The sequence below is a fragment of the Lampetra planeri genome, chromosome 2 (genome assembly GCF_965212315.1).
Source record: "Lampetra planeri chromosome 2, kcLamPlan1.2.h2, whole genome shotgun sequence".
Classification (NCBI taxonomy): Eukaryota; Metazoa; Chordata; class Hyperoartia; order Petromyzontiformes; family Petromyzontidae; genus Lampetra; species Lampetra planeri.
This window is the reverse complement of record NC_136108.1, coordinates 22,196,919-22,485,276: the sequence shown is the minus strand read 5'-3', so window position 1 is coordinate 22,485,276 and position 288,358 is coordinate 22,196,919. Positions and strand designations below refer to the sequence as shown.

Sequence of the window (288,358 nt, the reverse complement as noted above, 5' to 3'; positions counted from 1 at the left end):
GGGGTGTTCTTGAGAATGCGATCGGCTAATTTAAAGTTTAAACCGGCCAAATGCCACCTTCTTCGTAAGTCCGTTAGATACTTGGGCCACATTGTCGACTCTTCGGGGATCTCTACCGATCCCGCGAAGACGGACTGTGTCAGTTCATGGCCGACGCCCACGTCAGTTTCTGACGTGCGCAGTTTCATCGGGTTTGCTTCTTATTACCGCTGATTCGTTGAGCATTTCGCCACCATTGCAAAACCCTTGCACGCTCTAACGGCAAAAGGAATCAAGTTCCAATGGGGACCGGAGAAGGAGGCTGCGTTCTGCTCCCTCCGGGACGCCTTGGTGGGTGCCCCACCCTTGCGTTATCCTGACTTTGCGAGTCCCTTCTTGCTAGACACGGATGCTAGCAACACGGGCATTGGGGGGGTGCTCTCGCAAGTCGTTGGAGGGGTCGAAAGGGTGGTCGCCTATGGTAGCAGGGTATTGTCACCGGCGGAGCAGCGCTACTGCGTCACCCGTCGCGAGCTGCTTGCTATTGTTTTTTTTGTACAACAGTTTAGACCGTATCTATATGGCCGTCACTTTACAGTCCGGACGGACCACGCGGCGCTTCAGTATTCATTGAGGGTCGCCCAACCCTCGGGCCAATTGTCACGGTGGTTGGAAGTCCTCCAGGACTATCAGTTCACGACTACATACCGTAAGGGGTTGCGCCACACAAACGCCGATGCCCTGTCGCAATTGTCGCCTTGTCACAAATGTGCGTGCTTATTGGGATCGGCGCGCTGTAAACCGACAGTTGGGGAAGGTGTGGGGGCGTTGGCTGCGACTGCGGGTGCACCAATCGGGGATGTTCCCGCTACCCCTGAGGGAGAGGACTCGCTACTCTCACTGTCGCTGATTGAGTGGGGCCGTCTCCAAATGGAAGACAGCTCCCTGCTGGCGTTGCGCCGCAGGGTGGGGGGCCCCGAGGAGGGCCGTGAGCAAACTGGCTCCTGGGTACTTAAGCAAGGCCTATTAATGAGATGGGATAGTTTGTCCCGGCGGCACGCACTTGTGGTGCCTTCCGCTGTGAGGGGGAAAGTTGTCCTGGCCGCACATGAACGCCTCTTGCATTTGGTAGTAAACAAAACGCTTGCTCTGCTTCAGCGTGACTATTATTGGCCGGGGATGGGGAGTGACGTGGTAAATATTCTAAAGGGATGTGTTGATTGTGCCAGACGGAAACCACCGCCCGTGGCATCTAATCCACCGCTGCAATCTATTCAGGTCTCGCGCACTAACGAGCTCGTTGCGCTCGATATTTTGGGGCCTTTTCCAGTCACGCCTAGGGGTAATAGGTATCTGTTGGTGGGTGTCGAATATTTTACCCGGTGGCCTATGGCGTGGCCACTCGCCAACCAGTCGGCGGCGGCTGTGACGGACGCCTTTGTCCAGGGCTACGTCCTGGACAAGGGGGCTCCCGAACGCTTGCTGACCGACCAAGGGAAAATTTTTTCAAGTAAATTGCTGCAAGAGGTGTGCGACCTATTGGGTACTAAGAAGGTGCGTACCTCCCCGTACCACCCACAGACGGATGGGATGGTGGAGAGACTCCACAGGACTTTGACTTCTATGCTGTGCCAGCAGGTGTGTGAGGCACATGTTGATTGGGACCTGCAGGTCCCGGGGGTCCTCGCCGCGTATAGAATGGCCCCCCATTCAGCAACGAGATTTTCCCCATTCTATCTGATGTACGGTCGGGAAGCCGACCCGCCCATGGAAACGCAGCTGGGCCTGCCCGCACCACGAACAAATTCGAAAATGGCTGAACATATTAAATTTAATATCCATAAGCTGACAGAGGCAAGGGAGGCCGCACGGCTTAATTCGCGGGCTCGCCAAATTGCAAACGAGCGGTTGCGTGCACGGAAGGTGTCCGTGCACGACTGGAAACCGGGTGATAGGGCCTGGCTGCATTGCCCTCAGGCACCTTTGGCTACGTCGCCTAAATTGTTGAAGCCATGGCGGGGACCCGTGGAGGTCGTGCGGGTTGCACGCCCCCAGTGCGTTCAGATAAAATGGGGAAAGCGTCGTTGGTACGTCCACCCCTCCCGACTGAAACCGTTCTCGCCTCCATATGGCCTCCCTTTGTGTCGTGAGGGCCGAGCATGTGACGTGACCGACGACCCAAGGGGGGAAATGTCTCTGCCTGATCCTCACGTGTTTCCGCCTGATCCGCTCCCAGGTGTCTTGGAACTGACAGCTGCCGACCACCGGCGGCCGGATCTTCACGGCGCGACCGGTCCTTCCAGGCCCGATCCGCGCCGTCCAGAGCTGCCGGAGCCACCGGACGGTCGTCAGCGTCCCGTTCCATACGACGGACCGGCCAGGCGGACTCGCGCTAGGTCACGCTACTTGTTATGACCTACCGATTGAGGAGTCGAGGCGGCCGGAGCTCCTCGTCACTGCATGTGGTCGCAGAGACACTGGACGCGTTCATTTTCTGGAGTTCGCTTTTATTGTGTTGTTCGTCGGGCTGTACATAGCTTCTTATCTAGGTGTTGTTGTTGACTTTTATTGCGTTGGTTGTCGATTTGTACATAAGTTGTTGTTATTGTTGTGTTGTTGTTGTTGCGTTACGGGGCACACTAGGGGGGTGGGGTTTCTTGTGTTGTTGTTTAGCAGCCGGGCCGGCTGCGAGCTATGTGGGAGGGGGTGATGTAGTGGTGATACGCGCTGGGGTAGGGATCGTGTGTCAGCGCGTAGTGATTGGCTGTGTGTGTTGGTGACGCGCGCTGACGGTGGGGGATCAGGGGTCAGCGCGGGGTCATGGGTTGTGTGGTGGTGATTGGCTGTGTGTGCCGGTGACGCGCTTGAGAGGGAGTGATCGTGTGGCAGCGCGGCGTGATTGGTTGTGTAGTGGTAACACGCGCTGGGGAAAACGGATTGTAGGAACAGCGCGGCGTGATTGGTCAACTAAGGAGCGATGCTCACGTCGAGGTCCGCATACACTCCGTCTCCCGTGAGCGGGGACTATATAAGGGGATGCGCACAGGCGCACGGGGAGAGAAGAGTACCAGCGAAGACGGAAGACGGAGGAAGAGGCGGAACCCTGGGACCCGGAGCCGAACGTCCATGAGAGAGCCGGCTCGTGGGACTCGGAGGTTGTGGCCCACGCCCAAGCCGGGGTGGGCCTGTAGGCTTCACGGACGTTACGGAGTCAAGAGCAGTGTGTGTAGCCGGAGGGATAGAAGCTACACGAGTCAAGTGCAGTGTGTGTAGCCGGAGGAATAGAAGCTACACGAGTCAAGTGCAGTGTGTGTAGCCGGAGGAATAGATGCTACACGAGTCAAGTGAAGTGTGTGTAGCCGGAGGAATAGATGCTACACGAGTCAAGTGAAGTGTGTGTAGCCGGAGGAATAGAGGCTACACGAGTCAAGTCAAGTGTGTGTAGTCTGAGGAATAGAGACCACTCGTTGTATAGTGACAAGTCAAGATTTAATAAAAAGTGTGTTACCCGTCAAGGAGTTTCCTGCCGTCATTCAATACTTCAGGAGTAACTCTGAAGTGTTACGCGCTCTGCTGAAGACGGAATCAAGTCCAAGACTTACTTGGGGGCTGGAACTCCTTTACAATTGTTTTGCAAATGTTTAATATGCCAGAAAACACACTAGTTGTGTGAGCGTCAGTTCGCCTGAGTTCCCAGGTGCACAGTATCCATGTATATTATTTTACACTACAAGCTATCCCCAACTTACGATGTTATTTTTTTATCATCCCACTTGCGAACGTTCGCTCGTACTTGTGAACCAAACTATTTTGTTTGCCGGAGTGATCCTCGGTGAGATGTAATGAGTCTAGCACCCCGCTGGCAGTGAGTGTATGTATGTATGTGTCTTTACACGCTCGCACATGTGTGAGAGTGTCTTTGTATGGGGAGCGGTAGTGTAGCGGTTAGCACGCTGCGCTACGAACACTTTCCTGCTCCCCCACGCAGAAGATTCCACCAAATAAGTGGATGATAGCGGAGCCACGTCAATCAAAATCAATCAATTCCACCCACTTTTAGAGATATGCAACTACTATACTGTAGTCGATGACGTGGACTTCAGAATAAGTGGAGCATATATGTCTTCGGGTTAAGCACATGACTTGTAATAAACATTCCCAAGAATAAAAATGTAAAACAGTTTTTAGATGATTAATTTGGGTTTAAGGAAAAAATAATTAGTTAATCATTGATGTCAAAATCTCAGGTGCACGGTTAATCTGCAAATTGGATAAACCGCACGCGAATACTGTATTGAGTTCTGAGGTCCGAACAAATCGACTTGCGAATGGGTCTCATGAATGGAACCCGTTCATAAGTCTGGAACTGCCCCGTACAGCAAGAAATATCATGTGGCTGAACCTCACTGCCTCGTTCACTGGAGTCTGGGAACACCGCGTCACCTGGGACCCACGATGGGCCGCTTGGGACATAAGATGGAGACAAGACAGCACCCGTGTGTTCTTCCGCGGCAACATCATCGTGAGCAGTGCAGTCACCATGCGTAGAGGAATCTCGCGGTCAAGCGCGAATGGTCGAGCCACAGGGGCGTGATCGGCGAATTGTATCTCAATAAATTTGGCAAAAAAACGCGAAAGCTAAACCCCCGCGAGAGGGAGGTTTGCTCTACATTCATAATCAGCATCAAACTCTAAAGCATCACGTAAATCAATACCACGTGGTGGCCACTAAAGAGAAAACATTCCCGATGAGATCACTAAAAGTTACACCACCTGTCATGCTTCATGTGCATTTTCTTGAATTGAACTAAGCTGAGCTTACAGTGGCGAGCGCTATCTGAACTGCCCCCCCACCCCTTCGCCCAACCTGTACGGACAAGCGTGGTGAGGTATGGTCAAACAATCTCATGATCAACATTGTGTAAGAAAGGAGTGGATTGATAAAGGGCTGTAAAGAATGCATTGTTATTAATCTGAGTTCATCTGCCGACATCTTATGATTGGAAACGCAGTGCGTGCCCTGTAGCCTCCAACTGCATTTGGGAGATTAGTTTTAAACCTCATGCTTGCTCGGCCCCTAGATGCAAATGTCTTCCCAATTTGTAGTGTCTTGACATATTTTAATAGTGGGTTCCTCCAACAAACTAGCACACATATGGCAATCATATTGATAATGGTGTGTCCTTTCACATCTCAACACATTTGAAAGGGCACCCCAGTTACAGTTGTCCCTGCGCAGCAAACGATGACTCGGCACCAGGCATTAGTCTTCCAACAGGCGGCGAAGACTGCTGCTATGGGTAATCCCATTTGAGTGATTTGTAGTAATTTTTTTATTTGGAAAGCAGACGGCGCGTATGTATATGGATCGTACCACCGCAGTAATAACCAGGGCAGCCTGCCGGACTGGAACTGAGAAACTTCTACAACAAGCGGCGACCGCGCTACCGCTGGGCGCCAGTCACAGTGCAGCTGTCTAAATACAGGACAGCATCGTGCCCTAAGGGCTCTCACAAGCGGATGTGACACAAAAAAACACAGTACAGCACTGCACTTAAGAGATACACATCTCACTATGAAACAAGCAGTGGATTTCGTCTTACATGTGCTGCTGTATGTGTTTAAATAGCACCTCGACCAAATGAAGACATCCGTTTACATCCCAGTTTCGTAAAATGAACGAAAAGAGTGATGCGTTGGGTATGGCCAGGTCACCGCTCGGCTATTAATTGCCAGAACATGTAAACAGCGCCTCTCTGTAATTTCCTCCGAATGTAGGCAAACGTTTAGGCGCCCCTCCGCATTCCAGGGAACTTCCTCTTTTGGACGCTGCCACATTTGACCGCGGTCCTCACAACTGGACGTCTTCATCACGGCGTGGTGGCGCTGCTTGTTGTTGACGGGCCGTCAGTGTGAACGCTTGCTGCTGCCGCAAAGAAGAAGATGCACCACAGGTCCTAGAGACATCGAACTTGAGAGTCTTGCACACAGCCATCGCCTCTGCTGCTGCTTCTGCGTTGAGTTGAGGTAGGCTGGGGGCTCTGGTGCCGTGGCAATGCTCTGCGTTGCTGCAGTTCATCGGTCCGTGCGGGTTTTTTAAACACTGCGCAGTGGCTTGACGGCTCCGCACATCATTGTGTATCTGTACAAATGTCTTTTCATTTCGTGTACTCCACTGGTATTGCTCTTGATGACGTGTTTATAGTGCTTGGGGGTGGTTCTTGTCTAAGATATCTTCGTGTGCTAAGTATACAAAGTATATACTAAGTATGTACTAAGTAGGTATGTACTAAGTATGTACTTGATATTCTGAGGGTTTTTTTTCTGACCAAGGAAACTAAAGTGTTATAAATGTGTACAACTTTCGAATTTAATTTATTTATACATTTCAAGTAACGAATGGTGTCATTTTAACCAGCAAAATGTGTGATTGTTACACTACAGTATTTTACAACAGAGCAGAGCAACGCTGTTGCCTGTTTTTGATGCCTTGCCCAAGCTTCATAAATCGGACTTATAGAATGTATTATTTACTTATATTTCGTGATACTCTGTTTTTTTCAGTAAAGTCACGTAGGTAAAATTTTGTAATAAATTAAATCACGACGTTTCGGGCGCAAAACAAGCGTCCTTCTTCAGGTGGGGACAACTTAGCGAAAGCACACCGCTTGTGTGTGTCTCAGAGGTGGCGCCCGAAACGTCGCGATTTAATTTATTTTAATTTTTGACTTTACCGAAAACACCAAAAAGTATGAATCCTTGCAGTCTAGAATTATATTTCGTGACTTTCTGAACCTCTATTTTGCATTCCTATCGGTTTATGTTTGTACTGTTTGCTATTGTAATCTGCTGATCCGACCATACTGGACATCTGTGAGAAAAGAGCTTCATAGCTCATCGGATTCCTCCTACAGTCTAAACAATAAAGATTCTGACTCTGTATGCCGGGGAAGCCCCTTTGGCTATGCAGTTCTAAAAGATGTGTGAGATGCTCGGGACGAGCCATTGATGGACACTCTCACGGTGCCGAAGGTTGTGGGAAATGCAGCTGCGTTGAGCGACGCCATTCACAGACATGACACTGCAATCCGTACAAGCGATTTGTATTCGTGTGACTTAAGGAGTGAAACAAGTACAAAAAGGCATTGCAAATGAAGATCTATTTGGTTGCGAAACTTTGATGGTTAGATAAGTCAGTTAGGGTCGACTTTTAGGGTGGCGATGAGGGTGAATCTATTGTTCAAACGATATCCAGAGAAAATCCTTCTCTTGTGTAGTTATACAGAACTTAGCGAAATACATCGCTGCACAATATATATAAATGAAATTTCAGAGAGCTGTATGTTTAAAAATAGTGCCAAATTTTACGATGGTTTACCTAATACAACCAAATGCACTGTAATATCCCCCTTCCGCACCTCCCATTAACACGATTGGGTACGTGCGTTGCAACTAAGTTCAACAAACGCACATACAACAGATTTTAGAGAGGGAAAAAAGCGTTCAGTATATTGTTTGTGATATTTCAATCGCGTTCTAAATTTCGTCGAAATAAGAAGGCGCTGTCGCGTGACCCTATGCCCCTAAAACGATGGGCAACCGCGAGGGAGATGGAGAGAGAGAGGGAGAGGGCCAGTGGGTGCCCTCTCGCACACACAGGGTACGACTCTTGGCGAAGAGGCCCCCGGCAGCGTGCGGGGAGAGAGGCCACAGATGTGGCGCTGGAATCGCCCGCTGCCAGGCTGCACGTGGGTTCAGCAAGCTCCCGACATCACTCGACTGAAAATTTTCCACCTTGCTGTTATTTGGCTCGTTTTTTTCCGTTTGAGTCTGGCTTTGCAACCTTTATAAGCTTCGTCAATCATTCCACCGTGGTTCCTTCTCCTTGGCTGCTTTCGTGGCTCTGTCGTCCGCACAATAATCATGGATTGTTCATAGTTCCATCATTGAAATATTACGTCATCGTTCGTTTGTTCGTTTCTCAATACGCTTGTCCTGGTGAGGGTCGCGGCGGCAGCATGATGAGTAGGGCGGTCAAGACCTCCCTTCCCCTGGCGACAGACTCTAGCTCTTCCTGGAGATTTCCCGGGAATTCCCAGGCGTTCCCAGGCCAGCCGAGCGACATAGTCCCGCCAGTGTATACTGGGCCGGCCCCGGGGTCTTCGCCCAGTGGGACGTGCTGCCCGATAGAGTTCCAGGGGGAGTCTACCGGGGGGCATCTTTACCAGGTGCCCGAACGACCTCAACTGGCTCCTCTCGATCTGGAGGAGCAAGGGTTCGACTCTGAGGCTCTCCCGGATTACCGAGCTCCTTACCCGATCACGAAGAGTGAGCCCGGCAACCCTGCGGAGCTCATTTGTGGAGAAAATTAATTTACGTCATTGTCTCTCCCATTTTTGGAAAATACCTTCTGTCACTGTGAATTACTCTGACGAAAGTGTCTCTTTGTTTTACTCAGAGTTTGCTGTCGCCGTATAATTTTGTTAAACCATGTTTCATTATTATTGTTGTTAAATATATTTTAATGCACGCCTTGGATGACTATTCATTTTCACCAAGTCAGATTTTTATTGAGTCAATAAAGTCACTAAACAATTGAAGATTTACGTTCGAGGGGACACACGTGGAATACTCAGCAGAACAAGAAAGGTACCGCAACTGAGCCAGGATGAAAACGATTAAATATAGAGGTGAATGAAAGCTGGGTGGAGTTATTTTGGAAAACTGCACTTAATGGTGAAAGACAACATACTGACCAATCTGCCTTCAGACGTAACTGTTTAACCAGTGTATATTACCGTGACTGATATGACAAAATGTTCATACATATGGACATTATATGTATGTTGAACGTACGTAGCCAACCGCGCTAATCGGAGGTGTGGGGGGAGGACATTGGAGAAAGAGAATTGAACAAAAGCTGAAAGGGGCACAGAGATGGAATTAGGGGCCGTCCATAAATGACGTCACGCGATTTTGGACGCTTTTGGACCCCCCCCCCCCCATCGTCACTCGGCGTCAAAAAAAGTCAGACCCCCCCTCAAATATGACGTCACAAAGCTCTGCCCCCCCCCCCCCAAATAAAACATGCTCCAAATCGCTTTAAGCTATTGTCATTGTAGTGCGTATTTAATGTGGCGCTGCACTCTGATGTTGTAGGAGAAAACATGTATTAAAAAGTAAATTTAATTAAGTAGAACGTGTTGTCTATATTTATTTAAAGTTGCGCATTTTGATGTGACGTCACATTTCTCAACCCCCCCCCCCGTCACACATCGTCACAAATGTCTGACCCCCCCCTAGGTGCGTGACGTCATTTATGGACGCGATTCGATAACATGCGCAAGTTAGAGGAATCATTGACTGGCAATAAAACACAAGTGGCCTTTGGCTGGAAACGTCACTGGAAGTGACGTTGGCCGATGATCGAGACTAAGAAAGGAATGGCAGCCGAAGGACAGAACACACACGAGAAGGCATCCCCCTGAGGCGATGGAACAATTAAATCAGCTTGCGCGCAGGTGCTGGATGGTCTGTTACCTCGCAAGACTGTGAACGGCTTTTGGCTGGCCATGGAACAAAGATGGTCACTGCATTGCGCGCTTTCAAATGTGTTTCCGCGGCCATCTGGGATGCTCTTCCATTCGATATTAGGAAGCCACTGGAGCTATGCACTTTTGAATCTAAATTGAAAGCTCATTTCTTTAGAACTGCTTTTTATTTTAAGTTTGTTGTCCTTCCCAGCACCTCTGCACGGTTGGCTATGTACGGTGCGAAAGAAGTTTACATACATATGGCAATAGTTTAAGGAGGTCTTCATGCAGGAGTGAATAGATGATGGTTGAGATTAATAAGTTCGTAAATAATGAGTGCAGTTGAGTTGTTGTTTTAAAAAATGGATTATTACAGGGTAAAGCATTCCATAATTTGCTTCTGATATATTTCAAATGGTTCAATTGCAGTAATTCGCTACCCATGTTCAGATGAGAATATCCGGATACGAGCATGCAAAGGATATGTACGTGAATTATAATGGCAAGCAAGTGATGGGGTGTCATGAACGTTAACTTGCACATTGCACGGTGGTAAAGTGTAAGCTGAGAATGTTATTGTAGCCTTGAGCCAACGGCAAGTGAATTGTGAATTCCAATCGTTGTGTATTACGTATCAGCTTAGAGTAGTGAAATAGCATTGAGAGTGAGTATTCACAATGTGAGAACACGCTTTAGCCACATATTTGAATGTAGGATCTCAGCAGATTTGGATTTATTAAATTGAGCACTCACATTTGCCCATGGAGTTCAAAGCCACCTCAATGATGATGGTGGTGGTGGTGATGAGATTGTTTTCGTCTGCTGCTGCCACCATACAATATTAACCTTGTCGTATTGAGGATATCTACGCTCTGGGAATCAATGTGCATTGATAATACTTGTTTCCGTCATTTTACAGATACATTTGCATAGCTTAATTTGGCATGGATCGTTAACCACCGAGGCGAGATGTTAACTACCTCGCCTGGTATACAGGAGGTCGTGGGTTCGATCCAACCCTCACACCTATATATTTCCAGTCTGAATGTTCTTCCCGTAGTCGCGTGGATTTTTCTCCGGGTCCTCCGGTTTTGCCCCCATATTTAGAAAGATGCATTTAAAGCATTTGACAGCTATAAATGTTCACATAAGCTACTTCGTTGAGCTATCGTTTGTGGCCAATTCGCTTCTGAAAAAGAGCTATATAGCTCAGTGAGCCTTATCCAGTAAAATAAAACACAGTTTCTGTCTGGAGTTGGCATTTTTGTATCCCTGTTCTGCACAGGCTTCCTCTAGGCTCCCTAGTATCCTCCCATATCTAAGAAAACACAATAATAATTAACATTTTGTGAGGCACATTCCATCCGTAGATCCCAATGCGCCGTTACAATATAACTGGTATTGACCAAACATCCCAATGCTCAAATATATCCAAAAAAATACTCAGTTTGGATGAAACACAGCAGCAACATCACCTCCGACTCTCAAAACTTGGCAGGACACTCCTAAAAAGATTTTGAGACTCAGTGAGGCTTTCCTAATCTAATTTATATTTACAGAGCGCCTTTACTCAAGACCCTCTATGACAATGCTTACAAAACAATGACAGAATGGAATAATGTGGTTGACAGGGGCGTGCTACAAGGATTGAAGAGTGATTGACAGCGATAGAGGGGTAGTTAGGGACCACGAAAGGGCTAGGGGAGGGACGGGAAGGAGTGGATGGGCAAGGGGAAAAAAGAGGAAGAGAATGGGCGATGGAAAATAGGTGAGGGTCTAAGAGAGCAATGGAAGGAGGTAGAGGAGGGGGACTGCTTAATGTAACCAGTGCAATAATAAACCACTGGTTAGGTGCAAGCACAGCGTCCACTGCCATGGCCACGTGTGAACCCAGAGCATTTTAATGTTTGTTTTACAGATTCATGAACTTGTTTCACGCGCCACACATGCTGTACAATCATACGAGGTGAAACATGATCAGGTTATGTCTCATTTAAACACATGCTACTGTTATGGTTTTGTCCCAAAAGGTACTGATCGACTTTTAATTTTATATATTTAGGTACAGTATATGTAAAATAATAGCAAATCCTCTTATTACCCCTTCCACCTACCCATAGTATATAACAGCAACATAAATTGCACTTACAATAACTAGAAAGCCAATGCGTTTGTCAAGAGCACTGTGGCGCTGAAAGGAAAACGCGCGGTTGGGCAACGGCCCCTCTTGCATAGCACCCACACAGTCAGCCAATGGCGCTTGCTTCTTTATTCAGTTACGTTGGTATGGAAAAGGATCATTGCCCGAAACGTCGCCATGTTGAGTCCACGGTGTTTTACTGACGGATCTGTTGAGTTTACTCGCTATGCGTGTTCGTGCACCTCTTCCAGCGCAGCCTCTCACTGAATTATGTTTTGGTCATCTGTAACAAAAAAAAGAGCTTTACAGCTCATCGGATTCCTCCAGTGATAAATAAATATTCTGATATTTCTTGACCCTTAAGAGCTCCTCTTCCTCTGTTGATTACTGCGAGGGTTCAGTGTTGAGTAAAAAAAGAGACCTCGTCTTTTTCTCCAGAAGTTGGATCGTGGAATGTTTACCAAATATTTTGGTTTTCATTCAATATAAATGTTATAATTGAATTACAAATAGCTATATATTTTCACAATTTGCGTGAGCAGCATTGACAGACCACAAAACGTTTTACTGTACAGGTTTGTTAAGAATGTATAAATATTTGCATTATGTCACGGCATGACCGATCTCCTACCGTGATGTGTTTGCCCGCTAGGCATGGTTTTCGTAAACACATTCGTACAAGTTGCAGTCGCCTCGCATGTCACGGCTCAGAAAACCAAGTGACGTATGTCCATTCAAGGCATATTCATCGACACTGTTTCCTTGATATTGAACAATGCTGCGCAATTCTGCGGCGTCGGAAAGTTCTTGCTATCGTTCCCTTCACCGTCTCCGCCCGAGTGCGTCCTTCCTCCACATCTCTGTCGACACAATTGTTCTGCTGCCACATTTGGGGCCTGATTCAGTTATTTGTTTTAGGCCAACATTCCGCACAGCCCCATCCTGCAATTTGCGATTTCGGTTCAGAACTTTCTGTACGAAAATAAAATACACCAAGCATATTCGTACCACTACTCATGCCGCCATTGTGGGATGATTTACCATCAGCATAATTTATCGTCATCGCTGTCATCATAAGGACATTGAAACTGACACCAATCTCCTGACTACCTGCTCTGGCGAACATTCTGCCACTAAATGTCCACAGAGACGTGGACACTGAAAAGGGGTCTACAAGTTTTATTTCCAAAGACAACCTACCCATCAACCAAGACCTCAACAATGTACCTCAACGCTGAATTAAGTCCAGATCCTCCTTCTGGGGTCACACTGTTGCCATCCCAGAACCTCATCCAGACACGGAATAACTTTGGTGAACAGAGTGGAACAACGCGGGCGTCCAGAATAAACACCAAATTGGAGAACCCAAATACATCATCGCACCGCCTAGCTCTGACGTTCCTCCTCCTCCTCGAATACACCGGTGGTGTAATCATCAACCGCATCAAAACATCACCAGGCCGATGCGCACAACTTCATCAATGGAAAATTAAAGACAAGCTACAATAGTGCGATTATAGCCCTGCAACACAAACTATGGACATTACAGTAAACTACTGTGGTCTGAGCTCCTTCAACGGAGGAGGAACAGAAAAACTACACGAACTCTCTGTCCTGAAGCCCTCTCGTCATGGCTAGCAGACCCCAACATCTGCATTAAGCTCCTGAACATTCTGCTGCTATCATGCTCGAAAATAGAATTAGGACCATCGTCATAATTGGCATCATCTTCACGTTGCATCATTTATCATCACCACCATCTTTACCGTCGTGGTTTTTTTTAAAGCACAGTAGCAACGTGTCGTATTTGGCGTAACGCTACAATTCCACGCCACCGTGCAGTACGGAGCAGCCTGGCACGCACGCACGCGTGAATTGGCGCGCGCGCGTGTGCGTGGCTACTTTAATTTGTACGGATGTGTGATTGGTCGGCTCAGTTCTGTGGCGACGGGGTGAGAGCGCCGATGCGAGCAGCTCGCCCGGCCCGGACGCAACTCACCCCCTGGCCGCGACTCCCCTCCCACCCGCTCCGTGACCTTGGCTTTTGTTTACGGAACGTGGGGCCACCCGTTGCACTGGCAAAATGGGCTCTAAACCTCTACTTGAATTCAGCAAAATCACTTTTGCAGAAATGAGACTGAATTTCTCTCTATTCCTTGCATTGCTTCGCCGACTACTCAGGAATGGGCTCTGCCAGCCCCATTCAAGTTCAGGAATAACACACCAGGACGCCAGGTCCGCATTGCTGTGATTCATGAACCATGAGGTTCTGTGGACTCCACCCTTCCTGCCCTGGCAAGAGCGGGAAAGCATATACCCAGACAATACGTAGCCAACCGTGCTAATCGGAGGGACAACAGTAAATAAAAAAGCAGTTCTAAATCAATTATAATTAAATCTAGATATTTGTTTTTATTATTATCTAGGTTGGCATTGCTACCATGTGAAAGGTGTATAGTGACATCTCGTAATAGTGATTAGCCACTTTGGAACGTGACCAAACCTTTAGGAGCAATCCTATACATAGAAGGCTAAACATCAAGTTGTTTTTGACTGCAGATATTATCGCCCTCATAATCGTAATTTTGTGTTTTTTATGTTGCAGAAATGCCTGGATTTTGGAATCATGCAATGTCTACACAGCTACTCCTTCTGACTGCATTGTACCTCCACAGGCTCTGCTCTGCACAACCAAATGGTAATGTAATGTAGACCTTGTTTTACATTGTAACATCACATTCTCGTGTGTAGCAATATGCAGTGTCATTTTAATGTTTCCCTAAAAGGTTCAGTGGGACTGAGAATTCGGGAATAATTGTATGGTTGCAACATAAAAAAAGACTTAAAATATACTGCTATTATTGTTACAGATTAGTATGATTTACTTTAGTAACCAATTTCTGGAAAAAATTTTTTAAGGAAAAATATTTTCAGTGCCTGTTCATTTGCAATTTACTTTACCAGCTGCCTCCCATAACGACAACATTTGAGCAGCCTTAGCTGTGTTACCAAGTGACAACATTTGCAAACTCGCAAAACATGACTTGTTACTTATCGAGGAAAAATCGTTCGACACTTTTTAAGAAGCGTCCACTTTCGGTATTCTGGCCCATTTTTTATTTGTAATGAGTGAAAGTGAGATTAAACAGAGCCCCCATACAAAGAGAGAAAGAGAGAGCGAGTACCCGTGCAACGGAAGAGATAACGCTCAACGATCTGTACAGGTGGGTCACGTGCCTACTTTTCTGTCCTGCCAGCTGTTGTTCAAGTTTCAGCCGAGCAGGATTGTAAGTCTTTGCACATCTTGAGAGCAGCGTGATCCACCAACCTCTCCCCCAAAGTTCCGTAGTAAAAGCGGTCCTCGACGTTGGGACATGATTAGTCCTTGAGACCTGTTCGTAAGTCGAACGGTTCATAGTCCAGATTTATGGAAGTCGGGTGTTCGTAAGTCGATGACTGTTTGTACCGGCGTGCACCTCCACACTGGCCTTCAGCCAAAGAGGCTTCAGGGGAAAATTTCACTGACCCAAAGATCAGTGCACAAATGGAAAGAAAACTAGCACCCTCGATATTTAACTTTTTTTCTCCCAAAAAGTTCTACGATTAAAAAAATACGCATTAAGTTCTTACATTTTGAAAATTGTATTTATTGAATGTGATTGAAGTTCCCTTAAAGATTATTTTGAACTGAGTGAAGCATTTTTATACACAGATTACCTTAATCTGTGTTGGGGAATAAATACAAAAACGTGTTCTTTTATATTGTTGCTTTGAGTCCCGACAAAAGCGTTGGATAATATTTGAGAAATGATCCATGGTGGTCAAGTGTGAATTGCGGATGGCTATTGCAAGGCATGTGTGCATGCACAAGTGTAGAGGTGTTACGGGAGGGCAAACAAACACACTGGGCGTGGTTATGCCCGTACGCCAAGAGATGCTTACATCCACGTCCGCACCGTTTAGCCTGGGGGGCTAACACTTGCGCTGGGATCCCCCACGGCCCCACCCCTCAGTGGGGGAGTTGCTATATAAGGCGGTGAGCCGGAGGGCTCGGGGTTCAGTGTTCAGCTTTAACCAGCGAAGCAAGAAGACCGGCTAGATAGGCCCTGGGACTCCCCTGGATCGCTGTCCTTCTCAGGACCGACCAGGGCAAGCCAGTGGCGTGGCCCCGAGAGCCCAGAGCCGATGCTCTTGTAAGAGCCGGTCTGGGGACTCAGGGTGCCGTAATCCCAGCTTAACCAGAGCTGGGTCAGCTAGCCTCCCCTAGCCCTGTAGTGGATAACCTAGGAGTAGGCTAGCCGTGACAGAGATTGTGTGATCTCCCTGTTAGACGGGTGAAGGGGCCGATACCCCTTCGAGTGTTGTATATCTCGGCCTGTAATATACATTGTGGTTAATAAATAAGTGTGCCTCCGACTACGTCGTCCAAGTCTCCTGGAACCTACTACACAAGTATTCATATCTGTGTATGGTAATTACACCTGTACGATTGTAAACATGCGTCGATAAGGCTGAGAGCATTTTCAAAGCAAAGTGGTGGTCATTGGACATGCATGCAAGGCATGCTGGAAGTTGTGCCTTTCTGCTATTCGTGAGCGCACCTCTATGTGTTGTTAAGTCTCAGAGCACGGTGTCTGTACTTTATAAACATTTATTCATTTTACAGTGGATTCAACTGAGTCGCAGACGTACTCTTTGGAGGCAACACATTTATTAATACCAACACACTTAACACAAAGGGGTAACTGCCCCTTTACCAGATAACAATCTATGGTGGTGGACCATCAGGCTAACGACACTAGTTACACTGGGAGTAGCTACAACGGACCGGACCCCAGCTTGGGTCCAGGCCCACGTGTTGGTGACTTCTTCTTGGACGTAGAACATAGAACGTTGATCTTCAGATAACAACAACAACGCAGAACCTTGGTCGCTCTCGGGGACCCGGTTTATATCCTCGCTGGCCGTGGCTGGCTCCGCCCTTGGCCACGACCACCTTCTCGAACCCTCTAGCAGGATCTCGCTCCAGCACGTGACCACCCCCAGCCCCCACTTGGGCCCCTGTGTAGCTCTAACTTGTTACGTGCCTTCCAGGGTCAACCACAGTGCCATGGCCTGGGGTAACCTCATCCCATGGCTGACACTCACACTCCCTCCTGTAGGAGTCAGCACTGCACTGACGCGTGGTGCCACTGAGCGCTATGACCCAGCGCTGACCGAGCCCCCTTTGGGGCTGGTACTACATCCACATGTATGCGGTGTCCGCGATGGCAATGCATCGCGCGCCGTGCCTCACTAGAGCCGGCATTGCCCAGTGACATCCACGATGTCGCTACATACGTGATGTCTGCGATGTAAGTCCATCGCACGCCGTGCCTTTTTAGGGCCGGCACCACACAGTGACATCCGCGATGTCACTACAATTTTATAAGTGTCACAACACTGACCTCAAGCCTTGCTGTGCAAGGGACTCCAGCTGTGGCCTTAACTGATAACACAGAGGCGGCCGTGGTGTTTGGGGATAAGTTAGTGCAGCTGTTCCAGGGATAATTGTTCAAAATGTATTCTTTATCAGACTCTTGATTTAGACTACATGAAGAATCTGATGAGCTAATGAAGCTCTTTTTCACAGATCTCCAATAGGACATCATCAGCCATGATCATTTCACTGCTAGATGAAGGTCTCCTCTCCTGTGATCCTACGATGCAACGATCCATCCAGCACTTGCACATGAACTGATTTCATCGCTTCATCTCCGCGTTAGATGTGATCGGATGCGTTCCATTTCTTCAAAATGTGATAAAAGCACTATGTTTTGTGGTGATGCAGTTTCAAATATGTTGCTATTGAAATCGTAAGCCATAAAGCATTCCTAGGTCGATGTGTACACAGTGAAAATAAGGTCAGCACAACGAAAGAAGTCATAAAAATGTGATAAAAGCATAACATTTGGTTAAATGTATACGTTCGCATTACAGAATGAACATCATTAAAACTTACTTTAGGGATATCAATTTACAAGCAAGTAGGGGACAAGGATCTAAAGTGAAAATGTTAGAATGCCGTAAATATTTATGTTGGTCTGTGTAGATTTTTTAAAAGTAGTAAAAATGTCACATTAACGTTTCTGGAGAACATTCCTCGGTCTCAGCGAGAGAACCACTCTCCGTGGTGCCTACTATCTGGCGTTTTATTAGAATTAAATGAATTGCTTCCACAGTTCAGAACTTATTTCCTTTTGTTCAGTTGGGTTTGGAGCTTACTGACTGGATACAGTCGGTCATCGTAGTAGTCTGTGCTACCTAAGGCCAGTGTTGTCTGCCATGAACTCGTACATTGTGAGTTCGTAAGAACGCGTTGAGGACTGTGCAAGTGCTTCTGAGCTAACCCGGACCGCACAGCTCTGTGCACGTATCAGATAATGTTGGATGACGGGTGAAATGTTAGCTTGTGTCTGCCAAGTGCAGGATCCTGTCATCACAGTTAAACAATTATTATGATAGTCTTACTTTGGATAATAATATAATTATTAAATCTTTACTTCAAGCTTTCATGACTGCAGGAATTCATATTCTTTGGGTCTTTCGGTAAATTCACTTTATTTTCATTTTTATTATTTTAAAGTTGTTATTTTTTCTATCGACATGACTTTACCGAAAGACTCAAAGAAAATACTTATTTTAACACGTAGGCTTTCACGACCAATATTATTCATAATAAAGGTTTTTGGGTTAGATCGCGTTATTTATAAAAAAAAACATATATTACAATTACAATTCCTTATAGGGGAAACAAATACCAATGAATAACAATTGAATGATTACCAATCTATATATATAAAAGGAAAATTTGTGAATATGTGTGTCTGTTCAAAATGTTTAGCGTACTTCCCGACATGCAACAACCTTGAAATTTGGCATGTTGGTACTTTCCAGACTATACACCATGCAAAAAAAAACCTTTAGTATTTTTTTTGGGGGGGGGGGGGCGCAATAATGCATATATTTTGCCCCCCCAACCCTCCGCGAGTAAAGTGCCATACAAATGTGTTGCAGGTCTAAGGCGTTCTTCGCGCAGCGTTGCTTTATTATTTCAGTCGTTTGCTGCCGTACGCACCTTAAAAGTTGTGTGTCTACAGCAAGCGCGTGTATGTGTACCTATGGGCGCGCGTGTATGTGTGGGGGAGCGGTCCTGGGCCTCCCCTAGGTCGACTCAGCCTCAAACGAGTAACTGGTGTGGTGTGTGAACATTGCCACTGGGGGGACAAAGGCGGCCGGGCGTGGTGCTGGCCACCCACCCCCTCGTGTGCCGTGCCGGCCTTCATAGGTGCTCGCTAACAGCACTTGCCCCCTACAGTCTCACAGGCTACACGGGGGATCTTTGTCTTTATCCTGTGTGTGTGGGGGGGGGCAGTGATTGCATACCGATTCGCGCGCTGTGCTACGAAACCGGCTACCCGAGTTAGATTAACGCGCACGTCCACCACCGGTGACGATTATTTGAACCGGTCCTGGGCCTCCCCTAAGTCGACTCAGCCTCAAACGAGTAACTGGTGTGGTGTGTGAACATCGCTACTGGGGAGACAAAGGCGGCCGGGCGTGGTGAATCCAAGTCCCAGGCGAAGCCGGGTAGGAAAGCTAGTATATAATTACAATACCCTTCCCCTCTCCGCCTCAGATCACTGCACCAAATTGGGTTAAAAGATGCTGTCACCGTGCTGCCCTATTTAAGACCGGGAGCAAATGGAGGACCTCACCATTCTAGAAAATTGCCTGATGATGCTGGATGTAATTGCCAGCGAAACGTCGTACTCAAAATTTTTGTACTCAAAATGTTAAATGATGTTGATTCACTCTTCAACACACCGGTGGGCTAAAGTAGTGAACTATTTGTCTTTTGTAAACGTGACACATTTTTTACTGTTTGGCTGTGTCGGGTGGTGGACGGTTATGACACATTCATAAATAACGAGATCTAACGCAAAAAACTTTATTATGAATATAGTTATTATTTCGGTCTTTCGGTAAAGTTACATAGATAGGTTCAATGAAAATAACAAAAAAACTACGACGTTTCGATCCCAACACAAGCAGTTGTCATCCAGTGGAGAAAAAAAGAGGGGTTAGCCTCTAAAGGCAAACTGTTTATAAAGGTTTAAAATGGGCGTAGCCCAAGTGTCAGAATGGAGTGGGCGGGGCACAAGGGCCCTGGGGCAGCATGGGTAGAGGAGCTTATGTTAATGCCAGGGATTAAAACGGTGGGCTGCTACATGTAGGGCAGAGAAGGTTATGTTAATGTGATGGGTGGGGGGGGGTTAAAAAACTGGTGAGAAACGGACAGTGCTGAAATGGCGACATTACAGCCAGTTATGACTTAAACTGGTTGCTCAGTTTGTACCCATCTTCTCGGTTGAAATTGTGTCTATGTCTGTATATATGGATGGCTTCATGGACAAATATTTGCCGATAGCCAGTGGGTTTGCAAAGTACCTTCGTCTTAGAGAAATTAATTTGTGTGAGCCAACCGCATTAAAACAATGATCAGCCAAGGCCGAGGTATTGCTCCTACCGTGCCTTATGTTCACGAACACGGTCCAAGACATGTCGCTAAGTTTCCCCAATGTAATTACTGCCGCAGACACCGCTTAATTTGTAGACGGCGGGGTATTGCATGTCAGGGATGACATCCTTCACAGATGGGATCAGATCACGAATTTTATGTAGTGTGTTAAATCGAACCTGGATCTTGTGTTTGCTCATGATTTTGGAAAAATTTTGGTGACCCCTGCTATGTATGGCAAGGTGATGATTTTGATTGGGACCTCAGATGGTTCTTTCCCAACGGTTGGGGTGATAGCTTAAAGGATTGTATGGTCTGAATATCCATTTGTCTTGAGAGCTTGGTGTATGTGCTCTAGTTCACCGGCTAGGTGATGATGGTCGGAAATACATAGAGCTCTATGGTGTAGAGTTGTGATGAGGGAATTCTTCTGGGATGGATGGTGGAGGGAGTCAGGTTTTAGATAGGCATCCGTATGGGTGGCTTTCCTGTAGACGAAGTGGCCCATTGAGGCATCTGGTCTCTTTTCGATTTAAACATCCAAGAATGGTAGCTTGCCATCCTTTTCCACCTCCATGGTGAATTTAATGGCTTGATGTATGGAATTGATGTGGTTGAGCAATTGGTTCAGAGCTGGTCGGCCATGTGGCCAGATGACGAATGTGTCATCTACATACCTCTTCCACAAGGACGGACGTAGGGTGGATGCCTGGATGGCGTCTGTCTCAAAAGGGAGAACCCATTGGGGTACTTTCAACTTGTTTGTAGAATGTTCCATTCCAGGTGATGTAAGTGATGGTGAGGCAGTGTCTCACCAGGACCGGTACATCAGCATTCAGTCCTTGTTGGACCAAATCTTCAATGATTGCAATGGTGCCAGGCACAGGAACTTTGGTAAACAAAGAAACTACATTGAAACTAACGAGAAAATCACCTGGAGATAGTGAGATGTCTTTAATTAGCGATACCAAGTGAGCTGAGTTAAGTACAGCTGAGGTGGTCTTACCAGTGAATGGTTGTAAGGTCTCAGACTGAAATCGGGGCAAGTTTGTAGGTGGGTGAGTCAATGGTGGAGATGATAGGCCGGAGTGGTGTACCTTCTTTATGGATTTTTGGTAAGCCATACAGTCTGGGTGGTCTCGCAGCAGAGGGTTTTAAGGATATCCGCTTGGTTGGTTCGATTAAAGATGTCGAATCAGTGATGATATTGTTGGTTTTCGTAAAGAGGCTGTTGGTGGGATCTTTTTTCAATTTTTGTATAGCTACCATCATTAAGTAAGTCCTGAATTTTGTTATTGTATGTGGTTTTGTCCATGATGACTGTGGCATTGCCCTTGTGGGCTGAGAGGATGACGATGTCATCTCTCTTTTTAATTGATACAGCTCAGAGGGTTGAATTTCGCAGTCACCCCTAAACACATCCTAGTGGATGGTATCATTGTCCAGGTCGAGGTGGCCCTTTAGGGTTTGGGACACATTACTGCATACGGGGCAAGATCGGAAATCGCTGCAATCCTCAAAAATGCTAAGACACCTATCAACAACATCAGTAAGGATGAGCGCTCTGAGCTTTATCAATATAAATTGCACTACATCTGGACCAAATCTTGTGCTTTGATCGAATTTTGAACGAGGCTGCTTGTTGTACCAACCTCAACAGTCGCACGATAAAATACAGATGCAGACTAAACCCAGTAGACTAGAGGTATTTGTATAGGCTGGGTCACTGTGTAAAGATGTGTTGTCCATTTTGTGAGATGGACGAGGCTTCACTGTGAGCTGGTACACCTGCGGGAGTGTGAGTACATTCCATTCCGATAGGCTGGCAGGGCCGCACTGCTACTCTGTTGGCGCGGTCCAGTCTGGACTTGTCACGAGAGTTGACACCTGTTCGACCTGAACTGTCCGGAAATGTGACATCTGTGTTCAGGTGGCAGGATTTCATTTTGACTGAGACCTGGTACCGGTATTGTTGATTATAGCACACGACTGCACTTTTTTTGATAGACCTCGGCTGATTGAAAAATATGTCCGTGACAAGGCTTGTAACCAGGGCCGGATCAAAGCACGAGGGCTTTAGGGGCTGCAGCCCAGGGGCCTCCACCAGCTGGAGGGCCTCCAGAGATGAAGTGAAAAGTTATTTCATTTGTGAATGTTGAATTTTCTTTGTTGTTAGCCTTGTAAAAATACATTTGATTTTTCTTTAACTTTGTTTTCCTTTTCAAAAGATTACTGGGGGCCTCACAGTACCTGTAGCCCAGGGGCCTACAAAATCTTAATCCGGCCCTGCTTGCAACCCGAGAGTTCTACATAGATGACAGGTGTGAGAATAGGCAAACGTGTGGGGCTGGGCGTGACATTCCCATTCAGCCTCGACGGGAGGATTCTGCTGTGAGGCATATTCATCCAGATGCGCCCGATGAGAGATTGCCACGATGAGTTTTAAACCGACAACTTGGCATCCCTGTGTGGTGCACGACTGCCGTGGTGCATGCTCGAGTTGCGGCCAGCAATGGAGGATATCCGGAGTAACGTGCATCATCTTAAAAACAAAATGATTTAGTGATACTGTGCGACTGGCAGTGTGTGTACACGCACACATAACGACACCAAAACTGAACACATCCGTCACATCGCGCACATCAAGTTATTAAATGGTTAAGCTATTAAATCGTTACGTCATTACATCAGCAAGTTATTGCAAAGCGATATTTCCTTAATAGAAGTAAACACGGCTGGGTACAATTAGCATTTGGAATAAGCGCTGGCCACTCGTGCAAAATGTTAAATAATATGCAGTATAGTGGTTATTATTGATTTATTTTGCTTATTGAGTCCTCAATTTCACAGGGAGTTCTCTCCAAATAAGGGAATAGATTCGTCCCCCTGTCCTCCACATGTGGTAGGATTTATCCTGGCCAATTAAACGAGCCCTACTTCAAAGTCATGCCCAGAACAAATGGGTCTCATTAACACTAGCTGTGGCGTAAGACTGCATACTGGTGTGGAATGTAAAGATAAAATAAGTGAAAGAGTGGATGTGCGTGCCATCTGTTCAACGCGGTCCACTCCTCTAAAGCACAGGACTGTATTGATCTGTGTTAATTTTCACAACCGTGGACAACCCCTATAACTCGACCCTTCCACAAGGCCGTGCCACACATGAGTCTGCCCAAAGAGCAGGAGGAAGCAGGGCTTGCAACGGTGCTTGTGAGTGAGGTTTTGTGTGTTCTCTGCGTGCGGAGTGAAAAGTGCACACGGTGATACCTTCCCATTAAAATTCAGACATTTGAGGAACTGGTGGAGGAGGAGCAGGATTTGATGGTCGGTGTTCGGGGAGAGCGAGTGGAGTCATTTCAACCATAGTATCTTGGGGGAAGTGTTTACTAAATGCTTGTCTTCAGTATTTACGTAGCGTATATACCAAGAAAAGCTCATACTGTACAAACCATGGACTACTGTGCCCTTAAATGTCAATGTTTTGGTTGAACATATGTATATCCGGTGAGTACTGCTATTAATAACCACACCGGAATTTATTATTATCAAACACCGGCATTTCTCTTGGTTGTTTTGTTGTTTTTGCAGAATGTTCTATGGACATTGTGTTTGCTGTGGACGTATCCAATGTGAGGGATGGCCAGAGCATCAGTCTCTCCCAGCCTCAGCTGGAAAATAAGCTCTCTGAGGCAGTGGCGCAAATGAAGAATCTCAACTCCATCAGCTGCGGAGAGCTGATCACGCCCAGGCTTGCTGTGGCAGCCTTCAGAAGCGACGGCTCGATCGTCGAACAGTCCACCTTCCAGCCCGTGATCCAGGGCCTTGCCTGGAACGTGCCCAGAAGTATCAAGCAGCGTGGGCCATACGTGGTCACGGATAAATCCATTTACAATCTTGCAATGAAATTTTACAATGAGTCTAGACATACCACGATAAAGGTGAGAACGTGTCGTTATCGGCGTCTACATGTCTTCTGCACTGCTGTGGAAGCAGACGGATTAAATTATTTATAACCCACGGAGTGATACAGCAATAACCTCGGGCTAGCAGCACCTCAGGTATCTCCAGTTCCCACTTGGTCAGACCGGGGATAGCCAATTATGACATATTTTGCCAGGCAACACCACACACTGCCTCCTACCTCGCATAGGCCACGTGGCCAGTGTGTCCGTGTAAACTACGACACATCATCAACACAGCTGCAGTTGACAGAATTTGCGCCCAGGCCCCACGTAAAAAAGGGCTCCACAAAGTGGTCATTGTGTATTTTTGGCATGCGTGAATAAGAGGGCCCCATACGTGGCCTTCTGTACATCCAGAAGGCCACGTATGTGCTGTGACCATTGAGAAAAACGGCTCCAGATATCAATATAACCCATGCCGTTTAAGGTTTAAGACTTGAAACAATATTATATTTGGCAGTCACTACAGAGCACTCATGGGCAAATGGAAGTGCGAACATGATATATATCCTTCATAATCAACGATTTTTGGGTTTAGATCGCACGGTTGGCTACATACAGTGCGAAATAAGTTCAACACGTATAAAAGGTGCAAACAGGCTAATTTTAAAATAAATTATTACAGTTACAATTACACTACAGTATTGTGTGGTCAAATGTTACTGGGGTAAAAGTGAAGTCCACGGACATATCGCTACCATGTTTTTCACGGGACGAAATAATACATGTAATGACATACAGCAGGACGAGTTGCAATTATTCGCTCCCCTCAGTGTTCAATTCATTGCTGCGATTCTGACAACTGTCGGCCACCCCTGACCTGAACACAATCAATCCTTGATTGTGTGAGTGACTGCAGTGAACCTGGGTTTTGTCACCACAATCAATCCTTGTCACCACAATCAATCCTTGATTGTGGTGACAAAACCCGATCACGTTCAACAACAACAAAAAACTCGCAGCCAATGATAATACCACACAAGGCTGTCAATTCCACATTTCCTCCTCCCATCATATTTAACGATATTATTGTCCACAGTCACAACCTATTCCTCCACTTGGCACAGCCACGACCTGTCGTGGACATGGGGGGGGGGGGCGGGGTGGAGCACCCAGTTTCGACTTCACTGGATGATGGAATTCATAGTGGAGCAATCAAGATGATAATTCACTCACTCACCGGATCACTTCAGACATTCACCAGGTCACTCCACTCACTCACCGCGTCATTCCACTCACTCACCGGGGGTCAGTTATCTCCTCAATCGTCTTCTTTCTCTACAAGCATGATTACCGTTTCCATGAACTTCGGTCTTTGATTCTCTCTCCTGCCAGGATGAGGACTCGGTTTACCAGAACTGACAAGATTCGTGTCACTCAACTCACTACATTTCACAACAATGATTTTTTCTTCTTCCCTCTCACTGCTCAACCCTGGAATTCCCTCCTCCCATCGCCACCGTTCCTTTTCCCAAGTTCTTATACACTAATCATAACTTGGCTGAATTCAAGTAACGTGCTACAATGCATTTTTATCACTTACAACTTTGATTGTGCTGTTTGTTTTAATAAATAGCGAATTTTTGTAATGAATATTTGCAGATATTAGTGCTGTTTTCTGATGGATTGGACCAGGATGTGCCTGCCCTGCAGAGAAGTATTGAAAACCTCAAACGAGTAGGTAAGAACCAGATACCCATCAAATCAATGGAACGCTTGGATACTAGCACATTATATGCGTTTGCAGATAATCTAGGTTTAAAAAAACGTTATTGCCAATTTCAGATTTTTTAAAATTACCCTTCAATGCCAGGTGAAAAGTTGAAAAATGAATTAATAATTTCGCCCAAAACTGAAGACAACCGTTTCGTATAACAGTGCAACAGCCCCCGACTTGTCACATTATTGCGCGCTGTGTCTTCACAAGACTCAATGCACTGCTACGTCCTTTGTGGGTGGTGGCATCGCACCCCTCTCGGTTGTTGCTGCGTGGAAATGTAAGACAACGGGTTCTGGGACTGGATGGGCAGCATAGACAGTATTGCACCTATCAGTAAAACCGTGCGTACAAGATGGGTGATGAAACTTTCAAACGTAGGGTTTCGTAGCCAATACAATGATCCATGTGTGTTTTGTGGCTTTGGTTTTGACCCATTGGTTGATGCTTGCACGCGGCATGTGCCTCCATCACACTCCTGGGCGTGCCGCGTTTGAGTTTGGGGCCCCTATGACCTTTGCGAGGCTGCCGGCAGCCCGCTCACACGGCCGGCATCGCAGCTCTGACAACGGCCTGCGTAGAAACGCAGGCGGGGAACGTCACCCCAATGGTGATCATTTAATAGCTGAATCTCTCGAGGAGAGAGAACGACTCGGTGCGAGGAGGAACCCACAGACGAACGGGAAGGCAGTCAGGCGGTGAGCCGGTGCCCCCCCCCCCTTCCATGCTCTGCGGTCCTCTATGTATTAGGATGTTATACAGGTAGGAACAACAGGTTCCACACTGCCCACCAGGGATTATTTGTCTGTCGTGTATATCATTATCAACCTATTCGGGCAGTTCTACTGTCTGCTGCGAGCGGCAGACATCCACCTGTTCAACACGTTCTTGTACACGAAGTTCTTGGCGGGCCATCTTGACGACTTGAATCGCGTCTTCGTCGTGCGCGCCGAACCGGCGAGCACGCCGGTGGCGATCGCCACGGTGCTTGTGCCGTAGCAACCGAGCGGCTACGACTGCGGCGTCTATGCCCTGCTCAACACCATGCACCTGGTGCGCGATTACGACAGCATCGTGGCCGTTCAAGGACCAGGTCAGGTGGATTAGCGCACGTGGTACACGCAAGAGCGGCGTCACAGCACAGGCGCGACCTGCTGCAGCAGCTGCATGAACTTAAAGACCTACATCAGCAGTACATCAAGAATCATCATCAGATGCAATAGTAACAGCTACAACCTCCAACACGACTACAGTATCCCACACGGATTGCACACGTGCTATCCAACCAAGTTCCTACCTGTCCACTCCAAAGGAACGTGCTCGGCCATTTCATGACTGTTTACATTTGGGAGGAAACCGGAACACCTGGACAAAACCCCACACGTGCGAGGGGACAACACTCTATCCCATGCAGATGGAACAGGTGGAGTCCACATTTGCCGTCTCGCCTTCTCCTGGAAGGCCAGGGTCATGGCACCTCGATGCCCACGGGAAGGGAGATTCACGACATTTGTGTGATCCATCAACGCCTCCACAGCGCGGCGTTACAAGCCGCGTGCAGAGCCAGCACCGCCCGGCTGGCCATGCAGAAGTATCAGGCTAGAGTAGTGCGTTCGGTGGCAACTTAAATGTCGCAACTTTTGTTTTCGTATTCAGTGTTTCCTGTGTTTCCTGTGTTCACAGTTTGGATTTTGTTTGCAATGTCATAACCGTTTGTTGCGCTGTGTAACTGCTGCTTAAAATGAGGACTTCTCTGCCACGTCAAAATTTCGCCTGTACCAGTTATTACACCAATAATGTGAAGAATATGCAATATTACTGCAATTCTTATGTTTTGTATTTAAAAACAAATAATAGTATTGGTTATTATGAAATGCTTACTCTATTTAAAGATTTGCTTACGATTACTGGCATCCAGTATAGTGTGCATAGTTACTGCACATGCTTTATAATGGCTTTTTATCGTCTGTGAATAAGTGGAAGGTACTTTTTACATATCAATCACAACACAGTACATTATGCCCTGCCTCTATTTGTCTAGGTGTACAAGCCTTGATTACAGTGGCCTTGCAGACATCACAGGACGAGTCCCTGCACGAGTTAGAGTTTGGCAGAGGCCTAAGATATCAGCGCCAACTGCAGCTCAACATGCATGAGTTGGGCATCTCTCTTGTGGAGGAGCTAGTGAGTACTGCCATCATCATCACCATCCACATGATGTATCCACTGCTGGGTTAAGGCCGCCCCAAGGCTTTGCCATCCCTCTCAGTCTTCCAATGCAACAATCCATCTTTCCTTCCGCATATGAGCCGACTTATACACTTTAAACTTTTTGTTTTTGTGATTGGCTTATCTTTCCTATTCTTTGCATTCCTATCCTATCGTGTTTTTGTATTGTTTCGTGCTGTAACTTAATGACCCGCCCCCAACTGGACACCTGTGAAAAGAGCTTCATAGATAATCGGATTCCTTCTCCACTCTAAATAAGACATATTCTGATTCTGACTTAATGTCTCCGTCTCCGCGTTGGACATCCTTGAGGACGCAATGCCGTGCACACTGCGTCAGCAGGTGGCTGACGCAGTGTGCACAGCGTCATAGCCACCCCACATTCCCACTGGGTGCATTACCATACTGGCATGAATGTGAGTTATACAATCCATGGTAGCGGTATAAGGTAAACGTAACCACCAGGACTTCAAAATTACAATATTGAAATGTTCACTCATGTTATTTTGGAATATGTAAACTGTATGTACTTAGTAAATCTTCTGGTAATAAAAAAAAACGTTATTCTGAAAAGTATGTTAATCCTGTGGGACGATATGACGAAATTACATTTCAGTACAGTAAAACTGTTTTGCTTGAGAGTCTAAAATTTGAAATGTATTTTGTCACCAGATAAACGTGGGAGAAAGGATCTGCTGTAACATTAATTGTGTCTGCTATGGTCAACCTGGCAGAAGAGGCCTAAGAGGTTCTGCAGGCTTTGAGGTATTCATAAACAAGTGTGCCACTTTCAGTAATTCCCTCCAACATATAGTGTCACATAATGTCGCATCAGTGTTACCTTTGCATTACAGTAGCTTCACATGAAGATAGATTGTCATGTGTCATTCTCATAACTAGATTGATCGAAAATTGGTTAAAGCAGACCCGAACATCGCGCCTCCTAGCTCTGACATGCCTCCTCGAAGACACCGGTGGTGTAACCATCAATCGCATCAGAACATCACCAGGCCAATGCGCGCATCTCCTTCATGAATGTTAAAGTAAAGACAAGCCACAATAGTGCGTTTGTGGCCATGCAACCCAAACCATGGACCACATTGTAATCCACTGTGGTCTGCGCTACTTCAGTGGAACAGCAAATCTACACAAACTCTCTCTCCTGAAGCCCTCTCATCGTGGCCAGCAGACCTCGCTATTGGCATTAAGCTCGCGGACAAATTAAACATCTTGCAAGAACAGTTAAAACATACAAGAGAGCAAACATGTTTTTGTTGCACAGCACATACATTGCACGGTTATCTACGTATGGCGCGAAAGAAGTACAACACACAAACATTGCCATAAACTCCCTCTCTACCCCCCTCCAATACAGATGTTTGAAGGATAGAGCTCCTTTACACGATGTTATAAACCACTCTTATTCATGGCCTCTGGGTGTCTTTAAAACAACAGCCCATTCTGCCATTTAAATAAACATCCACATCTGACATTAATCGTATGCAGGGCTCTCCGGGTGAGACGGGTACATCAGGGCACCCTGGCGAGGATGGCAGCAATGTAAGTTAAACACATCTTTTGCTTCTTATGCACCATGATCACGTGAGTATATAAACTGTATATACTGTCCTGTATGTATAACGAGGGTTCACTGTTATAATATGCATGGGGGTTATATTCAGTGACTCAAGTGGTTCAATTAGTGGATTAAAAGTTTTTTTTTAAATATACAGCCATCTCCGGTTTACTATGGTCTGATTTATGAAAGATCCACATTCACGAAGGTTATTTAATGTCACCATGGATTGATTTACGACACAGAAACTTGATGTATGCCGTATCTTCCGACACGACTCCGAACACATTTGAACAGAGTCAGTCCGGTTTCCGATGTGATTTGGTATGGAGATTTTGTTATTCTGAAGTGTTTTTTTGTGGATTTGTACCTATTAAACCCTGTTAAATATGGATGATAAAAGGAAAAACACAGTTTATACTCTCTATGGGAAAATAGGGTCCGATTTACACCTAGGTTTCCAGGAACTCGTGCCGTGTAAGCTGGGACTGCCTGTATATTATGTTGTTGCAATGCTAATCACAGCCTAAATGTTGTCACAAATATCAACACAATTATCAAAACAGCAGGAAAAATTGTCAAACTTTAAGCAGAGCTCTTTAAACTTGGAGAGACTGGTCCATGCGTTTGTGTTATCCCGACTGGACTACCTGCAATACCTTACTGGTTGGGATTCCGAACAAAGTACTGGGCAGACTCCAGCTTGTTCAGAATGCAGCTGCTAGAGTGCTTACACCTTCACCATTCCGTAAGCACATTACACCAATCTTCTTATCTCTTCATTGGCTACCGGTAAAATTCCGAGTAGGTTTTAAGAAACTGCTATTAACCTATAAGGCTTTAAGAGGGTTCACCCCACATTACTTGCAAGAACTGATACAATTGTATATTCCATCAAGGTCCTAAATATCTTCTGACCTCCAACTGCTCAGCACCCCCAGATCTAGGTTGCGCCCTTTTGGTGATCTGACTTTTGTTAGCGTGTTACCCAAGCTATGGAACGCCTTTCCATTTCAAAACAGGCAATCGGAGTCGGTAGATGTATTTATGTCTGCGCATTATACATTTGAATTATTATTACCCCATCTGCACTTGATGTAGACTTCTTTTGTTTCCAAATATCTTTGCCACATGTCTGGCTTTGACCCAGGAGGGTCCAGTAATTGCCATTTGTGTGGCGAGTGGCAAGAATTGATTTGTACCCAGATCTGGTAGTGGTATTGACGTGTTGAACTTTATGACAGTACATCGCACGGATTAGATAGACCTACGTCTGGACATTGGTCTACAGTGGAAAAGGTGGCAACACTATTTCCGACCATGTTTGGGGGCATGGACACAATCAAATATGAATGTGGCCACAATGCTCAGTTATAAAAAATGGGATTTGGAAAATGTTGGGTGGAACAAAAATAATACAATGGTCAAATGTATTACACACTTGGCGAAACCAGATGCCTGGCCATATAGGCAAGGTGGGTGACAGAACGGTGACGATATTATTGCAGCAGTGAGCATCTGAGAAAACACGTTTGATATTATGTGGAGCTCTGGAGCAATGTAAACCTGTCAAAGCGGGTGCTGAAACAATATCAATTGCTTCTTCAATCCTCTACATACTGCGATTGGCTATTCACAAGTGTTAAAATGTCACTACAATATTCCCTCGTTATTCACGAGGGATACATCCTGGATATGCTCGTGAATAGCAAATTTCGTGGATAATTATGTTGGCCTATGAAAACCTATCTTTGCAATTAATTACACTACCTTAAATAAATACGTAAATATGCTATTAAATATATTAAAATTATCATAACGCAAAAAAAATATTTATGATAATAAACATAAAAATGTTTAAGTAATAATTTATAGTTCGTAAATGAACTTACCTTAAATTATGATGCTGCTGCACATAATCACTTTATCTCATCACTTTCTCTCTCATCACTTTCTCGCATCTCATCAATTTCTCTCTCTCTCGATGGAGTCGTGTAGATTTCCAGATGCGATTCGCGGATAGCCAAAATCGCGAATAACAAGTCTGTGAATAATGAGGGAATACTGTACACACAACATGGCTACATGGGCAGCCATTGTGTCAATCCAATGCTGGATATGGGTCTCCGTGCATCGTGCAGGTTATGGGAGTCGTTAGACCATACCTCACCATTGTGGTTCATACTGGTTGGTGAAGGTGGGAACATAGATGCTGGAGCTACTGTCTCAGCTTTTTTCTGAATAATGTGCGTGATGAACTTGGATTGATTGATTCCACCATGGTGGGGTAAATGTGGAGGTACTTCCATCTTTCCAAAGATATCTGGCCAGCGTGGAAGAATTGGCCAAATACATTATAGAGGGGCTCTCCAGAGTTCCATTTCGTGAAGGCATTTCCACCAATTGCCATGAGCAAGCAAATTGCAGGGCTGCACTTTCACCGCACCTCCGATTGGCACGGTTAGCTACATATGGTGTGGATGAGGTTCAACATACCGTGCATATGTAGTGTCAATGATTCAGAGACAGAGTTTCTAGGAGGCACTTTCTTTATTAACAACTTTCACGGTCTCGTCCGCACACTCTCCACAGTAGCTTAGCCTAGCCTGTACACAACACTAGCCGTCTAACACTGACAGTGCTGACTGAGATAGCCAACTACTATCCTTCATAGCGCAATATTTAGTGGAGACGTTTAGTGACGACGGCGACGAGACGACAGCAACGACGAGACGAGTCCATTCCCAGAACCGGCAGCTCTCGGCTCATTTTATGCTACCAGCACGGCCTGGCTTCGCCCTGACCACGCCTCCCTTCTGGAACCCGCTAGCAGGTTCCAGGGGCCTCTAGATGGGGTCCTTCCATGACCCTTGCCCTAGTTCCTCCGCTCTGCCAACACACCCGTACTCACGCTCACCGGCGTGTGTACTGTTTGTCGACCACAGCTGCCGCTGCTGACTAATAGCCAGCGCTATTACACTACACATATATTACCGTTGTACAATAGGACAAGTCATGTTTCTTCAGTGCCCACCGCAGACAACTTAACCCCGAAGCAGCCTCTAGCACCGGTTTAACGCATGGTCACCACCCATCCAAGCCCTGTCCAGGCTTTAATCTGCTGACCTTCTGAGCTCTGACGAATTCGGGCACATTCCTGGTGATTTGGTCACAGGTGTGCACAAAATAAAACAAAATAGAAAAAAAAACTGCATCGATCTCTTGCACAAGCAATTTGATGAATGCATTGCAGAACTTAACAATTGATATGAATTGGTGAATCAATGCCCTTCTAATATATATAGACACAAATAGCGCTGCATTGTACCGTTTACAGCACTTTCTGGAACATACGGAACGGTGTTACATACCACATAGTAGCGAATGTGAAGATAGGCCGGTGAAGCCTTGATGTCAAAGGGTGGTTCTCAACCTCTTTGGGATGGCGACTCCCCAATCAAGACCACCTGGCCCCCCATCCCCCCAGGTTACGAAGGCCACAATACAAGTAATTTAGAGGTCACATGTCCACACCTCGAGTCATCGCGGTGTTAGTAAAACGTGGGTTCCATGTTGTGTGCACGTGTGTTTTGTGTTCATAATCCATTCGTTTCATCTTGTGCATTAGTGTGTGTTTGCCGCAGCAATGTGGCGCTGACGTTCTCTGCATATATTCGACATTTGTGCTGCACGGTATCCATGCTGCAGCCTGCGCACCTTTTCTTGACAGGCGTCACCCCTTGGGTGGAGGGTGGGGGGACTGGGGGCACAACCTAGTGGCGAGATGGCTGCCGTGGTGGCGAGATGTTAACTACCTCACCTGGTATACTGGAGGTCGTGGGTTCGATTCAGATTCTGATGCCTGTATATTTGGAGTTTTAATGTTCTACCAGTGGTTGTGTGGAATTTTATTCGGGTCCTCCGGTTTTTCCCGCCACATTTAGAAACCTGCGTTCAGAGTATTTGGCTGCTATAAATTTCCACGTGATGAGCCACTTCATTGGGCTATCATTTGTGGTCAAATCGCTCATGAAAAAAAGCTATATAGCTCAGTGGGCCTTTCCTGGTAAAATAAAAAAGAGTTTAGTTTAACCCACGGGGTGTGAATATGCAAACTGGTATTCATGTTATGGTGTTTCATAAACACTATAGTAGACAATTGGCATTACCCCAGCGATGTTCCTATCTCTACCTCGCTGGTCAGCCTGGCTTATTTCCAAAACTTTGCATTTACTGGACTTTATCAGCAAAGTCTGTTCCACCATCTCTTGAATCAATTGACCCAGAATCCTAACATTGCTGTCATATAGACACAGAAATGCCATACACATGTAAGCAATTGGCCGCAAATCTCAGCACTGTGAACAACTCAATAAAACATATATTTTGCAGAATTTAGTTTGAATGGCAGATCCATTTTGATGAATTGTGTATACAATACTGTAATATTATGTTCTCCTATAATTCGGTAGTTGTGTTCTTGAAGAACACCGTGTTATGGACCAATTGCGTTATAAATAATATATAATATAGGGTAAAGCACATACCGCGATAAAACGTGAGATGTGTATGCAGGCTGAACAAAGACTGAAGCACATGGGTAGCATCTAGAAGCATCCAGGAGCATCCCGCCTTGTGTAATGCTATGCGGAGGCAGCCATACAACCACTTATTCCTACTCTCACGACTCAGTTCGGTTCACTCACTCGTGTTATATCCAATTCGCAGCCGCGTTATAAAAAATGTGTTCCCTAACAGATTAATTGCGTTATAGCCAATTTGCGTTATGAAAACACGCATTATAGCAGTGGCTCCGCATGGCTTCGAGTGATGCTACGTAGCGCTGTGCTGTGACATCAACTCGAGTGTCCACCCTGTAAACTTTGAGACTTTGGTGCTGAGTAAGTATAACCTTGCTACACTGTTGTTTACAGGGTGTGAGAGGACCCATAGGGGTTCCAGGATACCAAGGTGGCCAAGGTTGCCAGGGCCCCAGAGGCGTCAAGGTAAACGCATGAACGTTATCACTGGTTTATGGGTGCAGTATCTGAATGCCTCCTACACTTGATATTCATTCTTACCCATCTTCTCTAACTCCGTCAAAGAAAATGTATCCCAAGAGAACCCTAACCCATATATATGGGGTTAACTCTCAAAAGTCCCTGCAGCCAGGCCAGCCATCAACTTTCTTCACCATAAGCTCATGGGTGATTCACGCACAAGATTGTTTACGTTTTGTTCGCTGAGACCAATCTTTATTTTACTGAGGTAAAGTATCCCTTCTCCCGCCTTAGCAATGTGGAATGTCCGACATGGGCTTAGGTCTTTATAGGAGAGATGCACCACCCTACACTAGCTTCAATGAAGATCCAATTTTGATATTTTCTGGTCGCCCCTTGTCGGACTTCATTCGCCAGGACTCAATTCCACGCACGGGACAGTTATCATCTGCAGCGTCAATCCACCAAGCAGCACCAGACTCAGTGAATTCAAAGCCAACTCCACGGTTTTCCTTTATTGAACACGTTTCGTTGAGAAACATTGGTCTCAGAGACTGAAATTCCCATTGATCAATGGATGCAATGTAACGTTGTTCATCACAGGAACAGAGATGTCGTGCCTATTATGTTCTTTTTATTGCTGATATGAAACTCATCGCAAACAACCTTGTGCTCCGAATATAATCTACAGAGATGATTTATTCTGAATCATAACCACTGCTTTTATTTCAATCATAACCTTAAGTGAATGAAGTTAACAGCCAACTGGACACTATGAGCCATGACCGATGTTTTTGTTTTGCTATAAAGGTGTTGATAAAGGCATAGACACATCATTTTGGAAAATAGAACATGTGCCTAAACTTAACGCATATTTAGAAACATGCCTTTAGGGTATTTGGCTGCTATAAACATGTGATAAGCCACTTCGGTGAGCTATCATTTGTGGCCACATCGCTTCTAAAAAAGAGCTCTTCACCTCAGTAGGCCTTACCTAGTAAAATAAAAATAAATGTATTGGTTTAAAGTCTTAACGAATCGAAATTAGAAGAAACACATGTGATCATGCAAAATATTACACGAATACGGGAAACAGAATTACAAAACACGCTCCTCTGGGTGCGTGGCACACAAGCTTTGCTATTATCTACATGCCCTCAATCACTTGCCGTGTTTCCAAACCAAAGCTCATTCGGACATTATTCCCACCGCTACACATCGTGTATGGTGTACTACTAAAGTGTTTCCATGCTGGTACTGATTTGGGTTATTTTGACCAATGCCTGTTTGAGCACTTCATGGCCCTTAGGGAACAGGAATAACTGGAATAAAAAAAACATGAGAGAATAACACTTAAAAGTCTATGTACTGTATTTGGATGAGTAACCTACTTGCTGTACGCCCCTCCCCCTATGCGCTAGGCGTCGCGTGGGCTCCGGCTAATCAGAAACGTGTGCGAGGTGATGCGTGGCGGCGCAGACAATCAGAAACGAAGGGACCAGGCAGACGAACAAAGCTGCCATTTTGTGTATTTGATCGTGAAACGGATTTGTTTTTATAATGCGCTGTTCTCTGTATTTGTGTCTAGGGTACTCGTGGAGGCCAAGGCCAACTGGTAAAAGAGTACGCTTTTATCTTGTATGACTGTGAACACCGCGGCTCGGGCTTTAGAAGAGTTATACCGCAATAGCAACAGAATAAAGTATGCTTGCCACGTGGCATTCTCGTGTCACGAAACAGTCACAAATTGTATGGGGGTGAATGTTAACGTCCATCGGTTGAGAGCAACTTAAATTATGCTGTTAGGCATACGTAGTTCTTTAAACAGGAAAATGGCCACTTAATTTTTACTTGTTCCCATCCGAGATCTTTCGGAAGTATCTCCTTTAACTTTCCTGTAAGTTTACACTGAGGAATGCAATCAGCTTTCGGTAAACGGTGCTTTTCCTGCATTCTTATATATCACAGTATTACAGGAATAATGCAACTGTCCAAACACGAGACTAGTAAAAGACAATTGAGAATGTGTCAAAATGATCTCCTGACAAATTATTTTGCTGGAATTTGTCAAATGTGTCAATTTTGTGCAAACTGTTCTGTGTGTGGGAATAACTTCTGTGTTGAGCAGGGAGCAGCAGGAGATCCTGGCTTGGATGGAGTTAGTGGGCAGAAGGTGAGGACTCCTGTGATTGTGCAGCATCATCTACTGCTACTTCCAAATCATAAATGCAATGCTGTCAAAATATGTTTTCTATCCGTCTCGATCACGAGATTAAAGATACATTCGGAAATGTATTACAGCACAACCCTATGTGTCAGAGACCAGCCCACTTGAAGGGAATTTTCAGGGGATTCCTCTTGCAAAATCCTCAGTGTATGAGACCCCGCAAAATCAGATTGTTGCATGGGATTGAAACCAATATTTTAAATTGTTAAATCTGGAAGAACAAAACCCACTTAAACTATACTCTTTGGTTCTTTCGGTAAAGTCACGTAGTTAGAAATAAAATTTAATAAAACAAATCACGAGGTTTCGATCGCAACACAAGTGTTTTGATCGCAACACAAGTGGTGTTGCGATCGAAATGTTGTGATTTGTTTTATTTCTAACTACGTGACTTTCCTAAAGAACCCAAGAGTATGGATTCTTGCAGTCACGAAAGCTTAAAATCAAGATTGAACCACTTAAACTATTTTGTGGCTGACCAGATGGAATACAACATCTCAGCTGCGTCGGTTTAGAGATTTGAGCCACAGTCACTACAGCGGCTTGAACTTGTATTGTCTCTAGGCACTAGTGTACTCCCACAAAAGGTGGCTGAGAAGTATGTATGTAGCCAACCGTGCTAAATGGAGGTGCTGCGGAAAGGACAACGGCCAAAACACAAAGTGCAATGTAACATTTGAATATTATTTTGTGTGCGCAGTCATGAGTGACTGGGCTGAGACCGTTGCGCTTGGGAATTGGTTTGCCATTTAATCGCGTATATACTGGCTTTCATTCCCCATTAATTAAATTCCTTTAAGATTACATAAGATGTTCCAGCTCTGAGAGTTAAATATTTTATCTTGCAATGTTACCAACCCTTTTACCTATATTTTTTTCAGGGCGGTTATTTGACAAAAAGTTATTGACTGTTAACTCTAATATATTTCATCATACATTTCATCATCTTATGATACTATTGAAGTACCGTTGATGACTCTTGGACACCGTTGGTGAGGCACACGTATTTATTCCGTACAAGTAGTCACAACTGTGGACATACAATACTAGAGGGGGTATCGGCCCCCTCACCCGGCTAGCTGGGAATACACTGCTAGCTATCTCTGACCTACCTCCTAGTCCTCCACTAACGGGCTAGGGGAGGCTGTCTGGCCCGACACTGGTAAGTCGGGCTACGGTACCCGGAGTCCCAGAGCACTAGCTCTGGTTCTCGGGACCACGCCGCTGGCTCGGTCCTGCGCGGCCCTGACAAGGGCGGCGTCCCAGGGGAGTCCAGGGCTCTAGCTAGACGATCTTCGGTGTTCACTGGTTTAGCTTTAACATTCTGCCCCGAGCCCTCTGACACATCCCCCTTTATACTCCACCCCCGCTGAGGGGTGGGGCCCCGGGCTGCCTGGTGCGGACGTCGTTGAGAGCACCGCCCCCGTGCACTCACGTAGCCCCGCCCACTGTGTTTGTTTCCCATAAGCTGCCATGCATAACGGCTCTCTCTCTAACACCCCTACATCACCCCCCCCCCCCGCATAGCTTGCAGCCGTCCCGGCTGCCAACATACAAAAAAAACGACAATAAAAGCGCATTTACCCCCTGACCGCGCGTGTGCCTCACTATTTTTCAACATAACGCGAAGAGAACAACAACAAGAACCAGAAAACCCCGAAGGGAAAACAACCCGACGCACCCCCCCCGAATAAATACGAATTCCGTAAAAGCAACGTATATACAAATCGCAAGGAACCCCCAACACACACACAACACAACACAATGTGCCAGGAGCACACCACCGACGCAGCGCACAGTAACCATACATGTGAAAATAAAAAATAAAAATAAATTATTTTTGTGCATCACAAGAGTCTGCGCATTCTTGCGCGCGTCCTTGCCGCAGGCCCGTCACACGGGGCAACCCCGGATGGCGGACCATCCGGTGGCAGCTGTCCATTTCGAAGTGAGTCTGCGCTTGATGTCGCGAGACCCTCGGCATCCCCCGTAGGGGTTGTTGGGCGGGAGCCCGTCATTCCTGGTGCACCTGGGGGCGGGACAGCCGGCAACACGTCAGGCGAGAGCAGCAGAGATGGACCCTTTGAGTCGGCCGACCCCCCACATGTTTGGCCACGCGTGTGTGGAGTGGGGCCTCGCACCGCAACGAAGGGTTTCAGCCTAGAGGGGTGCACAAACCACCGGCGCTTCCCCCATTTGATGCGAACGCACTGAGGCCGCAAAACCTCGACCACCTCGACGGGGCCCCGCCACGGCCGCACCAGTTTTGAGGAGGTCGCGAGTGGTACCTGGGGGACAGTGCAGCCATGCCCTGTCCCCCGGCTTCCACTGTAGCACGTGCGCGCGACCCAGTCTGAGGCGCTCATTCGCTTTCTGACGCCTGTCGGAATTTAGCATGGCAGCATCCCGTGCCTCAGTCAATTTCGCAAGGTTAAATTTAACATGGTCGGCCAATTTAGTTTTTCCCAGCGGCGCGGGGATCTGCAGCTGTGCCCGAACAGGTGGGTCAGGTTCGCGGCCATACATGAGGAAGAAGGGTGAAAATCCCGTCGCAGCATGGGGGGCCAATCTATATGCTGCCAGGACCCCTTGAATTTGCAAGTCCCAATCGGTCTGTGAGTCCGAAACCTGCTGCGACAACATAGACGTGATGGTTCGATGCAGACGCTCGACCATCCCGTCAGTTTGCGGGTGATAGGGAGAGGTACGAATTTTTTTCGTTCCCAGGAGCTCACAGACCTGTTGGAGGAGTTTGCCGGAAAAATGTTTTCCCTGGTCGGTCAGCAGCCGCTCCGGAGCACCTTTGTCCATGACGTAACCTTGGACAAAGGCCTCCACGATGGCTGCTGCCGACTGGTTGGCCAGGGGCCAGGCCATAGGCCAGCGCATAAAGTATTCCACCCCGGTCAACAAATATCTATTGCCCCTAGGGGTGGCAGGAAATGGCCCCAGAATATCCAGCGCGACAAGTTCGTTCACTCTGGAGACTCTGATAGACTGCAAAGGCGGGTTTGACTCCCGTGCTGGTGGTTTTCGCTGCGCACACCGAGGGCATGATGCCAACAGATCTGCGACATCCCTCGTCATGCCTGGCCAAAAAAAATCAAGCTGGAGCAAGGCGAGGGTCTTTTGGGTACCCAGGTGGAGGAGGCGCTCATGAGCAGCCCACACCACCCTACCCCGTAACCCAGAAGGGACCACCAGCCGGTGTCGATGGGATTTCCCGTCCCAATGCATCAGCAACCCCGCGTGCATTTCCCATGCGTCGGCATCACCCGTCCCCCGCCCCGCCTCCCCGGCGCGACGACGCGACGCGAGGAGGGAGGTATCCTCCATCTGGAGGCGCCCCCATTCATTAACAGGCAAACCCAGCAGGGAATCTTTTCCCTGTTGTGCGATAGAATTTGGGAGCAATGTTTCGTCGTCGGCGGCGGCCGCCAGGACCGGAACCGGCATGTCCCCTGCTGGCTTGCAACGTCCCGACCCCAGGAGGCATGCACATTCGGAGGTGGTTGGCATGCGCGACAGAGCGTCCGCGTTAGTGTGGCGAACGCCCTTACGGTAGGTGGTTTCGAAATCAAAATCCTGGAGGATCTCCAACCATCGGGACAATTGTCCCGATGGCTGTTGAACTCGCAGGGCGTACTGCAGTGCCGCATGATCTGTGCGGACGATGAAATGCCGACCGTACAGATATGGGCGATACTGTTGGATGAAATTGACAATTGCCAACAGTTCCCTACGGGTGACACAATATCTTTGCTCCGCTGGAGACAACACCCGACTGCCGTACGCAACCACCCGTTCCACGCCGTCAACCACCTGGGAAAGCACGCCCCCAATACCCGTGTTGCTCGCATCGGTGTCGAGCAAAAATGGTTCCGAAAAATCGGGGTAAATCAAGGGAGGAGCTTTTACCAGGGCGTCCCGAAGGGAGCAGAAAGCAGCCTCCTCCTCCTGACCCCAGTGGAACCGAACCCCTTTTGATGTTAAAGCGTGTAGGGGTTTGGCAATCGTCGCAAAATCAGCGACGAACCGTCGGTAATACGACGCGAAGCCAATGAAACTCCTGACCTCTCCCACCGAGGTGGGAGTCGGCCAGGAGCTGACACACTGCGTTTTGGCGGGATCGGTAGCAATACCTGAGCGCCCCACGATGTGTCCCAAATAACGCACCGAATCGCGTAACAAATGACATTTTTGGGGTTTGAATTTCAAATTAGCAGCCCGCATCTTTAGGAAAACTGCCCGCAACCTCTGGAGATGTTCGTCAAAAGTTTTACTAAAGACGATAACGTCATCCAAATAAATCAGGCACGACTCCCATTGCAATCCAGCCAAAACCAATTCCATCAAACGCTGGAAAGTTGCCGGCGCTGAGTGTAAGCCCATCGGCAACCGGTTGAATTGGAACAGGCCGTGCGGTGTACGGAAAGCAGTTTTAGGCTTTGAATCATCGTCCAGAGGAAGCTGCCAGAATCCCGAAAGTAAATCCAGTGTGGAGAAGAATCGCGCTCCCGCCAAGGCGTCCAGCGATTCGTCCATCCGTGGGAGCGGGTATGCGTCGGCAACCAAAATTTTGTTAAGGCGCCGAAAATCAACGCAAAACCGCAACGAGCCGTCCTGCTTTTTAACCAGGATGATCGGCGCTCCCCAAGGGCTGGTGGAAGGAGAAATGATGTCGGCGGCTAACATGTCATCAATAGCCGATTTGACATGGTCCTTTTCGGCGGGACTTAACCGAAACGGATTCTGGCGTATTGGCGCGCTGTCACCCGTGTCAATATGGTGACGCAGCAGATGAGTGCAACCCAAATCGTATTTTTCCCGACTGAAAACGTCGGAAAATTCCCGCAGTAGCGTTCTAAGCTGTTGGCGCTCTGAATTTGACAGGTCCGTCGATCCCGCACAAAGCGCATCGAGCCACCCTCCATCGCTGTCCGAATGTGGGTGCGGCCGGGGAGCAGTGCCGACGTGATTCGCAACAGGTTCCTCGCAGGGCACCGGCGTCGCGTGAGCAAGCACCGTCCCTTGAGGAACTACCACTGTCTGCGACCCCACATTGAGGACCGCGATGAAAGGGTCCCCATCCCCTCTTACGACGGTCTGGGCCGGAATCAAATGAGGTCCACTAGCCCCGGCCCTAGATGGTCCCAGCAGAATTCCCTGGTCCCCAATGCCCTCAGCGAAGGGCCGATGAAGTTTTAGAGGCACCAACATTTGAGCTCCCGGCGGCACACGAACTGTTTTAACGACGAACGCTGGTATTGTTACGAACGCCGTCCGAGCCGCAGTAGGGGAAGGCAGGAACGCCATGCGTCGTCCCGATGGGAGCTCAATGCATCCCTGGTCTATTAAACGAATCGGCATTTTGCCCAAGAAGTCCGTCCCCAGCAGGCACGGAACCGCCAGCGAGGAGGAAACAAAAATCGGGCCCGACAATTTGATATCCCCGATACAAAATTGCGCTCGAATCTGTCCAATGATGCCAAGAGAGCCCCCGTTAGCAGCATAGAATGGGACGTTAACCGGCAGTAAAGGACGGCTCTGGACAGGTAGAATATTGTAAATGAGTTCGGAAATGATGGTCGCCGATGCCCCCGTATCGACCAGGATGCGTACCTCCACCCCGTCAATGTGTCCCACCACGGCCGACGACCCCGACGACGCGGCCACAACGCGATGAGCCAACATGGACCACTGCCTGGGTTCGATTTGAGTCCCCATAGTGGTGCGTGTTGGCCCGTCGCAGCGCAATGTCGGCCCCCCGTTCGTTGCGGTGTGCGAGTGTGTGACGAGTGTGTGCTTGGGCCAAACATGAGGGGTGCCGCGACTCGCCGGATTATGTTGATGGAGCTTGGGAGGAGGAGGGACGGCGTCCTGTCGAGGCGTCGTCCCGCGCTGCCGAGGAGAGCGGCACCCCGAGGCGACATGGCCCCGGACGCCGCAGTTGAAGCAACGCGGGAGCGCCGGCGGCGATGACGGACGGTCGAAGCGGCTCGACCCATCCCGGCCCGACCGTGCTCCCGTCCCCTGCTGCCGTCGACGGTCGACGGCGTAAACCTCCTCCGCCGGGAGGGTGGCTGCAGCCACCGCATGCCCGGCCGCTGCCCTGCTGGCTTTCCGACGCTGTGACAGCAGGTTGGCGTGGAGGAGCCGCGCAGCCTGGAGGGAACTCATCTCCATGTCCTCCTGTGCAACGACGGCGATGTCCAGGTCGTCTGCCAGCAGGAGGATTTTTTCTGTGACCATGGCGTCCACGCCGTCGTCGTCCATTCGAGGGAAGGCCGTCTTCGCCAGTGCCAGGAGACTCGTCCTGTACGCCAGGGGCGACTCCTTTGCACCCCGCTGGTGATCGTAAAACTGCTGCCTGCATTCCGCTGAAGGTCCGTAGACCCCGGCCAGCAACTGCAGCGCCATCTGTAGCGTGGAGCGCTTCTCCCTCGGCGCCGATGTAAGGGCGGCGAGTGCGTCGCTGTCGAGGAGCGCCGGCAGCGCGCAGAGAGCCTCAGCATCCGACCACCGTGCCATTTCTTGGTGGGCGAGGAAGCGTCGCTGGAAGCCGCCCCAGTCGCCCTCCGCGCCAACAAACTCTTTGAGCGGAGGCAGCCGTTGGTGCAGCGCAGCGGTCGCCATGGAAGCTCGCAGGCTGCTGTCCCCGTAACTCGGCTGCGCTTCGGCGCGAACGGCAGATGGTATCGCCTGTCGCAGCCGTGATGACGCTTCCTCCGCTGGCGGTGACGCGGCAGCCCCAGCGAGAGTGATGTTGGACCCGAGGTTCAGGCCGGCCACGCCCTCAGCAGCTGCTGTGGCGATGGCGGGAGATTCAAAGTTTGAATCCGTTGAGATGGCGGGAAGGCGCATCGGACGTCGGTTCTCCTCGCCCCGTGGTGGTCCACCAGCCCCCAGCCGCGTGATGTGTTCGAGTGTGGCGGCAGCGGCGTAAAGCAGCTCCGCCAGCCTCGCGTGAGCCAGCCTCAGCCCTTCTGATGGCGGCTCCTCTTCATCCTGATGCCCCGGTAGGAATGCGTCCGGCCCCGGCTGCACGATGTCTTGTTGAGCCGTCTCGGGCTCGACAATTTCAGCGGTGTCCTCCACCTGCGGTACTCCGGCTCGAGCTGTCCGGCGCGTGTCCATGTTCGTAGTTGTTCTGACACCAGATGAAGTACCGTTGATGACTCTTGGACACCGTTGGTGAGGCACACGTATTTATTCCGTACAAGTAGTCACAACTGTGGACATACAATACTAGAGGGGGTATCGGCCCCCTCACCCGGCTAGCTGGGAATACACTGCTAGCTATCTCTGACCTACCTCCTAGTCCTCCACTAACGGGCTAGGGGAGGCTGTCTGGCCCGACACTGGTAAGTCGGGCTACGGTACCCGGAGTCCCAGAGCATTAGCTCTGGTTCTCGGGACCACGCCGCTGGCTCGGTCCTGCGCGGCCCTGACAAGGGCGGCGTCCCAGGGGAGTCCAGGGCTCTAGCTAGACGATCTTCGGTCTTCACTGGTTTAGCTTTAACATTCTGCCCCGAGCCCTCTGACACATCCCCCTTTATGCTCCACCCCCGCTGAGGGGTGGGGCCCCGGGCTGCCTGGTGCGGACGTCGTTGAGAGCACCCCCCCCCCGTGCACTCACGTAGCCCCGCCCACTGTGTTTGTTTCCCATAAGCTGCCATGCATAACGGCTCTCTCTCTAACACCCCTACACTATTACCACAGTTCGAGTATAACTGTATTCTACTTTCTTTTGATAAAACATACACACACACGCGCAGGGAGAGAACATTTACATTCCATACAGAGCAGTCACCTATTTGCTGTACTGCCGTTTGCACACACTACCTCATCCAAAAATACACTACGCTTTGTCTGATGGAGCCAGAGTTCATTAATAGTGACAACTGATTCATACACCGAGATCTTGGTCAGTTTAATATTACTTATTGCCCATTAGCAAGTTTTCTGCTGGCAGCTGCAGATGACAACTGTAGCATGCAGGAGTGAATACCGCTTGTGCAATGCTGTATATTATAGATGCCTCTAGTTTTCAAAGTGGAAATTTGGGCGATATTAGCATGCAATTAACTATCATTGTGAATGCTGAGGGTCTTATGCCCATTTTATATCAGACGCCATTCTTTGCTTTCATTACACACCTTTACAGAGTGGCCGCAGGAACGGTATAGTGGTGAGAAGATGTATACCGGCTCAGTGGCGAATATGCTAAACACCAGTTGTATACAATGTTCTGTATACACATGTACAATACAAGACACGTGCATATAAACTTACTGCAATAAGTTGTGTAATGTTATTTCCCAAAGGGTGGCGATGGACTACCTGGTTACCCTGGGAGCAAAGGAAGGCCTGGAATGCCGGTAAGCTCTGCATCTGACTGAAAATTGCACCATAATAAAATAATGTAATTTCATGTGTGTATGTGTAGTGGTGTTAACTACTCGCTGTTCGCAAACTGTGAGAGCAGATCGTAAACAAGGTTTTCCCGCTCAATCAAACGGTCAGGGTCAAATGGGGTGAGGTAGGATCCAAACCCAGATTGGGAAGGACCAATCAGAGGGTCCCACAAGGTGGCCAGGGATTGGACAACCCGGCCACGAACAGGTATAAAAGCCAGAGCGCTGAGAGCTCTGGAGTTCTGCTACACGAAGACCCAAGACGGCCGAAGACGTCTAGGACCCTGGACCAAGCCCTCCAGCCCTTATCAGGGCTAGGGCTCAGAGTAACCAGTGGTCGGGGAGAGATCCCCTAGGTCCAGCCAGAGGACGCTGGGAGAGCAGGGAGATTAGATAGCCTGCAAGGTCCGGAGGCTTGTACCTTCCGAGGGAAACGGGTGAGGGGACCATATACCCCTTAGTGTGATAGGGACTGTGTTATTAAGATAATAAACGGGGTGTGCCATAAAGACGTTTAGAAGTCCGTCCTTACAACACTACATATGTACAGTAGAGAAAGTGAGGAGCTGTAGTGTAGTGGTTAGCGTGCTGTGCTACGAATCCGGCGACCCAAGTTCGATTTCCACTCACGGACAACACCAGTGCCGATTATCTGAACTGGTCTTGGTCTCCCCTAGGTCGACTCAGCCTCAAATGAGTACCTAGTGCGGTATGTAAACATCGCCACTGGGGAGACATTGGCGGCCCGGCGTGGTGCTGGCCACTCACCCCCGCCGGCCTTCATAAGCACTTGCTAAGAGCACTTGCCCCAACAGTATGTTAAGGGCTTTACGGGGAATCGTTGTCTTTATATATATAAAACATACAACTGGTATTGGGCCAGATGTATCCCAATGCTGAAAAAAATATCTGCTAATTTCTCAATAGAGATCACAGATCAGCAGCAATATCACCTTCCTGCTACAAAAACCTGGCAGGTCCCTTCTGAATAAATAATCTTGAGACTCAAGTGGGTCAACGAGCGTAATTATAATTAACGTGTCAAAATATAGCGCTCTCGTACAGTAAAATGAAACCAGGTTAATGTATCTGAATGTGTACTATGTAAGTTGGATTATATGCTGACATACCACTCTCGAGTTAAACCCACGTTTACACTTTGGACACGATCGCATGTGAGTGGAAAGTCTTTTTGTGATGGATAGTGTCATTTATTATAAACAAAAAAAAACCTTTGTCTGAACATATGCATGTATACAATATACAAAACGAAACATTGCGGGGGAGGGGAGCCGTTCCCAGCATAATTGGACAATTTCCTGCATTGGGCTGCTTCCCTGCATTGGAAAAACCCCTATTCTGGATGTGGTCCTAGTTGTGATGTCTGTGTGAGCGTGCAAGGGCGCGTGTCCTCAGCTGCTCCCGTAACTCCAGCAAGATCGTGTTTCACTCCTCTGAGACGCACAGAGCACAGCCAACTGTTCACCTTGGAACTGTGCGCTATTTTTTTGGAACATAATAATATATACGTGTCCCTTCTGCAACAACTCACAGCGGACAGCCGTGTTATTTATAATTGCAGGTGTAATGTAGCTCTCAGAGACACCGTCTTGTTCGTTTATATGTGTACTAGCTTTACTACCTGGCTTCGCCCAGGACTTGGATTCTTGTCTTGGATTAATTTAATATTCCCTTATATTTCACTGAAAAACCCTGAAAAAAATCGATGCTTGCAAGAAAGAAAAAAGCCGAAACAAATAAATGTAACTACTGTATTTTCCCGCATATAGCCCGCATACGCATATAATCCGCAGACGCATATACCCCACAAAAATAGCGTTTTGTGTAAAACAAATTTCAGATAGCCCGCACCTCCATATACCCCGCATGCATTCATATCTTTAACGTCGTTACCGCAGCTTAATTCCCTCATTAATACGAAGTTTCCATTTGTAATACATTCCACTATCAATTGTTAACATTAAAATCGCAACACAAGCAATCGTCATCAGGTGGAAAGATACAGCAGTAGAACTGCTGAACAGGAAAGGGCTGCTGCAACAAGAGGTTATATATAGGTTTGAGGTAGATGTCACCCAAGGGTAAGTAGGTGGGGTCAGAGATGGAAAGGAGTCCCGTCGCCGCACGCACAGCAGCTGCGTTAAAGGGAGAGATTGGCATGTTAATGTAAACGAGTATAATGGGAAATGAGCCCCATCGTCGAACATGAGCAATGTCACCGTACGCACGCACAGCTGTGTTAAAGGGAGCGATTGGCATGTCAATGTAAACAAGTTTAATGGGAAGATAGCATGTCTGTGTCAGAGAACCAGGCATAGTGTTGCTCCCAAGATAACGTCTGCGACTCAGTTGGACTCACTACAACTGGTGTCGGAAGTGGCCAACTTGCCAGGCTGTAGCTAGCGGTAGACGAGTATGTCTACACGTCGCAGAGTTCGTGTATGTGCGTCGGACGATGAAGACGACGAGGAGCGGATTCCGCCCACGGCCACCGAGCACGGAGCGGAGATGCTGCCCGCGGAGCAGGGCGCAGTTGGGGCATGGGGCGCCTCGCCTTCAGTAGCAGAGCTCGTCAGGGACGCGCATGGCCATCTCGCTGACCTCCAATTGGCGTCCTCCATCCTCGTCGAGATGCGGTCCCTACCCTCGACGGCGAAGGAGGGGGCGGCGAAGCCGTCCAGACAGGGCGACTCGGCCGCCATTTCACAAAGGGCGGGAACGCCATCGCCGCTGCCCGCACTCGCGGGCGCCATTTTGACGCCGGTGGGAAGTGCGGAGCCCGTCAAACTTAAAGCGGGGGCGTTCAGGTCATTTGACGTCCAGTCGCTCTGCCATCGGCTGCCCTTCATTAAAGAATTTGTTGCCGCCAGCGGCAATTGGGTGGCGTTTAAGCGGCGATTCCTCACTAAAGCCGACGTGTCGCGGTGGTCACAGGCGGACGCGCTGAAGGCGCTCCCCGCCGCCCGTGACGATGATCCTTTAGCGGTGTTCCTCGCCATCCCGCTGTCCAAGAGGTCCACCCTCACGCAGGCATTTGACCAGATGGCCGCCACTTTCGAGCCTCCGCTGAACACCCATCAGAAGTTTGCCGTGAGATGGAGAGGGGATGTTGAGTCGGCCCTCGCCTACAGAAGTGCGCTGTTGGCGCTGGCGAAGGCCGCGTTCCCGCGCATGGATCACAAAGGCCTTGACGCCTTGGTTCTCGAGAAAATGTTGGAGCTCACCAAGGACTTCCATACTGTGCTTCCCACTGTTGTATATATTTGAATATTTTTTTTAATATTAAGAATAATTAGGCCAATTTTAATATATATCTTTTTCTTGTTGTTTCATTAAATAATGAAAACAACCCTCCCAAGCACACCAGGAATCTGTAAAACGGGGAAGGCCATTAAACAACAAGATTTCAGATCAAAGAGAGGTCAGAGACCACTTAGAGATATCCAGATGAACGAAAGGTCAATGGCCAACCTTCCCAAGACGGTCTGGAGATGCACAGATAACGTAACGGTTTTCCTTAACGAAAAAAGTAGAAACTTAACAAAAAGAATTAACCAGCAAACAATAGGGGCTTGTTATTAGATATTCCCTTATATTACTCGTATTCACCGCTTATATATTATTTTGTATTGTATGTTTCTATCTACATGACCTTCCTAAAAACTAAAGAATACGAATTCCAGAAAGCTTAAGTGGAAACTTAGTTACACTTAACCTCAGGACATTAAAATATAACTCAGAATAAAACACCAATCCCTGGAAACAAACGCATAACCAAACTTGGCAAAGCCTTCAAAATAATGATGTAACGAGGATCATTACGAATATTCATTAAACATAGACCGAATAATAACCACGATATACTAAGACCGAGGGAACTCATAAGAAAAATTAAGAATAAATGTAACACACAGGACCACATACATGTATTGCAAAAATCTCCTCGGCCACCTTTGTCTCCCCGGAGTCGGCGCGAGGGCAGATGACAACCATAAAACCCATGGAGGGCGTCTGTTCTCTTGTTTGTTTTCCTCTCGCAGAGAGGAGAGGTTGTTTTACGTTTTGGGTTGTAAACACAAACAGACATGGGCTTGACGTAAAACACCACACTCTGGGTCACCAAGAGACGCGGAGAGAGGAGAGGGTGTTCACGTTTTGAGTTTTAAGCACACATCACGAATGGGCAGTCTGGTTCGAGTCGCGCTCAGTCTTGCAACTCGGCTTGCGACGCGGCGTTGCGACGGGGCTCGCAAGGGAGCTGGGGCGAGTCGTGCCTCGAAGAGAGATGGGACGACGAGGGGTCGTTAGAGTGACAGTCTGAGAGCAGTCTGGTTCGAGTCGTGCTCAGTCTTGCAACTCGGCTTGCGACGCGGCGTTGCGACGGGGCTCGCAAGGGAGCTGGGGCGAGTCGTGCCTCGAAGAAAGATGGAACGAGGAGGGGTCGTTCGAGTCGCAGAAGTCTGAGTTCAGCCTAGGTCGAGGCTGGGGTTCAGCCGTGCTCCGGCTGGCGGAGCGTCGTGAGGGAGCAAACACCGATACCGATGGCAGGTGTCGCTTCTCGCAGAACGAAGTGACGAGGGGTGATTAAGTGCGAGTGAAGCTGGCAGCTGCACGAACAAAGGAAAGCACGGAGAAGAGAGAGTCACGAGTGACATCAAGCAATCAACCTGTAGAAAGGGCGGAAATCGCCAAGCGTTGACCAAGCGAGCATCGAAAAGGACGAGCAGCAGCGGATGAGCAACAAGAGCCATCGTTCATCGCCAGAGCGCTCCAAGCCGGTGAGCGCGCACAGCCGCGTCGTCCAGAGCCTGAGCCAACACAGCCTGAAGTAAGGGCGAGTGTCTGTGTGAGGTTGGCAGCGATCAAGGAGAGAGCGACAGCAGCAGCACGACCCGGGCGTCACCGAGCGTCGTGCCGACTCAACAATCATCCAGCAGTGGAGAAGCCTGGAGCTGCCACCAAGAGAGAGAGAGCGCCATCGAATGCGCCGTGTGTTTGATACACACACACACTGACCAACTCCCAGTGAGAACAGACAAGACGTCCAGCAGCGATGACGATATCATCACACACCGCCGAAGGCGAGCATCGTGCCGACTCAACAATCATCCAGCAGTGGAGAAGCCTGGAGCTGCCACCAAGAGAGAGAGAGAGAGCGCCATCGAATGCGCCGTGTGTTTGATACACACACCGACCAACACCCAGTGAGAACAGACAAGACGTCCAGCAGCGACGACGGAATCATCGCGCACCACGTCGGCGAGCGTCGTGCCAACTCAATCGAGCAGTGGAGAGAGGGAGCAGCACGGGCTCGCTGCGGCCACGCCCAAGCGAGAAGGAATCTCTGGCCGCTGGTTGTATCCTCCCCCACCCCACAAGCTAACGACACAACTCCTGGCTCTAAGAAATTAAAATATTAATATTACAAGGGGACAACGCACACACAACACGCACACGAATAAGACTTTCAAAAAGTTATCTTTGTGTTTCAAAAAGGGTTGCCATTTCAAGGTGGTGCGTTCAATATCAACTGATCGTGCAAAGCAGTTGCTGCCGTCGAATTACATGAATAAGAATGTTTTAGTCATTTATTTTCGTTAATTGCATAATCTTGCCGATGAATCTATTGACGTATATTTTTGCCTTTGCATATTAGATCATATGTTTGTTTAGAATTAAAATTGCTTAACACCAAGTGTTCGAGTGCGTCTTTCCCAGTCCATGCAAAACTGTCTTATTCATAAGAACTGTTACCTGCAATGAGATATGAAGTTGGAGACCTAACATAACATAAACACACTAAGATAATCAGTAAATGTTTAATCAAAAATAATCGTTTTATCCCGATTGATACAACTCTGGATAACGAAGCTAAGCCTAATTATCATAACTGCACACATTAACATAATCGCAAGCATCCGCATAAATCACTACGATTATCCCCGTGATTATCATAATTTATGCATATAATCATACACATGAACATAATTTATGCGATTTGTGAATTTTTAGGAAAATTTATAATTTTTATTATTTGTATCAAAAATCCATAATCCGGCATATACAACACCACCGAGGACGGGGAGGTGTCTTCGCTCAAGATCGCCAGGTGTATACAGGCGCAGCAGACCCTGCAGCGTGACAGGGTGTTCGTGGCATGCTCCGCAACTCCCGCGTAGCCCGAGGCACACGCGGACGGAAAGCCTGCGTCCGCGTGCTCGCTGTATCAGCGGAACGCCGATCATCGTAGTGATGGAGATCAGCAGCGGGATGACTGGCGGCGGACACGGTCTGCTTCATCCCGATCCAGCGAAGCACGGGTCATCTGCTACAACTTCGGCCTGCCGGGGCATGCCCAGTCAGGCGGACGGGTTCCTCGATGGCGGGCCCAGGAATGTTCGCCTTCCTATGACTCCCTACCCCCTAAGGCGCCGTGCGACTGATGCCTCACGCGCGGCCGTTCATGTCGGCCTCGCGTGCTCGGAATGCGGAGGACCCGACGACCCGGCCTACTGCTCTTCGTGAGGAGCCGGCTTCGTCGGGTCGATTTCTTTCCCCCCCCGGCCCTCCCGAGACAGTCGAGCCCAAACCGTCTGGAGGGCCAGCATCACGGACTCGTTCAAATGCTCGTTTTGCGTGGTCCCCACGCATTGCACACTCCCACACCGTCATGGGCTGTCGCGCTCGCGTGAGTCGTGGCGAGTATTTGGCTGATCCTGCTCGCCATCGAGCTCACGGCCGTTGTTACCCGTTGTGGGTGGGAGATGTTGATTGTGCGCCGCGATTGTTGGTTCGACCGTTAGTTTTTTTAGGTCTGTGTGTATATATTGTACAGTTGGGTTGGGTAATGTATTGCTTTGTGATGTTGTTGGAGCACACTTGTTGTTATGTTCTATTAACTATACGTCGGTTGCTTCCTTTGGGGGGAGTTGGCAGCCGGGACGGCTGGAAGCTACGAAGGGGGGGGGGGGGGGTGATGTAGTGACTGTGCTTGTCACTGTATGGTGCCGGGGCTTGCGAAGCCACGGCCGGTAATGTGTTGTCATTACGGGCAGCCCGGGTTGCGGGATGTAGTACCAGCCCTAGCGGCGCTTGGGTGAGTGCTGGTTAGCGCGGAGGCACCGCGAGCAGTGTGCGGTGCGGGCTCCCGGTGAGAGAGCGAGAGGGAGCATCAGCCAGCCAGGGTTACCTTGGGGCATGATACTCTGGGTGACCTGCTGTCACGTGACCGGATGATATTGGAGGGGGGCCACCGGTGGAGGTAGGCCATGGAGTGGTCACGTGGTCCAAAGGGGCTCTCGGGAACCTTCGAGAAGGAGTTTGAGAGACCTGGAATGTGGGCGGGGCATAGGGCGGAGCCAGCCCCAGCCTGGAGGCATATAACGAGGGCCCCGTGAGGAGCTTGAGGTTCTTCGTGTGCTGGTGTTACGAAGATCCACGTCGGGGAGAAGAAGCCTCTAGCCACACGGTCCCGGACCCCGTTTGTGGTCCGGACAAGGATAGCGAACCGTGTCTAGTTCTGCCGTAGCGTGGTTAGATGGGCATTCGAGACCCGAGTGTAGACCGTGTTGTGTTGCATGCTAATGTGAAATAAATAGTGTTGCTCCCAAGATAACGTCTGCGACTCAGTTGGACTCACTACACATTTGTCAATGGAGAAGAATGTTCGTGAAAGTGCTTGAATAATTTCGTGAATAGATTTGTTGATCTCCTCAACTTTGACGTTTGGTGGTGTCAGAATTGCACGTACCTTAAGCCATTTGCGATTCAGAATATTTGCTCCGATGTTTGGATACACGCAATTGATGATACTCTTCAGAGTAAGACAAATATTGCAGAATTGTTCGGAGAGCTTGATTTTTCCAGTTTCACTTGTTGTTTCCTTGCCTTTGCCAATGTTGAGCAAATACTCAGAAAAATTATTGGAATCATAGCTATCAGATTGTTGAACTCTCATGTTGGTCGTGAGCTTTATTCTTGTGGCATCTCTCCAAAGCTGTGATGATTTCAGGCAGGCTTTGATCTCATCATCCATCGTGCCTCTTGGAATCACTGGTAACGTTTGGCGAAAATCACCAGCAAAGACAACAATCAAACTGCCCATAATATTTTTGTTGCACGAATGTCTTGCAGTGTTCTGTTGACTGCCTCAAATCCGTGCTTATGGATAATTGAGATTTCATCCCAGAATAATGCTTTAGCTTCCAGCAGTACTTTGGCCTTTCCACTTCCTTTCTTGATATTGCAAACGGCACTTCATTATGGACCAAGTCAATCTGGATTGGAAGCATTGAATGCACTGTTCGTCCACCAGTCATCAACGTTGCAGCGATGCCAGAAGATGCAACAGCAAGTGCAATCTTTTCTCCTCTGATGCGGGCCAGCAACAAATTAATTAAAAAAGCATTTCCGGTTCCTCCAGGCGCGTCAATAAAAATTACTCCGCCTTCGTTGCTGTAATGTCATCTTAGAACCTCTTGATACATTTTTTGTTGCTCTTCATTCAACAATGGCTCATTCTGCGTGACGTAATCCAGGATTTTGTCAGTCATGATAACTCTCAAAGGATTTCTCGAGTCATGTTCACTGCTTGCTGTCGTGAAGGACTTTTCATGCCAATCTCCAACAAAGACTTTCAAATCATCTCCAAAACTTTATCTTCAATTATGATAAGTGCCTCATTATAGATGTCATCAGTGAATTCCAAAGTCATTTGAGGATTATCTCGTGGAAGTCTATTAAAATGTCTTCAGGCATGCAGTCTTTGTGGCTCTCCCAAAGTGCTTTAGGATTTGATGGTTCACAAAACAACAGGATGACTGCGAAAAGAGTTCTGATTTTTGATGGTGAATCCGATTCCTTCGCTTCCTTCAATGTCTCGTCCCATTGATTGTCGTTCTCTAATAATCCTAATTCCAGGCAAGCTGCATGATACGTGTCGTATTCAACTCCATCGACTGTTCAGAGATCCTTGAAGCAAGTTGGGTCTTTGACTTTGTGCAACTCAAGTAGTAGCAATCGAAGTTTCTCATGTGCACTGTGTAAACACGGCCAAGAGCGTCGCCAGATCGAATGCCGACATGTCCTTCAACATTTGCACTTTTGCGTCAACTGAAGACATTCTTTTACTTGTCCCATGTGTAATACTTCGGAACTTCACAATAGAGCAGTGTTTTTGCAAAATCGTCTGTTTTGCATAGCTCGAAGAATCCTGTCAATGTTGTGTTTGGTGGATTGGCCAGAAGATTTTGCAAATTGCCTAGGTTAAAATAGATGCGCTGACCTTTTTCAAGGTGAACATGAAGATGCGCGACTGTTGGGTATCGTTCGTGGATCAGAAACCCGAAAATGCGCCATGCCGCTTCGTTACTGGAGATGTACCGGCCTGCTTGGTACTCGGAGATTTAATCAATTTCGGCATTGTTAAGTGTCATAGTAAAAACTCCTTGATCGGATCCCTTGTGGACATACTTGAGGATGTTTTAATCGATTTCAATGTTTGCGTTTCCTTGATGAATTGACGTGGAAATATCTTGCTGCACATCTTATCCTTCATGCATGGAGACTGCCAATTCAAAGCGCTGCAAGGACCATGTACCATTTGTTTTGAGTCCATTCGTCAATCAATCAAAATGTGTGCATGTGGAAGACCTCTCTTTTGCCACTCGATGGAATAAAGCCAATATTTAACTGAGCCAAAAACTTCGCCTTTGATGAGAACATTCATGAATTTGATGAGCTTCTTCTGGAAAATTCTTGCCACCAAATCATTACGGTCCGTTTTTGATTGGCCGTTAATCAAATTCTCTTCCATCTCTTTGCAATTCGGATTGAACATGTGCATGATGAATAATGACGGCTTGCCTCCATGACGAATGTAGGTGATGGCGTCTTGTGCATATTCATGCATGTTTCGTGGCCCTCCGGTACATGTTGATGGCAGAATCACTAACTTGCCATGATTTTCTGCATTGCCATCATTCACAATCGCATCTTTCAAGTGAATGTACCCGTTGTGGGTGGGAGATGTTGATTGTGCGCCACGATTGTTGGTTCGACCGTTAGTTTTTTTAGGTCTGTGTGTATATATTGTACAGTTGGGTTGGGTAATGTATTGCTTTGTGATGTTGTTGGAGCACACTTGTTGTTATGTTCTATTAACTATACGTCGGTTGCTTCCTTTGGGGGGAGTTGGCAGCCGGGACGGCTGGAAGCTACGAAGGGGGGGGGGGGGTGATGTAGTGACTGTGCTTGTCACTGTATGGTGCCGGGGCTTGCGAAGCCACGGCCGGTAATGTGTTGTCATTACGGGCAGCCCGGGTTGCGGGATGTAGTACCAGCCCTAGCGGCGCTTGGGTGAGTGCTGGTTAGCGCGGAGGCACCGCGAGCAGTGTGCGGTGCGGGCTCCCGGTGAGAGAGCGAGAGGGAGCATCAGCCAGCCAGGGTTACCTTGGGGCATGATACTCTGGGTGACCTGCTGTCACGTGACCGGATGATATTGGAGGGGGGCCACCGGTGGAGGTAGGCCATGGAGTGGTCACGTGGTCCAAAGGGGCTCTCGGGAACCTTCGAGAAGGAGTTTGAGAGACCTGGAATGTGGGCGATGCATAGGGCGGAGCCAGCCCCAGCCTGGAGGCATATAACGAGGGCCCCGTGAGGAGCTTGAGGTTCTTCGTGTGCTGGTGTTACGAAGATCCACGTCGGGGAGAAGAAGCCTCTAGCCACACGGTCCCGGACCCCGTTTGTGGTCCGGACAAGGATAGCGAACCGTGTCTAGTTCTGCCGTAGCGTGGTTAGATGGGCATTCGAGACCCGAGTGTAGACCGTGTTGTGTTGCATGCTAATGTGAAATAAATAGTGTTGCTCCCAAGATAACGTCTGCGACTCAGTTGGACTCACTACACATTTGTCAATGGAGAAGAATGTTCGTGAAAGTGCTTGAATAATTTCGTGAATAGATTTGTTGATCTCCTCAACTTTGACGTTTGGTAGTGTCAGAATTGCACGTACCTTAAGCCATTTGCGATTCAGAATATTTGCTCCGATGTTTGGATACACGCAATTGATGATACTCTTCAGAGTAAGACAAATATTGCAGAATTGTTCGGAGAGCTTGATTTTTCCAGTTTCACTTGTTGTTTCCTTGCCTTTGCCAATGTTGAGCAAATACTCAGAAAAATTATTGGAATCATAGCTATCAGATTGTTGAACTCTCATGTTGGTCGTGAGCTTTATTCTTGTGGCATCTCTCCAAAGCTGTGATGATTTCAGGCAGACTTTGATCTCATCATCCATCGTGCCTCTTGGAATCACTGGTAACATTTGGCGAAAATCACCAGCAAAGACAACAATCAAACTGCCCATAATATTTTTGTTGCACGAATGTCTTGCAGTGTTCTGTTGACTGCCTCAAATCCGTGCTTATGGATCATTGAGATTTCATCCCAGAATAATGCTTTAGCTTCCAGCAGTACTTTGGCCTTTCCACTTCCTTTCTTGATATTGCAAACGGCACTTCATTATGGACCAAGTCAATCTGGATTGGAAGCATTGAATGCACTGTTCGTCCACCAGTCATCAACGTTGCAGCGATGCCAGAAGATGCAACAGCAAGTGCAATCTTTTCTCCTCTGATGCGGGCCAGCAACAAATTAATTAAAAAAGCATTTCCGGTTCCTCCAGGCGCGTCAATGAAAATTACTCCGCCTTCGTTGCTGTAATGTCATCTTAGAACCTCTTGATACATTTTTTGTTGCTCTTCATTCAACAATGGCTCATTCTGCGTGACGTAATCCAGGATTTTGTCAGTCATGATAACTCTCAAAGGATTTCTCGAGTCATGTTCACTGCTTGCTGTCGTGAAGGACTTTTCATGCCAATCTCCAACAAAGACTTTCAAATCATCTCCAAAACTTTATCTTCAATTATGATAAGTGCCTCATTATAGATGTCATCAGTGAATTCCAAAGTCATTTGAGGATTATCTCGTGGAAGTCTATTAAAATGTCTTCAGGCATGCAGTCTTTGTGGCTCTCCCAAAGTGCTTTAGGATTTGATGGTTCACAAAACAACAGGATGACTGCGAAAAGAGTTCTGATTTTTGATGGTGAATCCGATTCCTTCGCTTCCTTCAATGTCTCGTCCCATTGATTGTCGTTCTCTAATAATCCTAATTCCAGGCAAGCTGCATGATACGTGTCGTATTCAACTCCATCGACTGTTCAGAGATCCTTGAAGCAAGTTGGGTCTTTGACTTTGTGCAACTCAAGTAGTAGCAATCGAAGTTTCTCATGTGCACTGTGTAAACACGGCCAAGAGCGTCGCCAGATCGAATGCCGACATGTCCTTCAACATTTGCACTTTTGCGTCAACTGAAGACATTCTTTTACTTGTCCCATGTGTAATACTTCGGAACTTCACAATAGAGCAGTGTTTTTGCAAAATCGTCTGTTTTGCATAGCTCGAAGAATCCTGTCAATGTTGTGTTTGGTGGATTGGCCAGAAGATTTTGCAAATTGCCTAGGTTAAAATAGATGCGCTGACCTTTTTCAAGGTGAACATGAAGATGCGCGACTGTTGGGTATCGTTCGTGGATCAGAAACCCGAAAATGCGCCATGCCGCTTCGTTACTGGAGATGTACCGGCCTGCTTGGTACTCGGAGATTTAATCAATTTCGGCATTGTTAAGTGTCATAGTAAAAACTCCTTGATCGGATCCCTTGTGGACATACTTGAGGATGTTTTAATCGATTTCAATGTTTGCGTTTCCTTGATGAATTGACGTGGAAATATCTTGCTGCACATCTTATCCTTCATGCATGGAGACTGCCAATTCAAAGCGCTGCAAGGACCATGTACCATTTGTTTTGAGTCCATTCGTCAATCAATCAAAATGTGTGCATGTGGAAGACCTCTCTTTTGCCACTCGATGGAATAAAGCCAATATTTAACTGAGCCAAAAACTTCGCCTTTGATGAGAACATTCATGAATTTGATGAGCTTCTTCTGGAAAATTCTTGCCACCAAATCATTACGGTCCGTTTTTGATTGGCCGTTAATCAAATTCTCTTCCATCTCTTTGCAATTCGGATTGAACATGTGCATGATGAATGATGACGGCTTGCCTCCATGACGAATGTAGGTAATGGCGTCTTGTGCATATTCATGCATGTTTCGTGGCCCTCCGGTACATGTTGATGGCAGAATCACTAACTTGCCATGATTTTCTGCATTGCCATCATTCACAATCGCATCTTTCAAGTGAATGTAATCATCGACACGAAGCTTCTTTTGGTTCAATTGGATGAAGAGCAATCTTTCAGTCTCAATCTTGGCATACATGTCAACCAAATATTGATGCAGTAACTGTCAGTAATTTAGCAATCGTTTCTCATTCAATCGCACCATCAATCGATAGGCGTAGTACGACATTGCCGACACCATTTCATTGGCTTTATTTGACGTTCCTGGCTGAACTTGATTGATGTTGATGGCATATCAGTCCTCGCTACGTGGAAACAGCAGATATTGCAAGGCGTCACACGAAATGTGCGTCTCGGAAATGCTCTTAAGGTCATTGTTACGCATAGTCAAAACATCTTCTTGGTTCTTTCGGTAAAGTCACATAGAAGGGAAATAATAAAGTAAAAAAAATAAAACATAATAAAATACAATGTTATTCTGTTTTATTTTTGTTATGATGAATCCCTGCAGTCACCAAAGCTTAAAATCGAAATAGTCAAAACAATATCGCGCTTTTCAAAATAATTTCCAGCAATGATGATGGTGACTTCATTGACTACCGGTGCATTAAAGACATGTGCATGGCCTTGTGCTGGTTTCTTGTTTGCCTTAATGACGATCTTTAGGTCTTCACTTGGATTATCATCAAGTACCATTTTGAATTGCTGAATGTAGTGATTGTTTCCGTGCAGCATCTTTTGCAAGGACGCGATCAAACTTTTGTTGGTGCCAGGAATCACAGCACAATGACGTTGCGCTTCAGTTTCTTCGTCGCCAAGAAAGTAAATTTGTAGGAACTTTGACTTTTCTTTGGGCAGCAATAGGAGAGAGAGCCAGCCTTGTGGGACATTCGACCTTGAATGAACAAAGTTGTCATGAATCCAGTTGACTGAGGCATAGGCACAGATGTTCCAAACGAATTCATTTGAAAACTGCAATTGTATTTGCGGATCAGGCTTAGATATTATTTCGACTTTGGATGATCACCATTCATAAAGCTCTTCAATGGCTCTGACAATTCCGGAAGCTCTGGCAACCAAATCTTTCGACCGGAACAGCAAAATCCTGGTGTCTCGCCTTCAAACTTCAGCGCATCGCAAAAAGTGCACTTCAAAGTCATGCTACCAATGACAATCGGAGGAAAGTTTGTATAATCCAATTCAGGATCATAATTGAATGCTTCGTCCTTCATATATAGCCATTTTCTTGCCCGTGAGGCACCTTGTCAAATTCTCTCCTGCTGGAGTCAATCTCTGCGAGCTTCAACATTTTTTGCCAAAATTCAGTTCTAGTCAGCAATTAAATCACTTTGAATTCGTTGCTGTCGCTGCTCCTCGCTTTCAATAGCTCTCGAGTTTGAAGCTTCCTTGAATTTACACAAACTTAAATTGTTAATATTTCACTCATGAAACACGCGATGAGGAAATAACATTAGAAATCTTCAACAATTATAAGAATCTATGACTGTACAAAATTCTTAAGAATGAACGTCGCGAGATTTTTTTTTTTATAAATCGGATGTTTTTCACTCAAGGAAATTCAACCTTAACCCACTTATACATAAGGTCGATTTTGTCAACTCGGGAAGGGAAAGCCGTAGCAAGCTGACAATAGTCGCATTGACTTAGACATTCCAGACAGCATAAGCTGTGGAAATTTCATGACGCCAGAGCTCAGCGTTCGAGAGATTTTGCTGTTTCACACAAACAAACAGATGTATTTTCTGCTTTATAATTAAGATTTATTATGAATAAAGTCCGCCGACTCACTGATAACTTAACGAGTAACCACGAGTGACTATATACACTTGGGTAACTTAGATAACTCTATTCTGAGACAACATAACTTTACTCTTCCAAGGCTACAAGGTGCCCACTCCAGGATAATGAAGACGACCCGCTCCCAGGTGACGACAGCGACGGCAATTCCCCCACAACAGCAGCCTTGCGCCCCGGTTTGGACTGGCTGTTATCCCCCTCACGACCCGGCCACGCCCCTATTCCTGAACCCTCTCTCACCGCACCTGGCCTTGTCTGTCTCTGCCTTTATTACAATTTACGACCGTCACTGGATTTTTCTATTGCTCGTAGTCACTTTAAGATGTTTTCTTGTTCATGTTTTTGTTTGTTGCGGTTGCACCCGATTCAAAATGTTTAGCGTACTTCCCGACATGCAACAAACTGGAAATTTACCATGTGGGTACTTTCCAGACTGTACACCATGCAAAAATTATTAAAATACACTTTTGTGTTTTTTTGGAGCGGGGGGGGAGCTCAATAATGCATATATTTTTTGCACGGCAAGTGAGCTGTGGTTAGCGCGCTGCGCTACGAACCCGGCGACCCGTGACGATTATTTCAACCGGTCCTGGGCCTCCCCTAGGTCGACTCAGCCTCAAACGAGTAACTGGTGTGGTGTGTGAACATCGCCACTGGGGAGACAAAGGCGGCCGGGCGTGGTGAATCCAAGTCCCAGGCGAAGCCGGGTAGTAAAGCTAGTACTGTACCTAATAAATTAACTGAACTGAACGCGACCCTGTCAACGCTTGTCCCATCAATCATTATTAGCAACCACTTAGGTCCCACATTAGCCTAACGTGACCCTGTCTGTTCCCGTTACGTTAATTAGTAACCATGGCCACGGGGAGCCGTACTGTCCCTACACAGGTATACTGTTATGAACTTTGGCATAAAAAAATGCGCCGTGTTCAAGTTGGTGTTCGAAGCAAAAACTGTTTGGCATGAGGTCTCCAGTAATTGTACTACTTAATATTTTTATTTTGCGAAGGCCCACTGAGCTATATACAGTAGATCGATTATCCAGGGTGAGGGGTGCTGGATTTTGAAAAACGCCAGATAATCACTAAATCATAATTTAAAATAGCTTATTTTTAGCACATTCTTGCATGACATGATTATGTTAGTGTTTAAATTGATTTAATATTTGAAATTGGCACAAATAAACATACAAATAGACAAACATAAACATACTCCTTTTAAAAGTTACTGAATTTACTGTCCATACCACTCCAATCTCGAAGACTGCATGGGAGATGTATATACTTACAGTATTTTCATTGTTGAAGTTGTATGTAATGTATAATGTACTGTATATAATATTTAACACTTAAGTAGAACAGATACATTTTTTTGGTCATGCACATGGTGCTGATCGCCGGACTTGTGTACAGCCTTTGGAGCAGCTTTGCTGTTTTCGCAGGATTGGCTCGGGACCGCCGGGTAATGTTCGAAGCAGCCGGATAATCGCGCGCCGGATAATCGATGATCAACTGTAGGCCTTTTTAAGAAGCGATCTGGCTACAAATGATAGCTCAACGAAGTGGCTTATCACGTGCAAATATATAGCTGCAGCCAAATACTCTAGTAATGCCGTACAATAGCACAGTAAAGCCCCAGCTGGTCAGACATGGCTATCTGGATTTTACTTTTATCCAGACCAATAGGTATATATATACACACATGCGTGTTTCGCTTAACGAGCAAGATACGTTTCGCGAAAATTGCTTGGAAAGAGAAAACTCGTTAAACGATCTTCGTGTTCCTATTGACTCACTTCATTGTTAAAAGCTGAGTTAGGTTTCAGCCACAAAAGTTTCACTCTTGAAATACAAATCATCATTTAAAATAAAGTAATAAAACATGAAATGTAACACTCAGCACACATGATGAACCACGCAGGCGCCTGGCATTTGTGTTGCTTGAAGGGTAGATGTTAGTGTGTGGAGGGAACAGTAAGGGCCATGCCGGACCGCTGGTTCACATATCACTCGCCACTGTTGTTAGCGGCGGTGCGGAATCGAACCAGGATTTCAGGAGGGATGCGAGATGGAGCACGACTTCCTGTCCTCAACGTTTGCAAATATTTAGGAATGCTGCCTACCTCTCCCGGACCCACCCATTACAGTGACACCACAAGGCCCCTCACCCCCGATACCACGAAACACGCGGGCACAGCACAGCTGGTAAACAAACAGCTGCGGGCTGCCGTGTGCTCCATGTCACCATGGGATGCATTCAATACATCGGTCTCTGCACGCAAAGCAAACATTTTGCTCGTTTTGTGAACAAATTGATCTAAATCAAATTGCTTGCCATAGCAAATTCTTGTAGACACGCCTGGTATAAAAATAAATAGTGTACTTTAGAGGCAAAAATGTATCAAATAGAGAAAATACATTGAACATACTTTAGAATGTTACGTAATATAATATGTCTAGTGACATCAGGGATGTCATTGTATGGTGCCGGCCCGGGAGGGCCGTGGTGTGTGATGTACTTACGTCACGGACTGCATCGGGTTGGTTGCTGTGTGATGCCGGCTCTAGCACAGCATGGCGTGCGATTCACCGTCATCGCGTACACCCTGTAGGTGGGTGTAGTACCAGCCCTAGCGGGGCTTGGTGAGCACTGGGATAGCGCGGGCACCACGCATAGCATGAAGTGCGGGCTTCCACAATGGGGAGCGGAAGAGTGTCAGCCCAGGGACAGGGTTGCCCCGGGCCATGGCACTCTGGTTGATCCCGTAGACACGTGATCTGGAGTGTCCACAGAGAAGGCCCCAGGTGGGGGGGCTAGGGGGTGATCACGTGTCCAGGGAGAGCTCTTGAGAGGGAGCTAGAACACTCGCGAAGGTGGGCGGGGCCGAGGGCGGAGCCAGCCCCGACCCGGGAGGATATAAGGTGGGTCCCTGAGAGGGACTGGGGTCACTTCGTTCTACAAGCTGTAAGATCTACGTCCTACGTCTGAAGAAGCATCAACACTTGGCCGGGGACCCGAGTAAGAGTCCGACCGTTCGTAGCTGTAAGTATAGTGTAGTTAGCTGGGTGGTCACCACCCCAGGCTGTATCTGGTAAAGGGGCAGTTAACCCTTTGTATATGTGTGTTACAATAAATGTGTTGCCACTGAAGAATAACGTCTGCGACTCAGTTGGACTCACTACACATGTTTAATAAAATGCTCAAGATTGCATTAAATTGTGTATAATGAGTAAAAATGTGGTTAACCGGTATGAAATGTAGTTAGGGAAATACGTTAGTGGTGGGGGAATGTCGTGATGGAGGGATGGCAGCTGTTAATGTTGCAGAGACCTCCACACTTGTGGTAATTTACATGATTATTGTCTAGCCTAAACAGCCGTTATACCACATAAACAATGGAAAATGCCTTTGGTAAACTGTCTTCAGGGGCGTTTGAGGTTCCTGACAAATTTAATAGAGTTGACATGAGCATGGTCAAACTTTTACAAACTTTTCCCCAACTTTTCTTCGCTAAAGTGGCCTAAAGTATTGCACGCTTTATGCGTAGTCTACATGGTTTGGATGTAATGGAATACATTTGTGATGCAAGCTGTAAAATGTAACATTACACCAACACAGGAATCCAGCCCTGCGTCTCCATTGCATTACTTTTATTTTATATTGTGTCATCTGGGATGTCAATTCATACAACGTAGAACGGAGCTTCATATAGTTATAATTTGTTGATTGACCAAGCTAATCACGTACATTTATGTCACACTTATACACGTGACAGTTCATTTGTTTGGCTCTGTCGGGTTGTGGAAGGTTTTTAATGGCACAAATTTGGTCAGATAGTTATGTGGCCTCAAAACAATGTCTAGTATGATTCACATTTTAACTGTAATTTGAGTGTCTAAATGCAACTGCATCTCAATACGCTCTACACAACAGAGGGACGCCCACTGCAGGGGAAAAATGGAGGCGTATACATTTCCTGTCATTGGAGAATAATTAATTGAATCTGGAATTGAGCAGGGACAGGAAAGTCCGGCACAGGTGTCTGAGGGAAGGAGGTACCAGACCTCAGGGGTAGGAGAGGAGAGAGACAGACCTCCCCTTAAGTCAAGGTTCACCGGGGCCTGTGGTCTAAAAGCCTCTGGAGCCTGCACGTGGAGGGGAGTCGAATGAAATTAGAAGGAGCGCATACTTTTCGTGTTATGTTGACAGCATATATACATCATTTACGTTTTGTTGTAAAGCTGACATTCATTGAGGCATTGTCATTTATTAAAATTGTGTATTCATAATGCATTTGTCTTGACTAAACTGATGCAGACACCATAAATCGCGTTCACTTAGATATTACATTTGGCCAAAGACACGAAACGATAGAGCGGTGATGAGTACTTGTGTATTGAAATAGTCTGTTGTGCCAGGGACTTGTGGGCGAGCCGGGAATTCCAGGGGAGAAAGGAAATGCAGGAACGGCGGGGATGACGGTAATCACTTACATCTTGCAAATCCGTGCTTGTTCGGATGCTTTTGCTTGCTTTTTTGTGTGCGGATAAACAATACAATGCAACAGCTTGGTTTTCATATACGTATTGATCATTGTGTTTTCATGCAATGAAAATAATATGCCAAGAGTGTTGTGTACAGTACATTCATAACTCGTTTGACGTAATCTGTAAATAACCCTTTGTGCTGCAGGGGGAGCGAGGCTCTAACAGCACCGTGCCAGGCGTGGAAGGGGAGAGAGGCCACCCAGGAAATATGGTGAACCTCGATTTCATATATATACATGTGTTTATAAATTATATTATATTTCTGATTATTCGAACCAAAACATATCACTGCCTGAGTGAGTAAAACAAGTGACACGTTAATGAAATATAGTGATGAACCACACAAGAATACATTTTTCAATTTGTCTGTGGATATAATAATGAATGATTATATATAGCATAAATAAAAAAATTACGGAGTGTGTAACAGACACAGCTTTTGCACATAGGTGTAGAAAACCACCACCAGAACCAGTGCAAGCAATTGTCCAAGATCTGTGGCCCTATTTTGGAATGTTTGGCCAACTCCATTAATGAGTGATTATACACGTGGGAGGAAACCGGAGTACCAGGACATTTATAATTCATCCCCGTACAGATGGAATACATATGGAAATGAATCCACTTGCTGTACTACCTTAGCCTCGAATTTGTGTGATGCAAATTTGCCATTCAGTTAAACAAAATTTAATTGTGACCCTTAATTGACACAATTGAATTGTGAACGTGAATCATTACACCACGAATGATAGTTATATTGTTAGAGCGTAGATAAAATAACACGTGATTGTACTTGTGCATTACTTGGAGCGAGTGTGTATGTGGCAACATCTTTGACGCTTCGTTTGTATTCTTAGGGCCTGCCTGGGACCGATGGGCTGCCTGCTGACCCTGGGCCACCGGGGCCTGACGTGAGTCACTCAGTTTGTGTGCATCACAACACAAAAGTCGCTTCAATATCACCTCAGCGCAGTCATTGTCCATTCAGGTGTAAAATATGTGACATACAGAATCAGAGCATGGACGTGTGCTTCATTTATAATAAGGGTTTTTTGGGTTAGATCGCATTAATATAAATGTGTCGCTAACCCACCACCACCCGGCATGACTAATCATTAAGGTGTGTAACTTGAACATAAGGTACCAATTAGCTATTTCTTTAGCAAATCGGTGTGATGGCGAGTAAACGCACAACATTTACAATTGAGTATGCCGTTTTGCTGGTGAATTCAAACAGCCGGCAAATCGCCTGATGAAGCTGGTGGTAATCACCAGCGAAACGTCGTAGTCATGGCACATTAACGTAATATACATTAACGTTGAAAGAGAGATAATATCATCACGTTGCATCATCGAATAAAATGTCACATTGTTGATGTCTGTCCACGAAGGTCAGTGGAGGTCTCTGATAGCTGCACGTGGCCACTGAAAATACAGTCTCATGGCTTGGTGATTTCTGTACATTTCGTCTGACGATACCATAGGCCAAAGGCTTAACTGTAAGGAAATTATTTTCCTGTTTGTTTGCTTAACCTACAGTCCTTATACAAATATAGTATATATAAACAACAACAAAGGACCTGAAGTTCAACAATAAGCATCTTGTCCGTTAGTGTATAAGAGTGGGACCGGATCTAGGATGTTTGAATCCACATGTGTATTTGGATTCTCAAAACCTAGCTGTCGATATTTATATCAATGAAGTGTATTTGAAAACCCTGGACTGAAAGAGGATCTAAACTCTAATACATCCTTTGTTTCATTACTTTTCACACATAGTGCCTTTTCTCCTTGATTTCTCAGCCCCTTGTAACATACGTGTTGGAAAGGGGCCGCTTTTGTGATGTTTTGGCCAAAATATGCGAGTGTCTTTGGAGTGACTCCATTACCGCAGTGACTCAGATTGCCAAGGGGGGTGCGTCTCAGCTGTTTAAACAATTCGTGAATCTGGCTCTTGTCCGTGTATATCTTTATTTATAAATGTATTGAAGAATAACTTGTTGGTCAAGCAACAGTTAAACATAATTGCACCAAACAATTTAGGAAGATGCAAATACTTTGAATGTACTGTAAGCTCCTCATGAATAGTGTACCGTGTTAAGAGACTAGAGATGACACACGGGTGTATATTTTCAAGCTTTTTTTTTATATCGCAATAGAAATGTGGCAGCATGCAGTGCGCCAATACTTATGGATAAGTGCGCTGCCATTTTGAAGTTGCGTTGTCATGCCGTGTTTGGTCTGTTTGATTTGTTCTGAAAAGTGATAGACGTTGGTGTCTTTTAAAAGTTTATAACTCCACCTGCATTTACTTCTCGTTCACATGTAGGGTGCAAAGGGCTGGCGGGGACCGTCTGGACTCAAAGTGCGTTTGGGTTTAAGACATCCACTGTACTGACGTGTAAACAAGAACATTCACAACTAATGTGTTCGGCGATCAGTTTGTGCTCAGTGCACGTGACACATGAGTGTGCTTCCCCACATCCTCGTAAGAAGCCTTCACACAAAACTTGCACAAGATGGTGACACAGCCCAGCGATGGCGCGCTCGCCGCTCATTGCAGGGGTTCGCGGATTCGAATCCAGTAGACCGCCTCTGGTTATTACTGTGGTGGTGTGTATTGTCCATACAATACTGCATACTGTCTGATTCTCAGCAGACGTTAAAGACCCTTTGACATCATTGGATACCCCCCCCCCCTTACTTTACAACCAGTTATGAAACAATTTATTTACAGATGAATCAAATTGTACAGAATCCGTAATATTCCGGCAGACGATAAAATTTGACGAGGATCACATTAAGTTACACATCAATGCCATTCTAAGATAATTTTATTTGCCTTGATATAGTCTGATGAAACCAATCCACTCCTGAATGTAACACATCATACAGCATAAGTTGTGGTATATCGTGCAGAACAGCTAGAGGAATAACCCTATCTCCAATTAAACATTTGAATCGAATAATGGATTTGTAGACATCTTGAATGAATTTAAGTAAGATTTGATCCGTGCTACAGTAACGCAATTATGCCTTCTGTTATGTCCTACGAATCTTGCGCGTGTAAAAATGTAATATAATTTAGATTAATTTAAAATACCTTCGCTCAAGGTGCTTGACGGGGGCTTACAAAGATTCGGTGCGGTTATGATTTCGCTTTCTGATTGTGTGGGCGCAGGGTGAGAAGGGTGCTCCGGGAGGAGGCGGAACCAGAGGACTCGCGGGCTATCCTGGAAGTGCAGTAAGAGGCACACTGATGGGAATTTGTACTGCAGTAACGGTGGTTAACAAAACGTTCTCAGCGTACTAACCGAAACATAAGTACATTTTACAGCAGCTAATTGCAGAGGTTTCCATATATCTGTCGGGATAATTAAGTTGCTGCACTGCCAATCGTGTGGTGTACAATGGTACCAATGTGCGCCATGCGTATAAATGCGTGTATTACCTCATTAACATGTCACGTGACCGATTACAGGTTTCCGGTCGCTCAATGCGGTGGTAGAAGATGCGTCCCCCAAAAAATGGGAACAAAACGAAACCGCATGAGGAGACAGCTGCCTGCCAAGTGGCGCTTTCAGTACACACAGTAGACACAGTAGACACATTATTCTTTGGTTCTTTCGGTAAAGTCACGTATAAAGATAAAATAATAAATTAAATAATAGCATACTACGACGTTTCGATTGCAACACAAGCAATAATCATCAGGAATAAAAGAAATAGCAACAAAAATCTAACCAGAAAACTAGAGACAGACATATAAGCAGACAGACATCATAAAGATACACAGAGAGAACACGTATCGGCACAAAGAGAGAGGTCGTCTCTGTGACGGGGCTTTAAATATAGAGAGGGGGCGGGGGCGGAGAGAGGGAGGGGGCAGAGAAAAATTAGCATGTCAATGAGTGGACAACAACGTGGTACGGTACGGAAGCTTGAAAATTAGGAGATAGACACACTAAAATTAAATAACCTAGTAAAATATCGAAATGTAATGTAATGCAACACAGAGAGTCAGTCAACACACAATTAACGTATAGCCCAGTTGATTACGTATTTCAAAGATTGCTAAGTTAGAATTTAAGTGTGAAAATTCCAAAGAGAGGACACAGGCAGAGAGAGAAAACAAAAACCAGAGAGAGAGAAAACAGATAAGCTTAAATCTTCCCCGTAGAAGTGGTTCAATCTTAATTTTGGAGCTTTTGTGACTGCAGGAATTATTCTTTGGTTCTTTCGGTAAAGTCACGTATAAAGATAAAATAATAAATTAAATAATAGCATACTACGACGTTTCGATTGCAACACAAGCAATCATCATCAGGTATAAAAGAAATAGCAACAAAAATCTAACCAGAAAACTATAGACAGACATATAAGCAGACAGACATCATAAAGATACACAGAGAGAGAACACGTATTGGCACAAAGAGAGAGGTCGTCTCTGTGACGGGGTTTTAAATAAAGAGAGTGGGCGGGGGCGGAGAGAGGGAGGGGGCAGAGAAAAAATTAGCATGTCAATGAGTGGACAACAACGTGGTACGGTACGCAAGCTTGAAAATTAGAAGAAAGACACACTAAAATTAAATAATGTAGTAAAATATCGAAATGTAATGTAATGCAATACAGAGAGTCGGTCAACACACAATTAACGCATAGCCCGGTTGATTACGTATTTCAAAGATTGCTAAGTTAGAATTTAAGTGTGAAAATTCCAAAGAGAGGACACAGGCAGAGAGAGAAAACAAGAACCAGAGAGAGAGAGAAAAAAGATAAGCTTAAAACTTCCCCGTAGAAGTGGTTCAATCTTAATTTTGGAGCTTTCGTGACTGCAGGAATTATTCTTTGGTTCTTTCGGTAAAGTCACGTATAGTAGACACAGTACACACACAGTACACACACAGTACACATACAGTACACACAGTACATACACAGTACACACACAGTACACATGCACAATGTTGTTCCTCGTCCCACCGCATAGCTGCATGTAGAGTGAATTCAAACCGCATGGTAGAGGACATTTTTGGGGTAAAAAAGGTGAGCCACATATACAGCGCGAGCTCGCACAAACCGAACCCACATAGAGCAGAGGGAAACCTGTACGCCTATATAAGGGCTTCTTCTAAAGGGGGCCCAGGACAATGAATACCTCTTAGAGGCCATGGTCACCTCTACCTGTAGCTCTGTGTGCTGCACCAGTATATGTTTGCCTTGCCGTGATTGTTAAACGACCATGTAGGCCTTACCAGAATATATGCGTGCTTCTGTGTTTACGCACGTCACACAACAAATTGCTAGACAGCTGATAGGGCAGTGAGAGGCCTACAACGGGCCATGTTCCAGGTTTCTCAGGGTCTCAACCGCATGTGTAGTTATTCTTACACGTTTAAGTATGCACATACTCTCTCTAAACACACGGTAATGTGCACAGACTCGCAACATGTATACTTGCGCCCAATCCATATCCTATACTGGAAGTTGAACTTATATCACACCGTATGTAGCCAACCATGCTAACCGGAGGTGCAACAAGTGTGCCTTACACTCTCGTTTTATCCCAGGCCTTCCCTCCTTGCAAGCGTGATTAAACCTTAACCCGTAAAGGGGCTAATGAATCTGGCCTTTTTATCACAGACATGGAAGCTGTGCACACAGTAAAGCTGATCGCGTGAACTGTCATTACCCTTACATGTGTAGTGGTGATACGCGCTGGGGTAGCGATCGGGTGCCAGCGCGTAGTGATTGGCTGTGTGTGTGGTGACGCGCGCTGACGGTGAAGGATCAGGGGTCAGCGCGGGGTCGTGGGTTATGTGGTGCTGATTGGCTGTGTGCCGGTGACGCGCTGGAGAGGGAGTGATCGGGTGGCAGCGCGGCGTGATTGGTTGGGGAGTGGAAACACGCGCTGGGGGAAAACGGATCGTAGAGATAGCGCGTCGTGATTGGTTCACTAAGGAGCGATGCTCACGTCGAGGTCCGCATCCGCTCCGTCTCCCGTGAGGAGGGACTATATAAGGTGATGCACACAGGCGTAAGGAGAGAGTGTAACCAGCGAAGACTGAAGACGGAGAGGAAGAGATAGGGCCCTGCGGTACCCAGTCCCGCTGTCCTGTGGGGACCGGGACTCTGTGTAACCCAGAGGCGGAGTGTAGGGTGAGCATGCAGTGTCAGCATGCAGAGTGTGTAGCCAGAGGCTTAGGGTCTACACGAGACGAGTGATGTGTGTGTAGCCAGAGGCATAGGGTCTACACGAGACGAGTGATGTGTGTGTAGCCAGAGGCATAGGGTCTACACGAGACGAGTGAAGAGTGTAGCCAGAGGCAGAGAGTCTACACGAGCTAAGTGAAGAGTGTAGCCAGAGGCAGAGAGTCTACACGAGCTAAGTGAAGTGTGCAGTCGGAAGAATAGAGACCACACGTTGTATTGTGACAAGTCAAGATTTAATAAAAAGTGTGTTACCCGTCAAGGAGTTTCCTGCCGTCATTTCCAATACTTCACATGTAAATGGCCATTATTGCCACAATGTCAGCATTCATGCCTGTGCCAGTTCAGTTTTGCCTCCGGTGTTGTCAGTGACTTGATGAATGTATTTTATTCTGAGTCTGATCAATTATATTTAGCCACAGGTGAGTACTTGACATTATATTCTTAGGGAATAAAAAAACACAGGAAGTATTACACAACAACTGACAATAGGGTTTACAATTCAGGCTGTGCTATATAGTTTGCATTTCAATAGAAAGTTTGGTTTTATTATGTATGTTTATGTCAAATAAAATCATGCATATGTTGTAGTTCAGATTTCAAGGTTGTATGTATGTTGAACTTATTTAGCACCGTACGTAGTCAACCATGCTAATCGGCGGTGGGGGGGGGGGGAAGGACAACAAACTAAACACAACAAAGCAGTTCTAAAGAAATTAGTTTTCAATATACATTTAAAAGTGCATAGCTGCCGTGGCTTCCCAATAAAGGTTGTGTCTAAAGTCTGTAAACGTCTGCTTGAACTTCAGGGTAACAGAGGAAGCCAGGGTGACCAAGGCAGCAGAGGACCAAGTGGCATGCGTGGCTGTCATGTGAGTAAGCATTTTTATTTTTTGGGTCTTTCGGTAAAGTCATATAGATAGGTTCAAAGAAAATAACAAAAAACTACGACGTTTCGATGGCAACACAAGCGGTCGTCATCAGGAAAAGGGGGTTAGCCTCATTCCTTCTTTACTCATGGCCACCTTTCCAGTGGTGATTCATAGTCATGTAAACAAAACATACATTTCACTGCTATCGGTCAAAGGCATCCCAATGATGAAAAAATGACTGCAAATTACTAAATTGGAATTACACACAGCATTAATATCGCCTCCGACTATGAAACTTGTTGGTGATATGTTAACTCCTTTGCATTGTATGCAGGAGGCCATGGGTTATATTCCAACCCTGTATATTTGCAGTTTGTGTGTTCTGTCTCCCCATGGTCGTTTGTATGTTTCTCCAGGTCCTCCGGTTTTTCTCTCCACATTTGGCTGCTATGAATTTCCGCATGATAAGTCACTTCGTTGACCTATCATTTGTGGCCAGGTTTCTTCTAAGAACTACACATCTCAGTGGGCCTTACCTGGTAAAATAAATAAATAGTTTTTTGTTTTGTTTAATAGATCCCTTATAAAAAAGAGATTCTGTGAGGCTTCCATGGGTAAACAATCGTAATAAATTTACATATATCAAATGTACTCTTTGGTTCTTTAGGTAAAGTCACGTAGGTAGCAAAATGAAAAATAATATATCACGACGTTTCGATCGCAACTCAAGCGGTCGTCCTCAGGCGGAAAAAAATAATCCAGCAGTGGAACTGTTGAACCAGGAAGAACACAGCGAGAGAGCCGTTACAACAAGAGGTTATATACGTGGCGAAGGGCAAGCAGGCGGGGTCTGAGCTGGAAAGAAATTCCATCCCCGCACGCAAGTACACATATACAGTGAGGGAAAAAAGTATTTGATCCCCTGCTGATTTTGTACGTTTGCCCACTGACAAAGAAATTATCAGTCTATAATTTTAATGGTAGGTTTATTTGAACGGTGAGAGACAGAATAACAACAACAAAATCCAGAAAAACGCATGTCAAAAATGTTATGAATTGATTTGCATTTTAATGAGGGAAATAAGTATTTGACCCCCTTTCAATCAGAAAGATTTCTGGCTCCCAGGTGTTTTTTATACAGGTAACGAGCTGAGATTAGGAGCACACTCTTAAAGGGAGTGCTCCTAATCTCAGCTTGTTACCTGTATAAAAGACACCTGTTCATAGAAGCAATCAATCAATCAGATTCCAAACTCTCCACCATGGCCAAGACCAAAGAGCTCTCCAAGGATGTCAGGGACAAGATTGTATACCTACACAAGGCTGGAAGGGGCTACAAGACTCATCGCCAAGCAGCTTGGTGAGAAGGTGACAACAGTTTGTGCGATTATTCGCAAATGGAAGAAACACAAAAGAACTGTCAATCTCCCGCGGTCTGGGGCTCCATGCAAGATCTCACCTCGTGGAGTTGCAATGATCATGAGAACGGTGAGGAATCAGCCCAGAACTACACGGGAGGATCTTGTCAATGATTTCAAGGCAGCTGGGACCATAGTCACCAAGAAAACAGTTGGTAACACACTACGCCGTGAATGACTGAAATCCTGCAGCGCTCGCAAGGTTCTCCTGCTCAAGAAAGCACATATACATGCCCGTCTGAAGTTTGCCAATAAACATCTGAATGATTCAGAGGACAACTGGGTGAAAGTGTTGTGGTCAGATGAGACCAAAATGGAGCTTTTTGGCATCAACTCAACTCGCCGTGTTTGGAGGAGGAGGAATGCTGCCTATGACCCCAAGAACACCATCCCCACCGTCAAACATGGAGGTTGAAACATTATGCTTTGGGGGTGTTTTTCTGCTAAGGGGACAGGACAACTTCACCACATCAAAGGGACGATGGACGGGGCCATGTACCGTCAAATCTTTGGTGAGAACATCCCTCCCTCAGCCAGGGCATTAAAAATGGGTGGTGGATGGGTATTCCAGCATGACAATGACCCAAAACACACGGCCAAGGCAACAAAGGAGTGGCTCAAGAAGAAGCACATTAAGGTCCTGGAGTGGCCTCGCCAGTCTCCAGACCTTAATCCCATAGAAAATCTGTGGAGGGAGCTGAAGGTTCGAGTTGCCAAACGTCAGCCTCGAAACCTTAATGACTTGAAGAAGATCTGCAAATAGGAGTGGTACAAAATCCCTCCTGAGATGTGTGCAAACCTGGTGGCCAACTACAAGAAACGTCTGACCTCTGTGATTGCCAACAAGGGTTTTGCCACCAAGTACTAAGTCATGTTTTGCAGAGGGGTCAAATACTTATTTCCCTCATTAAAATGCAAATCAACTTATAACATTTTTACATGCGTTTTTCTGGATTCTGTTGTTGTTATTCTGTCTCTCACTGTTCAAATAAACCTACCATTAAAATGATAGACTAATCATTTCTTTGTCAGTGGGCAAACGTACAAAATCAGCAGGGGATCAAATACTTTTTTCCCTCACTGCACATGACATTAACTTGCTAATCCCCCTAATCGCTCTGCCTAATCTATCCCATCAACATAGTGCTAATCTCCCATTAACGCTGCTGTTGTGCGCATATGCAGGGACGATACTCTTATGCGGCGACGGAAGCTCATTTCATGCTAATTTCTCTCCCTAATCTCTCTCCCTAATCTCCCCCATTAACACAACTGACGTACTTGCGTGCGGGGATGGAATTCCTTTCCAGCTCAGAACCCGCCTGCTTGCCCTTCGCCACGTATATAACCTCTTGTTGTAACGGCTCTCTCGCTGTGTTCTTCCTGGTTCAACAGTTCCATTGCTGGATTATTTTTTTCCGCCTGAGGACGACCGCTTGTGTTGCGATCGAAACGTCGTGATATATTATTTTTTATTTTTCTACCTACGTGACTTTACCTAAATAACCAAAGAGTACATTTTATATATGTTAATTTATTACGATTGTTTACCCATGGAAGCCTCCAATGTGGTGGACAAGGACCCCTCTACTGACCAGCGTCTGTAGAGTGAAGGCCAGCATGCTGCGGCCACAGTGAGCCCTGTGTTCAACAACACTTAAGAGAAAAGAAAAGCATTGCAGAGGCTGGAAAAGCACAGAAACACGGGCTGTGGGGTTAGGGTTCGTGTAACTGAGATGGCTAGTGTTAGGGGCCGGTTCACTTTTCTGTTTGGCTTACAGGTGGAGCTTTCTGACCTGCCCTGACTGCACTTCTGTGAAAAAGAGTCTCACAGCTCAAAGGATTTCTACGGGATAAATAAAGATTCTGATTTCTGAAAGATTCTGATCATGTTTGGTTGGCTAATGCCACAAACTGCATGCGCCCCCTTCGTCAGTCCTCCATAGTTCCCACAACCCATTGCTACGTAATGGCTCTTATGTGTATATTGAGGGCTTCTTAAGTTTATATTCAGGGCTTCCATGTGTCTGCTGTTAGAATCAGAATCTTTATTTAGACTGGAGGAGGAATCCGATGAGCTATGAAGCTCTTTTTCACAGATGTCCCGTATGGGCGGGTCAGAAAGGTATAACAGCAAATAGTACAAAAAAACGATAAGAGTGCAGAATAGAGAAAAAGGTAAGGAAGTCACTAAATATAAATAAATAAAGAATACACAAATGTATTAATAAGTCTAATTTATCACACTTGGGCAAGGTAGCAAGAATAATAAAACAGTCCCAGACCACACCAAGGTAACACCACACAGCAGTTAACATTAATATTGAACTATGATACTACAGGGAAAGATCAAAGTTACAAATCACATGTGCAAATGTGACTGCATCCAGCACTACTCTGATACTGTTTTTGAGGCCCCCATGACAACTGTTGGCTGAGCCCCTCCTGAGAAGTCATCAACTCTGCCCTGCACCAGGGACCCCATCTACTGACGTAATCCATCACTGCACGAATGGCAACATTTAAGACCGAAGCAGGAGGATTTTTCCACAACTCTGGCTGTCCGCGTGATGATCCTAGTTGTAATTACTGGCTAAACGTTGTACTCGAATTGTAAATGTTGTAGGTTTACTCTCCAACATACCGGTGCGCTGTACTAGTAACGAATTGGCATTTTTTGTTTACGTGACAAACCTTACTAATTGGCTTTGTCGGGTGGTGGTGAATTTAACGACACATTTATATTTACGCGATCTAATCCTAAAACTTCTATTATGGCAAAATAGTGGTTGCTGAAGCACAAATGAAGAATTCTCTAATTTAATTCTGGCAAAAGCATTCTGCATTGAACATGATCATCTGGTAGTATTTCACATGATACATATTGGTTTAAAAATGTTGCTCCAATTCATTAAGCACCTTGATACGTGGTTGTATTTAGACAATTGACACATTACAATTGTATTGCATTGTGTGCTGTTTGCTGACATAGATGCTTATTGTATTGGTAATAATTATTGTACAAATTACAAAAAGACTCAAAACATGACTAGTGATGCCTGTAACTCAGCATTTGAGAGGAAAAGGTGGGTTCATCTCATTCTTGCTTTTGAAAAATCCCCGAACCAACTGATTTGAAAAGTGGCCAGGCGATGGCAGTACAAGAAGTGCATTTGTTAACCATTTGTTATTCCATCATGTACTGTACATGGGTATCTCTGAATATTCTGGTTTATTTCCACAAGGAATAAAAAAACAGAACAGGCAAACATCCCGATGCAGAACTTTCTTGGGGGGGGGGGACGTCTTCTGACCCTTGATGCTTTCTTGGGTAAACACATGAAAACATCCTTGTTGTTACAAAACAGAATTCTCTTCCCTGACATGTTAGGGTGATCCTGGACAACAAGGCCCAATTGGTAATCCTGGTGAGCCTGGTGGTCGAGGAACCAAGGTATGTGGCACACTAGACTATCACTTGCAGCGTTAAGGCCTGCTGTATTTTAATTTGGACCATTTACAAGTAACCTTCATATGTATTTTCAATGCCTGATGATAAATATAAATACAGGCGTCCCTCGCGTAACGTGTACTCCCGTTGCGCAAATTCGTAGTTACGCGATTCATCTTTTAAGGACATAATTCGCACTTACGCTGTGCGTTTCACAGTTACTCGCTGTGTGTTGGTATTTAAAAAAACGTTAAATTTATTCATAAAAAAACTTTTAATCATAAAAATGTAAAAGTAAAAAAATATATTTTTCTGATGCCTTCACCGCCATCTCCCATCCAACGAGAAAAGTTTTGCTGCCTGTATGGGAGTGATGGACGCACAGTCATGTCTAAAGGACGTGTGAATGGCTAGTGGTGTAGTGGGTTCACAGGCGACAGAGACGGTGTAGTCGAGGCACACTATTTATTATAACTTTACATTCAGCACAGGGCAACGTATTCAACACTTGAAGGGGTAACGGCCCTTCATCCGTACTGGACTGGGATACACCCCTAGGGCTATTGCCCAACTGGTCTGCTCCCAGGTCCTCTGCTAAGGGTGCTAGGGGAGGCTATCTGACCCGGCCCTGGTCAAGGCACAGGTCACGACACCCAACCAGACAGACCCGGCTCTTAGAAGAACATCGGCTCTGAGGCTCTGGGGCCGTGCCACTGGCTTGCCCTGCTTGGTCTTGAGAAGGACAGCGAGTCAGAGGAGTTCCAGGGCCTATCTGCCGGTCTTCAGTCTTCACTGGTTCTTCACTCGTTAGCTTTCCAACACTGAACCATGAGCCCTCTCGCTCCCCGCCTTTTATACCAATTTTCCACCGAGGGGTGGGGCTGTGTGGGATCCCAGCATCCCCCCACAGCCCCCCAGGCTGTTAACCATTTGCGGACGTGGATATGGACACCCCTGTGTGTTTGTCCGTTTCCCTCCCATAACACCCCTACAGTGGTAATAATAACAATATCCCAGTGTAATGGTTATGAATGTTCCTTTTGCTCTTGCCTGTCTGTACCATCAGGGAACAATTCGTTTTACGTCTGAGTGTTGAACTTATGGAAACCACTTCTGTACATTGGAATTTGTGAAGATTTACAACGTGTATGGTTAGTAAAGTGTATAATAGAAACTTGCCAGTTGATTGTTTATGGCAGCTGTCTGGTGATTTATGCAGGAAGTTTGTAAAACACCCCACCTGCAGCGAATCTCATAGACCACCATGATGTCACCCTGCTCACATGTCGCAATTTTGACAGCTGTGAGCATCTTGCCTGAAGAGATGTAGAGCATTCACGATCGTGACGGCTTTCATCATGTTCCTTTGTGTGAGAAGCTTTAGCTGCAGTAAAACCTGTCGCATCTGTTTGGATTTGAGGGGCAATTTCCCAGCCAGCAAAATAATTGGGTCAATGGTTGGTTGTGTAGTGAGTCCAACTGAGTCGCAGACGTTATCTTGGGAGCAGCACTATTTATTCACGTAACAATACGTAACATAACACAACCTATGCTCGGGTCTCGAATGCCCATCTAACCATGCTACGGCTGAACTAGACACGGTTCGTTATACCGGTCCGGACCACAAGCTGGGTCCCAGACCGCGTGGCTAGAGGCTTCTTCTCCCCGACGTGGATCTTTGAACACCAACACTTGAAGAACCCTGGGGCTGGCTCCGCCCTTAGCCCCGCCCACCTTCCAAGCTTCTTGAACTCCCTCTCGAATGTTCCCGAGAGCTCTTCGGGACCACGTGACCGCCCCTCGGCCCCCGTCCACCGGTGGCGTCAGCCAGAGTATCATGCCCTAGAGCAGGGGTCGGCAACCTACGGCTCAGGAGCCGCATGCGGCTCTTTACGGGCTGCTTCTTGACGATATGTACGTGAGTACAGTATGTACTCAGATGCATTGCGGCTCTTGAAATACTGAATTTTGTACCGAATTGGAAAGAAATGGCTCTTCTTGTTATTTTGGTTGCCGACCCCTGCCCTAGAGTAACCCTGGCTGGCTGACGCTCGCTCTATCTCCCTCACTGGGAGCCGGGCACTGCACACTGCTTGCGGTGCCTCCGCGCTAACCAGCGCTCACCCAACCACCGCTAGTGTTGGTACTGCAGCCCGCAACCCGGGCTGCCCGCAATGATATTACCGGCCGTGACTTCGCAAGTCCCGGCACCACACAGTGACAAGTACAGTGACTACCCCCCCCCCTACGTAGCTTGCAGCCGTCCCGGTTGTTAACTCCCCCCAAAGCACGCAACCGACGTAAACTAACATAAGTCACTACAGTTGTATTATGCCTGTATTATTGGCCCACCAATGGCAGCCAATGCTAGGCAATTGTGATATTTTTCATGGACTTGGTCTTTCCTCAGCATTTATATTTTAGTAAGAAACCTATTTCTGTGCCAACATGAGCTGATAATTATATCCATCCGGTTTTTACCAATGCCACTGCAATTACACTTACAGAATCAAATTTGTAAGAAAAAAGCGTTTATTTTTTCTAGTAAAATCTAAATCCAAGGTAATTTTCCCATTTTAATTCTGCAACTTTAACAATGGAATTTGTAGATTTTTTAAAATCCTAAATAATGAAATTGAACAAATGATCGACTTCCGTACACAGTCTTAGCTCGACCATTTACGTTTGTGAGACATCCACACTGCAGTCTTCTCCATGCAGGCTATGTAGCAGGTGCTCAGTTTGAAAATAATTGCTTGGCTTGGAAAGATTATTGAAAGCTATGGGGGCGGGGGGATTGGAAATTATGGCGGCACAGCAGTGGTTCCTAGTTTAGACGTTGGATGAACGTTGAACTTGCGCTTTGTGTAATCTTGGGCACTGCGCACACTCCGTGCGACCGCCCCAGGGTTGTGCTGGACAGAGAAATCTTTCTCACGACAAAAAAGGCGCTCAGACATTTCTAATCGATGCAAAATCATTGTTTTCTATGATTGACTGCATTCCATTATGTTTATTACCTATGGAACATGTGTAATAGTAACCTCCTCCTGTTAATAAATCTGTCTACACCATTGCAGTGTAGTACAGTATCAAAGTTAAGTGTCGCATTTGTACCGCAGACACCTATATACGGTACTCTTGAATAAAGATGTCTGCTAAAAGTGGTTTTGTAACAGGGAGAACGTGGTGAACGAGGGGACAAAGGAGGCATTGGATACCCTGGGAAACAAGGATATCCCGTGAGTATTTCGCCATTGGGGAGTGTAGTAGGAGCGATGGGAAGACATGGGTGCTCCATGATGGGAATAACTAAAACATATCACCATCAATAAGAAGAAAATGATGATTAGTGAAATCATCTCTTCGTGATTTCACTAATCATCATTTTGGGTCACCAGTTTCAATGTGATATTTATTCGCCCTGATTTTGTATGTGCAATCAATAGTGGCTACAGGAGTCTATGAACCAATGACTATACAAATATATTAATTTGACATTAATGCACCTTACGCACGTAATTGGATACGTGCATCTTGCTTTGATTACAATCTAAATCATCACGTTCATAAGAGTTACAACACATACACCCTAGGATACCCTTCACTACACCCCTGTTGGCAATTCAATACAAATTCCCACTGTCACCCAGGTTGTACCGTCTCACTCACCATCACATGCTACCGAACCACACGGGGGCAAGCTGGCACAGTGATAACACTCGTGCCGTCCAGCCAGAAGGGCCTGGGTTCCATTTCCAACTCGGTACCTTTCTGTGTGGAATTGGTATGTTTTCCCCCTGTTCTACATGGGGCTCCTCCGGATTCTCAAATTTCCTCCAATAGCTAAACAAATGTAACTGATTTTGTCCAAAAATGTTCTGCAAATTGCTCAATTGGAATTACACACAGCATTAAAATCGCCCCTTATTGTGAAACTCGTCAGGGCTCTCCTGAAAAAGAGTCTTGAGACTCAGTGATGGTTCCCTGGGTAAACAGGCCAATAGCAACAATATAATAAACAAAGACCCCTGTATAGCCTTAATAAATTGTTGGGGCAAGTGCTGTTAGTGAGCACCTATGAAGACCGACACAGCACATGAGGGGGTGGGTGGCCAGCACCACGCCCGACCACCTTTGTCTCCCTAGTGGCAATGTTTATACACCGCACCAGATACTCATTTGAGGCTGAGTCCACCTAGGGGAGGCCCAGAACCGGTTCGGATAATCGCTACTGATGTTGGCCATGAGCGTGAATCGAACCTGCGTTGCCAGGTTCATAGCGCAGCACTCTAATCTCTACACTACTGCTCCCCATAAAAATATAATAACACTCCACAAACGCCTTGACCACAATCAACCATTCCTCTACTTGTGCAATAACAGCAATTTGATATTCCACTAAAGACTACTTTTCCAATACAAATAAAGTACATCTACGTCTCTGAAACATAATATCTTGAATGTAATTTTGAATAACATGTCCAAACGTATAAATTCAATCCATAACCATATTTAATCTGTGTGCCAAAATGCAATCCAAATAAAGTACCTGGTTATTTTAACCGTTTCCCATTCCGAGACATCTGCAAGTTGCAGGGTGGGTCCCATTCACCGCTGAATATCAGAATGCGCAAGCAGTTCAGGGTTAATTTTATATGTACATGTATGTCATCAGAATGGGAAAGGGTTTAGTATGTTTGTCTCCATATACAGTGAGGTAAAAAAGTATCTGATCCCCTGCTGATTTTGTACGTTTGCCCACTGACAAAAAAATGATCAGTCTATAATTTTAATGGTAGGTTTATTTGAACAGTGAGAGACAGAATAACAACAACAAAGATCCAGAAAAATGCATGTCAAAAATGTTATAAATTGATTTGCATTTTAATGAGGGAAATAAGTATTTGACCCCCTCTCAATCAGAAATATTTCTGGCTCCCAGGTGTCTTTTATACAGGTAACGAGCTGAGATTAGGAGCACACTCTTAAAGGGATTGCTCATAATCTCAGCTTGTTATCTGTATAAAAGACACCTGTTCACAGAAGCAATCAATCAATCAGATTCCAAACTTTCCACCATGGCCAAGACCAAAGAGCTCTCCAAGGATGTCAGGGACAAGATTGTAGACCTACACAAGGCTGGAATGGGCTACAAGACCATCGCCAAGCAACTTGGTGAGAAGGTGACAGTTGGTACGATTATTCGCAAATGGAAGAAACACAAAAGAACTGTCAATCTCCCTCGGCCTGGGGCTCCATGCAAGATCTCACCTCGTGGAGTTGTAATGATCATGAGAACGGTGAGGAATCAGCCCAGAACTACACGGGAGGATCTTGTCAATGATCTCAAGGCAGCTGGGACCATAGTAACCAAGAAAACAGTTGGTAACATACTACGCCGTGAAGGACTGAAATCCTGCAGCGCCCGCAAGGTCCCCCTTCTCAAGAAAGCACATATACATGCCCGTCTGAAGTTTGCCAATGAACATCTGAATGATTCAGAGGACAACTGGGTGAAAGTGTTGTGGTTAGATGAGACCAAAATGGAGCTCTTTGGCATCAACTTAACTCGCCGTGTTTGGAGGAGGAGGAATGCTGCCTATGGCCCCAAGAACACCATCCCCACCATCAAACATGCAGGTGGAAACATTATGCTTTGGGGGTGTTTTTCTGCTAAGGGGACAGGACAACTTCACTGCATCAAAGGGACGATGGACGGGCCCATGTACCGTCAAATCTTGGGTGAGAACCTCCTTCCCTCAGCCAGGGCATTAAAAAATTAACCCGTAAAAACAAAGTTTTTCACTATAAATCCTTTATATGCGTGGCGGCTAGAGTCCTCTCGTCCTCTGGCTTGAGATGGCTGCCACCTATGGGTCAGATGATTGCCTGCCACCATTAAGCAATTGGTAATTAAATATAATTTTTTTTTTCTTAAAAAGTGTAAAGTTTTGGAAATGTTTTTTTCTCGAAAATAAATTGTCACGCACAACGAGTCTGTGTGCAAAATGTCAGCTCGATTGGATCACGGGAAATGGGTTAAAAAACGACCGAAAGATTTGCACGGTCGTAAGCGCGCAAGCAAGCAAGCAAGTGAACTTAATATAAAGGATTTAAAAATGGGTCGTGGATGGGTATTCCAGCATGACAATGATCGAAAACACACGGCCTAGGCAACAAAGGAGTGGCTCAAGAAGAAGCACATTAAGCCCCTGGAGTGGCCTAGCCAGTCTCCAGACCTTAATCCCATAGAAAATCTATGGAGGGAGCTGAGGGTTCGAGTTGCCAAACGTCAGCCTCGAAACCTTAATGACTTGGAGAAGATCTGCAAAGAGGAGTGGGACAAAATCCCTCCTGAGATGTGTGCAAACCTGGTTGCCAACTACAAGAAACATCTGACCTCTGTGATTGCCAACAAGGGTTTTGCCACCAAGTACTAAGTCATGTTTTGCAGAGGGATCAAATACTTATTTCCCTCATTAAAATGCAAATCAATTTATAACATTTTTGACATGCGCTTTTCTGGATTTTGTTGTTGTTATTCTGTCTCTCACTGTTCAAACAAACCTACCATTAAAATTATAGACTGATCATTTCTTTGTCAGTGGGCAAACGTACAAAATCAGCAGGAGATCAAATACTTTTTTCCCTCACTGTATCAACGTTCTGCTTCATAATGTAAAATAGTAATTAACTCTCAAATGGCACAACACTTTTATATCTTCTTGTTATTCTGTATTCGTCACTTCATTTCAAACTAAAGCTCTTATTCTTACATTAACCTGGCGTCAGATTATCTTGTGAGAGGTTGCATAAGAAAAACAACTCTGAAAGAAGTGAGAATCAACCAAATGTGACCAATTATATTACAGACGCTTTCCAGAAATGTTTGTCGACGACTGTAATTAGCAATTGAATCTACTGCAGATAAAAAAAGAAAAACGTGGCCTGTCTTATGTCTCCTCATCTTGTAATGCTTTAAGAAGAAGGACATTGCACATTTGACAAGTTGTTTGCCAGGGCTATCGTGACACAGGCAAAAATCAGCAAACCAGGGCCACCCATCCCTGTGCCACAACAGAGCGTCTACCCCAGATCGGCATGTCAGCCATCTTCGGGACCCACAGATAAAACATTGATGGACTCCGAGGCATTGCCAAAGATGTAGAAGCCTGGGCTTGCAAAATATGGTTTTGTCGTTGATCCCCTGTGTGTGTGTGTTGTCATATATAACCAGGTACAGTGATGTCATGTTACCGCACGTTCCATGTGAACTAATCTTCTCAACTGCGATTTTGTTGTCGTTGTAGGGCGTGAACGGATACGATGGCTATGGAGTCTCCGGAGTTAGAGGACCTAAGGTCTCACAATTACCACCCAACACCTTCACCGTGTGCCGTTGCCATTTTACGAAGTTGGCAATCTGCGTTTCAGTGTGATCGTATAGTATTATTTAATTGCATGTAGATAACAGTTTCAAGACCGCTTTCAACCTTTCTGGGGGGGGGGGGGGTGAAAAAACCTATGAAGAATGCCACCAGTATTGGCCGAAACATCCAAATTCTGGACAATTACCTGCAAATTACTCAATTAGGATCACACACAGCAGCAGCTACATCGCCCACTATGGCTAAAACTTGGCAGGACCCTACTGAAAAAGGGTCTTGAGACTGAGTGAGGCTTTCCTGGGTTAACTAGCGAATAATAATAATATTGTAGTGAGTCCAACTGAGTCGCAGACGTTGTCTTGGGAGCAACACTATTTGTTACATCAACTCAACACAATATCACGTAACCTACACTTGGGTGTTGAATGCCCATCTAACCACACTACGGCAGAACTAGACACGGTCCCGCTATCCCGGTCCAGACCACGAGCTGGGTCCTGGACCGCGTGGCTAGAGGCTTCTTTAACCCGACGTGGATCTTCTTCACCAACAACCCGAAAAATCCAGAGCCCCTCACAGGGCCCGCGTTATATCGGCCTGGGCTGGGGCTGGCTCCGCCCCTCGCCCCACCCACCTTCTAGATCTCTCCAGCTCTTTCCCGAAGGCTCCCGAGAGCTCCTTTATTCCACGTGACAGCCCAGCGGCCCCCGTCCACCGGTGGCCCCCCTACAATATCATCCGGCCACGTGTCGGTAGGTCAACTAGCGTATCATGCCCCAACATAACCCTGGCTGGCTGACACTCTCTCTCGCTCCCTCACCGAGAGCCTGCACCGCACACTGTACATGGTGCCTCTGCGCTAACCAGCGCTCATCCAAGCCCCACTAGGGCTGGTACTATGCCCAGTAAGCGGGCTGCACATAATGACAACAATATCCGCCGTGGCCTCGCAAGCCCGGCACCACACAGTGACATTCACAGTCACTATCATAATACATAAATTGCTGCAATGGCTATGCACGGCTCACCTTTTGATTGACACAGGCTACACCTGGTGTACCTCATAACCAGAGAGTGTCGCGTCTTTATTCTTGCAGGGGGACGTCGGTGAAATCGGATATCCAGGAGAAACGGTATGCTAACTCCCCACTCTTTTTCATAACATTGTATATGTTACCGTTATGACCATGTATCATTTTTTTAAGATAAATACATTTTTAACTTGTGCTAGGGTGAACCTGGGACTTCAGGGGACAAGGGTGAGAAGGCTTCAAAAGGCTTCAAAGGCAGAGCGGTACATGTGCTTGATTGGAATACATTTAAGTTTTGTTGCATGCATTTAACCACACATAGCGCATATAATGTTACACCTATGCACATATCAACTGCTCGTTCATCAACGTTACATGGTTTAGCTGTAGATGCGCTCTTTCCATTCCCTACAATAGCCATCCACCGACCTCCTTGAATCTTCTACTACGAAACTATTTTCCTATTTAAATCGTAAAACATTATTTCATTAGGGCATACAGAATAACAAACCCCTTATTACCCCTCTTGTCCATGCACATAGTGGAGCATGTATTTATGGTTCTTGTCAGAAAGTACTGTTTTTGATTCGTAAAGGCAGGTACTACTGATCCCAAGTGATCACTTCGTTTTGTACTTAATGTATAATTGGATGCAATGTACTTGTTCTTCGATGCTGGTCGAAGTGGAAGATTAGGCTCTGAGAGGGCCTCTCTAGGGCTCACTGGAGTGGAGACCCCCTCTAGAGAGACTCTAGAGTGGAGACCCCCTCTAGAGTGGAGACCCCCTCTAGAGAGACTCTAGAGTGGAGACCCCCTCTAGAGTGGAGACCCCCTCTAGAGAGACTCTAGAGTGGAGACCCCCACTAGAGTGGAGACCCCCTCTTAGAGTGGAGACCCCCTCTAGAGAGACTCTAGAGTGGAGACCCCCTCTAGAGAGACTCTAGAGTGGAGACCCCCTCTAGAGAGACTCTAGAGTGGAGACCCCCTCTAGAGAGACTCTAGAGTGGAGACCCCCTCTAGAGTGGAGACCCCCTCTAGAGAGACTAGAGTGGAGACCCCCTCTAGAGAGACTCTAGAGTGGAGACCTCCTCTAGAGAGACTAGAGTGGAGACCACCTCTAGAGTGGAGACCCCCTCTAGATAGACTAGAGTGGAGACCCCCTCTAGAGAGACTCTAGAGTGGAGACCCCCTCTAGAGAGACTCTAGAGTGGAGACCCCCTCTAGAGTGGAGACCCCCTCTAGAGAGACTCTAGAGTGGAGACCCCCTCTAGAGAGACTCTAGAGTGGAGACCCCCTCTAGAGAGACTCTAGAGTGGAGACCCCCTCTAGAGTGGAGACCCCCTCTAGAGAGACTAGAGTGGAGACCCCCTCTAGAGAGACTCTAGAGTGGAGACCTCCTCTAGAGAGACTAGAGTGGAGACCACCTCTAGAGTGGAGACCCCCTCTAGATAGACTAGAGTGGAGACCCCCTCTAGAGAGACTCTAGAGTGGAGACCCCCTCTAGAGAGACTCTAGAGTGGAGACCCCCTCTAGAGTGGAGACCACCTCTAGAGTGGAGACCCCCTCTAGATAGACTAGAGTGGAGACCCCCTCTAGAGAGACTCTAGAGTGGAGACCCCCTCTAGAGAGACTCTAGAGTGGAGACCCCCTCTAGAGTGGAGACCCCTTCTAGAGAGACTCTAGAGTGGAGACCCCCTCTAGAGAGACTCTGGAGTGGAGACCCCCTCTAGAGAGACTAGAGTGGAGACCATCTCTAGAGTGGAGACCCCCTCTAGAGAGACTAGAGTCGAGACCCCCTCTAGATAGACTCTAGAGTGGAGACCCCCTCTAGAGAGACTCTAGAGTGGAGACCCCCTCTAGAGAGACTCTAGAGTGGAGACCCCCTCTAGAGACACTAGAGTGGAGACCCCCTCTAGATAGACTCTAGAGTGGAGACCCCCTCTAGAGAGACTCTAGAGTGGAGACTCCCTCTAGAGAGACTCTAGAGTGGAGACCCCTATAGAGAGACTCTAGAGTGGAGACCCCCTCTAGAGAGACTCTAGAGTGGAGACTCCCTCTAGAGAGACTCTAGAGTGGAGACCCCTATAGAGAGACTCTAGAGTGGAGACCCCCTCTAGAGAGACTAGAGTGCAGACCCCCTCTAGAGAGACTCTAGAGTGGAGACCCCCTCTAGAGAGACTAGAGTGGAGACCCCTATAGAGAGACTCTAGAGTGGAGACCCCCTCTAGAGAGACTAGAGTGGAGACCCCCTCTAGAGAGACTCTAGAGTGGAGACCCCCTATAGAGAGACTTTAGAGTGGAGACCCCCTCTAGAGAGACTATAGTGGAGACCCCCTCTAGAGAGACTCTAGAGTGGAGACCCCCTCTAGAGAGACTAGAGTGGAGACCACCTCTAGAGTGGAGACCCCCTCTAGAGAGACTCTAGAGTGGAGACCCCCTATAGAGAGACTCTAGAGTGGAGACCCCCTCTAGAGAGACTAGAGTGGAGACCACCTCTAGAGTGGAGACCCCCTCTAGAGAGACTCTAGAGTGGAGACCCCCTATAGAGAGACTCTAGAGTGGAGACCCCCTCTAGAGAGACTAGAGTGGAGACCCCCTCTAGAGAGACTCTAGAGTGGAGACCCCCTCTAGAGAGACTAGAGTGGAGACCCCCTCTAGAGAGACTCTAGAGTGGAGACCCCCTCTAGAGAGACTAGAGTGGAGACCACCTCTAGAGTGGAGACCCCCTCTAGAGAGACTCTAGAGTGGAGACCCCCTCTAGAGAGACTCTGGAGTGGAGACCCCCACTAGAGAGATTAGAGTGGAGACCATCTCTAGAGTGGAGACCCCCTCTAGAGAGACTAGAGTGGAGACCCCCTCTAGATAGACTAGAGTGGAGACCCCCTCTAGAGAGACTCTAGAGTGGAGACCCCCTCTAGAGAGACTAGAGTGGAGACCCCTATAGAGAGACTCTAGAGTGGAGACCCCCTCTAGAGAGACTCTAGAGTGGAGACCCCCTCTAGAGAGACTCTAGAGTGGAGACCCCCTCTAGAGAGACTAGAGTGGAGACCCCCTCTAGAGAGACTAGAGTGGAGACCCCTATAGAGAGACTCTAGAGTGGAGACCCCCTCTACAGAGACTCTAGAGTGGAGACCCCCTCTAGAGAGACTAGAGTGGAGACCCCCTCTAGAGAGACTAGAGTGGAGACCCCCTCTAGAGAGACTAGAGTGGAGACCCCCTCTAGAGAGACTCTAGAGTGGAGACCCCCTCGAGAGAACTCTAGAGTGGAGACCCCCTATAGAGAGACTCTAGGGTGGAGACCCTATCTAGAGAGACTGGAGTGGAGACCCCTCTAGAGACTCTAGAGTGGAGACCAGCAATGGCTTGATCACAGAACGTCAAGGCTGTTCCTTGATCTTGTCTGCTAAATAATGTGAAGCAGTTCATTTGGCTAACTGGAAGTATTCCAATAATCTTATCGAAGATTTTTTATATTGTATTCATTAGGTTTACTCAAAGTGTTTGTAGGCTTGAAGAGCATCGCATCATACCGTCTGTATGGTACTGGATGGCCTCTGATGGTGTTTGTTCACGTTTGTTCATGAGCCACAGTTGACGGGCGTTTTGCGTTTGTGTTGCAGAGTGATGTGGGTCTGCCTGGCTCTGCAGGGACTCCAGGGAACCTTGGACCCCCTGGGTCTCCAGTACGTCGTGGTGTCTATGGCTCTTAAACATTCTCTTAAAAGTTATATTCCAATGGGAAAAGGTCTCATTTATTTATAATTTAATTGTCCGGCTGGGATACGACTGCATTCCAATAATAATTTGTTGTTGCTGTCTGATAAAAAAAAACTCATTATTTTGTGTCTAATTTTTACCGTTTCATTTGTATTTCTTTTGTTTATACATCTCATTGTGCAAATGTTGCACCATTATTATACATGTTTCATGAGCATAGTATTTGCATATAATTATGAAAATGCACGTGTAATTGATTTTCACAAGCGTGAATAGCTGACTGTATTTTGAGTGTTATAATTGCCTCATCGATGTAAGATGTGTTTTGCTTGTTTATTTTAGGGACCCCAAGGGACAAATGTACCTCCTAAATTGGTGAGATGGTAGAATAAGACTCAAACACTACATTACATGCACCTCCACTTAGCACAGTTGGCTACCTACAGTGCGAAAGACGTTCACCATACATACAGCTCTTCATTTGTATATTTGTCAAGCACTGCTTTTTATTTAAATTTTGTATGTAATTTTAAAGCCGTTTGGAAACTGGCACTTGTTTCATAATAATCATCATCAACGGTCACATCTCGAGCAGGAGGACGTTTCAGGGAACTACAGCGAGTGGTGGCGAGATGTTATCTACCTTGCTTGATATACAGGAGGTCGTGGGTTCAATCCCGCACCTGCCGCCTGTATATTTGTAGTTTGCATGTTCTGCCGTGGTCGTGTGGATTTTTGTTCTCAGGGTCCTCCAGTTTTCCCCTCCACATTTAGAACAAACTTCACGCGTTAAGAGTATTTGGCTGCTGTACATTTCCACGTGATAAGCCCACTTTTGTTGAGCTATCATTTGTGATCGCCAGGCCACGTCTGAAAAAGAGCTACGTAGCTCCAGTGGGTCCTTACCTGATCAAATAGAAAAAAAAGTTGAGTAAATAGTAAAAAAAAGTGAAGAGATAGTGACACCAGCGTTTGGCATCACACCACTCTTGCAGAGTCCCTCAGCCCGGCTCGCCCTACCTTGATGTTGCCACTGGGGTCTGGCCCATTTCGGCCGCACTCAATCGGCCCATGTGTTTTGAACTTAAAGTGGGGCAGAGGTCGCTCGGTGGGCAGTTGACACCGCCAGAAGTTACCACCAAAGCCATTACTCAAAAAAAACTGGACCAGGATCTCAGGTGTTGATTTGGGGTTTTAATTTCTGACGAAATATTTCAATAAAGCGCATCTTTTGTGTTGCATTACTCAACTATGTGAGTGTCTCACAATACACTTGCACGTACAGTTGTTAATTATTGTAGAGTAATAGACTATCTTATTATGGATTTTTAATGCATCACATTGTTTGTTTCAATTGCAGAATTGCGAAATATTGAAACAAATCAGAGAAAACTGCCGTGAGTAGTTTTCATGAACGCATTCAGATGTTTTATTGATGTGAGTTTGAGGTGTTTTTGCATCACATGTGAAATGAAGGCATTACTAACACATTGATTTACTTGTTTTACAGCTTGTTGTAAAGGTAAGATTTTTTTATTTTTATTAAATGAACTAGCTTTACAAATTCTTGGGTCTTTCGGTAAAGTCACGTAAATAGGTTCACGTGACTTTACTGAAAGACCTAAGACTCAAGAATATTAATTCCTGCAGTCACGAAAGTTTAAGTCAAGATTTAGCTTTACAAATTATATAATACTAGCGGGAAGTACCCGGCGTTGCCCGGGCGAAAAAGACACACAAACACATCGACTTACACACACACATACATCGATTTACACACACACACATGGACTTACACAACAGCAACAACAACCACACCATTGGTACCTCATTTGCCAGTAAAAAATATGATAATTGGTTTTTTACCCTTTTATCTGGCCACTAAGTGGCAGTGACGTCACCACGGCGCTTGTGCCAGGCTATTGTGCACCGTGAGGCCACATGAAGTGTCGAACGCCCACTTGCAGGAGGTCACGGGGCAGACCCAGGTGCCACGGGTCGACTAACTGAGATGACTGGCTGATGCACCACCTGTGCCCCCTACTGTGCCAACTTGCTGTGCTTTAGCCACCCAGCGCTCCGCTCGTTGTTGTGAGTGTTGCTGTTCCGCTCTCCATTGTTGTTGGAGGGCGACTGCCTCCAACTGCCCAGCAGCATTTTTCACGAGCCTCCTCCACAGAGGCCGATCTTGACACCGCTGGTACCAGTCATCAGCAAGTCCACTCAGCTCCACATCCTCCTGTACCACATCACTCCATCTCTTCTCTAGACCGTGCCACGCCCATTTAGCCTCCTCTATCCGGCCGAACAAAAGCTGTTTCGGCATGCGGTGACTGGGCATGCGGGCTACATGACCTAGCCAACGCAGCCTTGCCTGCCGGAGGAGCTCACCGATGGGACTTTGCCCAGATCTTTCAAGGATTTGTGAGCATCTCACACAATCAAGCCTAGTTAAACCCAGGATGCATTGTCGGCAGGCCAGCCTAAATGTTTCTAACCAGCGAAGATGCTCCATTAGGGGGGTCCACGTTTCGCAAGTGTAGAGAATGTAGGGAATGACCGTGGCCAAGAAGACTTGAAGCTTCGTGCGGTGCGACAGACCAGGTAGCTTCCACACAGCGTTACACAACCGTTGAAAACATAATGCCGCTTGATTGATTCTGAGTGAGACCTCTGCTGTCAAACCGGAGCTGGTCATGAGCACACTGCCCAGGTATGGGAAACTCTCCACTCTCTCCACAACTGCTTCATCACCGAGACAGGTGCTTAGTTTTGGTGGGGCTGATAGTAAGGCCCCACCTCTTAGTGGCACGCTCCAGTTTCAGCAGCAGCGCCTCCAACTCCTCCTCTGAGTGAGCGGCAATTAACAGATCATTGGCATACATAACGTGGTTGACCAATAGGGAGCCATCCCTTGACTGCACCCAGGCATCGATCAGCCTCCCATTGTATCTGTACCAGATGGAAATTCCTCTGGTACAGCCATCAAAGGCTTCACGAACTACGTGGTCGAAAAAGATGTTAAATAATGTGGGAGCCAGAGGACATCCCTGCTGCACCCCAAGTTGAACAGGGAATGGCTCCAACGCCTGGCCACGTAGTGTTACCTGGGCCCGCTCACCATCATGAAGGTCCTTAATGATTGTGAGCAGAGGGTCAGGGACTTCGAAAGCATGAAGAACAACCCAGAGCCTAGGCCTACTGATGGTATCATAGGCCTTGACCAGGTTAATAAAGCAGAGATGTAGGTCTTGTTAGAATTCCCTACACTTCTGCTGTAGCAAACGGACAGAAAATTTGGCATCTGTGCAGTACCCCCTTTCCTGAATCCACATTGAGGCTCCAAAAGCCTATCCTCAGCGTGCCTGGCAAGACGATGTTGAATAATCCTTGCCAGGAACTTTCCCGGCACACTGAGGAGTGAGATGCCCCTGTAGTTGTTACAGTCTGTGCGGTCCCCCTTCTTAAAGAGGGGGGACCACAAGGGCATCCTTCCAATCCTGCGGAACCCATCCAGTGGTCCAGACTGTTGTTATGATGTCATGTAGGGCAGTCTGTGCACAAACGCCACCCTTCCTCAGCATTTCTCTTGGGAGATCATCTTTGCCCGGTGCCTTTCCTGGTCTCAGACTCTGGATCGCCTTAGTACTTCCTCAACAGATGGCACCTCAGCCAGCCACTGACAGGGGGTGACTTCTTCTTCCAATATTTGAGGCACCGCAGCCTCAGCAGGGTCATCCCCACTTTGTCCCACAATGTTTTCCATGTCGAGGGATTTCCCCTCCCCCAGGACTTCACAGAAATACTCAGCAAATCTGCAAACTTGTTCCTGGGGGTCGGAGATTGGATCACCGTTTTTTTCCCTAATGATGGTAATAGGTGTGGCGCTGCAGGTTACTTTTTTGATGGAGTTAAATAGGGATTTGTGATCGCGTGCCATTGAGGCAGACTCCATCTCCTCAGCAACCCGCGACCACCACCCATCCTTGCAGTGCCTCACGGCTCTCCGAACCTCCGAGCGAAGGCTGCGGTAAGCCTCCTCATTCTCTGCCGTGGGATGCTGTAGACAATTAGAGTGGGCCTGTCGCTTTTTCTCAGCCATCCTGAACACCTCCTCTATCAGTCAGGGTCTCTGGGGAGGTCTGTACTGCATACCCAAAGCAGCCATTGCAGCTGCCTGGTGTGGACCAATCAATTTCAAGGACAATGCATACATTATCAGAGTGCTGTTTTTTGTTTGCATTTTGACCACAGGTATTGTGGTTAATGCAAACATGATCCCTTGTAAAAGGTGTCAGTTTTGTGCAAGATAAAAGGGTCAAAAACCTATTATTATATTTTGCCACTGGCAAAAGAGGTCTCATTATGTAAATGCTTACACCGAGCTCTCAATACTCTGATGCTGCGTTGTCTTTGAGTTGTGCGCCTTTTGGCGTCATCTGGTCGAACACCATATGAGACTGGGCTAAAAAAAAGCTGTCTCTGGTGTGGACCAATCAATTTCAAGGGCAATGCATATATTATCAGTGCTGTTTTTGTTTGCATTTTGTGGTTAATGCAAACATGATCCCTTGTAAAAAGGTGTCAGTTTTGTGCCAGATAAAAGGATAAAAAAAAACTATTATTAAGTACTAGGCTATTGTGAAAGCCCAGCGTTCCATTTGTCCGTCCATTTTTACATCAACAAAATTATAAGAGGCTTGAAGAAGTCCTGAATCCAAAAGTAATAGAAAGTAGCGGGTAAATAGTTGGTTTCCTAAAATTGTCGACCTCCCCCCCACAAAATATTTTTTACCCCCCATAGGCATATATACCTACACACCCTACATACAATAGATGAGTAGTATCTAGTAACTCTATAGTAGTATCTGACTCTACAGTAGTATCTGGCTCTACTGTAATATCTAATGACTGTATAGTAGTATCTATTGACCCTACAGTAGTATCTACTGACTCTACAGTCGTATCTACCGACTCTATAGTAGTATCTGCTGACTAGTAGTATCTGCTCACTCTATAGTATCTTTCGACTTTATAGTAGTAAATACTGGCTCTTCAGTAGTAACTACTGACTTACTTTTTGGTTCTTTCGGTAAAGTCACGTAGAACGAAAATAAATGAAATAATAGAATACGACGTTTTGATTGCAACACAAGCAATCGTCATCAGGTAAGAATGATTGATTACGTTCTTCCAAAGATTGCTAAATTTGAGAGAGAGAGACAAAACACAGACACGGAGACACATAGACACACAAGCAGAGAGAGACAACACAGAGACACACAGAAAGAGACACACAAATAGGCACACAGAGAAACAACGTTTCTGTGTCGAGGCCTTAAATAGAGAGAGGAGGTGGCATGAGGCAGAAAGAGAGGGTGGGGGGGGTAGATAAATTAGCATGTCAATAAGAGAGTTGTGTGGAAATCCACCCCGTAGCGGCCGGGGGAGAGAAAGAGCAAATGGACCTAAAGAAAAACAAGCCTGGCAAATTTTTGAGAGAGAAATAGGAAGTTTGAGAAAACAAACTTAGTCAAATTTGGAAATGTAATGCAATGCAACACAGAGTCGGTTAACACACAGCCTGGTTGATTACATTCTTCCAAAGATTGCTAAATTGGAAGTTAAGTGTGAAATTTGAGAGAGAGACAAAACACAGACGCGGAGACACATAGACAGATACACAAGTAGAGAGAGAGAGTGAGCGACAGAGTGAGCGGGGGGGGGGTACATAAAGCAAAGTTATAAAAAAAAAACATTAAAAATAAAATAAAATACGAAATGATGAACGAAGCAAAGTGCCGACTACACCGAGCATCTTCTTGTTTCCACTGATCGTAAAAAAAGAGAGAGACAACACAGAGACACAGAGAGAGAGAAAACAAACATAAATCCTCCCCGTAGAGGTGGTTCAAACTTGAATTGAAGCTTTCGTGACTGCAGGAATTACTCTTTTATCTACTGACTGTAGTAGAATTTACTGACCGTAGTAGTATCTACTGTCAGTAGTATCTACTGATTGTACTGTTATCTACTGACTATAGTAGTATCTACCAGAGGTGGGACAAAGTCATTGTTATGCAAGTCCAAGTCGAGTCGCAAGTCATCAAATTCATGACTCGAGTCTGACTCGAGTCCAAGTCACATGACTCGAGTCCACATCTCATAGGTGGGACAAAGTCATTGTTATGCAAGTCCAAGTCGAGTCGCAAGTCATCAAATTCATGACTCGAGTCTGACTCGAGTCCAAGTCACATGACTCGAGTCCACACCTCTGGTATCTACTGACTCTATAATAGTGTATATGGACTCTATAGCAGTAGCTACTAACTCTACAGTAGTATATACTGACTATAGTCATATCTACTAACTCTATATTCGTATCTACCGACTTGATAGCAGTATCTACGATCACTACAGTATGTACTAGCTGTAGTAGTAGCTATTTTCACTACAGTAGTAAGTACTGGCTGTAGTAGTAGCTATTTTCACTACAGTAGTAAGTACTGGCTGTAGTAGTAGCTACTATCACTACAGTAGTACGTACTGGCTGTAGTATTAGCTATTATTACTACAGCAGTAAGTACTGGCTGTAGTAGTAGCTACTATCACTACAGTAGTAAGTACTGGCTGTAGTAGTATCTACTATCACTACAGTATGTACTGACTGTAGTAGTAGCTACTATCAGTACAGTAGTAAGTACTGGTTGTAGTAGTAGCTATCACTACAGTAGTAAGTACTGGCTGTAGTAGTAGCCACTATCACTACAGTAGTAAGTACTGGCTGTAGTATTAGCTATTATTACTACAGCAGTAAGTACTGGCTGTAGTAGTAGCTACTATCACTACAGCAGTAAGTACTGGCTGTAGTAGTAGCTACTATCACTACAGCAGTAAGTACTGGCTGTAGTAGTAGCTACTATCACTACAGTAGTAAGTACTGGCTGTAGTAGTAGCTACTATCACTACAGTAGTAAGTACTGGCTGTAGTAGTAGCTACTATCACTACAGCAGTAAGTACTGGCTGTAGTAGTAGCTACTATCACTAAAGCAGTAAGTACTGACTGTAGTAGTAGCTACTATCACTACAGCAGTAAGTACTGGCTGTAGTAGTAGCTACTATCACTACAGCAGTAAGTACTGGCTGTAGTAGTAGCTACTATCACTACAGCAGTAAGTACTGGCTGTAGTAGTAGCTACTATCACTACAGCAGTAAGTACTGGCTGTAGTAGTAGCTACTATCACTACAGCAGTAAGTACTGGCTGTAGTAGTAGCTACTATCACTACAGCAGTAAGTACTGGCTGTAGTAGTAGCTACTATCACTACAGTAGTACGTACTGGCTGTAGTAGTTGCTACTATCACTACAGCAGTAAGTACTGGCTGTAGTAGTAGCTACTATCACTACAGCAGTAAGTACTGGCTGTAGTAGTAGCTACTATCACTACAGCAGTAAGTACTGGCTGTAGTAGTATCTAATATCACTACAGTAGTACGTACTGGCTGTAGTAGTAGCTACTATCACTACAGTAGTAAGTACTGGCTGTAGTAGTAGCTACTATCACTACAGTAGTAAGTACTGGCTGTAGTAGTAGCTACTATCACTACAGTAGTAAGATTCCAAAGAACACAGGATGAGATGTTACTATCCTTTGTGCAAGCACTTCCAAGAGTTCATGAACAGTGAGCCTGGTGAAATTTGGGGAGCGCATCGTCAGTAGTGACCCTTTGGTTCCTAGGGTGTTTCGGCCTTTCATACTATACACCCTCCCCAAAGGCGGCCAGCGACAGGGTGATCAATCCTACGCTTGCGTCCCATTCCCAATTAGTCATAGGAGTTGCCTTGTTGTTGATAGCCAACATCCCATGGGACTATGCATGGCAGGGGCGTCCTCCTCCCTGAGTCAAGCATTGTTGACTGCATACCTCCTGGCCCTCTCACTTTGGGGCCCAGCTGGGGTCTTTCCTCTTCATCCAGAGCCACTGACTGCTGCCTTCTGCCGCCTCCGATACAGCTCTGATTGCCGAACGCTGGCTCTGGCCCTTAATTCCCAGGTCTCTAAGCAGTCTGGTTGTAGATGTTGCCACAAAACCTCTGCAGCCCACCTCCACTGGTCGGACTTCTGTGTTCCAGCCATGATGCCGTGCTTCGGCAGCTAGATCGGCATAGCGCAGATGTTTTCGCTCATACGCCTCATCTACTGAGTCCTCCCAGGGTACTGTGAGCTCAATGATGAAGACCTTCTTGAGCGAACGGGACCAGAGCACCATGTCAGGTCTTAGGGTGGTGGTTGCGATCTCCGGAGGAAACACAAGTTGCCGGCCAATGTCAGCTAGCATTTTCCAGTCGCGGGCCAAGCGCAGCTGGTCTCGCTCTATTGGTGTAGAGCCGCTCTTCGGTGGTTTAGTCCCTTCGCGGACAAAGGTCGTCCGTAAGGGGTGTGATGCTGCTGGGGGTGGTAGGGAGTTGGTGGCAGCTCGCTTGTCCTCCAGGGCGGACGCAAGGTTTTTAAGGACTTGGTTGTGACGCCAAGTGTAGCGTCCTTGGGTGAGGCTTGTTTTACACCCTGTGAGAATGTGCCTGAGGTTGGCTGGCATGGAACAGAGGGCACAGTCCGGATCTTCACCATACCATTGGTGAAGATTAACTGGTGTTGGAAGGATGTCATATGTTGCTCTGATGGAAAAGCTCAACCGCCTCGCTTCCATGGCCCACAGATCCTTCCAGCTGATCTTCCTCTTCTCCACACTGTCCCATCGAGTCCACTGTCCTTGTTTGGCAAGAGAGACTGCCTTGGCCCACCTTGCAGCCTCCTCTTGATGGCGTACTTCCTGCACTACCATCTTCCGCCGCTCTGGTGCAGTGGCCTTACTCCAAGTAGCACGGCTAGTTAGCCCAAGGCCTCCTCTCCCTTGCTGAACATGACCCACAATGTCAGCATGTCTGAGGGCTGCTGTTGCCTCCTGGACTGCTTTTCCTGGCCTCCATTTGCGCCCAGTTGCCAAGGTCGGCGCGTTGTTGCTCACCACTGGGTCTCGAGATTCATTCAGTGACATCTGGAGCCTGGTTTTTGCACACTTGAATTCCTCGGTTAGACTGGTGAGGGGCAGCTTGAGGACACCATCTCCATAGAGGCCTATGGTGGTAAGGCATCGTGGAACTCCGAGCCACTTCTTTAAGTAGCTCGTGGCTCCTCTTTCCATCTTCTCCACTGTTGAGATTGGAACCTCATACACTGCTAGGGGCCACAACACCCGGGGTAGGAGACCAAACTGCAGACACCAGGCCTTTAACTTTCCAGGTAGCTGGGTGTTGTCGATGGACTGTAGGCTACTACTGATGTCTTTGCGCAGCTGTTGCACCTGGTCTTTGTCCTTCAGGCTTGCATCATACCACCTTCCAAGGCTTTTTACCGGCTGCTCAGACACTGTTGGGATTTGGTCATCTCCGATGAAGAATTTCAGGTCACAGAATACTCCCTTCACAATCGAGATGCTGCGTGACTTGGATGGTTTAATCTTCATATGGGCCCAGCTGATGTTCTCCTCGAGTTTTCTGAGCAGTCTCCTGGTGCATGGGACAGTGGTGGTCAATGTTGTAATGTCGTCCATGTAGGCTCTGAGTGGAGGGAGGCGAAAACCAGAGTCGACTCGCTGTCCACCAGCAACCCATTTTGAGGATCTGATGATAACCTCCATTGCCATTATGAATGCCAATGGAGAAATGGTACATCCCGCCATTATACCTACATTCAGGCATTGCCATGAGGTGGTGAACTCTGAGGTGGTGAAGCAGAACTGCAGATCTTGAAAATACTGGCTGTAGTAGTAGCTACTATCACTACAGCAGTAAGTACTGACTGTAGTAGTAGCTACTATCACTACAGCAGTAAGTACTGGCTGTAGTAGTAGCTACTATCACTACAGCAGTAAGTACTGGCTGTAGTAGTAGCTACTATCACTACAGTAGTAAGTACTGACTGTAGTAGTAGCTACTATCACTACAGTAGTAAGTACTGGCTGTAGTAGTAGCTACTATCACTACAATAGTAAGTACTGGCTGTAGTAGTAGCTACTATCACTACAGTAGTATGTACTAGCTGTAGTAGAAGCTATACTAACTCAAAAATAATAACGTTTGGTTCTTTCAGTAAAGTCACGTAGATAGAAAATTATAGTAAAAAAGTGAATAAAAAATAATAAAATTAAAATAATGAAAAATAACCATTCATGTAGATTGTAGCCTGATATTTAGGTTTGATGAGTGTATTGGCAGTCTATAATGTAGACTGTATCAACCAAGAATAAGTCTACATTATAGACTGTCAGTATGCTCACCAAGCTTAAAACCCAGACTACAGTCTACATTATAGACTACCAGTACACTCACCGAGGTTAAGAACCAGGCTACAGTCTACATTATAGACTGCCAGTACATTCACCCAGCTTAATAACTATTGCTGCAGTCTACATAATAGACTGGCAGTACACTCACCCAGCTTAATGACCATTGCTACAGTCTAAACTATAGACTGCCAGTACACTCACCAAACTTAATAACCAGGCTACAGTCTACATTATAGACTGCCAGTACACTCACTCCGAATCAGAACCAGGCAACAGTCTACATTAGTGGTTTTCATACTCTTTAGTTCTTTCTATAAAGTCACGTACTGTAGGTATGAAATAAAATAAATCACGACGTTTCGGGCACAACAAAAAATAATGAAATTAAAATAATAATTAAACAAATAACCATTAATGTAGACTGTAGCCTGTTTTTTTAAGTTTGGTGAGTGTACTGGCAGTCTATAATGTAGACTGTATCAACTGTTTACAGTCTGCCTCAGCAGCAGATCATGCTTTCTCACCTGATGACGGATGCTTGTGTTGCACCCGAAACGTCGTGATATATATTATTTTCTACCTACGTGACTTTACCGAAAGAACCAAAGAGTATGGATTCCTGCAGTCACGAAAGCTTCAAATCAAGATTGGTGGTTTTATTTAATATTGTTATTTATTTTATTAACTATTTTTTTTTCCATCTACGTGACTTTACCAAACGAACCATAGAATATGAATCCCTGCAGTCATGAAAGTTTTAGGTCAAAATCTATAATAGTACAAACTTAACGGAGTTTAGTGGTGAGGCCTAGTCCCGTGCAGAGCCCCCAGCCTCGCCTAGATTGCCTAGCCGGCCGAGGTGGCACCTTGGCATGCTGGGGCTGGGCTGCTACCCCCCCACCCACGATCCCCCCGCCCACTCTGCAGTAGTATCTACGGCCTATAGTAGTAACATATACCGACTCTATAGTAGTAACTGCACACATTGGGGTGGTGGGGTGGGGGAGAAGAGAACATCACACTGTGAAGAATTTACCTCAGCGTTTTGTATATTTTTTATTGCATTTTTAACACGAATGAGAATTTTTCCCCAACTCCACTGATCGCGCGTGTGCATTGCTAGGGGCAACCATGGCTTTGTAGCGCATGCGCAAATATGTGCTTTGGCGCACGCTGAGCAGAGTAAGGAAATAGGTTAATAATAATCAATAGCAATAAATTGCTAATTTAACTACTTTAAAGTTGACGGATGCGAAAATGGAATAGCGCTGGCTCACCACGGGGCTAATTGCGTGGGACCCGGGTACTTTTTTTAAAACGTGAACCCCACGGTTTGCAAGCCAAATCCTTCACAAGTTTCTTCCACAGATAGAGAGACAGACAGACAGACACACAGACAGACAAAAAATGACGTTTATCGGTAAGATAGTATTACAAATCAAACATGCCTTTTGCACACATTAAATTACTGGATAAAGTCCTCAATAACCTGATAACACTGCTTACTGATAATCTAATTACAATATATTGGGGCTTGTTTCTACACAATACATTCTCAGAATTAAAATTATGTTATTCTTTGCCAACATTGAAAATTATATTTAAATAATAATTTACGTGGGTTTTTTTGGTTTGTTGAGGGATGTGCCCTGTTCAAGTGGTGCTTCCTTTTTCGTGCTGTTTAGTGGTGTGTTTGACGATTATTCGCAAGTGCATCTTATTTCGTATTTCCTCTGGCTCGCTGAAGCGTTTCCAGTGCCTGACTTTCCCGCTCCCACGTGTTGTTTCGATTGGCCGTGCGTGTGACGCGCAGATAATTATTATCAGTTCATAATCTGAATATTTATAGTGGAGGAATCTGAAAAGCTTATAAAGCTCTTTTTCGTAGATGTCCAGTAAGGGCAGGTCAGAAAGTTACAACAACAACAACAAATAAAAAAACACGACAGGTGCAAAGTATAGGAAAGGTAAGCATATTATAAATAAAACTACACTATTTTATTTAACCAGGTAAAGTCCACTGAGCTAGTGATGAGCAATGGACAGGGAGGGAATGCTTCCGATGGGAAGACAGCCGAACAGTGTTTGTGATGAGGTCGGCTCACGTGCGGGAGTTGGAGCGTTGCATGACATAACGGAAAAGACACGGGGAAACCTTCATCCAGTAGTGGATAGATCACGGCAGATGATGATTATGATGAAAGTATTGTGCATGACAATGGCGAGATGTTTTTGTTTATTGCTGGCCCACTACTGCTAACAGAGCTGCACGTGACGTAAAGCCATCACCCGGGGTGATATTTGCGATGTGTGCAATAATGCCGAGTTCACATCTCTCGAGTACCTTGTTGAACTTCGTGCAGGGACGTGCCCCCCATACCCACTGGAGCTGGTGTTCGCAGTGGAGATCTCGCCTCAAATGACACGAGCACTCTTTGAGTTGGTGAAGACCTCGATGGTGGAGCTCCTTCGCGATGTGCTCATTGCCAGGAGGAGTTGTCCTCAGGGGGCCCGTGTGGCGGTCGTGACTTACAGCGGCAATGGGTGAGAACCGCAACACTCCGCTCATTCCCCGAGGCACAGTGGTTCTTTACTTAGGGTACACGCACCTGCTGGGGGTGCCAGATGCCCTTTCTAGGGGCGCGAGACATGGTCAGATTTTTCTTAAAAGGTAAATAATTGAAAACACAAATTAAGCACGGGTACGTAAGTACAACTACTTTGTTTCATTAAAGCTATGTATTTACGAACATTATACATTTGAATTTTGATTTAAAGCTTTCGTGACTGCAGGGATTCATCTTCTTGGTTCTTTCAGTAAAGTCACGTAGAAGGGAAGTAATAAAATAATAAAAATAAAACATAATAAAATTATTCTCACGACGTTTCGGCCACAACGCAAGCAGCCGTCCTCAGGTGAAAACCAGGTCCGTCGAGGCGACAGAGACTGAATGAAACAGCACACGAGCTTGGAGCATATATATAAGCTGGGCGCCTTGACAAAGGAATTTGCATATCAAGAGGAATTTAGCATATTTATGGGAAATGCAGGAATGTGATTAGTACTACATATGCATGTGCATTATGCAAGATTAACAGCATCAAAGAAAGTTGCAGTTGCTGCTGCTGCTGCAGTTGCTGCTGCTGCTGCAGTTTCTGCTGCTGCTGCTGCTGCAGTTACTGCTGCTGCTGCAGTTGCTGCTGCTGCTGCTGCTGCAGTTGCTGCCTTATCCATTTTAATATACCACTATGTATTATTCTACCCACCCTAATGTGTATCACACTGCTATATATTTACTATACAATTACGACACCATACATTACTCTGCACACTGCACCATGCCAGTGAGTGGAACGCGGTCTGAAAGTCACCGTAAACGTGAACACAATCAGTTAAGATCCGAAATGGTTTATTACGTCCTTCCAATGATTGCTAAGCCAGAATCCATCTTCTCGGTTGAAATTGTCTCTGTGTTTGTATATGTGGATCGCCTCATGAACGAATCTCTCATGATAGCCAGATGGCTTGCAGAGAACCTCTGTCTTGGAGAAGTCAATGTCATGTGAGCCCACTGAATTGTAACAGTGATCTGCCATGGCTGAGGTGTTTGTCCTACCGTGTTTCAGGTCTGCTTTATGTTCACGGATGCGGTCCGAGACATGTCGTTTGGTTTCTCCAATGTAACTGCTACCACAGAGGCAACTTAGTTTGTAGACGCCAGGGTACTGTATGTCTGGAACCACATCTTTTACAGACGGGACCAGATCACGGATTTTATGTACTGTGTTGAATCGGACCTGGATCTTGTGTTTAATCAGGATTTTGGAGATCTTTTTTGTGACCCCAGCAATGTAGGGTAAGGTGATGGTCTTGAAAGGCTCCTCAACAGGATCCTTCTTGATGGTTGGAGTGACGGCCTTGCGGATTGTGTAGTCGGAGTAACCATTAGCCTTAAGAGCTTGGCGTACGTGTTTGAGTTCACTGCCAATGTGTTCCTGGTCGGAAATGCATTGGGCTCTATGGTATAGAGTCTTGATGAGGGAATTCTTCTGGGATGGATGGTGGTGGGAATCCGGTTTTAGGTAAGCATCCGTATGGGTGGCTTTCCTGTAGACAGAGTGGCTCATTGAGCCATCAGGTCTCCTTTTAATTAGGACATCCAAAAAGGGTAGCTTGCCATCTTTTTCGACTTCCATGGTGAATCTGATGGCTGGGTGTATGGAATTGATGTGGTCGAGAAATTGGTCTAGAGCAGGCCGGCCATGTGGCCAGATGACAAAAGTGTCATCTACGTACCTCTTCCATAAGGTCGGGCGTAGAGTGGCAGTCTTGATGGCGTCAGTCTCAAATTTCTCCATGAAGATGTTGGCTACAACCGGAGATAGGGGGGAGCCCATTGGGGTGCCCTCAGTTTGCTTGTAGAAAGTTCCATTCCAGGTGAAGTATGTATTGGTTAAGCAGTGTCTCACCAGGGGGGGTACCCCAGCATTCAGTCCTTGATGAACCAAGTCTTCAATGATTGCGATGGTGTCAGGTACAGGAACTTTGGTGAATAAGGAAACCACATCAAAACTGACAAGCAGGTCGTCTGGGGACAGGGCAATCCCCTTGATTGTCGATACCAGGTTCAGTAGAGTTTAGTACCGCAGAGGTGTTTTTTCCAGTGAAAGGCCGTAGGATTTCAGACAAAAAACGAGCCAGTTTATAGGTGGGGGAGTTGATAGTAGAGACAATGGGACGAAGAGGTGTATCTTCTTTATGTATCTTTGGCCAGTCGTATAATCGTGGTGGCCTGGCTGCAGAAGGTTTCAACGAGAACTGTTTGGTCTGATCAATTAATGCGGTTGAATCAGAAATGATTTTCTTGGTTTTAGAGACGATGCTGTTGGTGGGTCTCTTTTTATTTTTGTATAGCTGCCATCGTTGAGTAGTTATTGGATTTTGTTGTTGTATTCTGTTTTGTCCATGATGACAGTGGCATTGCCTTCGTCTCTCAAATAAGAAACCGGACCCACACATTGAAAAGCTAGATGTTAACAAAGTCGTAATTAATCGCAGTAACAGTTCTATTTTTGAAGGTCTGAAATCCGTTTTAGCTAAAGGACTAAACTTTGCAGTCACACCTAGACACATACCAGTTAATGATATAATTGCTAGAGTAGATGTGGCTCTCAAGGGCCTGAGTCCCATCGCTGCAGACGTAGCAAGATCTGAAATCTCTGCAACCCTCAAAAACGCTAAGATGCCAGCTAGCAACATTAGCAAAGATGAGCGTTTTGAATTAGCTCAATTAAAAAAGAGGGATGACATTGTCATCCTCTCAGCCGACAAAGGCAATGCCACTGTCATCATGGACAAAACAGAATACAACAACATCCAAGAACTACTCAACGATGGCAGCTATACAAAAATAAAAAGAGACCCCACCAATAGCCTTGTCTCTAAAACCAAGAAAATCATTTCTGATTCAACCGCATTAATTGATCAGACCAAACAGTTCTCGTTGAAACCTTCTGCAGCCAGGCCACCACGATTATACGGCTTGCCAAAGATACATAAAGAAGATACACCTCTTCGTCCCATTGTCTCTACTATCAACTCCCCCACCTATAAACTGGCTCGTTTTTTGTCTGAAATCCTACGGCCTTTCACTGGAAAAACCACCTCTGCGGTACTAAACTCTACTGACCTGGTATCGACCATCAAGGGGATTGCCCTGTCCCCAGACGACCTGCTTGTCAGTTTTGATGTGGTTTCCTTATTCACCAAAGTTCCTGTACCTGACACCATCGCAATCATTGAAGACTTGGTTCATCAAGGACTGAATGCTGGGGTACCCCCCCCTGGTGAGACACTGCTTAACCAATACATACTTCACCTGGAATGGAACTTTCTACAAGCAAACTGAGGGCACCCCAATGGGCTCCCCCCTATCTCCGGTTGTAGCCAACATCTTCATGGAGAAATTTGAGACTGACACCATCAAGACTGCCACTCTACGCCCGACCTTATGGAAGAGGTACGTAGATGACACTTTTGTCATCTGGCCACATGGCCGGCCTGCTCTAGACCAATTTCTCGACCACATCAATTCCATACACCCAGCCATCAGATTCACCATGGAAGTCGAAAAAGATGGCAAGCTACCCTTTTTGGATGTCCTAATTAAAAGGAGACCTGATGGCTCAATGAGCCACTCTGTCTACGGGAAAGCCACCCATACGGATGCTTACCTAAAACCGGATTCCCACCACCATCCATCCCAGAAGAATTCCCTCATCAAGACTCTATACCATAGAGCCCAATGCATTTCCGACCAGGAACACATTGGCAGTGAACTCAAACACGTACGCCAAGCTCTTAAGGCTAATGGTTACTCCGACTACACAATCCGCAAGGCCATCACTCCAACCATCAAGAAGGATCCTGTTGAGCCTTTCAAGACCATCACCTTACCCTACATTGCTGGGGTCACAAAAAAGATCTCCAAAATCCTGATTAAACACAAGATCCAGGTCCGATTCAACACAGTACATAAAATCCGTGATCTGGTCCCGTCTGTAAAAGATGTGGTTCCAGACATACAGTACCCTGGTGTCTACAAACTAAGTTGCCTCTGTGGTAGCAGTTACATTGGAGAAACCAAACGACATGTCTCGGACCGCATCCGTGAATATAAAGCAGACCTGAAACACGGTAGGACAAACACCTCAGCCGTGGCAGATCACTGTTACAATTCAGTGGGCTCACATGACATTGACTTCTCCAAGACAGAGGTTCTCTGCAAGCCATCTGGCTATCATGAGAGATTCGTTCATGAGGCGATCCACATATACAAAAACAGAGACAATTTCAACCGAGAAGATGGATTCTGGCTTAGAAATCATTGGAAGGACGTAATATACCATTTCGGATCTTAACTGATTGTGTTCACGTTTACGGTGACTTTCAGACCACGTTCCACTCACTGGCATGGTGGCAGTGTGCAGAGTAATGTATGGTGTCGTAATTGTATAGTAAATATATAGCAGTGTGATACACATTAGGGTGGGTAGAATAATACATAGTGTTATATTAAAATGGATAAGGCAGCAACTGCAGCAGCAGCAGCAACTGCAGCAGCAGCAGTAACTGCAGCAGCAGCAGAAACTGCAGCAGCAGCAGAAACTGCAGCAGCAGCAACTGCAGCAGCAGCAGCAACTGCAGCAGCAGCAACTGCAACTTTCTTTGATGCTGTTAATCCTGCATAATGCACATGCATATGTAGTACTAATCACATTCCTGCATTTTCCATAAATATGCTAAATTCCTCTTGATATGCAAATTCCTTTGACAAGGCGCCCAGCTTATATATATGCTCCAAGCTCGTGTGCTGTTTCCTTCAGACTCTGTCGCCTCGACGGACCTGGTTTTCACCTGATGACGGCTGCTTGCGTTGTGGCCGAAACGTCGTGAGAATAATTTTAATATTTTTTATTTTTATTATTTTATTACTTCCCTTCTACGTGACTTTACCGAAAGAACCAAGAAGATTATACATTTGTTTTACGATTGAGAACCAAAGTGATTTAGGCTGCAGTCAAGGTTAAGAACCACTGCCCTAGGATGTCAGGAATTCCTCTCTCCTCGTGGACCTGTTGTGTGAACTGGTCACATGAAGGGGGAGTTAAAAACACGGAATGAAAAACGAGCTGTCATAAACTACAACAACAAACATGTCGATGAAAAGGAGAGATGTTGAAAAGGAAGAATAATCCAAACCAAGGAAAGAAACCACGGCGCGATTTAAAACCACGAGGGAGGGAATGACAAGGGACACACTAGATTATGTCATGGATACAATTTTACGGTTTTGAAAAAATTTACTGAAAATTATTCAATTAAAAAACTTTATTTTACCAGGTAAGGCCGACTGAGCTAGAGAGATCTTTACAGAAGCGACCTGGCAATAAATGATAGCCCAATTAAGTGGCTTATCATGTGGAAATTGATAGCAGTCATTTCTTCTAAACACACGTTTATTATAAATTGGGATTACACACAGCTGCAACATCGCCGCTTCTGTGAAACGACAGCAGACTGTGTCTGTGGAACGTAGCGCCTTCATTTGCCATGGCTCTACGCTATAAGAATATCCCAAACACCAAACCTGCTAAATTAAGATATCGTTTTATGTTGAAGTACTTCTAAAACTTTAAGTACTCAGTAACCATAGACTGATTTAAAAATTCGCTTGCCAAACTATAGTTGATGGCGTTGCCTACACTTTTTAGGATTTGCAGATGAACCGATTACAACTAAGTACAGGTGTAGATTGCCCAAGTTAAGCAGATTGCCCAAGTTAAACATTCTGGGATGTGGAGTCGTCCTTCACGTTTCCATCGGTGACAACCACTCTTCATCACCTACAGAAAGTGGCATTGGTCATCCTGCCTATAACAGCAAATATATATATACATCCAGTTTACGGTTCCGGTTTATGAAATTTAGTGATAGATTATATTTTTCCATTTCCGATTTTTGGTTCGGGTTAACCCTGAAAGTTGGACGATGTGAACGACGATGAATAAGATGCAGAGGATGGTGACAAAATGCAGACAGCACTCGTAATTTCCACCTCGGTGGAATTCCACACGTGAGTGAAACGAAGGTCTACACGAATCGGTGCCCACAGTTTTTTTCACCGTGGGCACCGATTCGATGATCACCGCATTGCGCGCCTTTAGATGCGCTCCTGTGGCCGTCTGGAACGATCTTCCGATATTAGGAAGGAAGCCACTGGAACTGTGCACTTTTCAATCTAGATCGAAAACTCGTTTTTTTTCGAACTTCTTTTTTGTCTTAAGTTTGTACTTCCACCCGCACCTCCGATTAGCATGGTTGGCTACGTATGGTGCAAAAGAAGTCCAACATAGATACACTTCAAAGGATCGCTACATATTCAGTCAACCCCCCAAAAAACGGAAATCTTACTATTATCTAAAGACACGGTTGTAAACGCCGTATTATTTCTCGTAACCATCAGAGTATATATGACTGTGTGACTTGTGAACGGTTTTCTTAACCACACCTTGAGTCATGATGTAAATCATTATATTGTGCTGCGCTTTCAGACCCTCCGCTCAAATTCGACACAAAATCCACTTCAGCGACTACAGCGACAAAGAGACGCTGAAGCGAACCATCAGAGATCTACCATATGTCAGTGGACATAGCGATGCCAATCTGACCACAGCCATGAAGCTCATCGGGAGAAACACTTTCAAGAGAATCCGGTCCGGAATCCTTGTGAAAAAGATGATTGTGGCTTTTGCAGCGATGGACTTCGTAGATGACACTTTTAGCGTGTTGCTGACAAGTCTGGCAGCTGAGAACATTTCTGCAGTGTTTGTCGGTTTTGAAAACCAGAAAATCAATCAAATTGACAACGAGGTAATGCACCATATAATCTAATGTGTACAGTGAATGTCGATGTGTATTTGAGAGTAAACTTTATTATACATTTGATGATATTTTTTCCATAAAACATGTTAACCCCGATACTAATGATAAATACATGTTACTTTCAATGCAGAATTAATTGTGAATGCCAATTTTTGAACAACAAAAAACTTGAGAAATATGGACTTTCGAGTGGAAAAGTGGAATGTTGCTATTCTAAAAACAAATGGAGTGGCATCATTGACAGTTTTATTTCAGACTAATTTTTTGCGTGGATCAGTTTACCGTGCATTCACAATGTGATCAGTGGCCATGATTTGGGGTTGCGAGTTAACTCAGGAATAGACATTGGCTGCAAAGTATTGCGAGGGAGTGACAACACACGCTAGATGGCAAGAGGAACATTTCCAGAAGTGGCGTCGGCTTTAGACATACAATGATCCCCACCCCGCTCTGGAAGTGATTCAATACATTATCAAAATTTGGGGCTAACTCAAGAGAAATAAAATTTCCACATTTCTTTCACTCATGTATGGTTTTGTAAATAGTTGCTTCGCCATGGTGGCAAGATGTTAATACCTCACCTGGTATACAGGAAGACGTGGGTTCGATCCAGACCTTGACGCCTGCTGTAAATTTGGAATTTGCATGTTCACCCCATGGTCGCGTGGATTTTTCTCTCGGTCCTCCGGTTTTTCTCTCCACATTTAGAAACACGAGTGTTTGGCTGTTATACATTTCCATCTAATTATCCACTTTGTTGAGCTATTTGTGGCCAGGTCGCTTCTGAAAAAGAGATTAATATGTCAGTGGGCCTTACTTGGTAAAAAAACATATGTAGTTTTAGATTCGAATAAACCTGATGACCGACAACGGAATGGGGAGGCCTTAATGAAGAAGTCGATTGACCATCGCTGCAAATTATTGTTATTAATATTGTAATTTCAACACAATTATGGAAAGAAAAAATAGACGTTTCATCTGCTCACAGGTGCACTTGTCTTCTGCCATCCATTGTCTTTGCAGGGTAGTGACACGTTCTTCCGGGTGTTTGTTCTCCCACAACAAGAAGCAGCTCGAAAGGAAGTATACGATGACATTCTGAAGTGTGCTATTTGTTTTGGTAAATATGTCTTCGCATGTTTTTTTGTATCTGCATGTATACCATGTTTTACATTTTTCTACCATGTAATTTAGTTACTTGAATTGTGTTGATGGTACAATTAATTCAAAGCGTATCATTAATCAGAATCTCATAAAGGCTTTTGAACTACAATAGATTTTGCAGTTCACCGGCATATAAAAACTCCTTCATATTTATGTAGTGAGTCCAACTGAGTCGCAGACGTTATCTTGGGAGCAACACTATTTATTCCGCAACTTAACACAACATCACACAATCTACACTCGGGTTTCCAATGCCCATTTAACCACGCTACGGCAGAACTAGACACAGTTCGCTATCCCGGCCCTGACTACAAGCTGGGTCCCGGACCGTGTGGCTAGAGGTTTCTTCTCCCCGACGTGGATCTTCACACCAGCACACGAAGAACCTCGAGCTCCAGCCCCTGGGCTGGGGCTGGCTCCGCCCTTTGCCCCACCCACCTTCCAGATCTCTCGAGCTCTTTCTCGAAGGTTCCCGAGAGCTCTTTTAGACCACGTCCAGCGGCCCCCATCCACTGGTGGCCCCCCTCCAATATCATCCGGTCACGTGTCAGCAGGTCAACCAGCGTATCATGCCCCAACATAACCCTGGCTGGCTGACGCTCCCTCTAGCTCCCTCACCGGAGCCCGCACCGCACACTGCTCGCGGTGCCTCCGCGCTGACCAGCGCTCACCCAAGCCCCGCTAGGGCTGGTACTACACCCCGTAAGCAGGCTACACGTCAGCACATCCGCCGTGGCTTCGTAAGCCCGGCACCACACAGTGACAATCACAGTCACTACATTTATGTGAAACTATAAAGGGACTGTAATTACTATTGGAGTAATACTCTTGTCAGTGTTGATGTCAGTCATGCACTAGCCTTATGAATTACCCTTGAACACGGAGAGGCAGAGGTGTAACCATGCCCCGATTCAAGTTGATTCACAAGTTGAAGATGCGTGCATTGCATCCCATTGAATGTTTTCAAAACGGCCGCTCTTATATTTGTATCCTGTATCTGCTTCATCTTCGCCTTGTCCCGTTTATATGGGCCCAGCGGCTCTGCCTCTTAGTCTCGGCCTTGCCCTGTGTGCTGCATCCTTGTGACCTAGAGGCCAAGCCCAATGCCCGACATACCCTCCTCAATCTTGTCCCGTCTCTCCATTTCATCAATTGTTTTCCTGCGACTCCTGCACTACATCAACTACAAAGTAACAAAAAAAAGAGTGTGCTTGCTTACCCGGGAAGAACTCACTGAGTCTCAGGACTGTTTTTTTCAGGAGGGCCCTGCCAAGTTGTTGCTGTTGTATATTCCCAATTGAGTTATTTGGGGGTAATGATTCAGCATTGGGATGTTTGGCCAATATCAGTTACATTGTATTTTTTACTTTTGCTGTGAGAGATAACCAGAGAAAATGGAGAAAACCCACGCAGATTAGAGGAAGAGTATACAGACTCAACACAGAATGGTGCCCGATTCAGGAATCAAAGCTAGACCCTTGCTAGGAGGCGAGAGTTCCACCGCTGTGCCACCCATGGTAATCGATTGTTGTATTGAGCGTGATTACAATGGCGAATCTGACCCCTGGTGTTGGGGAGAGTTTTTACAATGACACACCTGCTAAGTACCTCGCCTGGTATACAGGAGGTTGTGGGTTCGATCTGTACCCTGACGCCTGTAAGTTTGGAATTTGCATGTTGTCCCCGTGGCCGTGTGGATTTTTGTCTGGGTTCTCCAATTTTTCTCTCCACATTTAGAAATTATCATGCGTTTAGAGCATTTGGCTGCTATAAATTCCCATGTGACAAGAACACACTTCTTTGAGCTTTCAGCTGTGGCAGGTTGCTTCTGAAAAAGAGCTATATATCTCAATGAGTCTTACCTTGTAAAATAAATAATAACATAAAATAAATAGTTCCACTGTGCTGTTACATAATCTGCTTGATATAACTACGTTAACAGGCGAGCCGTTTTGTTTTCACAGATATTTGCAAAAAAGGAAAATGTGAAAAAGAGCTTCTTCTCACGATGGACATTGCCTTCGTGATCGACAGCTCAGATAGCATAAAACCCGAAGACTTTCAGAAGATCAAGTTCTTCTTAAGCTCTTTGCTCGACCGCTTCAGTATCTCAGACGACCCCCAGCTTGAGTTGAACAAGTCGCGCGTGGCACTTGTGCAGTACACGCCCGGAGGATTTGATGTAAACCTGCAACTGACAGACCCCGTGAAGCTCGAGTTCAACTTCACACATTATGCAAACAAGGCGAAAATGAAAACCCACATTGAACGCATGAGGCAAATCGAAGGCACCACGGGCACTGGCCACGCCATCAAGTGGACCCTGGAGCATCTCTTTGGTAAAACGCAAAACGCTCGGAGTCACCGCGTAATTTTTGTCATCACCGACGGCGAAGCGAGGCCCTGGGACAAGGATACTCTCCACAGCGTCGTGCAGGATGCCAAGTGCAAAGAGTTTGCCATGTTTGCCATCGGCGTTGGAAAAGACATCAACCAGACCGAGCTCCATTACATTGCGAGTGAACCGATTAACCAGCACTACATCAAGATCGATAGGTACACCCAGTTGACCGAGTTCAATGTGAACAGCAGGATAAAGAGTATCCTCACGCAGTGGAAAGGTAAGCCGCGACGTTGCACTGTTTATAGAGAAATGTATCTGACCTCATTTTAACGATTTGTTTCTCATTGCATTCCATAGACATTGCTGGTGATGTAATAACATATATACAGTGGTATCTCAATCAGAGAGACTATTCTTGAACATTGACCTACATGAGAATTTTTAGTATGCCCAAAATGAAGCATTGTCTATTTTTAGCTTTGACACTTAAGACATTGGTTTAAGATGCAACAGCTCCTAGCAGGGCACGTGGAGCTTCTGTTGATGAAGTCAAATGTCGATTGAAGTTACTTGAGTAGTTCTCGACACCATTGTCAATAAAAACACCACTGCGTGTGGCCTTAAAGGAAAACTACAGAATATACGAAATTGCGGGCAATGGCTCTTCTTCTTAGCATGCAAATAGAGGGGCCAGAGAGCGAGAGATAGAGTGAAACGTCACAGTACTCGAATTATAATTCTTGTGGGTCTACTTCCCAACACACTGGTGTGCTAAACTAGTAACTAATCAGCACGTTTTGTTTACATGACAAACCTTACTGATTGGCTGTGTCGGGTGGTGGTGGGTTAGCGACACATTTATATTTACGCGATCTAACCCAAAAACCTTTATTTTGAGATAGAGCAGATAATAAGGGTTGGAGACTGCACTAAATACCATGGAGCCTGATGAGAATACAAAAATAAAAATACCTGATCATCAGTTTTAGACTGGCACGTTAATAATTCCCTTTTAGTAGATACCAAATAAAAGTAGTTCCATCACTTGGGATGTTCTGACGTGAGACGAAGTGATGTTAGTTTCAAGTTCCGGATTAGCATTGTCCTTTCTCACAGCATGATGCTGACAGCACACAATATAATTGAGAAACAAGAGAGGACAAATCCGTATATTTTATGAAAGAATAACGGTCTATTTCTGTGTGCTTGCTTTAATGTGTGCATCTTGTCACTCGCAGATAAAACTTTGATCTACCCATCGGATAAAAGCAAGTGCAGTCGGTAAGTGATGGAGAGATGGGAAGGAGGGAGGGTGGTAAGATGTGGGAGGGGGGGGGTAGATGTAAGAAGCAAAACTGCATTGAAGAGAAAGGGATGTAACATGGAAGTGAGAAGGGGAAAGTTTTATGAGGAAATAAAAAACTAGAGAATAACGACGCTCATTTGCCCAGAAATGCTCTTTTTCTGGGAGGGCCCTGCCAGGTTTTCACAGTAGGGGGCAATGTTGCTGCTACTGGTAGTGTGTGATACCAGTCGAGTATTTTGCGGGTGGTGTTTCAGCATCGCGATGTTTGACCAATATCAGTTACATTGTACGGTTGAAACCAGAGAAACCCCACGCAGAACAGGGAGGACAACATAGAACCTTCACACAGAATGGCGTCCGAATCGGGAATCGAGCCCAGGTCCCCTTCTTGATGTGAGGCGAGGGTGTCACCACGGCGCCATATAAAGACAGAGCAGAATGAGCAGAGAGGATGGGGGCGGGGAAGTGAGAGACGGGAACACACGAGAAGGCGGGACTAATTAGAGTTGGGCAAAAAGAGTTGAATATGAATAGCGAGCACGGTGAGTGTGGAACAGATGTGGACCACCACACCCTAATACGCGAGGTAGGACCCGGCCGATCCTGTGCAGGCCAACTACTAAACCTCACAGCACATCGAAGATGGTTACCAACAGAACGTGATCACAGCCACAGCGTTTGTTGATCTGTCTGCTGCATATGACACTGTTCAACACTAAATGTTGATCCACAAACTATATCTCATAACTGGCAACCTAGACCTTAGCCAGACCATCCATAGCCTTCTGGAACTAAACAGGCAGAAAAGTAGATGGCGTTCTCAAAAGAATGGCTTAATCACAAGGCAGTGTGCTCGCCCCACTTTTATTCAACACGTTCCTTCAGAGTGGGCAGGTAGGAACTTGGTTGGACAGCGCATTCGTGCACGACAGCCAGACAACTCATACCTGGTGGGCAGTGTGGAACCTGTTGTTCCTACCTGTATAAAAGATAACTTGAGGTAGCCAGGCAGACAGCCAGGTAGCCAGCCCTCTTAACTTTCGGCCCCTCCCCCTTGCTTAGGCCCCTCTCATTACCCACCTCCCTTAGGCCCCTCCCCTGACCAACCCCCCATATCCTTAGGCCCCTCCCCTGACCCCCCCTCCCTTAGGCCCCTCCTCTGAACCCCCCCCCCCCCACTCAGGCCCCTTACATGACTCCCCCCTTCCTTAGGCCCCTCTCCTGACCCTCCTCCCTTAGGCACCTCTCCGTACCAATCAAAGAGCTGTTTGTAAGGTCTCCACCAATCAAAGAGCTGTGTGTATTATATATTTATTTATGCACGACAGACAGACAGACAATAAATCCCTGGTGGGCAGTGTGGAACATTGTTCCTACCTGTAATATCTACACCAATTATCAGCCACTGACTGCTGAATGTCAGCGGTTCATCTCTGCTAACGACATCTGTATTACCACACAGCAGATAAATTGCGAGAACGCAGAGAAGATCCCGGAGAGGGCACTAAACGAAATGTCAAGATGCTACATAAATAATCATCTCAAACCCAACCCAAATCTGTGCCTTCCACCTGAGAAACTGGGATGCAGAGCGACACCTGAATGTCACCCGGGGAGACCAGAGCCTCGAACACCAGAGTCACCCAGTCTACCTTGGGGTAACATTGGATCATATACTCAGCTACAAAAAACACTTTAAATACCAAAGCCAAGGCCAACACAAAATATTCTGCGAAAGCTCGCAAATTCAAAGTGGGGAGCACATCCATCCACTCACCGCACCACTGCCTTAGCAATTTGTCTCTCTGTGGCTGAATATGCATGCTCTACCTGTAAACATCTCGACACCGCCCTAAATTACACGTGCAGAATCATATCAGGATGCCTGAGAGCCACCCCTGTTCTCTGCTTATATGTGTAGTGACGTATATTGAGTCACTATGGCGTCAACTGTTGGAAGAAAGGTGGTATTGTACATGTTAGCGTCTCTCTCTGGCATCAGTGTGTGCATGGCATAGAAGCGGGCCCTAGCGGGCATGCTTCGGGTGACGGCCAGAGAGAGGGCACTTATATATATAGAACAGTCTGGGTGAACCCGAGAGGACACGTGACCAGGAGAGGGTAGCAAGTTGGGCCAAGGGGTTGCGAGAGAGACACGCAACATAAGGCCCAGAACATTCTAGCAAAGCCAGGCCACGTTCAGCGGGCTGTCTCTGGGAATGGAACCCGCCGAGCTACGTCTTCGGTCTTCACGCACGGCATCGTGGACCAGGCAGGGTGTTAACTGATCTGATCCGAGTGTGTCTTGACCCGTGGTGGTTACTACCATATAGTATCCCGTCGAGTAGTTATGTAGTTCCCGTGGTGGTCACCACCTTATGTCGTTATACCGTGAACGTTATATATAATTACCCCGTTGTATTCAGAATAAACGTGTTGCCTCCAAGTTCGAGTGCGCGCCTCTGTGGAACCCACTACATATGCACTATCTGGCGCCCCCTAACATCAAGAGGAGAGTAGCAGGTGACCAAGACCAGCAAGTCCTAGAGGGGGACGTCCATAATCCGCTGCATGGCCATCAGCCAGCACACCGTGTCTGTCATTGAGAAGCAGCTTCTTGTGCTCCACTGTACCACTGACCATATGGCCGGAATCTGACAGAACTTCCCTCTGGCAAAAGAAAACTGCTGAATGGAGCTGGTGAGAAATCATCCCCAGTGAGGAACTCGCATCTGGCTCCAATTCCAAATGGCTCACATGGCAGAGCCTAAACAGATTGAGAGTGGGTTTCGGCAGATGCAACTCTCTCGTGAAATCATGGGACTTCTGCACAATCAAACAATGCGCTTGTCAGGAGAAGCAAACCATGAATCGTCTCCTTAGATGCCCTGCAGCACCACAATGCTCTCCTCAAGATTTGGCAATGCCAACACCAGAAGCGGTAGCCTATGCAGAATATTGGGCTAAAACTATATAGGTTGGACAGGAGACTACGAAGATGACTTCATTGAGCTATCATTTGTAATAGCCAGGTTGCTTCTGAAAAATATTTACATAGCTCAGTGGGCTTTACCTAGTAAAATAAAAATAGCTCTAAGTTTATCGGTGCTTCTGCCATTGGGGGACTGCCTTGACGTGCAGCTGAAGCTCGTGAGCTCTGTAGACCCCGAGTGGCTCTACTGCATCGAGGAACCCATAGCAGTGAGGTACTCGGTGAGAGGCAAGACAAAATGTGCCCCCTTCAACCTGACACTGACCAACGTCGTGAAGTATGGTCCAAGCGTCCCCACGACCAATATCTAAATAATGGCAACGGATAGGTGGGTGAAGAAGCAGGATATGTGAAAAAAAATCAATGCCTTCTGCATCTGACTATAACTACGCACATAACGTTGTTGAACTTGAAGAAAAATTGGCGAAAATAAGCTGGAGTGTCACGAACATTGATACGTATGATGATTGATCAATTCCCATGACTAATTCTGCTCATTTGACTTCCCCAGTAGCATACAAAGGGACCAATCGTCAGACACCTCAGGTAATGCAAAATGTAACCTACTTGCACAATTGAACTGTCAAATGTAAACACGTACAGCAGTGGGTGCTTGAACACATGAATAATTATCGCAGCGCAGGTGCGAGAGTTGTAAAGTTGCAGAGTGGTATCAACGGCAGTGGTTGCGATGACCTCCTTGATCTTTACAGCCACTTATATTTGTTCTTGTCAAGACAACGACTTTCCAGAGGTTTCAGGGAGTGATAGGCCAGTCATTCCCAATCTCAGCCTGCACGCTAGCAATACTCTCTATTGAACTCTCACACCGTATATAGCCAACCGTGCTAATCGGAGGTGCACTATAGTTGAAGCATTCACGTATTTTTCTATAAACAACTGGAGAAAAACAAATTTCCTCACTACAGCGTATCATTTTCATGGGCCAGTGGCTATAGCTGGCATTGATGCCTCAGCTTCTTGACATGGATCTCTATTGGCTACTTGCTCCCCCTCATCGCTCGATGGCTTGATAGAAAGGGAATGATTTCACCCACATTTTGACCAAGATTATGTTTCACCCGCCGATAACATTTGCCACTCATTAAGGTAATCAGAGGAATTGTGGGTAATATTGTGAGAGTTCATTATTTTCTACATCTACTGCTGGTGGAAGGGACTGCATTCGAGGAAACTCCAGAATGCATTTGTCCTACTTGTCCACGTTGATGAACATATGTTTTGGAAGAGGTGGGCATTCCCATACTTTATCTAACCACACAAAACCTGCCGATAGACTGCAGGGAATCCATTTAGACTGCTGGGTGGACAGGCGTGGAGGCACCCGGATTGCAAGTGCAGTGCCCAACCGTGACACCACGACTGCTCCCTGAAGAGTTCTGCTGTAAATGTGGCATTTTTCAGGATGGTGACGTGTTTGTGTTGTAAGCTCCGTGAAATGTCTTATTTTTATATTAAACGTTCTGAATGTGTTATAAAACTATTGTTCACCAAAATGAAACCTATTAATTGAATGTCGCACTACAGTTGCATTATCGTATCGCTATAATAAAAGTACATTATATTTTTATATACGTTTATACAAAATACATACATATGTTTTTAAATGCCCCGATGCTATTAAGGAGTAAAGTCGCCTTAATTAATTAGTTATATGTTATGTTTTGTAGGTGTCTTGGGCAAGAGTAAACCATTAGCTGCAGTCATCAGAGATGTTAACCACACCAGCTTAGTCTTGGAATGGAATGCACCAGACCCAGGCGAATTTCTGGTAACTGTGACGGACAAGGAGACTGGAGACGTGCCGTTCAGGGAAATGACGAATTCCACGACAGCCAATGTGATGGGTTTGACGAGCTGTCATGAATATTTGATACAAATCCAGTCGGTCAACAGCGGAGCTCCAGGATTTAGTTACACGGGCAGCCACAGAACACGTGAGTATAAAGTAACATTCAGCACCCCAACATGAGATGCCCACTCATGTCCAAACTTTTTGGTCAATAGCCATAACTGTATCCATAACCGTCTCTACATTATAAGGTTTTCTGCCAGAGCTAAAATAATCATACAATGTATGTATGTATGTTTCACTTATTTCGCACCGTGCGTAGCCAACCACGGTTATCGGAGGTGCGGGGGAAGGAAACTAAACACAAAAAGCAGTTCAAAAGAAATTAGTTTTCAATCTAGATGATTTAAAAGTGCATAGCTCCGGTGGCTTCCTAATATCGGAAGGAAGAACGTTCCAGACGGCTGCAGAAACGTATCTGAAAGCGCACGTTGCTCTAACCGTCATTGTTCAATGGCCAGTCAAAGCCGCTGCGAGGATGACCGGATTTCGTGTGATGATTTATGCTCCTTGACGTGATAGATTATGCTCCTTGTATTGCCCTGAGATACCCGTTAGGGCCATCCAAGTTCACTTTCCCTAGAGGTGATCACTGCTATGGTGGTCCGCCACAACTATTGTGAGAGGAGCTACAGCCGGGCTCGCCGCTTTGGGCCGGTTTGTGTGCAGGCGCGGCTCCTCCGTCCTCGGTGTGGACGACCGTGATCAGCAACAGCAGCGTGGCGCTGAGCTGGACTCCGCCCCTGCATGCCGTGCCCACCTCCTACAGCGTGCACATCAACACGCTGCCCTACGGCGATAAAAAGTGCTTCTCGGTCGATGTGGAGCAAACGCGGTATGTTTTTACCGGAATCGCGTCTGATGCTGTCTACAGCGTCGGAGTGAGCGCCTTCTGCGGCACACAGCAAAGCGTGACCGTCAACCTGCAAATCAAAACAGGTGCGTTCTTCAGGAGGGATTAATCAAACCTGTTTTGTCCACTTTGCTGTAACACAACGGAAGTAGTGGCATGCGACGTTATCATTTCAGAAATTGCTCATTTTATAACAAGTGTTGCCAGTTCAGTTGCTAAAGAAGCATCTGCCCTCATATTAGGCACTGGTTCTGGCTGCTGCCTTGCCACTTGTGTATGGTTTCCCGCACCTCTGACTCATAATGGAAACTGCGTGTGTTCCAAACTTCGGTATTTAATGATTTTACATACAGTCCTGTACCGTTTACGGGATAGGTTATTTCTTTCTGTCATTGAAAGGAGAGCACTTGTCCGTTTCAAATTACTCCGTAACGTGACTCATTGGCACTGCTGAACAATCAAAGGTGTTCCTCATCTGGGAACCAACGGTGAGGGGTAGATCTCTCATCCTGGGCTCTTGAGGTTTGGGGTGCCGTGGAGATTCATCACCGTCCACCGTGCACCTCATGGTGCCTTCAAACTCTCTTTTTGACCTCATTCAGACGTGTGTTCCTTGACCGTGGACAAAGGCAGCTGCCACGAGTTCAAGATGAGATGGTTTTTCTACGCCCACTTCCAAGTGTGTGCCCGTTTCTGGTACGGGGGCTGTGGAGGAAACGGCAACAACTTCATGAGCCGTGAGGAGTGTGAGATGACCTGTAAGACCAGAGGTAAGGGTTCATGAGAGCCATTATGCGGTCAAACAGCACAGCGGAGCGCACAACACTTAGTATGTTAGTCACGATCCAAAACAAGCAAAGCAATTTCTCAACGTTTTAACTCCGTGGGAATTATGGCCACGGAAACTCCTGCAAGCCAAGGTGAAAACGTATTGAGTGGGGTTGTGCAGCATGGGTGTAATTGGGCTTGATACTGTGACTTGGGTCCTGACTATATTCCAATCCGTAGCTGATCTGATCTAATGGATCTGATCCACTGTGTATGCTTAAAACAGATGAAGGGTATACGGAAATTGGGCCTTAGGGACACTTTCAGTATTTTGTGGCTCTGGTGGCCTGTAGCTATTGTGTACATGTGTAGTGGCGATACGCGCTGGGGTAGCGATCAGGTGCCAGCGCGTCGGGATTGGATGTGTGTGTGGTGACGCGCGCTGACGGTGAGGGATCAGGGGTCAGCGCGGGATCGTGTGTTGTGTGGTGCTGATTGGCTGGGTGCCGGTGACGCGCTGGTGTGGGAGTGATCGGGTGGCAGCGCGACGTGATTGGGTGATGAGTGGAAACACGCGCTGGGGGAAAGCGGATCGTAGAGATAGCGCGTCGTGATTGGTTCACTAAGGAGCGATGCTCACATCGAGGTCCGCATCCGCTCCGTCTCCCGGGAGGAGGGACTATATAAGGTGATGCGCAGAGGCGCACGGGGGGAGTGTAACCAGCGAAGACTGAAGACGGAGAGGAAGAGACAGGGCCCTGCGGTACCCAGTCCCGCTGTCCTGTGAGGACCCGGACTCTGTGTAACCCAGAGGCGGAGTGTAGGGTGAGCATGCAGTGTCAGCATGCGGAGTGTGTAGCCAGAGAGCTAGAGTCTACACGAGACGAGTGATGTGTGTAGCCAGAGAGCTAGAGTCTACACGAGACGAGTGATGTGTGTAGCCAGAGAGCTAGAGTCTACACGAGACGAGTGACGTGTGTAGCCAGAGAGCTAGAGTCTACACGAGACGAGTGGAGTGTGTAGCTAGAGGCATAGGGTCTACACGAGACGAGTGATGGGTGTAGCCAGAGGCCTAGAGTCTACACGAGTTAAGTAAAGAGTGTAGCCAGAGGCAGAGAGTCTACACGAGTTAAGTAAAGTGTGTCGTCGGAAGAATAGAGACCACACGTTGTATTGTGACAAGTCAAGATTTAATAAAAAGGTGTGTTACCCGTCAAGAAGTTTCCTGCCGTCATTTCCGATACTTCAACTGGCGTCAGAAGTGAAACTGTCTTCCAAGCATGGATACAAGGAAGACCAATCAGACCCACGGGATTGACCGCGAGGACAACCTTGACGACCCGGGCCAGCTGCCGTCGGGGGGTGAGGACGAAGAATGGCCCACGCTGCAAGATCCGCCGACGGTGCCGGAGGAGCGACGGGGGACCGAGGCCGTGCTCCGTGAGGCGCACTCTCGTCTGGCGGAGCTGCTGCTCGCCGCCGCGTCCATCCTGGCGGAAATCAGCTCGTCGGCTGAAGCGGAGACGGCGGCGGACATTCTACAGGGTCGCCCCGCAGATTCCCGCCAAAATGACTTGGCGATTCCCGCCATTTCATCGGCGTCGACTTTTGGCGGGAACGGCGACCGCCACGTGGCGGCGGTTCTCCAAGCGCGCCCTCTTACGTCATCAACGCGCGCTGCGGACCGCCATCAGTCATCCGCCATTGGGGCCGCCATCTTACACACCGACGGAGCGGCGGGAAGGAACCACGACGCGGAGGACGACTTCATTTTTCAACAGCGCCTCCCCGCATTGTCAGCCTTCAAGGCGGAAGGCGGGGACTGGGGCCAATTTCAGCGCAGGTTTTTGGCGCATCAGGAGATGTCTGCCTGGTCCGATGCTACGGCGCTGCGGGCACTGCCTGCCATGTTGGACGACAACGCGCTCGCGGCCTTCATGTCTGCTCGGAGGTCGGACCGCTCCACGCTGAAGGCAGTGCTGGGTCTCATGGCCAAGGTCTACGGACCTCCCTCGGCGTGCCGCCATCATTTTTATGCGAGGCGGAAGGCGGACACGGAGACCGCGCTCGCCTATCGCACGGCGTTGCTGGCTCTCGCCGATGCTGCATTCCCTCGGATGGACGAGGAGGGCCAGGATGCGATGGTTTTGGAGCAGCTGCTTAAGTTGGCGCAGGACCTGGGGGTCCCCATCAACACGGCCGACGAGATCGACATTTCTTCCTTACGGGTCGCTACGAGTAAACAAGCGCACGAGGTCCTTCAACGCAAACAGGGGATCGTCTGCAACGCTGCCGTGGCCTCAGCTCCGGGTCCGGTGATCACCGAACCCCAAGTCGTCGGTCCGCGAGAGGAGGCGTTCGCCGCGGAACGACCAGGGGACTGGAGGTCGGGGGGTCGGTCGCCTCTGCGATCGGCCCGCAAGCTGGAGCAACCGAGATCACCGACGACCCTCATCACGTGCTATAACTGCGGCCTCCGGGGCCACGTGGCGTCCGGTTGCCGCGCTCCCCGTCAGCGCGCCATGGGATCTCGGCTGGACGACGACCAAGGCCCCAAGGCAAGTCGCGGCACCTCACACGCTCAGCCCACACACTCGACACGCATGGGCCGTCGCGGGGCGACAGAGGAGGGCCGGTTAGGCTTCGGGGATTCGGTTCGGCGAGGGGGTTTCGGCCGGGACCGGGGAGACATTAAATGGTCGGAGTTGGGGCACAGAATTGTGGCTGCTTCAGCGGGTTCATCCGTCGTCGCGGGTTCTATTGATGGGGTCGAGGTCAGGGTATTGGTGGACACGGGGGCATCGGCGACTATTATGTCGGACCTCATTTATAACATTCTCCCCGTACAATGCCGTCCGCTGCTCCCAGTGGATGTGCCATTTTTCGCCGCAAATGGGGGATCGTTGGGCATTATCGGTCAGATTAGGGCGTCCATTTGCATTGGAGATATCAAATTGTCGGGACCCGTTTTCGTTTCGTCTTCTTTGGCGGTTCCTTGTCTATTGGGCACTGATTTTTTGGCTAAGATGCCCATTAAAATTCTAATCGATCAGCGTTGCATTGAACTACCATCGGGTCGCCGTATTTCATTTTTGACGAACCCTACTGAGATTCGGACGGCGTGCGCCACGATACAAGCGTTGGCGACGCAGACCGTGCACGTGCCCCCGGGTTCACAGATGCTAATTCCCCTCCGGTTGCGGAAACCATGGGTGGAGGGGACTTTGGAACAAGGCATGCTTTTGGGTCCTTCTAACAGGGCTGTCGGGGGGGTCGATTTGTCGGTGGCTCACACTTTGGTTCGGGCGGACAAGGATCCGTTTGTAATGGTTTTAAACGCTGGGTCGCGGCCAGCCGTCATTCAGCAGGGTACCGTGCTGGCTCACGCGGCGCGGGTTCCTGCGGAGGAGCGGCTGGTTGCGCACGTTGATCCGAGCCCCACACAAAACATTGAACCAAGGGAGGACCTTGAATGGGTCCATTCGCTGTGCGCAGGCTCGGACGATTTGTCAGGTGTGCAGTTGGGTGCGCTGCGCGAGTTACTCATGGAATTCTCTGATGTGTTCAGTAAACATAAATATGACATTGGGTGTACGGATTTGTTGCGCCACCACATTGACACGGGCGATGCGGCGCCGGTCAGGCTAAATCCCTTCCGACTGAGTCCTGCTGAGAAGGTACATGTTCAGTCGGCCGTTAACTATATGCTTGAAGCCGACATTATTTCGCCTTCCTCCAGTCCTTGGGGAGCACCTATTGTGCTGGTTAAGAAGCAAGACGGGTCCTTGCGATTTTGCGTAGATTTCCGTCGCCTGAATAAGATCTCTGTGGCTGACGCGTATCCGCTCCCCAGGATGGACGAGTCCCTCGATGCATTGTCTGGTGCGCGATATTTTTTGACTCTTGATTTATTATCGGGATTCTGGCAGTTGCCACTCGACGAAGAGTCTAAACCTAAGACAGCATTTCGGACTCCAGGGGGCTTGTTCCAGTTTAACCGGTTACCCATGGGACTTCACTCCTCTCCAGCGACGTTTCAGCGTCTTATGGAGTTGGTTTTGTTGGGCTTGCAATGGGAGACGTGCTTGATTTACCTTGACGATGTCATTGTTTTCAGTAGAACATTTGCGGAACACCTCCAGCGATTGAGAGGGGTGTTCTTGCGAATGCGATCGGCTAAATTGAAATTTAAACCGGCCAAATGCCACCTTTTTCGTAAGTCCGTTAGATACTTGGGTCACATTGTCGACTCTTCGGGGATCTCTACCGATCCCGCGAAGACGGACTGTGTCAGTTCATGGCCGACACCCACGTCAGTTGCAGACGTGCGCAGTTTCATCGGTTTTGCTTCGTATTACCGCCGATTCGTTGAGCACTTCGCCACTATTGCAAAACCCTTGCACGCTCTAACGGCGAAAGGTGTGAAGTTCCGATGGGGACCGGAGGAGGAGGCCGCGTTCTGCTCCCTCCGGGACGCCTTGGTGGGTGCCCCACCTTTGCGTTATCCGGATTTTGCGAGTCCCTTCGTGCTAGATACGGATGCTAGCAACACGGGCATTGGGGGGGTACTGTCCCAGGTCGTTGGGGGAGTCGAGAGGGTGGTCGCTTATGGTAGCAGGGTGTTGTCTCCGGCGGAGCAGCGCTACTGCGTCACCCGTCGTGAACTGCTCGCCATTGTATTTTTCGTACAACAGTTCAGACCGTATCTCTATGGTCGTCACTTTATGGTCCGGACGGATCACGCGGCGCTACAGTATTCGTTGAGGGTCGCCCAGCCCTCGGGCCAATTGTCACGGTGGTTGGAAGTCCTCCAAGACTATCAGTTCACGACCACGTACCGTAAGGGGTTGCGACACACAAATGCCGATGCCCTGTCGCGATTGTTGCCTTGTCAGAAATGTGCGTGTCTATCGGGATCGGCGCGCTGTAAACCGCCGGTTGGGGAAGATAGGGGGGCATTGGTTGTGACCGCGGACACACCAATCGGGGATGTTCCCGCTACCTCTCAGGATCGGGACTCGCTGCTCTCACTGTCGCTGAGTGAGTGGGGCCGCCTCCAAATGGCGGACAGCTCCCTGCTAGCGTTGCGCCGCAGGGTGGGAGGTCCTAACGAGGACCAGGAGCGAACTGGCTCCTATGTACTTAAACAGGGCATGTTGATGAGATGGGACAGTTTGTCCCGGCGGCATGCACTGGTGGTGCCTTCTGCTGTGAGGGGGAAGGTTGTTTTGGCCGCACACGAACGCCTCTTGCATTTGGGGGTAAACAAAACGCTTGCCCTGCTTCAGCGTGATTATTATTGGCCGGGAATGGGGGGCGACGTGGTAAATATTCTGAAGGGATGCGTTGAGTGCGCCAGGCGGAAACCACCGCCCGTGGCAGCTAATCCACCGCTGCAATCCATTCAAGTCTCGCGCACTAACGAGCTTGTTGCGCTCGATATTCTGGGGCCCTTTCCAGTCACGCCTAGGGGTAATAAGTACCTGTTGGTGGGGGTCGAATATTTTACCCGGTGGCCTATGGCGTGGCCACTCGCCAACCAGTCGGCGGCGGCTGTGACGGAAGCCTTTGTCCAGGGCTACGTCCTGGACAAGGGGGCTCCCGAACGCCTGCTGACCGACCAAGGGAAAACATTTTCAAGTAAATTGCTGCAAGAGGTGTGCGATCTGTTGGGCACTAAGAAGGTGCGTACTTCCCCGTACCGCCCGCAGCCGGACGGGATGGTGGAGAGACTCCACAAGACCTTGACTTCTATGCTGTGCCAGCGGGTGTTTGAGGCACATGTTGATTGGGACCTGCAGGTCCCGGGGGTCCTCGCCGCGTATAGAATGGCCCCCCATGCAGCCACGGGGTTTTCCCCATTCTATCTGATGTACGGTCGGGAAGCCGACCCACCAATGGAAACGCAGCTTGGCCTGTCCGCACCACGACCTAATTCTAAATTGGCAGAACATATTAAATTTAATATTCATAAGCTGACAGAGGCGAGGGAGGCCGCACGGCTTAATTCGCGGGCTCGCCAAATTGCTAACGAGCGGTTGCGTGCACGAAAGGTGTCCGTGCACGACTGGAGACCGGGTGACAGGGCCTGGCTGCATTGCCCTCAGGCGCCTTTGGCTACGTCGCCTAAGTTGTTGAAGCCATGGCGGGGACCCGTGGAGGTCGTGCGTGTTGCACGCCCCCAGTGCGTTCAGATAAAATGGGGAAAGCGACGGTGGTACGTCCACCCCTCCCGACTGAAACCGTTCTCGCCTCCATATGGCCTCCCCTTGTGTCGTGAGGGCCGAGCATGTGACGTGACCGACGACCCAAAGGGGAAAATGTCCTTGCCTGATCCTCACATGCTTCCGCCTGATCTCCTCCCAGGTCTCTCGGAACTGACAGCTGCCGACCACCGGCGGCCGGATCTTCGCGGCGGGGCCGGTCCTTTCAGGCCCGACCCACGCCGTCTAGAGCAGCCGGAACCACCGGACGGTCGTCAGCGTCCCGTCCCATATGACGGACCGGCCAGACAGACTCGCGCCAAGTCGCGCTACTTTTCATGACCTACCATGTGAGGAGTCGAGGAAGTTGGAGCGCCTCGTCGCTGCGGTAGTCACGGGGACGCCGGGCGCGTTCATTTTCTGGAAATCACTTTTATTATGTTGTTCGTCGGGCTGTATATAGCTTTTTATAAGGTGTTGTGTGTTATTGTTGACTTTTCTTGTGTTAATTGTCAAATTGTACATAGGTTGCTGTTGTGTTGTTGTTGTGTTACGGGGCACACTGGGGGGGTGGGGGTTTTGTTGTGTTAACGGTGTGTGAGGTTGTTGGTTAGCAGCCGGGACGGCTGCGAGCTATGTGGGGGGGGGGTGATGTAGTGGCGATACGCGCTGGGGTAGCGATCAGGTGCCAGCGCGTCGGGATTGGATGTGTGTGTGGTGACGCGCGCTGACGGTGAGGGATCAGGGGTCAGCGCGGGATCGTGTGTTGTGTGGTGCTGATTGGCTGGGTGCCGGTGACGCGCTGGTGTGGGAGTGATCGGGTGGCAGCGCGACGTGATTGGGTGATGAGTGGAAACACGCGCTGGGGGAAAGCGGATCGTAGAGATAGCACGTCGTGATTGGTTCACTAAGGAGCGATGCTTACATCGAGGTCCGCATCCGCTCCGTTTCCCGGGAGGAGGGACTATATAAGGTGATGCGCAGAGGCGCACGGGGGGAGTGTAACCAGCGAAGACTGAAGACGGAGAGGAAGAGACAGGGCCCTGCGGTACCCAGTCCCGCTGTCCTGTGAGGACCCGGACTCTGTGTAACCCAGAGGCGGAGTGTAGGGTGAGCATGCAGTGTCAGCATGCGGAGTGTGTAGCCAGAGAGCTAGAGTCTACACGAGACGAGTGATGTGTGTAGCCAGAGAGCTAGAGTCTACACGAGACGAGTGACGTGTGTAGCCAGAGAGTTAGAGTCTACACGAGACGAGTGGAGTGTGTAGCCAGAGGCATAGGGTCTACACGAGACGAGTGATGGGTGTAGCCAGAGGCCTAGAGTCTACACGAGTTAAGTAAAGAGTGTAGCCAGAGGCAGAGAGTCTACACGAGTTAAGTAAAGTGTGTCGTCGGAAGAATAGAGACCACACGTTGTATTGTGACAAGTCAAGATTTAATAAAAAGGTGTGTTACCCGTCAAGAAGTTTCCTGCCGTCATTTCCGATACTTCACATGTACCTGTTGGAAGTTGATGAATGTGATTACTCTCATCGAGAACGACCCATGCTTATAATGTTTTATAACCGTATTGTAATTATACCAGAAATATCGTAGCGTATTTGAGTGATTGCTATTAAACAAATTGTATTATTTCTGTTTGTCTTTTAGGCAGTTCTGACATGACCTTACCTGTGGGTGACATCATGCAGCATGTGAATGTGAAAAGCCTGTCGTGAGTGGTGCTCTGGGAAAGGAGACTCACATTGAAGAAGTGGTGCTAAACTAACAGAAAACCATCTTTCATACACATTCATTATATCGTTTAAGTATATTGTACTCCAATGTTGATCGTATATATTTCAAATCATGTATATTGATGTCATTACAGTTTGCATCCCATTAGGCATCAAAAAACAGAAATATAATATCAATGTTTGTTCCCGATAACGATTTGAATTCCTTCATTGCTTGCACTCAACTTTTGCACAAGTACCGTACTCACTGCACATACCGCGCCATCGTGCACTCACTCTCACCTGCCTCTCCCCTCTCCACTCCCAAAGCCGTGGCGACTACTTCGGTCCCCTAGGCCTCCTCAGCCAGTGTACTTAGGCCGTGGTGGCGAGATGTTAACTGCCTCGCCTGGTATACAGGAGGTCGTGGATGAATCCCGACCCTGACGCCTGCTGTATATTTGCAGTTTGCATGTCTCTCTCCCTGTGGTCGCGTGGATTTTTCTTCGGGTCCTCTGGTTTTTCCCTTCACATTTAGAATCAACAAGCGTTCAGAGTATTTAGCTGCTATACATTTCCACGTGACAAGCCACTTAGTTTAGCTATCATTTGTGGCCAGGGCACTTTTGAAATAGAGCAATGTAGCTCAGTGGGCCTTACCTGGTCAAATACAAAATAGTTTAGTTTACGAGCTCCCTGTCCGAGTATGGTGCTAAACACTTACCTGCCGCAGGCTTTACCACGTGTTTGGACACCGTTCTCAGTCGGGGCGAGTGCAGCAAAGTACAACGTTGTGTCAGGCGTCCCTCGCGTAACGCGTTTGCTCCCCCCCCCTCCATAGCGCGAATTCACAGTTATGTGATTCATATTTAAGGGACAAACTTCACGCTTACGCTATGCGTTTTACAGTCACAAAAGTAAAATAAAACATAAAAAAAATTCTAATGAAAGTTCTAAGTTAAAAACTGTCGGAAAGACAGCGTCCCAATGAACACCGCTAAGCTTGGCAGCGTATTTTTAATATGGGTGGGAGGAGCAGAGCGCCTTGACAATGGAGTTTACATATCAACAGCTGAGCTATTAACATTAAGTAACTGGGTATACACTACACCTGAGGACGGATGCTTATTGTTGTGGCCGAAACGTCGTGATAATTTTATTGTATTATTTTATTATTTCCCTTCTACGTGACTTTACCGAAAGAACCAATAATATGAATCCCTGCAGTCACGAAAGCTTTAAATCGAAATAAAAAAACGAATATTTCGCAGGTTAACCATCCAAAATCTCAATCTGATGGCTTAGCCATTTTAGATCTGAGTAGAAGCAGCCCACGGAAGCGTTGAAAAAGCCCTGAAGTTACTCCTTATTAAGTAATATTTGTAAGTATTACTCTTTAGAACCTTAATTAGTATTTGTCATTAAACTCCTTTTTAAGCAATTGCTGTATTGTTAGTAATATTAAGTACTAAATTTATACCTATTTTATAAAACCATGGCTAAAATAATTAAATGAAGCTTACATTTTCTTCGGTAACGCACCTATCCATATAAATAGGTTTTGTACAGCGCGCTTCGGCTTAGGCGCTGTTTTTCAGGAACGCACGTCGCGCGTTATGCGAGGACGCCTGTTAATGCACGCTGCCCGCCTTCACCGACCCACGCTGATCAACGTTGTGAAGTGTGGCCAATCCGCATGGCGTGGGGAATCACTCATCCAGCAGTGGATTGAGAAAATCACAGTCCTGCACGTGAGGGTGCCTATATGTTTAGGATGAGATGTGATGTAACGCGAGTCGCTTATTGTATGTTCGTAAAGCGCTCTGAGATGCCCCGGTGTGAAGGAGGGCGCTGTGTAAAAAAAAAATCGCGACACAAATCGGACATCACATATACACACACCACACAAACACAACTTACAAACCCACAGACGCAGACAAACCGCTTTACACCAGTCACAAGCACACAAGAACTTACAGCTCTTATCTTGCCAATGCACGGTGCTCGTCGTGCGGTCTTGGGGGCGAGTGCTCGTGCCCTGGCATCTTAAATCTAGAAGGTAAGATGTGACGCGAGTTGAAGGATATACGGTGCCAAGGCGTGAGTGGAATAAAGACGGGGTTACGTCTTCGAGGCAAGGTGACGCTGGACGGTGCAAACGTGTAGCGGCCTCGGTGAAATGGACACAGGTAAAAAAAAATCGATGCCTCCCACAGTCAACTGACAACCCGTCCATGCCTCTGTTCAAGTCCATGCTCAGGAGCCTTGACTTATGGCAAACTGTATTCCCATATATTGTCTTATATGCTGCTCATACTGCATTTCAGCCTCGCCTTATCCTGGTCAAATACCCCCCTTATTATTATGGGGGTATCCCAACCTTTGCATTCTTTCCAGTGTACTGCTCCGATAAAACGTCTTGAGAGCAAATCGACCAAATCACTCTGAATGAAGATGACCTTTTCAGATCTCGGAACCTGATTGGTACTTGGATGGGAAACTGCCTGCGAATACGAGGTGTTATATGCTTTTTACGGATATGTGTGGGTTTTCTCCAGGTACTTTGGTTTTTCTCCCACATGCTGCGCATAATCCCACTCGTTAAGAGAATTGATGAATGCAAGACTGAATAAAGATTAGTGGCTTAATGAGGCTTTCCTGGGAAAATAAAGGGAAAAATATTAGATAAGGGCTAGCTTCAGTCTCGCATGAGAAAACCTTGCATACTTAAAGGAAAAGCCCCAATGCCAGCACGTGTTATAACTTATATTATTATGAAGCTTGTTTACCCAGGAAAGCCTCATTAAGTCTCAACACTTAATTAGGAAGGAGGCAAAGTTATGTTTAATCCCATTGAGTAATTTGCAGGTACATTTTCAGTCTTTGGATATTTGCCCAATACCAGATACATTGTATGAGTTTTTTGCTATGGAAGGGAACTAACTGGAGACCCTGGAGGAAGCCCCATGCAGAACAGGGGGGGGGGGAACATACAACCTCCACATAGAAAGGTGCCGGATTTGTGAATCAAACCCAGGCGCTTGTTGATGTGAGGCACGCGTGCCATCACCGCGCCATCCTGCCACATATCACACTTGAGACAGAGGCCAGTGAACCCTATTGACTGTGCAAGTGTTTCTGCTTTAGCAACATTTATTCATTATTAAAATAATAAATACAATTTAATAAATATCCACGCAAGTATGTCTCGTCTGAATATGCATCTTACGGTGTTTCAGTTAAAACCGCATTTTTTCTCCTTCCTCTGCACCTCCGATTAGCATGGTTGGCTACGTACGGTGGTAAAGAAGTTCTACAAATATGTGTAGTGTCGTAGGTCTCTTCTACTCGAGGCTTTGTGTAGGCCTCGGCAAGGTAAGGTAATTTACCCTTTTTATCGAGTAAAAGGGTAAAGGTAAAGGGTAACGATGTCTACATGCCAAGGGGTAAGGTAAAGGGTAGGGTAAAGGTAGCTCGGAAGAATTACCCGGTAGGGTAAAGATAGCGCAAAGTATTACCCGGTAAATACGGCACCTTGTTTACCGCTAAAAGCTCCGTCGCGCAGTCCGTGGCCTCCATATAATAAGTAATATTAAAACAAACGTTATTAAAAACACACTTTTATGAAATGTACGAGTAATGGCAGAACTCCACGACTCCAGGAAGTGGCCCCGAAGCTTTCCATAACGTCAGGGACCGTGGTGATTTACAGCCAACGTCAGTTGAGCGTGGACAATTAGACCCAAGCCGAAACATAACATATAACAAAGATTGTTTAAAAAGCTATAGATTTTTTTTATGGTAGAATATAAAATTGTCATCAGTATGACCTAAGTATACCAAGTTTGCAGTCGATACCACATTAGGAAGTGGGTTAAAATTGAGTTACAAGATTTGAGGATATAACAATAACGACAACGACAGACAGAGTGAGTTAAAAGAAAGCGTGTAAAATTGATATAATCGAGAGTATTCTATATGATTAAAGCGCTCTACCTAGCATTTACCGTTATAAACCTTGTTCATGTGTAGTAGTTCCCTAGTAATTACCCTGTAATCGGGTAATTTGTATGGGGTAAGGGTAAAAGGTAGGGTAAAGGTAAGCTCGTTGCTTTTTACCTTTTACCTTACCTGCTAAAGGGTAAAAGGTAGGGTAGAGTGATTGTATTGTGGTAAGGTAAAAGGTAGGGTAAAGGTAGGCTCGTTTTTACCTTTTAACTTTTACCTTGCCGATGCCTAGCTTTGTGTGTGCGGGCGGCGTGCGTTGCGCACACACTCAGTCAGAGACTAGGTAGTCGCAGGAGGCACTGTCCTTCCTTTTTATTGTTGTGTTCACGCCACCAACTCCGGCTCCCTCTCTCACGACCACGCTGCCGTACGACCCGGCCCAGACACGACCCTGTCCGCGTTGCACCGACGGCGTCGACCGAGACAGCCAACTACTGTTCGGCCGCGCAATGATCGGGTGAAGGCGGCAGCGATGAGGGCGGCAACGACGACAGCGACGAGACGAGTCCACTCCCAGAACCGGCAGCCCGAAGCTCTCGCTCTCACTGCTTATATTCCCCTTGGCGTGGCTTGGCTCCACCCTAGCCATGCCTCCCTTCTCTAACCCACCAGAGGGTTCCAGGGGCCTCCCCACGAGGTCTGCCTTGACCCTTGTCCCAGTTCCTCCACCCTGCCTGCACACCCGTGTATATGCTCAACTGCGTGTGCGCTAAGTGTCCACCTGCAGTTGCAGCTGCTGTACAACAGTCATGCGTACGTTCAAAGATCAATGGTCAATAATATCTCGCATTCAAACTATCCAGTAAGGTTCTCAAGGAAACACAAGAACAACGAATTGCCACGCACATCTGTTATAACAACATTGCTCAACGGGCAATAGTCACACAAACTCTCATACTCTTCATTTGTTAGGGAAGTTAGAACTGCCAAGGGATCACTTCCCCAGTTCAGATAAATTAGAAATAAAAATATTGGAGGCGTAGGAGTAAAACAAAGGATGTGTAATGTGAGGTTATATCCGGGTCGTTGACAGATTACAACTCATCACGACGATTGGCTCTGCCGGTCCTGGTTCATAGCCAATGGGGGGAAGCCTAGGGGCGTGGCCCTGACGTAATGGAAAGGTGACAGCTGGTTGTAGAGGATTGGTTTTGCTGGCTTTAGCCACAGCCAATGGGGAGACGAGTCAGGGGCGTGGTCCCGGGAGCCTCTGGAATATTCCATGGAGGCTAACCAGGATTGGTGGAAACGTACCACGTGACCCGGGTATTAAATATGGGTGGAGACGTACGACACGTGGTCAGAATGGGAACGAACAGAGGAAGGGGGCCACGCGGAAGCGGGGCTCCGGGTTGCCACGTGGCAGTGTGTGTCTCTCTCTATCTGTCTCTCTCACGCTGCCTGTCAGCAGCGTGAAGGAAAGCTGTAATGCAAGGTTGAATAAAAGACCGGATGCCAGAAGTCGCCTCAACGAGCTTTATTACATTGGTGTCAGAAGTGTCTCTTGAGACCGTTTGGACGATCCTTTAAGATGCCCAAGCACCTCAAGAAGAAGAACCCACTGGACCCTCCGGCGGAGGAAGAAGTTGAGGTGGACGAGGACGAGCTGCTGAGAGCTGCGGGTCCTCTACCTCCGGCTGCTGCTCTCCCCGACGCCGCTCATCGCCGACAGGCTGGAGAAGCGACGTCCTCAACTGCGGACGAGGGATGGCGACGACTGGCGGAGCAAATTGATTCGCTCCGTGCGATTTTGCTGAATCTGGTGACGGCGGTCGCATCCTCAGCGGCCCTCATGCGGCCACGTGGATTTCAACCAAGTGCAGATGACCAGGATTTTCAGCGGGAATTGACGTCCGCCATTGTTCCTGCCGCGCAGGGAGAGGCCTCAATCTTAGGCGGGGCTGCTGCGATGAAGCCGCGGGACGCCATCTTGGGAGGGGCTGCTACCACACGGCCGCCGGATGCCATCTTGGGCGGGGCTGCTGCGATGAAGACGCCGGACGCCATCTTGGGCGGGGCTGCTGCGATGAAGCCGCCGGACGCCATCTTGGGCGGGGTTGCTGCCACGCGGCCGCCAGACGCCATCTTGACGGAGCCGCGAAATATGCGGGAAGCAGGAAATAGAGACGCTCGAGGCGTCGAACATTCACCGCGGACATCGCCTTCCTCAAATCAAGGAATTTGTCGCCGGGGGCGATTGGAGTGCGTTCACGTGGCGGTTCGAGTCAGCCTTTCGATCCGTATGATGGATGGAGGCGGAGGCACTGGAGGCGCTGCCCACGCTGCTAGATGATGTCTCCCTGGCGGTCTTTCGATCCATCCCGGCGACCAAGAAGAAGACGCTTCGTGACGCTTTCACGGAAATGGCGGAGTTTTACGAACCGCCGATGGCGGCTACCAGGAAATTTGTCACGTCGCCGAGGACCAGAGGAATCGCCCTTGGCGTACCGAGGGGCGCTGTTAGCGCTTGCCATGGCCGCCTACCCCGACTCGTCAGCTGATCTCCTGGATCCTCTCATCCTTTCCAGAATGATTGAGCTGGCCCAGGAACTTAACATCTCGTTGCCGGTGTGCGGCCACGAACCGCTTACGTCGCGATGGGTGGCGCGCTGCTTGGACGCCAAGTTCAACCTAAAACGCTGGGATCAGATGGCGGCATGGACGGGGAATCCAGAAATAGACGGTCTACCGTTGGGGTGGTCACCACGTCGGCTCGTCCACGGCTCCAATGACTCCAGCGACGACGACGTGATGGCTGCTGTTCCTCGCTGGGTCCCGAAACGCCGGCTGCGCGAGCGGCGCGATGGGGCCAGACGACCACGTGCAGAGACCGGGACGAGCGACCGCCGGGCGACGGCGGCTACGTATTTTAAGTGTGGCCGACGAGGCCATTTCGCCCGGGATTGCCGCTGCCAACCTCTGACTTCTCAGCTCCCGACGGGCCGGCTTCCATCTCCTCCACCGGACGCGGATCCACGGCACCCTCGGGCAAGTCGGCACACATCAGATACCTGGCAGGTCTTGTCACATCACCCATCCACTCGCACACATGTTTGCACTCCGGACGGTAATTGTCGTGTACCTGTGTCGATGCCGCACTCTGCGACACAATGGAAAAAATTGGCCCGTAGGGTGGTGGCACCCCGTACCGTCGATGGCGTCGATGTTCGTATTTTGGTAGACACTGGCGCGTCTGCCACCATCATTTCCAATGTAATTTTTCATCTCCTGTCCATTCCTACGTCACGGATCCGACCGGTTAATGATGCGTGCGTTGCTGCTAATGGGGGTAGCATGGGTATTTTGGGGCAAGTTGATGTGCGCATTGCTATTGGGAATATCACCGCGGAGGGACCAGTGTTGATTTCTCGTTCACTGGCCGTCCCATGCCTATTGGGCACCGATTTCTTGCGCCGCATGCCAATTAAGATACTCGTCGACCAAGGTTGCTTAGAAATGCCAGGGGGCCGTAGGATGTCGTTCCTGCCTTCCCTGCTGGAACGTTCGCCCCCGGGTAACGCGGTTAACGCGATTGTTGCTGCCACGGTGGAGGTGCCGTCGGGCTCGCAAATGCTTGTTCCGCTGCATTACCGAAAGCGTTTGGATGCTGCGGAGGGTGCGACGGGTGTGCTGTTGTCCCCGTCGAATTCGGTGGCAAGATCCTTTTCTCTAGTAGCGGCTCAAACTATCGTTCGGCCTGGTCAGGCCCCGTTTATACAAGTGTTAAATGGGGGCCCGAACCGGGTCGTCGTCCCGGCTGGATCGGTATTGGCTCACGCCACTACCAACTTCATCAGCTTTGAGGGGGAACCAACCACTAAAATGGCCGCTGGCGGGCCATGATACGATCGTTCACACGATCGATGGATGGCGGAATTGTGCGGGGAAAACACATCTTTGTCGCACACGCAAAGGAGCGCCTTGCAATCATTATTGTCGGAGTACTCTGACGTTTTCAGTAAAAACGAATTGGATCTGGGCCATACCTCGCTCTTGTCGCACCACATTGACACCGGTGCGGCGGGACCGATTTGTATGCACCCGTATCGCATGAGCCCTGCTAAAAGGGAACACGTGCACGGCGTTGTGGACGACATGTTGGCGGCCGATATAATTTCGCCGTCCAACAGTACTTGGGGCGCGCCGGTGGTGCTGGTTAAGAAAAAGGATGGTGGAACGAGGTTTTGTGTAGATTTCCGCAGATTTAATAAGATATCCGTGGCAGACGCATACCCCTTGCCACGGATGGACGACTCATTGGACGCTTTGTCAGGGGCAAATTTTTTCTCCACCCTCGACCTGTCGTCTGGGTTTTGGCAGCTTCCCCTCGATGACGCGTCCAAACCTAAAACGGCGTTCCGCACGCCACAAGGCCTCTTTGAGTTTAACCGCTTACCTATGGGCTTGAATGCGGCACCGGCGACGTTCCAACGTTTGATGAAACTGGTACTAGCGGGGCTGCAGTGGGAAACATGCCTCATATATTTGGACGATATCATCGTATTCAGCCGCACGTTCGAAGAACACCTCCAACGCCTGGAGACTGCCTTTCAGAGGATGCGCTCGGCTGACCTAAAATTTAAACCGAAAAAGTGCCATCTTTTGCAACGGTCTGTCCGATTCTTGGGTCACATCGTCAGCTCGGACGGTGTGTCCACGGACCCTCAGAAAACGGCGTGTGTCCGAGAGTGGCCCATGCCCACTTCGGTGGGCGACGTACGGCGGTTTATTGGGTTCGCATCCTACTATCGCCGTTTCGTTAAGAACTTCGCGATGCTGGCTAAGCCACTGCATGTTTTGACGGGGAAAAAACAGAGATTTAAATGGGGGCCGGAAGAGGAGCGCTCTTTTCAATCTCTTCGGGATCACCTCGCCACCGCGCCGACGCTCGACTACCCGGACTTTTCTCAGCCATTCATCCTTGACACGGATGCTAGCGATATTGGCATAGGAGCCGTTTTGTCACAACGGAAACACTCAGAACTAATATTTCTGTAGAGTGCACACATGATGAACAGTGAAATACAGTGTAAAAACTAATTTGGAACAGTGTTTAAGAGACAAGTAAAACCCTATGATGAACACTCTTAGGAGTCAGGGTTTTGCCAGACAGGGGCTCTTGGATTGTTTATCCAGTCCACCTAGACCAGTGGTTCTTAACCTGGGGTGCACGCACCCCTTGGGGGTGCGAGATGCCATTTCTGGGGGTGCAAGATGCCCTTTCTGGGGGTGCGAGACATGGCCAGGTTTTTTTAGAAGGTAAACACAAATTAAGCACAGGCACAACTACTTTGTTTCATCAAACCTACATATTTATATATTTATGAACGTTATACAACTGACGTAGACCATCATTCAGTCTTTATTTCACTAGGACGGGCGTATTTCAGTAAATCTGAAACTTGCAAGTGAAAAGCAGACCGTGACGTGATATTCATTGCATCCATCCGTGTGCAATTTGTAAGGCCGCGGTGACACAGACTTATTTAATTTAAAGGTTATAATCCAAGGCCGTAATTATAATATATATTGGGGGGGACACATCCCCCCCAATATATCCCCCCCAATATTCAAATATGCTCAAAATGTCCCCCCCCAATATATTGCTATGGACATTTATAACACCCGCATCACCAGCAAAGCAATCAAGATTGCAGGTGATCCCACCCATCCATCTCACAGCCTCTTCAGCCTGCTGCCGTCAGGGAGGAGATTGCGGAGTCTTCGGGCCAAGACCAGCAGGCTCAAAGACAGTTTCTTTCACCAGGCTGTCAGGAGACTCAACTCCCTCCCTGCTCTACCATCACTCCCCACCTCTGCCCACCCTCCCCCCTTTGCCCCCTGACCCCAACCCCGACACACACATTCACTCGTACATCCTGATCTCTGGACTGCACATTGCACTACATCGCACTACCACACCGGTTTAAATATCTTATTTCTTTAAATATTTTATTTAAATTATATTTTACATTTTATAATTCTTGACTGTTGTTTATTTTAAGTCTATTACATTTTTGATTATTTATCTTGTGTTGATCGCCGATTGTTTATTGTTTATTTATGTCTGTTAATTGTGATTCATTTTTTAATTGTTTGGTTGCACCGTGGGACCAAGAGAGAGGACTGTAATTTCATCTGTGTTGTATGTCATGCATGTAACACACTTGACAATAAAGTGACTTTTGACTTTGACTTTGATAATTGCTATGCTATGTAAATAAAAACAACAATTTGCTAAACCTTGGCCACAATGTCTGGACTTGTCTTCATATAAATCAATGCATAGATTTCTCTTTATGTGATTGTGGTTATAGTTGTACTTTATTAATCCCTAATCTCAAACATTGCATACAATGAAACAAGAAATGGTAAAAAAGTAAAAGCATAGCAATGTAATACAATACACTATTAGACAATATTGTAAAACATAAATAAAAAGTCCATCCCATGTGTTAGTTAATTTTTTAATATTTTAGGCAGGAAATAGCAGGAAATGAGTTTTCAAATTTAGATATTTTCTGGGTTGAAAACCTCAAACCCCTAGAAGATGTGGTCCCCCCCAGTGTTGACTCCATGGCTACGGCCTTGTTATAATCCCTTGTTCATCATGATGTTCTTTTTACTTTGATGTCTCAGTCGCGTTACGGAGATCGCGTGACGTGAGGGTTCTGCCTTTGTAGTGAGGGTTGTAAGTTGACGCCGAGGAGGGGGGAGGAGGCGCTTCGACCCCCCATGTGGAGTGACGTCAGCCGCTAATTATTATGAATGGAGGAGTGTGTCCATTTGGAGGACGTCACATTTTAATGGTTACCATTAATGAGGGGGGCTGTTCGATCTGGTGTGACGTCAACTGCTCATGATTATTAATGAGGGAGGCTGGTGGACGTGGAGTGACGTCACGTGCGTTACACACTGACATTCTTGGGTAAATATAGTAGTAAATGGGCCAGTACCCCCTCAATAAAGTGGACATTACAACGGAACGGGAACAGTACAGAGGGCATAGAGCAAGCAATGAATGAAAAACGAAACCCGTTACAACCTCAGTGGCTAACCCGTCGCGCCCTTACAAATCCAGGGGGATCGGAAACGAAAATAACAAGGGCCATATATTTTTTTAGAAATCGGTAAACAAAAAGAAGACCCTCGCATATTTCAAGAGCCGCAAAGCACTGCGGTGAATACGAGACGGCGGTCCTTCATAAATGACGTCACGAAGCAGCACTCCTTAAAGAGCCACCGCATGTGGCTCTGGAGCCGCAGATTGCCGATCCCTGGACCCAGATCAGGCACAGGCCTCCCATCGTCGATTGCCCCTATTACTTTAACCTTTACAACGATAGCAGCCGACGTTGAACCCACAAATATTGCACTCTCCTCTTGTATCCGGCAGGGAATGCTCTTGCCCCATCCATTGCTCTTGAGGAGTCGGGGCTACGATTTTGGTTCGGTGAGTTTGAGTCAAAATTAACGACCATGGTGCACCACGAACATCGAATTCAATGAAAGGTGACGGGACCCAAGATGGGGTGGTGGCCCAACGTAAGGTTTTTCTGTTCAAGAACAATATGTAGATGGAACAGCAAAAATTATGATTTAACTGCTTTAAAAAACCTTAAACCAAGCGGATAATTAAAACAATATATATGTTGTGTAAACATAAAACTCGCCCTTTTGAATCGATTCTATCTGAATAGATTTATTTTAATCGAAATTATTGTGGCGTCTAGTCTGCAGAGGGGCAGCCCTGGAGATTGCGACATGAGATGAGCCCCGTGGAGGAGAGGAGAAGACAGATTTGCGAGTGTTGGATTTGATGGCGATCACTTGGGGAGGGCCTTCATTCAGCAGCGGAGCGACCAATGCTGACGAACCAATGCGATTTAGAGGGCAATGTTAACATGTGTTGACGATGTAATTTTGGTCCGATAAAATAATATACGATTCCAAACCACCGTTTGTATTCGCTGTTAAATGCTCGCGTTATGCTATCGGCATAACTAAGAGCTGGGACACCCAAATACTGCTTATGGTAGTGCATGGGCATGCAACGAGTAATCTATTTCGGATTCATGCAAATATTGCAGGTGGCATGAAGGATAATAAAGCACCCGAAGCTGCAAAAGACATATACAATTGTGTGTACCATTGTGAGATTGTGAGTCTGTGGTTGTAAGGCTATTATTATAGTGTTCCGCTTCATTACCCAGGAAATCATCACTGAGGCTCAGGATTTATTTTCAGGAGGGTCCTGCCAAGTTGTAGCAGTTCAGGGTCGATGTTGCTCACGACATTTGAGTGATTGGCCGGTCATTGTTCAGCATTGAGGTGTTTGGTAACACTTGGTACATTTGTACGTTTTAATATCTGCAATAGAGTACTGCGTATGCGTGATTGTGGGCATGAACTCGCATGTGAGTCGGTGTGAGTCCAATCGCGCCCATGCGACTGATCCCTCCCATTTGAGTCGGTATGAGGTTGATCTCCAATGCGAGTTGGTGTGAGTCGGTGTGAGTCTGACCTCTCCCATGTGAGTCGGTGTGAGTCGGTGTGAGAGGGATGTCTCCCATGTGAGTCGGTGTGAGTCTGATCGCTCCCATGTGAGTCGGTGTGAGTGCCCTCTCCCATGTGAGTCGGTGTGAGTGACCTCTCCCATGTGAGTCGGTGTGAGTCAGTGTGTCTCAACTCCCATGTGAATCGGTGTGAGTCGGTGTGAGTCTGACCTCTCCCATGTAAGTCGGTGTGAGTGCCCTCTCCCATGTTAGTCGGTGTGAGTGACCTCTCCCATGTGAGTCGGTGAGTATGACCTCGCCCATGTGAGTCGGTGTGAGTGACCTCTCCCATGTGAGTCGGTGAGTATGACCTCGCCCATGTGAGTCGGTGTGAAATTGAACTCGAATATGAGTCAGTCTGAGTCTTACCACTCCCATGCGAGTCGGTGTGAGTCTGATCGCTCCCATGTGAGTCGGTGTGAGACTGATATCCCATGTGAGTCGGTGTAAGTGACCTCTCCCATGCCAGTCGGTGTGAGTCTGACCTCTCCCATGTGAATCGGTGTGAGTCGGTGTGAATGCGCTCAGCTCCGCCCAGACCGGAGGGGGGGGGGGTCCCGCTGAGCGGGGCCGCCCCGCGCCGTGCCTATTTCAGCGCCGCCCGCCGAGCGCTCCTCGCATCATCCACGTGTCTGAGGAGCATCCCCCGCAGCATCACCCTCCTCCTCCTACTCAGCATCACCCTCCTCCTCCTACTCAGCATCACACTCCTCCTCCTCAGCATCACACTCCTCCTCCTACTCATCATCACCCTCCTCCTCAGCATCACCCTCCTACTACTCAGCATCACCCTCCTACTACTCAGCATCACACTCCTACTCAGCGTCACCCTCATCCTAACTCAGCACCCATCTCTCCGTCGTCGTCCGTGTGCGGCGCGGTAAGACGTGCATGGGTGCCGTGACCGTCTGCTGTGGGTGTTGCTGCTGCTGTTGTTTTTGTGCCCTTGTTACGCCGCTGTTTTTATTGCTCTTCTTTAACGCTGTTGTGCTGTTGTTCATCTATGCCGGTGTTATCTTGATGTGCTGTTGTTTTATACCGTTGCGCTGGTAAACTGTTTTTATCGTATTGTGCTGTTATTTTTATTCCTGTTCTTTAATGCTGCAGTGCTATTTGTTGTTATATGCTGTTCCGTTATGCTGTGGTCGTGTTATGCTGTTGTGTTGCTCTGTTGTTATTATGTTATGCTATTGTTTTACGCTATTATGCTGCTTGCGCTAGTTTAAGTGGGCGTATGACAGCATCACACTTTCCAGCATCGCACATCATGCAGGCAGCTCGAGCGCAAAGCGTACAAAGATACACAACGAAAAAGATCCCCCGTGTAGCCTTTGGCAGACTTGGGGCACAGCACAACTGAGAGACACGGCAAGTCTTACACAAGGCTCTCGATACACAACAGTAATAATGGACACACAAAAGTTGCACAACACGCGCGCAAGATAGCAGGGAGAGCGGCACAGAACAAAACGCAAACCTTACAGCAACAGATACAGTGTACAACAGCACATTGCACGCAGCACAATATATAATGCAGTACACGTGTCCGTTGGTGGCCCATGGCCAATAGTGAAAATTCCACATTCATATGGCGGGGCCAGTGACCCCGTATGAACAGCCGCTGTTGAATTTAAACATTACAATACAGCCAAGCACAATATGAAACAAAAAACAACGAATTAATTGTCTGAAAACATCTTCGTATCTAGAGAAGCGCAGAGCTTGGCCAATGTTTGGCGCCGGCTCATCGTCTGCCTTTGCTGTCTTCCTGCTCGTCTGTGGTACCTGAACGATTCTAAACTTGATTATGAGCAATGTATCGATAGTTCAATGTCAATGTACAATTTTATTGAGGGACTGTGCTTTGTCTTGGTGTGGTCCGGGGCTGTTTTTGCTGTTGTTTTACTGCATTTTTCAAGCTTGGGAATTGATTTATTAATGAGATTTGAACTTGTATACGTTTGTTTATTTATTTAAGGGGCGTCGTGGTGGCGAGATGTTAACTACCTCGCCGGATATGCAGGAGGTCGTGGGTTCGACCCCGACCCTGGCGCCTCTATATTTGGAGTTTGCATGTCTCTCTCTCTCTCCCCGTGGTCGCGTGGATTTTTTTCTCCGGGTCCTCCGGTCTTTCCCTCCACATTTAGAAACATGTTTTTAGATAATTTTGCTGCTATAAATTTCCACACGACAAGCCACTTCGTTGATCTATCATTTGGGGCCAGGTCGCTTCTGAAAAATAAGCTAATAGCTCTGCGGACTTAATTTGATAAGATAAAAAAATCATTTTGTATATTTGTAAAGTTATTTGTTTACCTTTCCTATACTTTGGACTCCTATCGTGTTTTTGTATTGTTTGTTGTTGTAACGCTGTGGTTTTCCCCTACTAGACATATATGAAAAAAAGCTTTATAGCTCATCTGATTCCTCCAGTCTAAATATTCCGATTCCGATTGGTGGTCGGCGCTGTGTTCGTTTTATACATTCCAGTTTTATAACAAAAATACAACGCACTCCCACCCAGCGCAGCATACTACTGCACAGCCAAAAACTGGTAGTGTGGACCACACTCACGGCTAGGGCCGGCGCTTAGAAGGTCCCTGCCGTGAGCCCTGCCCCACCAAAATAAATCTTAAGCGAAACTATGTTTCACTTTGTCCAGGTCAGGCCCACTGTGCTATGTAGATTGCGTTTTCAAAAGCGAGCTGGCCACAAATGATAGCCCAACGAAGTGGCTTATCGTGAGGGCATTTCTAGCAGTCAGATGATCTAGACCAGGGGTTGGGAACCAAACCAGCAAGAATAGACATTTTTTTCCAATACGGTAAAACAATCCAATATTTCCAGAGCCGCAATGCACGTGAATACGAGAATGGTCCTTAATAAATAACGTGTCACGAAGCAGTCGTTAGAGAGCCGTGTGCTGCTCCGGAGCAGCAGGTTGCAGACCCCTGCTCTGAACGCACGATGTCGATTCTTGATGTGACGGGTACAATTAGAGGATCCTGGAGAAAATCTACGTGACCACGGGGAGGGTCATGCAAACTCAAAAATATACAGCAGGCGTCAGGGTAGGGATCGAACCCAAGATCTCCTGTATACCAGGCGAGGTAGTTAACTCTAGATTTGAAGCTTTCGTGACTGCAAGGATTCATACTCTTAGGTTTTTTCGGTAAAGTCACGTAGGTAAAATAATAATAATAATAAAAGTAATAATACAAATAAAATATTTTTTATTATTACTTTAAATTTTATTATTTTTTACCTACGTGACTTTACCGAAAAAACCTAAGAGTATGAGGTAGTTAACATCTCGCCACTCTCCCTGAGTGCTAGGCCACTGTTGTTACGGTGCCGCCCACCCCCAAACAGCAGCATCAGTTCGACTGCCCCCATCTCCATCCGAGAGGAGCTGGAGCCACGCCTCACCCATCCGTAGCGCGCACAGGAATGGTGGCGCGCGCATCTGGAGCGCACAGTGAGGGGCGCCATGCCGGCACATTCCTGCGATTAGGACGAAACCTTAACCCCGAGTGCAGCAAACCACGGGGCCTCTCTGTTTCCCACCACCAGCTGCTGCTGCTGCAGGCCGTCACACCGCGCGTCCCGCATGCTCGCCGCTCACACGTACCCCGACTTTGTTGTTTATTTTGGCACAGGTAATCACATTGATGCGCATAGAGCGCCCAGCACTCGTATGTACGTATGTTGAACTTTTTTCGTGCGTAACCAGCCACATTATTCCATTCTGACACAGAATTCTGACAGAATGGAATGATGTAGTTGGCGGATGAATGCACGTTTTGATAGGGACCTGGTTACACCATACAAATCTGGTTATAGGAAAAAGAAAAAAACGATAATAACATGATTTTAAAACAATTGTATGTGCTCAAGTTTTGGTCGTACGTCGTACATCAAAGTGGTACAATCAGAATAAACAATATAGCAAGCCGAGTAGAACACGTGCCATGCAAAACATGTTGGGTGTAAAACAGCTCGGAGGTCGGTGAGATAGTAAACATTTTTTACGAATTAAAGTTTCTAAAGCAGAGCGACCAATTGGTCGTGGTGGTGACATTTACGGTTGTGAGTTTATAGAGTGCCATCGGTGATCGCGTTTAAAATAACGATCCAAATTGATTATCAGGATGTCACGCAACTTGTAAACCCAGCATAATGTTATCCTATAAAATATAAATATGTAGAGGGCCTTAGCTCAAGATCCTTTACAGAGTTTAAAAGCGGTAAAAAAATCGAGTGAATTAGATGGCAAGGGCAGTGCAAGGGCCGAGGAATGAGTGACCGTGAAAGAGGGCACGTGTGATGTCACGAAAAGGCTATCGGTGAGGGATGGGACAAAGTGGAGGGGCGAGGGGATGGAAGAGGAAGGGAATGGGCGACGGAGAAGAGGTGAGGCTTAAAAAGAGGAACGGAAGGAGGTTAAGGAGGGGGACTGCTTAATCAGTTCATTTCAGTTTATTTTGAAGTAACCTGTGAGCTAAGACTTTCATTAATAACAACCATTAATAACAACCATCAGAGAAAAATAAATGATTAATACAAATGAAAAAATGTAAAAAAAACGTAATAAATCAGATCATTTCAAATATAAAATGTATCTTTAAAAATTTTGAGTTAATTAAGGATTACAAAAAGTGCAAGATTAGGAATAAAATGTGCCAGTGGTAAACGCACCGTTTCCCAAGAAACACTAAATTTGTACATCACAGCAAGGCACTAATTTATTTTTAAACAGTCAGTATGTAAGCACATTGCTAAGTTTCTTTAAATAACCTAATTAAACTTTCCTGATGTGCGTGTGATTTTTGTTGTTGTAGTTTTCATCATGGGTTTTCCAGGCAAGTAAAAGTTAAACCCTCTTCAAAATGTAATCGGGGCCAAGTATCCCAATGCGGGGGGGGGGGGAGAAGAGTCTCGAGATTGTGAGTCTTCCCTGGATAAGTAACGTACAATGTGTATATCCCTCTTCAGTTGCCATGGCAATGTCACGTGTAGTTACGAAGGAGCCCCCCCCCCGCCATCAGATAGTAATTTGAAAAATCAGGGCAGCTTGGGCCCCTCTTACCCAACCCCGAGAGTCCCAACCCCCATCCCAGATCTATTCCTTGCCAGGCACGCAGTCTGGCTTTGTAGTTTCCTGTTTCTTTGCATTAGATCAAGAGCCAGTACAGTAGATGGAAGGCGACACACAGATGAGGCCAAATAAAAAAAAAGCGTTAGTGTAATCTTTAGATATATATTGTTTAAAATTAATATTGCAATAGATGAGCTGTCTTCAGATTACGTGGCCGATGTCTCAAAGCATGTGACCACCCGCAGCTTGGTTATGCCATGGTGTGTTGTGTGCACTGCTCTGCTTCCCTTGGTTGTGTGTGTGAATAAGACTGCGTATAATATAATTTGGGTATTTCGGTAAAGTCACGTAGATAGGTTCAAAGAAAATAACAAAAAAATACGACGTGTCGATCGCAACACCAGCGGTCGTCATTATGTTATTTTCTTTGAACCTATCTACGTGACTTTACCGAAAGATCCAAAGAATATGAATTACTGCAGTCACGAAAGCTTTCAGTTAAGATTTAAGACTGAATATCTTTTAGAAGTTTAGAATGTATGCAAATACGGTAATGTTTTTCGGTTAAACTCTCCTTTTTGTTTGTACCAAATAGTATAAGTGCTCTGGCCAAATTCCAAGTATGTCATCATGACTCCAGCTGTGGCTATATCCAGTGCCAGAGCGAACAATTATTCGGAGTCAAGATTTCCAATGAGCACGGAGGGTGTTGAGATGTCGTGTCCAAAGGGACATTGTGGTGCCCAGGTGAGGGTATTGATATCTGGTGAGGTCTGGATGAGCGTTGTGGGGGTGGGGGGAGGTCAGGGGGTGAAACGCGTGGATGATGGGATGGCTCTGGGTGACAGGAAGAGACGGAGACATATATTTACTAGGAAGTTGGGGGCGCCATACTGTAGGCGCCCCCCAACAACCACAGCCTGCGGCGGCCCCCAAAAGACTAATCAAGTAAATCCTTAGGATTGTGTGGTGGGCCTTCATCCAGCAGTGGATTTAAGCACACAAAAAACTCCAGTACTAATGTAATGGACAGAGCACGGCTCTGCCTCAGGGCAGCAGCGGACCGAGCACGGCTCTGCCTCAGGGCAGCAGCGGACCGAGCACGGCTCTGCCTCAGGCCAGCAGTGGAGAGAGTGCGTCTGGCTCCCTCGCGGCAGCAGTGGAGACAGCGCGGCTCTCCCTCAAGCCAGCAGTGGAGAGCATGGGGGTCCCTCAGGGCAGCAGTGGACGGAGCACGGCTCTGCCTCAGGGCAGCAGTGGAGAGAGCGCTTCTGGCTCCCTCACGGCAGCAGTGGAGATAGTGCTGCTCTCCCTTAGGACAGCAATGGACAGAGCACGGCTCTCCCTCAGGGCAGCAGTGGACAGAGCACGGCTCTCCCTCAGGGCAGCAGTGGACAGAGCACGGCTCTGCCTCAGGGCAGCAGTGGACAAAGCACGGCTCTCCCTCAGGGCAGCAGTGGGCAGAGCACGGCTCTCCCTCAGGGCAGCAGTGGACAGAGCACGGCTCTCCCTCAGGGCAGCAGTGGACAGAGCACGGCTCTGCCTCAGGGCAGCAGTGGACAGAGCACGGCTCTCCCTCAGGGCAGCAGTGGACAGAGCACGGCTCTGCCTCACTCTCACTCAACCGTCTCCTCCGTCTCACTCACCCGGCTGCTTGCTCGCGGTCAGGTGACGCACTTCAACCAATCCGGGGGCGTACATGCTTGGGAGGGGCACACCTGTGGTTGGCTGCTTGCACGTGACGCACTTGAAGCAATCCGTGCCGCGTTAATAACAATGACAAAGTCACAGAGCTGGGTGTTTATATATTAGTATTACACACGTGGGCAAATATTAACGCGGTGAAGGGTTTACATGAATATCATTAATATCCTGGAATATAAGTTTTCCGCCCTCACTGAGCATCCATATGTTTCAATCCCAGTCGCAAGAAGAAAAAAATACACTTTTGTCATAAGCACAGTACAAGCTGCCCAGCCAATTGTATGCAAAGTTCGCCCAAATTTCTGGACTGACACTGGCCACATGTAAAGCAGTGCAGCCTGTTGCGTGGTTGAGACGTTGATGAGGAAGGAACCAGCACGCTCCCCATACTTGGCCTGGTCGGTGGAGGAGACCAACTGGACACGGCAGTGCAAGCAAACGCAAGGACCCCATCGAAGGGCACCACAAAAGGGCCAGTGGGACACACCGGGGAATGAAAGCTCGCCCCTCGAACCTTTCTTGAAATGGAGAGGGGGTCTTGAAATGGAGGAGTGGCACTGTGGGGTACCAAAACAGAAGATGTGAAGTGTTAGGGGGGTACGTTTGGATGTAGAGTCCTGGGTCAGTCGGAGGATGAGTGGCTTGTTGGCTCGTGTACTGTGCTCGCAACAGTTGTGTGTCTCCTAGACATTGCCAAGTGGAGCCTTCACTGTTCGGCTGGTAACCATTTCAGGATTTTTGAGCACTCGGGTATAAAATTGCCACACAATTGCCAAAACGTGTGCAAATCCTTTTTAACCCAATCATAAGTAGTTAAAGCCAAAAATAATCTCTCTAACGTCCTGTCCTCCACCAATTTATAACTTTGGGGTTAACACTGGTTTGCAGTGCAGTTGTTAGCACACTGTGCTCTGTACTTGGTTGGATTCCTGGCTGCAGAAAACGGTGGTGCTTAGTGCCGGCCGTAGCTGTGAGTGAGGTGCACACCACCAGTTATATTTTTTACTGTTGTGGTCTGCCATCAACACACGCAGTCACTCGTAGATATATATTCTTTTGCGGTCGATGTTTTCAGTTGCAATGACAATGGTCAGCTGTTTTTTTTAACGTAATTTCTCAAATGTCAGAAGAAATCGGAGAGAGGTGTACACCAGGGGTCCCCAACCCCCGGGCCGCGGACCGGTATCGGTCCGTGACCTGTTAGGAACCGGGCCACACAGCAGGAGGTGAGAGCGGTGAGTCCGCGCGTGGCCCGCCCATTCATTTATTATTTACCACTTCCGTCCGCGCCTCTTTCCCGCACTGTGCACTTGCCTCAGTCACAGTTTTGGTAAGCCAACAAGCTAACCCTGGTCAAAATGAGTAAAAAACAAATGTCGCTGGAGAGCTTCTTTGAAAAGGGGGAAAGACTCAATGATGCCCCCCCCCCGGTCCGTGAAAAAATTGTCTTCCACGAAACCGGTCCCTGGTGCCAAAAAGGTTTGGGACCGCTGGTTTACACTGCTCGTTCATTTACAAGCAGTGCCAATAGACATTTGTTCCAAAGTGTTACATCACATACAAACTATTTACCTTGTTAATTTAACTGGCAGGATGCAAAGGTTGGCATATGAGCCACGCTTTATTGGCATTGCCTGTATTGGCCAAGATGAGCTACAAACATATTTCAGGACAAAGACCGAGTGAGGTGGAATTGAGCCCTATTCACAAGTTGGCTGACTTATGGCAGAATTTTTTTTTGTATCCAAATGCCAAGTTGTGTGCCCCTGCTAAGCGCGATTCACTGTTTATGAGTATGGCTGAAAGCGATTTATATAAATGTGTAGAATGTGAATTTTAATAACGATGTTAAAAACGTCACAGACAGATGCAATTCATTCATCACCACATAGTCAGCGAAGGACCGTTGTGCCAAATGTGTGACCTCTTGCGACAGCATTCGCTTAAAGCCTTAAATTACTCTTGCTGCCATTCACCGGTGTGTCTCAAGCTATTTGTTTGAACCACGTCTTACGGCAGTAGGGGGGGGGCGACCACGGGGGCGCTGTCATTCTTTAGAGGGCTGCAGTCTGCTTCGATCGTCGACCGCCAAATGAAGTGTGCGGTTTGGCTGGAGTTTGCACGCAAGATGGGGCGACGTGTCCACAAAGTGATAGCCGTCTCCTCCCTCGAACCGAGCTCTGGATCACTCGGAGACCGGTCGCAGATGCTAACGGTGACGTTGGTGATAGAGTTGAACCATCGGACGCCAAGAAGGCGTCTTTGGCATTGCGTGTGGAAGGACTGCAGCCGATCCAAATGGGCTTGAAGCAATGTTCAGGTCTCCGCACCATACAGCAAAACTGACAAAACATAGCATTGGTAGACTCTCAATTGGTGCCCAGACGTAACTGTTTCTGGAACCAAATGCATTTCAGACAGTTTATTATTCCTCAGGCCAGGCTGATCCAGCCTGACAGACACAAGATGATCGACAATTTATTACAGATAGCAGTAGGTACAACAAGAAAATTAACAATAATAATAATAAGAGAAAGGCAAAGTTAGATCTTGAGGACATGTACGTGTAATGAGAAAACAAAGACCGAATATAAATAAGTTTTGACTGGGAAGATTAGAGGTACAAGAAGCCAGGGAAGACAGTGCATTTAATTCCATATAGCAATTTGAACAATTGGATGCAACTGGGAGGAGTATCTCATGCAAAGTTATTGGTTAATATTAACGGTCAGAGCTAAGTGGAAGAAGGCCATGATCACCGCCGTCTTTGAGAAAGGACGTGGCACCATCAAGAGAGACAGCAAAATGTCACTGCAATAAACGTGGGCGTTCTGCATGCAGAATGCCACCACTTACATATCGTTGCACACGCTGCTAAATCTGCGAATACCCATCAGCCGATTTTTCCCTTTCAAATAATAGTTGACAAATAGAGAAACGCAGTCACGGAATTCGTTAAAGTTTACTTAATGAAGGCAGAGCTCTCATTGTTAAATACAGGGGCTGTACGGAGCTCTCGTGGAGACACGGACGGGGGCCCGCGGCGCACTTGGGCGTACGAAGGGGCGGTGGCGGCGAGCGTGTTTTTGGTGCGTTGCCTATCCCACCATCGTGTGCCACCTCGGCAGCCTCGTGCATCTGTGACGCACTGCAGCCCCTCTACCGTTGATGCCGTATTTGCAAATGTGATTTAAGCACTTTGATCATTACTCCTGTATGTATCGATAGTTCCATGTTAAGCTGCTTTTTAATTGAGGGACTACTGCTGCTATGTTATCTGGGTGTGGTCTGGGACTGTTTAGTTGTTTTCTGTTGCCTTGTTCAATCTTTATGGAATCAGACATATAATTAATGAATCATTTTTCCTTGTTTTTTTATATTTAGTCACTTGCTTACCGTTTTGTCTATTTTGCACTCACATCGTTGTTGTATTGTTTGCTATTGTAACTTTCTAACCCGCTCATACTGGTCATGTCTGAAAAAGAGCATATTAGCTCATCGGATTCCTCCAGACCAACTAAAAGATTCTGGTTCTAGTATCGCACAGCCGAGGCATTGTCACTGTTCAGGTTGATCTCTGGCAGAGCTGGTGAGTTTGCATTAAGCCCAAGATGCGAATCACATGGAGCAGACTTGACATAAATCAGCCAATTTCCGAAAGCATTTTAAAGCAATTTATTTGTCATACTTGCTGAGCACAGGGCCAAAATGAAAAGTGCACCAAGCGGCCAACAACAAACAGGACCGTTGGAGTTGCACTCTAAGAGACGGATTGGTCGGGTAGCTCACACGTTAGAGCACTGAGCTGGTACTGCTGAAGCTCTGGGTTTGAGTCACATGCAAACTACCTGTGATTTTAACTGGTTCATCAGGTGCGGTGAGTTGATGGTCTCGGCCGGACATCAAATACGTTCTAAAAAAAAAGCCGTTACATTACAATTGGTTTTGCCCTTAAATGGGCAAACATTCCAGCTATGATTGAATTGAGTTGATAAGTTTCTTGAGTTGAGCAATTTGTGTAATTCGAGTTTGGGGAAAAGAGACAATACGAGGGAAGAAGCAGAAAGAGAAGTGGCTTGGGCTGCAGTATGGTGGCTGAACACAGCACGGGTGTGAGGTGAACCAGTCTGTTAGATCACGCCTTCAACATGCGCAGAGGAATAATTGAGTGAAGTTCAAAGGAAGAGTAACCATGGTAATAGCAAGAGGTGAGTGTTAAAGAGGTGACCGCATGGAGTGAATCGGTGAATGCTGGATTAGCATCATCAATCACCCTGACTGCTGCTGCTGCTCCACTGAATTCTGTCGGGTGCAGCAGTGAAGTCGGAGATGGGTGCTCCATCCCAGATGGGAGAGCAGCAGCAGAATTCCAGCTGGGATTGAATGTGTGCTTTGTACAGCAGCAGTTGATAATTGCTCAGAGTTAACGAGGCGTTGGCATTGAACACAAAACGAGCTTCTTTAATACACCCTAAACCAGATTAGTAACACGGCTATTCCATGACAGGTTATATACGATGATTGTGCAAAGTAGAAGAATGGTTGTGCTTTGGATAATAATATCGTTGTTTAAATATGGTGGGAAGGGAAGTGAGGAATTGCCAGCCTTGTGTGGTTTTATCATTCCCTGGTTTTTTTTTAGTTGAACCCAACCGGTGTATTCGTCACTCCAATCAAGAACTGTATTCAAGTCAGCGGTGATTTATCCTGAGGCATCTGCGCATTGGGGCAGCCGTCTCTTGAAATGAGAGTGATGTACCCAACTTACGGCCTTCTGTGAGTGGGAGATTCGAAGTAATTCGCAGAGAGAACCAATAATGTTGGAAACAAAACAGTGTCTTTTGAATAGCCAGAGCTAATGGTGAAAATATCTTGATTCGTAAGAATTTTTTTGGGTTAGGCCATGGAATGATTTTGCCAGATCTGTGTTGTTAAAACCCTGAAGCACCCAACACAGCCAAACAAAGTAAATCATCGCGTGGTGTACAAGCATTTCATGATGTGACAATAATTTATTGTTTTGTTTCAACGGTGAATTCATGAACAATTATATTCTTTGGGTCTTTCGGTAAAGCCACGTAGATAGAAAAAATGATCTAAATAATAATAATATCACGATGTTTCGATCGCAACACAAGCAATCGTCTTCAGGTGAAAAAAGAGGGGGAAGTTTGCCGAGGCAGGCGGTTTGTAAAGGTTTATAGATGGACGGGGCAGCTAATGTTAATGTAGGAAAGGTCTCCGTAACCTGCAGTAGGTCTACACCAATCAAAGAGCTGTTTACAAATGGTTTAGAGATGGCGGGGCAGCTAATGCCAATGTGGGGGAGGTACTACAAAGCTGTGGGGGTGGCGATTGTATTGTGAGAGATTAGCATGTCAATATAAGAAATTTTAAGCTCATCGAGAGCTCGGACAGCACAGTGGCCACATGGAGGTGGAAAAGAATGGCAAGCCGCCATTTACTAACACAGCTAATGGTGGCTGTGTTAGTGAATGTAACTCAGAGAGTCGAAAATAACTGCTAGGTAGGATATGAACATCACAAGCAGTTATGACCTAAACTGGTTAATAACGTCCTTCCAATGATTGCTCAGTTTGTACCCATCTTTTCGGTGGAAATTGTGTCTGTGTTTATATATCTGTATGGCTTCATGAATGAATCTTTGTTGATAGCCAGTGGGTTTCCAGAGTACCTTCGTCTTGACAAAATCTATTTCGTGTGTGCCCACAGCGTTAAAATAGTGATGTTCCAGATCTCCCTTATATTCACGGACCCGGTCAGAGACATGTCACTTAGTTTCCCTAATGTAACTGCTGCCGCAGACACAGCTTAGTTTGTAGACACCGGGGTATTGCATGTCGGGGATTGCATCCTTCACAGAAGGGATCAAATCACAAATGTTATGTACTGTGTTGAATCGTACCTAGATCTTGTATTTGCTCATGATTTTGTAAATATTTTGGTGATCCCTGCTATGTATGGCAAGGTGATGGTTTTGATTGGGTCCTCAGATGATTCTTTCCCCACGGTTGGGTTGATAGCCTTACGGAGTGTGGAGTCCGAATATCCATTGCTCTTGAGGGCTTGGTGTACGTGCTCCAGTTCACTGGCTAGGTGGTGATGGTCAGAAATACAACGAGCTTCGTGATATAGAGTTTTGATGAAAGAATTCTTCTGGGATGGATGGTGGTGGGAGTCAGGTTTAGGTATTCATCTGTATGGGTGGCTTTCCTGAAGACAGAGTGTCGCATTGAGCCATCAGGTCTCTTTTCGATTAAAACATCCAAGAATGGTAACTTGCCATCCTTTTCCACTTCCATGGTGAATTTGATAGCTGGGTGTATGGAATTGATGTGGTTGAAGAATTGATCCAGAGCTGGTAGGCCATGTGGTCAGATGACGAATGTATCATCTACGTATCTCTTCCACACGGAAGGACGTAGGGTGGATGTCTGGATAGCATCTGTCTCAAAATTTGCCATGAAAACATTGGCTACAACTGGAGATAAGGGAGAACCCATAGGGGTACCTTCAATTTGTTTGTAGAATGTTTTATTCCAGGTGAAGTAATTTTTAAGACTGTATTTGATTTTCAGCAAACCTGTTTTTATTTGGGAACCTCATTTGCCAGTAAAAATATGATAATTGGTTCTTTACCCTTCTATCTGGCAACAAAACTGACACCTTTTTACAAGGAGTCATGTTTGCATAGACCGCAATACCTGCAGTCATAATACAAACAAAAGAACATAACTCTGATAATGTGCACTGTCCTTAAAGTTGATTGATCCACACCCCCGAGACAGCTTTCCTTTGAGCCTAGTCTCATATGGGTTGGACCAGATGACGCCAATTTTTGGAATACATATTGACTCCTTTTCTGTGCTTATATGTTGCTTTCTTCACGTAATCACAGTTTAGCCATTTCATAATTATATGTAATGTAGTAACTCGGCGGGAGACGACTTCACGGGTAGCACACTCTTTTATTTCACCAACTATAGTTACACGGGTGACTAACACCAGCTATAGTTACACGGGTGACCAACACCCACTTAGTTACTCGGGTGACCAACACCCACTTAGTTACTCGGGTGACCAACACCCACTTAGTTACTCGGGTGACCAACACCCACTTAGTTACTCGGGTGACCAACACCCACTTAGTTACACGGTCGGCTAACACCAGCCTAACCCACACGGTTCACCTGGCTACACCAACACGGGCTCTTACGCCCCGTAGCCTCTCGGAACACACCCAGCCGGGGTGTCCGTCTCGACTCTGGGTCCCACAGTCCCGACCCACAAGGGCGTCGGACCACGGGTCCCACAGTCTCGCCTCCGAGCCACACAGGGCCCCGGTCCCGACAAGGACAGCGGGACTAGGGGTCTCAGGGCACTACTTCTTCAACTCCGTCTTCAGTCTTCAACTGGTTAGCCAACCCGAGTGCTCCCGCGCGTCCTCTTTTATATCCACCCTGCGGACGTCGCTGAGAGCACCCATCCCATTTGACCAATCACTGTGCGCTGCCTACGATCCCCTTTTCTCACCCTCGTGTCAGCGCGCACCCATCCCCCACGCTGCGCCGCCCCGTACTCCCTTACTCCCGGCGCGTGCGTGCACACCACGCCCACATGCGTGTCCAACCCCGCACCTCGCGCCGCCCCGTAATCCATCACTGTCGGCGCATGTCAACACCACCACTACATTACCCCCTACCACATAGCTCGCAGCCGACCCGGCTGCTATAAAAATGTATCACTCCCCTTTCCCCCATGTGTGCCCCGTAACACAACAACAAGAACAACAACACAACAAGAACACCCCCATTCGCAAAAATCAGCACATGCCACTGCAACAACAAAAACAATGTGTACAATCTGGCGAGTGACAAGAATAAATGTGTATGCAAGAAAAAAAAATTTCCGATTCGTGCAGCGTCCTCTTCTTTCCGAGCGCCCCTTGAACGGGACATTACCCCGGCAGAGGGGGAACGCGGCGGCGAGCTCGGGTGTGAATTTTTTTTTTTTCTTTATGTTTTTCACGAAAAGTGTTGTGTCCTAGCACGAGTCCGCCTTGCCGGCCCGTCGTATGGCACCCGACGCGATTGCCCGTCCGGTGGTGCCGGCAGTCCAGGAAGGCACGGGCCAGGCATCGGAGATCCGCACGTGCCGCGGGATTCCGGTTCCCGATGGTCAACAGCCGTCAGGTCCGAGATACCTGGGGGTGAGTCAGGTGGAGACACGTGAGGATCAGCCTGCGACACATCCCTCCCCGAGTCGACGGTCACATCACACGCCCGGTCGTCACGGCACAAAGTGGGGTCACGCGGTGCCGCAAAGGGTTTCAGTCGGGAGGGGTGCAGTACCAACGGCGTTTTTCCCATTTAATCTGTATACTCTGGGGTCGTGCAACACGCACAATTTCCACCGGCCCCCTCCATGGTCTCAACAATTTAGGGGACGTAGCCAATGGTGTATGTGGACAATGCAGCCAGGCCTTATCGCCTGGTTTCCAATCGTGCGTATGCACCCTTCGCCCATGTAATCTTTCGTTCGCAATCTGCCGAGACCGCGAATTCAATCTCGCAGCCTCTCGCGCTTCAGCCAGTTTGGCGATATTAAATTTGATGTGGTCTGCCAATTTAGATTTATCGCGTGGCTGGGAAATCCCCAGTTGGACGTCCATGGCCGGATCGGCCTCCCGCCCATACATGAGAAAAAATGGGGAAAACCCCGTCGCCGCATGAGGGGCCATTCGATAGGCCGCGAGTACCCCAGGTAACTGTAAGTCCCAGTCAACCTGATCGTCGCAGACCTGTTGGCACAGCATAGAGGTAATCGTCCTGTTCAGACGTTCAACCATTCCGTCAGTCTGCGGATGGTACGGGGAGGTCCGCACTTTCTTTGTACCCAACAGGTCGCACACCTCGCGCAACAAAACGCTCGAAAAATTCTTTCCCTGGTCCGTCAGCAAGCGCTCGGGGGCGCCTTTGTCCAAAACATAGCCCTGGACAAAGGCGTCCGCCACTGCCGCAGCCGACTGGTTGGCGAGTGGCCATGCCATGGGCCAACGGGTGAAGTACTCTACGCCAACCAGCAGGTACTTATTACCCCTAGGTGTAGCGGGAAAAGGCCCCAGGATGTCGAGCGCAACCAATTCGTTTGTGCGTGAAACCTGAATGGATTGCAGCGGTGGATTAGCCGCTATTGGCGGCGGTTTTCTTTGGGCGCACCCTACACATCCCTTAAGGATGTTCGCCACGTCGTTGCCCATCCCCGGCCAATAATAGTCTCGCTGGATTAGGGCGAGCGTTTTGTGAAAACCCAGATGCATGAGTCGTTCGTGAGCAGCCAGAACGACCTACCCCGCATAGCAAATGGCACAACGAGCGCGTGACGCCGAGACATGTTGTCCCACTTCATCAAGAGGCCCTGTCTGCACACCCAGGAACCGACCCGCGTTTCCCCCCTTTCGGGAGCGTCAATCTTCCGACGTAGCGTGAGTAGGGAGCTGTCGGCCATTTGGAGACGGCCCCACTCGATGAGAGGCAACGCTAGTAACGAGTCCGTCCCCGTAGGAACGTCGACTCCCGTAGTGTCAGAGGCGGCGAGCAAAACTTCCGCGGGGGCGGCGCCAGGGGGTTTACACCGCGCCGATCCCAGCAGACATGTGCATTCCGTGCGCGGCGGCAATCGCGACAAGGCATCCGCATTCGAGTGCCGCAATCCTTTACGGTAAATCGTCGTGAATTGGTAGTCCTGAAGGACCTCCAACCATCGGGACAATTGGCCGGAGGGTTGCACCACCCGCATAGCGTATTGGAGAGCCGCATGGTCCGTACGAACCACAAAAGGACGGCCGTAAAGATACGGCCTGAATTGCTGTATAAAGAACACAATCGCCAGCAATTCACGACGTGTTACGCAGTAGCGTTGTTCCGCAGGTGATAGGACTCTGCTACCGTAGGCGACCACCCGTTCGACCCCCCCGACCACCTGTGAGAGCACTCCCCCGATACCCGTGTTACTGGCATCCGTGTCAAGCAAAAACGGTTGCGTGAAATCGGGGTAACACAAGGGGGGAGCCCGCACCAAGGCGTCACGAAGGGTGCAGAACGCCGCCTCCTCTTCCGGCCCCCAGTGAAACCTCACACCTTTAGCCGTCAGAGCGTGCAGGGGCCTGGCTATGGTGGCAAATTGCTTGACAAAACGACGGTAGTAGGAGGCGAATCCTATGAAGCTGCGGACTTCAGTGACCGAGGTTGGCGTTGGCCATGAGCTGACGCAGTGCGTCTTAGCAGGGTCCATCGAGATCCCTGAACGGCTAACGATATGGCCCAAGTACCTGACCGATTCCCGAAGCAGGTAACATTTTGCCGGTTTAAATTTAAGTTTAGCGGAACGCATCCTGAGGAACACCGCTCTCAGTCGCTGGAGGTGCTCCTCAAAAGTCCGGCTGAAAACGATGATATCATCAAGGTAAATCAAACAGGTGTCCCATTGGAGTCCTGACAAAACCAATTCCATGAGTCTCTGGAATGTGGCGGGAGCGGAATGTAAGCCCATGGGCAATCGGTTGAATTCAAATAGGCCTCCCGGTGTCCGGAAAGCGGTTTTTGGTTTCGATTCGTCATCGAGAGGCAATTGCCAAAATCCCGAAAGCAGATCAAGCGTCGAAAAAAACTGTGCTCCCGCTAAGGCGTCCAGTGACTCATCCATCCTGGGGAGCGGATACGCGTCGGCCATTGAGATTTTGTTTAGGCGGCGGAAATCGACACAGAACCGCAAGGACCCGTCTTGTTTTTTAACAAGGACGATGGGAGCACCCCACGGACTGGAAGATGGCGAAATAATGTCGGCCGCCAACATGTCATTAACCGCCGACTGCACATGCTCCTTCTCGGCTGGGCTGAGCCGGAAGGGATTCTGTCGAATAGGGGCCGCGTCCCCCGTCGCTATGTGGTGGCGCAACAGGTCTGTGCAGCCAATATCGTACTTGTGTCTACTAAACACGTCAGCGAATTCGAGTAGCAAGCCCCTCAATGCTCCCAACTGTACACTAGACAAGTTACCAGACCCAGCACACAACGAGTCCAACCACTCTGTCCCTTCCTCAATTTGAGGATGTGTATCAACTCTGGAATCCGCGTGAGCAACGAGCTGTTCCTCGACGGGTAGCGGCGCCGCGTGAGCCAGCACTGTTCCCTGTGTAATTATGGCTGGCCGCGACCCCGTATTCAGGACCATAACGAACGGCTCACTGTCCGCCCGCACCATGGTCTGAGCCACCGCTAAACCGAGGCCCCCAACAGCTTTGTTTGACGGCCCCAACAGAACTCCCTGTCCCCCCGCATCCACCCCGAGGGGTTTCCTCAATCGAAGGGGTACCAACATTTGCGATCCCGGGGGTACCCGTACAGTCTGAGTTGCCAGCGCCTGCACCGTTGCACAAACCGTGCGTATTTTAGTAGAATTCGTCAAAAATGCAACCCGCCGTCCCGATGGAAGCTCAATGCAGGCCTGATCTATGAGAATTTTGATGGGCATTTTAGCCAGAAAGTCCGTACCTAGTAAACAAGGAACTGCCAGCGATGATGAGACAAAAATAGGACCCGCCAATTTGATATCGCCAATAGAAATAGTCGCCCGAATCTGGCCGATGATCCCCAAGGATCCCCCGTTCGCCGCGTAAAATGGTACGTCCACCGGCAAAAGGGGTCGACATTGGACGGGAAGGATGTTATAAATAAGGTCCGAAATGATAGTGGCTGACGCACCCGTGTCCACAAGCACCCGGACCTCAACCCCGTCAATAAACCCCGTTACCACGGACGACCCGGCCGACGCGGCCACCATCCTGTGGGCCAGTTCGGACCATTCGACTGCTTTCGGGCCGTGTACGAACCCCCCTCGCCGAACCGAATCCCCGGTACCCATACGCGGTCCCCCCACCGCGAAGCGGCGACCCGAGTGTGCCGTGTATGTAGACCGAGCGTGTGAGGTGCCGCGACTTGCCGGGTTTAGCTGGGACGACTTGTGGCCCAGGTCGTCGTCCGGACGTGGTCCCATGGCGCGCTGACATGGAGCCCGGCACCCGGACGCGACGTGACCCCGAAGGCCGCAGTTATAGCAGACGACGAGGGACGTCGTAGGTTTTGGTTGCTCCAGCTTGCGGGATGAACGTGTGGGCGAACGACCTCCCGTTCTCCACTCCCCCGGTCTTGATACGGTGAAGGCCTCCTCCCGCGCCGCAGCAGGCTGAGGCTCGGCGACCGTGGCGGCAGGTGCCGCGATCCCCGTCGATGCGCAGATGACCGTCCGCTTGCGCTTGAGGACTTCGTATGCGTGAATACTCGTGGCAATCCCCAGGGAGCAGATATCCATTTCGTCCGCCGTATTAATGGGGACTCCCAGGTCGTGAGCCAATGCCAGCAGCTGCTCCGTCACCATGGCGTCCTTCCCCTCCTTATCCATGCGGGGAAAAGCTGGGTCCGCCAGGGCGAGCAGTGCCGTGCGATAGGCGAGCGTCGTTTCTCCAACCACCTTGCGCCGTTCGTAGAAATGGTGGCGACAGGTCGAGGGTGGACCGAACACCTTAGCCATTAGATGTAGCGCGGCCTGGAGCGTTGAGCGGGACGACCTCGGAGCAGATATGAAGGCTGCAAGCGCGTCGTCGTCGAGCGTCGCTGGCAGCGCGCGTAGGGCAGTGGCATCGGACCACCCTGACATTTCTTGATGTGCGAGGAAACTCCGTTGGAAGGCTCCCCAGTCGCCCCCGTCCGCCTTGAACGCCGTCAGCGCGGGCAATCGTTGCTGGAAGACCCGGTCGTCGTCCTCTGAGAAACGATTTTCCCGCGCGCCGCTGTGGTTATAGAAAATGTCGGCTCCGTCTGCAGGCGCATGATGGAGAGTTCTGGCGCGCGCCGATGACGTGGGCAGCGCTGAGTGGAGATCTCCCCCCATGTGGTGTCCGCGCTTCCCGCCAACCGATGGCGGACCCTCAAAAAAGGCGCCAACTTCCAAACTTTTGGCGCGAAGTGCCTTCTGGCGGGATCCCTCCGTTCGCGCTCCCTCCTCCAACCCCGCAGCCGTCCTTCCGCCCGCCAAAACGGTGATGTCCGCCAAGATCGCAGCGGCGGCGAGCAACAACTCCGCCAGGCGGGAGTGTGCGTCCTGTAGGCTGGTGTCGGAGGCGAGCGGAGCGTCGGCCATTTCCGCGAAGTGTGGCATCGGCGGCAACTCCTCGTCCTCTCCTTCCGAGGTTTGTGTCTCCGGTACGCCGTCGTCTTCCCGATCTCGCTCGTGGGTACGGGTAGTCTTCCTAGTATCCATTCTTTTCTTGGAAGACAGGTTTACTTCTGACGCCAGTTGTAATGTAGTAACTCGGCGGGAGACGACTTCACGGGTAGCACACTCTTTTATTTCACCAACTATAGTTACACGGGTGACTAACACCAGCTATAGTTACTCGGGTGACCAACACCCACTTAGTTACTCGGGTGACCAACACCCACTTAGTTACTCGGGTGACCAACACCCACTTAATTACACGGTCGGCTAACACCAGCCTAACCCACACGGTTCACCTGGCTACACCAACACGGGCTCTTACGCCCCGTAGCCTCTCGGAACACACCCAGCCGGGGTGTCCGTCTCGACTCTGGGTCCCACAGTCCCGACCCACAAGGGCGTCGGACCACGGGTCCCACAGTCTCGCCTCCGAGCCACACAGGGCCCCGGTCCCGACAAGGACAGCGGGACTAGGGGTCTCAGGGCACTACTTCTTCAACTCCGTCTTCAGTCTTCAACTGGTTAATCACCCCGAGTGCTCCCGCGTGTCCTCTTTTATATCCACCCTGCGGACGATGCTGAGAGCACCCATCCCATTTGACCAATCACTGCGCGCTGCCTACGATCCCCTTTTCTCACCCTCGTGTCAGCGCGCACCCATCCCCCACGCTGCGCCGCCCCGTACTCCCTTACTCCCGGCGCGCGTGTGCACACCACGCCCACATGCGTGCCCAACCCCGCACCTCGCGCCGCCCCGTAATCCATCACTGTCGGCGCATGTCAACACCACCACTACATATATAAAAGACTAGCGGGAAGTACCCGGCATTGCCCTGTGGAAAAATATATTTCAGAACTTCTCTTAAAACACAACATATACGTACATTAATACGAAGCTATTGTGAAAGCCCGGCATTCCATTTGTCTGGCCATTTTTCCATCAACAAAATGACAAGAGGCTTGCAGAAGTCCTGAATCAAAAAGTGAAAGAAAGTGGTGTGTAAATAGTTGATCTAAAAGGTTTCCGAAAATTGTTGACCTCCCCCCCTCTCAAAAAATATTCATACCCCCCCGTAGGCATATATACCTACACACCCTACATACAATAGAGTGAGTAGTATCTAGTGACTCTATAGTAGTATCTGACTCTACAGTCGTATCTGGCTCTACAGTAGTATTTACTGACTCTATAGTATCGATTGACTCGAAAGTAGTATCTACTGACTCTATAGTAGTATCTGCTGACTCTGTAGTTGTATCTACTGATTGTACAATAGTATCTACTGAGCCCAGTAGTAGCTACTGACTGTATAGTAGTATCTAATGACTGTAGTCGTAACTACTGACCGTAGTCGTATCTTCTGACCATACAGTAGTATCTACCGACTCTATAGTAGTAACTAATAACTCTATAGTAGTATCTGCTGACTCAATAGTAGTGTAATGCGGGCGTAAGCGACCTTCCGGATGTGACGTCACGGGGGGTGGAGCCATGTGACGTGGGTGGAAGGTTCGGGTCCTTAAGCGGGTAACCCGGAAGGGGAAGTCAGTCGGGGTGTGAGCGGAAAAAAGTGAGGCCACGCGGGCGAGTGAGAAGAGGGGGGGGCACCGACGGCCATCGGGAGCCAACCCCGGAGACAGGAGGAAGCTACGGAGTGGTGTGCAGCTGCGGAGAAGACAGCCAGAAGGGCTGCGTGTTAGAGGCAGCGGTGTGGCTGCCAGGTGTGGCGGGAGAGAAGAGGGAGAGACAGCACGAGGCTGTCAGAGCTGCAGAAAGGACGAAGGAGAGAGGAGTTGCAGCAAGTACAGCCAAGGGGGGCTGTGTGAGAGTAACAGCAGCGGGGCTGCTGTTGTGGACCGGGCCGACAACGGAGTCAGCACCGTGGAGAAGCTACAGAGTAGAGACAGCCGTGTGGGAATACAGTACGAACCGAATAAAGGACACTGAGCCAGACATCGTGGTGCAGTCGTTTATTACACTGGTGTCGGAAGTGCAACGGCATGTCGAAACAAGTGAGGAAGAAAGTTAATCCGGCGCCTGCATCGGCTTCTTCGTCCGACGACGACGAACTCCCTCCAACCACGGATTCTGCTGGGGTGGTGGAGGAGAGCCCTGCTGAGGCGAGCACGGGGACGGGAGTGGAGGATGTCGGCGCGGTGGCGGGTCCGTCGACATCATCAGACGCTGATCAAAGATGGCAAGAGATGGCGGTACAACTGGAGGCACTTAAGGACGTCCTGACGCATTTATGCCATCTCGTCGCGCCAGGGACGATGGAGGACGCAGTTGGTGCTCCGCGGGCCGCCACGTTGCCTGCCCTGCCGCCGCCATTGGCCACGCGGCAAGAAGCCGCCATCTTGCGCGCTCCGCGGCGCCAAACCGCCATCTTGGCCACGCCGCGGGCCGACGCCATTTTGAATTTGCCACCACCACCATTGGAAGACGGCGGGAAGAGGAGTCGGAGTCGCCACCTTACCACAGTTAAAGAATTTTCCATCGGTGGGGACTGGAACGCTTTCGCCTGCCGCTTCTTGGCGGCGGTACGCACAGCAAGATGGACCGATGCGGAGGCTTTGGAGGTGAATCTGTCCGATTTTTCCGTTCCATAACGACCGATAAGAAGGCAACTTTATGTGGTGTTTTTCAAGAAATGGCCGACGCTTATGAGCCACCAGATGATGCGCATCGGCGATTCGCTCAACGACAACGAGCACCAGAGGAGTCGCCCGTGGCGTTCAGGGGGGCGGTGCTGGAGCTGGCCATGGCAGCTTATCCTGAGACGCCACAGGACCTGCTCGAGCCTCTCATATTAGGGAAAATGTTGGAGCTGTCTCGGGATCTAGGGATCCCCATGCCTGTGTGTGGGCATGAGAAACTAACTTCCCGGACGGCTGCTAAGTGTCTCGATGCGCAATTCAATCTCCGTCGCTGGAAACAAGTGACGGCGTGGACGGGGGGGCCCGTCAAAGAAGGGGATGCGCTGGGGTGGAACCCTGCGCAGGCTGTCTACGTTCCGGATGACCGGGGCCCTCAACAGCTGACGGCCGCCTCCGCTCCATGGACGGGACGCGGCGGGCCGAGGCCGCGCGCTGCGCTACCGGAACGGGGCCGTCAGGAGGCAAGGCCTGCGCTTCGGCGCAACGATGCCGAATGTTTCCGCTGCGGGCGTAGGGGCCACTACGCCAGAGACTGCTGGGCCCGCTTCCCGGCTCCGCCGCAGCAGGAGGCCTCGGTACCGGACAAGCCGACTAAAGATCCTCCGAAACAGGCATGTTGGCACGCACCAGACACCCGGCAAGGCTTTACACCTCACCCATCACCTTCGTTGCGCGATCCTAATGTTGTTGTTAAAGAAAGCCCTTCGACGGGGCCTTGTCGCTCGGTCACGCAGTGGCGCAAGTTGGCACGGAGAGTCGTCGCGGCCGCTACGGGTTCGTCCACTGTACCGGGGTCTATACAAGGGGTGGACGTACGCATTTTGGTCGACTCCGGCGCGTCTGCGACTATTATTTCGGATGTCATTTTCCATCTGTTGGGCATCCCGCCGGGGGCTGTGCGTCCGGTTTATGGGTCGTGCGTCGCTGCGAACGGGGGTAGCATGGGTATTGTGGGCCAGGTGGATGCTAAGATATCTATTGGGGATGTGTCGGCCTCGGGCGTTGTGTTAATATCGAGATCTTTGGCGGTTCCTTGTTTGTTAGGCACCGATTTTTTGGCTAAGATGCCCATTTTGATCAAAATCAATGAGAATTGTATTGAACTGCCGGGGGGCCGTCAAATCTCGTTTCTGCCGTCGCCCTGGGGGCGACCTGCTTCGGCCGTACAAGTGCAGGCGCTGTCCGTCGCATCTGTGGACATCCCACCTGGTACACAGATGCTTATACCCTTGCGGTATCGGAAGCCCCTGCCTGATCGGCTAGGAGCAGTAGGGGTCTTGTTGTCACCGTCCGCCACGATAACAACCGGGTTGGCGTTAGTGGGGGCACAGACCATCGTCCGGCCGGATCAATTACCGTTTTTACAGGTGCTTAATGCGGGGGGGGAAAACGTCCGTGTTCCGGCCGGTACGGTTGTGGCACATGCCACTACGGCGTTTGCGACGCATGATTGTCCGCATAGCCGGGGAGTGGTTGCTGGGGTTTCCGAGCCAAGGGGTTCGGACAATCGTTGGGTTGCTGACTTATGTGACGGAAATTCTTCCCTGTCCATGGAGCAACGTGGTGCCCTGCGTAAATTGTTGTTGACATATTCCGATGTGTTCAGCTCCGATGATTTGGATTTGGGCCGCGCATCGTTGCTTTACCATCACATTGAGACGGGCGATGCTGCCCCTATTCGATTAAATTCGCATCGGATGAGTCCTGCGGAGCGAGAACACGTGCGGGGGGCAGTGGAAGACATGTTGGCTGCGGACATTATATCGCCATCTAACAGCCCATGGGGCGCTCCGGTCGTCTTGGTTAAGAAAAAGGATGGCAAATTGCGATTTTGTGTTGATTTCCGGAAATTGAATAAGATATCGGTGGCAGATGCGTACCCCCTGCCGCGTATGGATGACTCCCTCGACGCATTGTCGGGGGCTAAGTTCTTTTCCACACTGGACCTCTCTTCGGGATTTTGGCAGCTTCCCCTTGACGAGTCCTCACGGGAGAAAACCGCATTCCGTACGCCGCAGGGGTTATTTCAATTCAACTGTCTCCCGATGTGATTGAATGCGGCCCCTGCTACATTTCAAAGATTGATGGAGCTCGTTTTGTCGGGGTTGCAGTGGGAGACGTGTCTTATATATTTGGATGATATTATTGTCTTCAGCCGCACATTTGATGAACATTTGACGCGGCTGGAGACAGTGTTCACGAGGATGCGTTCTGCCAAATTGAAATTCAAACCAAAGAAATGTCACCTACTGCAACGGTCCGTCCGCTATTTGGGGCACATTGTGAGTGCTGAGGGGGTGTCCACGGATCCGGAAAAGACGGCGTGCGTCCGGGATTGGCCGACTCCGGCCACCGTGGGGGATGTTCGGCGGTTTTTGGGATTTGCCTCGTATTACCGAAGATTTGTGCCGGGTTTTGCGACAATTGCGAGGCCCTTGCATCTCCTTACGGGTAAAGGACGGAAGTTTGTTTGGGGACAGCCGGAGGAGGCGGCTTTTCGGAGTCTGCGTGATCTATTGACCACGGCCCCAACATTGGATTATCCCGATTTCGATCACCCATTCATTCTTGATACGGACGCGAGTGACACGGGTATTGGGGCGGTATTATCACAGTCTAAAGGGGGTGTAGAGCGTGTCGTGGCGTATGGTAGCCGAGTCTTGTCTCCTGCGGAAACCCGCTACTGTGTCACTCGCAGAGAACTATTGGCGGTTGTTTTTTTCCTACGGCAATTTCGACCATACCTCTACGGTCGTTCTTTTATTGTCCGTACGGATCATGCGGCCTTGCAATATGCCCTTAAAATTGACCAGCCATCCGGACAGTTGGCACGTTGGTTGGACACGCTACAGGAATTTTCCTTCCAAATTCAACATCGGAAGGGAGTGCGCCATGCAAACGCTGACGCACTTTCCAGATTACTGCGGCGCGCCCCTTGTAAATGTGCGTCGGGGACGCATAGGTGTTCGCCGATTCCAAACCCCCCTCAGCCGCTTACGTTGGCCGTCGAGAAGTCGGACACTCCGATGGAACCGGGACCGGCTGACGGGGTTTTGAATCTGCCGTGGTCTGTCTGGATCCGGGAACAGATGATGGATGAGTCGTTGGTGTCCTTGCGGAAGCGGTCTGCTAGGGACAATGGGAGTCCGAGTACGGCTGTGGGGCCGCAAACCGCTCTCCGAGATGGTCTGCTTATGTGGCGGGAGGGGTTCCGGGAACGTTGGCGCCTGGTGGTACCAACGTCCTTGCGATTCGAGTTGATTAGAACCCTCCATTGTGACACTCTCTTACATTTAGGGGTGCAGAAGACCTTGTTGACGTTGCAACGTCATTATTTTTGGCACGGCATGGCGACAGATGTCGTAGGGCACGTGCGCGCGTGCCCTGCGTGTGCACGACGTAAGCCGCCGAAACATCCTTACGTGCCGCCTCTCCAGTCAATTCAGGTGTCTCGAGTCAATGAATTGGTGGCACTGGACATATTGGGACCTTTTCCACCATCGGCGAGGGGTAATAAATATTTGCTGGTAGGGGTTGAGTACCTCTCCCGTTGGCCGATGGCCTGGCCGTTGCCCGATCAGTCGGCCGCGGCCATTACCGACGCCTTTTTGTTTGGGTATATTATGGACAAGGGGGCGCCTGAGAGACTCCTCACGGACCAGGGCAGGAATTTCTCTTCTAAATTATTGGCGGAAGTGTGCGCGGGCCTTGGGACTAAGAAAGTACGCACATCCCCATACCATCCGCAGACAGATGGTATGGTTGAACGGCTGAACAGGACATTGTCTGCCATGCTTTGCCATACCGTGAGCGAACAACAATCAGATTGGGATCTGCACATCCCCGGAGTGCTTTCGGCGTACAGGATGACGCCGCATGCGGCTACAGGGTATTCGCCGTTTTACCTTATGTATGGTCGGGAAAACGTGCCGCCGGTGGATGTGCAATTGGGAACTGGGGTGAAGGGACCTCGTAAACCACTTCCTGAATACATTCAGGACACGGTTCGCCGAGTCACGGAGGCGCGGGAGAATGCCCGCGTGGCTACGGCCAAAGCCCAGGCCCGGAACGAGCGGTATGCGCGACGGTCCGAGGGGGAGTGCCCCTGGAAGGTTGGGGACCTAGCCTGGCTTCATTGTCCACAGGTACGTCCGGGAACCTCTCCGAAATTGTACAAACCCTGGCATGGTCCCGTACGCCTCATTGCGGTTCCCAACCCACAGTCAGCACGCGTCCAAATTGGATCTCGTCGCTGGGTTGTGCATACGTCGCGCTTGAAACCATATGTTGCTCCCTTACATGATGCGTCATCCCCCAATGTTGCCTTGCCGGGGTCTGTTGCTGCTGACTCTCCCCTGCCTGCGTCCATTGATCTTGCTAGAGCGCCTGTCGTACCTGTTCCAGACAGGCCGGCCGTGACATTGCGGGGGACGAGGGGCCCTGCTCGGAGGACGCCTGCCAGGTCTGCGGGACCTTCGAGCCCTGCAGCCTTTCCGACCCAGCTGCAGGCACGGTCACGGGACAAGCCCAAGACTGATTCTTTAGGGACACGGGACGTTGGTGGACTTCCAGCTGCGACAGGGGGATTACCCCCTGTCATTCCTCGACTTTCATCGCGTTCCCGTTCTGCGAGTGGGCCGCCGACCGTCCGGGACGGGCCGGCGACCCGCACACGTTCCAAATCGCTTACGTTTCGTTGATTGTTGCTGTGTTGTTATCTTTTTCTTACAGTTGTATTTATTGCATGCTTTTTGTACGTTCGTTGATGTTAATTGCGTTGTTGTTGTTGTTCTTGCTGTTACATTGTATGCTTAGTGTCCTTTAGGGGGGAAGGTCGATTCGCCGCATTACGATTTGCTATTGGTCAGCCGAGGTCGGCTGGGATTTTTCTACGGGGGAGGGTGGTGTAATGCGGGCGTAAGCGACCTTCCGGATGTGACGTCACGGGGGGTGGAGCCATGTGACGTGGGTGGAAGGTTCGGGTCCTTAAGCGGGTAAACTGGAAGGGGAAGTCAGTCGGGGTGTGAGCGGAAAAGAGTGAGGCCACGCGGGCGAGTGAGAAGAGGGGGGGGCACCGACGGCCATCGGGAGCCAACCCCGGAGACAGGAGGAAGCTACGGAGTGGTGTGCAGCTGCGGAGAAGACAGCCAGAAGGGCTGCGTGTTAGAGGCAGCGGTGTGGCTGCCAGGTGTGGCGGGAGAGAAGAGGGAGAGACAGCACAAGGCTGTCAGAGCTGCAGAAAGGACGAAGGAGAGAGGAGTTGCAGCGAGTACAGCCAAGGGGGGCTGTGTGAGAGTAACAGCAGCGGGGCTGCTGTTGTGGACCGGGCCGACAACGGAGTCAGCACCGTGGAGAAGCTACAGAGTAGAGACAGCCGTGTGGGAATACAGTACGAACCGAATAAAGGACACTGAGCCAGACATCGTGGTCCAGTCGTTTATTACAGTAGTATCCACTGACTATAGTAGTAACTACTAACTCTATAGCAGTATCTACTAACTCTATAGTAGTATCTGCTGGCTTTATAGCTGTATCTACTGACTCTATAGTCGTGTCTACTGACTCTGCAGCAGTATATACTGACTGTAGTGGAATCTACTGACTAGTATTATATATCGACTCTATAGTAGTATCTACCGACTATTGTATCCACTGACTATCGTAGTAACTACTAAGTCTTCAGTAGTATCTACTGACTCTATAGTAGTATCTACTGACTGTAGTAGTATTTACAGACCGTAGTAGTATATACTGACAGTAGTATCTACTAACTATACAGTAGTATTTACTGACTCTAGATTTGAAGCTTTCATGACTGCAAGGATTCATACTCTTAGTTCTTTCGGTAAAGTCACGTAGGTAAAAAATTAAATTAATAAAAATAAAACAATAAAATCACGACGTTTCGGAGGCAACACAAGTCTCCGTCATAGCCAGATTTGCTGCATCAAGTGAGGGAGGGATTCAAGATGCAAGCTCTTAAGTACCAGTTAAGGGGGGGAGGAGAGGGGGGGAGGGGCTTATCAGAATGTGGTAGCCAATGAATGGAACGTATCGGGAGGGGGGGGCGGGGCTAAAAGAGGGACGGGGTACTCGTGGTCGTGGACGTGTTTGTGCGCAGTCACTGTGGATGTACATAATAGAAAAGGAACGAAAATGCCCATGTTTATACCAGTGTTGGCTGACAATAAAGAGAGTACTGTTAAACGTTAGGGATGTTAACACTCGGTAAAGTAAAATAGTGCCTGTCAGATAAGATGGTCCAAAAATGTGTAATTAAATATTTTTTGCATGGTTGATAACATCTTTGCAATGATTACTAAGTTTGTACCCATCATCACGGTTGAAATTATGTCTGTGTTTGTATATTTGAATGGCTTTGTGTACAAACCTTTGATGGTAGCCAGAGGGTTTGCAGAGTACCTTAGTCTCGGAGAAAACAATGATCGACAACGGCGGAAGACTCAATTTTGCCGTGTTTCAAATCTGACTTGTGCTCGCGGACACGATCAGAGACATGACGTTTCGTTTCCCCAATGTAACAGTCACCACAGCTGCAACTCAGTTTATAGACTCCAGGGTATTGCAAGTCAGGGATGACATCCTTCACAGATGGAATTAGATCACGGATTTGATGTACTGTACTGAATCGGACTTGGATCTTATGTTTGTTTAGAATTTTGGAGATATTTTTGGTCACGCCTGCTATGTATGGTAACGTGACAGTTTTGATCAGAGTTTCAAGTGGCTGTTTCTGTATGGTGGGAGAAACAGCTTGGCGGATGGTGCGTTCAGAGTATCCGTTCATCCTGAGGGCCCGATGTACATGTCTCAATTCACTGGCCAGGTGGTGTTGGTCAGAAATGCCATGAGCTCTGTGGTATAGCGTTTTGATGAGAGAATTTTTTTGAGATGGGTGGTGGTGGGAATCCGGTTTCAAGTAGGAATCCACAACCACGAGTACCCCGTCCCTCTTTTAGCCCCCCCCCCCTCCCGATATGTTCCATTCATTGGCTACCACATTCACATTCTGATAAGCCCCTCCCCCCCTCTCCTCCCCCCCCCTTAACTGGTACTTAAGAGCTTGCATCTTGAACCCCTCCCTCACTTGATGTAGCAAATCTGGCTGTGACGGTCCCACCTGATGACGGAGACTTGTGTTGCCTCCGAAACGTCGTGATTTTGTTGTTTTATTTTTATTAATTTTAATTTCATTTTTTACCTACGTGACTTTACCGAAAGAACTAAGAGTATGTATCTACGGACTCTATAGTAGTATCTAATGACTATAGAAGTATCTACTGAATGTATAGTCGTATCTAATGCCTCTATAGTAGTATCCACTGACTATAGTAGTAACTACTAACTCTATCGTAGTATCTACTGACTCTCTAGTAGTATTTACTGACTGTGTAGTATCTACTGACTCTATAGTAGTATCTGCCGACTCTATAGTAGTATCAACCAACTCTATAGTAGTGAATACTGACTTTACAGAGTATCTAATGACTATAGAAGTATCTACTGAATTTATAGTCGTATCTAATGCCTCTATAGTAGTATCCATTGACTATAGTAGTAACTACTAACTCTATCGTAGTATCTACTGACTCTATAGTAGTGTAGTTTCTTGAATCACGGACGAATAAACTCCTTTGAGGTACACATTGTTTATTGTCTTTCTTCGACACGGTCGCTAACACACAAGGGGTATGCGGTCCCCTTACCCGTTAACCTGAGGAGGTACAGCCTCCGGGCGTGGTGGGACCTACACACAGCCTATCTGCTAACCTAAGGAGGTACAGCCTCCAGAGTATACCCGCATAACCTAGCGTCCTCCGGCTGGGACCTAGGGGAGGCTAATTGACCCACCGCTGGCTCGGTGGGTCCCCGACCTCTGGTCACGCAGAGCCTCAGCCCTTAGAAGGGCTGGAAGGCTGGGACCCAGGGTCATGCCTATCCAGGACCTATTCTCCCCTGACCACTGGAACACTGAGCCTCAGCCCTTAGAAGGGCTAGAAGGCTTGGCCCAGGGTCCTATCTTCTTCAGCCCGGGCTTCGGTCTTTGTGTATGGAGAACTGAGCCAGAGCTCTCAGCGCTCTGGCTTTTATACTGGTTCGTGGCTGGGCTTGTCCAATCCCACGTTACTTTGTGGACCCTTCTGATTGGTTATTCCCAATCTGTCGTTTTGATCCTCTTTCACCTTATCTGACCCTTGGCCGTTTGTCTGGCGGGAATCTGTGATTACGATCCGCTCTCACCTTTCCTGACCCCGACCGTTTACCGAGGGAGGCAACGCTGTACCGTAGGTCCCCGAATAATGAGTAGCTATCACCTCTACAGAAGTATCTGCAGACTCTATAGCAGTATCTACTGACTCTATAGTCATAGCTATTGACTCTGCAGCAGTATATACTGACTATAGTGGTATCTACTGACTTTATTATGTGCTGACTCTATAGTAGTATCTACCGACTATAGTAGTAACTACTGACTCTACAGTAGAATCTCCTGACTCTACACTAGTGTCTAAGTACAGTATTATTTACCTACTCTATAGTCGTATATATCGACTCTATAATAATATCTATTGAGAATAGGAAAACCTATTCTCAAAGACGTACACCCCCCTCCAATATCATCTGGTCACGTGTCGACAGGTCAACCAGCGTATAATGCCCCAATGTAACCCTGGCTGGCTGACACTTCCTCTCGCTCCCTCATCGGGAGCCCGCACCGCACATGGTATGTGGTGCCTCTGCGCGAACCAGCGCTGACCCAAGCCCCACTAGGGCTGGTACTATGCCCAGTAACCGGACTGCACATAATGACAACATATTATCCACCGTGGCCTCGCAAGCCCGGCACCACACAGTGACATTCACAGTCACTACATATATTATTGGAGTATGTTTTTTGCTTGCATTCTGACCACAAGTAATGCAGACATTATTTATTGTAAAAGGTTTCAGTTTTGTGTTTTAACATCTTAACACCTGTTTTGTTGCCAGAAAAAAAGGGGAAAACCTATTCTAAAATTTTGGCACTGGCAAAGGAGGTCCCATGAAGTTTCTATTGACTCTATAGCAGTTAACTACTAACTTAACAGAGGGCCGTGGTAAGGCCTAGTCCCGTGCAGAGCCCCCAACCTCTGAACCGCTATCCCTCCCCCCACCATCCCTCCGCATGACAGTAGTAGTATCTACGGACTATAGTAGTAGCTAGCGGCCCTATAGTAGTAAGTGCACACATTTGGGTGGGGGGGGGAGACATCACACTTTGAAGAATTTACCTCAGCGTTGTGTTTTGTTGTTGCATTTTGAACGCGAATAACAATTTCCCCCCCCCCACCGAGTCAGCGTTCTCGCGCATGCGCAGATGCGTGCTTTGGCGCGCGCTCAGCGTAGTAATATAATAATAAACAGTGATAAATTGTTAATTTAACTACTTTACATTTAACAGATGGGAAAAATAAATCGCGATTTGTCGGTCAGGGGCTTATTGCGTCGAACGTGTGTAGTTTGTTGAAACGCAGCAGTTTGTTAGTTAAATGCAGACAGACGGACAGAAAAAAAATACTTTTCGAGGTAAGATTTTGATCATTTGGGCACATCGTTTTTTATTCAGGTCTTGGTTTGCAAGAGCTTGGATACCTTAATGGCCACGAAAACAAATGGTATTTTCATAGCCTATAAAATTTGGACGTCGTTAGTTTTGTTTAAGGATCTTGATTTATTGTGGCCATGTGGTCGATGGTAGAAAACGCCAGACTTATGAATGAACTGGAGTATCAATCTTTTCTCGAACTCCCACCTCCACTGCATCCCAACACTATACAGCAAAAGACAGTGAGGCAGTGTTTGCTGTGAGGCGTACTCAATCTTCACGTTTTTTAAAATCTGTAATTGTGGAATGCTTTGATGCTGTCTGTGGGCCGAGTCGCACCTCCGATTAGTACGGTTGGCTACGTACGGTGCCAAATAAGTTCTACATACATATGTAAGGACAGTACGGGGCCTAATGGCCACAAATAAGGATTGCAGCTGAGGACAGGCAGGGTCAAGTGAGGTAACTGGGTGAGGAGTCACTGCGGGAGGAGGGGTGGAACGCACGAGGTGTTAGTGAGGCTAAGAAATCTCCAACAGGAGAGAGTTCAGGAAAAGGGTCGTGGCCGAGCCGAGCGGAGATAAAAAGGCATCGCGGAGTGGGGCTCGAAGCTGCCGTGGGGAGTCCGAGTCCCGACCGTAGTCGCTGTCATCGCTGTTGATCACCCTCATCGTCTTGGAAGGTTGGCGAAAGACGTTATATATCTACACCGTGGCTATTATATTGACTCCTATATAGTCAGTCAGCTATGTTGTGAACGTCATGTAGCAGCTACATAGTCACCCAGTTATAACATAGTCAACCTGCGTCCATCTAATAACACGTCATGAAGTCGGGTGGACTGTATTGTATAATATATATAACTTAAGAAGACAGCGTCTCTGAGTGCTACATTACACATACGTACGAGTCACCCTTGAAAAAAGTGCTTCTAAGCTCAATGGGCTTTACTCGGGAAATAAACGCTTGATTCTAATATATTTGCATGGCACTTGCTCAAGAACATGTTGGAAAAAATAACATGCTTCATTGGTGACAATAAAATCTCTACTGTATTTGAACACGTTGAAAGGACTGCTTGCAAAAGTTAATTGTGTATGCGTGTGTGTATGCAGGAAATGGAGGCAGGGATAAGGCTTTCGATGCTGGGATGCTTTGTGTTGGCTTCTCTCATGTCATCTGCTCAGCCTCAAATGATACATGGTGAGGTCATCCATCACTGTATTTCCCTACAGCTTGCATCAATAGATTTTTTCATGGCAACATAATTAATGCCATTATTTTGTACTGTATTTTCAAAAGCAAATATTCTGTTCTACCACATTCATATTTCCAATGCAGCAACTTATCTTTTTTCATTTGATTAAATATTGCTTATTTTATTTCGTTAATAAGGCATGAAGTATTAATAAAAAAATATTTGTGTGTGTTTAACTTCCATTTTGTATCACACGTTGAGCAAAACTTCTGAAAAGTAATGATAAAGACCTTTGTAGATCTGCTCATGGCCCCATTCTCATAGCACAGGGCTCTCAAGAAGGTGCTGGCCTATTTCACATACACAGCCTGCAGTAGTTTCTCAGTAGGGGGCGATGTTGCTGTGTGTAATTCCAATTGGGTAATTTGCAGATTAGTTTTCAAACTTGGTAAATTCGGACCGTGACACCGGAGAAAGCGACCAACTCTCCTCGAATTACATCACAGGAAACATCGCCTTCTCAGATTTTTTTTTAATGTGTCCCATTACAGACCTTTCATTGATTGATTGAAGCAGATGGCGCGTAGTATTTTATGGTTAATACACCGGCAGTAACGGCCACACGGGGGCCCGACAGGTGGATCCTGTTACCCACGTTCATCCGTGCATTTTCCTGGACTCCTTGAGCCGAAGTGCGAACAAACAGATCGTAGGACAAATTCGCTGCCACTTCTGGGCACCTCTTACCCACGTGAAGGCTTGTGTTGGGGATACCGTATCCGGGTGACTCTTCTGGGAGAAAGTCTCTGATAATAGGAGCACTATGGGAACCTCATTTGCCAGTAAAAATATGATAATTGGTTCTTTACCCTTCTATCTGGCAACAAAACTGACACCTTTTTTTTACAAGGAGTCATGTTTGCATAGACCGCAATACCTGCAGTCATAATACAAACAAAAGATAATGTGCACTGTCCTTAAAGTTGATTGATCCACACCCGAGACAGCTTTCCTTAGAGCCTAGTCTCATATGGGTTGGACCAGATGACGCCAAAAGGCGCACAACTCAAAGACAATGCACCATCAGAGTATGAGAGCTCGGGGCAAGCATCTACACTATGGGAACCTCATTTGCCAGTAAAAATATGATAATTGGTTCTTTACCCTTCTATCTGGCAACAAAACTGACACCTTTTTTACAAGGAGTCATGTTTGCATAGACCGCAATACCTGCAGTCATAATACAAACAAAAGAACATAACTCTGATAATGTGCACTGTCCTTAAAGTTGATTGATCCACACCCGAGACAGCTTTCCTTAGAGCCTAGTCTCATATGGGTTGGACCAGATGACGCCAAAAGGCGCACAACTCAAAGACAATGCACCATCAGAGTATGAGAGCTCGGGGCAAGCATCTACACTATGGGAACCTCATTTGCCAGTAAAAATATGATAATTGGTTCTTTACCCTTCTATCTGGCAACAAAACTGACACCTTTTTTACAAGGAGTCATGTTTGCATAGACCGCAATACCTGCAGTCATAATACAAACAAAAGAACATAACTCTGATAATGTGCACTGTCCTTAAAGTTGATTGATCCACACCCGAGACAGCTTTCCTTAGAGCCTAGTCTCATATGGGTTGGACCAGATGACGCCAAAAGGCACACAACTCAAAGACAATGCACCATCAGAGTATGAGAGCTCGGGGCAAGCATCTACACTATGGGAAGGGTAAAGAACCAATTATCATATTTTTACTGGCAAATGAGGTTCCCATAGTGTAGATGCTTGCCCCGAGCTCTCATACTCTGATGGTGCATTGTCTTTGAGTTGTGCGCCTTTTGGCGTCATCTGGTCCAACCCATATGAGACTAGGCTCTAAGGAAAGCTGTCTCGGGTGTGGATCAATCAACTTTAAGGACAGTGCACATTATCAGAGTTATGTTCTTTTGTTTGTATTATGACTGCAGGTATTGCGGTCTATGCAAACATGACTCCTTGTAAAAAAGGTGTCAGTTTTGTTGCCAGATAGAAGGGTAAAGAACCAATTATCATATTTTTACTGGCAAATGAGGTTCCCATAGTGTAGATGCTTGCCCCGAGCTCTCATACTCTGATGGTGCATTGTCTTTGAGTTGTGCGCCTTTTGGCGTCATCTGGTCCAACCCATATGAGACTAGGCTCTAAGGAAAGCTGTCTCGGGTGTGGATCAATCAACTTTAAGGACAGTGCACATTATCAGAGTTATGTTCTTTTGTTTGTATTATGACTGCAGGTATTGCGGTCTATGCAAACATGACTCCTTGTAAAAAAGGTGTCAGTTTTGTTGCCAGATAGAAGGGTAAAGAACCAATTATCATATTTTTACTGGCAAATGAGGTTCCCATAGTGTAGATGCTTGCCCCGAGCTCTCATACTCTGATGGTGCATTGTCTTTGAGTTGTGCGCCTTTTGGCGTCATCTGGTCCAACCCATATGAGACTAGGCTCTAAGGAAAGCTGTCTCGGGTGTGGATCAATCAACTTTAAGGACAGTGCACATTATCAGAGTTATGTTCTTTTGTTTGTATTATGACTGCAGGTATTGCGGTCTATGCAAACATGACTCCTTGTAAAAAAGGTGTCAGTTTTGTTGCCAGATAGAAGGGTAAAGAACCAATTATCAATAGGAGCACTTTTCAGACACTTTGTGGGTCACTTTTTCCTATCCACAAGAGTGCTACGATAACAGGAAGACTCCAGCATACAGGTGATAAGAATGTGCGTGGCTCTCTTAGGGCGAATGGGCGGTACGAAGCATGGATAGTAGGTAGTCGAAGTAGAGGATTTTTACTGATTATACATTGTTTATGAGAATCGTAGAAAACCAAAGAATGGGGATTCTAGACACAGACCCAGCACGTGAACGAGCTCTGGGTTTTTGGGAGGCGTTTTGGCAATGGGAACGGCCATAGCAGCGGCAGTACTGCACAATGCCGCACATGGCCTTGTTGGGGAATGTGTGCAGTTTACATAATCATTTAATCCACAATAATGCACTTCATTCAGCTCCAGTTTTCTTAACGTTTTTCAGATTATGTATGATGTGCCGCTTCCCGCATCCAATGATGAGAGTTTTTGTAACTTGGACATCACCTTCAATTCCAGTAGCACAGTACTGTATATGTACTCTATATGAACCTAACACTTTGGTGACATTGTTTCGTTGCAGGATGCTTGAACCCAGAAGCTGACCTTGTTTTCCTGGTCGATGGTTCCTGGAGCATTGGAAAAACAAATTTCGAGGAGATCCGAAACTTCTTGCTGGCCGTTGTGAGAGGCCTGGAGGTCAGGCCCGAGAAGGTGCGGGTGGGCATCGTCCAGTTCAGCTCCGAGCCACGCACCGAGTTCCAGCTCAACAGCTTCTCATCCCAAGGCGCCGTACTGGACGCCATCGCCAAGATGCAGTACCAAGGGGGTGGCACCCGCACGGGCATGGCGCTCGACTTTCTGATAACCAACCATTTTGTAAATTCGGCAGGCGGCCGAGAAGGAAGTGTGAAACAGGTCATGGTTTTGATCACAGACGGAACCTCTCAGGTAAGACGGTTCGGAAAACTGAAACGGCTTAACGTATATTTGTGAAGGAACTTTTTGTTTTATTTAGTTCTTGCATGATAAAGCACTCGTGAGTTAACATTACGTGCGTCCAATTTGTCGGCTATGTCCGGTCATATGTCATATGAGCGATGGCGCAGTGCCCATCTCTGTTGATGGCCCTGGGATTAGGTTTATTGGAATTCCACCTTCTTATGGCTGGGGATAGTCTATCCATACGACTCTCCGATGAAGTGGTTCTCGTTTGAATGACCCTGAAGAGGCTGACTTGAAACTTGACCGGGATTTGAACTTGAGTAAAACACTCTACCCACAGTTTTCTACTGCTGTAAAATATCACGTAGCAATAATAATGTATTGATCTTAAGGCAGTAGGGTGGCGCAGAGGTAAAACTTGCGCATCACAGCAAGAAGGGCCTGGGTTCTAACCCCGATTTGGGCACCTATATGTGTGGGATTTTGCACGTTCTCCTTTTCCGGTTCTGCAAAGGTTTCCTCCCAGGTTCTATGATTTCCTTAGCAAAAGAAAAAACACGTAAATGGTATTGACAAAAACATGCCAATGTTGAACATGTACCTGCAAAATAATCGAGTTGGGATTTCTTATAGGAGCAACATCACAACGTCGCTTCCTACTGCAAACAGAGTCTGAAACAAGCGCGATAATAACAACGGTTGACCGTCTGACTTTGAATTGACGACCTCGGCTTGCCAGCTCAGTATATTGCCATGATAGCCTCCTGGAACATGCAACCAGCCAAATTCAATATAGTTTGCTCCCATTGGCATTTCATATGCTCAACATGCTTTGAGACATAGCATATACAATCAAAACAACAATTGGGATTTTATTTAAAGTAACCTGTCGCTAAATTTCAGCTGCTGATGCTCCATATATATACAGGATGTTCTCCTATAATGTGGCGGTTGTAGTTGCGTTCCCGAAGAACACTGCATTGTGGTAAAATCGCGTTTAAAACAAACTAGCGGGAAGTACCCGGAGTTGCCTGGGTCTTAAAATATTTCAAAACTACTCTTAAAAATCTAACAGCAGTGCGTACTGACTGTGGTGGTTCCTGCTATGATTACAGCAGTGCATACTGTAGTGGCACTTGCTTTCACTGCAGCAGTGCATACTGACTGTGGTGGTACCTGCTGTGATTACAGCAGTGCATACCGACTGTGGTGGTACCTGTGTAGGGGTGTCAGGGGAAGGATTCCCACCAATAGATGGGTTAGGGGGAGGGGTGATCGAGGTGATATAAGGAGAGAACGGGCGGGAAAGGGGGGCCTTTGGCGGGAACGGGATTGGGACGGCTGGCGACAGGTGTGAATGGAAGGAAAGGAATAAAGGACGAGACCCCTGCAATCTCGTGTCGGCTCCTCTCTACATTTGGTGGCAGCGGTGGGATCCTAATGGCTACAAAGAAGAATCCTCGCGGGAGGGAGCCGAGGGAGGAGGAAGCAGGGGCCGGGGATCCTTCACATCCTGGGCAACAAGGGGGCCTGCTGTCAGAAGCAGCAGAAGGGGGCCCGGATCGCCTGGAGGATCGCATGGAGGACCGCATGGCCCGCGTGGAGAGGGCGCTCCAGGAGCTCTTGCAGAGGCTCCCTATGGGGGGCCCGCCGGCACCGGGACCCCCACCCCCACGCGTACTACGGGAGGAGAGGCCACGGGAACCGGACGCCGACCAGCCGGCCGGGCAGGAGCCGCAACCAACCTCGTCACGCCAGCCGCCGCCGCTCCCGCCAAAACCCCCAGGGCTAAACACCCAACACGGAGAGCAGGTGGCCGGACGGCCGCGTCGGCTGGGGCCCGTCGACAAGTTTGTGGCTGAGGAAGAAGATTGGGAGGAGTTTGTCCGCCGATTCGAGGCTGCCTTCCACGCTCTCGAGTGGACAGACGAAGAGGCCCTACGAGCGCTGCCATCTGTTCTGGGCAAAGAAGCACTCTCCTCTTACACCTCCCTTCCCTCGCACAGCAAGTCCACGCTACAGGCGGCCTACGAGGCTTTGGGGGAGATCTATTGCCCGGCGGAAGGAGCCTTTAAACGGTTCCAGGATCGCCAGCGAGGGGCTAAAGAATCCCCTTTAGCCTACAGGGGGGCGCTGCTCGTGTTGGCGAGGAGAGCTTTCCCTCGCCTGGCTGAAGAAGCGCTCGAGGACCTCGTGGTCGAGCACCTCATCGCCTACGCTTGCCGCGCCGGCGTTGTAATGCCCGTAGTGACGCCGGAAGAACGCACCTCGCTGTGGGCTGCCCGGACCATCCAAGCCCACGAGCAGGTCATGGGCCGGGCGCCACCCGTGGGCCCGGTGGCTGGCGCGGCGGGGGGGAACAGCCGAGCCGTTGCCGCGGCGCTACTTGGTCCAGCGACACTAACCGCCGAACCTGCACCGTCACCACAGGCTGCCGGTGGGGCATCTGGGGACGGACCGCCGACGTCTGAGACGGAGCCATCGCTGCGGGAGGTGTACGCGGCGATCCGGGGACTGGCGGAGCAGAGGGACCAGCCGCCGCGTCGCTGGCAGCCGCCTCTACAACATCGCGCCGAGCCCCCCCGACGCAACGCCCCGTGGGTCTGCCACCGTTGTGGTCGCGAGGGGCATGTGGCGAGGGGGTGCCGCACGGAGCCGGAGGCCGCCAACGTCACCTGGAACCTGCCGGGGCCGAACGCCGACAGGAGCCAGGCGAGTGACGCCGTCCCACCCGGCCTCTCGGGCGGGCCGGGTAATTACAATTCCGACGCCGCGAACTCACCGGGAGTCTCCTCGGGGTGGGCGCCGGTGGTGTCGTTTCCCGGTCCCCGCTGTTCTGGTCGGGGGAAGGGGATAGCGCCGGGGCCTGTGGTCGCATCGCGACCCGGAGTGGCGTCGCGAACGGACGTGACGTTGCGTCCGGAAGTGACGTCGCGGCCGGAAGTGGTGTCGCGGATCGCGCCGGGAATTGCGCCGGGGCCGTGGACCGCGCCTGGAATCGCGCCGGGGCCAGGGACCGCGTCGGGGATCGCGCCGAGGCCGGGGACCGCGCCGGGAGTCGCGCCGACGCCGGGAGGGACGTCGCGGACGGAGGTGACGTCGCGGGCGGAGGTGACGTCGCGGGCGGAAGTGACGTCGCGGCCGGCAGCGACGTCGATGCCGGGCGTGACGTCGCGCGCGGGCGGGGTTTCGCGGGCGGGCGTGGGTTCGCGGGCGGGCGGGGTTTCGCGGGCGGGCGTGACGTCGCGGGCGGGCGTGGTTTCGCGGGCGGGCGTGGGTTCGCGGGCGGGCGTGACGTCGCGGGTGGGCGTGGTTTCGCGGGCGGGCGGGGTTTCGCGGGCGGGCGTGACGTCGCGGGTGGGCGTGGTTTCGCGGGCGGGCGTGGGTTCGCGGGCGGGCGTGACGTCACCGGCGGGCGTGACGTCGCCGGCGGGCGTGACGTCACCAGTTACCTGCAACGCCGGCGAGTTGCCAGGGGCAACGGCCCGGGGGCGGAGGCAGCCCACACGATTGACATTGCGCCCTGGAGCAATTCCACGACCCGCCTCACCACCGCTTTGCGACAGAGCGAGACGGAACCAGGGGGACCACGCCCCCGTGACAAAGGAAAGGGAGGGGCTCACGGGAAGGCCCACCCCCCAGTCCCCACCGCCCCCTACAATGGGGGGGCCCCCCCACACCACAAGGGGGGCCCATCCTACGTCACCTAGGGGGGGCAATTTGCACTACATAGAGAGCCCAGCCCGCAACCCAGGGGTAAGCCCACACTATGTAACAAGGGCGCGTTCACCCTGCTGTGACGCACTCCAAAGGGAGGAACCCCATCTTCAGTCCATCCACACCCATCCCCCATCATTTCACCATGCACCACAGGATAACGAGACGCCGCCTGGTCAGTGGCCGGACTCAGCCACACAATGGAGGAAGCTGGCAAGGCGGGTGGTAGCGGCCACGTCAGGAACCTCGGTCCTGGTCGGTGAAATCGCGGGAGTGTCGGCACGTATCTTGGTCGATACGGGGGCATCAGCCACGATCATCTCGAGCACCATGCATGAGATGCTGCCGGATAAAATCCGACCTTTAGTCCCCGTCAAGACAACGTTCATTGCAGCAAATGGAGGCAGCATGGGCTTCCTGGGCCAGGTTGAAGCCCCGATACAGATTGGGCAGCTTTCGGTAGCAGGACCCATCCTTGTCTCCGCAACGTTGCCCGTACCCTGCCTGTTGGGGACGGACTTTCTGAGGCGGATGCCAATGAAAATCGATCTGGCCAATGGGCGGGTGGAAGTCCAGGGAACGCATCTCCATTTCCTAAAGGCGGAGGGGGCCAGCCAGGGTGTACCCTACGTGCAGGCTCTGGTCAGTAAGTCTGTCTCCATTCCCCCGGCAGCCCAGATGCTGGTTCCGTTGCAATATCGGTCCCCCCTCGTGACAGCCCGACCAGACTCACCCATCCTGGTGTCTCCGGCGTCAGCGGCCATGGATCGTCATGCGCTGGTGGGGGCCGAAACTATTGTACAGAGGAACCAGCATCTGTTCATTCAGGTGCTGAACACCTCCGATAGAACAGCGACGGTGCAGGAGGGAACAGTTCTGGCCCACGTTAGTCCCTTGTCACTAGGAGCCCCAGGGACAGAGCCCGAGCTTGTAGGCAGCATCAGCCAGTCCGAGGACAGAGGGGCCAAATCGTGGATGGACCAGCTGGCGGGGCCTGAGCCGGGATTGCCGCCCGACCAGAAACAGCAGCTGCACTCGTTATTGCAGGAGTTCTCGGACGTGTTCAGCCGGGGACCGTTCGACCTAGGGCGCACAAATCTGTCACAGCACCACATCAACACGGGAGATGCCGCACCCCTGCGCCAAAACACATATAGAATGAGCCCAATGGAAAAAGGGCACATTCAACAAGCGGTGCAGGAGATGCTGCGGGCCGACATAATTTCTCCATCCTCGAGTCCCTGGGGGGCACCGGTGGTCCTAGTCAAGAAGTCAGATGGGTCACTGAGATTCTGTGTGGACTTCCGACGCCTCAATGCCGTCACGCTGGCCGACGCATATCCCCTACCACGTATCGACGACTCATTGGATGCACTGGCGGGAGCAAAATTTTTCAGTACGCTGGATTTGTTGTCCGGGTTCTGGCAGGTCCCACTAGACGCGGACTCCCGGCCTAAAACAGCATTCCGGACACCACAGGGCCTGTTCGAGTTCAACTGCCTGCCTATGGGCCTCCAGACGGCGCCGGCAACGTTCCAACGCATAATGGAGTTGGCCTTGGCAGGCCTCCAATGGGAAACGTGCCTCATCTACCTGGACGACGTCATTGTTTTCAGCCGATCATTCGAGGAACACATTGACCGATTGCGTCAGGTGTTCCTGCGGTTCCGGAACGCGAACTTGAAGCTCAAGCCGTCGAAGTGCCACCTTATGCAGTCGTCGGTACGCTACTTGGGCCACGTCGTCAGTGAGTCGGGAGTGGCTACAGACCCGGAAAAGACGGCCTGCGTGAGGGCCTGGGCTGTTCCCACAACGGTTCCGGAGGTACGCCGGTTTGTGGGTTTCGTTTCTTACTACCGCCGGTTTGTGCCCAACTTCGCAACCATTGCCAAGCCCTTGCACGTGTTGACGGCGAAGAACCAGAGGTTTTATTGGGGCCCTCTGGAGGAAGAGGCATTCCAGCAGCTGCGCTCACGTCTGACAGATGCACCACCATTGGCCTTTCCGGATTTTGGCCTCCCCTTTATCCTGGACACGGACGCCAGCGATGTGGGCATCGGCAGTGTTTTGTCGCAAGTCCAGCAGGGTCGGGAGGTGGTTATCGCCTATGGTAGTCGCGTGCTTTCATCAGCAGAGCAGCGCTACTGCGTCACACGTAGGGAACTCCTGGCAGTCGTTCACTTTGTGCAGCAATTCCGACCCTACCTGTATGGTCGCAAATTTACGGTCCGCACTGACCACGCGGCCTTGCAGTATTCGCTCCGCATCGACCAGCCTTCGGGCCAGCTGGCCAGATGGATAGAACGCCTGCAGGAGTACAGGTACCAAGTAGTGCATCGCAAAGGGACCAGACATGCCAACGCAGACGCATTGTCCCGACTGGTGCCCCAGGGCCCTTGTGCATGCACCACAGGCGGGGCACGCTGCAAGGAGGCGAGGCCGGAGGGGACGGTCATCGCTCCCGTACGCACGGCGGAGGGCGCACAGGGTGAGGTCCAGCTGACCGACCACGACCTGGGGCTGACCTTGGACGATTGGAGACGGCTACAGCTGGAGGAAGCCCCACTGCGAACACTACGCGCCTCAGCAGAGGCAGGGGGGGAGGAGTACATCGTATGGGAGGATCTCCTCATGCGATGGGACCCGACAGGGCGCCGGCGATGCCTGGTAGTTCCGGAGTCGCTGCGTCAACAATTGGTTTTGGACGTACACGGCCGCCAGCTGCTGCACCTGGCAGGGCGGAAGACACTGCACACATTACAGGGTCGGTACTTTTGGCCAGGTATGACCGCTGACGTGCATCGATGGGTCGCTACCTGCGTCGAATGTGCGCGGCGAAAGCCGCCACCCCGGGTAAGCCGGGCGCCCCTACAGCCCATCACGGTGACCAGGGTCAACGAATTGGTTGCGTTGGACATCTTGGGACCGCTGCCGGTCACGCCACGGGGAAATAAATACCTGTTGGTCGGAGTCGAGTACTGCACGAGGTGGCCGATGGCGTGGGCCCTCCCGGACCAAACGGCACAGACCATCGCCGATGCCTTCGTGGGAGGCTATGTCCTTGATAAGGGGGCACCGGAGCGGTTGCTCACGGATCAGGGCAGGAATTTCTCCTCACAGCTATTGAAGGACGTCTGCTCTATCCTGGGCACTAAAAAGGTCCGAACATCTCCATATCATCCCCAGACCGATGGGATGGTAGAGCGGCTTAACCGCACCATAGCGGCCATGCTGTCCCAAGTGGTGGACGAAAACCATTCCGACTGGGACCTCCACATTCCATCGGTCTTAGCGGCGTACAGGGTGGCCCCACACGCGGCGACGGGGTTCTCGCCGTTTTTCCTGATGTACGGACGGGATCCCGTTCCGCCTATTGAGGTGCAGCTGACGGACATTCCGGCAAGAGCCGACGCATGGCCGAAGGCACTAAAGACCTCCCTCATTTATTTGAGAGAGGCCCGCCAAGCAGCCGAGGCCGCATCGGCCGCGAGCCAAGAGAGTAATGTACGGATACGGGAGAGGACAGTGACAGCCAAGCCCTTTAAAGTCGGGGACCAGGCATGGCTACACTGTCCTCAGGTGCCGGTTGGCCTCTCACCAAAGCTGCACCGACCCTGGAAAGGGCCGGTCGAGGTCATCAAAGCACTCCGACCGCAGTGCGTCCAGGTCCAACTGGGTAAGCGACGATGGTTTGTACACCCCACCCGCCTTAAGCCATACATCTTTCCACCGTCATCTTCACCAACATCACCACCAACATCACTGCCAACATCATCATCATCCCTACCCAGGCCAAGGTCGCCGACCACCACGCGCCGACCGGCAGGGGGTTCGGTGCCCTGTGTTCCCTTGTCACCTACAGCACCCCATGTGAGGCCTGACGGAGCGGCGGCACGAGCGGGGGCCGGAGAGACAGCGGCGCCAGGCAAGGCGACACCGGCACCACCGAACCAGGGACCGCGACGAGAGGGCCTTCGAAGGAGGGGGCCGCCACGGTCATCTGCTGCCTGTGGATGTCCGGGCTGTTACGGGATGCTGGCTGGAGACCTGGGCAGGCCGCGCAATTGATTTGTTGTGTTATATTGCATTGTATGGTTGTGGGGGGGGGTAAGGGCTGTCGTCACTGTCAGTGGTGGGAGGCATGGGGAGACTTAAATGGTCCATGGGGGAGGCAGAACCGAGGACGGTTATTTTTTCTCCGGGGGGGGGGGGGGGGGTGATGTAGGGGTGTCAGGGGAAGGATTCCCACCAATAGATGGGTTAGGGGGAGGGGTGATCGAGGTGATATAAGGAGAGAACGGGCGGGAAAGGGGGGCCTTTGGCGGGAACGGGATTGGGACGGCTGGCGACAGGTGTGAATGGAAGGAAAGGAATAAAGGACGAGACCCCTGCAATCTCGTGTCGGCTCCTCTCTACACCTGCTATCACTACAGTAGTACATGCTGATTCTATAGCAGTATTTATCGACTGTATAGCACAAAGTACTCACCTGACAGAGTGGCGTGGTGAACCCTAATCCCATGCAGAACCTCCGGCCGCGGCCTAGTTTGTCCAGCCGGCCGAGGTGGCATCTTGGCAAGCTGGGGCTGGGCTGCTACACCTGACCCCCCCCCCCAGCCACGATCTCCCCGGCCCCTCTGCAGTAATATCTACGGCCTATAGTGGTAGCATCTAGCGACTGTATAGTAGTAATCACTGCACGCATTGGGGTGGAGGGGACATCACACAGTGAAGAATTAACGTCAGCGTTTAGTGTATTCTTATAGCATTTTTTATGCGAAATGTCCCGATCCCTCCCACCAAAGGCGTCAACTTGCATGGGCCGTCTCCCCCCACCAAAGGTGCGTGAGTTGGTATGGGCATGCACGTGTCATAAATAAATAAATAAAAGGGAAGCGCACACAAATTGCACTAAATCGCTAATTTAGCATATTTAAATTTGATGGATGTGAAAAAGGCATAGCGCTTGCTCACCGCGGGGCTTACGGCGTGGTACCTGGCTTTTTTTTTTTATTAAACCCCACCATTGGAGAGGCAAATCGTTCGCAAGCGCGCGAACACACACAAACTCACAAACAGATAATTTTTTACTTTTACATATATAGACTCAATTTGAAATCGCTTTATCTCTGCAACCACGAACCGCCCATTAATGCAACTCTTACCACTTGAAAGGGCAGGGCATATAGTTTCAAATGATTACTGCTAGATGCCTCTCTCAGCGCACAAACAGTCCCTAGCCTCAGTCATTCGTAAGACACACTGCCTCAATATTGGATAGCTCGCACGGGATCCCAAGACCCCCAGACATCACACCCTGCGACTTTTTCTTGTGGGGATACGTCAAAGACCGTGTTTTTGTGCCACCATTACCGACTAATCTGGATGACCTCAAAAACAGAATCACGGCAGCGGTGACTTCAGTGGAAGAAGACACTTTGAGAGGCATTTGGGATGAATTCAACTATCGTCTCGATGTTGTCCGTACAGCAGGTGCAGGGCACATCGAACATTTATAAAATCGTTAGTAAACTTGATCAATCATTAAACCTTTTGTAACTTTTTGTGTAATAGTAACATGTTGCCATCGTGAAATATACTGAAATTGGGTCCATCATTTTCATACACCCTATATAATACTCTTTGGTTTTTTCGGTAAAGTCACATAGGTGAAAATAAAATAAAAATGAAAATTAAATCACGACGTTTCGGAGGCAACACAGGTGGAACTGTTACAGCCAACATCACTGTAGTAAGTGAAGAGAGCTAACAGAGATACGCGATTATATAGGGTAAGAGGGGGGGAGGAGCCAATGGGGACCGCAAGGTAGGGGGGGGGGCGCCCAAAGTGGAGTCGGGGGGGGGTGATACGCTGAGTTAAGCCGGCGTGTGAACACGGGGGCGGAAGTTAAGCTGATAAATAAGAACGCTAAGTTAAGCCGATTGATATCATCTATTTATTATGCAGGAGAGGGGGGCGGTGAGTATTGGGGCACGGAGATTAGAGAGACTTCGGGGGCGCCGTGTGAAGTCGGGGGGGGGGGGGGTAAGCTGCATGTACCACAGAGGGGGAGGGGGGAGAATGGGATGGGGGACAGTTTTACACGATTAAAAACACTGTACGTCAAATGTCCTAGTGATGATCGAGTGCAAAGCTGGGAGTAAAAGACTGGAAATATGGATATGAATATAAACTATAAGGCAGCTAAAGTTTAACTTGGTTGATGACATCCTTCCAATGTAGGGTAAAACACAGTCTGCGATAACACATGACATGCGTACACAGGCTGAACAAAGGCTGAGGCGCGTGGGTAGCATCTAGAAGCATCCAGCAGCATCCCACCTTGTGTAATGCTACGCCAAGGTAGCCGTACACCCGCTTATTCCTACTCATGATGACGTAGTCCTGCTCGATCGCGTTGTAAAAATGTGTTCCCTAACACATTCATCGTGTTATGTCACATTCGCGTCATGAAAACAACACGTGTTTTAGGAGAAACAGACCGTACGCATGGTGATATTTGAAGTGCATTAAGCGAACGACTCATGATTCTGAACGTCAGGTAAGGCCTTGCGATTTCCACCTGGCAGGATGACGTGAGGCAGGCTGCGAGCATCTTGAAGCAGAGAAAGGTGGACATCATCGCGCTCGGCGTGAAGCAGGCAGACAAGTCGGAACTCAATTTGATTGCAGGTTCCAAGGTCTTCATGACAGACGATTACCCGGCTCTGAGCAGCTTCTCTCAAGAGGTTGTGACTGAAATCTGCTCTCCAGTGGACGAGTTGGTCATGAGAAGTCAAGTGACTGGGACACGTGAGTTGCTTGTTCGTTTACCGTCTTGCATTATTAAATGTTAACCTACGAGGCACCCCCCCCCCCAGCGTGTCACCTTCCCCTCCCGCGAGTCACCCCCCCCCCCCATGGAGTCAGTCACCGCCCAGGAGTCACCCCCCCCCCCCCCCCGTGAGTAACCTCCCCCACGAGTTACCCCCCTCTCCCGTGACTCACCTCCCTCGCCCCGTGAGTCACCCACCCAGTGAGTCACCCCCCCCCCCCTCGCGATTCTATCCACACCCCGCGAGTCACCCCCCTCGAGTTAGAGTTACCCCCCCAAGTAGGCCTTGGCAAGGTAAGGTAATTTACCCTTTTTACCGGGTAAAAGGGTAAAGGTAAAGGTGTCGACATGCCAAGGGGTAAGGTAAAGGGTAGGGTAGAGGTAGCTTGGAAGAATTACCCGGTAGGGTAAAGTAGCGCAAAGTATTACCTGGTAAATACGGTACCTTGTTTACAGCTAAAAGCTCCGTGGCGCAGACCGTGGCCTACATTTAATAAGTAATATTTAAACAAACTTTATTAAAAACACGCTTTTATTAAATGTTCTAGTAATGGCAGAACTCCAGGAAGTGGCCCCGAAGCTTGCCGTAATGTAAGGGACCGTGGCCAATTACAGCCAACGTCAGTTGACCGTGGATAATTAGACTCAAGACGAAACATAACATATAAAAAATAATGTTTAAAAACATATATTTTTTATGATAGAATATAGTATTGTCATCAGTATGACCTAAGTATACCAAGTTTTCAGTCGATACCACATTAGGAAGTGGGTAAAAATTGAGTTTCATGATTTGAGGATACAACAACAATAACGACAACAACAACAGACAGAGTGAATTAAAAGAAAGCGTGTAAAATTGGAATCATCGAGAGTATTCTATATGATTAAAGCGCTCTACCAAGCATTTACTGTTATAAACCTTGTTCAAGTGAAGTAGTTCCCTAGTAATTACCTTGTAATCGGGTAATTTGTATGGGGTAAGGGTAAAAGGTAGGGTAAAGGTAAGCTCGTTGCTTTTTACCTTTTACCTTACCTGCTAAAGGGTAAAAGGTAGGGTAGAGTGATTGTATTGTGATAAGGTAAAAGGTAGGGTAAAGGTAGGCTCATTGTTTTTACCTTTTAACTTTTACCTTGCCTTGCCGAGGCCTACCCCCAAGTACCAAGTACTATGGCCTACGACACAGTGTTAACTTCAAAGACATTTTTGAGCAAAAATTTTGTGTTTCGTGGCTGCTGCAGCTTGCGAGAAGAGCGGTCCTGCCGACATCGTCTTCCTGATGGGAGGAGAGAAGAATGCCCAGACGTTGCAGAAGCTGCGAGTCCTACTCCTCTACATTATCGATGCCCTGGACGTCAGTAGCAACTTCGTTCGCGTCGGTCTTCTCCGTTACAACGCCGACCCCAAGAACGAGTTCTTCCTGAAGACGCACAAAAGGAAGGAAGACGTCATAAAGGCCGCCAAGTCTCAGCAAGTCAGAAGAGGGAGCCCGAAGCTCGGCGCCGGTTTGAACTTCGCCGCCAAGAATCATTTCACCAAGTCTGCTGGCAGCCGCGAGCTGGAGGGCGTGCCGCAGATCGCCGTCGTCTTGGCAGGAGCGTCGACAGACGACGACGTGTTGGCGGCGGCGGAGGAGCTCAAGAGTCAGGGAGTCGCGATCTTTGTCATCGCGACTGAAGACACGGACATTGCCGAGCTGCAGAGAGTCCCCAGCCAGTCATCGTTCTTGCTCACCTCCGACGACAAGGCCACGATTTTGCAGCAACTGTGCAAGTACATCGACCTCCAACTTACACCTTGGCCGTTGAAGCCGATGGGAGGTAAAACATGTTTAATCATTCCGCATCTCCTCATATACGCCGCAACATTTATCGTCATGTTCCTGCTAATTATTATTCTGCCTGTGATGCAATGTGGCAACACAAAGAAACGTATACTTCATATATTTTAGTACTGTGCAATGTAAGCAGCTCCAATCACACAATAAAGAACAAATGCTCTATTCAAGCTGCCTATCAAAAGGACATATCTTGGAACCACATTGCGCTGACTTGCACGGACGCAGTGGTTACCAGTATTGGCTGCCACGGTACATCCAGGACGAGCATTGGGCACCACGTTTGGCACAGTGACCTCGCAGTGACTCCCTACTCGGACACCTTTCTGCGTGGAGTCTGTATGTTCTCCTCCTGTTCTGCATGGGGTTTCTTCCGGGCTCTCCAATTTCCTCCCAAAGCAAAAAAAAACTGGTATTAGCCAAACATCCCAATGCTCAAAAAAATCCTGCAATTGACTCATTTGGGATTACGCACAGCAGCAGCAACATTGCTCCCTAATGTGAAAACTTGGCAGGACCCTCCTGAAAAGTGATGAGACAAAACACAATTACAATTTTGTTGGCAGAGTAAGGTGCCCATAATAGCAAATCTAATTCTATATTTCAGCATAGCTCCTGAGGCTCTCACTTCTCAGTTGGTGATATCTTTCTGAGATCGTGTGCGAGCACTGCATAAGCACATGAAATTCGAGGAAGATTTTACCTTGCTTCGAAATCCCGTTTAGTTTTAGTGCATCCGATCAATCATTTTCAGCAAAGTATAAAATTATTTCAATAACCGATTTGAAGTGTTTTGAAGTCCAGGCCGACCAGATGTGGAACGATCCAATTATTTGTCCGACAGGAACGCACGCGTGCGAATCGTGCATTTTGGTTCCGCGCGTGTGGCGTGTGTTATGCCATCGCGCCGCCCCTGCCACCATCTGCAGCCAACAGAAGGCGCTACCATTTGCCAGGATGTAAAAAAATAACAAACTAGTATTCAGAATAATGTTATTTATTCGTCACCAATGAACAATGCTGTTGCGAACTGAGCAGTTGAATGTGCTCTTCTCCCTTCTCAGATTACATGCGCGCCCCGCCAATGGACGTGGTCTTCCTCATCGACGGGTCGTCATCCGTGGGAGAGATAAACTTCCGCTTCATCAAAAACCTTGTCTACTCCTTCGTGTCGGCGCTGCCCGTCGGCGTCGACAACGTCCACGTGTCCGTGGTGCAGATCGGTGGCGCGCCGCACATTGAGTTTACGCTCGACAAGTACTTCGACAAGGAGAAGGTCCTCCGTGCCATCGAGGGAGTCACGCTTCAGGGCGGCACGGGAAAGATCAGGGAAGCCATCGAGCTCTCCATCAGCAACGTGTTCTCTCAGAAGGGCGGCGGCCGAGCGCAGAGCGTTGTTCCACAGCTGGCTGTGGTGGTGTCCGGCGGAGAGTCCGCGGACGACCTCTCCGGCGTGGAGGCCCTGCTGAAGCGCGCCGGCCTCACGGCGTTCTGCATCGGCGTGAAGGGCGGCGGAGTGGCCAACCTGAACCTGATAGCGTCGTCGCCGCGCGACGCCCATGTGCACCTGGCGCAGTCGTTCCAGCAAATCCAGCGTGTCGTGAATGAGGTCCTCAGCACCACGGTCGCAGAAGTGGAAAGGAAAATAAACAAAGTGATTGTCAGGTCGACGAGTACCTCCTTCAATCCAAATATGCGTGAGTGCTTTTGTACCCTTCCTCATGAATACACTCTAGAGCTTTTCATTGTCATTGTCTCGTGTGCAAAGCTGATTTAAAAAAAACACAACTGTACTGTAAATGCAGGAGGTTGCAGTGATGACACACAGAGTGCTTGCCACAAACCAGAATACGTTATTAATCTCGAACAAAAACTGTGACCGTATCACGTGCTTTCAGATGCGCTTCTGCGGTGGTCTGGAATGCTCTTTCTTCTGATATTAGGAAGCCACTGGAGCTATGTACTTTTAAATTTAGATTGAAAACTAATTTACTTTAGAACAGCTTTTTGTATTTACTTTGTTGTCCTTCCCCCGCACATCCGATTAGTGCGGTTGGCTACGTACGGTTCAAGATGCATTCAGCATTGTGTTCCAGCACCACTTCATGTCATCCATAAATATGTGATGTAAACACTCATTAATTGGTCGCTAACACTTTGATAAATAGATGAATGCAGAGCTTATGGGGGAATTTTGTGCTGGCCCTTTTTGCTCATCTGTAGTTCCTCGTGGCTCTGAGCCTCTCTCTTCAAGGAGCGAGCAACAACTGTGCATTATTAATAATAGTATGGTATAAACTGGGGTTGTGAATTTCATGACAACGGCTAACAGCATCTCAACGATGTTTTCGTCACAGAATGCGGCATCATAGCCGACGTGGTGCTGGTGATCGACAGTTCGACCAGCATCAGTCCACAGAACTTCGAGAACACGAAAGACTTCCTCAGCAAGCTGGTGATGAACTTCAGAATCTCGCCAAATGCCGTTAACGTTGGTGCCATCCAGTTCAGCACCAACCCCAAGACCGAATTCCTGCTCCCAGATTATGATACGCGCGAGAAAGTGGTGGCCGCCATCCTCGCCATCAAACAACAGAAGGGCGACACCTACACAGACAAGGCGCTGTGGCACGTCAAGAACAACATGCTGGGCGATCGCAAGGTGTCCAAGGTGGTGGTGGTGTTTACCGACGGCGACCCCACCAACAAATACAAGGTCCCCGCCGCGGCCGAGGCGCTGCACAACCAGGGCGTCAAAGTGGTGGCTATCGGCGTGGGTGACGTCCGCTTCGAGAACCTCAAAGTCATCGCCAGCGAGGAGAAGCTAGTGTTCCACCTCGAGAGTTTTGAAGACCTGCCGAACATTCGGGACGAGGTGGTGGGCAAGATGTGTGTCGGGGATGAGCCGGCGCCAAGCACGACGCCTCAGCCGCCACCGAGTAAGTGTTGCTGCGTGGGCCTATTCCAGGGATCGTTTTTGCTGCGAGACAAGGCGGTGGTGATGGTGGTGGTGTCGCAGTGATGCCCGCTCACGCCTCACAGCAGCAAGCAGGGTCTGGGTTCGATTCCTGGCTCGGTGTCTTTCAGTGTGTAGTCTATTTAACGCATAAAAAATAATGGTGTAGTGTATGAGTACGGTGTGGTGTTTTTGTAGTGTAATGCTAGTGTAGAAATATGGTGTAGCAAGTAGATACTGGGTTTGATTCCTGACTGTTGCCTTTCGGTGTGGAGTCTACCTAACGCATTTTTTCCCCTATATTTTTTTCATGGTGTAGTGTAGGAATAGTGTGTAGTGGTGTGGTGTAGTTGTGTGGCATAGGATTGCAGCGTAGTGGTGAAATTAATTCATGTAGTGGTGTAGTGAAACTTCTGCGTTTCAGGGGAGTAGTGTGTCTGGTGGGTGTCTACCGAGTGGTGAGGTAAGGCCCACTGAGCTATGTAGCTCGTTTTCAGAAGTGACCTGGCCGCAAATGGTAGTTCATCAAAGTGACTTATCATCATGTGGAAATGTATAGCAGCCAAATACTCTAAACGCGAGATGTTGATTCTAAATGTGGAGGGAGAAACCGGAGAACCCAGAGAAAAATCCACGACCACAGGGAGAACACGCAAACTCTATATATACAGGTGTCAGGGTCGTAATCGAACCCACGACCTCCTGCATACCAGGCAAGATAGTTAGCATCTTGCCACTACGGCGTCTGTATTTTCTCCACCTGCTCTGAATAGGGTTTCTTTAGGATCTACGGTCTCCTCCCAAAGCTTAATAAAAACCGCTGAAATATTACCTGAAAATTACTCAAATGGGATCACACACAGCAACAACATCGCCCCCCTACTGTGAAAACTTGGGCAGGACCCTCCTGAAAAAGAGTCTTGAGACTCAGGCTTTCCTGGATAATCACAACGGAATAATAACAACAATAATGATACAGTTTTAAGAGTTATAACATGTGTTGTTCACGTAGTAGTCACTGTGCACTGTTATGTCTCATTAACATTGAGGAAAGGGCAGTGACACGGCCTGGCAGTTAGTACGTTCACTGTTTGTTGTTGCAGAGGTTTATGGTTCGAATTTGGCAGGCCGCCCTGGTTATTCCTGTTTGTGTAATAATCGTCTTAATACCCCACGCATTCTGCTTCGCAGTGGATGTTAAAGATCTCCTGACGTCATTCGCAAGAGTATTCCATTGTGTGCCTGCATCATGATAAAAATTTGCCAAATTACAAATTTTACCTGTTAAAGACTCAGCTGAGACTATATAGCTAGCAGCAATACTTGCCTCCCTACTGGCTGACCAATGCCCCAGGTCACTCTTGCAAATGAGACTCTTTTCCTGGTCTCTAAAGTTCTCATCCTGGTTACACAAAATCAACTTAAAAGAGTGACTTTTGTGCAAGTCTAAACGCGCGCGCATGCGCACGCTGCCACCACGCCATGTCTAGGTATTACGGAGTGCTCGGTGGATGTCCTGGTCGGGGTGGACGTGTCGACGAACAACGCGGCGGACTACCAGAAGTTGATCAACCCCCTGAATGACGTGCTCGGGGCTCTTGGGCAAGTTGAGGGCGTCAGCTGCGACTTGGGAAGCATCCTGCCCACCCGGTTGGCGTTGTTGGCGGCAGCCCGCAACGGAAAAACGCTCGTAGAGACCGGCTTCGTGCCCTTCGGCAACACGTTCAGAGAGGCGGTTGAGAAACTCAAGACGGCGGGGCCTTCCTTCCTGAACGAGCAGGTCCTGGGAGCCGCCCTGGAAAAGATGGAGAAAGATAAATATGCCAGACTGAAGGTACGTCGGAGTCCCAAGGATTTACTACATCGGTAGGACTTTTTCGTTCATCAAAAACTCTGAACATCTCGTAAATATAATTAAAGATATTAAGCTTAATCCTAATGATATTTGGCGTCCTCTGGTCTTACACCGTTTGAGACAAGGCTCGAAAGAAAGCTGTCTCTGGTGTGGACCAATCAGTTTCAAAGACAATGCATATATTATCAAAGTGGATTTTTTGCATTCTGACCACAGGTATTGTGGTTAATGCAGACATGATTCCTGGTAAAATGTGTTTTTTTGTTGCAAGAAAAAATGGGAAATAAACCTATTATCATATTTTGGTACTGGTAAAGGAGTTCCAATGAAGTAAAAATAATTGTAACCGTTTGGATAGCTACCGCCTTAGTGCTGCATGGAAGCGAATCATCAAACAATACATTAATTAAATGCATGCCTATAAAGGGCAGCATACTTTAATAGGGATTACCGTTGGTATGCTATTTTAATACACACAATGGAAAGGAAGGACACGATCAAAGGGCACGCATAATGCACATGCATAATGTAGTTGACTCCGTAATCTCCCCCCCCCCCACTTTGCACAAGAACGCAGAAGTGTGGTCACCACAACTCTCCTCAGATTATTCGAATCAGAATATTTATTTATCCAGGAGAAATCCGATCAGCTATGAAGCTCCTTTTCACAGATACCCAGAAGGGGCGGGTCAGAAAGTTACATAGACAAACAATACAAAAACACGATAGGAGTGCAAAGTATAGGAAAGATGAGCAAATCACTAATAAAATAGATATAGTGTATTGGTAAAAATTGCATGAGTACGCCAATTCTCAAGCTTGGGAAAAGAAGCAAAACAGCAACAGTCCCAAACCATATCAAGACAACGACACACAGTACCTCAATAAAATTGCACATTAAAATGTAACTATCGATATATGGGTAAGGATGAAAGTTATGAATCATATTCTGCAAATGCAGTTGTATCCACCACTAATATTCTGCTTTCGGATATTTTTTTAAAGGAAGATTTACGATGTTAAGGGAGGAAACAATGTTGTTTCCAAAACGTTGGTACTGCAATGGCAAAGGCTTTGTCACCTATTCCTATTCTTGTTTTTGGGATAGTTAAAGGCAATTAGATGGACGTCTGTGGTGTCTTGGGTTAGACAATGGGGTTAATGAATTTGCTAATTTTAGCGTAGATTTTCAATAAGGATTTTTTATGGATGAACATGGTCCAGTGTATATTTCTTATCAGCTCCTATCGGCTGCGACCCGGTGAGCTGCGACTGCTGCTATTCACAGCCAGAACTATTTGCAGGGACTCCTATCATCCACGGAGTAAATCACTGCCTTTTGAGCAGAGCTAGTTTGCGGATAGAAGAGAAGTCGCCCACACGTGAAGCTGCCGTGTGTGTTGATCAGCGGCACAATGCTGTTCCCGCCAGTCACATCCGTTCCTCGTGGTTCTCTCCAGGCTCAGAGAAGTTGCATGGCACTGTGGGATGATGATGATGATGATAGCGAGGGTGGTGATTGTTATGATGTTGGAGATTGACAGTGATAGTGATGATGATGATGGATTGGTGATGATGGATTGATGGTGTTTGACGATGATGATTGATTGCTGATGGTGTTGACGATTGATGTTCCTGATAATGATAATGGATTGATGATGATTGAAGATGATGACCATGAATTGATGATGGGTTGCAGATTATGTTGATGATTTGATGATGTATTGATGGTAATAGATTGACAATGATGTGTTGATGATGATGTATTAATGATGGATGATTGACAGTGGTTGATGATGTTACTTTTGACGTGTTCCATTGCTGGGCTGTGTGCCGCTGTACTTCATTTTTAAGCGACGTCGATCCCCACCGTTTCCCCTTCGGCTGGTGTGTGCTCTGCGTGCAGGTTCTCATATATTTTACGGATGGATTGGATCAAGACTTGAGCAAGATGCAGAAGATCATTCAAAAACTACATACCACAGGTAAGCGCTTGATTCTCTTTGGCATCGACAATTGTTGTCTGCACGCAGGTGCCGCCTCCTAAAATGTTTTAGCCTGGGCACTGCCTCCCCTAAAATCCTGGTGATGAACGTGTGATGCATTGTCATGGGCCAACCAGTGGACACGTGTGATCTTGAGCCCAAGCAATGCACGCCACAGTGCGATGCTGGTGCGTCTGTCTATCGTGGGGACAGGTCGTCATCGTCTGCAGATACACAAGCTGTGGCCAACAGAGCCATGCAATCCGTAGCAATAAGGGGCAGTTGTCTTGTATCGGAGTTGGACACCCTTGCAACATTGAGTTTAGTCCTTTCATCTAATATGTAAGTTTTCCACAAGCGAAGTGAATCAGAAGTGGGTTATAATGTCATCAGGTTGTTAGTTTTATGTTAGCGTAGTAACCCTATGTGCATGCACATTGGGCAATATTCATCTCAATTGACTATTCTGAGTCCTTTCTGTAAACCCGATGCTACCAAAATTGCTAACTGCACTGTTATATTTTGTATCACCACATGGCAACATGAATTCAGAGTTGTCATAAACGACCCTTGTAATAATCAATGAAAAAACCCCGATTTATTAAGCCATATGGGCGATAATCATGCATATATATCTGTTAAATCATTAACATAACTTATTGTGGCACATACCCAACAGTATATTCGCGATACTATTTTTATCTTCTTGGGAGCTCCCCCTTTTCACTCCTCGCCATGAGAAGCAGCAAAAATTTGCAAAGCTACCCACAAATTACTCAATTGGGAAAATGCATTGTAACATTGCCCCCTACAGCGACAACCTGGCAGAACCCTCCTGAGAAATAGAGTAATGAGACTTGGTGAGGTTTTCCCGGGCAAACGCTCGATTTAAATAACTAGGTGTGTCTCAGAAATGTGAAACATGACAGATCTCTGCTAGTGCAAAGGATCTCTGCTATAAAATGAGCAAAAGGGCAGTCGTCGTCTCCATTAGTGGCCCTGGGTGAATCGGGAAATGTCCACATTGTCATGGTGGGGGCCATTCCTTCCACACTATGATCAATGTTGAATTTCCATGAAATGGTATTCACTTGATTGATTATGATGATGACGACGATGACGATAGGCAAAGTAAAGCATCAAATAGGCGGTAGGCTAGCACACTTACGCCTTACGGCAAGAACGGCCTGAGTTCGATTCGCCTTTCTGTGAGAAGTTTGTATGTTCTCCCCCTGTTCTACAAAGGGTTTCCTCTGAGTTCTCCGGATTCCTGCCATAGCTAAAAAAAAAATAACAAATAATATAACAGGTATTGGGCAAAACATCCCAAAGTTTAAATATTACCTGCAAATTGTTCAATTGGGATTTCACATAGCAGTAACATCACCCCCCACCTGCTAAAACTCAGCAGGACGCTCCCAAAAAAGTCTTGAGTGAGGCCTTTCTGAGCGAACGGGCATAGTAATGATGTGCTGCGAGCTCGACAGTCTGAACGGATGACTCGTTGCATCCTCACACTGGGCCATTCTCGACCATGTTGTAATGGGGGGGTGGGGGTTTGCATGATGGCGCTTCTGCTGTGAGCAGGTATTGTGAACGCCTTCATCACGGTGAGCCTGCAAGGTATGGCCCAAGAGGCCGATATCTCCAAGGTGGAGTTTGGCCGTGGGACGCGGTACAATCGGCAAATCGTGCTCGCTCGCTGGGACCTGCAAAACGAGCTGGCTGTGGAGCTCGTGAGTGGTTTTGACTGGGAGGCACTCCCATGGACACACACACACACAAAGACAAATATTCCCCGTATAGCTTTAACAATTTTTTTAGGCTGATAGCGAGCACCTATGAAGGCCGGCACGGCACAGCATGCTCGGGCGCCTTCGTCTCCCCAGTGGCAATGTTTTCACACAGCACCAGGTACTCATTTGAGGCTGAGTCTTGTGAGTGGAGGCCCAGAACCGGTTCAGATAATTGTCATTAGTGTTGCCCGTGAGAGCGGAAATCGAACTCTGGTCACGGGGTTCATAGCGCCGCGCGCTAACCGCTGTGCCACCATTCCCTCCAAACACACACACTATACTCTTGGCTGATGGATTAATTCCAGTTTCTAGTTTGCCAAAGCAAACAAAGCAATGTATTTGGCGCGGTAATCGCCCACGGAGATGAAGAAGTATGTCGGACAAGTTAACTGTGGAGTGAAATAAGAACAATATGGTTGGCGAAAGAGAGATGGTGCAAAGCAACAACAAGGCCCCCCTAAAGGGGTAACAAGACATTCAAACGTTGTAGATAACATTTCACAGAAATAAAATAGACATATATATATACACACAACCCACACATTTCTTACGAAAAAAAAACGAAGTCTTTAAAACAAACCTTCCTACTGTGTTTTGCTAAATACATAAATAGCAATTAAAAATGCATATATAGATATTCAAAAGCCTTTCTCGTATGATAACGAAAAACATTTTTATATTAATTCGTCTTTCATGAGTGGAAAGGCAGATTATAATGCTATTTAACATAACATAATTTTTCGGTTTTTATTGCAAAAATCAAGTCAAATTTGTCTTTCTGACAACACACGAATCAGGCTGCACATCTCTGAGAAGCTCTAAACTCACCCGTTTCCCTTCCGCTCACGTGAATTTGACATGAAATGAGAATCGCTCATCTGATTTGCAAACAACTTATTGTCAGGTAAAGTGTTAGTAACCTGTCTGTTATCAGCTGTTACCAAGTATGGTAATCACCAGCAATGCTCAGAGTGCTAGACTTAACTAAAACCAGCCTATGTAGAGATCGTTTTTAACTTTACATATTTTTTACTTGGAAATGTTGACCTCGGGTTCGTATTTACATGGCAGTGTAGTGTAAATCGTCGTTTAGCAAATGCAATCTCATGCTCAAAAACATCTCTGGCAGCTAAAGTTTCGCTCATCAATGTGAGAGGGAGAATAAACTCAAGTTGGCTTAAGCAGCCGGAGTAAAAGCTCGCAGATAATGAGAACCACTCCGTAGTTTTCTGAGCGCCCACGCGGCTGCGAACGGGATATGCCGACCTTGATTGCCGACCACGTAACGATGTAAGTGCACCGCTCATTCTTGCCGTTGAGGCTGTTTCCTTTCGCTGTGCCCGCTGCTCTCCCCCCACCCCCAGAACAGCGTGGCGGAGCGCATCTGCTGCGGAGTGATGTGCAAGTGCAGTGGGCAGTCGGGCCCGCGCGGTCTACAGGGGCCGAGAGGCCTGCAGGTACGTGGAGGTTCTGCTGGGGGCCGGCCGGGTAGCCGGGTGGCTGGCCGGTTGGCCGGCCTGGCAGTGACGGCCAGATGCCACTGCGACCCCGAGCATCGTGGAAAATTCTTAGCGGTCCTCTCCGAACGCGAGCTGGCGTGGCTGGAGACAGGCTGGACGGGAGCCAAAATGCTATGTCTTGCGCTGCCAACAAAGAGGACATTGCAGATGTTTTCACGAAAACCATACAATGCGAAATTGCTTGCTACAAATATTACTACAACTTGCCCAGATTTATATAGTTTGTGGTAAGATGGGCAATGAAATACTTTTAAAAAAGGTTTTTCTTTTAAACTGATATGCACAACAGCAGTTCGTGGGTCTGCATCCAAGCGTGTGAATCCATGAAAACATAGAGAGTATCCACGCGTACATTCTTTGGAGATCTGCATAGCCTAACGCAACACAAGTCTCCCTTATACTGGCTTTCCAGCTTGTACTGGTCTGCCAGCTTGTTTCTATATTAAACTTTGCAGTGTGGTGAAGTGTGGTCAAAACAACCCCATGGCAGCCATGCCATGGGGACGCTTTGGTGTGGAAAAAGGCTGTCATTTATTATGATTGGTATTTTCATCTTATTTAAATTATATTGTTCATTTGGAATGTAGTATTTTATCTTTGTAAATACGTTCTCCATTTAGACTTTTGCCTTTTATTTCAGTCAAATCCAATTTTTGGAAAAAACCTTCGATTGTTTTTTCGGAGAAATAGCTTTGGCGAAAACGTGGGTAATTGTTATAAATTTGTATTGTATTGCTTGTTTTACGCAATCTCAATGGACTTTATTATCTACGATCGAATATTATATCTCTGTGACAAGTTATAGTTCCATCTTTCATCTCTCCCTCAGTGTGACCACATTTTGCTGTTTTTTAAGGCTCTCATTGCTTGACATCTCAATTCGATGGAGCTTTTATTTTTGTTTTGTTATTTCTTAATTTTTTCTTCTCATTCATACAGAGTTTGGTGTATTCACGCTTTAGTTTTAGCGTCTGTATCTACTTCCTCAGCAAGTCTTGTGGGTTTTGAGATAATTTGTCCTCTGCTGGTGAACCTTCCCCCTCCGTCACCGTGCTAGTTTATTGCATTGTCCGTGCAGCACACAGTATGTTGAGGGGCTGGGGATTATGGATGAGGGGAGAAAAGTGTAATGTCCTCGTCATTGTCCAGAGTGGGTCAAGTTTCTAGCCCGCAATACGGGCGGCGCGCAAGCTTCGGAATTTAAATCATTCTCTGCTGAAAACGTTGGAGTGGATATGCAGACGGGATGAATGAGTGATTTAAAAGTTTATGAAATATTTTATTTAAGCCATAAACCAGGAATTGTGACCACTTTGCTCATTTTAACAATTATATACCATCTGAGGTAGAAAGAGTGTATTGTGGGGCGGGGGGGAGGCAGCTGATTACAGCATCACGAACTGCCCATGGAAACAGCTGGAGGGGTTGCTGCCACATGAACACATGGTACAGATTAAACAACCCATTACTCCGGGCCCCAGCGTAAACACACAAAGAGTAAAAAAAGCAGCCTTTAAAGGAAGGAAACCTCACAAATGCGTTTGATGGTGCAAATCGTACCTTCATGAAAGTTAAATCCCATTGAAAACTATTACCAAATGGCTGCGCAGACAGCTGTGCCCATCGCCGGTGACAAACGGCATCGCCGAGGTGACCTCGGGATTCACTGCGGAGTAGCCGCACGCATCTGGTCCGCCGGAGTGGCGTTGAGATTGAATGCTCTACGTGCTGTACACGATACCAGCTAATGTGAACGCTTTCGCACGCGTGTTTTAACAACAACAAAAGCCGTTGTCTCATTGCAAAAATAACTGCATCCCGATTTTCGTCGAGTTTGTTTCTGCACTCTTGCAGACCTACAACTTTTTTCTGCAAATTCCATTTAAAAATAACGGTCCCACCAAAATTCAAACGGCGGTTTCTGGCCCTCTTTTAAAATCTGTGGGGGATGGGTTGAGCCCTGCTCTGCAGAACATGGTGCAACCGGCCGGCACTTGGCTGCCGAGGAACAGCCAGGCCGTCCCTGCTGATATCGGCACATCTGCTGCGACAACCGGACAGGCCCGACGATTGGTGTCTGCTCCACCCTGGCCCGCTACTGCATGCTAAGCCACACCAACGTCGGGCTACTTGAAAACAATGATGACAAATGAAGAGTTTTCGTAAAAGTAAAGATGCTGCTGCTTCAACTAACTGATGATCCATCAACTGGCAATTCCACAAACCCACAATCCAAATTCTGCGTTGATCCACCAAACCTTATCACACATGGTACTGCTTTAAGGCATCTGTGAAAAGAGCTTCGTAGCTCATCGGATTCCCCCAGGATTAATTGCGATTCTCAATCTGAAGGCTGACTTGACCTAGGGCACGCTCAGGACCGCTTGGTTCAAAGATCACTCGCCAATCATGTTAACAGTGTCCAGGGCTCATAGCACAGCAATCTAACCACTGTGCCGCCACTCTCCTCCCACACTTTGCACGCAAAAATCACAGGCAATGGCTTTGTAAAGGGCTCTCTAATTTGTATTGCTCAATGTGAAGGATGGAGATTAAGGCAGCGTTAAAGACAACCTCCAATTAGCACGATTGGCTACGTACGGCACGAGAGAAGTTCAACGTACATCCACAAATCGCACAAATCTGCATTCAATGGGTGATAGAGCTCTCAATGCCTTGCCCCAGACTGTTTGGGATGCTCCGTCAGTCGAAGTTTTTAGGGATGGTCTGAGATACATCTATGTAGGGTTTGCCGCAGAGTTTGAGTGTAAAGGGTTGTTAATGGGATTCTGTTGTAAAGCGCTGTGAGGCATTGTGTGAACGGCACCATATAAAACTGAGACAGCCTGCTGGATCAACAGAAATGCCTGTATTGTTTGTGAGAGCGTTGACAGGCCAAGGATGCTTACGTTTTCAATCTACTGCCCTTTTTCAATGCACTCTTGGATGAAGGCCTGTCGATGCAATGTCAGTTGTTCTTTGTCCATACTTGACCTTGCTGGTCAGCGCGGTCTACTGAAAGCGGGGATGTTTTGGTTCTTGTATTAGTCACCAGTGACGTTAGCCGTGACCGGGACTCAAACTCGGATTGGCAGGTTCATGAGGCAGTGCTGCTGTTCCGCCCCCCCGACACCGCCTCCACCGCTCAGTGACCTACGTTCATAGTCCTGGAGGTTGTGGGTTAACTAGGAAAAGACATTACGGAAAGTGGGTTCCTGAATCTGTCTGTTTGCACGTTCGACTATAGTATTGTCCCCTGCATGCATGGGTTTTATCTGCGATTCCTCCCACGTGCAAAGCACTCTTAGAAGCAAGGCGTCTCTCTCCTTCTGAATCATCATCACCATTTTATTCATCCCAAATCCGTGATCTTCATCATTTTAATAATTATTAACTCTTTCCCATTCTGATGATGTACATGTGCATTTGAATCATTATTATCATCACATGTACATCATCAGTTTTTCTTCCGATTCAGCTCTGATGATGTACACGCACATCATCGGAACGGAATCTGGAGTAAAAGGCCATGCGGGAGGACGTGTGGCACAGTTTGGCGCCAGCTATCATAGATTGCGGTCGTGTCGCTACAGTGCTGACCACGTGTGCGTTCCAAGATTGAGCAGTTAATGGGACCTGCCCTGCAACTTGCAGACGTCTCACAATCGGAAAGGTATAATAGCAACAACAAAAGCATTACAATCATGATCGATGTCATCAATATCATCATATCGTCCTCATATTCCTTTTCATATTGGCAGTTACATCGCCATTGTGCGCGTGAGCCTCGATTCCAGAATTTGGTGGAAAGTTGAGGGAACCTAAACATTTCTGTACAAAAGTTGAGAAATGGTCGCACCAAATGTATTATTTATTAATCTGATTGATTACCCCGGAAAGCCTCACTGAGTCTCAAGACTCTCTGTGAAGAGGTTCCTGCAAATTTTATTTGCGCGTTAGAGAGCGATGCTGCTGCTGTGTGTCATCCCAATTAAGTAATTTGCAGGCAATATTTCAGTGTGGAGATGTTTGGCAAATACCGGTGACGTATTGTATTTTTTTTATTTTAGCTATGGGAGAAACCTAGGGAACCCGGAGTAAGCCCATGCAAAGGAGGGGACAACATCTCATGTTATATAGAGTTATATAGCAGCGCCTTATTCCAAGGCGCTTTACAACAACTGTAAAATTGTGCCTAACATTTTAGTGGTTGAGATAATATAGAGTGGAGTTTTTATTAAAAGTGGTGGTGTAGTTATGGTGACAGGACAGGTGCGAGTGATAAAGCATGGATTGGGGTAGGGGTCGTGATAGGGGTAGGCCTGGTCATAGCTGCCGGGCAGGGAGAAGCAGTAGTAGGATGGACTCTGGAGAAGAGATGGGGGTTCTTTTAAGGAAGGAACAGAAGCAGTTAGAGAAGATGGTTGTTTTATGTGCATACAAACATCACACAGAAAGACGTTGAATTTACAATGTTATAAACATTTGTAGCACTTGCAGATGCATCTGTGTGGAATGAGCCTCTCGGCACTCCGCAAAAACAAGCCACGGCTGCGAGATGTTACCTACTTCGCCTGGTATACCGGAGGTTGTGCGTTCGATCCCGACCCTGATGCCTGTATGTTTGGAGTTTGCATGTTACCCCTGTGGTCGCTTTGACTTTTCTCCGAGTCCTCTGGTTTTTCCCTCCACATTTAGAAACATGCGTTTCGAGTATTTGGCTGCTATACATTTCCACGTGATAAGCCACTTCGTTGAGCTATAATTGGTGGCCAGGTTGCTTCTGAAAAAGAGCTACATAGCTCAGTGGGCCTTACCCAGTAAAATAAAAAACATGGTAAGTCACATCTGCCAATCGTGAATTGGATCATTGCGCGTATTTGCCAGAAATTTTCCACACATCGGCTGAATCCTTCCTCAGTTGTTGTCCTCTGTAACCCCGACAACCTGGGGGCCGTTGCACAAATGTTCCGTGAGCAGTGGCGGACTGCACTGATCTACAGGAAATAGTGCCACGTTATTTGTATGGCCCTTCGGTGAATGTTTATCTTTCAACACATGACCTCATTACTGAATGATCCTTTTTGAACCAATCAAAATCTTTACAACAAATGCCTCTCAACTGTCATTTATAACAACCCAAGGCACTTATCGGTGGAGGTGTGAACATTTCCAGAGAGCGTTGCATTGTATTTTTGGTTGTCACAATGGGTGACTGCTGCTATTGGCTTTGTACGCTAACCCTCCATTTGAGTGGCGATGTGGAAGAGGGCTCAGCTCACATTTAGAATATTTTGAGTTCAACTCGGCCCATCAACCATCTGGGCTTACTTAAAAATGAGTACCACTAAGTGGAAAGGAAACCATTTTCCTCTGAAAACAATGGCCCCTACCTTGGGAATGTATCTGCACAAATTGCTGCCTTAAATATTTGAACATTGACTTACTCTTTGGTTCTTTCGGTAAAGTCACGTAGGTATAAAATAAAATAAAATGACTTCACCGAAACAAACAAAAAGTATGTATTCCTGCAGTCACGAAAGCTTCAAATCAAGATTGACTTTCATATTTTCTTTGATTTACTGTAACCTCTGCTGCGGAGAACTGTTAAGTGGCGTTACTGTCTCGTTGATATTGGCAGCCTTGTGAATGCAATATTTAAATGAACCACCTGTGTGTGTGTGTGTGATCGCTAGTAACACACGTGATCGCTTGTCGTTTTCTAGGGCAACGTTGGACTAAAAGGTTTACCTGGCCACCCCGGGGAGGAAGGGCCCACTGTGAGTAAATGCTCATGAGCTCGCCTTTAAAACAATCAACTTTTCTCTGTTATAATGTTCCTTTTATTTCAACCATCACTAATATATAAATATACACTGGCCCGACTCCACGGGACACCAGGGTGAGCCCTGCACAAGCGCACGTCCCCTAGGCCCAGACAAAACATACGTATTCTTTGTTGTGGTTTACGTTGTGTTCACGTTTCCTACGTTGCGTGTTAGGTGACATGCCTAACAATTGACATGGCCTCGTGAGAGTGCATCATTTCAGCAGCGTTGTTGGTTGAATGTAAAGCGAGCTGTGGGCTCATTTTGACATTCAGTGTTCCACCAGCTTGATTGACTCAATGCTGTAAACTGCCAAATGCTTTAGGTAAGGGCCCCCTGTCTAAGATATGGGTCCTAGTTCGACACAAAATTATAAAATGCATAACAACAGTAATTTGCGTTGTCGTGGAGAATTAATCCATTACCCACGACTGCTCGATACTTTATAAGTCATGCAAGGGGATTGACCCGCCGTGAGATGATTATACAGAGTGTGTGAAGACGTCTTTCTTGTTTCCCTCTGGCAGGGAGAGAGAGGCCAAGTCGGCTTGAATGGAACCCAGGGCTTCCAGGGCTGCCAAGGTGTCAGGGGTCAAAAGGTAGAGGAGGACCGGGTGGACTTTCCCTCACGCCGATGCCCTCGGTTTGTTTTGTCCCGAAAAATGTGTGTGGCCTGTATGGAGGACTTTTCTGGGCACAGGCCCGGCACCCATTGAGAATGTACGTATGTATTTTGAACTTCTTTTGCACCGTACGTAGCCAACCATGCTAATCGGAGGTGCGGGGGAAGGACAAGAGACTAAACACAAAAGCAGTTCTAAAGAAATTAGTATTCAATCTAGATTATTTAAAAGTGTATAGCTCCAGTGGCTTCCTAATATCAGAAGGAAGAACGTACCAGACGACCGCTGAAGCGCATCTGAAAGCGCGCAATGCAATGATCATCTTTTTTCTATGGCTAGCCAAAAGCCGCTGCTGCGAAGATGATGGTTTATGCTCCTTGACGACATCAGCAAGGTATTGTGGTTCATTTGTGGCAAGCACTGTGTGCGTGTGTAATGAGATAGTGACATCTACTGGTTGGTAAAGGGAAGCAGGGGACAGGCACCATTATAAACATTATCCAATCCCCAAAGGGGAAGGTATCTAGGCCAAAGGTGAAGGGCAGGGCCGGCCTAGAAACTCCGAGAACCGGCTAGAAAGTTCAACGAGAGGGCGTGGCCGGAGGCGGAGCCCAGCCGTGCCTGCGGCAATATAAACAGAGGCGGAGGAGGACTCGGGGTCGGTGTGTGAAGTATTGGGTTCGGACTGCGTCGCTGCTCGCCGTCATCTCTCTCCGTCATTCGGCCAAGCGGCAGATCTCCGGCAGAGCTCCACCGCCCACCCCGGCACGCCGTCAGCCAGCGGCGAGACCGGGAGCGGACGGGCAGAACCCGTCGTGTGATCGACCGTGTGTGTACTTGGAGAGGAAGCCGATGACGTTGGCCTGTGCCGTGCCGCACGTGGAATAAAGAAGAGTACCCTCTACACAATGTGTCATGGAAGTCGCTCATTACACGTGTAATGAGTGCATTAAGCATTGCCCTCACAGTCATCAACTGCCCGTGCCACAGAAATATAAAAACCGAGACGGGGCTAGGCACCTTTCTCCACCGGAGCCATGGCACGGCACTGCTATGTAACACCGGCTTGCCATGCGTTGAGATTAGTTTCAGCGATAATTACAGTCTGAGTGGCGATGGGGAGGTTGTGTTATGGTAACAATCGTGTTCGTATGTATTCACAAGCTTTATGTTTCGTGCGGTGTCCTGCCGTTGCTATGCTGACGCGGGGGGCGAGGTTATGTTTGGAAATGTTACATCTTGCAGAAATGTGCAACCGTGAAGCATAATTGGTGCCCTTGATAATCGGTCCATGGCAATGCCTGTGGGGAGAAGTAAAATAATGCCCTCTTGTTTATTTTTCAGGGTTCACCGGGGACATCAGGACAGTTGGTAAGGATCACCATCAATAACAGTGTTGATGGCGAAAACCCATCATGTTCTCATGAGTATATTCTTGGAGTCATTGAACAGTATTTTGAAGTGGGAAGAAGCGATACGTCAATTATTCGTGTCCTCCCTGTCATCTTAAAGCGTATTTTGCAAATAAAACTCGTTGCACCTATCTATAATACATTTTTTTGGGTTAGATTTAACCCCAAACAAACTATTATGGATGATATTGGTCGTGAAAGCCTTCGTTGTACCTATTACATTTTAAATGCAGGATATGAATATGTTATTGTCACCATATCATAAATTCTACAGATTCTTAACAACCGTTTCACAACGTTGCCACTGCCTGCTCCCTCAACGAAATGACTTTAAATGTAATTTTAAAAAATCATTGCACGTCAAAAAAGTGAATTGCTGGGGGAAAAGAAATGCCCGTCTCACGTTAAAGATGTTTGCACAGATACTGTGATACCGAGCGCTGGTACACAGCATCTGCTGGAAATACAAATGCCACTTTTTAAATCATGTGACCATATACTCTTCATTATAAGATGCTCCGGATGGTAAGCCGCATCACAACGTTTGTTGTCATTTTGAATAGAATAATATTCCAGAAAATGCGACAGAAATCCTGGGAAAGTCGGAAAGGAGGATATAAAATACGAAGTCATACAAATATAGATTGGATGCTGGGAAGAAAGAGTCTGGAGAATGTTATGTTTTAACTACCTCTGTGGAGGAAATAAAGTTATTAAAGTCTGATCAACAAAGACTAAGATACCCCAGACTGTTGGGGCAAGTGCTGTTAGCGAGCACCTATGAAGGCCGGAACGGCACATGAGAGGGTGGGTGGCCAGAATCACGCCCGGCTGAATTTGTCTCCCAAGTGGCAGTGTTTTTACACATCGCACTAGGTACTCAATTAAGGCTGAGTCGACCTAAGGGAGGCCCAGGACCGGTTCAGATAATCGTCACTGGTGATGGCTGTGAGCAGGAATCGAACTCTGGTCGCTGGGTTTGTAGTGCAGCGCGCTATCCGCTACACTAATTCCACTCCCCACCAAGGCTGGTCTCACACACACACACACCGGGTTTTAGACGCACCTCCAATTTTCTTTTTTTAAATACGGGAAATAGATGCATCTTATAATGCGGAGAATATGGTACCGTACAGTATTGTAGAGAATGTTTAGTGGCCTCCTCACAGAAGAGAATAGTAAACTACAGGAAATGGCATATACATACTGTATATCGTTTTGAATGTAATTGCAAGTAATGTTATGGAATTAATCATGGGCAAGTCAACAACAATGGATTAAACAAGCAAGTTGGCTTTCCCAAAAGTATAATAGCCACGCTCTTTATCTACAAATATAAACGATCTCACTTGTATGCAAGAGGCTTTGTGAAAGAAGAACGTCCACCTCACCGCTTTGTTTTGTTTGACAGGGAACATCGGGTGAGCATGCATTGGATGGGATTAATGGCCAAGACGTAAGTCCGAGCAGCACACCACGTGCACCGTTACAGGTGTTTCTGGAACGTGCTCGAGCTGTAGTCAACGAAGGTGCAACAATATTATCTTGTGGCGATGAAGAAAAATGTAAAAATGTATGCAAGAATAGACTTTACCCTTTCTGGCAATAATACGGGAGGTGTTAAGATGTTCAAACACCAAATAAGACACCTATTGCAAGGCATCAAATTTGCATTAACAGCACATACTTGTGGCAAAAACTTGCAAACAGACATGCTCTGATATATGCTTTGTCTTTGAAGTTGATTGGCCTATACCAGAGAGAGCATTTTTTAATTGCCTTGTCTCACCAGTGTCAGACCAGAGAATGCCAAAAGGTGAACCATACAAAGGCAGTGCGAGCAGTTATATCTATGGGACCTTTTTGCCAGAATGAAAATTATGAAAAAAGTAATCGGCTTTACCCTTTCTGGAAATAGCCACACATACAAATGGCAAAACATGCAAACAAAAAAAGGATACCAGCAAAAAGGTCCCGTAGATATTATTTTATAGCTGCGTTTCCCAGGCTGTTTAATGGGAATCTTGACATTTTTTCTCGAAGCCAGGATAAAATAATCATGCACGTTCATGTGTTTCATCACAATGTCCAACGGGGTTTATCCTTGGAAGTATTAATTTTTTGTAATGAGTGCGCGACTACCTGATATGGCACGGATGAGGAACATGGATAGTAACAGAATATAAAAATCGGCTTAATAGCAATTCATTATCACATCTTTTGCTCTGACTGGATTTCCTTTTAAGAGGGTTACAGCGACCCTCGACTACATACAAACATAGCTCATGCATTAATGCCTTAGACCTGCATTTACAATCCAAGGCAGGAGCATCCTTGTGAAATCACTGGATTAGAACACTCAGGCGCGATGTTGTATGATGCCAACAGAGCGCACCTTGCCATGATCCTAACATTTCAAAATAAACTTCTTCTCACCCAGAGACTCACAGCTAAGCTACGTAGCTAACAGAGTCGCTCTTTATTTATGGCTCTGTCATTCGTCACTGTGGTGGGCCCCCCTCCTGCCTATGCATAACGAGACCTCCACGTTGCACGTTTTCAGGGGGAGCGAGGGTTCCCTGGAGTTCCTGGAATCAAAGGCAGTATGGGAGGAGCGGTAAGACAATGCTGCCATCTCATTTCCACGACATCGAGATTACCCTACACGTTATTGAATGGTCCGTTTTTTATCATTGAATGGATTTTGCCAGTCAGTAAATGTGGCAATGTCGTCTCCGCTTCCCTATCCCCACCGCAGGGTTCACAAGGACCTACAGGGGATGATGGAGTGCGGGGTCACCCGGGATTCCGAGGAGATGCCGTGAGGAAAACACTGCCCACAGACTCAACACTGCCCATAGACACACACTGCCCATAGACTAACACTGCCCATAGACTCACATTGCCCATGGACTCACATTACCCATAGACTCAACACTGCTTATAGACTCAAAACTGCCTGTAGACTCAACACCGTCCATATACTCAACACTGCCCATAGACTCAATACTGCCTATAGACTCAACACAGCCCATAGACTCAACACTGCCCATGGATGCAACACTGTCCATAGACTCAAAACTAACCTGTACATGAAGCAGTCCCCCTCCTTAACCTCCTTCCATACCTCTCTTTAAGCGTCACCTCTTCTCCATCACCCATTCCCTTCCTCTTCCCTGCCCTCGCCCCTCCACTCCATCCCATCCCTCCCCTATAGCCCTTTCATGACCCCACGTGCCCTCTGTTACGGATACTCATTCCTAGGCCCTTGCACTGCCCTTGTCATAAAAATCACTAGATTTTTGTTTTCGCTTTTATACTTTGTTATTAAGCGCTATGAGTTAAGGGTGCTCTATAAATATTAAATTGGAAGATGAGATAAGCATGAGCAAGTTACAGAATCACAGATGTGAAAAATAAAGTTGGCGTTTGTCCCTGACCGTCACCTTGCTGAGAGCCCCCAGGTTCTGCAGTGCACCCTGAGCACTGCAAGGTGCGCCGTCACTCGGGAGCGGCGGTGGCGGGAATGTTTATTTTTCCCTCCGGGATTTTGGTGTCCGTAGGGTGAGCCTGGAGTGGCGAACAATAAGCAAGGTCCAAACGGTGAGATCGGATACCCGGGACCTCAGGTAAGAACATTTATTTTTATTAGAGTTAATTTATGATAATGGTACCTGTTCACCTCTTGGCATTTTACTCAAGATAAGTGACTTGCATCTCATCTCATGGGCAGCTGTCCCTGTGGGCACAGGGTGACTGGGGCATCAGTTTGCCAGCAGCGGGGAGGCGATAATTGCTCTGCATGATCCTAACCGAGTAATGTGCGGTGTAATTTTCAAAGTTTGAACTTGGCCCTGGAACACGATGGCCTACTCTTTCCAATGACGTTACAGGATTTTTTACGTCCGCCGTAGAGCAGACGGCACATATTTTACGGTTAAGCCGCACCAAAGTAGTGACCAGGGCGGCCTGCCGGATTTCAACCACGAACAGCAAGTGGGTGAGTGCGCCACCGCTGGGCCGTGTCGGCGCCCCATCCGATGTTTCTTACGTTGAGTTGCACTGTGAATGCATGCGCAGGGTGATATTGGCAAGAATGGATCAGATGGACAACCCGGTGATGCTGCATCCGTAGTGAGTGACACGTCTTCATGCCACAACACTGTCCATGTATAATTGTTTTTTGTATAACTTTCAATTTCAAACATGTCACCAGAGTTGTCTAACCCCCAAATCTTCCGAAGTGGTTTATGCAGTCCATCAAAAACATCCTCTTAATTATGATATTTCTTGAACTTTTTCTCACAAGCTCCTGAACCCACAATATCCTATATTATCTTCAACATCTCACCTCCAATGTAACACCTCTGCAATGGCTACACACATTTTAAAGGAAGATGCAAAGCATAAACCAAATAGCTACCAAAGTTGCTTGCTGCAGCTTGCTCTCTCTGTATACCAATTTAGTTATCGCGGGGTTAGTTTTGGCCCTTTGTGGCTATACACGGAAGTATCACTCGAGAAGCTTCTTCGGTGATAATTGCCAATGTGATGGGTTAAAATGTATTTAGGATTGGCGTTGTGGAATATACACTTTGTGTGCAGACAATTTCTAAACATGAATATGCTATTTATATTCAAGAAGTTTACCACATTAAATATTTTTCAGGTAATATGTTATAATAAAATGTCAATGTTTTATTCAGGGTCTAAAAGGAATGCGGGGTCCACCAGGAGAAAAGGTAAAGCGAGTATTCGTTACCATTCACATGCTGCTATTACGATATTATTATTCTGTGGACATTCGCTGATGTCAGGAGCTTAAACGTTGTACAGTCACCCAGCGTGGTTGGGGTTGCGTTCACCTCCGTACCCTCGCCCGTGCTCGTGTTGCGTCGTTGTCGTGCGTCTTGGGACCATTTTTCTACGCGAACGTGGGTTTGCGATATTCACCATTTTTAAGATTCAGCTTGCACGAATGCTGCAGTATAAAATAATTACCATTCACTTATCTATTCATATCAGAGTTTTTATAGTGCGCTTTAATTACGACGATTAAATTACACGACTGACCCCTGACCTTTGCGTGGGAGATGCGTTACATCCCGACACCGGTTGCAGAGTGAATGTCTCAAGGGGGTCTCGCTACCCCTTCCCCACTCCCCCTGCCTTCACGAACTCACTGACCAGTGTGGTGAAGTATGATCATTTTAATTCGCAAATTGTAATGGTCACTTTCACAGAGAGCGAGAATGATTCAGAGGTGTAAGGCAGCCAATACTGTTTTAAAATGTGTACGTTACCAGGTAAGGCCCACTGAGCTTCAGAGCTTTTTTCCAGAAGCGACCTGGACACAAATGACAGCTCAACCTATTGGGTTATGTGGAATTTATAGCAGCCAAATACTCTAAACACATGTTTATAAATGCGGAGGGAAAAATCCGGAGGACCCAGGGAAAAATGCACGCGACCTGTATACAAGGCAAGGTAGAACATCTTGCCACTGGTGCCAACATTTGCCCAAGCTCTATGGCCCTATATTGGGTTGTGTGGCCATCTCCTGTGACTATTTATGATCAAACAGGCCCCACGACTGAAAGGACCGAGAAGGCCTTGATCCAACAGTGGATTGTCACAAACGCTGGAAATTAATATTTAAATAATTAAATCGCTGCATTTCCCGCAATAATATTTCAACGAGCGTGCCATCTTTTCAGAAACCCACACGTAGACTTCGCAATGAATTTCTGTGCGCTGCAGGGCGGGCGTGGGGATCAGGGAGGAGCAGGCTTGCCGGGCATGAGGGGAACTGTCGGCATGCAGGTAATGCCACTGCTCCTGTGCAATGCACCATCCTTTCTTGTAGTACGCAGCTTCTACCCGGAAACAACTACTCCCTGGACTCGTGTATACTCCAGCACCCATGCACTTACCCTTTACATGATGTTATATTCTTGCCTATGGCAATATAACCAGGAGCTAAATGCCAATGTCAAGGTCTGCTAGCCACGAGAGGGCTTCAGGAGAGAGCCAATTAGTAAGATTTATCGCGTCAACAAAACTTGCCAATTAGTTACTAGTTCAGCAAACCGATGTGTTGGAGAGTAAACCTACAACATTTACAATCAAATTATAATGAATTGACTGTCAGGTGGTAGTGGGTTAAGAACACATTTATATTTAAGCGATCGAACCCATTAAAAACCGTGATTATAAATAAAATTGGTCGTCAAAGCCTACGTGTTAAACAGAGTTTGTGTAAGTTTGCTGTTCTTCAACGGAGGACTTTTGCTATTCCTCAATGGAGGCATAGAAAAAAACGACACGACCTTTCTCTTGAAGCACTCTCGTGGTAAGCATGCATATGTTACATAGGTTAATATCGCATTATCTTGGTATCTTCTTGAGCAAACAGCAGATGAACCATCCAATAAAAAAAAATCTTCAAACAAAAATCTTCTCGTAGCTGGACTCGAGTAAGCCATAATTAGGGGTTGGACCTTAATTGGGGGTTAGACAACATGATAGGTTAGTCAGAATTATTGGTTAGACAGATTTTGGGGTGAGACAGGATTGGGGGTTAGACAGAATTAGGAGTTAGATAGAATTAGGAGTTAGACAGAACTTGGGGTTCGACAAAAAGGCTGTCTGGGAGGGGAAAACACTGAAAAGACACACAAAACCCTGCAATTGGTAGGATGGACCAGCATGCCACATGGTCGTCTGGTGATGGTGATGTGCTGTTTTTTGGAAATTATTCTGAATGCATATGTGTTATATATATGTATTTGTTCAACTAATGAAAACAAATATTGAAGGTTAATATTAAAACAAATGACAGCGCAACTCCATCCACATCAGCGATGTAGACAAATGCAATTGGTTAGCTTGCACCCTTGGGTGTGTGAATAATCAAAACGCGATGAATTGAAGACAGAGTTGAGAAGGGTTATCCTGGGACTATGGGACACGGTTGGCATCGGTGAGGTGAGAGGCGGGGGGGGGGGGGGAATTCTCAATAGTGGGCTACCTTTTCTATCACAGAGTGAAGAGTTGATTGCAATGATGGAGGTGTGGGATAGCAACTTGTTTTGAAAGTCAGGCATTTAGCTTAGGAGCAGTGTTCTCAGTGACAGCTCAGCTCTGGCTCGGCCTCCCAACGCTCAGCCTCAGCTCAGGCTTGAGACGCTCGGTGGTTTCAAAGTCGCACGAGCGAGCGGCCCGGCCATTGCCTGGCTCAGCCTCCTGGGAATCCTGAGCGCGGCTGGGACCTTGCCCTGAGCTGGCTCGAGTTAAGCGCCACGGTGGTTCTGAGCCATGGCTCATTTGAGCCAAAACCTAGCATGAACCGAGCCGTGGCTAAGAATATATAAAGGGCTGTCTCCATCTCTTTTCCACTCGACACCGCTGTGGCGTCTCTCTCACTCTCTATGTACTGTGAAAGAGGGCCATTGCCCAGAATGTCACCTTCGTATTTACTTTTCCTTTTAAGGCCACAGTGTTGTTGTTGATGAATGTGAGGGGTTTGTTTTGCTAATTGTGCTTGTGCATCACCGTCAATGCAGCAGCATCACCGAATGATTTGTTTTATTCATTGTAAAGAAGCTTCAAATCTATGCGTGACAGCTCAGGACATAGCCTCGGTTGTATATCTAAGATATAAGCACTGCACTTTTTGTGGTGAGTTTAGTAGTGATAAAAGTTTACATTTATGTGTAGTAGTGGAATTCAGTGACACGTTTCCATTGCAATGGTGTCAAGTCTATCGGCAAAACACACAGACTGCTCGAAAAATCAGGGACCAGCTGAGTTTGAAACGAGATATATCGAGAGTGAAACTTGCTCCTTGAACGTGAAAAATTCTTAGAAGCATTATTCTTAGTTAACTGGATGAACACTGCATTTGCACCGGGGATGGTCGCAAAACTGTGAATTAAACTCAAAGCTCGTATTAACAAGGGAGGCGACGTCAAAAATGTGAAGGGCAGCCAACAATCCAAGTGAGTATTTCATGTGTAAAATTGTCTTCTCTTTGCAGGGAGCCCAGGGTAATTCTGGACCTCCTGGCAAGAGAGGGGATCCCGGATTCCGTGGTCCCAATGTGCGTATCGCCGCTACGCTTGCCAATCATCCCAGACACATTCGCAGTCTTACACGGCTCCCGGTGGACGTGTTAGGTTAATAACTCGCAACACCCATACGAGGCATTGAAGAACAGTTATGTACTTGTTACTGTGATGTGTGATTATAGTTATTCATGTAAATATGTGTTTATATTAGATTGAGTGATATGTTTACATTATGAAATAATGGCAAAAAAATATCGAAGTCGGTGTCGTGGTTATTCTTGCTGTGTTTTTCTTCTACCGTAGCCGGGTGGCATTAAGTTTAGACATTTTTGACAATTGATATGTGGACACGAAAGGCAAATGAGCAATGCCTGGAAGCCCAATGTGCCAGTAAGAATGCTATTCTGTGACGCCCGCCTCGTGAGCTGTATCGTAGTCACAGTATGTAGCGTTTTCGCAACATCGACTATATCAAATGCATATACACGTGTTAGTTATATTTTATAATGTAAATGTTATTGCAGATGTTGAGATTGTTTAACTGACATTTCTATTGCTAAGGCGCACGTTCGCAAGTGGCTTATGTGCACGTGTCCGTGTCGTGTCAATGCAAGGGTGTTCCTGGGGTGCCTGGAGTCGGTGGAGATCCCGGAAAACCAGGCCCAAGAGGCTTGAAGGTGAGAAGTGTACCCACTGTCACCCACGGTAACACGAGCTACAACCCAAACGCACTTTTTTTTTACTAAATGTGCAATAGTTAATATTTGAATGCAATGAAATTGCAATTTAAGTAGTGATTGTTGTAGTGTTTGTGGTATCTGAATTATGCATATGCACATTCAACTTTTTAAATTCATGTCTAGGCTGCCCGGGCCTGTACTGACAACTTTTTTGTTGTGTACATGGCAGAAGAACTGAAATAATAATCTAGCCATATTGTTAACATACTTACATTTGTTTCATGCACACTTATTTTACAACATATAAAACCCCCACTAAGAATAAACAATCTTGTGTGTTTCATGAACTTCCTTTGTCCCAGTCAGTAACTGCAAACAAATGATGATGCAAACAAATACAACACGATAATATATGTACATAAGTACATTGAACTTCTTTCGTGCCAATCATAGCCAAGCTGGAAGATGTTTTCAAACAAGACGCAAAAATGTGTAGACAGCCTTGTGTGTCTTTCACAGCGCACAGCCAATGCAAAATAACGATCAGCATTTCCTGAAGTGCATTTAAAATATTTGGGTGATTGCCATAAGCAGCTTTTAGCTGGGTCAGCTTGCCCTGTGTCTTACTACTCTGTCCTGGTCCTGCAGCGCATCCATTCTGCAAGCCACATGCAAATGATGATGATTGTGGTAATTACCTGTGAAACGTCACGGTACTCGAATTTGTGAATGTTGTGGGTTTACTCTCCACCACACCGGTGTACTGAACAAGTAACAAATTGGCATGTTTTGTTTACGTGACAAGACTTACTAATTGGCTGTGTCGGGTGGTGACAGGTTTAACGACACATTTATATCTACGCGACCTAACCCAAAAAAAAAGATATAGATAATATTGTTCGCGAAAGCCTATGTATTCAACTGAAAGAAGTAAAATTTCGATATTTCCCTTCTACGTGACTTTACCGAAAGAACCAAGATCTGAATCGGAAGTTTATTTCCCATGGTGGTAATTTTCAATGGCGACTCGGCCGGCCAAACGACAGGAATAGGAATAGGCAACAAAGCCCTTTGCCATTGCAGCCCAAACGTTTTGGAACGACCGTTGTTTCCAAAAAAATATTCTGAAGCAGAAGACGAGTCCTGGATACAACCGCTTTTGCAAATGTGATGTGTGACTTTGATCCGTATATCGATAGTTGAATTTTGATGTGCTATTTTATTGAGGGACTGTGTGTCGTTGTCTTGGCGTGGTCTGAGACTGCTGTTGTTTTGCTGCCGTGCCCAAGATTGCATTTGGTCTTGAAAAATCGCCAGGAATTTATGTACTTGTGCAATGTGTACTCCTATGCTTTATTTATTTATATTTAGATGTAGTGCCTTAGCTTTCCTTTACTTTCCACTCCTATCGTGTTTTTGTATTGTTTGTTGTTGCAACTTTCTGACCTGCTCCTACTGGACATTTGTGAAAATAGAGCTTTTTTGCTCATCGGATTCTTCCAGTCTAAATAATTATTAACATTCTGATTCAAACTCTTTGGTTCTTTCGGTAAAGTCACGTAGAAAATAATAATAGATCACGACGTTTCGAGGCACAAGGAGATACAGAGACACACAGAGATACAGAGACACACGGAGATACAGAGACACACGGAGATACAGAGACACACGGATATACAGAGACACTCAGATACAGAGATACAAGGAGATAAAGAGACAGACGGAGATACAGAGACACAAGGAGAGACAGAGACACTGAGATACAGAAATACAAGGAGATAAAGAGACACACGGAGATACAGAGACACTGAGATACAGAGACACACGGAGATATAGAGATACAAGGAGATACAGAGACAGTGGGTCAGAGTCACGTTTCCCCAAACCCAATTAAGCGGTATTTTCGAACCTGTGTGCAACTAATTGAACGTTCCACGTGTTATTTATCAAGTTGCATGTTCAAAAAATTGCCATGCACTTACACTGCACATATGCTTTGATAATTATTTACAGTTTTTCAGTTTGTTATGATGCTAAAAACTGTAAAATAACATCTCTTTACGGATGTTTACATCAACTTGGTTCTACACATCTGGCAGTGGGTTTTATTGGCCTTGCAAGACACGGTCCTGCCAATTTTTAAAAATGTGAAACCATTGCTGCTGAATTCCCAAAGCAGCCCATTCCAAAGGGAAAACTCCCTTCCATACATTGTGAGTGTTTCAACATAACATAAGAATGACTCGTTTTATATTTCATGGCCCTTTAAGCCGTGGCGGCATCTTGGACCGCAGATATGAATGTATTATCTCCTGTAATGGTGTGTTTGTCACAATGAATAACTATCTTCTTGGTTCATTCGATAAAGTCACGTAGAAGGGAAATAATAAAATAATAATAAAACACTGAGACAGACCTGTTCTTCACCTGAGGACGGCTGCTTGCGTTGTAGCCGAAACTTCGCGAGAATTGTATTTTATTATGTTTTATTTTTGTTATTTTATTATTTCCCTTCTACTTGACTTTACCGAAAGAACAAAGAAGATGAATCCCTGCAGTCACGACAGCTTTAAATCGAAAAATGAATAACTAACTGTATGCCACAGCTGTCATACATTAGCTATATTTCAGCGACTTGTCTTCGACTGTATGAGTAAAGACAATAAATAACGCGCCCAATGATTATTGCTGAGAAATTGGATGTAGCCTCGCCGTAATGTTTACATTTCACTGTAATGTTTTTTTTAGATGTGGAGTGGAACCTGTTTCAGATTGATTTTTACACACACAGGCCTCATCAACAACAGTTGCTTTGTGAGCACTGATGAGTAGATAAACTGAAGTTCACAACGCCCCCACAGTCTGTAACGGCTCATAAATTCTGCAAGGGCGGAAATCCGCAAGTTCTTCAGAATGTTAAGACTTTCGCAGTGCGGCAATTTAAAAAAATACTGTATATATTTTCATCGCAGTGTCTCGCAACACCGGCATACACCAGGAGACACAAGGAGATACAGAGACACAAGGAGAGACAGAGACACAATGAGATCCAGAGACACAAGGAGAGACAGAGACACTATGAGATACAGAGACACACGGAGATACAGAGACACAAGGAGAGACACAGACAGACGGAGATCCAGAGACACTATGAGATACAGAGACACAAGGAGATACAGAGACACAAGGCAAAGATATAAGTACTCATTAAAGGCCGAGTCGACCTAGGGGAGCCCTAGGACCGGTTCAGATATTTTTCACCAATATTAGCTGTGACCGGGAACCGAACTCAAGTCACCAGTACGTTAACCACTATGCCACCGCTCCCCATGTTGTACGGCATGTACACTAAACACGGGGAATAGCTTTAAAAGTTGTCCTGCAGATCTAGATGCCCCTTGTTCTTCATGTTCTGCAGATCTAGATCCCCCTTGTTCTTCATGTTCTGCAGATGGAGATGCCGCTGGTTCTTCACGTTCTGCACATGTAGATGCTAATTCTCTTTGGTGCTCGTGTTTCCTCTCTATTCTTTTGAAACACTTAGCAAGAGATGTCTGCACAGTTGCTCTCTTCTTTTCTCCATACATGAACTTGTATCCTTTAAAAAAAAAATCCCAACAGTCGAACTATTTATCCCAAAAGCTCGCGCAATGTTTATCATTTTCTCACCTCTGTCACATATCTTTATAATGTCCACTTAGTTTCCATCGTAATACTGTGCCTCTTCTTACTACCACCCTTAACACTTTCACCACCCTTAAGCATGATGGGGGTTGATCATGTTCGTGAAAAGCAGAGAGAACGTCATAGTGAACCGCACAGCGACAACACAATAACATAAAATGGCGGCAGCCCAGGTAGAAATGCTGGCAATGCTCGGTAATGATATCGAACAACCACCGCCATCTATTGCGCGACAGTTAAACGTACGACTCTCAGTCCAAACAGGCAACTGGACATACAGACAGGTTTGTTCGTATCTCTGAAAGTTCGTAAGTCGAGCGCTTGTAAGTAGAGGAGTCCCTATATTGTATATGGTTCTTCGACACACATTTACACGTATGGCACGTACTATATATCGACACGCACATAACCCAGTGACCTGTGTTCGTTTGCCATGGCTAACATCAGTGTGAGTGATAGCCAAACCCGTGCTGTCATTGAGTAACTTCCTTCGCTCGCCCGAAGTGACTGGTGCTGGAGAAGTGTGGTCATACCCTTCTGATGTAATTCCTCGCATGTGCCGAAAAATGTGAAAAAGCGTCAAATACGCAACTCTGTATGAATCCGGCCAGGAGTCCTGGAATCCCTGAAACAAAATCAAGTCTCCCTCGATGGTCCAGCTTCTCGGCTTGTTATATAATAATTCTTCACCATACTCGCTCGCTCAGCTCCATCTCCTCTTGGATGGGGAGGCCAGGAGAGTGGCGGTGTGGTGACCCAGCATCGCAGTGATTTACCGCTAAGCACAATGAGTTTTTGTAATACAGTAGAACCTCGGAGATCGAACGCACCAGAACTCGAACAAATCGGTGTTCGAACGATATTTCCCAACATTTTTTGCCCTGGAAACCGAACGAAATTCGGAGGTCGAACAGGCAATCGCGACTTGAAAGAACCTGTACGGCTGAGACGCGTATGGCCAGAATGCATGACGCTTGCCCAGACTAAGGGAACTCCCCTTCCAAACAATAACACCACCACCTCCTCCTCACCACCTTCCACTCAAGCCATCAACTCTCCTTACTACAGGTAAAGTGAAGTTCAATGTTAATTTATTTCATTTATTCCATATAGTTATTCATTTATTCAATTTATTTATTGTGTTGCTTGTTTTTTTGTATGATTTTATGCATGTAATTACTGTAAACTTTGTGTAAAAATGCTTTATAATGATATTTCTTGTGTCTGGAACCAATTAATGTCATTTACATTAATTTTTATGAGAAAAATGCATTCGGTGTTCGAACAAATCGGTGTTCGAATTGCCTTCTGGAACGAATTAAGTTCGATCTCCGGGGTACCACTGTAGCTGGGAAATTTTGAAATAACTAGAGTGCAAGCCCGTCCTACAGACGGGATTATCTTCCCCATCAGCTCAGTCCCCGACTTTCAACTTTTCTCCCCTTACTGTTTTTTCCACCATCGGCACCACCATGCCTCTGTTGACGACTCTCAACACTCACCAAACACTGTTCACCGAATGGGACTGTGACCAGATACGAGATACTCACCATCTAATGAGGGTCAGGGGGATGTTCTGGCGCCACGGTGGCGAGATGTTAACTGCAGGAGGTCGTAGGTTTGATCCCGATCCTAAACGCCTGTATATTTGGAGTTTGCATGTCTCTCTCCCTGTGGTCGCGTGGATTTTTCTCCAGGCCCCAGGTTTGTCCCTCCACTTTAGAATGCACATTCGTATTGAGTATTTGCCTGCTATAAATTTCCACTTGATAAGCCACTTCATTGAGCTACCATATGTGGCCAGGTCGCTACTGATAAAAAGAGCTATATAGCTCAGTGGGTCTTAGCTGGTAAAATAAAAAAAATAGTTTAGTTAAGAATGTGTAAATATAACTTGGCTAGGCACGAGGGACATCTGGTGGTGCAGGGCCCCATGCCAGAGCGCCACTAGCATCAAGCCGTGCTCTTCGCTTGGCCGGTATTACCACATCAAGTCGACGCTGTTCCTGTTTAGACGTACGTAGTCACCTCAGTCAATAAACAGGACCCTGCGGGGTGGGCTGGTAGGAACGAATAACCAAAGAATATAAACATAATGTATTATGACACTTGTTTAGCCAGGAAAGCCCCACTGAGTCGAAAGGTTTTTGTAGGGTCCTGCCAAGTGTTTGCAGTAGGGGGCGATGTTGCTACACCTAATCGGACGATACGAAGGGAGAGGTTGAGGCCTAGTTCTAGGCTTTAGGCCTAGCTGTAGGCTTTAGGCCGCTGTGAGTAAATTTTTAATTTAAATGTTTTAATTATACATGTAAAAGCTTTAAATGTAAATGTTTCTATTAAAAAAACACCAGGGAATGTAACATTGTTAAACATTAACTCCCTTTCACACACACGGGGGTACGATACGAAGGGAGAGTTTGACGCCTAGTTCTAGGCTTTAGGCCTAGCTGTAGGCTTTAGGGCGCTGTGAGTTAATGTTTAATTTAAATGTTTTAATTATTAATGTTTAATTTAAATGTTTTAATTATTAATGTAAAAGCTTTAAATGTAAATGTTTCTATTTAAAAACATGAGGGAATGTAACATTGTTAAACATTAACTCCCTTTCACACACGCGGGGGTACGATACGAAGGGAGAGTTTGAGGCCTAGTTCTAGGCTTTAGGCGTAGCTGTAGGCTTTTGGCCGCTGTGAGTGAATTTGTTATTTAAATGTTTTAATTAAAAGCTATCTCAGGGAATTATAAGGGAATGTTACACTTGTTTAGCCAGGAAGGCCGCTGTGAGTGAATTTGTAATTTAATTTTTTAATTAAAAGCTATCTCAGGGAATTATAAGGGAATGTTACACTTGTTTAGCCAGGAAAGTGTCACTGAGTCTAAAGGTTTTTGTAGGGTCATGCCAAGTGTTTTCAGTAGGGGGCGATGTTGCTACACGGACGGACGGACGATATCATCTATTGTAGGCTGGTCCACTTCGTTCCTACCAGTAATACGTTTTCCCTCTTGAGCATTTCGAGGCTCGCACTCACGTGTTTATAATAACACATACGACAGCATTTAGAAAAATGTATACACGAAATTTTTGTTTTTTTAAACACGTTTATTAAGCATATTGTACAGGAATGATGTTGAAACGGGAAACTAAAGTAACACAAATCCAAGTTTGTAAAAGGTTTGTGATGCATACAGTACATGTTGAATTGTGTGCATTGCAGTTTTTGCTTTCATTGGCAAGGGTTAGTTTGCATGCTGTTTAACAAAGCCTGTACCATTTCTGGCATCGTGTTCTCCCCTCGTGACATTTGGGATATTGTAACCATGCCGTAAAGAGCTCCAGATGTTCGGCCCTGTGTCTATTCTTGAAATCTCTAATTCAAAACACAATAACCAAGATGAGCAAGAAAATAATTAAAAACGAAATTTCATTGAAAACCTGCACATCTGCAATTAAATAAACAAGTGGCGATCAGCAGCTGTCTCGTATCTGGTGCGGCTCAGTTTGCGCAGGAGTGAGGTCAGGATCGGAAAATGTTGTGAGTTCCAGTAATTATTCACGTTAGACCAAACCCATCATTCCCTTGGGACCGGTGGAATAAGGGCCCAGCTGGTCAGGACCACTTAGGGAAAAGTCAACAGCGGTCATCAAGTAAAGACACTGGCCACATGCACGTACAGAATTCATATTCCTGGCTCGCTTGAAAAGCTTGGAGAACGTTGTTGAGTATTTACCGTGGATACATTAATAACAGAAGTGAATGTTTTACCACGCTTCGCAACAGAGACTATTTGTATTACAGTATCACGTACTTGCCGTGCACACAGATGAATAAACTCCCAGCACGTCCAATGAAACGTCGGACACTGTGCCGAAAAACATGCAGTACGAACCGAGAATACATCGGAGAACTCTGCCAACGCAACCACAGTGGTCATGTTTTGCCAACTGGACAGCTGTAAAAAAAGAGTGTTTTAGCTCAATGTATTCATCCAGTGTAAATAGATATTGTGATTCACTTTGTCAGGCTCTTCGTTGGTCCACTCTGGGATTTTTATGCTGTCAGCCTTAATTGTTTACCAATACACACACAAAATGCTAGAAATGAGAAACACAGTGCCCTTTACTCTTTGGTTTTTTCGGTAAAGTCACGTATAAAATTAAATAATAGAATACGACGTTTCGGTTCCAACACAAGCAACCATCATCAGGTAAGAATGAATGATAAAACACAGAGACGGAAACAACATAGGCAGACACACATGCAGAGAGACACACACAAAGACACACCGAGCGAGACACACACCAAGACAAACAGAAGGACAACGACTCTGTGCCGAGGCCTTAAATAGAGAGAGGGGGGGAGGGGCCGGGGCAGAGAGAGGACTGGGGAGGCGGACAAACGAGGGGACAAGGAGGGAGCAGTGTGGAATTCCGGACCACAGTGGCCGGAGGAGAGACAATGGTTTAGAGCAAGAAAATCAAAAGTTTGAGAAAGCAAATTTAGTAAAATTAAGAAGTATAATGTAATGCAACGCAAGAGGGTCGGTTAACACACAGTTAACGCATAGCCTGGTTGATTAACGTTTTTCCAAAGTTTGCTAAATTATAAGTAAAGTGTGAGTTGTGAGTAAACCCTCCCCGTAGATGTGGTTCAAACTAGATTCGTGCCCTTTGTTTATAGTCATCACAGGAAGCTATTCACCCATCCTGTAATCCACGATACCATTTCCAATCGGTTGTTGATTGGCAACTCCCATGTGTCTATTGTAAAGCGAGACCTGGAATATACTTCAGTTCGAGCTAATAATGGGAAATTCATTGTGACATGTCTCTGGTATGTTCTGCGTTTACGATTATTAGCAATCAGTGGAGGTATTACCACACTCGTGTAACAATCACAGAATAACAGCATATTAACCGAGAGCTACGTGATGAGCAATCATTAAAAATGTTTCCACAAATCTGGTTGTTGCCTGATGAAGCTAGTTGTAATTACTGGTGAAACGTCGTATTCAGATTTTAAATGTTGTGGATGTTCTCTCCAACACACCAGTGTGCTGTACTAGTGAAGTATTGGAAAATGACGGCAGGAGACTCCTTGACGGGAACACACTTCTTTTATTAAATCTTGACTTGTAACAATACAACGCGTGGCCTCTCTTCTTCACAATGCGCTTCTCTTGACTCTGGATTCTGTGCTGCTGGCTCTCTGTGCCTCGTGTAGACTCCGCGCCTCGGCTACACTCCTCTCTCGCCTCGTGTAGACTCTGCGCCTCTGCTACACTCTCCACTCGCCTCGTGTAGACTTTGCCTCTCTCTCCCTGGCTACACCGTATGCATACTCGGCTCGTGTAGACCCTTCTCTCTCTCTGGCTACACCGTATGCATACTCGGCTCGTGCAGACCGTTCTCTCTCGCTGGCTACACACTATACATTACTCAGCTCGTGTAGACCGTTCTCTCTCGCTGGCTACACACTATACATTACTCAGCTCGTGTAGACCGTTCTCTCTCGCTGGCTACACACTATACATTACTCAGCTCGTGTAGACCGTTCTCTCTCGCTGGCTACACACTATCCCGTACTCTCCTTTACTCTCCCTTACTCTCCATTACTCTCCATTACTCTCCTCTCCGGGCTCTATCTCTGCACCTTCGTCTTCATTCTTAGATGGTTCCACTTCTGCCCCCTGCTCCTCTGTGCATCACCTTATATATCCCTTCTTCCCGGGAGACGGAGCGGATGCGGACCTCAACGTCGGCACCGCTCCTCAGTTACCCAATCCCCACGCGCTATCCCTACGATCCGGTTCCGCTCAGCGCGTGTTTCCACTCCCCGACCAATCACACCGCGCTGCTACCCGATCACTCCCTCTGGGCGCGTCACCGGCACACCGCCAATCAGCAGCACTACCCCCACCCGCGCACTGACGCCTGCTCCTCCCCGTCAGCGCGCGTCACCACACACACACCCGTACATACGCGCTGGCACACGACATACACACCCAGCGCGTATCACCACTACATCACCCCCTCCCACATAGCTCGCAGCCGGCCCGGCTGCTAACAACAACCAACCACGACGATAAAACGACAACCAACAAAAAAAAACCCCGTAACCCCCCGAGTGTGCCCCGTAACATAACACAACAACAACAACAACAAGAATAACTATGTACAGATTGACAATAAACCCGAAAAGTCAACAATAACACGATACGAGCAAATTCGAAACGAACGCGCCCCACGTCCCTGCGACTACACGCAGTGACGAGGCGCTCCAACTGCCCCGACTCCTCACGAGGCACGTCATGCAAAGTAGCACGACCTGGCGCGAGTCCGTCTGGCTGGTCCATCGTATGGGGCGGGACACTGACGACCGTCCGGCGGTTCCGGCTGCTCCAGACGGCGCGGAACGGGCCTGAAAGGGCCGGCCCCGCCGCGGAGATCCGGCCGCCGGTGATCGGCAGCTGTCAGTTCCGAGACACCTGGGAGCAGATCAGGCGAAAATACGTGTGGATCAGGCAGAGACATTTCCCCCTCTGGGTCGCCGGTCACGTCACACGCCCGGCCATCACGACACAAGGGGAGGCCATATGGAGGCGAGAACGGTTTCAGTCGGGAGGGGTGAACGTACCACCGGCGCTTTCCCCACTTTATCTGAACGCACTGGGGCCGTGCAACGCGCACGACCTCCACGGGTCCCCTCCACGGTCTCAACAATTTAGGCGACGTAGCCAAGGGTGCCTGAGGGCAATGCAGCCAGGCCCTGTCACCTGGTTTCCATTCGTGCATGGACACCTTCCGTGCCCGCAACCGTTCATTAGCAATTTGGCGAGCCCGCGAATTAAGCCGCGCGGCCTCCCTCGCCTCTGTCAGCTTGTGAATATTAAACTTAATATGTTCTGCCAAATTAGAATTAGTTCGTGGAGCGGACAGGCCAAGTTGCGTTTCTATTGGCGGGTCAGCTTCCCGACCGTACATCAAATAGAATGGGGAAAACCCCGTAGCTGCATGGGGGGCCATTCTATACGCGGCAAGGACTCCCGGGACCTGCAGGTCCCAATCTACATGTGCCTCGCACACCTGCTGGCACAGCATGGAAGTCAAGGTTTTGTGGAGTCTCTCCACCATCCCGTCAGTCTGCGGGTGGTACGGGGAGGTACGCACCTTCTTGGTACCCAACAGATCGCACACCTCTTGCAACAATTTACTCGAAAATTTTTTACCTTGGTCGGTCAGCAGGCGTTCGGGAGCCCCCTTGTCCAGGACATAGCCCTGGACGAAGGCATCCGTCACGGCCGCTGCCGACTGGTTAGCGAGAGGCCACGCCATAGGCCATCGGGTAAAGTATTCGACCCCCACTAACAAATATTTATTCCCTCTCGGCGTGACTGGGAAGGGCCCCAAAATATCGACTGCAACGAGCTCGTTGGTACGCGAGACCTGAATAGATTGCAGCGGTGGATTAGCTGCCACGGCCGGTGGTTTACGCCTGGCGCACTCAACGCACCCCTTCAGAATATGCACCACATCACTTCCCATTCCCGGCCAGTAATAGTCACGCTGAAGCAGGGCAAGCGTCTTGTTAACTCCCAAGTGCAAGAGGCGTTCGTGTGCCGCCAAGACAACCCTCCCCCTCACAGCGGAAGGCACCACGAGTGCGTTCCGCCGGGACAAACTGTCCCATTTCAATAACACGCCCCGCTCAAGTACATAGGAGCCGGTACGCTCCTGGTCCCCCTCGGGACCCCCAACCTTGCGGCGCAATGCTAGCAGCGAGCTGTCCGCCATCTGGAGGCGGCCCCATTCGCTGAGCGACAGCGAGAGCAGCGAGTCCCGACCCTGAGAGGCAGTGGAATCATCCCCGATCGGTGCGCCCGCTGTCGCAGCCAGTGCCCCCATCTCCCCCGCAAGCGTCGGTTTACAGCGCGCCGATCCCGACAAACACGCGCATTCATCACAAGGCAACAACCGCGACAAGCAATCGGCATTCGTGTGTCGCAACCCCTTACGGTACGTAGTCGTAAACTGATAGTCCTGGAGGACTTCCAACCAACGCGACAACTGGCCCGAGGGCTGGGCGACCCTCAATGAATACTGTAGCGCCGCGTGGTCCGTTCGGACTGTAAAGTGACGACCATAAAGATATGGCCTAAACTGCTGCACAAAAAAAACAATGGCAAGCAGCTCGCGACGGGTGACACAGTAGCGCTGCTCCGCCGGAGACAACACCCTACTACCGTAGGCGACAACTCTTTCGACACCCCCAACGACTTGGGATAGCACCCCCCCAATGCCCGTGTTGCTAGCATCCGTGTCCAGCAAAAAGGGACTGGCAAAATCGGGATAACACAAGGGCGGGGCACCCACCAAGGCGTCCCGGAGGGAGCGAAACGCGGCCTCCTCCTCCGGTCCCCATTTGAACTTCACTCCCTTCGCCGTTAGAGCGTGCAAGGGTTTTGCAATAGTGGCGAAGTGCTCAACGAACCGCCGATAATAAGAAGCAAACCCGATGAAACTACGCACGTCGGAAACGGACGTAGGTGTCGGCCACGAACCGACACAATCCGTCTTCGCGGGATCGGTGGAGATCCCCGAAGAATCGACAATGTGACCCAAGTATCTAACGGACCTACGAAGGAGGTGACATTTGGCCGGTTTAAATTTCAACTTAGCCGATCGCATTCGCAAGAACACCCCTCTCAATCGCCGGAGGTGTTCCTCAAACGTTTTACTGAAAACAATGACATCGTCCATATAAATCAAGCATGTATCCCACTGCAAGCCCGACAAAACCAGCTCCATAAGTCGCTGAAACGTCGCTGGAGAGGAGTGAAGTCCCATGGGTAACCGGTTAAACTGGAACAGCCCCCCTGGAGTCCGAAATGCCGTCTTAGGTTTCGACTCTTCGTCGAGCGGCAACTGCCAAAACCCCGATAACAAATCAAGAGTCGAAAAATATCGCGCACCAGACAATGCATCGAGGGACTCATCCATCCTGGGGAGCGGATACGCGTCAGCCACAGAGATCTTATTCAGGCGACGGAAATCAATGCAGAATCGCAGGGACCCGTCCTGCTTCTTAACCAGCACAATAGGCGCTCCCCACGGGCTAGAGGAGGGCGAAATAATATCGGCTTCTAGCATATCGTTAACAGCCGACTGAACATGTTCCTTCTCCACGGGACTCAGTCGGAAGGGATTTAGCCTGACCGGCGCCGCATCGCCCGTTTCAATGTGATGGTGCAACAAATCCGTGCACCCAATGTCATACTTATGTTTACTGAATACATCAGAGAATTCAATGAGCAACTCGCGCAGCGCACCCAACTGCGCCGCCGACAAATCGTCCGAGGCGGCACATAACGAATGGACCCACTCAAGGTCTTCCTCTGGCTCAACGTTCCGCGCGGGGCTCGAGCCCACCTGCGCAACCAACCCATCATCCCCAGGGACCTGCGCCGCACGAGCCAGCACGGTGCCCTGCGGAATGACAGCTGGTCGCGACCCCACGTTCAAAACCATCACAAACGGATCCCTGTCAGCCCGCACCAAATTGTGAGCCACCGATAAATCAAGACCCCCGACAGCCTTGTTAGAAGGACCCAAAAGCATACTCTGTCCCGAAGCCTCCCTCACCCATGGTTTCCGCAACCGGAGGGGAATCAACATCTGTGAACCCGGGGGCACTTGCACTGTCTGCGTCGCCACCGCTTGTATCGTAGCGCACGCCGTCCGAATGTCAGTAGGGCCCGTCAAAAATGAAATCCGGCGACCCGATGGCAGTTCAATGCATCGTTGATCGATAAGAATTTTAATGGGCATTTTAGCCAAAAAGTCAGTGCCCAAAAGACACGGAACTGCCAAAGAAGACGAAACGAAAACGGGTCCCGACAATTTGATATCTCCAATGCAAATGGACGCCCTAACCTGACCGATAATGCCCAACGATCCCCCATTAGCGGCGTAAAATGGCACATCCACTGGAAGCAGCGGACGACATTGGACCGGAAGAATATTATAAATGAGGTCCGATATAATAGTTGCCGATGCCCCCGTGTCCACTAATACCCTAATCTCAACCCCATCAATAGAACCCGTAACAACGGACGAACCCGCCGAAGCAGCCACAATTCTATGCCCCAATTCCGCCCATTCAATGTCTCCCTGGTCCCGGCCGAACCCCCCTCGCCGAACCGAATCCCCGGACCTTAACCGGCCCTCCTCCGCCGCAACGCGGCGTCCCATGTGTGCCGAATAAACAGGCCGAGCGTGTGAGGTGCCGCGACTTGCCGGGGATTGTAGAGATGACTTGGGCTCTCGGTCGTCGTCCAGCCGAGCTCCCATGGCGCGCTGCCGCGGAGCGCGGCACCCGGACGCCACGTGGCCCCGGAGGCCGCAGTTATAGCACGTGACGAGGGTCGGAGTAGATCTTGGTTGCTCCGACTTTCGGCCCGATTGCAGAGGCGACCGGGCCCCCGGCCTCCAGTCCCTTGGTCGTCCCGTGGCGAACGCCTCCTCTCGTGGGCTGACGACTTGGGGTTCGGCGACCACCAAACCCGGGGCTGCGACGACAGCAGCGTTGCAACCAACGCCTTGCTTCCGTTGTAGGGCCTCGTGCGCTTGAATACTCGTGGCGACTCTCAAAGAAGAAATATCAATCTCGTCAGCTGTGTTGATCGGGACCCCCAGGTCCTGCGCCAACTTGAGCAGCTGCTCCAAAACCATCGCGTCTTGGCCCTCCTCGTCCATCCGAGGGAACGCAGCATCAGCAAGAGCCAGCAACGCCGTGCGATAGGCCAGCGCGGTCTCCGTGGCCGCTTTCCGTCTTGCGTAGAACTGATGGCGGCACGTAGAGGGAGGCCCGTAGACCCTGGCCAACAACCCCAGCGCATCCTTCAGCGTGGAGCGGTCCGACTTCCGTGCAGCCCTGAAGGCCGCGAGCGCATCGTCGTCCAGCATGGCGGGCAATGCCCGCAGCGCCGTAGTATCGGACCACGCTGACATCTCTTGATGGGCCAAAAACCTTCGCTGAAATTGGCCCCAGTCCCCGCCTTCCGCCTTGAAGGCTGACAACGTGGGCAGGCGCTGCTGAAAAATGAAGTCATTCGCCTCGTGGTTCCTCTCCGCCTGTCCGTCGGTGTCTAAGATGGCGGCTCCAGTAGCAGACGTAAGATGGCGGACCCCCTCGCGCGCTGATGACGTCGATGCGCGCGCTTGGGAACCCGCCACCACGTGGCGCTCGCCGTTCCCGCCAAAAGTAGGCCCAGGCGCAATGGCGGGAATCCCCCATTCGTTTTGGCGGGAATCTGCGGGGCGACCTTGTAAAATGTCCCCCACCGTCCCCGCTCCTCCCGACGAGCTGATCTCCGCCAAGATGGACGCGGCGGCGAGCAGCAGCTCCGCCAGTCGGGAGTGCGCCTCACGAAGCCCGGCGTCTGTCCCCGGTCGCTCGGCCGGCGCCGTCGACGGACCCTGCAGCGTGGGCAAGTCCTCTTCCTCACCCCCCGCCACCAGCGGCCCCGAGTCGTCCAGGTCTTCCTCGCGGTCAATCCCGTGGGTCCTACGGGTCTTCCTCGTCTCCATACTTGGAAGCCCGTTTCACTTCTGACGCCAGATGAAGTATTGGAAAATGACGGCAGGAGACTCCTTGACGGGAACACACTTCTTTTATTAAATCTTGACTTGTAACAATACAACGCGTGGCCTCTCTTCTTCACAATGCGCTTCTCTTGACTCTGGATTCTGTGCTGCTGGCTCTCTGTGCCTCGTGTAGACTCCGCGCCTCGGCTACACTCCTCTCTCGCCTCGTGTAGACTCTGCGCCTCTGCTACACTCTCCACTCGCCTCGTGTAGACTTTGCCTCTCTCTCCCTGGCTACACCGTATGCATACTCGGCTCGTGTAGACCCTTCTCTCTCTCTGGCTACACCGTATGCATACTCGGCTCGTGCAGACCGTTCTCTCTCGCTGGCTACACACTATACATTACTCAGCTCGTGTAGACCGTTCTCTCTCGCTGGCTACACACTATCCCGTACTCTCCTTTACTCTCCCTTACTCTCCATTACTCTCCATTACTCTCCTCTCCGGGCTCTATCTCTGCACCTTCGTCTTCATTCTTAGATGGTTCCACTTCTGCCCCCTGCTCCTCTGTGCATCACCTTATATATCCCTTCTTCCCGGGAGACGGAGCGGATGCGGACCTCAACGTCGGCACCGCTCCTCAGTTACCCAATCCCCACGCGCTATCCCTACGATCCGGTTCCGCTCAGCGCGTGTTTCCACTCCCCGACCAATCACACCGCGCTGCTACCCGATCACTCCCTCTGGGCGCGTCACCGGCACACCGCCAATCAGCAGCACTACCCCCACCCGCGCACTGACGCCTGCTCCTCCCCGTCAGCGCGCGTCACCACACACACACCCGTACATACGCGCTGGCACACGACATACACACCCAGCGCGTATCACCACTACACTAGTAACGAATTGGCATGTTCTTTTTACGTGACAAACCTTACTAATTGGCTGTGTCGGGTATTGACGGGTTCAACGACATTCATATTTGCGCGATATAACCCAAAAAAACTATATTACGGATGATATTGGTTGCGAAAGCCTACCTGTTAAACTAAAAATTTGTGTTTGACAACAGCATATGCAACGTGTTTGTCCCATCACACAACTGATTATCTCTGTTTATCTGCCGGAGTGATGCTTGTGCCACCATAGGTACACATATCAGCATCTGAACTCCCACTGTTCCCATTTAACTGCGATCGTGGTCTGTTACCCAAGCACAGCTCGAAGATCCTCATTCCGCATGTGCCATATGCCATATGGCACTTTTTAGCTATGGGCCGTGTTTTGTTGCAACCTATTTTTGTGGCTTGTTGTGTCCTCCGCACCCATTCAAATGGTTGTGATTAAAATTTAGGTTTTTGAAGGAATCAATGATGGTATTAACTTTTTCTAAAATGAAAACAGGATAACTGTATTTAATTAAAAACGAGGAGATGAAAGCCCTGTTAGAGGTAAACATGTACATGTTTTTAAATATATATCTCTTGAGGATCTTTTCTGTCCCACAGGGTCAACAAGGAATTCTCGGAGACGCGGGTCCCATTGGTCTCGATGGAAACCGAGGGTCGACTGTGAGTGACCATTCATACCTCGCCACCTCACCGGCCTGCCACGCTCCTCATGGCCAGGCCACAGCAAGCCCAGCGTGTGGCTAATGCGTATCGCATCTGCAACTACAAATAATAAGAACGTTTTTCTATCTCCGTGACTTTACTGAAAGAACCAAATAATATAAAAACCTATTCCATTGACATTAGCCACGCAAAATTGGTCGTGGATACAAAGTAAGAGGACTGTATTCTTAGTCACGGCTCAGCTCAGGCTTGGCCCAGGCTCTAGTGAGCCGGCTCAAAACCGCCATGCTTAACTTGAGCTGGCTCTAAGCATCGGTCCCATGTGGCTGAGCCTGAACCAGGCGGTGGCTTACCTCTTATCACCTCGACTTGGTAACCAACCGAGTGGCTCAGGCCTGAGCTGAGCGTGAGCATTCGAGGCCGAGTCAGAGCCATGACTAAGAACACAGCCCCAATTTGTCTCCCTGCTTTCAAGCGTGCATTGTGATGTTGCACACCCCCATTTGGAAGACCTGGGTAAGTGATGCAAATTAGATACCCTATGACAATATAAAACCGCAAAAGGACTACCAATGTAAAATTCCCAGACAGTGATACTCCTATTATTGACTCTGGAGGGATGATAAACTAAGTTGACTCATGTTAAATGCTCTATAAATCTCTTGATGGATGAATCCGTGTTGGTCATGGGGATTGTTTTATCATATTTCACCACGCCAGTCAGTGAAGATTGGTGAAGTGGTGGTGGAGGTGGCGAAGGGGTGGCGGGGCAGGACCAGCCAAAGATTTTAACTTGTGGCCTTTCACCTGTGAGTCAAGGGTTCTAGCCGCATCAGCACGCAGTTTGCATGAGAACTGTTATGGCAGAGAGCCTGCAACAAAGATTTTTAAAAAAAAATGTTTTCCTGAATTCATCCTAAGGCATGTGCGCTTGCATTAGTACCGAGTGCAGTTTCAGCCAACCGATGTTTCCAGCACAAGTGCAACAAGCGCCACCTAGTGCAGCTTGGAGAGAGGGCCTCCTCTTGCACTGACATCCGAAGCCATTCAATTCTCCAGTCTTATTTTGTTACGATTACGCTCGGGTAGCCAGCAACGCCTAGCCGAGTCTTCAAATCTCTTTTGAAGAGGGTCCCGGCCAGGTTTTCGCAGCAGTAGGAGGAGATGTAGCTCTGTGTGTAATGCCAGTTGAGTCGTGTGCGGGCCATTTTTCAGCATTGGGAATATTGGCCAAATACCAGTGACGTTGTTTGTTAACCTGAGCACTTAAGTCTGTGCCACTGCGTTGGCAGACACAATCGAGTGTGCACCTCGTTGTGGTTGGGAGTGTTGGGGTTTTAGTCGGTCACAAAATCCCCTCGTCTCAATTTGTGCAACAACTGTGGGTTTAAAGAGTTAAACGAGCTAGCCTGTGTTTGGATGTCACTAATATATGTTCTAGTTTAGTTGTAATTATAATGAAAATATTAAAGAGGCAAATATTTAATTTCTGTATTGATTTTATCGTAAACATATAAAGAATAACAACACTATGTTTTACGTTCTCCTCACTGAAAATGTATTGGGACACGGACATGAAGATTAAACATGACATTGTCTTTCAGGGTTACCCAGGGGCAGACATGATTGGACCCAAGGGAGGTGTTGGCAAAAAGGTATTGACTACTCATGCACAACACTGCCATAAGATATTTCTATTGGCATCAGAGTCTTGGTCCCTTAGCCATGGAGCAAGGTTTAATGTGTAAGCCCGAGAAGAATGCAGTCCAATTTTTAAGTCGTGTTTTTCTTCCATATAATGTGCATTGCTTACTCATTTGTATACCTTTATTTTACTTAAAGCGTTTCCTGTTTACATAGTTTAGAGACTGCCATAACCATTTTGGCGAAGCCCAGATAAACACAATCGCCCGCTCACCCTGCCTGCAGTAGCCATGCGAGCAGGCAGTGTTTGGACGAGGAGTGGTGTGCTTGCTTTGCACGCGTGGTCTTCCAATTTTACGAAGATTTGTGGAGAGCTCTATTTTTGGGGAACGGTGGAACAGCGGGTTAGCACACTGCGCTGCAAACCCGGCGACACAGCGTTCGATTCCCACGCAAGGCCAGCTTTGGTGGCGAATATCTCAACCGGTCCTGCGCCTCCCCTAGATCGACTCGGCCGTAAATGATTGCCTGGTGTGGTGTACAAACATCAGCACTGAGGAGAAGGGCATGGTGCTACTTACTAACAGCACATGTCTCAACTGTCTGTTAACAGCTAAATAGGGAATCTTGCCTTATTTTGGTGTTATATTTAGTGAGGACTAAATATAAAAAAATTAACTTTGTGTTCTTAATGGCATTTCAGAGCATGCCAGCACTTTGTGTGTGTCCCAGCTCACGTAAAAGGTGTCCAATTGCCTTCACCAAAACCCCAAGCTATGCTCGGAAAATGTTCTCAACTTTTCATAGCAAACTTTTCAGCTACATCGAGTATCTGACTACAGAGCTCTGGAATTCCTCGAGGAAGGGAGGGTCCATATTTTCTTATCAGAAGCACAGAATTCCAAAGACATCAATGCCAGCATCGGTCGGTGAGAGCAGCGCCTCGTATCTTAATCGAACGCGACGCTGTTATTGTGTTTAAATTATCCCAATCCACACTGATTTGATATCGTACATTTGCCAAAATAAACTTTAATTCACAGCATTGTATTGCAATTTCTGTCTTAAATTGTTAGCATGTGCTGAAAAATGAGCTGGAGCAATTTTACAATTAATTGGAATGATACTTGAAAACTGATGAGGTGGGGAGGCATGGATACATAGTAATAAAAAAATGATTGCCTCTCTTATGCGCGATGTTGATTCGACACTCACATAAAGGTCTAGATAATAAAGATGCCTACATATTGAGATATTATTTTCACGAAAACTCAAGAGAAACATTTCACGAAGAAAGCAAAATAGCGCGAGTTGCTTGAACCATCAATGTGATGCGTGCGTTGACCGCACCTCCGATTAGCATGGTTGACTATGTACGGTGCAAAAGAAGTTCAACATACGTACATACGTACATAACCTGTTGCCATGTGTCTCACAGGGCGACGATGGCTTTCTGGGCTACACTGGCATCCAGGTAACAAGGCGCACCTTCATCCAGTATACAGTCATTACACTTTACAGCTAAGGTTAAAAAAAGTTTACAGGGCAGCGCCTGGGTTTGACTCCTGACTCGGGGTTGGGGGGGGGGGGGGCGCCTGTCTGCGTCGAGTTTTTATGTTCTCCCCTTGATCTGCTCGGTTTCCTCTGGAGATATCTGGGTTCCCCTCCATAACTGGAAAAAAAATGTCCACAAACAATGCAAATCTCGGTTAAAATTGGCAAAAGTTTGACAAAAATAATTAACCACTATTCACTCGCAAGAAATCATCACCCCTACTGGCAGACTAATTCCCATCGTGAGCCAAATGTTGTGATGTTGTGCCGTACGGGGACAGCTACCAAGAGGGCTTTGCGCTCTGAGACGTTTTCCATTAACATAATCAACTTCAATATGAATGCAAGCTCGTTCATTAAGGTCATTCACAGTTGCAGTGCGTTAGATGTGGGGAGAAGCACATTAGTTCCTAGAATTGATGAATCCTGCTTCACGCCATTACCCTGTTCCCTGCAGGGTAATGTTGGTGACGAGGGACCAGGAGGTGAAGATGGACCCAAGGGCATCAGAGGTCGCATGGTAACAAACGAAGAGACATGCTGCCTTAAAACCAATCTCATTCGCTTTTATTTTGCCTGCCAATCCAAAGGCATCACCAGGTTCTATGATTCTTCAGATCTGTATAACTTCCAAAAATCATTACCATCATCTTCTTAATGTATCCTTGTCACGAGTACCGCTCTCATCGTTCTCATCGTCATCATCAATGAGACCGATTCAAAACGCGCGGCGAGTGGCCAACAAGTCAGGGTCACAAACACAAGTCAGAGCTGCTGGGCAAGGCCCCAGCGTAACCCGAGTGCCATTCCGCACAGACGTGTCTCCAGCCACCTCTTGACGGCCGCTGCCACCACCGCGAACCACGCGCTGCCTACAGCCACAGGGAGCGTATTCCATTCACGAGCAGCGGAGACAGATAACTAGCATAGACAATTACCATCATCTTCGTACATGGTCGTCACCATCATTATTTATCATCTTCTACATCCTCTTCTTCATCATCAGAAGCATTGTCATCAACAAATATGGCCAATCGCTAAACTAGCAGACCTGGGTGCAAGATGGAGCAGCTCTCAGACACAACAACAACAGCTGTCATTAGTCACTAAGTGGCGGCGACGTCATCACGGCACTCGCGTCATGTCAGGTGCACTCCTGAGGCCACTTGGAGTGTTGAAGGCTCGCTGACATGAGGTCACGGGACATACCCAGCAGGTGCTTGCGATTGGCTGACTGAGACGACTGGCAGATGCAACTGCCTGTGACCTCCACACGCACGTACCTGCGAATTTTGTGCAACAAAAGCCTAATTGGTCGGCTCGGATGTCAGCAGTTCCCGTCAGTTCTCTTCTGGCCCGCTCGGGACCTTGCGGAAGTTTCTAGTGAATGGGGCCATGGCGTGTCATGCTAAATGTCGGCGCGTGAATTTGACGAAAGGGATTTTGCGCAATTCATGTACTACGTTGGATTTCCGCCCATGTGCTCAAGCTCAAGGCATATCTCTGTTTCATAAACACAATGTTACAATTATATATATAGGTATATTTAAAAACTCAGCATCTGGGATATTGTACGTTATCCACACGTTGAATGTCTTGCTTGCATGTATGTGATGGTTTCATTTCAGACTTAACGTTTAAAAAATGTAAATGTGGCTGCGCTGTATTTTGGCTGCAACTAGGTGTTGTTGTGACCTGTCACTTATTTGCCTAGAATAATATTTAAAATTAATTGCGGGACCAAAGCATAATTTTGCTGTTGTTACTGCCCGCACCCACTGATTAGCCATGCAGAGCACAAGCTACAGCCCCACATATGGCTGGCTGTATGTGGGGTTGTCTGTCTCTTGGGTGCTGATCTCACATGCTGGCGACGCTGTCCTTCTGCAGGCAAACTCGGGGAAAAAAGGCACTCCAGGAGAGGGAGGGGAACTGGGACCACCTGGTCCACTGGTGAGTCAAGCAACTGCAACAAAGCTCTCTCGCCTACAGAAACTACTCGCCACATTCATCAATAACACTGCCTCTGCATCACCAGGATTCAGCAACGCATGCAGCAAAAGTGTATAGGATTTCCCGTACGCAAGCTCTTGGCCTTATCCAGACCACCAACTCCAAAGGACTGAACGCGTGTGGTCCGTTTGCACATTTAGACCGCCAACTCTTCAGAAAAAGTGTCCACCTTAGCAGACAGCAGTGAAGCAAAGACACGTGGCAGCAGGGGAATGTGGCAGCAGCCTACATTCGTGACTGTACTGTACTGATGAGCCCAAATGAGGATGAAACCAGCCCACAGTTGATTCATTGTTTTTACTGTTGCCTGCTGGGATGGTCACGTTTCTCCACTCATCGAGTTGGTGGTGAAAAAGACAAAATAGCCGCATGCTCAGATCTTGTGAGCTGCCCCCCCCTCTCTCTCTATACAATGCCTCGTCACAGAGGCATTGTTTCTCTGTGTGTGTCTCTCTCTCTCTGCGTGTGTGTCTTTCGATATGTCTCTCCACCATGTGTGTGTCTCTCTCTCTGTGTGTGTCTCTCTCTGTATATGTGTCTCTCTCTGAGCTTGCATTCATTCACACCTGATGACGGTTGCTTGTGTTGCAATCGAAACGTTGTATTCTATTATTTATTTTATTTTATTTATACGTGACTTTACCGAAAGAACCACAAAGTAAGTCCTGCAGTCACGAAAGCTTCAAATCAAGTTTTAACGACACATTTATATATGTATGCGATCTAACCCAAAAAAACCTCTATTAAGGATGGTTATGTCCTGTTTATAATCAAAATCAAATGTGCACCCACAATGGTTGAACCACACATTGGCTACTTCGATTAGTTGCGTAATCCCTACCTCGCAGTACAAGAAGTTAATCTCTTGTTCACTTCACTTTGTTGTTGGTTTTTGAATTGTGGAAGTCATTATAGCAGCTTCACATCCATTCTAATGGAAATCAGTCTTTATTTGGAATGGAGGAAGAATCCGATGAGCTATGAAGCTCTTTTTTACAGATGTCCAGTATAGATGGTTCAGCAAATGGAGATACAACCCAAACAACGAACATCTATTATATTCTATCAGGTTTTTTTTGGTGTTTACACAGCATCACTCATACCAATTGGACCGCAGTCACTGGGAAACAACAGACTAAGCCGGAACGCAGCAGCCAAGCGGTGAGCCGGTGTTAACAATGGCCCAAGCTCTGCAGTCCCTGATATAACAATATGTTTTCAGACAATTAATGAGTGTTTACATATTGGAAGAAACCGAAACAACCGGAGAAACACCACGTGTGAGGGTGTAACACTCTCCTATAGAGAATAGACCGGCGATGTTAGTCTACACTTTGCTGTATCACCTCCTGGGAAGCCAGGCTATAACACCTCCACTCATATGGAAAGGGAGCTAGCAACATTTGTGCGATCCATAAACCAGTCCTGCCTCCACAGCACTGCATTTACAGGCATGTCCACCCACCAGCGCCCGGCTAATGTAGATTCATACCTCGGCTGTGCCCAGGCCTGTCCAACACACATTCTAATCTTTCATGAATGCAAACAAAATATGTAAAGTTTATTTCAAGATGGCTGCCATGGTGCACTCTCGTGATATCATTGCGGTCTTACGATTGTAAATGGTGTGCCACGGTGGCGAGATGTTAACTCCCTCGCCTGGTATGCAGGATGTCGTGGGTTTCATCCCGACCCTGACGCCTGCTGTATAATTGGAATTTGCGTCTCTCTCTCCCCGTGGTCGTGTGGATTTTCCTCCGGGTCCTCCGTATTTTTCCTCCACATTGTGCGTTTAGAGTATTTGGCTGCAATACATTTCCACAAGATAAACCACTTCATTGAACTATAATTTGTGGCCAGGTCGCTTCTGAAAACGAGTTATATAGCTCAGTGGGCTTTACCTGGTAAAATAAAAAAAAAGTTTTTTTAATAGTAAATGTCTCACCTCAGCACCACGTGTGGCTTCAGCTCCTCTCGGTTGAGGGGGGCCAGTCAAGTTGCTGTGGTGGGAGGGGGGCACCGTAACAACAGTGGGCTGGCGCTAAGGAAAGTAAACTTGGCTGGGCCTAACAGACATTTGGCGGAGCGGGGCCCACGCCAGTGACCTGCTAGTACCGGCCCTGCTCAGGACTGTCGTCACTGCAGTACGTTTGGTGCGTGCTGGGAGCCGGGCATGTTAAACTCATGGCGCTGCATGCAGCAGGAAAAAAAAACAGTAATGTCAGCATGTATAGATACACACTTCGACTGCCACATTACTGTGAATGTATGTTGCTTGGACATCTAAGTAAAACGAAACTGTTAATGAATTCATTAGTTCCGCCTATTCGTCTGTAACATGGGGGCACGATAACTCTCATGAGGATGGTGCTGTACAAACAAAACCTTTGTATCAAGTTGTGTTGCTATGGGTACCAAATATATCAAATGGTTGTCCAAAATTTTAAGACAGAAAACCAGCACTAAATGAGAGGTTTGAAAAAACGATGTCAGGACGTATTATTTCGTACAAACCCAAACAAAAACACGTGAGACGAATGACACCATCGCGGAACGTGATCGATTTGTACCGTCGTTACTTTAATGGAACTTCAATGTATGATGTCACCACATGTTCAAGAAGTGGTACCAACGCAGTTGAACAAAAACAAACGCGGGCCATGAGCCTGGCCGTGTAGCGGCGTACCCGCTGCCGACCTGCATTTAATTTTTCATTTTTTTTCTCCATTTTATTTCCAATAGAGAGTTCTCTGTTGGAAAAAAATGCGGCAGACTCACCCATCACGCGGCTCATCGCGCTGTCGTAATGGGCACTGAGGCGGTGACATCAGCAGTGTCACAAAGTTCAGTGGCACCTAGCGGCCCAACGTACGTTGTAATGACTTTATTGTTTTTTAAAGCCCAATGGATCTATTTAAGCTTGTCTGATACATGTACGCTGTCTGTCATTCATGTTTCAGGGACTCAAAGGAAAAGCAGGCCATATGTTGTCGGTAATGATTTTGCAATAGCATGACACATTCCCTTTGTATAAAATGTCGTTTTACTTTCAGCATGATGACACATTGAATACATGTTTTATTGTTGCTCTAAAGTGCAAATATCCAAACCCTAGATCTCATTACATACATGGAAACCAGCTAGAACAGCAGCTTATAAAAACACGTGTGCACAGATTTGTATTGTTCCTTGTGGGGAGTCTAGCCATTTCAGTGACCAACCTGAACATCTACACCTAACAATATATAAGATTGTCACGACGGCTGAGAATTGCCATGGATGGTGATAAAGGTGGTTATTCGGGACAGTGATTTTGGTCCTGCGGTCGTGCGTTCATTGTTCGTTGCAGAGGTACGTGGTTTAAACTCGGCAGGCCACCCTGGTTTCACTACGGTGGTGTGGTATTAACCCTAAAATATTATGCGCTGTCTGCTTCACAAAGTGAACATTAAGGAAACCGTGATGTCATTGTGTTGCCGGCGTCACGGTCCAAATTTGCCAAACTTGATAATAACCTGAAAATTACTCAATTGGGATTAAACGCAGCAGAAGCAGCAACATCGGCCCCCTTCCTGCAGACCGTGTCCGTGAAACACAGCGCCTCAGTGATGGCCTTGCGCTTACGAGATTGATAGTGCCGACACCAAACGTACCTCGGTCATTGATTCGCAAGACAGGTTTGTGTGGCCGCGTGACCCCGTGGCGCACTGACAGCCATGCCCGTGGCCTCGCAGACGTCACGTGACGCTCAGCGTGAACGAACACGAGCGCAGGACGAGGGGTGCCAACCCCTCCCTGTCTTACTGTTGAACGAAGATGAGCACGGTTTCACCACCACCTCTGTCAATGTCTGTCACGAACGCTCGTGTGTTTCAGAAGTGCGACGTGAGAAATTTCGTCCGAGACAGATGCCGTAAGTAGCGCAGCACGTGCAGCGCACAAACTAAGCGTCACGCGGTGACACGCACTTTTTGTCTGGAACAGTAATTTTAATACTCTCAACACTTTGGACATCTCCTTTGGCACCATTGCATCCTATGGCAAGTTTTTTTTTTATTATAAATTTTTACTCGATTGTCGCGAGCACTCAATTCAAATGTTTTTTCCCCCCTCTCTCACTCCATTTTATGTCTGAAATAATGTAGCTATTTGTTCTGTTGCCAAGCATGAGAAATGTATTTACCTTGCACAATGGTGACCTTTGGCTCTGTGGACTATTTTCCTTTTTGATGCCGTCGGATTGAACACCCACTCCACCCCCTCTGGCAAAACCTTCCGAGCGGCAGCACGCCTTGCTGTGGACACATTTTCCAGAGCGCGTTAACGACTGGTGCTTGCTTTGGCTCATTTTGACTTAGAAAAGTCAGCGTCCCCTCATTATAGGACCTATAGATGCACGGGACATGTTGGGCCAGGCTTAGTAAGTAGCCCTGCCACTATTGCTATCATCGCTATAACTAGGCTCCGTTATTTCTGAGGCTGTGCATGCGGGTTATTTACACGCATCTGTGACCGGATTTTTTGCCAGCATTTTTTATTTGTATGTAAATAATTTATTGTTTATCCTGTTTGCAGTGAGCTCTGGCTTGGGTTTCATGGAAATAATATTAGTTTTTGCTCTCGTTTGCACATTCCCACCAACCAATGTTCTGTAACTGCCGCTCCTGCCGACAGTCTTGAGCTGTGGTCTATGGGTCTTTATATAATACTGAATCTCAATGCAACTCTGAGTCTCTATGTAACTGTGTAACTGCAATGTCCTGTCGCTGCCGCCACTGCCGACAGTCTTAGGCTGTGGTCTACGTGCCTTTATATGACTATATGAATCTCTATGTAACTCTATGAGTCTCTATGTAACTCTATAGCTCTATGTAACTGTGTAACTGCAATGTCATGTAGCTGCCGCCACTGCCGACGGTCTTTGGCTATGGTCGTCCGGGTAACAGAGCTGCCTAGCTCAATGCGCCTCACCGGCTGAATTAAAGTTCGACTGAGTGTGAACCAATCTTTAACATAGCACCACAAACACTTGCGATTTATAAGAGGCTTAATTTAATCTCCATGCATCATGACTTGTTTCACCACTGTTTACATTTATAACAGTGATTTAATTAACACTCCCTTTTTGAGTAACAGTAGCCATTGTATTTAAATATTAGGATGCAGTTTAACACGTAGGCTTTTGCAACCAATATCATCCATAAGAGGTTTTTTGGGGGTTAGATCGCGTAAATATATAAATGTGTCGTTAAACCCACCACCACCTGACACAGCAAACTAGTAAGGGTTGTCACGTAAACAGAACATGCCAATTAATCACTAGTACAGCACACCGGTGTGTTGGAGAGCCAAGCCACAACATTTACAATCTGAGTACGACGTTTCGCCAGTAATTACAACTAGCTTCATCAGGCGACAGCCAGATTTGTGGAGAAGTCCACCTGTTTCGTTCCTTATATAGAGGCGTAGATGTGGTGACCACACTTCTGCACTCTTTCGCAAAGTGGGGGGGGGGGGTGGATTAATGAGTCACCGTACATTATGCATGCAAGCCCTTTGATCTTGTCCTTCCTGTCCATTGTGTGTATTAAAATAGCCATACCAATGGTAATCCCTATTGAAACATAGGCATGCACTCTTTGGTTCTTTCGGTAAAGTCACGTCGAATTTTTTTTTAAAATAATATAATACGACGTTTCGATTGCAACACAAGCAATCTTCATCAGGTAAGAATGAATGAGAAAACAAATCTAGTAAACTTAGAAATATAATGCAATAAAACACAGAGAGTCGGCTAACACAACAGTCAAGACTCTACCTGGTTGATTACGTTCTTCCAAAGATTGATACATTTGAGAGAGAGACAAGACACAGACACAGAGACACATAGACAGACACACAAGCAGAGAGAGAGACAACACAGAGACACACGAAACAGGTGGCTGTCGCCTGATGAAGCTAGTTGTAATTACTGGCAAAACGTCTTACTCAGATTGTAAATGTTGTGGCTTGGCTCTCCAACACACCTGTGTGCTGTACTAGTGATTAACTGGCATGTTCTGTTTGTGACAACCCTTACGAGTTGGCTGTGTCGGGTGGTGGCAGGTTTAACGACACATTTATATATTTACGCAATCTAACCCAAAAAAAAACCTCTTATGGATATTAGGATGCATTTTGCAAACTTCATTTCTGTAATGAATGTACTATTTATTCATGCAAAACAAGACAAGCTTAACTGATAACCACGGAATTCCGTTACAATTCAATAGAATCAAAAACAAGATAAGCTTCAAGTAATCTAAAAAACATCACCACTATCTAGGGATTTTAACGTGACCATTTTAAACTGCATTTCTGTGCGAGCGCTTTGATTTGTTCAAAGCCACATAATTCCTTCTCAGTCGGGTGATTAGGGGTTTGTGTTTGCAGCATTGACTAAAAAAAACTCCACCGCTTGCCCTAACAATTCCGTGTAAAGACCGCCATTGCCCTTGACTGTATCCGCAGCATGCTGCAAGTCCGACTGCCCCATCTATCCCACGGAGCTGACCCTGGCGATTGAAACGTCTTCCAAGAGTACAGAAGCACTTTTCACCACGACCAAAAACCTCATAGCAAGCTTGCTGAGCAACGTCACCATAGCCGCTGCAACCTGCCCAAAAGGAGCCCGCGTTTCTGTCCTCCTGTACGACTCGGAGGTTCGAACCAAGATCCGCTTCGGCGAGTTCACCAACGTGAATGCTCTCGTAAAAGAGATCGAGCAGCTGCCGTTCAAAAAGTCAAACAGACGAGCGAACCTGGCCAATGCAATTCAAGTTGTGCATAGGAATACGTTCAAGAGGGTTCGCGGGGGGTCCATGATACAGAAGGTGGCGATGTTTTTCACCGTGGATTCCGAAATGAACAACTACGACACTAACATAGCCATATTCAACATGGCCGTCAATCAGATCAACCCTGCCGTATTTGCCTATGAGCCATTGCCAAAATTGGTACCCGCTCTGCAGGTAAGGCACTGTTTTACGTTCCTAACGGGTTGTTGCATTGTAGCCTGTCAAGAGAGTAGTGGAGCACACTGTGGCATTGATGGCAGCCTGTGCATGACAATGAAAAAAATAATGAATTATTTGCAAGCATATGATTCTTAATAGGTGTTTGCTAATAGTATGTTCCCCACCTGTGTGTTAAAGGCTGTATGTAGTGATCTTTGTCTTAGTAAGCCTATGATGATTGTGCGTGTGTAGAACGTTCCACCAATAATATCACTCCATGTTCATCTTTAAAGTCAGAATCAAATTTCTATACACGATTTATATATATACTAGCCTTACTACTCGACTTCACCCGAGACTTGGATTCTTGTCTTGGATTAACATATGGTCTACGTGGAGGGTGGGGGGGATGAATGACGTGAGCAGGCACACTGCGTAACGGTTCCGCATGCGGCTGACATCACAGATGTGACGTCACCGCTCACTTGCCGTGCAAAATATATGCATTATTGCGCCCCCCCCCCCCAAAATACAAAAGTCTATTTTTATACTTTTAGCATTGTGTACAGTCTGGAAGCTACCCACATGCCAAATTTCAAGTTTGTTGCATGTCGGGAAGTATGCTAAACATTTCGATCAGACACACATTCACAAATTTCCCTTTTACATATATATCGATCGATACTAGCTTTACTACCCGGCTTCACCCTGGACTTGGATTCTTGTCTTCTTGGATTAATACACGGTCTACGCGGAGGGTTGGGGGGGTGACGTCAGCAGGCATACTGCGTGACGCTGCTGCATGCGGGTGACATCACAGATGTGACGTCACCGCTCACTTGCCATGCAATATATATCCATTATTGCGCCCCCCCCACAAATTTTAAGTTTGTTGCATGTTGGGAAGTATGCTAAACATTTGGGATAGATACATTCACAAATTTCCCTTTTATATATATAGATACTTTAATTTCCAACCTCAATCGTAAATATATTCACAGTATACTCATGTATTATGGATCTGCATTCCCTCACTTCAGTTGCTTTAAGTCACTCACATTCCACACCTTCTCTGTAGACCACATAAATATTACATTTAATCAATGTAATATTGACCTGGAGGAGAACCTGAAATGTACACTGCTCACCATTCAAATGTAGAAAATCACTCAATATGCAACTCTAATATAACTACTACCTTGATTTGAAGCTTTCGGGACTGCAGGAATCCATACTCTTTGGTTCTTTCGGTAAAGTCACGTAGGTAGAAAAATAATAGATCACGACGTTTTGATTGCAACACAAGCAATCGGCATCAGGTGGGACAACCACAGCAAGAAAAAACTGCTGAAGTAGGCGAGAGATCTGCCGTGGCACGAGATTATATAGGCCTCGGCAGTAGGGGGGAGAGAGGGGGCGGGGCAGAAAGTGGACCCCACGGCAGCACTTGGAGAGATCTGTGAGATCGGTTACAGGGGGGGGGAGAGAGAAGGGGGGGGGGGGGGCGGAAAGTGGACCCTGCACTGTGTTGCGATCAAAACGTCGGGATCTATTATTTTTATACATATGTGACTTTACCGAAAGAACCAAAGTGTATTACTACTACCATTCACCTTGCATGTCAATAGTTACAAATTTTCCTGTTAAAGTAATCATTTGTGATCAGGCCTAGCAGCCGGCTTCTTCAGGAATGCTGCATTCGTAACATTGCTGTTGGCATCTTATAAATGTTTGTGAGCATTTTCAATCTGTTTGTTTTTTTATACCAGATTGGACTTCCAACTTCGACCGTCATTCAGGTTCCGAGGAATAAGATTCCATCACAAGCGGAAATTGATAAAATTCTTAAAAGCACTATTTGTCGTGGTAAGTAATTTATTTTAGATGCGGTCTTACCTTGAAGTGTGGCAGGGTGTCACAGTGGTAACGTGCATGCCTCAGTAGCAAGAAGCACCTGGGTTGGATTCCTGACTCGTTGTATGTGGAGTCTGTATGTTCTTCCCCTATTCTGCATAGGGTTAAAAATTTATAAATAAATATTATTTCACTAAGTAAGGCCCACTGAACTATATAGCTCTTTTTCAGAAGCGACCTGTCCACAGGTGATTGGTCAACAAAGGCGGCTTATTACATGGAAATTTATAACAGCCAAATCCTCTAAACGCATCTTTCTAAATGTGGAGGGAAAAACCGGAGGACCCGGAGAAAAATCCACACGACCATGGGGAAAACATGCAAACTCCAAATATACAGGCGTCAGGGTTGGGATCAAACCCACGACCAGGGGCGGTTTCTTCATTAGGGTGATTGGGCGACGCACCACCAATATCATTCAACCACAGAGTCACGCTAGCCGTCACTGTGCCTCTGGATATAGTCCAATCAGCGTCATGTCACGTTCTGTGGAGTACCGCCTCTTTTTGGGCGATTTCACTCCGGCTGAGAATCGCCTCGAGTGGCCCCATAGACTTACATTCAAAGATGTTTTTTTTCGAACGGGGGCGCTGCAATGCATTCTCTATGGCTTCCGGGAGGGCTCGCCCTAACGTGCTTACGTCATCATACGTAAGCACGTTTCATCCAACAATATAATTTGTCGCCACCTAGTGGAATCTTTAATAAAAGAAACTTGAGTGGATTGTATTAATAGTGAGTATAGAAACAAACAAGATGTATTGTAAGAGTCACTTTATTTTTCATTAATATTAAAGAAGTGAAGTTGCCTTTACATGCTTAAGCTGTTAATTTATCCATTGCATGGGTGGACCTTATCCTTATCAATCATCCAGACATTTGCCCCCCCAGAGAGATTTTGCAGGAGCCGCCACTGCCCACGACCCCCTGTATACCAGGCGATGTAGTTAACATATCGCCGCCGTGGTTCCCTGATTTCCTCTGAGTTTCCTCCCGTAGCTGAAAAAAACCCCACAAAATGTAACTGAAATTGGCCAAATATCCCAATGCTGAAAACTTACAGTGAAATTACTCAATTGGGATCACACACAGCATCAGCATCGCTCCTTACTGCAAAAACTCGGCAGAACCCTCCTGAAAAAGAGTCTTGAGACTCAGTGAGGCTCTCCCAGGAAAACAACCATCGTCGTAGTAGTGATAATAACGTAATTGAAAGCTGGTGTCTCAGTTTTTCACTTGGTTGTACTGCAATACAAAAATATTTATTTACAAACATTTCCCAATGCGCTGCTGAATGAAGGCCTCCCCACACCATGTTAGTCATGGGGGTAATTTGGCCATACTTCACCACACTGGTCACTGAGGGTTGGTGAAGGGGTTGGGGGGGATGCTCAGGATCGGTTCTGATATCACTCACCACTGATATTAGCTATGGCCTGGATTCGAACTCAGGTCAGCGCATTTTGAAAACTATTGGCCCACTGCCTCTTTATCCCCTTAGATAAGAACTGAAGGCATTCTAACCAGCATGATGAAGCTGGGCAGTGGTGGCTACACACATGGCCCGTCATCCAGCACTGTGGAGGCAGCGATTGTTTGTGGATCACCGCACAAATGTTGTGAATCCTTCCCGGGGCGTCGAGAATAAGCTTGCCACAAATGAACCAAAATACCTTCTGAACTCGTCATACAAAAGTCATCCTCGCAGCAGCTTTTGGCTAACCATCGAACAAAGATGGGGTCACCGCATCGCGTGCTTTCAGATGTGCTTGTGCGGCCGTCTGGAACGCTCTTCCGTCCAATATTAGAAAGCCATTGGAGCTATGCGCTTTTAAATCTAAATTGAAAACTAATTTCTTTATAACTGCTTTTTGTGTTTAGTTTGTTGCCCTTCCCCCATACGGTTGGCTATGTAAGATGCAAACAAAGTTCAACATATATAGCAGCCATTCTCGCGCTCACCAGGAGAATGCGGTATAGCAAATGTGGACTTCCCCAGTTCCCATATGGGATACATTACAGCCCCCTAACACACACGTGGGTCTTCTCTGGGTGCTCTGGTTTTCTCCCAGATGTAAACACTTAATGACTGGCCCATACCACCTGAATATTTAGAGGACCGCAGAGCTTGTGGGGGAGAGGTGGGAGAATCAATCCTTTCAACTGATATTATGTATTCTGGACTTGGTAAGGATTGTTAAAGTTATTAAAATACATTATTTCATTGCCTACAAAGATGTATACTGAAATAACATATGCACTTTTCCACATTTCAGACATCTGCGATCCATCACCAAAACCAATAGAAATACAGAATGTAGATTTAGCTTTTGTGATTGACAGCTCAGAATCGATCCGTCCTCCTGATCATCAAAATATTAAGGAATTCCTAAAACTTATTATCGACCAGTTCGAAGTGGTCCGAGGCAATAATAGCACTCGTATCGCATTACTTCAGTATTCGCCTCCCACTCTCGAATTCGATTTCACCTCCAGCTTAAAGAAGGAAGATATGAAGAAAAAGGTAGATGAAATGGTTCATTTAGAGAGTAATACTCTCACTGGCACTGCTATTAAGTATGCGCTGGACAAAATTTTCCCCATTGATTTGCCTAACCCTCGCAAAGTTAAGGTCATATTTGTGCTCACGGATGGAGAGACGAATTTAAAAGATCAGCATATCTTGCAGAGGGCTGTTCTTGAGGCCAAATGCAAAGGAATCGTGATAATGACTGTAGGTGTTGGCAGCTACAATCAGAGAGAGTTAGATTTCATTTCCAGCAAGCCTTCTACTCTGCATTCCATTCGCGCTGCTAGCTTCATTGAACTGCCAAAAGTTGAGGACGTCATGAAGTTGTTTAAAGTCTGGTCAGGTAAGATACGTCAGCTTCATATTTGCAAGTTGCTTGCTTTATACATAATCGCGTTTAATTATATTCTTACTGTGTACCATATGTTTACCTGACGACTCACACATGCCCTTGAGCTCTTTATAATGGAGTATTACACGTGCCTGCCATCGGTGAGTATTTGATATTTACCATTGTACAGCCTGCATCGGAAATGTAAACGTGTCATGTGTTACATTAAGGGGAAACTGCACATTTAGACTTTTTACAGCACTTGTGCACAATGATTCACTGTTATGCAGGAAATGTCATCAAATATCCAGATGAAGAAACACAAAAGAAGTGCGCGGAGCTTTACAAGTCTCAAGCTGACAAGTGAGCCCTGATAAGTTTGAATAACTATTGCTTGCATTTGGTATTAACGCCATTCCTATCATGCAAGGCCATCGCGAAGCAAAGCGCTGCCATGTTGCAGCAACGTGGTAGTTTCACAGAGAAGGGCGACAGTTTCCAAGTGTGTTCCCAATTGAGGAATTTTTTTTGTTGGGTAAATTTCGAATTTGGCCATGACGCCAGCACACGACGGCCTCGTTTCAAATGACGTCGGAGGATCTTTAACGTCCACTGTGAAGCAGATGGCGCATGGTGTATCCCGTTTAGCACACCCGCAGTATTAACCAGGATGGCCAACTGGATTCTCACCACGGACCTCTGCAACCAGCGGCAAATGCGCTACCACTGGGCCAGGTCGCTGCACCAGGCCCCTGGCTAAAACTAACCCTTGCACCTGACAAGCCAGAGAGAGAATTGTTGAAATGCTGACAATGCAGTTTGTTTACATTACATAAGATATTCACAAAGAATGTAGGTTAGTTACGTGAGACTCCCAAATTGGAACTATCAGGCGATTAGCGATTGTTTTCATACAGCCAAAAACTAACGTGTAGAATAATGCTTACAAATGCTACTTCCGGCTGGTTGATGCTATCGTGACAGTGCATAACTCACAATTTGAAGGTCACGGTTTATATTTATAACCTCACCCAGCGGTTGACTTGACCTATAATTCAGTCAGGGCTAATCAAATGAGTTCCACTTAATGGGAAATGAACAGTGGTTGCCCTCAGTAGAGACCGGGTCCCTGCCATGAACTCGGAGCTCAGGGCCCACTATGGAGATAATCTCTGCCTACGCGAGTGTGGAGTCACTGGCGCCAACTGCATCACGGTTGTTTGGGAGCTTGTTCTTCTATTTCTACAACAACGAGGTCCCTGAGATTATCGGATCACCTTCTTCTAAGTACTCCGACGTTACGGCTCTGTTACTGGGGTGATTGGGCCTTTGCCAGTGCAGCTCCCAAGCTTTGGAACAACGCTTTGCCTTTGCTAATGAGACAATCAGAGATGTATTTAAGTCTGTCTTGAAAACGCACTTCTTTAAACTGACCTTTACGCCCGAGTGGTGCCCATTTACACTGCAGGTTCTGTTTATTTCCTGATTTCCATACATGGGGCACATTGGGATCTACATATGAAATGCACCTCGCAAATGTTTGTATTATTATCATGGTTAAATACTCAATGCCAATAACTGTAACATGGAAGGAATATTTTACACTCTAAACCTGGATTTTTTTGTGTGTGTGCAGCAGCTATCCGGATATTACAGTGACCATATCAGGTACGGTGATATAGTTTTTAAACCTTTCCTTAAATTCTATAATTCTACCCACGATACTGTATTTTCATTTTGAGTTACGGTATATAAAAGTGCACCTAAATTTTATTTTGAGTATTTCAAACAATAAAATCCCATTTTCATAAGATGGCAGAGGATGCAGGTTGTGATGTAACACGCCTTAAGAGTTAAACATCCTGTCATTATAGGAAAATAATTGTAATAATTTAGTACATTTGGTATTCACGCCATTTGTATGGCTTGGAGAGGACTTCCTCCAGCACTGGGTTGATTGTTGCTGATGTTAATGACGATAGATAAGAGGTTTTAGATTACTTATATGCAATAACTTTACTTTGGTAAGAAATTTGTGGCATTTCTTTGTAACATATTGCTTAAATATTCCTGTAATGGCAGACGTCAATCTGTTGTAAAGTTTAAGAAAGAAAATGCGGGTGATATTTCTCACGCGATTCACGGTAATTCACCCGGCGAGCGTCGTTGGCATGCACGTCTTTACCACCACAGAAGGCACTCCTGGGAGGGAAAACTCCGTTCAGCAGATCACGACAAAGAACATCACGGAGAAGAGCTTCGTAGTGTCGTGGATGGCGGCCACTGGCGCATCAGAGTACGAGGTGGTGGTGATCGACGTGGACACACGGAAGCCCATCCTGAAGCAGCGCACCGTGGCCACTGAGATGCTGGTGTCAGACCTGGAGTGTGGCCACGAGTACACGGTCATTGTCAACTCCATCCGGCAAAGGCAGCACATCGAGAGATACATGGCGAGCCAGGCCACACGTATGGCGGACACATCACCACCACCATTCACTCGCTCGCTCGCACACACCCAAAGGGAATGTGACAGCGTGTCTGGTTTCTGACGGTGGATCTTTGGCATGTAACGATGCGTCGGTTTCACCCCGTCAAAATAGATTTTCACATCCATTTTGTATGTATAAATGTTGAACTTCTTTCGCACCATATACGTAGCCAACCATGCTAATCAGAGGTGCGGTAAAAAGACAACAGACTAAACACAAAAAGCAGTACGTACACGTACGTGACTTTAGCGAAAGAACCAAAGAGTATGGATTCCTGCAGTCACGAAAGCTTCAAATCAAGAGCAAAAAGCAGTTTTAATATATACAGCACTCCATTGCGCATGCAAATAGTGTGCGTGTGTATGTGGCTCAGCGGTTAGCGCGCTGCGCTACGAACTTGGTGCTAATGGCCACCAACACCAGTGACGATTATCTGAACCAGTCCTTGGCCTCCTCTAGTCTTCACAAAGGTCTGTTAAGGCTATACAGGGAATCTTTGTGCAAATGATATGTGAATATTACATAAATGTACAAACCAGAAAGAATAAACAACATGCAAAAGATGTTGTAAGAATGGGACTAAGAGAATAGATTTATTTCATTTGTATTATTATACGTTGTGTTACCCAAGAAAGCCTCACTGAGTCTTAGGACTATTTTCCAGGAGGGTGCTGCCAAGTGTTCACAGGGGGGGGGTGCTGCTGCTGTGTGTAATCCCAATATAGTAATTTCCAAGTGATTTTCAGAATTGGGATGTTTGGCCAAGGAACCTATACAGATCAGTGTGGAGAACACACAAACTCCACACAGCAAGGCGCTCGAGTCAGAAATCAAACTCAGGCCCTGTGTGCTGTGAGGCTGCTAGTGTTACCACCGCACCACCCTGCCGCCCAGTGCAGCAATTGATTGGGACAATTCAAGACGTTCGCGAGTGGGGGTGAACTGTTAGATGCCTCGTACAGAATGTCCAGCTAGTTGGATGGACTTTTGAGTCGAGGTGATGCTGCGTGGCTGGGTGGGTGGGCAAAATGTTTGAGACGTTGCTTCATCTTTGGAGGCGGCGGACCAGGATTCCTCCTGTGACCGAGTAGGATACCCAGGCACATATGAAGAACTTCGATCGCAGGCACCCTGGTCTTCACAGGCAATGCGTGCAAATTAAACACAGCCCTTGGGGGCCCACAGTGAATTATATCTCAAATGTGGTGGAACTCGAGCTAGTGGGGAAAGCCAGCCATGTCCATCCACAATTAACTGTAGAAGAGTTCAGGTGTGGCCACAAGAGCAGCCAAACCTTTATCCTGAGCCTCTAAGGATCAAGGTTTGGTTTAGGTTAGAGTCCGAGTGGCAACCAAAACAACACTCCGTCTCCGTCTACCGTTGTGACGGAGCGATAAAATCCGCTCGGGTGCAGGAGCTCGATTGATCGTTACACTACGAGAGCATGACACGTGGTGACACCTTGCAGCGGTCTTCATCCAACAGTACATGGAACATGGTTGCTGATGTGTGTCTGGCATATACATTTAGTATTCTATATTAAATTTATATTGGCCTTTCACTGCTATGCACTTGGAATGCCTTATTATTGTCTGTTGGGAGCTGTTGTCAGTGGCAACAAATTAGGAAATTGGAGACAACTTATTTTCCATGCTGTCTGTGTACATATGTAACAAAAAACATTACCACTTTCTGCCACTGTTATGGGAAACGACATGTGCGCTCTACTGTCTGGGACAAGGCCTAACCTCTTGTTAATACAACAGATAGCTAGACTCACATGAGTCAGTGTACTCCGAGAGCAGCATGTTTACTGGCACAGGGTCTCGTTATCCTTGAGAAGAGCGGGTGGCAGTGTTGTATGTGTCGGGTTATGAAATTTTGATAAAAATAATACAAATTAATAATTTTCCGAAAAATGCGCAAATCGCATTAATTATGTTAATGTGTGTATTAATATGCATACATTATGATGATGCGTGTGATTATATGCATAAATTATGATAATCGCTGAGATAATCGTAGTAATTTATGCGGATGCTTGCGATGATGTTAATATGTGCAGTTGTGATAATTAGGCTCAGCTTCGTTTATCCCGAGTTGTCAATCAGGATAACACGATTATCATCGATTAAACGTTTACCGATTATCCTAGTGTGTGTTATGATATTTAAGGTCACCAGTTCAGATCTCATCACAGGATACAGCTCTTATGAATAAGACAGTTTTGCATGGACTTGGAAAGAAGCACTCGAACAGTTGGTGTTAAGCAATTTTATTCTAACAAGCATGTGACATTCTATCATGCAGGTCAAACATGCGTCAATAATTCATGAATAACCAAACTCTTATGCATTGCGATACTATGCATTCGATTAATATGAATAACTAAAATTCTTATGCAATTACGAGGTTATGCAATTCCCTAATATGAATGACTAAACATTTTTTTTTTTATTCATTGGCGAAATTATGCAGTTAACGAAAATGAATGACTAAAAACATTTCTTATTCATGTAACTCGACGGCAGCACTGCTTTGCACGATCAGTTGATATTGAACGCACCACCTCGAAATGGCAACCCTTTTTGAAACACAAAGACAATTTTCTTTTAAAGTCTTATTCGTGTACGTGCTGTGTATGCGTTGTCCCCTTGTAATATTAATTAATTCTTAGAGCCAGGAGTTGTGTCATTAGCTTGTGTGGTGTGGGAGGATACAAACAGCGGCCAGAAGTTTTTCTCTGGGATGGGCGTGGCCACCGCTCTGCTCCTGCTGCTCCCTCGCTCGGCGTGTCTCTGCTTGTGCTCTCTCTCTCTCTCCACTGCTCGATGACGAGTTGGCACGATGCTGTCCTTGAAGATGCTCGGTCGCTCGTGTCGCTCGTTGGCGCACAGTGGCGCACGGTGGCGCACGGTGGCGCACGGTGGCGCACGGTGGCGCACGATGGCGCTGGGTGTCGCTCGCGCTTTCTTGGTGGCAGCCTCCGGCTTCTCCACTGCTCGATTGATTGTTGAGTCGGCACGATGCTCGCCGTCGCTCTGGACGTCTGGTGTGTTCACACTGGTCGTTGGTCGGTGTGCCCTCAGGCACACGGCGCATTCGATGGCGCTGTCCTCTCCCTCCCAGCCGTTTGACCAGGCTTTCTCCACTGCTTCGCGCTCTCTGCTTTGCACGCTTGGTCGACGCTTGGCGATCTCCGCCCTTTTACAGGTTGATTGCTTGTCGTCACTCGTTACTCTCTCTGCTCCATGCTTCCTTTGTTCGTGCAGCTGCCAGCTTCACTCGCACTTAACTTCGTTCTGCGATAAGCGACACCTGCTATCGGCATCGGTGTTTCGTTTCCTCACGACGCTCCGCCAGCCGGAGCACGGCTGAAACCCAGCCCCAACTCAGGTTGAACTCAGACTTCTGCGACTCGAACGACTCCTCCTCGTTCCATCACTTCTCGAGGCACAACCGCCCCAGCTCTCTTGCGAGCCCCCGTCGCAACGCTGCGTCGCAAGCCGAGTTGCGAGACCGAGCGCCTCGGACAGACTGCTCTCAGACTGTCACTTTAACGAAGTCTCGTCGTCCCATCTCTTCTCGAGGCACGACTGCCACAGCTCCCTTGCGTGCGCCGTCGCACCGCTGAGCGCGACTCGGACCGACTCAACCCAGACTGTCCTTTCGCGGTGTGCGCCCGTGCCTAACTCAAAACGTGACTCCCCTCTCTTCGCGTCTCTTGCAAGAGAAAACAAACAAGACAGAGCGAGAAGAAGCAGACACCCCCCCCCCTTGTGACCTTTTGCTCCCTCCTTGCCCGTCAGACCCCGCTGGAAGACAAAGGTGGCTGAGGAGATGTTTGTAATACATTTATGTGGTCCTGTGTGTTACATTTATTCTTGAATTATATTTTATGAGTTCCTTCGGTCTTAGTATCGTGGTAATCATTCGTCTATGTTTAATGAATATTCGTAATGATTCTCGTCACATTATTATTTTGGCTTCGCCAAGTTTAGTTCTCCAGAGATTGGTGTTTATTCTGAGTTATATTTTAATGTCCTGAGGTTAAGCGTAATTATGTTTCCACTTAAGCTTTCTGGAATTCGTACTCTTTATTTTTTATTTTTATTTTTTTGGAAGGTCGTGTAGGTAGGAAACATATAATAATAGAAAAAATATTATTGTTTGTTGGTTAATTATCTATGTTAAGTTTCTACTTTTCGGTAAGGAAAACGTTAAGAAAACGCGAAGTTTCAACCGTTATTTATTCTGCCCTTATCTGTACATCTCTAGATGTCTTGGGAGGCTAGTCCATACATCTTTTGTCCATCTGGATGTCCATGACCTCTTTGTGACCGAACTCTCAACATTTTAACCGCCCTCCATGTTTCATGGATTCCTGGTGTTCTTGTGAGGAGAAGTGAGTTGTTTTCATTAATTAATAAAAAAAAAAGGTATATATATAGATTAAAAAAAAAATTATTGTTTTTTTTTTGAATTGTTCTTAATAAAAAAAAGGGTATAGACACAACAATCCGCCCGTTTGAAAATTATCAGGGGTCGATTTGGCCACTGGCGAATTTTCAAACCAAGTAAATGCCCTTTTTTTTGTTTTATGAATCTATAAGCCGCGCTCACTCTCGGCGGTTATTTCTTACGACGCGCGCATATGTATCACAATCGTAACATGGTTACATTTGAAATAAGCAAAAGAAATAAAACACAACGTTAAACATCGGTACTAATCCATAACGCATTCCTTCCAAGGCGCGCGCATATGTATCACAATCTTAACAAGGTTACATTTGAAATAAGCAAGGAAAATACAACAAAACTTTAACATCGATATCACCAGTTACATGGTTCTCATACATCATAACTCCGACGGATATTAATTTTTTTGTTTTTGTTAAATCCTGGGAAACGCTAGGTAGCGGTTTCGAACGCATTTTTGCGTTATTTTCCTCCTGTTACATCCTTGCAATCTTTTTACCAAGTTCCGAGTGTCTGGTTTACCACTTATCACTTTGATCATTCGATCACGGTTTTCCGGTTCGTTTTTGTAATTTCCCCTCTCACTCTCTCGCGTCGTGGGAGTGTGTGGTGTAAAATTGTGCTGCACATAATCAGAATTCGCGCACACAACCAACTTCTGTACTCCGTCATCACTGGCATTCGCTCTCTCTGCGATTACATGCACATTTGCCGAGTCAGTGTGTCGATTTAATTCTGTCCCTCGTAATGTTGCCCTCTTTGTTTTTACGAGTGTGTTGGATTTCAACACCATTCCCGATACGTCATGGACATTCGTCTCCATTTTAGCACTCCGATCCACATAAATTTTGGTTTCCCTTGGATATTTTCCATTCAAAGGCTCATGCCTGCGCTCCTCAGGGCATGTCCCTGCTGTCTGTTTTTGTACTGTCCGATCACGCTTCAATGCAACCCTGTCCTTGTATTCGATCCGCGCGTCATTTACGGGAGCACTGTCCACGTTTTTGCCCGCCCTGTCACTTGCAGCCTGCTTGTGTTTCCCATTGAGCTCCGGGTTTAACACCTCGGCGGGTGGGGCGCGTGTTGGCCGCTCGCTCGCGCTCACTGTGGGTTGTTTATCATGTATTTGGACCGCATTCTGTGTTATTCCTCTATTCCCTCCTGGTATAGCCGGTGGAGGAATTGGTCGGAATTGGATCGATTGTGTTTGACCTCCCATCCTGCGATTCCTCTGAATGTTCGCATCCATACCTCCGCGGTCTGTGTAACACCTTCCCGCTAGGTGGTTATCTTGCCATCTCTGTGCGTAATTTGAACCTTGCGTGTGTCGTGGGATGGGGTGTTGATATGGTTCTGCTCTGAACCTCTCCCTCCTGCGATTCTCGTACAATTTTGGCCCAGTGTTTCTCCCATTTGGGTGCCAAATTTTTCCTGGATTGTTACCTTGCCATTTTTGTGGGTAATTTTGACCTTGCGTGTGTCGTGGCATGGGGTGTTGATATGGTTCTGTTCTGAACCTCCCCCTCCTGCGATTCCTCTGAATGTTCGGCTTTGTGCCGCTCTCATTCTCGTGCCAACCTCTCTCTGGGTTATTTTGCCATGTGTGCGTGCGTTTTTGCTCCGTCCTGCATTGTGGGACTGCTCGGTGATTTTTATTCCTCTCTGAGAGGCTGGGTTCTTTATCCCTCTCCCTGTGTTCTGGATCCGAATTATGATTCTTAGCTCTGTATAACCATGCCATGTACGCCTTGCTCTCTATGCGGCGTAAGGATGCGGTTTCTGGATTCACAACCATTCTCACCCTTTCTGTAATCTCTGGGCTCAAGGATTCAAAAAACATAATTTTGAACATTTTATCTCCTTCGTGGTATTGATTCACATCGCCTGCGTAATACGCTCTTTTAAATTGTACGAGGTAGTCACATGGATCTTGGTCCATGCCCTGGGTCATCGATTTTACAGCATAAAACCCTTCAGTGAGTGTCGAATATTCTCCAAACTTCCGAATCACTGCCAGGCTCAGTTGTTTAAAATCATTTCTAACCTTGTGTGGTAGTGACTTTACCCATGGAATAGAATCTTTATGTAAGCTTCGTTTCAACAAACTCGCTTTTTCATCCCGTCTCCTCAGCCCTCTAATCATTGCCTCCTCTTCCACTGTCGCGATATGTGTATGTATATCCATGGACTTATTGTGGGGGTCAAAATCGGGAATTCTGACTAGAGCCTTGTCCATCAATTTAAGGGTTTTACTGGTGAATAGGTATTCCGAAAGTTGATTGCCGTCAGCGTCATCATAAAACAAGTTATCATCAGGCAATCTGTCAATTTGGTCTGTGCTGTGTCGCTTGTGTTTAAGTGGCGTGCAATTTTTGTGTGCGCGTCCAGTGCTGTGTCGCTCGTGTTGCCATTTCCCTTCAGTTTTTGCCTCTGCCCTTAGTGGAGCATGTCCTGTCGACTTTACTTTAACATTTTGCCTCCCTCTATCTGTGAAGTTGTCAATCTCACATGTTTTTGTTTGCATATGTATCTCTCCATCCCTTCTCTCGAATTGTGAGGGTTTCCCTTTGTCAAGGATTTTTTGTTCGATATTCATAATTTTTTTTCGATCAGTCCCTTGACTCTGTCCCCGTACCCAAGAGTGTGATTTACTGTTACTTTCATATTTATTCTGTGGATCAACGTCTGTGAGTTTCGCTGGTGTCGCGAGCCCTGATTTCTCCTCCCTTACGATGGTGTGAGGACATTTTTCCTCGTTTATTAGAGACGATTTCTCTCCCGTTTCCCTTCCAAATTTTTCCTCATTCCACAATCCCTGTCTGTATGCTTGTGTGAGAAGGCATGAGTCCTGTCCTGCCTTCTCTGCAGTTTTTGCATCGTGTTCGCCTTTGTTACATTTTATCCAGTCACTTAGTTTCCCTCGAGGTGTGTTCGTGTTATCGATACAGCTCCCTTCCCATATGTCTCTCTGACTGTACTGCTTTATAACAGATTGGTCGGTACGTTTTAATACGAGCTCCCAGTATTCCGTAATCCATTCAAAAATTATTCTTAATCCTATCATCTCAAGTGGCAGGAGTTACTTTGACCTTTCCTTTCAGAGTGCATATAAAACAATTATCTCACAGAGTGTGGTCAGTTTGACTCGAGCTATTCTGTAATTTTCCGATTCAGAGTGCGTACCTCTAACACCATTTATCACAGGATGCAATCGGTTTGATACGATATTATCTTAATTCCACTGTCTCTGTTTCAACCTGCTATTCTGGGTTTTAACCTTAGAGGGCGTTTTTTTTTTTTCCGCCCGTTTACAATCACAATGCAATGTTTGATCCCGATATTTTGGTTAACACGTAGTGGTTCATTTCATCATCCATGCAAAACACTGTCTGTGAGAGATCCCGGACGACGCCACCCATTATGTTGTATGTGTCGGGTTATGAAATTTTGATAAAAATAATACAAATTAATAATTTTCCGAAAAATGCGCAAATCGCATTAATTATGTTAATGTGTGTATTAATATGCATACATTATGATGATGCGTGTGATTATATGCATAAATTATGATAATCGCTGAGATAATCGTAGTAATTTATGCGGATGCTTGCGATGATGTTAATGTGTGCAGTTGTGATAATTAGGCTCAGCTTCGTTTATCCCGAGTTGTCAATCAGGATAACACGATTATCATCGATTAAACGTTTACCGATTATCCTAGTGTGTGTTATGATATTTAAGGTCACCAGTTCAGATCTCATCACAGGATACAGCTCTTATGAATAAGACAGTTTTGCATGGACTTGGAAAGAAGCACTCGAACAGTTGGTGTTAAGCAATTTTATTCTAACAAGCATGTGACATTCTATCATGCAGGTCAAACATGCGTCAATAATTCATGAATAACCAAACTCTTATGCATTGCGATACTATGCATTCGATTAATATGAATAACTAAAATTCTTATGCAATTACGAGGTTATGCAATTCCCTAATATGAATGACTAAACATTTTTTTTTTATTCATTGGCGAAATTATGCAGTTAACGAAAATGAATGACTAAAAACATTTCTTATTCATGTAACTCGACGGCAGCACTGCTTTGCACGATCAGTTGGTATTGAACGCACCACCTCGAAATGGCAACCCTTTTTGAAACACAAAGACAATTTTCTTTTAAAGTCTTATTCGTGTACGTGCTGTGTATGCGTTGTCCCCTTGTAATATTAATTAATTCTTAGAGCCAGGAGTTGTGTCATTAGCTTGTGTGGTGTGGGAGGATACAAACAGCGGCCAGAAGTTTTTCTCTGGGATGGGCGTGGCCGCCGCTCTGCTCCTGCTGCTCCCTCGCTCGGCGTGTCTCTGCTTGTGCTCTCTCTCTCTCTCCACTGCTCGATGACGAGTTGGCACGATGCTGTCCTTGAAGATGCTCGGTCGCTCGTGTCGCTCGTTGGCGCACAGTGGCGCACGGTGGCGCACGGTGGCGCACGGTGGCGCACGGTGGCGCACGGTGGCGCACAATGGCGCTGGGTGTCGCTCGCGCTTTCTTGGTGGCAGCCCCCGGCTTCTCCACTGCTCGATTGATTGTTGAGTCGGCACGATGCTCGCCGTCGCTCTGGACGTCTGGTGTGTTCACACTGGTCGTTGGTCGGTGTGCCCTCAGGCACATGGCGCATTCGATGGCGCTGTCCTCTCCCTCCCAGCCGTTTGACCAGGCTTTCTCCACTGCTTCGCACTCTCTGCTTTGCACGCTTGGTCGACGCTTGGCGATCTCCGCCCTTTTACAGGTTGATTGCTTGTCGTCACTCGTCACTCTCTCTGCTCCGTGCTTCCTTTGATCGTGCAGCTGCCAGCTTCACTCGCACTTAACTTCGTTCTGCGATAAGCGACACCTGCTATCGGCATCGGTGTTTCGTTTCCTCACGACGCTCCGCCAGCCGGAGCACGGCTGAAACCCAGCCCCAACTCAGGTTGAACTCAGACTTCTGCGACTCGAACGACTCCTCCTCGTTCCATCACTTCTCGAGGCACAACCGCCCCAGCTCTCTTGCGAGCCCCCGTCGCAACGCTGCGTCGCAAGCCGAGTTGCGAGACCGAGCGCCTCGGACAGACTGCTCTCAGACTGTCACTTTAACGAAGTCTCGTCGTCCCATCTCTTCTCGAGGCACGACTGCCACAGCTCCCTTGCGTGCCCCGTCGCAACGCTGAGCTCGACTCGGACAGACTGCTCTCAGACTGTCACTTTAACGATGTCTCGTCGTTCCATCTCTCCTCGAGGCACGACGCGCCTCCGCTCTCTTGCGAGCCCCGTCGCAACACCGCGTCGCAAGCCGAGTTGCGAGACTGAGCACGACTCAACCCAGACTGCTCTCAGGCTGCCACTTTAACGATGTCTCGTCGTCCCATCTCTTCTCGAGGCACGACTGCCACAGCTCCCTTGCGTGCCCCGTCGCACCGCTGAGCGCGACTCGGACCGACTCAACCCAGACTGTCCTTTCGCGGTGTGCGCCCGTGCCTAACTCAAAACGTGACTCCCCTCTCTTCGCGTCTCTTGCGAGAGAAAACAAACAAGACAGAGCGAGAAGAAGCAGACACCCCCCCCCCTTGTGACCTTTTGCTCCCACCTTGCCCGTCAGACCCCGCTGGAAGACAAAGGTGGCTGAGGAGATGTTTGTAATACATTTATGTGGTCCTGTGTGTTACATTTATTCTTGAATTATATTTTATGAGTTCCTTCGGTCTTAGTATCGTGGTAATCATTCGTCTATGTTTAATGAATATTCGTAATGATTCTCGTCACATTATTATTTTGGCTTCGCCAAGTTTAGTTCTCCAGAGATTGGTGTTTATTCTGAGTTATATTTTAATGTCCTGAGGTTAAGCGTAATTATGTTTCCACTTAAGCTTTCTGGAATTCGTACTCTTTAGTTTTTATTTTTATTTTTTTGGAAGGTCGTGTAGGTAGGAAACATATAATAATAGAAAAAATATTATTGTTTGTTGGTTAATTATCTATGTTAAGTTTCTACTTTTCGGTAAGGAAAACGTTAAGAAAACGCGAAGTTTCAACCGTTATTTATTCTGCCCTTATCTGTACATCTCCAGATGTCTTGGGAGGCTAGTCCATACATCTTTTGTCCATCTGGATGTCCATGACCTCTTTGTGACCGAACTCTCAACATTTTAACCGCCCTCCATGTTTCATGGATTCCTGGTGTTCTTGTGAGAAGTGAGTTGTTTTCATTAATAAAAAAAAAAAGGTATATATATATAGATTAAAAAAACATTTTTTTTTATTCTTAATTAAAAAAAAGGGTATAGACACAACAGCAGGAACGATGCAATGGCTATCTACCAGACTTAAGGTTTTTGTTGCCTTAGGTTGGCGGTTGCCATATTTCTGAAAGTTATATCTTATAAAACGTTGGCAGCGTGGTTGACGAAAAATGGAAAACATGCTGTTGACATTTAACTAAACCACATTGAGTGCATTCTGAGAGAATTTGGCATATTTGCTAGCTCGCCGTGGATTCTGACAAAAAATGTAGATGGATTTCACAATAGATAATTCGTGAGGAAGAATAATGTAGTACACATGAGAAAAACATGGATTCTGAATTTTGAAGAGTCGTAAGGGCCCAAATTACCTTATGGCAAACGGTATTTTTCCATTGCATATCTAGGAAACCTTGCTATCTTCTCACTCCACATTAAAGAAATTCAACAAAGCGATGCATTTCAGATGGTTCGTCAAGATGTAAATCTGACCCATGCTCAAGCAATAGCAGACTGTTTATAAGCATAGAATAGAGTGGTGTTGTGTTTCGCAATATCCTGGTGGCTCAGGGGGTTAATACCCCCACACCTCCAATTAGCACGATTAGCTATGTACGGTGCAAAAGAAATCCAACATACACACGTACATGGGATGCCGTGTTCAGCGTGCGGACACCCATGTTCAGCACAACCAGTCGAGAGTCCATTCGGTCACCAATGTACAAAATAATCCGAAACAGTGCCAGCGCTAGCGGAGTGCCGATGTGCTCCCTGCACCACCAAATCTCCTTTTGCGCCAACCACGCTCACTCTCCCGAGCGGTGATCACTGCTATACTGGAGCCTGACCTTATCACAAAGGGTTGGTTTTCCTCTTGGCTCAGGCTATAGCTCAGTGAACAAGTACAACACGATTGGCCTATGGCAAATCACTCTTAAGGGAGTGCGGAGGAGCGCCTTGTCCTTTGCTGAGTTTAGAGGAGCCAGTGGCAGTAACAGATTAAGTAGTGCGGTTCACTGTTGTGATGTGCTTGCCGACTGCAGACATTTTAGGATGTTTCTTGGCCCTTATAGTTTGACTCCCATACAATACTATTGCTAACAATGAAAATACATTGATAAGCATAACACATATTTGTATTCTTGGAATAGGCAATCCTGTATGCCTCGTAGTTGCTATGTAAAGTAAAAATGGGCAATGAAACGTCAATCTATAGCATTGCTATGACATGGGTTTCATAAAAAAATACCTGAAACTCTTTCTTGTGGCGCCGTACCTTAGCGGCAGGTTCTTTGGCTGCTATCGTGTCCATCCTTGACCGTTCTCTGCCCTCCTCTTCATTCCCGCAAACGCCCCATCCTTCAGCTCCTCTAGCATCCCGATCCTTGGCCTCCCCTCTCGCTCTGCTCCCTCCCATTCCTCCCTCTGTAACATCTTTCACCAATGTCCAATCCAGCTCTTCTCTCGCCTTCTGATGGCATCCATTGTCATTGTTGTTTCGTTGATGCTTTTCATTATTGCGTCATTGCTCTTATTCTCTGCTCAGCTTACTTTCTGCTTAACACATTATTGATTCGTACATTAGGATTATCATTACACTGAAAGATCAGCACACGGTGAGGTTTCTAAACAATGTCGCAAATCTACAACGATTAGCCCCTGCTGCTGCACTTACACGGGGCCGTCGTCGTCTGCGTTTGCAGATTGGCCAGCATGCTTGTGCGGATGTTATGTCCTTCGCAGGGATGTCTCCGCCCGAGGCGGTGGTCTTGCATGCCGTCGGGGAGAAGAGTGTCACTGTCCGCTGGTCCCCACCGCGGAATGCTCGTCCCTCCTCGTACAACGTGTACATTCAGAAGCTCCCCGATGGCGAGACGTGGAGCGTGAGCTTGGATGCCGAGCGTGAGGTGCACACGTTTGATGGCCTGGAGCGCGGCACTGTGTATTTCGTGGCAGTGACGGCGCTGAGCGGCCATTCAGAGAGCCAGCCGGTCGGTGTGCATGCACAGACAGGTATGCGAGCGGGGACTCCCCATAATGACTTGTCGACACTGCGGGGGTATCGACTGTGCAGAATTCATTAAAAGGATTCAAGAATTTTAAATAGCACTTTGATAATTGCATACAAGCCTGTTTAATCAATTGTACACGTAGGTTTTCGATTTAAAGCTTCCGTGACTGCAGGGATTCATATTCTTGGTTCTTTCGGTAAAGTCACGTAGAAGGGAAATAATACAATAATAAAAATAAATCAAAAAAATTCTCACGACGTTTCGATTGCAACACAAGCAATCATCATCAGGTGTGAAAACCACAGCAAGAAAATGTTTGAAAAATTTTTGTAAACCGCCACTTTTTTCAAAAATGTTCTTGCTGTGGGTTTCACACCCGATGATGATTGCTTTTGTTGCAAGCGATACGTGAGAATTTTATTGTTTTATTTTTATTATTTAATTTTTCCCTTCTACGTGACTTTGCGGAAAGAACCAAGAATATGTACACGTAGGCTCGTATGATTTTCTGGCATAAATCTACCACGTCGCCTAAGCTATGAACAAATAAATATATATCAGCCTCTTCAAGCTGCCAATTCCAGTCTCACAAAGTATCGACAGATGTTACAATCCACAAATTATCCAAACGCCTGTTTGCACTGCACAATGCTGGCATCCACTCGTGTAATTTCTTCCCACATCTGATCCTCCAAGTGGTTGACTGGTATTCAAATGTTCTATTAAAATATTGCCGTCTAATTTATTTAATTTATGTTTTAAAAAATATTCCCGTGCGCTTAAATTACGATGTAACCCCCCCCATCCCCCCAAAGGTCGCCGTTGCAAGAGAGGCCACAGTGTTTCATGAACCTCAGTTCGTTTATTTAATCATATAAAAAGCTCATCACTTTAGATGTACCTCTCGTAACCTAGAAAGAAAATCACTGCCGCGGCAATACTACTGGAAGGAGCAGCGGTAACAACATTTTCTAAGTGTAATAAGAAAAAACACACTTTCTGGAAAACTACAGAAATGTTGAGGGCTTTTTTTTCCACAACCTGGCAGCACGACCATGCTTAGGTGTGGCTGGCAACAGGAGGTCTACAAGAACAGGGATGATGGAAGATGTGGAGACACCCAAATCAATCTTAAATTGTCTCTGGCTTCATATTTTTGGTTCTTTCAGTAAAGTCACGTAGAAGGGAAGTAATAAAATAATACAATTGAAAGAATAAAATTCTGAAGACGTTTCGATTGCAACACAAGCAATCATCATCAGATTAAAAAATGTTCTTGCTGTGGTTTTCACACCTGATGATGATTGCTTGTGTTGCAATCGAAACGTCGTGAGAATTTTATAGTTTTATTATTATTATTTCCCTTCTACGTGACTTTATCGAAAAAAACAAGAATATGAATCCCTGCAGTCACGAAAGCTTTAAATCGAAATTTGGTCTCTGGCTTGTCAGATATCCCAGCTTCAGAGCACCGGTTGTGGCGTCTCACTTGCCTTATCCGCTCATGTGCACTTCTGCGTGATTGCCAGCGCACGGCCTGGAGAATCTAGTCTATAAACATACATATTTCTGAAGCTTGTTTGGCCATGAAAATATAAATCCCAGTACATATGATTTATGTATATTATGTTACAGCACCTCTGGTTAGCATGGTTGGCTAGGTACGGTGCGAAAGAAGTTAGACGTACATACATAGTCGTTATATGGAACCCTTACAAAATTGATTTTCTCCGAATTCCTTTCAACAAACGTACATTTTGGGTTTTCAATTTTTTTTTTGCAAAACTTCGACCATTATTAACATTGACAGTAGCAAAGCCCTTAATTTCTATGACAGGATTGCATCTTTCAGTAAAGGCTATTACAGTAATTATGTGGTAAGTGTTGAACTTACAATGTTATCATGAAACAACTAAACATTTCACAGCATTGAAGTGCAGAGTCCAACCACATACATACAGACCAGAAGCGCTTGGTTACATTTATCAGCTTGGAGTTACTGAGGCGTTGCTCCATCGTAAGCTCAGTCTTGCATTACGATAGAAGGCACACAAACTTACAGAGGAGGGGTGATTGATACATTTGGTATTGGAGTGACAAGTGAGAGAGGTGAGCATATCCATTGGAGTCCAGCACCGAGATGGAAATAATGAGTACCTTTAAAAATTAATCTCAGACGTGGTAATGCAAGAGCCCAATTGGTGAAAGTACACATCAGCTTGACTTGAACTTTACAAATAAACCCGGCTAATTCGCAAAACGAAGATTAACATTAAAAAAAAATCTGGGTTGGCGCACAGCTGATTTAAGCCAACTCTAAGCAACATTTTCAAATGCCTGGAGGATCAGCTAGATGCATGATTGGAATTACAGTGAGGGACAGAAAGAGGGACATGGAATGGAGGACATACACAGGGTAATGACGTAATTCAACCTGTGAAGAAACTTAAGTGGAGCCTTGGGCAGGACGTGTCACTAGAAGGGGCAATTTGCCATTAAATCGGAGGATGACGGAGTGGCAGCCAAAGGAGAGAGGGCATCTGAGAGTGAGGCCGCGACATGGATGGAGTGCTCACAACGGATTATTTGATGGAATGGTATATAACAGGGACACAGCAGGTACATAGAAGGGACAGCAGGTACATAGCAGAGCCATGAGGGGGTGAGATCCAGCAGTGGAATGATTATGGCTGACGAATATTGAAACTAACAGCTATCGATGTAATTAAATGTGATTAGGCTGCTGTATGTTTGGATTGCGTTTAATTTTTTATTTTTCTAGCAATTAGGACGGAAATAAATTCATTTAACCACTTTCAATGTAAAACAATCTATACCGCATTGAATACTGTTGACTCTTTTTGAGTAACAGTTGGTCGTTTAACCTGCACTTGGAAATTAATTTGGTTCACATGCTTGTTTCATACTAATCCTACGTTGTCATCAGGAGTAGTGTTTTACTTAATACAGCTCATCGTAAGATACCATATATCCCAATTTCTCGCACAATATTAAATGCATAATCTTTAGACTTTGATGACTCATTATCAATCGCAAGCACTCGTTACAATGCTTTTCACAAAGCACAGAATCCATCAATGACCTGCTAAGATTGATGTGGAGAAACACTGCTTGCATGCGTGCCTTGAGATGTCTTGCATTGTCTCGGACACAATGCCTTTGTCCATGGTAGCACATGGATGGTCCAGCATGTACTTGGAATGGACAGCATGCCCGTGCGGATGTTATGTGCTTTGCAGGGGTATCTCCACCAGGGTCGGTGGTCTTGCATGCTGTAGGGGAGGAGAGTGTCACTGTCCGCTGGTCCCCTCCCCGGAATGTTCATCCCTCCGCGTACAATGTGTACATTCAAAAGCTCCCCGATGGCGAGACGCGGAGCGTGGAAAAGGATGCCAAGCATGAGGCACACACTTTTCATACTCTGGTTTCCGACACGTCCTATTATGTGGGAGTAACTGCTGTCTATGGGCACGCAGAAAGCAGGCCCATCTGGATACATGCCCAGACAGGTACTACTTGCGGATCTTGCCGTACAAATGTTGACCATGAAACGTTAACCGCCTTGTATAAAGCAGAATACATTTTTCGACTTTAGTATTGGCGTTGAACTGTGCTCGCAAGAATCCCGGATTTTTAGGTAGTGGGACGTACCTCGTTATATTTTTGCCACGTTGTGACCATCGGGAGGTAATGTTTTGAGTGTGGCAATAAATTAGCAGAACGTTGCTAATTCGACTAGTCGCTTTACAAATACAGTAGTCGGTTAGTTATGGCCTCAAATGTCCCTAAATACGGTCACAACTCCGCATTGTTTGAAGAATTTCCCGGGGAGTTCGTCCCACTACCTATTTGAGTTCTGTTGTATGTATGGTCAGTGCACCACTGCAATATGTATGTTTGTATTTTGACATAATATATGTTGAAAATACTTTGCTGAAACACACGTGATGTTAAAATGCACATCTCCAGTATAACAATATCTTTTCATTGTCATCAACACTTTGGTTTTTCAAAGTTAATATAGAAATGTTGTAAATTAAAGTCTATCTGTAAAATTACACATTCATGAAATATTAAACAACCCCCTATGACCAACATGGAAGGCATTCAATCGGTAGTGTGATCTACATTATTTTACTGTTAGGTGGAAGAGCAAATCATTTTGTAAATCGCGTGGTAGTTGAAGCGATTTAAATAGTTGTTCATTTGGCACTTAAATGTGCGATTACAAGTAAAGTGTGAATAAAAATGTCAACAAAATAGAACAATTTTAATACCAACAACACCTTTTGGATAACAGAGCTCCTAAGCTGATGTGCTCCAATGGAAGTTACATAAACATTGACCGGGTTTGGCTTCTTTTAAAATAACTTTACGCTGTTGAAAACAGTGTCTCTTTCCTCTTATAGATGACCACGTGCACTCCAAATAAAATGCCATGCTTTATACCAATTTTCAATCGGAAGAAGATTATGCATAAACAAGTCTGCACCTGCGTAGTAGAAAGATCCGGGGGAATAATTGTTCCATAACTGCCAATAGTCTAAGTTGAAGTACATTTATTATCGAAAATGTTATAAAACTGGCTCAATCAAAATATTCTAATTCTCAAAGGATGATAGATGTATCCCTGCGACAAAATGTACTGCAGCTGATCTACCCAGTGTGAAGATGTGCAACATTTTCACTTAAAAATGTTTCAGAAAATATAATCACGATATATTCAACATACATTTCAGAAACCGAAGCCAGAATGTATGATTAATTTGGGGATGAACCCAGTTCTCATCTCCAGGATAGAAAGCATCCTGCTCACACCGAGTTTCACTTCAGCTGTGAGCGATGGGGAGATCTAAAATAGCAAATATATTTCCTTCAACAACTGAAGACCGCGCTCTGAAGACTGGATTAAGGTGTCTATTTATTGAAGCACCGGGGAGAGGCTTTCCCCGAAGTTAAATCACAAGGAAGTGATGTTGAAGTTAAGAGGATAAGCAGCTATGCAGCCTCATGTCGAGAAACCGAAGAGAGGGACGGAATGAAAGTGTTTTTGTAGAGGCACAGCAGCATACGACTTGACCCCTTACTGCTACTACACTTGACCGGCAGAGGGTCGTCACGCCCTCCGGCCTGGCCGGCCACTCTCAGCTCTCTGCCTACTGGGTCATAGGGGGCCCGTTTCCGTCTCTATGTGGCGTGGCCAGATGTGAAGAGGCAGGTAAATTGGAAATGCTTCCAGTCGCCGCCTGCTGCTCTTGCTCTGCGCCTTGACGTGATGCGTAGCGGGGGGGGGGGTCAACGTGACCCGGAGAGTTCTCCGGCATTTTACAAGAGCGATATAATCACCATCAAAATGTGGATGTGGCTTCGACCGCCTTGGCCACTGACAGAGAAACAGCAGATGGTGCGGTAGCGCCACGATGGTTTTTGTGGTTTCGCCTCTTCTGCTCGGGACGTTTGTGTGAGAGCCGTAGTGGAGGGCCCGGCCACGTGCTCAGGCCTTGCATCGAGAAGACCGCCGCACCTTTAGCGTAGTCGAAGCCGGTGAACAGGCTGTCTATTGACTGCATTACCAAAGGTGCTGGTACATCTTGACACGATCCGGTCGACGGCTGGGCAGAAAAGGGCCAGGGCGATGATGCAACCTCGATGGACCCCGGACAAAAGTGGATAAATGAGCAGACTGTTACCGATTTGAACACATGAGGTCGTGCCAGGCGAGAGATCCGAAGCAGCTGGTGGTGTTCCAGTGGCTCTTGGGGCCTTCCACAGTGCTGCCCTGGCAACGGAAGTTCAATTCCCGCCGTCATGTCAATGTATGCCACTTGAAGGGGGGTTGTTGAACTCTCGATGCAACTCGGCGACAAGAGGCAAGGCGGGAAATGCATTTAAAGTCGATAAACGCTTTGTGAACTCTGACCGCTGTGGGCAGCAACGCTGCTGAAGAAACGCTTTCAGCTTGGCCAACAGGACGCAGGGAACCTTGGAATTGACAGTCGCAATTCAGTCGGTAGCTCACGCAAATTGACCTTTGTTCCTTTCCCTGTCACAGAAAGGTGGATGGTGCCTTGCTTAAAGTTAGCTGGCACAAGTGCTGACTTCCGCACGCTCAAGAAAAGATTCTGGAAAGCAAAACTTTCTGGCTGTCCTGCACACTTGAGTAGTTGGAGAGATGCGATGCTGGCATGCGTCCATTGCCCAGTTTTTTGTTGGCCTGCCACACTTCTTGCAGTGTTGCAGCGTCCTCAGAAATGGTCTAGGCTGGGTGTGGTGCCAGATGAGCAGACGTCCGATTCAATAGAGGCAGCGTGCGGGGAGACGGTTGTGCATATTCTGGTAATAGTCACACTTGCAGTCCAGGATAAATGTTTTCACTGTCCTGCATGCACAGCAATCACTCTTGGCGTGATTGTTGTGATACCACCACCGTGGCGCTCAGTGCCACCTTGCGTCCGCTTAGTGATGCGGTAATCTGGGCGTCGTTTGTAATGCTGTATGCCATTCTCAAATTCATCCGCAAGCCCGGCCGTAGAACACTTTGGGTTTAGTCTTTGCCTTCTTCTTGAACAACTCCTGAAGTCTACGTCCCCCTTCCATGACCGATGATGTGTTAGGGAGGTCTTCATGAGATGCGCTTCTGCGGCACGTCTGGAATTATCTTCCGATATTAAGAAGCCACTGGAGCTATGCACTTTTAAATATGGATTGAAAACTCATTTCTTTTAGAACTGATTTTTGTGTTTAGTTTGTTGTCACTCTCCCGCACCTCCGATTAGCACGCTTGGCTACATATGGTGCAAAAGAAGTTCAACATACATCCAGCAGTGGATTGACAAAGAGCTGAACATTTTTACTTTTATTACTGTGAAAATATGGATAACTATTCTGTTGTCAAACGCCGTTTTTATAACCAAATACAATGAATGCTTTACGACTGATAGAGACATTGGTTTTTAAGATGACTGCATACAGCCAGAAGCTCTGACGTTCCATATGAGGCTTGCCATGGTCATAGTTTCGTCTGCAAAGTTTATTTTTGAGAATCTCTGCAAAATGTGCTCTCATGCAGCGTTGAATGCCGTATAAGTCTAGTTATTTTATTGCAGAGAGTGCTGGATCTGCCCAAGTACAGCAACATGACTTTCCACCCAGTGCAGGTATGCATTTTTGTAAATTTCCAAAAACTTGACTCCCGTTTAAAATTAGTTCGTGTTTAAACCACAATACATTTCAATAATAAATGCTGGATGGATATCACGGGATTAAAATCTGAAGTAAACATCTCACTCTAAACCCATTGGTTATAACGCTGTAGTTCTAAAAGTGTGAGTCCTGATGTAAAGTAGATGCAGCCTGCATCTGCTTTCAATTTGCCTTCACAACATTTAAAGCCAACACATTTAAAAGGTATGTAACATTTTTACATAGGCTCATGAAATGTTGTCTTTTTCAGTGCATTCAGATATCTGCTCACTTCCATTGGACAAAGGCAGCTGCTATGACTACTCAGTGAAGTGGCATTACGACCAGACACAGAGAAGCTGTATGCAGTTTGTGTACCGTGGCTGCACGGGCAACGCCAACCGCTTCGACTCGCACGTGGAATGCGAGTCTGTATGCCTTACCACCGGTGGGTTCCCCACAGACACCTCAATCCACACCTCTACTCAAACAATACTCATTGTACAGTCTCCACATATCGGGTAAAACTGAAACGATGGAAGGTCAACAGTTGGGGCCTGGCGGAGTTGCATGAGTGCCACCCAAGTTTGACATGAGGCATATTTGGTCAATTGAGTGTTGCCGACTGTGCTACCATCTGTATTGTGGACGAGTGAACCTCATTGCACGTTATTACACACAAAGTGCTTGCCAAAATGTAACCACAACACCTTGCTGATCTCGTCAACGAGCATAAACCATCATCATGCAAACTCCGATCATCCTCGCAGCAGCGGCTTTTGGCTAACGATCGGAACAAAGATGGTCACTGCATCGCGTGCTTTCAGATGCGTTTCTGCTGCCGTCTGGAACGCTCTTCCGATATTAGGAAGCCACTGGAGCTATGCACTTTTAAATCTAGATTGAAAACTAATTTCTTTAGAACTGCTTTTTGTGTTTAGTTTGTTGTCCTTCCCCCCGAATCTCCGATGAGCTGGTTGTCTACATACCGTGCAAAAGAAGTGCAACATACATATATACATATCAACCTGTCCGTGTTATTTCCAGGTCTCGTGGGAGCAGGGACACTCCGCGGTGACATGGGACCACAAGCCGCTCTTGTAAAGCACAGCTGAAAAGTGTTCTAATAACCTGCATCGCAGTGAACACAAAATGTTACTCGTTTGTGATATCAAATTGTTTTTGTACCTGCTGTTGGTATCTCGGCTCAACGTTTCCCCACTGATTAACCAAAGATATAGGTGCTATAATTCTTAAGAATTACATTATTTTTTGAAAGTTTCAATCTTTCTAATTTTCCAGTTATTTACACATTCAGAGACTGGCATATCAGTTGTCTTGGACTCTCACGTTTTATGACTACGTGTTGGACTCTGGTGCTATTTTACATTTTAAAAAACGACTTTACATGAGCACAATACAAATTAGGAACTGCCCACATGGTCTTCATTGTATCTGTGTACACTGTCCATTTTTATTGTGCTGTTTTAAAAAAAATGGCATACGTGGGATTTACCTAAAATTACTAGGTGTTTAAAAAAATGAAACTAAGTTAACTATTTTTATTATGATTACCCGGGAAAGACGGAGTCTTGAGACTCTTTCTTCAAGAGGAGCCCCTGCCAAATTGTTCGCATCAGGGATGATCTCGCTCCGTGTAATCCCAATTCAGTAAATTTCATGTACATTTTGCAGCATCGTGAAATTTGGGCCAATGCCAATTACAATGTTTTTTTTTGTTTAGCCATAAATTTAGCAATATCCAGACTAGTTTATCTCATGAGTGCTTCTGTGACAAACAGTCTCTGTTGTTATCAAAACACTGCAATGCCATTACATTTATTTACGAACTGAAAAGTGTATTTATCAAGTTCCTGAGATACGACAACAACAAAGAGCTTCATTCAGGGTGCAGGAGATTGAAATCGATGGAATCTGTTCAGGAAACTCATCATGTCATTTGCATTTTGATCCAAAATGCAAGTGACAGGGTAGTAAGGGTGTTTAAGCAAGAGTATAAATTAACCGTGAAAGAAACGATTCAACTTTAAAAAATCCTCATACTTTTTGGAGTCATTCTCATACGGACAAGCACTCCAGAATGAAACCACTTTGCGAATGCTGACAAATTAGCGGTTTCTGTGAGTTGTGAGGGGACTGTAGTAAACAACCGACTAAAGTACACATTTAAGAGCATATCTCTTGTGTCCCTTACCTGCATGTATCCTGCTAAGATGTCTAAATGTGCTACATATCCGTAATACAATCTCTCAGTGCACATTTACTGAGTTATCATTTCCTGAGAGGAATATTTCACGTAATTCCTCTTGCCAACATTTCCCCCGTTTCTGTCAGCATCTCTTGCTACTCAGCATAGCAAAATAAATATACCAATGATTTATATTGTTGGCTGGCGTAACACTCGCTCAGTTTTGCCCTGTTCAACAAAATTGGGTATGATTTGAATGTACCACTGTATTCCCACGTATGTTACAAGTTGTATTTGTGCACTGTACTTGAGGGAAAAAAATTGCATTGCATTTATATCAAAAAGTAGCTTTTTTAATATTAGCTTTATGAAATAAATATTGAAAAAATTCGCAACGAGCTCATTAATTTAGTACATTTGGTATTTTGCGCCGTTCTTAAAGTACAAGGCAATGAAGAAGGAAGACACTGCTGTGCTTCACAAACACAGCCTACAGCCAGTGTCCAATAATCTTCAGATCGGGGGGGTCACTTTCACCGGTAAGACATCATCACTGTGAGGGCCGCCACACATTTGTAACCATTGGGGTTTGACAGCACGATGGTGGGATGTTTTCAAATTGTGTATTGTCGGGCGCCGCACTAAAGGCCACTGGGGCCGCCAGTGGCCCGCGGGCCTTGAAATGAAAACACTGCTCTACAGGAGGTTCACAATGGGGGGCAATGTTGTTGTGTGTCATCCCAATTGAGTGCTTTGCAGGTAATTTTCAAATTTGACATCGAATGACGTCACGCGATGATTGACGTCCACTGTGAAGCAGTATTTTACATTTAAGGTGTACCGAAGTTATAACCATGATGTCACAGGATCTTTGACGTCCTTTGTGAGGCCACACTGTAGTCGTAACCGTGGTGGCCTGCCGGATTTGAACCGCGAACCTCTGCAACAAGCAGGCGAACGCCCTCCCGCTCGGCCGTGTCACCGCCCCACAGGGAATGGCGTTATTCCTGGTTGGGTGGTGCAGTTGTTCAAATCGCAGGTCAGGTTACCCAAACGGCTACTACTGTGAGAAGTCAACACTTGTGCTATCGATTGACTTGTCCCTGCAATACGCATGTGTATTTCACACCCCTACCCAAAGCTGAGTTATTATTGCCATATGCTCAATAAAGGACTGACGGGATTTTTTTGATGTGATACTGCTCCTTAGAGAGGAATGTGAATATTTCATGCCAACAATGTCAACCTGTTTTTATGAACGTGTTGTGGTTTTAACTGTAGGGATAGCTGCGGTTAGGGTCCACCGTGAAGTGCATTTACCCTCAATTCCTGAAAACCCTGAAACTCTAAGTATGGGGAGTCACGCCACAGCATGAATACTTAATTTCTGGCGGCTATGTTGCAGTCATGTAAGTTATTACTTATCTGATACAGATTCTCTACAAATCCTCATGGATCCACAAATATGGGAAGAAATGTGGATCTTGTTGACAAAAATAGGATTTGCAAATGTAAAACAAATCAGACCAGGTGTCTCAGCAGTATAGCGAGCGACTCATAAAGTTTCAAGCTCAAATCCTGGTTTGGGATTGACTCAACCCATCATCCCTCTGGTCTCTTGAATTCTCACGTGGTTAAACAAAATAAAATAGAAGCTTGACAGATGTTAAGCAAATTCATAATATAAAGCAATGCTTATTTTCTTGGACTCCCACGTCTTACTTGGGCTTGCACTCTGACATACTTTATTTGAATCGATACCTAAATCTTGTGTCCATGAATAATGATCACATATGAGCCTGTGGTAATATCTCTTTATGTTGTCACACCAATCGGACATTTTACTGATACAGTATCTAACACTCAATGTGGGAACATGTAAAATTCCCACACGCTGATCTAACAGCGTAAAGATGGCATGTGATGTTCAACTTAACATTAAGGATGTATTCATATCACTGCTCCAAAATACCATTTAAAACGGACCGTAAATATTGAAGTACGTTCATTGTAAAACAATAAGCTATTCCATGTGGAACCAATTATTTGACGATAAACATTGTTGATCTTGGATTCATAATGAACTCTTGCCAGAAACATTTTGGAGCCTACTAAAAGCAACACTTGATCACCACAGATCACAATGTCAGCCAGCACCGTTGCTGAGAATTCAGTAATCACTGCCAAAAGCAAATGGTGAGAACAGCTGTAGACTCAATCGTGATATGGAAAATGTGATGAGATTGCATCCAGATTGCAGCTTGCCAGAGGGTTCATCTTTTAAGTCATTATCCACTGTCTCATCATAAGTTCCTATCGTTATTATTTTGTTCGATGGACTACGTTTTGATTCAAGTTAATACGACATTGTGTTCATGGCGAAACAAAAACGCATAACGAGTAGGGCTCACCGTGCGGAGGCGACGCTTTGGTGGCCCAAACGGAGACCACGACAGAGCTTCGGCAGCACGCCGATGCGCACTTCTCCTTCATGAATAGGAAATAAACTAAACTTGTTATATGTTACCAGGTAAGGCCAACTGAGCTATATGGCTCTTTTAGAAAAGCGACTAGGCCACAAAAGATAGCTTAACGAAGTGGTTTATCATGTGGAAATGTGTATCAGCCGAATACTCTTAATGCACATTGATTCTAAATGTGGGGGGAAAAACCAGAGGACCCGGTTAAAAATCCATATGACCAAGGGGAGAGCATGACAACTCCAAATATACAGGCAGCATGGTCGGCTTCGAACCCACGGCCCGCATGCCAGACGAGGGAGTTAACATCTCGCCACAGCGGAAATTAAAGACAAGCCGCAATAGTGCTATAGTAGCCATGCAATCCAAACTATGGACTGTTCAGTAAACACATAGAGGCACATAGATACTCAAAAAGAGATATTAAAGACAAGCCACAGTAGTGCAATGGTGGTCATGCAACCCAAACTATGAACCATATAGTTCACCACTGTAGTCTGCGTTCTTTCAACAGAGAACAGCAAAACTACACGAACTATCTCCCGACGCCCTCTGGTGGGGAGCAGTCCTCGACATTGACATTTGGCTCCGGAAAATATTGCCATGCACAAGAATATAATAGATTTATTATGATTATATTTTCTATGTGCAATGCGAATTGTGTACATTTCAGGTCATTTCCTTACAGCTTTTGGATGTTTAGCAAATGGTAGTTACATTGTTTTTGTCCATGTGAGGAAACCCATGCAGAACAGGGAGAGAAAATACAAACACCACACAAAGGCACCAGAGTCAAAAACCAAACTCAGGTCCTTAATGCTGTGAGACGTGAATATTTACCACTGCGCCAGCATGTCACTCCAGAAAAAGAGTGCATTGTGGGTAACGTGACAATGAAGATCACAGCCATTTGTAACTATGATCCTAAATACAGCACAAATACTCAAAAGCACCGATAAGAATGTGTTTCGGTTTCATATAACTGCGTGAAGATGGCATGTGATTTTTAAAGTAGAGAGAATAATCAATGTTTTGTTAATGACAAAAAAAAATTCTCCAAATGGTTTCCGCTTGGCTTTAGAAATGCAGCCCTTCAATCTTAATTGGTTCCACATTCAATGCTCTCAAATATATTCACCATTTGTTTACCGTGTTGCAGTGGCATTGCATAACCGCGACTGTTTTGATTCTTACAGTGCCATGTAATACCTTAAATGCATACAACTTAAATGTAGGTACATTTTAAGTTCGTGAAAACTGAAACAAAAAAGGGACACGTCATTTAAAATGTGTAGGTTAAACATGGCAGCCGCACAAGTATGACTTCACTTGGTATGCACATCTGGGGATAACAGCTCTTGGTTCGAAAGGCAGCTTTTCCAAACACCAGCTGCAGGGTTTCAGTGTAAGTGGTGGGTTTTTTGTGCGCTCAAATATTTACATCTGACTCATTTGGCCTGTTTGGGTGGCAGGGTGGTGCAGTGGAGAGCCTGGGTTAACTTCCTCTCTCAGGCGTCTCTCTGAGTGTATGTTGTATGTTCTCTCCCTCTCTTCTTTGGGGGTTTTCTCCAGATTTTCTCCAATAGTTTAACCTCCGTTCCTCTCTTAAAGCGTCACCTCTTCTCCAATGCCCATTCTCTTCACTCCTTCCCGTCCCTCCCCTTCCTAACCCCTAAGTACCCCTCTATCGCGGTCACCCATCATCAGCCCTTGCACGCCCGTGACATGGAAATCGTTCTGGCCTTAACACTGTTTTTAAACCTATGTCAAGTGCCTTGAGCAAAGGCGCTCTATAAATATAAAATAAGATTGCTAAACAAAACACACAATTGTAGACAACTTACATTTATTTGGCCACAATGGTAAAAGGGGCCGATCCGTTTTGGACAGTGAGGACAGAGCTATCATTTGAGTTGGAATGAGGCCGTTCTTTGTGGTTGTTCCCGTTTTTCATTAATATTATTAAAGAGTTGTATTGTTCTAAAGGCAATCCTGAGAACGATCATATTTGACTACACAAATTCGTAAGGTGCCCAATTAGGAAATAGACGACACAATGTATCCGAATCATAATATTTATTTATACTAGAGCAATCCGATGAGCTTCAAAGCTCTTTTTCACAGATGTCCAGTAGGGGCGGGTAAGAACGTTACAACAACAAACAATACAAAAACACAATAGGAGTGCAAAATACAAGAAATAGGAGTGCAAAGTACAAACATCCCAATGCTCGAAAATTGCCTTAAAATTATTCAATTGAGATGATACGTGCAAACATTTCCCCCGAATGTAAAACTTGGTAGGACCCTCCTGAAAAAGAGTCTTGAGGCTCAATGAGGCTTTCCTGGGTAAACAAGCAGAATCATAATATATTTATATATGTTGAACTTCTTTCGCACAGTACGTAGCCAACCATGTTAATCGGGCGTGTGGGGTGAATGACAACAGACTAAACACAAAAAGCAGTTCTAAAGAAATTAGTTTTCAATCTAGACGATTTAAAAGTGCATAGCTCCCAGTCGCTTTATAATAACGGAGGGAAGAACGTTCCAGACTGCCGCAGAAGCAGCACATCTGAAAGCGCCGTGCGATGCGGTGACCAGTGTTTGATGGTTCACCAAAAAAAATGTAATGTCAGCATACTTACTCGCACACCCCAACCCTGACTGCAAACCCTCTTCAAACCCCGTCCTTAGAGCTGTTACCAATCAGCATAACACACAGCTTCATAATCTCAAACAACGTACTTCCCTTTCCAATGAACACCACATTCCCTCTGACCTCCACGTGTCTCCTCTTATAGCAAGGTTTGTGGTTGGTTATGTTTGTAAGAAATATATACAGTGTGCTCCAAAAAAATGTAAACACTTCCGAGAATTTACAACAATAGCACAAGAAATGTGACTCCGGGCTCTGGAGACCACCTGGAGAAGATTCCAGGCAATGTGTTGACAATGATAGCGAAGAAGTGGAGACTATTTCATTTTTGAAGCTATTAACATACTTTTGTTATCCCGTTAAAGTGTATCATCCATTCCTTTTTCTATTAAAAACGACAGTCCCATATACGTATTACCATTGTTGAAGCGCCCTGTCATGCAGACGATGGCGCCATCTAGTGTCTGCCGCTCCCAGCCTGCCATTGTCCGCGAATATGGGACTGGTTTTCGCCTCAGAGTTTTACGCACCTTTGGTTGACAATTTTCTCTTCCCCTCCCAAGTCAAATTGCGTCCGCAAAACGTCTCCCCTTCACCGTGAGTGCCTGGCACTGCACGTGCTGTTGATTTTTTTTCTTTTTACATGCTTTTATTTAACTCACTTCGTCTGTTGTATTCTCAAAAAATAAATCTTGTAACTAATTTTTTACACACTTCCCAATGTGCTATCGACTGCAAACTTCGTATAGGTATGTCATACTGATGACAACACGATATTCTATCATTGAAAATAAAAAATATATATTTTTAAACGATCTTTTTTTACGGCTCTAATTGTCCACGTTTACGGCTCTTAATTGTCGACGCTCAACTCACGTTGGCTGTAAAATCATCCCTTGTGTTACGGCAAACCACGGGGAGCCACGCCGCGGGGCGGGGGATGTGGAAGGAGGGGAGGGGCGATGGGGGAAGGGGGCAGGGGGAGGGGCAGCTCGGACAGTACATTTCATTAAAGTGTGTTTAAAAAAAAGTATTTTTAAATATTTTATTCTGGTGTTTTTTCTGTCCCTTCGGCACTCGCCACGCTGCAGGCTGCTCGTGTACACGGGCCTATCACTCTCCCAACTACCCCCCTATCTTCTTACAAAACTCTCTTTTTCCTTTATTTCACTTATTTTAATCTCTTTTCCTCGTTACTTTCGTTTCACCGGTGCTGTTTCTATATATATAACGGCACTTTACGAGAAGTACGAGGCTCTCACTCGTAAAAATGACCTCATCTGCTTCCCTTCAGCAGTAGTCAGTGTCGAGGGTATAGCTGCATCTGCTGGCGAGTGCGTGGTTCCGGCGAGCGTTCTCGTCGCCTCGCACATGAACCATGGCGGGGTCTTGTTCCTGGCCAAGGTGGCATGCGTTGTGGAGACAGGTTTAAACATTAAGGGGAGCTGTTTGTGCAATTTACACCTCTGGCTTCCCCTGCTGTAAAAGTCCTCATCTCCAACGCCCCACCCTTCCTCAAAAACGCCAATCTGCAAAGAGATGTACAGCGCTTTGGCAGAATCGTCTCCCGCATCATCGTGGTGCCCTTGCAGAGACGGCAACAGAAGCTAGCACACATCATGTCGTTCCAGCGCGAAACTTCATAATTTTGAACGCCAACAACAATGACCTCGACGTGAACCTCAAGTACACGGTGGACGGCCACGTCTACACCGTGTACGCGTCAACAGCGTTGCAGCAGTCTTGCGTGTGCGGTGGTGTCGGTCACGCCTACAAACACTGACCAGAAAAAACTGTGCAGCTTCTGCCACACACGATTGGAGCAGCAGCACCATCAGCAGGATACTGACTCGGTGGCCAATCGCGCAAAGCCATCAACTGACAGTGAGGAAAGTTTCACCATCGTCGAGTCGCAAAAGTGGAGGGCAAACGGCGGCCCTGCCGCAGGAGGGCGCAGTGCCACGAGGCCCAAGTGCGCAGCCACCGCAGACGACGAGCCCGACCCACCAGATGCAGTGGATGCCAAAGAACGACCCCCAGTGAATGCCGTATTGGAAGCCTCTGAGGGGGGTGCGACAGCAAATGCGGTCGATGGCGCCCTACGGGGGCTTGGCATGGTGGGAGAGGCACAACCAACCGATGCTGGCTCGGCCGCCTCGGAGCAAGAGGGGCTGCAGGCTGGCACAGCGTTTGATGGTGTCACAGTGTTGGAGGGCGCCAGCCAGCTCAACTTACCCAAGGAGGTAGCTGTAGAGCATCAGTTTGTAGAAGAGAGCCACCATGTTTCGGATGAGAATGTCGACAGAAGAGGGGTCTGTCGAGCCACAAGCAATCGTGCACGGGGACTCTGACGACTAATTGTCAGAATCCAATGTAGATGAATACACGAGATGAGTTTCTCACGAATGAAGGGCGAATGTTAATATGTGCCCAATGGGATCCACTATTATTACCTACAGAAAGTGTGGAGTGATGCGTGATGCTTTCTTCCCGGATGTAATGGGCTTCCTTAAGAGCTCTCAGAAAATTTACCAACAGCTCAGCAGCCTTTTTCCCGTGAAGAGGGGGGTCAGAAAGGGATTCCCTCTATCGTGGCTGCTGTATAGTGGAACCTCGGTATACGACCGCTTTGGAATACGTCGAATTTGGTATACGTCGTGTTTTTTCGAGAAAAAATGTCTTGGGATACGACGTCTTGCTTGGGATACGACGCGCTTGCTAGAACTTGTATGGGTCGGGATGAGTCACCGCGTACAGTACCCGCGTATACCCCGTTTACGACTGGAACAAAGCGAGAGGGGCGGGGGGCGTGGGGGGCTGCCCCCATGGAGGGTGGAGCCCCGGGTCGAGGCGCGTGTGACGTGCGGGGTTGAGGCACGCCACGTGACCAGCGCAGCTGGCAGCAGCGTGGTCACGTGGCTTCTGTACGCATTTTAGTAATTAGTGTCTAAATTATTTTATACAACTCCATTAATGTATAATATGCCATATAAAATATAATTTCTTTTCTTCTGGAACGGATTATTTCCTTTCCCTTTATTTATTATGGGAAAAATGTGTTTGGTATACGTCATTTTCGGTATAAGTCCTACCTTCTGGAACGAATTAACGATGTATATCGAGGTTCCACTGTACACCCTGTCTATTGATCCACTCCCACACCGCCTGAGATAAACTATGTCTGGTTTCAAGTTTCTAGGACCTGAAAATGCAGTCGTCAGGCACTATATTCCGGACGATATTTGCATGGTCAACAACGCGCAGGACGTCTCCGCACTCTGCTGGGCGGTGGCAGTGTACAAGAAGGCCTCTTGTGCCAGGGTGAACTGGGCCAAGTGGGAAGCTCTATGTATGAGGTTGCAGTGCGGCGTGCGTTCTGCACTCCTCCCAGGAGGGGTCAGTTGTGCAGGCTGATGCAATCAAGTACCTGAAAGTCTACCTGGGGAAAGCACACATCGCTCAGAACAATTGGACCAAGCTGGCCGACATAATTGGCGGTAAATTGCTGGCATGGCACGCGTTGGTCCGCAGATGTCCTTTAGGGAGCGAGTGCTCATCATTAAAAACCTGGTAGCATATGTGCTGTGGCACAAGACCAAAGCCCTTCAGCCTTCGGACTGGCTACTCATGAGAGTGAACTGGTCACTCATGCACTCTGTATGGTACGGGAAGCACTGGCTGAAGCTGGGGTTTCTCTGCCTGCCGGTGGCTGAGGGCGGTCAGGGCCTGGTGGATGTCTCTGCCAGGGTGATGAACATCAGGCTCATGCCTGTGACGCGGCTGCTGTACAAACAGGGAGGGCTACCCTGGAAATTACCGGCCCTCAGCCTGATGAGAGACGCAGCAGGGCGTCTGGGATGTGGAAAGGAGCTCTTCCTGTTAGACCTGAGCCTGGTCGACTACACGAGTCAGCCAGGTTTTTACCAGAGCCTTTTGGACACGTGGCGGAGCTTTGAATGGAGCAGGGTGCGCATGCACTATAACCTCAAACAGTTATTGAACGAGCCCTTGTTCTGCAATGGCCTCTTTAAAGGTGTAGTGGTGTTAACTACTCGCTGTTCGCAAACTGTGAGAGCAGATCGTAAACAAGGTTTTCCCGCTCAATCGAACGGTCAGGGTCAAATGGGGTGAGGTAGGATCCAAACGCCAGATTGGGAAGGACCAATCAGAGGGTCCCACAAGGTGGCCGGGGATTGGACAACCCGGCCACGAACAGGTATAAAAGCCAAAGCGCTGAGAGCTCTGGAGGAGTTCTGCTACACGAAGACCCAAGTCGGCCGAAGACGTCTAGGACCCTGGACCAAGCCCTCCAGCCCTTATCAGGGCTAGGGCTCAGAGTAACCAGTGGTCGGGGTGAGATCCCCTAGGTCCAGCCAGAGGACGCTGGGAGAGCAGGGAGATTAGATAGCCTGCAAGGTCCGGAGGCTTGTACCTTCTGAGGGTAACGGGTGAGGGGACCATATACCCCTTAGTGTGATAGGGACTGTGTATTACGATAATAAACAGTGTGTGCCATAAAAAAGTTTAGAAGTCCGTCCTTACAACACTACAAAGGGATCAGCGCAGAGAGGACTCTGGCTCTATGTTTGACCTCAGTAGGGGTATGGACAGTCAGCAACCTCGTAAAAGGCCACCAGTGCAAGTGGAAGACCGCAGCTACGGTCGCCAGCACTGCGGGACTTTGCTCCATGCTCGCCGGTGAGAAGCTGCTATGGGACATGATCTGAGCCATGCAGGAGCTGCGTTTGAAGCCCTGCATTTTCAGGACCTGAAGAACCTACCAGACACAAAATGGAGATATAATTTATCTCCCCTAATTGAGGTTGCCCCCCAGTGGAAGCAGATGTACAAGTCTCCTGTTGCAAAACGCTGCGGAAACCTCCAGTGGAGGTTAGCGCACTGGACGGTTCCCTCGGCCATGTGACTCAGCCAAATCTCCCCAAGGGCACCAGACTCTTGTGCGTTCTGCGGAGCCACGGAAGATCTGGCCCACCAGTAATTGGGGTGTCCGCGGCTCAACCCAATGTTCCGCCTTTTGGGGCCCATTTGTAGGAGACTGGAGATGCCTTTTTACAAAAGCAATTTAATATACCTGGAAAATAAGCGCCACAATCTTGCAAACTTCATCTGTGCCCAAGAAAAGTTGGCAGTTTACAAGACGAGAAAAAGTATTTTGCTGCTGGCAGCAATAAAAGTGGTTTAAAGTCGAGTGTGTTTCGTTGCTCTGAGGACCGGGTAGATCGACTATGATTGATGTTCGGGTCGCCGCGTTGATGGCGTTCGTGACGATTTCTCACTTCACAGAGTAGGCCGCATGAAGGCTACCCACCTTCCAGTCCGGTGTGTACGGTAGTTGCACCGTGGCACTGTGATTGCGTTACAGCAGCCTGGATAGCACTGGGGGCTGTTCGGCATCCAAAGTCCCAGATCTGCTGCCCCCTCCACTCCGTCCCATCCCTCCCCCATAGCCTTTTTCGTGACCCCCCACGTGGTTCTCTGTTACGGTCACTCATTACTCGGTCCCTTGCACTGCCACTGCCATATAAATCTCTCGATTTTTGTGACTGCTTTTTAAACTCTGTTATAGAGCGCCTCAGGCGAAGGTGCTCTATATGAATGTGAAATAAGATAGGGAAAGAAACGTATTTTCCCAGCCCACCACCTCCCAACAGCAAACAACCATCAGCCCCCATCCCCGGCCCTCTCAACTCCCTCGTTCACGCATGCGCAGTAGGGCAAACGGACGCAGACAAATAGATACATGCAAAGATCCCCCATGTAGCCTTAACAGACTCTCGTGGCAAGTGCTGTTAGTGAGCACCTATGAAGGTCAACACGGCACATGAGGGGGTGGATGGCCAACACCACGCCCGATCGCCTTTATCTCCCTAGTGCTATTCATTTGAACCTGAGTCGACCTAGTACAATGAATAAGGTACTAGTGTTAACTGTTCGCAGAAGTGCAGCGCACTCTCCAATGCATCACCACTCCCTAAATGCAGACACACACACAGACACACAGGCATAATCAAATATGGATACAAACACGGAGATACACAGAAACGGAGACATTCATACGAGACACACACAGACATGGAGAGACATACATGGACACCGAGCCAAACATAGACACAGAGACATAGAGACACACAAAGATACAGAGATACGAAGACAAATACACAAATACACTCAAACACGGAGACAAGACGCAGAGGCACAGACACGCAGACATGCAGTTTGCCAAGTTCTTGTAATGGGTTTTGGTAGCACAACTTCATGTCCTTGTTCTGGATATAACATCGGTATGAGTGAAGGATCGTGAATTTACTCTCAGATACAACGCATTCCCACTCATCCACCCACCGATTCGGGCCCACAGTTTATTTGGTTTTGGTGTGTTGTGAAGATCGAGCGAAGTCATTCAAAAGTGTACCCTGGCGTGAAGGAGGTTGAGGCACCGCTCTAGACAATGATGATGATAATTGCGATGTTTCTCTGGAAGATATGAGTTATCTGGACGTGGTCAGTGCAATTGTTATCCACGTGAAGGTGTTGAAAAGTAGATTAATCACGATATATTTTACCTTGCTGCTCTCGTCAAGGAAAATAAACCATCGCGTGAACTCTGGTCATCCTTGCTAGTGGCTTTTGGCTAGCCGTCACTGCATCCAGTGCTTTTGGCAGCGCTTCTGCGGCCGTCTGGAACATTATTTCGTCCGATATTAGGAATACACTGGAGCAACGCACTTTGAAAGAAATTCAGATTGTAAACTGTTTTTTGTGGTTAGTTTGTTGTCCTTCCCCCACACCTCCGATTAGCACGGTTGGCTACATACGGTGCGGAAAAAGAGGTTCAACATACATGCATTTTCACTACATTGTAATACCTGCAGGTATCTTGTTCATCATTCCCACTATTTATCAATCATGTGTCTCCCAGAAGTACCTTATTCATTGTACTTGAGTGAAAATAAGAGGACATTGAGTAGTTCCAATTTCACTCTCTGACCCGTGCATCTTTACACAAACAATAGAAGGCCAACTTCAGGCCAAGAAGCAGTTATTTTATCGACCACCAATATCACCACATAACTGGATAAGAGCAGTTATATTATACACGTGTTTTGGTTGGAGGTTTAAATAATCGAAGTAATGTTTTCCTGAATAAAATATTATAAAAAGTTGGATAGCTGTCCTTTGTGATGTATATCACTGGATCTTCAATTTATGTGTCTCCTCATTTCTGTATACAGTAATAGTGAAATCTACAGTCCACTGTTGGACAAATGTCTTCCCATGCCAGAATCAAACAAGCGGGTTGTAATACATTTATGGTTTTAATTGGAATTCCATTTTTCATCACATTTCCACTCTGCAGAAACGCATTCTTAATGTTAGGGTTGGAACGTGAGCAATAACCATAGATTTCATCGAAGCCGAATATAAATCTTGAAATATACATCCTTAGACACGCAAACAACTTTAGGATAATGCACTGTTGATGTGTTCGCTAGATTTATTTGCGGTCTCCTTTAAGTTGTTTTTTCTTCCACCACGTCCACGGACCATTCTTGTGACACAGTTTACGGGCTGAATGTTTCTTACCCGCCTCAACAAATACAATAAACTCAAAGATGTACTGAAATACAAACAGCTGCATGGTGGTAGATGCCGCATATAAAAAATGTGTTTAAAATATCTCATTTGGAATAACATGCATTGGGAATATCAAAACACATAACAACATGTGTGGCCAACTTCAGTGCCAGCTGCCTCAGTATCAGAATATACAGTATGGGATTTTTTAATATATTTTTTTATTTGAGTAGCAAGTAGCCTAGCAAATGCTGCAAAGGGAATGTTCCCAAGCCAAGTCCGAC

At 47.3% G+C, this 288,358-nt stretch overlaps 4 protein-coding genes across 7 annotated transcripts; all 4 read left to right on the top strand.

Moving 5' to 3' along the window:
* The first annotated feature begins 5,379 nt into the window (after nucleotides 1–5,379).
* On the top strand, nucleotides 5,380–95,411 carry LOC144729959 (uncharacterized). Its single transcript, XM_078610391.1, has 26 exons — nucleotides 5,380–6,006; nucleotides 14,258–14,350; nucleotides 23,801–24,150; nucleotides 25,777–25,855; nucleotides 27,933–28,075; nucleotides 28,793–28,885; nucleotides 29,627–29,680; nucleotides 34,631–34,702; nucleotides 36,285–36,311; nucleotides 36,825–36,869; nucleotides 45,251–45,304; nucleotides 64,800–64,862; nucleotides 65,074–65,139; nucleotides 65,786–65,839; nucleotides 67,258–67,293; nucleotides 68,110–68,172; nucleotides 71,945–72,007; nucleotides 76,817–76,879; nucleotides 80,056–80,118; nucleotides 84,190–84,240; nucleotides 85,365–85,400; nucleotides 85,499–85,561; nucleotides 88,919–88,981; nucleotides 89,358–89,390; nucleotides 90,376–90,412; nucleotides 90,526–95,411. The coding sequence occupies exons 2-26, from the start codon at nucleotides 14,260–14,262 to the stop codon at nucleotides 90,606–90,608; spliced, it is 1,845 nt and encodes a 614-aa protein (XP_078466517.1). The 5' UTR covers nucleotides 5,380–6,006; nucleotides 14,258–14,259; the 3' UTR covers nucleotides 90,609–95,411.
* Nucleotides 95,412–98,999: 3,588 nt separating this feature from the next.
* LOC144729940 (collagen alpha-3(VI) chain-like) lies at nucleotides 99,000–131,229 on the top strand. Of its 2 annotated transcripts, none has more exons than XM_078610380.1 (10): nucleotides 99,000–101,907; nucleotides 108,478–108,796; nucleotides 109,832–109,928; nucleotides 111,937–112,593; nucleotides 113,555–113,597; nucleotides 117,129–117,160; nucleotides 118,306–118,572; nucleotides 119,157–119,426; nucleotides 119,943–120,110; nucleotides 127,961–131,229. In XM_078610380.1, the coding sequence occupies exons 1-10, from the start codon at nucleotides 101,783–101,785 to the stop codon at nucleotides 128,026–128,028; spliced, it is 2,046 nt and encodes a 681-aa protein (XP_078466506.1). In that variant the 5' UTR covers nucleotides 99,000–101,782; the 3' UTR covers nucleotides 128,029–131,229. The 2 variants fall into 2 exon arrangements, with proteins under 2 accessions (XP_078466506.1, XP_078466498.1); XM_078610372.1 differs by having other exon boundaries at nucleotides 99,004–101,907; nucleotides 117,126–117,160.
* A 9,984-nt stretch (nucleotides 131,230–141,213) lies between these two features.
* On the top strand, nucleotides 141,214–276,522 carry LOC144729887 (collagen alpha-3(VI) chain-like). Of its 3 annotated transcripts, none has more exons than XM_078610368.1 (41): nucleotides 141,214–141,468; nucleotides 174,067–174,154; nucleotides 177,366–177,733; nucleotides 188,036–188,258; nucleotides 189,523–190,101; nucleotides 191,183–191,815; nucleotides 192,476–193,057; nucleotides 194,565–194,908; nucleotides 196,836–196,914; nucleotides 198,502–198,650; nucleotides 200,075–200,167; nucleotides 205,957–206,010; nucleotides 206,586–206,657; nucleotides 208,026–208,052; nucleotides 209,505–209,549; nucleotides 210,657–210,710; nucleotides 210,852–210,914; nucleotides 211,657–211,722; nucleotides 212,174–212,227; nucleotides 212,800–212,835; nucleotides 213,854–213,916; nucleotides 216,132–216,194; nucleotides 216,777–216,839; nucleotides 233,621–233,683; nucleotides 235,291–235,341; nucleotides 236,769–236,804; nucleotides 237,342–237,404; nucleotides 238,775–238,837; nucleotides 241,858–241,890; nucleotides 242,774–242,810; nucleotides 245,408–245,907; nucleotides 247,662–247,758; nucleotides 250,083–250,679; nucleotides 250,958–251,030; nucleotides 252,307–252,335; nucleotides 252,861–253,136; nucleotides 265,659–265,928; nucleotides 269,188–269,457; nucleotides 273,055–273,105; nucleotides 273,402–273,578; nucleotides 274,178–276,522. In XM_078610368.1, exons 2-41 carry the CDS (start codon nucleotides 174,070–174,072, stop codon nucleotides 274,243–274,245), a joined length of 6,549 nt encoding a protein of 2,182 aa, XP_078466494.1. In that variant the 5' UTR covers nucleotides 141,214–141,468; nucleotides 174,067–174,069; the 3' UTR covers nucleotides 274,246–276,522. The 3 variants fall into 3 exon arrangements, with proteins under 3 accessions (XP_078466494.1, XP_078466493.1, XP_078466495.1); XM_078610367.1 differs by having other exon boundaries at nucleotides 252,304–252,335; XM_078610369.1 differs by lacking the exon at nucleotides 269,188–269,457 and having other exon boundaries at nucleotides 252,304–252,335.
* LOC144729923 (uncharacterized) lies at nucleotides 178,984–185,634 on the top strand. The gene is made up of 2 exons (XM_078610370.1): nucleotides 178,984–180,439; nucleotides 185,307–185,634. Exons 1-2 carry the CDS (start codon nucleotides 179,168–179,170, stop codon nucleotides 185,316–185,318), a joined length of 1,284 nt encoding a protein of 427 aa, XP_078466496.1. The 5' UTR covers nucleotides 178,984–179,167; the 3' UTR covers nucleotides 185,319–185,634.
* Nucleotides 276,523–288,358: the final 11,836 nt, after the last annotated feature.

What these genes read in the sequence shown, in the direction of transcription:
- LOC144729940 (XM_078610372.1), top strand. Translation starts at nt 101,783, where the DNA reads ATGACACGAGCACTCTTTGAGTTGGTGAAGACCTCGATGGTGGAGCTC. An exon ending in GATAAAAGCAAGTGCAGTCG is followed by an intron (nt 113,598 to 117,125) that starts GTAAGTGATGGA and finishes TGACTTCCCCAG; the next exon opens with TAGCATACAAAGGGACCAAT. An exon ending in CAACCTGCAAATCAAAACAG is followed by an intron (nt 119,427 to 119,942) that starts GTGCGTTCTTCA and finishes GACCTCATTCAG; the next exon opens with ACGTGTGTTCCTTGACCGTG.
- LOC144729923 (XM_078610370.1), top strand. Translation starts at nt 179,168, where the DNA reads ATGGCTACAAAGAAGAATCCTCGCGGGAGGGAGCCGAGGGAGGAGGAA.
- LOC144729887 (XM_078610367.1), top strand. Translation starts at nt 174,070, where the DNA reads ATGGAGGCAGGGATAAGGCTTTCGATGCTGGGATGCTTTGTGTTGGCT. An exon ending in GACGCCTCAGCCGCCACCGA is followed by an intron (nt 193,058 to 194,564) that starts GTAAGTGTTGCT and finishes CGCCATGTCTAG; the next exon opens with GTATTACGGAGTGCTCGGTG. An exon ending in TGGGCTACACTGGCATCCAG is followed by an intron (nt 236,805 to 237,341) that starts GTAACAAGGCGC and finishes TGTTCCCTGCAG; the next exon opens with GGTAATGTTGGTGACGAGGG.
- LOC144729959 (XM_078610391.1), top strand. Translation starts at nt 14,260, where the DNA reads ATGCCTGGATTTTGGAATCATGCAATGTCTACACAGCTACTCCTTCTG. An exon ending in TGAAAACCTCAAACGAGTAG is followed by an intron (nt 25,856 to 27,932) that starts GTAAGAACCAGA and finishes CTATTTGTCTAG; the next exon opens with GTGTACAAGCCTTGATTACA. An exon ending in ACAAATCAGAGAAAACTGCC is followed by an intron (nt 90,413 to 90,525) that starts GTGAGTAGTTTT and finishes CTTGTTTTACAG; the next exon opens with CTTGTTGTAAAGGTAAGATT.